The sequence below is a fragment of the Rana temporaria genome, chromosome 4 (assembly GCF_905171775.1).
Source record: "Rana temporaria chromosome 4, aRanTem1.1, whole genome shotgun sequence".
Classification (NCBI taxonomy): Eukaryota; Metazoa; Chordata; class Amphibia; order Anura; family Ranidae; genus Rana; species Rana temporaria.
In genome coordinates, this window is record NC_053492.1 from 370,175,660 (window position 1) to 370,427,298 (window position 251,639).

Below are 251,639 nucleotides of genomic sequence, written 5' to 3' on the forward strand. Positions count from 1 at the left end.
CCTAAAGCCTAGAGATATAATTTGCAGAATACACTACTTTCAGGTCAAAGAAAGGATCATGGCAGCAGCACGACAACAAAGGACAATAGAAATAGACAGAGCACAGGTGATCCTTTTGCAAGACTTATCCAGATATACTTTGTTCTTGAGAAAGGCAGTAAAACCTCTTCTGGAAAAAGAAATACCATATAGATGGGGGTTACCTTTCCAGATAAAAGTATATCACAAGGGACAAAAAGTAATTTTCAGGGATATAACAGACCTTCCAGATTTTTTGCATAATCTCCAACTGCCTAAAATCGATTTACTTCAATGGCCGCAAAGCTACCAATATTTCTCAGGAAGAACCTCTAGGACCCTCTTCTGCAATTAGCGGACCTCCAGCTGTTGCAAAACTACAAGTCCCATCATGCCTCTGCCTCTGGGTGTCATGCTTGTTGCTGTCAGAGTCTTGCTATGCCTCATGGGACTTGTAGTTCTGCAACAGCTGGAGGTCCGCTAATTGCATATCCCTGCTAGGAGAAGATAGAGAGGGATACGGACAAGGGGGGAGGAGAGGAGTTGGGGGGGGTCATTAATCACTTTTTTTCTTGGGGTCTCTGCTCTCCCCGAAGCTAGGAGATGCAGCACATTAACGGGTTATTGTTCTGTATACACCACAAACAGATTTTCGTGGGATGGCAGGTGGGGGTAGGTTTGCTTCATCTCCCTCCTTCTTTCGTTTCCCTTTCATAAGACTAAAATAAACAGGAGAGAAGTCAGTCAATTAAATACCTTCAAATATACAAAACCTGGGGTGGGCATGGCCCATTTGACGGACGTCTCTCTTCACCCTCATGTTAGGGAACTTACTAAGTTTAGACTCAGAGTTTTTTAGATAGGGTTTTTTTTTCTTTCCTTTGTTTCTCAGTGTTAGAGATGAGCTCAGTTAAGGTTTGCTTTTTTTTCCCCCAAATATAAAATGTTATTGTTTTTTCCAGAAAAAATAAAGAAACAGAAAACCACATAGAAAGTACATTATAGTTCCAAGCACAGTAACAGATGATCACAGGTGGATAAATGACATAGCAATAATAGTAATATCGGTATCAATATTAGTCATGGTATATTCTACATCTGTAGTGGGCTTCCACTACAGAGGGCTAAATTCAATGGGTACAGGATGTCACCACAGCTTCGTAATCTCAGGCCTGGTTGTACTGCTCGAGCTACCACCACCCATACATCGAAGAAAAATCTCGGAAGCTCAACATTTGAAAACCATATAAATACTGCGAAAATGCAGCAAGAAGAAAAAAGAAAGTAGAACAAAACAAAGAGGGAAAAAAGAGAGGGGGGGTAGGAGGTATTTGGTCCAAGTGTGCAGAGTGTAGCAGCCTTCGGTTTATTATGTTTCACTACTCAAGACGCTAGCATAGCCACTCCATCAGAGAAGGAGTGGCAGCCAAAGCGCAGCCAAAGCTCTCCCCCAACTGCGGGGATGTGGCTGCGCAGAGTGGAGGAGATCAGGAGATTTGAGGACCTAGTCCATACAGCTCAAAATAAACAAGAGCAACATTCCCAGGCATGGATGCTTTGGACTATGTTTAAATTCTCTGATGAAGGAGTGGCTATGCTAGCGTCTTGAGTAGTGAAACATAATAAACCGAAGGCTGCTACACTCTGCACACTCCTACCCCACTCCCCCCTCTCTTTTTTCCCTCTTTGTTTTGTTCTACTTTCTTTTTTCTTCTTGCTGCATTTTCGCAGTATTTATATGGTTTTCAAATGTTGAGCTCCCGAGATTTTTCTTCGATGTATGGGTGGTGGTAGCTCGAGCAGTACAACCAGGCCTGAAATTACGAAGCTGTGGTGACATCCTGTACCCATTAAATTTAGCCCTCTCTAGTGGAAGTCCACTACAGATGTAGAATATACCATCACTAATATTGATACCGATATTACTGTTATTGCTATGTCATTTATCCACCTGTGATCATCAGTTACTGTGCTTGGAACTATAATGTACTTTCTATGTGGTTTTCTGTTTCTTTATTTTTTCTGGAAAAAACAATAACATTTTATATTTGGGGGGGGGGGAAGCAAACCTTAACTGAGCTCATCTCTAACACTGAGAAACAAAGGAAATAAAAAAAAAACCCTATCTAAAAAACTCCTTTGAGTCTAAACTTAGTAAGTTCCCTAACATGAGGGTGAAGAGAGATGTCCGTCAAATGGGCCATGCCAACCCCAGGGTTTGTATATTTGAAGGTATTTAATTGACTGACTTCTCTCCTGTTTATTTTAGTCTTATGAAAGGGAGACGAAAGAAGGAGGGAGAGAGGAGAGAAAAAAAAAAGAAAAAACATACCCATGATGATTGTAATATTAGTGTTGTTAAATGCATCAAAGTGATACAGTGTCTAGACAACACACCTACCCCCACCTGCCACCCCCAGCCCACCCTCCTAATGCCCCACTATCCCCATACTACTCAACTGTAAACAAAACTACATGTAAGGGATAGTACAAAGAAGATTACTACCAGAAAAAAAAAATTCTTCCTTTGTAATATCCGTGCTCATTGTAAAGAGGAAGAGAAAAAATAAATAAAAAACATGGTAAATCAGTTCGTGGTGTATGTAAAACAATACCAATTGATATTCCGCGAGAGCAGAGATCTAAAAAAAAAAAAGGGGAACAATTATACCCATCATAATTATAGTATTAGTGTTTTTAAATGCATCAAGCCGATACATTGTTTAAACAAGTGATGAAGCAAACCTACCCCCACCTGCCATGCCACGAAAATCTGTTTGTGGTGTATACAGAACAATAACCCATTAATGTGCTGCAGCTCCTAGCTTCGGGGAGAGCAGAGACCCCAAGAAAAAAAGTGATTAATGACCCCCCTCCCCCAACTCCTCTCCTCCCCCCTTGTCCGTGTCCCTCTCTATCTTCTCCTAGAGGTTCTTCCTGAGAAATATTGGTAGCTTTGCGGCCATTGAAGTAAATCGATTTTAGGCAGTTGGAGATTATGCAAAAAATCCGGAAGGTCTGTGATATCCCTGAAAATTACTTTTTGTCCCTTGTGATATACTTTTATCTGGAAAGGAAACCCCCATCTATATGGTATTTCTTTTTCCAAAAGAGGTTTTACTGCCTTTCTCAAGAACAAAGTATATCTGGATAAGTCTTGCAAAATGATCACCTGTGCTCCGTCTATTTCTATTGTCCTTTGTTGTCGTGCTGCTGCCATGATCCTTTCTTTGACCCGAAAGTAGTGTATTCTGCAGATTATATCTCTAGGTTTTAGGGGGTCAGGATTTTTAGGGCCTAATGCACGATGTGCCCAGTTTATCTCTATTTCAGATGTTATTGGACGTTTCATCAGGATATTGAACATACCCTGTATTATCGGTATTAAATCTTCTAGACCCTAATATTAGTTTGTCTATTTCTATTTTCGAGGTCATCGATGGTAGTGATTGTATATTTTAAGCATTGGTCTTGTTCCTGATTTCTTCTCTTAGATTGTATTAGTTTTTGCTCAATGTGGATTCCACAGTGTCCATCTTTTTTTTACGTGTCTGCCAGTGATGTTTTAATGAACTGTAGTTCAGCCTTATATGAAGTCTCTAATCTGTAAACATATTTATTCATATCCTCCCTTGTTGGCAAAGACTGTATATATGCCTGCTTGTTCCAGGGTCCTCCTTCAATTGTCCCTGTTCCTATGATGGCTTTTTATACAATTTGAGGGGGGGCTACTGCTTGATCTATTTAGCTCAGCCTCTCCAATTGAAGAGGACATGTTGAGTTCTGCTATATTGGAAGCTTCATTCGACCCTTGCTGAGTTTGCGTCTGTAGAAACTGAAGCAAACCTTTAATGTTAGTTTGCGCAAATTGAGTTTTGGGGACACTTAACTGTACCTCCAGTGGATCCCCTTAGCTTTCTGTGTTTGGGATCCTTTAGGAGGCATCCTATAATCCACTGTGTCTGTGGATGAAGATAAAATTATAGATCTCACCTTGATCCAGGTTTTCACTGGCTTTACCAGTTTCCAGCAACTGTGTCTCGAGTCGGGTCTCTCTTACCCCCTATATGCAGTCTGTGTGTTCCGTTTACAGGCTATGTATGGCAGGTGGATTGTCTCCGGCTGGTCTTCCCTTCAGACCTGAAAACTCACTCGGTCCATGCTATGCCGATTGTCTGCCAGAATGCAATGAACGGCCGTTTACTATGTGGCGAGTCTCAGGCTTCTACAGTATGCTGAGCTATGCGCTATAGCTATCCCAGGAGCCAGCACGTGAGAGTCGTGGAGGTGGATCGAGTGGCTCCTATTGCATTCAGAATATGTCTCCGCTCCTGACAGGCACTGGCCGCTGCTGGCTTCCTCTGCCTTCCATACCACCTCCTGTATCAAACGGCTGCAATTTTCCTCACGAGCCGCAAATGTGTATCCCTCTGTTCTCAGGTGTCTCCTCGTAGATACAGGTAAAGGTTTAGTCATTTCATCATCCTGGGTTTAGAGGAGCTACCTCATGGCGTAGCCATCTTAGTCTTTTTTTTAATAACATGTTATACTTGCCTCCTCTGTGCAAAGGCTTTGCACAGAGCAGCCCCAAGCCTCCTTTTCTGGGGTTTCCCACAGTGGCACTCCTCCTCCGCATTGAGTACCCCTTCAGAGAGCTGCATACTGCAGGCGTGCTGCCGAGTCCTGCTGCTGCATCCATTGACACAGACAGCAGGACTTGGCCCCACTCCCTGGCTCCTGTGTCACTGGATTTGATGGGCCCTGCTGCTATCAGTCCAATGAGGACCTGAGACAGCGGCTTGAGCTGCTGTGCTCGTTCTCATTGCTGGAAAGATCGGGTTCAGGCAAGTAAAAGGTCAGGTCTGAGGGGGGGCAGCTGCAGCACAAAAGGTTTTTCACCTTAATGCATAGAATGCATTAAGGTGAAAAACAGAGGGGGGCGTGTGCGGATGGCAGAGGGAGCAGACGTGTGAGATTTCAGCTCTCTTCCGAGTGGCATCTCAAGTCCGATTTGCACCGGACCAACTTCTAAATACTCCCCACGGTAGTGGGAACATTCCAGGCTGGCATCCATGGTGAAATACTGCCACCCGCGCCATCATCCGCAGCGGGACAGCTGGCCCAATTCAGATGGCAAGATGGCTCCAGGACACAGGCAGAGCAGCATAGCATGCTGCTGCAGCCACCCATCTCCACTCCTCACAAGAAATTACAGGCTCTGGTGAGTGAATCTGCCCCTGCTCGCCACTGTGCGCAGCCAGACCCCCTGCAGTCTCAGGACTCCCCCATAGACAGTGAGGATGGCTCAGGCCCCAATTCCCCTCCTGCTGAGCCTAACCTGGCCTCCATCATGCATGCTATACAGGACTGCAAGGCCTCTCTCACTGCGCAGATTGCATCAGTCCGCATGGACTTTTCTCTCCTGAAGCAAGATGTGCAAAGCAAGATGTGCAAAATTTAAGGGACAGAGCTGGGAAAGCTGAAGAACGTATCGGCTTCCTGTGAGGATGTTGTCCACCCCTTAGCTGTTACGATGAGGGACCTAAATGGGGAAATGGCAGCCCTCCACGCCAAAATCGATGATTTGGAAAATCGTTCGAGGAGGAACAACCTCCGCTTCGTTTGTTTCCCTGAAAGGGCGGAGGGCTCCCACCGAGAACAATTCCTATATAATTGGCTGAGAGACATTTTTGGGACTGAAGCATTATCCTTTTCACATGTCATTGAGCGTGCCCACCGCACCCCTACGTGTCCCTCACCTTCTGGAACACCCCCATGATCCATTATAGCAAGGATCCTCAACTTCCAAGACAAAGTTGATATTCTGCGCCTTGCCAGGGAGAAGGGTCCACTTAAATATGATGGAAACACCTTCCAGTGACAACGCACCTCCTTTTCAGCAGTGAAGACCCGCCTGCGTGCGGAGGGCCTCTCCTACGCCATGCCTTTTCCCGCCAAGCTGCGCATCATTTATGAGGGTAAAGCACACTTCTACAACAACCCCAAGGAGGCTATGGGCTGGCTCAATGATCGATACGGAGTTCTTTCTAGGCACAGGGCTGCCTAATATCTGTGGTCCTAGGCCCCTGCATTCTCCTCTATGTTTGCCTTGAACTGATTAATGTCCATCCGGATTTTCATGAAGGTATGGTACGCCTCCCTGCAATAGGCCTGAGAACTATTACCCTGCCATCTTTAATCCTAATAGACTGAACTTCCCTCCTTATTAACAGGCCTATCCCCCTACAACTTCTGCCAGTCGTTTACTCTGCAATCTACTGCATCCGCTGTTGGACTGTGATGCTTTTCACCCCTACAATGCTGCTCGGGAGTCACTCTGGACTCCACTACACCCTCCATATCAGTTAGTGGCGAGGCCACGGTACAGCTCTCCCTCAGTTTAAGGAGGGGGGTTTTCGTTTTACAGTTCAGGAATCCAAGGCTCGCTATGTTGGCGTTGGCCGAGCGGGGAGGGAGGCAAGGGATTTTATCTAGACTCTGTTGGTCTTTTTTTTCTATGTTCCTTTTTGCACCTTTTGACTCCTATATTTTTTCACAGGTTGCTGCCCATGGCAGACTATTAATGTTTTTTATTATTTCATTGCTGGCTCATGATGTGCTGATGGCAGATCCATGCACTTTTTTTTTTTTACTCATGTGCATGTATGCAGGCGCGGCCTGTCTGGTCATTTATATTCTTGTATGCATGTTACTTTGTGCTTATTTACTACTGTATGTTTTACAATGGCAAAGCCCCTAAGGATAGTCTCCTTGAATACTAGAGGTCTGAATGCACCCCAGAAGAGATCCCTGGTCTTTTCAGTATTAAAATAAATGTCGCACATCATTTGCCTCCAAGAGACTCACCTTACAGGCTCTAAAACAAGGGCCCTAAAACGCCTGTGGTTGTCCAACTCCTATAATGCCACGCATACTAATTACTCCAGGGGGGTTTCCATCCTTCTAGCCAAATCTCTCCCGGCTGAAACAATACAAGTTAAAACCGACTCTGACGGGCAGTTTATTGTTCTTACTTTGCAAATTTCTATTGTGACCTTTACCCTGGTGAACATTCCCCCCCCCCCCTGTTTTTGGTGGAGGTACTCTCTGGACTGTCACTTCAGCTGCTGACTAGACCCCTGGCCCCTTACTTTATGTGGGGACTTTAATGCTATATTATATCCAACTATGGACCGCCTGGGTGGTGGAGGTAGACCCTTTACCTCTTTTCTAGACTTGGCACAGGTTCATGGCCTTACAGAGGTGTGGTGATGGAAACATCTGGATGTACTCCACTTTTCCTGCCACTCAGATTCTTTCCACACCATGTCCAGACTGGATATGGTGTTTGCTCCGGTCGAGACCCTCCCTGTTGTCTCTGCCATTTCATATCTGCCTAGAGGGGGTTTCTGATCATGCCCCTCTCTCAGTGGACCTTCCCCTTCCAGGTTTGTGACCTGTTATTTGGCACCTGAACTCATACTGGTTGGAGGACGAGGTATGAATGAATGAATAACTTATATAACGCGGCACATGCGAACTAAATCGCCTCTGGGCGCTCGTTGTTCCTGTCTCTCTTGATATCAAAAGAGATGAGTTTTGATCTTTCTTCTGAAGGTCAGGTGGTTTTCCTCCAACCGAATGCTGGTTGGTAAAGCATTCCATAGTCTGGAACCTTGGAGCGCAAATCTTCTTTCTCCTTTGGACTTGAATTTGGCTTTGGGTATCTGAAGCAGATTTTGGTTGGTGGATCGCAGAATGCGATTGGGGTTGTGAGCTTTTATCTTTTCGCATAGATATTGCGGAGCCTTCCCATGGATGCACTTATGTGTCAGACAGAGTGCTTTAAAAGCAATTCTGTCTTTTACTGGCAACCAGTGAAGGGATCTTAACGAGGGTGAGATAGATTCCCACGTTTTTTTCCCAGTCACAAGTCTGGCGGCCGTATTTTGTACGACTTGCAGGCGAGCGATTTGGTACTTTGGGAGTCCAAGGTAAAGGGCATTAGCATAGTCCAGTCTGGAGTTCACAATTGTTCCCACCACGACTGCTACGTCTTCTTTAGGAATAAATGGAATAAGTCTGCGTAGTAGGCGCAGCAGATGGTGGGATCCGCTGACTACTGACCCTATTTGTGCATCCATTGTCATGTAGGTGTCGAAGATGACCCCGAGACTTTTGACTTTGGAGCTAGGGGTGATGATTTGGCCCAGAATTGGCGGGGGTGTCCAGGTTGTTGTCCGTTGACTCTTACGGCTGGCGTGTAACAGAAGAAGTTCTGTTTTGGAACTGTTGAGTTTAAGATAACTCCTAGTCATCCAGTTTTCTATCAAAGAGAGGCATGTCTCTAGATTTGGATGATGATCCTTTTTGTTGCGGATGCGAAAATACAGTTGCGTGTCGTCTGCATATGAGTGATAAAGTAGTTTTTGGCTACTGATGATTTCAAAGAGAGGGCGAAGGTATATATTGAACAGCACCGGTAACAGAGGGGATCCCTGGGGGACTCCGCATGATACCGTGCGTTTTTCAGAAGTGAAAGGTCCCAATTTCACTGTTTGTGATCGGTTTTCCAGAAAGGAGGAGCTTTCAGCTAGCCGAGTCAGTAATAGTTTGTGGTCTACCGTGTCGAAAGCTGCGCTTAGGTCCAACAGAACCAGGAGACAGGGTTCTCCTTCGTCTGCGGCCTCGAGGGCGTCATCCCAAATTTTGAGCAATGCTGTTTCCGTCCCGTGTCCGGGAAATGGATCAAGTAGATTATGGGTATCTAGATGCTGTTGCAGCTGTTGTACCACTACTTTTTCCATTACCTTGGAGAGGGCGGTTAGGCCTGTTATCGGACGGCGGTGAATTGGGTCCTTGGGGTCTAGGGTGGGTTTCTTCAAGATGGGTTGGATTGTGCCCTCTTTCAGCTGCCAGGGCACTATGCCTTCCTTGAATGACTGATTTATAAGCTGCATGATAGGCGGTGCCAGGATATCGGCACATTCCTTCAGCAGTTTAGCGGGGATAATATCATTAGGCGCTGTGCTGTTTCGCAAAGTACCAATGATATTTTTAACGGCATCGATGGAGATGGGTTTCAGAGTGAACTTTGTTGATTGTAGCAAATTTCTATGGGTGTTGTGTGAATGATTGAGGGGGGTATTGTTTTGCTGAATGCTTTCCCGGATTCTCTCAATTTTATTCATGAAGAAATCCGATAATTCATTACAGAATTCTTGGGTATCTGAACTGGGGGGTTCAAGACATCCTGGATTCATGGTCTGAGTGACCAGCTTGAAGAGTTCGCGGGGGCGGTTTATGGTGTTGGTGATGGCATTGGAAAAGTGATATTTTTTGGCTTTGAAGATCTCTTTATGGTATTTTCTTGTTATTGCCTTATAGATGGTGAGGTTCTCCTCTGAAGCGTTTCTTTTCCAGGCGGCTTCCGCCCTTCTGCGCTCTTGCTTCAGTAACAACAGCTGGTTGTTAAACCAGCTGGAGTTGTTTTTCCGGATGCAGGCCTTGCGTTTCGGCGCTATTAAGTCGGCTGACTGTAATAGGGCTGTATTTATGGTGTCCAGTGTTTCTGAGGCTGTTTGAGGTGGTTGGAATTATTTTTATTTTATTACCTAAGGTAGATTTGAAGAGTTCCGAATGGAGCTTCTTCTGAGATCTAGTCCAGTGTGTTATCACCGGCTTAGGTATTTTTATTAATGGTGGAATTATGGAAACTATGAATTTAATTGCATGGTGATCTGTCCATGGCAACGGTTCAATTTCCAAAATGTTTATTTCCAGATCTTGTCTGAAAATCAGGTCGAGCGTGTGACCGAAAGTATGTGTGGGCCCACATACTAGTTGCTGCAGACCTAGTCCTTCCAGATGGTCAATGCAGGCGTCGGCCAGGGGATCCTGTGAGGAGTTTGCCCAGAGGTTGAAATCCCCTAGTAGCAAAAGGTGTTTGCTGTTTAGGGTGAAAGTGGACATGAATTCTGTCCAAGGTGAGAGAAACTGCGATTTTGGACCCGGTGGTCTATAGCAGAGAAAAATGTGAACGGTCTCCTGGGGGTTTGTTTGTAGTTGTAGAGTGAGGGTTTCCATGAATGGAAGTGAGTACTGAAGGGCTGGTTTAGTGATCGCGAGGTGAGTCTTATGGATCACTGCCAGGCCTCCTCCTCTTTGCCCCACTCTGTTTTCTGTTATAATGCGATAATTTTCTGGCACCAATTCACCTAGAATGGTGTTACAGTCAGCTGTGAGCCAGGTAGTGCAGGAAGAATGCAGGACAGGCATCACAAACTATTGGAGGGATAATCTGGGAAAAGTAGACCCTTCCACTGAATGGGACGTGTTTAAGACAACTCTGAAGGGCACTTTCATGTCCATCACAGGTGTCTTGTGCAAAAATAACCAGATGCTTACAGAAGAACGTGAGACTATTACGTTACGTGCCGAGTATGCTTATGCCTCTAACCCTGCCTCTGACACAAGGGAGGCATGGTTACAGAGCCGTAGGGAGTATGAACTTTGCCTGTTAGATCTCACGCAAAAACGCATGTTGCATGCCACACAAAAATCATTTGAACACAGTAATAAAGCCGGACATCTCTTGGCATATCTGACTAGACCTAAACATTCTCCCATTTCCATCCCACGTATCCTTACTGCTCAAGGCCCCATCAGTGACAACCCAGGGGATATCCTAGGCCCCGTACACACGGACGGACAATCTGCTGAAAATGGTCCGCCGGACTGTTTTCAGCGGACATGTCCGCCCGGAGATTTCTGTCTGATGGTTGTACACACCATCAGACAGAAATCCGCGCGTAAACAATACGCGGGGCGTGGGCGCGCCGTCGCCGCGGCGATGACGCGGTGACGTGGGCGGCCTTGAAGTTCAAAGCTTCCACGCATGCGTCGAATCAGTACGACGCATGCGAGGGATGGCGGTCGGTCGGATGTGTCCGGTGAGTCTGTACAGACGACCGACGGACAGGTTTCCAGCGGATAGATTTCTTAGCATGCTAAGAAATTTTGATCCGCTGGAAACTGTCCGATCCGCCGGACAGTTGTCCGGTCGGGCCTACACACGACCAGATCTGTCCGCTGAAACTGTCCGTCGGACAAATATCAGCGGACAGATCCGGTCGTGTGTACAGGGCCCTAGACTCCTTTTTATGCTTTTACAAAGACCTGTATACCTCTAGGGTTGACTACGATGACTCCCAATTGAATGACTACTTGGCTGACATATCTCTCTGTGAAGAAAATAGAGACTTTATTCTGTATTTTCTCATAGGTTCGGTTTGTTTTTTAAGAACCCCTGGACCGATCTGGGTGAAATTTGGCTATGTTGGTCCCCCAGATCGGGGCTATCAGGTGATATGTAATGGTATGGATACCTTGTGTGGAAAGGGGTGTTCCAACTTTTGGGAAAATTGTGTGCTCTCTGCCTGGAGATAATCGGTTTATTCCTTAACTGATCTCAATATCTTCCAGGCAGAGAGAGGGCGGGTGTACTATAAAAGCTTGCTGTGGTAAGGTCGTCTGCTACTGTCATGTAAATGAACCTTAGTCTGGCTCTCAGGAACATTTCGATTGATGATAAATGTGTATTGTGTAGCAGGTGAGAAGAGCTTATCTTTTGTCACCTAAATGATTAGTAATTAACTCATGTAGATTATCTCAGAGACAGAGGCCGGGATTCAAATACATTGGCGTATCTCATATGCGCTATGCCGACGTAACGAGAGGCAAGTACTGTATTCACAAAGCACTTGCTCCCATATGTACGCCGGCGTAACGTAAATGGGCCGGCGTAAGCCCGCGTAATTCAAAGTAGCAAGGCAGTGGGCGTGTTGTATTATAATGAAGCGTGACCATGTAAATGCATGGCCGATCGAACGGCGCATGCTCAGAATCACGTCGCAAATACTCCCTAAGATACGTCGGCTCAATGCTTTCGACGTGAACGTAACCTACGCCCACAGCCCCATTCATGTACGACTTACGCAAACAACGTAAAATACGACGCTGTTCCGACGTCCATACCTTAACATGACTTACCCCTGCTTTATGAGGGGTAAACTTACGCCGGACGTAAACCTTACGCAAACAGCGTAGCTAAATCCGACGGGCGCAAGTACGTTCGTGAATCGGCGTATCTAGGTCATTTGCATATTCGATGCGTAAATCTACGGAAGCGCCCCTTGCGGCCAGCATAAATATGCACCCAAGATACGACGGCGTAGGAGACTTATGTCGGTCGTATCTTGGCAAATTTCAGGCGTATCTCAGTTCCTGAATACGCGTATAGATACGACGGCGCACATTTGGACTTACGACGGCGTATCTGGAGATTCATCTCCACTATCCCTCTACCTCCTATGGTAGCGATAATCACTTAAGCTTGGCGATTGAGGGACGGAAAGAAGGCCGCAGTACCATAACCACTGCAGGTCTGAACACTCTCCCCTCCTTGTCAACGGAGGGGCGTGATGTGCTGGATGCACCTATCTCGGTTGAGGAAATGGCATAAGACTCCGGGCTTAGACGGTTTCCCGACTGAATGGTACTCACAATTTAAAGACCTTTTGGGCCCCTTTCTTTTGCGAACCTATAACAAAGCTCCCCTCAACGATGCGAGAGGCTTTGATTGTACTTCTATTAAAACCCTGTAAGGACCCACTTAAATGCAAATCTTACCATCCAATTTCTCTTATTAATGTGGACGTTAAGATTCTGGCCAAAATATTGGCAAACTGTTTGAACACTGTAATCACATACTTGGTCAATGGTGACCAAGGGGGCTTTATCCCTGGCAGATCCACCAGAATTAATATCCGCAGGCTGTTTCACAACCTGCAATATCCACATGACTGTCCTCCCACTTGTGCTATTGTGTCTTTGGACACTTGCAAGGCATTCGATGGTGTGGAATGGCCATATCTTTTTCGGGTGTTACAGATGTATGGCTTTGGCCCCTGTATTGTAGCATGGATAAAACTCCTTTACACCTCCCCGGTGGTGAGGGTCAATTCCTCTACCACTGGCCCCTTTCCGATTACTAGGGGCACACGACAGGGGTGCCCGTTGTCACCCCTCTTGTTTGCCCTGGCCATGGAGCCGCTTGCGGTTCGCATTCGCTCCTCCCCCTCGATTAAAGGACTGCCAATTGCCAATATAGGAGGAGCGCATTTCACTTCATGCGGATGACACATTGGTGTATCTGGCTGATACTAATGAATCACTTCAGGCCCTGTTGGTGGAGATTAATACCTTTGGAGACTATTCTGGCTTCCGGGTGAATTGGGATAAGTCTAGTCTGTTCCTCCTAGACATGGCTGAGCCTCCCCTAAATTCACCCGGATTCCAAGCGGTATCCTCCTTTAGGTACCTTGGAGTTTTGGTGCAGACCCCTTTATCTTCATATGTCGCCAATAACTTAGATCCTCTATTGGTCCGCCTTCAGGAGCAGACCAAGCAGTGGATGATCTGCCTCTGGATCTTATGGGGAGGGCCAACGTCCTCAAAATGATCTACCTACCGAGATTACTCTATATCCTTGCCAATTCCCCTTGCAAAATACCTCCCTGGTAGATGAGGACTGGCCAGAATTTAGCGATATGTATAAAACCTCTGTTATTGCTTCTCGGGACCGCATAATACAGAAGATTTTTCATCAAACCCACCTCACTCCGGGCTAGGTTACACAAGATGGGTCTCCTGCCCTCGGCTGCCTGTGGCCAAGAGGCCGATTTCTTACACTGCTTCTGGTAATGCCCGGTAGTCCGGGACTTCACACCGATATACGTCGGTAAAATGGTACAGCTGGGCAGCTTGTGTATATATACGTTGCCCTTTATGATGCGGCATTGTGGGCGCGTGCGCCGCCGGTGGCACGTGTGCCTGCCGTGAGCTCCGCGGTCCCGCCAACTCGATGTCTGCGGGGATACCTTCTTCTTAGTGAAAGGAGCAGTGATCAGTGCCGTGACACACGTAGCCCATCCCCCCTACAGTTAGAACACATCCCTAGGACAAACTTAACCCCTTCAGCGTCCCCTCCTGGATAACCCCTTCACTGCCAGTCACATTTACACAGTAATAAGTGCATATTTATAGCACTGATCACTGTGTAAATGTGAATGGTCCCAAAATAGCGGCAAGTGTCCGATGTGTCGGCCATAATGTCGCAGTCACAATGAAAATCGCTGATCGCCGCATGACCACAAAATTGTCAGTTAAAGCGACGCAGTGCCGAATCGCAAAAGTGCTCGGGTCTTTGGCCAGTCAAATGGTCCGGGGCTGAAGTGGTTAGGATAACAATCATACAAGACTTGCTCCCTACATAGTAGTAGAATTTCAGCACTATTTTCTGGTGTTGAACCTTTTAGGCCCTGTTCATACATACTGCAGTAGGCTGCATTCACACCTAGGCGTAGGCAATAGCGGCGTTTTTTTCGGCGTTTTGTCGCGCGAATATGCGCGTTTGCATACAGCGTTTACCGACGTTTTTGTACCTCGTCTTTTTTCTTATAATACAATAGGAAAAATGATCATCCCTGACATCACTTGTTGCTATCCTAGGATTTTTATTTTCCTCTTCCTGTGTGAATATACCTCTTCCGGGTCATCATTGTGCTTCCCATTCCAAAATGAACGACGATGAGATGGCATGTATGATGGCAGCAGTCACTGCCACCTCGTATATGCTATACCAGGGACAGAGGAGAAGGAAGAGGGCACGGAGATATTGGATCCACCCTGTAATTGCCGGTCGGGAAGAAACAGGTCAATTTTGGGTCCTTTATAAAGATCTCCGAGAGCACGAGGAGAAATTCCTGGACTACACCAGGATGTCTATGAAAAGGTTTGTAAAAATTATCTGTATTCTTTGTTTTTGACATTGTACCTTTCCATGTCCACTAAAAACCTCTTTTATTTTTATTAACAGTTTTGATGAGTTGCTAGAACTGCTCAGCGGTAGATTACAGAGGATGGACACCTATTTCCGCAATTCCATACCCCCTGTGGAGCGACTTATCATCACACTGAGGTAAAAAGTTCCAAAATGATGCTCTAGTGCCCATAACAAAATTCTATACTCACCGTATAACTACCTACCCCCTTCCTACTATTCATGACTCGCCTCACGGTGCCACCATTACATGACAGACTGTGCCACCATTACATGACAGACTGTGCCCCATGACATGACAGACTGTGCCCCATGACATGACAGACTGTGCCCCATGACATGACAGACTGTGCCCCATGACATGACAGACTGTGCCCCATTACATGACAGACTGTGCCCCATTACATGACAGACTGTGCCCCATTACATGACAGACTGTGCCCCATTACATGACAGACTGTGCCCCATTACATGACAGACTGTGCCACCATTACATGACAGACTGTGCCCCATGACATGACAGACTGTGCCCCATGACATGACAGACTGTGCCCCATGACATGACAGACTGTGCCTCATGACATGACAGACTGTGCCCCATTACATGACAGACTGTGCCCCATTACATGACAGACTGTGCCCCATTACATGACAGACTGTGCCCCATTACATGACAGACTGTGCCCCATTACATGACAGACTGTGCCCCATTACATGTCCTGACCTGACCCATTCAGACCGTGCCCTTACCTTTGCGAATCTTGCCCGTATGTGTCTTCAAAAAGACGTGCCACCTACATCTTCTGTTCCGTGACAGGCGGAACATTCAGCGTCCTATGAGGCACTGTGTTCAGTGTTCGTCCATCACGGGGGCCCTCTCGTCCTCGGACGAGAGGGCCTCCGTGATAGGCGGAAAGCAAACACTACAAACACTATTGCATACATTACCCAATAATATTATATTTGTATATGCATCTAATATTAAAAAACACACGTTTTATAAGGTCCAAATTTTTTTATTTTTTTATGAAGTATATTATAAACTATATTCATCCTATTTTTATTTTTTTTTATTTTTTGGTCAAAAAACAAACTTTAAGCAAACGTTGCTCATAGAAAACAAACAATTTGACTGCAGTTGAACTAGAGTCTGATAACACAACATTACAGTTTTTGGAAACTTGGGGATTCCCCTGGGTCATCCACCGACATGCCAGCGTCTATGGCTTTGCCAAAACTTGACCAATCAGATCTAGATGTTGTACCATGCGGCCAACGTGATGGTGGTGTTGCTGGTGGTTGTGGTGGTGTTGGTGTAGGTTGAGGATTGTAAGGTGGGAGTGTAGGCAGGTGTGTGTAATCGGAAGGGTATGTCGTGCGAGAAGGGTAAGTAGGAGGTTGTGTAGGTAGATGAAATGTTTGTGAAGTCGTGGGATGGTAGGCAGAAGGTGTCGTCTGTGGGCGTCTGTAAGGTGACATTGTCGAAGTGTGCGTATGCAGGTAAGTCGGATCAGGGAGTGTTGAGGAAGTGTATGCAGAAGGTGGTGTTGGTAGTTGAGGGTGGGTAGAAAGTGTGGGCGTCTGAGTCGGGTAAGGTGGTGCGTGTTGAGGTAGGTGGCTGTGAAAAGGTGGTGCTGTGAAGTGACGAAGTGTTGGTGCTGACAGATGTTGCGGGTGTTGGTTAGCATAGGGGCCATACGGTGGTGGTGGTTCTGGGGATAGGTAGGGTTCTTCAGGCGGAATAAATGTGTTGATGTACCGTATGGTACCTGCCAGCATATCGGCTTGTAGGCTTTTGGGAACCCTGTCCATTAACTCCGCCAAACATTGGGCCGACTTGTTTCCGTATGAAGGGGTATTAGTATTAGTACCCATTCTGTCCTTCATTTCGGACATAATCTGTAGCATCATTGTCACATTGGGGTCTGATTCCGGAGCTTTTCTTTTGGTCCCCCTCGCAGCTACACGCGGCACCGGCCTTGGCGTTGTCTGCAGCTCTCCCAGAGGTGTTGCCGGCGTAGATTGAGATGAACTGGCCAACTGGCTTTCCGGCTCCAGACCCTCCAGTGTCTGATCACACGAATTTCGGCTGCTGTTATCCATCCCGACAGGGGCGGTCGGAGCAGCTTCCTCCCAGCTGTTTTCAGTCCTGAAAATATAAATGAATTATTATAACTTTTGTATACCAATTGCGTTCACTGTCCTTAGTACAGATAATAGTTGACCTCGCCAAACTCAATGAAGGTCTTAGGAATTCTAATTCCTTCGCATGAATGTATTCTTTGATGTGACATGCCGCCGATCCACTCCTGTTACTTGTTACCAGTCTCATGTATCTTGCATAGGCGTCACGAAAGCTCTTCCATTTGTCTTTTATCTGTTTCACTGTCAAAAACAAAATAAAATATATATTATTTTCTTTGTAGATATTTATCAACTGGACAGTCTCTAGGAAGTCTACATTATGCCTTCCGTATAGGCAAGTCTACAGCGAGTTATATTATACGTGACACCTGCTCTGCTATATGGGAGGTTCTCCAGGAAGTAGTGTTCAAGAAACCTACTGCACAGGAATGGGCACAGATTGCGGAGGTATTCTGGCAACGCTGCAACTTTCCCAATTGTGTCGGAGCAATAGATGGGAAGCACATTAGGATTGTGAAGCCCATGAGAAGTGGAAGTGAATTCTTCAATTACAAGAAATATTTCTACAGCAGCAGATGCAAACTACTGTTTTACATACATAGACATTGGGTCATATGGGAGCAGCGCGGACTCAACCATGTTTGGAAACTCTAACTTTGGTCAAATGCTGCGATCAGATGATCTTGACCTACCACAATGCCGTCCTCTCCCAGGCACAAATGGCCCTCCACTACCAAGTGTTTTTGTGGGTGATGAGGCCTTTTCTTTGGGGACAAATCTCCTGCGGCCTTATTCGGGGCATAGTTTGACAGAGGAGAGAAGGGTATTCAACTACCGCCTAACCCGGGCACGGCGAGTAGTTGAATGCACTTTTGGAATACTTGCCAATAAGTGGCGGCTTCTGCACACTCCCATAGTGTTAAACATGCAGAATGCCGTCACGGCTGTCAAAGCTGCGTGCGCCTTGCACAATTTTGTGAGGCAGCGCGATGGCTTCGATTTCGAAGAACCGGTTACTGAGACTCTGGAAAGAGCTCAGTGGACTGGTGTCCGTGGGAACAGGCAGGGCTCCCATGTACGGGATCAGTATGCCGCATATTTTATGTCTCCTGAAGGACAGGTGCCATGGCAGCTGGATTCCATTTAATTATTAATATTATTCTTTTTTTGTGAAACTGTCAATGCTTGACGTACTTTTTTGAAGAATACATCATATGCTGTTGTAATAAAATAAAATAAAAATATGTTATTGATGTATTAAGAAGTCTCATGTTTGTTTTATTTTGAGATTTTTTTAAATTTTGGTGCATTATAACTATGGTATCAAATCGGTGTCATGGTGTCAGGATGGGAACAATAACTCACGGGTCCTGCCTCAGTGGTAACATAGGGTTGTTGGTTACTAGGAAGGGTAGTATCCCCCCAATGGGGGCACTGTACTGTATACATAACTGATAACTGATGTACTGATAACAATGATGGTATACTAATCCTCCTAGGTGGAATAGTATGCCATCATTGTTATCATTGAATAATACAGTGCAGTGCCCCATTGTTTGTGTCAATGGGGGGCATAGTGCGTCAGGACATTGGAAGGCTAGCAAACGGCCAAATCTGACACTCGTGCAGCAGCATAGGTGCTTACAAAAGGTGGTGTCACTAGATATTTTATTTAACCACTTCAAGACGGCCGTCAGCACAAATATTATACGGGCACATATTGTCTCTTGCAGATAGTGACACAGGTCTGTCACCTCCACCAGTCTACCCTCTTCCCACACGGTTAGAACACTATATTGAGTACACATTCCCTTCCTCACCCCCCTAGTATGGGTATACAAACATTGAATTTCCAAAAAAACAAATATAATATCTACTTATGTTCATTTTACTTTTCCCCGGAGTTTACCTTTTTTGTCTTTATTTTCCATTTCGGTCCAGTTAGGATATATCTGAGAGGCAATTTTGTCCCATGCCCTCCTCCGCACTGTTCTCAAACTGTAGGATGGATCCTTGATGTCATACAGGCAGGTGTGCTCCTTCACCATGCTAATAAATTTCTCTGTCTCCAGGACGGAAAGTGTATCACCGAGGTCTGATGCCATGCTTGCTGCTGTGTGATACTGATATGCAAAATGGTGATTTTGGGACTTCCTGTTTGAGATTCTGTACTTTCTTTTTCATTTTCAGTATTCAATATGAGCAGCAAAGGCGCAAAAACGCGTGTATCTGGCGTTTTACATTGATTTCTATGGAAAACAAAAAACGCGCTAATACGCGCAAATCGCGCGAATTGCGCGACAAAAAAGGGTCCGGAACTTCTTTTGACTACAGGCGATGCGCGTTAGGCGCATCAGCGTGCAGATGTGAACCGTCCCCATTGACTAACATTGTATTTTGTCCCTTTGGCGTTTGTTCGCGTCGCGCTACATGCGACAAAACGCGAAGGTGTGAATGGGGTCTAACCTGTGTTTTACAGCACTGGGAGAACGCAGGTCACATAGAAAACACTGGTGTCATGTGCAGTGCGTTGCATTAAAATGCTACAGCTATGCATTTTAACACAACAACACAGGATGCATAAATTTACATCAACACAAATCTATTGAGGAAAGAAAAAGCTTTTTTTTATTTTGTCTATTACAAGAACTTGGATGGCTTTTAAATAAGCCCTACATCTTTTTATGTCTGCTCTCTCAGTCTTACAACTTTTATTTATTTTTGGTTTGCTCCTTTTAGTCCTGGTATTATTATATATTTTTTAAAGGGTCCCCCATTACCGTTTTATATATATATACAATTTTTTTATATATATTTTAATATTTTAACATTCTTTTAATTTAATATTTTTAAATTTTAATAAATTTTTCTAGAATTGATCTAATGTTATGGTATTTTGGGCAGACCCACTAGCTCCACTACAAAATCTCCAAATGATACCCCGCCTTCTTTGATTTTGGACCTACACAGTGCACTCTATATGTGACCTGATCTTTTGGCACATTACTCAAAAGAAAAAGATTTCCAAGTGCTTCTTGGACCACACAACACTGCTTGTTAAATTTGCAGCTCTCTCCTTTATCATGTGAAATAATCAGTAATATTTACATTAGCGTTATCACATACACCGCCATTCAAGCCATACCTAACATTTCCATTCACCGATAGTTGTATCTCCCCGAATGGACTATGTTAATGGGGCGGTTATTCCTTAGCATGTATGCTTCAATGTCACATGCTGTGCGTTGATGTGCATTGGATGTCTCTCTGTTGCATATTCGATACAGCAACACTAAATCTCGTCTATGTCTATAACCACTACCTATCTAAATGGAATTAACATTGATTTAAGCTATAAGAAAAGTTTTTTTCCGCTGTGTTAGTGCTTGTTTTGAACTCTCACTATAAACACTACACACCAAGGTCACTATTTCGCTTGCAGTGATCGTTTACAAACGATCCCTTTTATCCCCGTGGACAAGCGTAATACTATTTGGTATATGTTGTTTTTTGTCCATATTAAAATAGCAGTAGCCTTCTACCGAACCGTCTCATTCTTTTCCCCTTTGCTAAACTCCACACAACAAGGCTGAAGGCACCCCGCCCACCCGGTCTGAGAAGCGCCAATCATGACCGACAAGCGGGTGGTTTCGACCAATAGCCTTTGTTTGCCAGAGTACAAAGGGACAATGACTGCGTTGTGTAGCCACGCCCTCTGTTGAAGTCGGAAGTGACGAAACGCGTCAGGGCGTGGCTACAACGACGCTACACACGGAAGCAGCCTGCGTTCCACCGCGCTCCACAGATCTCCAATCGCAGCCCAGCACCTGAGACAGTAACAACTGCACAGAGCGCGCGCGGCCCCAGGAGGTGCCTGACAACAGCGGTGAAACCTTTCTGTTTATTATTGCTACATTTTCAGTGATATACTGTACGGGCATATACTTATGGTTTCTGTTTGACCTGTTATCACTTGGTTACATTAAGACAACACTGCACTATCACTTTGCTTGTTGATTTTTGTCTTTCATGTTATCTTGCTGAGACGTATATCTCCCATACATTACCTGGAGGAATTGATGGTGCATATGCAGAGTCATCTCTTTGCTGTGGCAGGTTTGCACCCCTTGTGGGTAACACTAGCCACTTTTGAGGCATCTTTTACTTGAGTTGTTTTGGTGCACTTACACTCAGGTTCTGATCACCTTTTGTGCCATTTTGTCCACCAGTGCTCTCTTTCTGAGTTGTCATATTCACTCATTAGCGCTGTTTTCATCTTTTTGAGCTACAGTTCACGATTAGAGATATTTGTATTTACACTCTAAAACGGCTCACCCCCGTTTTATTAAAATAGCCGCTCTATCATTCTAAACACCACTTTCACCCATTTTGGTGTTTTTTTATTCTGCAAGTGGTACATCTAGCTCCTGTATTAAGTCACCTTCAATCACTCTGTGCATTCATTTGGCGCCGGCTGTGCATTTTTAGGCCCTCACTTGCACTTTTCACTTTCATATTACAAGAACCGGACAGCCATCTTAGAGGGGAAGTAGAGAGTGTACAGTGGAAAGCTGGCTAGTAAAGTTTCTCAATGACAGGGTTATAGAAATAGAGAACTGACCGTAAATCTTGATATAAGGTCCAAAATTGCCCTTTACTTTCATGTTATGTGAGCAATATGGTTCACTCAATAGCACTCTTTGGCTTTCCCTAATCTCCTCATTCTCTTCAATATAGCTAGCACAATCACAGTTATGCTAGCAGCTAGACCATCTCCGTCTCTCTCTATTTTTCTCACTCACTTCTTCTCTCAACCCACAAGTACGGTATGTGATGTCATAGGAAATTGCATAGCAATTCTAGTGTGCATAAAAGTGTATCACTGCATGTTAAACTGTGCATCAGTGCACTTCTACAGTATTTTTAAGCATTTCCATGCATATTTATGTGTCAAGAGATGCTTACTGTAGGAAATATTTACATGGTTTCTTCACAGAGGCATCCATTTAGGGCCCATGTACACAGCAATGGACAGCTGCTGCACACTAAACCACAGCAGTATAGTGTGTGACAGCTTGTCTGTTCCAACTGCCGTACACTGGTGGTAGGGGCAGAAGTGTAATGCACATTGCACAACACCCTTTTTTTTCCCTACGTGCTTTATTTAAAGTTCATTCATGTCACTATACAGCAGTGCAGTGCATTGGGCTGCTGTAGAGTGACGTGCAATCTCTTAACCAGTGAGCTGCAATAAAATGCAACATGTCTGCATAATAAAATGTACAATAAAGCAGATCAAAGCCCTGAGCTGTGTTGCAGTGTGATTGGACACATACAAAACATTTGTTTTCTGAATGTCCTAGTAGTGACAATTGTTCTCTGTGTGTCCAAGTGGTGACTTGCATTCTTCCAGTGCAGAAAAACACCAATCACCGCACTGTGGGTGAAATGGCCCTGAAACGGTACTTATGTTCAAACACATGAAAGTGAATATATGATAATGCTACTCCCATTACACACGGACAATTCTAGGTGTGTCATGCCCCTGTTGGGCATTGTGGATCCTCCTGCAAACCCCCTACATCATTACGGTTTAGTGTAGTGACAGTGGAAGAAACCAAATTATCATATCTTACTGGTTTCCATTCAGCTTCTAAAAACATCTCAAGGAAAATGCCTGAGTGTATAAACCATAAAAATCTAGCCTTGAGATTTGTCGTCATTGTGTCATAAAGCAGACACTTTTTTTTTTTTATAAAAACTTTATTTCGACAAAAAATACAAAGTGCATCCAGGACATTAGGTTGTCTGCCACGTTAGTTACTGGCAACATCTATGTAATGGAGAAAGAAATACAGTCCTGTCTCAGAAAGGCAGATGACCCTGCTCTGTATAGAGTAACTCAGTTCAGTGTGGAATGTGATCATTCCTACTATTTGGGTATTTATCTCATCATAGCTATTTTCTCAACACAAATGCTTTGTGGCTCATTAAATCCTTGCTGTAAGCGGCAAGTGTGAAATATGAGTATGTACCATTTCATAATACCTGTTTATAAAGAAAATACATAAAAATAAAATACATTCTCTCTCTCTCATGATTTACAGAGAGCGAAGAGTTCGTTATATAGAAGCCTCTTCAGAATTGGTTCTCTAACTATTGATAGTCATCCCTTGTTTCATACCGCTAGAATATGTAGTGAATGTTTTATGAGTATTACATGTGTTTATCATCTTTCATTCAGATTACTTGCTTCAAAAAACATTCTTATTTTCATAATAATTTTACTAGTTAACTGCATTGCTTCATCCCATTGGTTCTTATCTTGATTTGTGTATGTTGACAAATTTTCTGCATACTGTAAAATGGATTTCAAGTACCTGCAAAAAAGGAAAAAAATAATGTGCAAAAAAGGGGGTCAAAAGATGCCACCTTGCAGAATTATATTATAAAGTAAAGCCGGCCATAGACAGTTTTAGCTGAATTCAGAAAGATTTACGCCAGCGTATCAGTAGATACGCCGTCGTAACTCTGAATCTATGCCGGCGTTAATTTAAGCATATTCTGGAAACCAGATACGCCTAAATTAGGCTAAGATACGAGTGGCGTATGTCTCCTACGCCGTCGTATCTTAGGGTGCAATTTTCCCGCTGGGCGCTAGGTGGCGCTTCTGTTGAGTTCGGCATAGAATATGTAAATGACTAGATACGCCGATTCACGAACGTACATGCGCCCGGTGCATTTTTTTTACGTCGTTTACGTATGGCTTTTTCCGGCGTAAAGTTAGTCGAACAAATAGCTGGCCAAGTCAATGTTAAGTATGGCCGTCGTTCCCGCGTCGAAATTTGAAAATTTTACGTCCTCATCCTCATTTAAATTAGGCGCGCTTACGCCGGCCCCATTTAAGCTACGCCGCCGTAACTTAGGAGGCAAGTGCTTTGTGAATACAGCACTTGCCTCTCTGATTTACGGCGGCGTAGCGTAAATACAATACGCTACGCCGCCGGAAAGATGCGCCGCCGTACCTGAATCTGGCTATTTGAATCCCTGCCGAACTGGCTGATATTCAAACCATGTATGGGCAGGCTGAATGTACCCAAATTGATCAACTTGAGTACAACCAGCCTATCCGATTTTACATGCGATTATTGCAGAGTTCTCACTCCAGGAGAACAGAATGGATTCGCGGGAGGGATTCCCCCATCCACACTAACTGTGTTAATGGGGGAATTAAGCGATTTTCACAGGTTTCAGGAAAGAAAATCACTCCATCTGTGGCTGGCTTAACATTTGTCAGAAAATGTAACTATGTTTTATATATTACTTTATATATAAAGTAAATGAAGTGCGCAGAATTATATAACAAACAGTCTTACTTCAAGTATTTTTGGTATTCTGATGGCATCTTTGAAGATACATTGTGAATGTTGTGCAAATCAACAATGATTAGTGTCAGGATCAGACGTATAACAACAGATAAAGTCTTGGTGCTGTAGAAAAAAAAAAAAAAGATATAATGAAACATTGGGTGCATTAAAGTGTTTTTTTTTACCTTAATGCATTCTATGCATTAGAGTGGTTGTAAACCCTTTGCAGCCAGTTTGTGCTACAGGTAAACAAAAATTAAAGCTGCGCTCCAAAAAGATCCCAAATCATATGTTGGGAATAATGACATGTGATAAATCAAAACCAGTGCATAAAGGTAATAATGATATGGCGACAAAAAATAATCAAGACCAAAACCAATTACCATAGGCTCATACACAAATTGACATAGTGACATGAATAGAGTTAAACAATATGAGTGACAAAGTCCATAGGAAGTGAATAAATCTAGTAGGCAATATAGATGAAAACAATCCATAGGTATTAGGTTAAGTGAAGAGATTAAAGTCCCCAAAGCACCGGGTGACAATCAAAGTGATAAATTATCCACCAAAAATTGATTGATGAGGGCACCGCCACCGTACAAAATATGAGCTTACTAGAAGCAAGCTAATTGGAGTCTGCGGCTATAACCCAGCCCGGGTCCTGCGACTAGGAGATATCAGCAGCACATCAGATGATCCAGGTGAGTAGACCACAGAAGGCCAACAGGGGGATGTTCCCGAATGTTTTGAAGACTCAGGCAGATCAGTGAATCACCTTTATTGTTCTGGACCTTTCGATCTCCTAGGAGAGGCTTGAACCTGGGTGGGTAGGGGGGTAGTCTATTCCACGAGTATGGTGGCCTGGAGTCCGACCAAAAAAAAAGAAACCTATATTAAGGCTTACCTGTAGCTACCCACGATATCTCCTAAACCTGTACGGTTTAGGAGATATCCCCTGTTCCCTGCATGCGCACTGGGGCAAACTGAAGCAATGGCACCTATGTGCCGTTGCTTCAGTCCGTGTGCCGTTACCGCAGGAGTGACATCATCATGGCTTCGGACAATAACAGCGCTGGAGCCGTGATACCCAGAAGTAAGCCTCGGGAGAGACGTCGGCGGCCGAAGGGGGAGACAAGGATGGCTGCGGGGGCTTCGATCTGAGGTAATAGACTTTGTTTTATGTATATAAACCAAAACTGGTGCGATTGCTTAAAGCTTGCCACTACTGGCTGCAAGTGATACAAACGAAATGTTAAATTCAACGTTTCATATTAGCTGCATACACAAAAGTTAAAAATGTAGCCTGAACAAGAGAGATCAGAACATGATAAAGCCCTTTTCAGCCCTTATAGGACAGACAATAAGGGAGGTTTTAATCAACAAATTCAGGAAAGCAAGCATTTTTCACTGTCCCTCTAACCTATGTTGATTTTTCACTGTCCCTCTAACCTATGTTGCTTTCAGAATCTGTTCACATAACTCTTTCCCTAATTAGTGCTAATTGTTTCTTAAATAAGATCATGTTTTTTTCAAATAAAGATACCCTAAACAAAATGTTAATATCGATACCCTAAATAATATCATCCTCTTTAAATAAAATATTTTTTTATAAGAGCTCATGCAAATCAGTGTTTACACTGCCTTTTGCATTCGCATGCAGCACTATTCAAATGCGTGTTTGAACACAAAAAGCAGCTTTTGAAAAGAGTGAAAATGCACCATAATAATAGAACCTGTGCATCTGAAGCAACAACACAATGCACAGCAAGTCAGATGCAGCCTCTAACCCAAGGGTAGGCAACCTTAAAGAGGTGGAGAACTAACTGAACAACATGGGAGAAGTTAAACATCACCAAGCAGTGTCACCTCCATGAGGCTTATTGAGACTCTAGCTGCGGCTAACACACGGTGCTCGTGGATCCCTCAATAGAGACTTTCCGGCGGCCCTCCTGTGCTCCTGTGACACTGCATGTGGAAGTTCTACCCGCTCTAGCACTCTGCAAGTGCTACAACATTTTTCCCGCAAGTTTTTAGTGTTGTTTTATACTTATATACTGAATAAAATCCTAAGCTGTTTAAAGGATTGGCTTGGTGCTTCTCTCTCCTACTTTTGCTTTCCTTTTGTTCACAGTGATCGGGTTCCCCAGCCCATGCCTGAAGCAGCCTCACTCCCTTTACAGCCTTTATTTAGCGACTTTTTTTAAAGACAAATTTTTAGGGGTTCATCCCCCAGAACTTTTAGTTCACTCACCATTCACATGGTTGCACCTTCATGTATTGGCATGCAGATGCTTGCCTTTTCATTTAAATCTTAAACTTTAATCTTTTTCATAATATCAGCCTTTTTCTACTCTAGCAACCAAGGAAAGCAGTGTGTGTGCTTTTTTTTGCTATAAGTGTCTGAGCCGGTAAAGCACTGCAAGCTTCTCCTGTTTTGGGACAGGAAATTAATCTTTTACATTTGGCGCTCAACGTGTTGATTTTTGGACTCGAGGCGGGACGGCGCTGACCCACAAGGAGCTGGCTGAGAATTGAGGGACTGTCCAACATTGAATGGGGCGTCATGACCCCCAAAACATGGTAAGTGATGTTTTTTTATAACTCCTTGCCTTGTGTTGATTTTAATTTAGACACCCTCTTTCCCCAATACAGCTCGTCTGCAAATTCCTAGCCTTTGCAAAGACGGGTTTATTCTTGTCCAAAACTTTTTTTTTTTTTTAAAAAGAGGACCCGTCGGCTTGCACTGCTTTACTGTGAATATTTGTCCTGTCGTGTTCTGTGTTGATTTGAATATGGCCATTTCTTTTAGTGGATGTCTGTAGGAGGCGATTGGAATAATTCCCCTTTTCGGATTTAGGTTTGGGGGTTCGCTTGGCTAAGACGAGCTAAGAGTTTTTTAAATTGGGGTTGGTTGGAGGGCTAAATTGGTGATAGGGAGTTGACTGGAGGTGGTAAGAGTTTTTTTTTTTTATTATTATTTTTCTATTTTGGGTTGTTGTCTTTTGGGGGTTGTCTTGGCTAAGGGAGTTAAGAGGTTTATGCTCAGTCGCTTAGGGAGTCGACTGGGGGTGCTGTGTTTAAGTGAAAACACAGTAATCAGTATTGGATTTCATTTGTATATTCTTGTGGTCTTTTATTAGTTGGGACTATGGATTATTGCTCTGCAGACAGACTCATTGAAATGGCTGTGTTCTAGATCGTGCGTTGTTTTATGTTCTCCTAATTCTGAGTTTGATACCTTGTGTCCACTGTTCATTCTCTGCTCTCCGTCTTTCCTTCCATCCTGTTCGAACACATTCCTTCGCCAGCACTCGCAGACACCCCTTTGACCCCCCCCCCTCTCACAGCACCTAACTCTTTCTGTGCTGGGAAATAATCTTCCCTTCTCATGTTGGAAAACAATTAATTCTCTCCCTCTCTCTCTAAGCATACTCAACTCTTCCCTTCCCATGCTGGAAAGCAATTTGTTTGACTGAATAGAAATCTAGCAAACTTACATCCTGCTGCTGCAAACACCCCTCCCCCCCTTCTCTTCATATTAACCCTCTTCTTGCCAGTCTGGAGGGAACACGTGGTCAATCAACTACTTTTATTGAGAGACACACGGCTGGTTGGGTTTTTTTTTCTGCATATATATATATATTTTCCCTCCTCTGTTCTTGTCAACCCCTTCTCTGCTCCTCCCCCCTCTCCTCTCCTTAAAACGTAATCCTCCATTTTCTTTTCTTCCCGCCTGTTCCTGCATTTTCTTTTTTTTCCCTCCTCTGTTCTTGTCAACCCCTTCTCTGCTCCTCCCCCCTCTCCTCTCCTTAAAACGTAATCCTCCATTTTCTTTTCTTCCCGCCTGTTCCTCCATTTTCTTTTTTTTCCCTCCTCTGTTCTTGTCAACCCCTTCTCTGCTCCTCCCCTCTCCTTAAAACTTAATCCTCCATTTTCTTTTCTTCCCGCCTGTTCTTGTTCACCCCCTCACTGCTCCCCCCTCCTCTTCTTTACCTTAGTTACTTCCCTCTCTTTCTTTTTAACATTCTCTCCCGTTTTGCATAATTAATATTTCTGTTGGGGAGCTGGATTTTAGCTCATTGCTGGTGCATTAACTAAGGGAGGGTTGAGAATGGGTTCCCGACTTACTAGACCAATTGAGGGTACACTAGCCTATGACCTTGTGCGTCAGCGGGAGGGACAGCAGGGCGTGAAAGGCTGGAGAAAGTTAATGAAGCTTGCCAATTTCTCTGGTTGTGGCGGCCGCCTTCAACCAGAACAATGGAGGGTTTTGTTAATTGAAAAGAGGGGCTTGTTGGCTAATAGTAATTTGTTTTCAGCAGCGTAAGCTTGGCTTCGTGTTGCACGAGGTCTGATGGATGAGGGGTGGGTGGAACAGGAAATGCAGAACAAGGAGGGGCTGATGTATGTATATCACAAGGGTAAACTCCTGCCCCCTCCCTATGAAGGTGGCATGAACTGGGTGTGTGAGGAATGTGGGAGGTCTGGACCCCCACACCTTGACCACCCTGGGCTCTGCCACAAATGCAGTTGTAAGTCGGAGGACCTCCCCTAGAAGTCCTCCCCCTTGCAAACAGGCCCACCTCCTGTCTCGCAACCCCCCCCCACCTCTCTATTCCCTTTGTCCGGTATTGAACATAGATGGCAGCTTTTACTGCCCAACGGCTGTCGTCCCGGTGATGCCTGCAGTATCGGACTCAATGGCCCAGCCATCTGCTGCCTCTGCTCAATACGCTCCAGGGCGCCCCCTTTAGTCTACCCCTGCTAGGGCACTAGTCCCTCCTGCAGCACTACCGCCCCCACCCCCCAGCCAAGCCCGCAGCCAACCCCCCCTATGACCCAGCAGGTTCTGATTGGGATGGTCCTGATGAGAGGTGTAGAACCCAGGGCCTACAGGACATAACCTGGAATTCGGGGCCCGGCCGTATGCTGCCAGACGCTCCGCTCAGGTATGCCTCCCTTTCCCCCTTGCAAGCATCCACCCTGGTAGTTTCCCTCCCTGACCCTGACCTATGTCATTTTACCGTAGAATTGCACAGATCCAAAAGACGTACTCGTCGGCATGGAAGGATTTAGCTAGCTTGTGTGAAATTAAAGCAGGCGATGCTTTCTGGCCCATAATGGAGAAACATTTTATTAATGCCCGGCTAGAGAGTGAGGTCTCATATTAATCGGGGCTTGTGTTTTGTGAACAGCTACAGGACTGGGCTAGGGGTAAATTAGCAGATCAGGCCACTAGCATTCAGGATGTGATGCAAGACCCGACGGAGTCAGTGGAAAAGTTTTACATGAGACTCACTCAGGTCTTTACTGATCTAGGATTCTCTTTACATACCAAAGCCCATTATCAAATGCTATCAAGTGCTTTCGTTGCAGGTTTGAAAAAACCGATACGGAAGGGACTGATAGTGGCCCGTCCAGAGTATAGGACATTACCCTTAGACACCTTATTGCCTGTTGCTAAAGGTCTGGAAGTACAACACCCACTCCAAGAGGTGACACCCTTGATGACTGTGACTTCTACCCCGGCAATGCCTGGGACTCCCACCCCGGCAATGACTGTGTCTCCCGCTCAACCAATGACTGTGACACCCAACCCGCCACTGGCTGTGGCTCCCAGCCAGTCCCGAAGACCCCAGGTTACTTGCTTTAATTGTGGGATTCAGGGTCACTACCAGAGGGACTGTAGGGCCCCCAGACGGTTCAGCCGTGACCCCCCAATATGACCGTGGGTATGATCGGAACCAGGACTCCAGGTATGGTCAGTACCCAGACTCCAGGTATGGTCAGTACTCTGACTACAGGTATGAGCAGTGCCAGTATGCCAGGGCTTTCCCTCCTCCTCCCCGAGGGGAGCGCGGTCAGCCTGTCGAATACGAAAACGGCAACCCTGTGTCCTCTGCCTCCTCCCCTTCCGATAATGGCCACCACAACCCGGTCAGGGGCGGGTCCTCTGGCGAACATTTTGATTCCTATAGAGGGCCGCCCCACCAAATTTATTGTGGACACAGGTGCTTGTCGTAGTGTCATTCGGGAGGCAGAAATCCCTGACCCCTCCTACTTATCCTCTATAGATGTGTCCTGTGTGGGTGTGGACGGTCAGTCTCGGTCCAGCCCCCTCACAAGACCTCTACAGGTGGGTACTACCCCCGCATTGTTGGCAAGATTCGTGGTTTCGAACACCTGTCCCCTCAATCTCTTGGGGGCGGATGTTCTTTCAAAGCTTCAGGCCTCCATCTTGTATAATGCTGATGGGTCCATCTCCGTGTCCACTGCCCTGAGTGAGGGTGACACATCAGCATTATGTTCCCTCCCCATCCTGATGGCCCTGCAGGTTTCGCCAACTGCTATCCCTGACCATTTCCTTGATCAAATACCTTCCTGCCTCTGGTCCACTGGCCCGGAGGATGTAGGTAGGTTGTCAGTTCCCCCGGGGGTAGTCCTTCTCAAACCAGGAGCTGTTCTTCCCAGAAGGGCAGAAATACCCCCTCAAACCTGTCCAGACTCTGGCTATTACTGAGCAAATTAAAGTTTTGTTAGGGAATGGTGCCCTGATTCCCTGTACTTCCCCTTGCAATACCCCTTTGTTTCCTGTTAAAAAGAAGACCCCCAAGGGTCACCCGGATAAGTTTCGGTTGGTACAGGATCTTAGAGCAGTGAATGAGGCCACCATTTTGGAGACACTACTTGTCCCCAATCCACACACTCTTCTGTCGGGGGTGCCCCCCATCTGCAAAGGTTTTCACTGTCATTGATTTGGCGAATGCCTTCTTTAGTGTCCCATTGGACCCCTCCTGACAGTACTTGTTTGCATTTACTCACGCCTCAAAACAGTATACCTGGGTTGTTCTCCCGCAAGGTGCACAGAACTCGCCCAACCAGTTTACCAAAGCCATGTCCCTCATCCTCTCCAACTGGGCTAACCCCCACCCGGACCTGGTTGTGGTTCTCCAATATGTGGATGACTTGCTCGTCTGTGCCCCCTCTCAGGAAACAGTGGAACAATCATCGGTGAGCCTTCTGGTGTACCTAGCTCAACAAGGATGCAAGGCATCAAAACAGAAATTACAGTGTTGCTCTTCCCATGTTGTCTTCCTGGGACATTGCATATCTCATGGCGCGAAGCACATTACGCAACAACGCGTTGAAGCCATCCAATCCATTCCGCCCCCCAGTAGCGCCAAGGCCCGACATGCCTTTTTGGGACTGATCTCTTATTGCAGAGCCTGGATACCTGTGGCTTCCCTTCTCATGCAGCCACTGTATGACAACCTGCCATGTGTCCTCTTTGTGCTATCCGAAGAAGCGCTTACTAACTTTTATCTTTTGAAAAAGGCAGTCAGCTCTGCTCCTGCACTCGGTCTCTCTGATTATGGAAAGCCCTTTCGCTTGTTTGTCTGAGACCCAAAGCCACGCTTCGGGGGTGTTGACACAAAGTTATGGACTCCGTAACCGCCCCATTGGTTACTATTCTGCCCACCTGCACTCAGTTGCCAGAGGAGACCCATCCTGTCTCAGAGCTGTTTTTGCTGCCCAGGACCTGTTGGACAAAACTTCAGATATTGTTCTGGGTTATCCCCTACAGCTGCTTGCCCCTCACGATATCTCTGCCATCTTGAATCAAGTGCAGCCCAAGCATATATCCTCTGCCCACCACCTCCGGTTACAATGCACTCTACTCCTGCCTGACAATGTCACACTGCTTCGATGCCAGCAGCTGAACCCCGCTACCCTTCTTCCCCTTGTCCAAGGTGGGAATCAGGATATGTCTCTGGACAAACAGGAAGAAAACACAGACTTACCTGCTCCTACCTTGGATGAACATGAACATGAATGCTTTGAACTCATGAAGGCGGAAACCACCCATCTACCCTCTGTCCTGGATGCCCCAATCTCAGATCCTAAGCTCACCTTGTATGTTGATGGCTCCAGATTTGCAGATTAATTTGGCAATTACCATACAGGATATGCGGTTACCACAGAGACTACAGTTATGAAAGCCGCCTCGCTCCCAGCATCCATGTCTGCTCAAGAGGCTGAGCGTTATGCCCTTACAGTAGCCTGCCAGCTTGCAGAAGGACGAACAGCAAACATCTATACCGATTTGCGGTACGCACTGGGCGTCGCCCATGACTTTGGGGTGATATGGAAGACTTGAGGCTTCTTGACTACAGCTGGTACCCCAGTGAAGCATGGCAAAGCAATAGATGCGCTCCTGACAGCACTCCAACTCCCTGAACAAGTAGCAATACTCAAGATTAAAGCCCATGGAAAGAGAACCACACCAGAAGCAAGAGGAAACTACCTTGCCGATGAAACAGCAAAACAAGCAGCCATGACCCCTTTAGAGGCTCAAACCACAGACTTCGTGGGGATATACCATCCACAGCCAGAAGCGGTACATAAAGACCTACTCAAAAAGACTCAAACAGATGCTGCAGACCAAGAGAAAACTACATGGAATAAGATGGGAGCAGTACGGATGAATGAACTTTGGACTGTAGGAACCCGCCCATGTCTCCCCAGAGCTTTGTACCCAGCTGTGGTACAGTGGGCCCATGGGCCAACCCATCTCTCAAAGACTTTGATGAACTCACTCATAAACAAACACTATGTAGCTCCAGGAATCACTACTTTAACTAACCAGTACTGCAAGTCCTGCCACACCTGCCTAGCATGCAATCCTGGAAGGCTGGAGAAAGCACCCCAAAACATTCATACAGTAGTGTATCCGCAGATCTAGTCCAAAATCAAATTCAATCCTTGGGAGATGTGTATTGGATCTGTGGGGACATGAAGATTAGGACTAAATTAACTGACAGATGGACAGGGGAATGTGCACTTGCTAAAGTCATAATGCCCCTGCACATCTTCTCTGTAGAAGACCTAGTAACAGAAGGGAAGCACTCCAATAGAGAGCGTAGAAGTGCCCCAGCTGGTAGTTTTGACCCACATGTATATATAGATGCCATAGGGGTCCCAGGGGGGGTCCCGGATGAGTTTAAAGCTAGAGATCAAGTAGCTGCAGGTTTTGAGTCCCTGATTCCCATAATCCCCATAAATAAGAATGTCGATTGGATTAATTATATTTACTATAATCAACAGAGGTTTGTTAACTATACCAGGGATGCACTCCAGGGAATAGCTGAACAACTAGAGGCCACTTCACAGATGACTTTCCGAAATCGCATGGCCCTAGACATGATATTAGCTGAAAAGGGGGGTGTATGTAAAATGTTAACTGGAACTAGTACATGTTGTACGTACATTCCGGACAATACAGGTCCGAATGGTAAGGTAACCATGGCCATTAGGAAATAAGAGGAACTCTCCAAGGCGTTAAAAAGAAATTCAGGGCTGACAGACCCCTGGGACCAGTATTTTGGGTGGATGAAAGGGTGGAAACGCATTTGTACTCAAATAGGTATAGCAATTTTGTTTTTGGTTATATTGGTTGTGGTGATGTTTTATTGTATTCTGCCCTGTATAACAAAGCTGTTAGGGAAAGCAGCTGAAGAGGTAGCTCCTACTTTTTTAAATTTGGGTGAAATAGGAGATTCAATGAAGGAAGTAGAAGAGGGACCATATCCTCTATTACAGTCTTTACCTGTTAAGACCACTTACAACATTCTCAAGTGAGAGAAAGGGCAAAGAGAATGTAGGGAGGGTACTGATAAAATAGTCATTTTAAGGGGGGATTGTGGTGGATTATTCTAAAATCCCTATTTTCAAATTAGGCTAATTTGAAATTATTAGAATCACAGAAATGTTTTATCTTTTTATATTATCTTGATTTCTTTTTATATCTTTTTATGAAGTTATATTGGTTTTTATATTCATTATATGCATGTATGAAAAATATGTATCACAATAGTGTCTTATTATCCTTACATGAAGATTTGTCAGATATGATATTAAGTTTTAAATGTCAAAAGAACACAGCATTGAAAGTGAAGGATGAAGCTTGTGATGCATTTGCCTATATGTCTCAGTCTAATTCTCCCTGCTTGCCCTGGGTGATTCTGTCCTCGGCTAGCAGGTTATTGACGTGCTAATGTCCCCTCACTATTTCTAAAGGTTAATTGATCTATTGTGTTGTGTGAAGGAGATCTGTGTTTATGTGGCTTGTGTTAATTATTCTGATTGCTTCATTGTGGTAATTATCTCTCTATATGCGGGTCGAGTTGTCTAGTTAATGTATTTAGTACAACTAGTGCTCAGCTCCACTGATGTCATTATCTAAAGAAAATGTGTTTTCAGACTCGGCTCCGTCGTGTCTGCCTACTCATCTGTATGGAAGCCCCAGTGTGAGGGGGCGGAGATTTGTCATTGTAACAGTTTTGGAAATGACATATAAGCTGTGTGATATAACATTAAACTCAGTCTTGGTTCCAGCATCCAGTCTTGACTCATGTGTGGGGGATCCTGTGATGTTCTTGTATGGAGAGGAGGGAATGCTTGACGGGGATATCATACCGATACCGTCACAATTGGTTGGTAGCAGTGGGATTTTCCCTTCTACTCTCCTTTACACCCGGGATTCCAAGCAGACACTGGAAGAACTACTGGAAGTTCGTGGAAGGATTGCTAGCAACAAAACCGAACGGGTCATCATAGCAGAATCAATGGAGATAGACCAGGAGGACGGGATTGCAGCAACGCCAGCAGTACAAGAGATGGAGACACCAGTGATTCAGGAGGAGGAATCGCCAGCCAACAAGCTAATGAGAGAGAAGCTAGCGTGGTTCGGCCCGAACCCAACGACGGATGTGGTGCTGAAAGTGATGGACCTGTTAGCGAAGGAGGCTAAACAAATAAGAGACGCAGAACTACAGGAGGCTAAACAAATAAGAGACGCAGAACTACAGGAGGCTAAACAAATAAGAGACGCAGAACTACAGTTAAAACTGGCAGCAGTCCAACAAGCAGCCGCACCTTCTCCGAACAGTGAGTACAGCACAGCAGACACAAGGAAGATCCCGTTTAGCGCTTTTAAAGCTTTTGATGAAAAGGACTGTGAGATTGATAACTACCTGGCAGACTTTGAGCGACAATGTAACCTGCACCGAATAGCTAGAGGAGACTGGGTTGCAATATTGTCAGGCAAACTGTCAGGCAAAGCTTCTGATGCTTTCCGGACCGTGCCAGATCAGGATATCCATAGCTACGCCCGGGTTAAAGAAGCGCTCCTGGCTCGTTATGCAGTAACCCCAGAGTCCCACCGACAGAAGTTCAGGGACTCACGCAAAACCACGAAAGACTCTTACGCGGAATGGGCATGCCAGTTGTCCCTGTCGGCCTCTAACTGGGTTAACAGCAGCCAGGCCACCACCGCAGAGGACATTTTGCAACTAATGCTCCTGGAGAAATTTTACAATCACATCCAGATGGACGTCAAAGATTGGGTGAGAGATCGCAGGCCCATGACTCTACCAGAGGCCGCGAAGTTGGCGGATGAATATGCGGATACTCGCAAGACAAACCAGGTCACACCACGGGTACAACCTCCACAACCAACGGCGCCCTCACACCCACCAGCCGCTAGATACCAACCGCCTAACAGACCGATGACATCTAGCCCTCGCTACCCACGCCAGGAGGACAACGAACAACGCTGCTTCCGGTGCAAACAGTTGGGTCACTTCAAGCAGAATTGCCCCATGAATGACAACACCAGGTCAAATTGGTCTCAACCTGGGTACCGCCCACCAGCAGCAGCCCATTGTGTAGACTCGGCTTGGGATCCCCAGGAGCTGGGTCAGGAAGAACCATTGGGCACCCCTTACGAAGCCCTCATGGTACAATCTGTTATTACGGACAACAGGGAACACCATTGTCAGCTGGTCATGGGCGACAGCCATGAGCTGGAGGGGCCTTGGAGGGAGCTGGGCAGAAAGAGGCACTGCCAGCTACCCTCCAAGAAGAAGAGGTCCTGGAAGTCATATAACCAGCGGACCTGGGAGGAGAAGAAGCGACTGGAGGAGATGGAATCGCAGCGGGCCGAGATGTTCGCCAAGGGCCCACCGGTGGCCCCTTACACCACCACCCAGTTCCTGATGATGAAGGACCACGTGGAGAGCCTGCAGGACATGAGCAAGCAGGATCTGATCCGTGAGTACATAGAGCTGGAGGAGTGCATAAGCCGCATGGAGGAGGAGAACAACCACCTGAGGTCACAGCGGGCTGACCCCCCCAGGCTCCATGAACTGGAGATGGAGCTGGAGAAGCTCAAAGAGGAGAACCGGCAGCTGCGGAGGGAGCAGGGGGTGGCTGACCTTATGGGGCTCTGAGTCCCCTCCCCCCCCCCCCCCCCCCGGACTCTGAGCACCAGTGCTACAGCATTTCAACAAATATAACTTTTTCTTTTTTATGAATCTCCTGTGACTGTCACTTCAGAGCCATAACCTGCCCCTCCCATAGCGGGACACCTAGATGGCGGCGCACAGACCCATTCGCCGTCTTCACACTGACTTCTGGTGACTTTGCAGATCGCACAAAGACTTGGGGACTGACCGGCGTGTGATCTGACGACCCAGTGGCATACCTGAGTCTGAAGCAGTTGCCAAGGGAGGTCAGTCATGCCAAACGGAGTTAACCTCGGACTAAAAGCTCTAAACCTGTCAACCCTACTGGACCAGGGAAGGTCCAACCGGGTTTTCTGGAGCAGGGAGAAAAAGGGGGGCCATTGTGATGCATTTGCCTATATGTCTCAGTCTAATTCTCCCTGCTTGCCCTGGGTGATTCTGTCCTCGGCTAGCAGGTTATTGACGTGCTAATGTCCCCTCACTATTTCTAAAGGTTAATTGATCTATTGTGTTGTGTGAAGGAGATCTGTGTTTATGTGGCTTGTGTTAATTATTCTGATTGCTTCATTGTGGTAATTATCTCTCTATATGCGGGTCGAGTTGTCTAGTTAATGTATTTAGTACAACTAGTGCTCAGCTCCACTGATGTCATTATCTAAAGAAAATGTGTTTTCAGACTCGGCTCCGTCGTGTCTGCCTACTCATCTGTATGGAAGCCCCAGTGTGAGGGGGCGGAGATTTGTCATTGTAACAGTTTTGGAAATGACATATAAGCTGTGTGATATAACATTAAACTCAGTCTTGGTTCCAGCATGTGTGGGGGATCCTGTGATGTTCTTGTATGGAGAGGAGGGAATGCTTGACGGGGATATCATACCGATACCGTCACAAAGCTATTTGAAACCAAGAGCAGATGTTCTCCCATCCCCTCCTCCTCCTTCTGTCTGCTTCTTGTATTCATACGGAGAAACAAACATGGCAAAATATGTGAAAGAGACTTTAAGTGTTGACTGTTTGGATTAAGCAGCCCTTGCAAAGATGACCAAGAAACCCCTGTGTTTTAGTATTGAACAAAGGATTTTACATGTGTTCACAGGAGGGCGTGTAAAGGGGTGGGTGAGGGGAGTGTGAATGGGTGGGTCCGTGGGTGATTGGGAGGGTCGATGGGTGTGGCTGTAAAATGTGAACCAATCAGCATGCATAAGTTTTGTGATGCCATTTGGCAATAAAATTGGCCCCCAGGCTAAAGCTTAGCCTCTTTCTACTCTAGCAACCAAGGAAAGCAGTGTGTGTGCATTTCTTGCTAGAAGTGTCTGAGCACTGCAAGCTTCTCCTGTTTTGGGACAGGAAATCAATCTTTTACAGAACATTATACCAATATTGTGTATGTATGTTTTCTCCTTGCATCTGATTTAAACCTTTATTTGCCATACTACCTTGTAGCAATTGTGTGCATTGCAGGCAATCATGGATTTAAATCAGATGTTGAGGAGGCAACATATTGCCATCATACCACCTGTTAAAGTCAGATCACTTTTTAGGGGACTGGCAGTGCCTGCTGCACTTGGGAATGAACCCTTAGGCCGGGTACACACGAGCAAACATGTACGATGAAACCGGTCCGTCGGACCGTTTTCACCGTACATGCCTGCCAGAGGGCTTCTGTACGATGGTTGTACTAACCATCGTACAGAAGTCCGCGCGTAAACGTCGACGCGGCGACATGGGCGGGCCTGCCATTTAAAGGCTTCCACGCATGCGTCAAAGTCATTCGACGCATGCGAGGGACGGCGGGCGCTCGGACATGTACGGTAAGTCTGTACTGACGACCGTACATATCCGAGCGGGCAGGATTCCAGCGGACGGTTTTAAAACACGTCCAGGAATATTTGCCTGCTGGGAAAAGGCCCGGCGGGCAAATGTTTGCTGGAATTCGGCCCGCTCGCGCCTACACACGACCGAACATGTATGCTGAAACTGGCCCGCGGACCAGTTTCAGCATACATGTTTGGTCGTGTGTACGGGGCCTAACTGTTCTGAGCCCCCCCTATAAGGCTGCTTTCACACTGATGAACTGCGGTTAACCCACACCATAGGTACAGCACCGTGCATCTGCAACTTTCCTGGGATAGCTGTGCTTTGCCATAGACTTCTATTATATCCTGCAAGTGTGGTGTACTTTCTTAAAGTGCATCAAAACTCCCTGCATTCAGGAGTTTTGGTACACTTTCAGATAGTGCACCACGCTTGCAGGATATAATAGAAGTAAGTCTATAGCTAAGTGCAGCAAACCCACAGGAAAGCTGCAGTTACACTGCACCCGCGGTTTGGGTAAACCGCAGTGCATCAGTGTGAAAGCAGAATTATACAAATTATACCCGGTGTATTGCTTCACACTGACCTGAAGATCTCTTCTTTCCTGCTGCTGCCACCATTCTGAAGATGGCTAGCAGGGATAAGAGGTGGAGTGCAGTTGGTATCACTCTGCATGGGACAGGAGCCGGAACTACAGAGGAGGCATCAGCTTATGTGGCTCTTGATCCCTACTACAGCTCCAACTTTACAAGTAGTCCCTCTGCATTGCACTCTGTTTGATGCCCAGACCGCGATCTACCAGTCACCTGTTTGCGATCTACTGGTTGCTGACCCCCGCTCTTAACGGTCATCTAGACCAGGGCTCAAAATTTAAAGTCCTGAGTTACTAGCCAGGCCTTAAGACTTACTCGCCACCCTACCCCGTCCCACCCCTAATTCTGCCCCTAAACCTCAAATTAAATTACAGCGCAATTATAACCCCCAGCATTGGTGTCAGTGGACGCTATAATACCTACCAGCATTGGTGCCAGTAATAATAACCTCAAAAACGGGTATCAGAGGCTGCGGTAATTACCCCCAGCATTGTTGTCAGTGGATGCATTAAAAACCCCCAGCACTGGTACCAGACGCCATAATAACCCCCAACGCAGGTATCAGAGGATGCATAAATAACCCCTAGCATTGATGTCAGTGGACATCATAATAACCCCAACACTGGTATCAGAGGACACATTAGTAACTCTCAGCATTGAAGTCAGTGGACGCATTAATAACTGCTAGCACAGGTGTCAGTATTAAAGCAGAGTTCCACTCAAAAGTGGAACTTCCACTCATCTGATTCCTCCCCCCTCCGGTGCCACAATTGGTACCTTTCGGGGGGAGGGGGGACAGGATGCCTGTCTTTCAGAAATATCCTTTCCCACTTTTGGGAGCCTCAGCCCGGGTATTGATGTCACAGCTGGGGCTCTCTCCTCCTCCCCCTGTCGCCGGGCCAGTAGGAGAGAGGAGTAGAGCCTCGAGCATGCGCAGTAGGGTTCCCGGCGTGTAGCCAAAAGGCTACACTGCTGGGTTCCCTTACCCACAATGGCATTGGCAGCACCTGACAGCTGATGGAAACATCAGCTGCGGTGCCGACATCACTGGACTCCAGGACAGGTAAGTGTCCTATTAAAAGCCAGCAGCTGCAGTATGTGTCGCTGCTGGTTTTAATTTTTTTTTGGCAGAACACCACTTTAATGTCCCCCTCTCCTTCTATGTTGGTGGCATTGAAATGTAACCCCTCCCATGACCCCCAATGTGGGGGGAGGGGGTTAAATTTCACTGACATTACCACAAATGCAGAAGGGGGTGGTGGGTTAAAGTTTCACTGCCATAGAGACCAATGCAAGGTGGGGGGGTTAACTTTCACTACCACTGACCTCCCTCCCACATCCCCCACCTGCATTGGTAATGCTAACCCCTTCCTCAATTTCAGACTGTTCAAGTGCCATTGCCCTAACGCTATGGTGCTTGACAGGGAGAAGGAGCAATGAAACAAGCAGTTAGCTGAGCTTACCTCAGCACACACTCGTTCCTGATAAGTTCACATCTCTTTCAGGAGTGCAGGGAGGTGGATGGGTGGGCAGTTCAGGCAGATGGGCGGGCGAGTGGGCGGGTCAAACTGCCAACCACAAAGCTGGAGGGAGGTGGAGCAAAATCCTCCCTCCAACAGCCATCGGAGCCTGCATTGTGTTATAGGAGTGACGACAGCGTCACTCCTATCATTCAGGCAGCTGGAGAGCACAGTGTCACTCATCTGCTCTCAGCGCCCCCTCTCCACTCGCCCCCACCAAATTTTCACTCACTAAATGCGACCAGGCGAGTGAAAATTTTGAGGGCTGATCTAGACTATTCCATTGAATTGAATCTGCTGATTAGTGTTTAATGTGTGTTAGTTTGTAAAATGAAACAGAAATAACATGTAACAGCATAATATTCACAGTTGACATAATAAATTCACTAACCTACTCAACAGTCGAATATAATTCTGCCTTTGACGTGACCGCAATGTTTTGTTTTCCCACTGTTCATGTCTCAGCTTTAAGGTGGAAATAATATTATTTGACACTAAGTGGCACTTTGCGGTGACTCTGCGCAGAATGCTCACTACTTCCATCACCCATCGATGACAATACAGGTTTGAAAAATGTTTGCTACAATGCTCTTCTATGAAAATAAACCACCTGTAATAAAAAAACAAAGTATTTTAATTGCATACACTGAAAATTACTCACCCTCTAATGTAAGTAAAGTCTCTTCTTGGTAAATCTGTCCCTTTAATATTGGCCTAAAGCATTACAGATTTTTTTATTTTATATTATAAGTTTAAAAAAATATATATATTATCCTGTATAACCCTTAAAGTTTTTTTCCGAAACCCAGGACCCTGCATTCACTATATCTGGTCTCCCAAAGTACAAATAACATGGAATTGTAATTATTTTAGTAAATATAAACTGCTAAATACCCTTTTTCATCAGCAGTATATAGCAGTCTTGTGAATTCTATCAGTATCTGGTTAAAGGAGTTTTCATTCTACTCTGACTGTCCTATGAGGCTGCAGGACCCTCTGTCTGGACAGTGTTGATTGGCCCTGTGCAAATCACATGCATCCTCCCAAGAAAAAAACAAAAAAACAAATGGGTAGATTCAGGTACAATCGTGCAAAGTTAGGGCGGCGTAGCTTAGCCCGTTTAGGCTACGCCGCCGTAAATTAGCTAGGCTAGTAATGATTCTCAATATACTTGCCTGCTAATATACGGCGGCGTAGCCTAAAGCGGGCGGGCGTAAGGGCGCCAAATTCAAATGACTTGGAGGGGGGCGTGTTTGATGTTAATGAGGCTTGACCTCAAGTTTTTGAAGTTTTTTTTCACTGCGCATGCGCCGGGCGACTACATTTCCCAGTGTGCATTGTGGTTACATACGCCGCACTGGCCCATAGAGCATGCTCTATGGACATTACCCATGAGTAAGTCACGTGGCAAGTGACGCAACGTGTGGGGGAGGAGTCTGCTGTACGAGATCTGTTGGAAGTTCCCGAGTGAGGACCTCTACACTTTTCGTTACTGAGTGGCTTGTTTCAAAGACGGGGAGATCGTGAGTGGATCGGCGCATAGCATTGGCAGCGGTATTGTCGTGTCTGGCTGTATTACACTATTGTGTTTTCCCCTTTTCTTACATGTCCCACACCTGCTGTGGTGTATTGAGGAGGGGGGCTGAAGCCTGTTTTTTGCACCATCACTAATGACCAAGGCTGTGTCGTTGGAGCTACTGAAGTGATTTGAAGCTGAGTATAAGGCACCTGTTTCACAGAGCTGTTGTATCCAGTGACACTCTCACGCTGCTGCTAATCAACATTGTTTAACCCTATATTTTACCATTTACTCTATAGGGACGGTATTCTGAGATTGAGTACTATTTGATGCTCTGAATTAATTAGCTTTGTATTAATTTATTAATTTTTATACACTAACTTTTTTCCTCATCTATATATATATTTGTGTGCGTCACCCCACTGTGGCAACACGACTAATCCCCTATTCAGGGTTTTGAATTATTACCACAATTGGATTGATCTTAGTAAGGTATCACATAAATTAGTTGTTTTTAGCGCATATGTTTATATTTTTCACATACTTTAACATTGTTATTCCACCTAATAGATGGAATAACTTTAGGCCTGTAATGTGCTACGGAAACGGCGTAATCCGACTGCGGCGGCCGGGCGTACGTTTGTGAATCGGCGTATAAACTCATTTACATATTCTACGCCGGCCGCAATGGAAGCGCCACCTAGCGGCCATCCAAAATATTGCAACCTAAGATAGGATGGCGCAAGCCGTCCTATCTTAGATATGTTTAAGCGTATCTCTGTTTGAGCATACGCTTAAACATAGGTCAGCGTAGATTCTGAGTTAGGTCGACTTATCTACTGATAAGTCGGCCTAACTCTTACTGAATCTACCGAATACACTCTAGCAATACACACCAAACTGAGCACGTGCAGAGTGACTCCAAAGGCTTTGCACTATCAGGAGATGGATTGGGTAAAGTGGAAGGGGACGGGGGGAATCAGAGAAGACAGGATCAAACATCCCTTTTACACAATGCAGAGGATTAACCACTTAGGTTCCACGTGAATAAAACAAGCATGCTTTACTGCATATACAGACTGATTTTACTGTAGTGGGTTTGGCAACCCTTTAACAATATATAAAAACGGGGGGGAACTAATGCGCAAAACCAACCTCAACAAGGGCACAATAAAGCTAAAATAAGAAAATCAAACTAATAATGCAGCTGCCACAACTAATAGTGTTCACACACTTAAAGCATTTAACGACAAGGGGGGGTGTAATGGCGCTTGCAACAGGATCTAATTAAAACTAAATACCAATAACGATTTCCATAATGTGAATAAGTTGTCAGGAAAATGTGCTCCACTGGTTCCTGTGTAAAATGTGTTCCACTCTGAATAAAATCATATACCCACCGAACATTAACTAAGTAATGTGGAGAGTAATAAGAGTAATAAGAGTGGATAAATGATGATAAAAAAGACAAATGTGCCAGTGACCTGCACAATATTAATAGCGAGTGATCTGGAATTTTTCAGATAAAATTAACAAGTGTAGCTATCTTCATAAACATATAACATATATAGTGCAAATATGCAAATGAGCTCAAACCAATCCAAAGTGCAATAAATGAATAATATCCATAAAAGTGAAAAAAACATCAAAAAGTGGAAGAAATATAAATAATAAAATTCCAATCCATGCATAAAAGTGAAAACAAATTCAATCCATAAATGACTGCAGTGAAAAGTGTCCCATATAATTCACCAAGGAATTTAAAAAAATAAATCAAGAAATGTCAATATAAAAAAAATATATATCTATATATAGAAACGTGTCCAGTGCAATAATAACGTGAAAATGAAAAACAATCCAATCCAATAATCAAGAACGCAATATCAAGCAAAGAATGAATGAATATAAAGTGCATCTGTGCTTCACTTCTATTAAGATTCCATGATGAGTGCTTCAGTGCAAAGTAAAAAACGTGCTTCCAAAATGACAGACTCCAAACCTTTCCACAGTGCAGTAGTGAAGATGGAAATAGTTAATACAAGCCCCTTACCTTATTTTCACGTTATTATTGCACTGGACTTGATTTTTTTTAATTCCTTGGTGAATTATATGGGACACTTTTCACTGCAGTCATTTATGGATTGAATTTCTTTTCACTTTTATGCATGGATTGGAATTTTATTATTTATATTTCTTCCACTTTTTGATGTTTTTTTCACTTTTATGGATATTATTCATTTATTGCACTATGCACTTTGTATTGGTTTGAGCTCATTTGCATATTTGCACTATATATGTTATATGTTTATGAAGATAGCTACTACTTGTTAATTTTATCTGAACGATTCCAGATCACTCACTATTAATATTGTGCGGGTCACTGGCACATTTGTCTTTTTTATCATCATTTATCCACTCTTATTACTCTCCACATTACTCAGTTAATGTTCGGTGGGTATATGATTTTATTCAGAGTGGAACACATTTTACACAGGAACCAGTGGAGCACATTTTCCTGACAACTTATTCACATTATGGAAATCGTTATTGGGATTTAGTTTTAATTAGATCCTGTTGCAAGCGCCATTACAACCCCCCCCCCCCTTGTCATTAAACCCTTTAACAATGACCAGGCCTATTTGTGTAATTTACTCTATCATTACTATGAATGAATTGTATTCATAGCCGCTTCCGCACACCTGCGCATTAGGAAGAGGACCTGACCAGGACGTTTCCCTTGCAAAGATTGTGAGGATCCAGGCTGTTAGAATTTCTATGAGGAAAATCATTTTCATAATTTCCCTAGTTGAGCCATGGAAATTGTTTTTAATTATCAGACGCCCCAAGATGCATGGTCATTTGTAGGTCTCAGGGCCCACAGAGACACTCTGTTTTTCTCAACAGAACTGCTGGGGGTCTGTAAACAAGCTTGCTTACAGAAAAAATTATATGGCCAATGGAGTTTCATTAGCAATTTATACCTCAGACTTTGGGGAAGGTTTCACACTGGTGCCGCTCATAGCGTCGGCGGTAAAACACTGCTATTTTACTGTCGGATTTGCAAAACATTTCGGCTGCTAGCGGTGCGCTTTTAACGCCCAGCTAGAGACCGAGAAAGTATTAAAACCGCCCGCAATGCGCCGCTACAGCACTGATTGCCGGCAGTACAGCAGCGCTGCGCATTGATTATGATAGGCAGGAGCGCATTAGCAGCGCTGAGTTTACAGCTGCTAATGTGCTCCAGAGAAGCTGCTGGCAGGACTTTTTCTGACTCCCTGCCAGTGCACCGCTCCAGTGTGAAAGCACTCGGTGTGAAAGGGGTCTTAGTGTTTTACAAATGGACTCTGTTTGACAAACCTTGAACACATGCAAAAAGGGATCAGAAGAATAATACATATGTGTTACTTTCTATTGACCCAAGACAATATAACTTGTCTACTCAGCCACCTGACATTGTCTCAACGTTGGGAAAATAAACATGAAAGTAAGGCTGGGTTCACACTTGTGCGATGACAGACATCACATGTTGCTGTGCAGATTACATGTAATGTCTGTGCAATGCAAATTCAGCCATACAAACTGTATGGTTGAAATCGCATCGTATTCCTTTTTTGGTCCGCACTGGAATCGGATCGCCTGGGTGTTCACAACTATGCAATCAGATTCCTGCACCATTTGACAGTTTGCACTGTGATCTGCGAACTGATTGAACAGATGAACCAGTGTGCGATTCAGCTGCGATGTGGGATTTGGCACTGAATCGCACCAGTATGAACCGGGACTGAGACCTCCACTCAAAGATAGGGGCTGCTTTTAAAAAATGTATTATCTTCCTAGCTGAAATGATTCAGATAAAATAAGTCAGTTCATGGATTATCTATGGCAAGTCATAAGGTCAAGAAATTTTTATGACACCACGTTTATACATATATTAATGCCTGCTTACAATCCAATGGATTATAAACTCTCTTACCAGGCAAAATACTAGAATTATCGTAGACATATTTATAAGTATAGGATTTTAAATCGTAACACAATGCAAGGTATCTATGTGATTGGATATAAAAAGATTTTTATCCTGACATAATATCCCATAGCCAGAAAAAGGATCTCTGAATATTAATACGGGTTGTTTATGTGTAAGCCCCACGTACAGTATTGTCATAGGGTAGCTATAAATCAATAAGTAGTTTAAGTATGCAAATTATTATATAGGAGTCCAAAGACAAGTGTGTCTTTCCTACAGTCAAGCATGGTGGTGGGAGTGTCATAGTCTGGGGCTGTATTTGTGCTGCCGGCAATGGGGAGCTACAGTACATTGAGGGAACCATGAATGCCAACATGTACTGTGGTCATACTGAAGCAGAGCATGACCCCCCCCCCCCCCCCCCATCACTTCCTTCAGAGACTGGGCAGTATTCAAACATGATAATGACCCCAGATACACCTCCAATATGACCACTGCCTTGCTAAAGAAGCTGAGGGTAAAGGTGATAGACTGGCCAAGCATGTCTCCAGACCTAAACCCTATTGAGCATCTATGTGGCATCCTCAAACGGAAGATGGAGGAGCGCAAGGTCTCTAACATCCATTAACTCCGTGATGACATCATGGAGGAGTGGAAGAGGACTCCAGTGGCAACCTGTGAAGCTCTGGTGAACTCCATGCCCAAGAGGGTTAAGGCAGTGCTGGAAATTAATGGCAGCCACACAAAATATTGACACTTTGGGTACAATTTGGACATCTTTCACTTAGGGGTGTACTCACTTTTGTTGCCAGCGGTTTAGACATTAATGGCTGTGTGGAGAGTTATTTTGAGGGGACAGCACATTTACACTGTTAGGCCCCATACACACCATAGAATCTATCCGCAGATTAATCCCATCGAATGGGTTTCAGCGGATAGATTCTATGGTGTGTACACTCCGGCGGATATTTATCCGCGGATAAATCTCCCCTGGGATGGATTTCCAGCAGATGAATATTTGCTGACATGCTCAACAAATCCATCTGCTGAAGTCCATCCCAACGGATGGATCCGCTCGTCTGTACAGACTCACCGGATCCATCCGTCCAAAGGGATTCCCCGCACGCGTCGTAATGATTTGACGCATGCGTGGAATTCCTTATATGACAGCGTCGCGCCCGTCGCCGCGTCATAATCGCGGCGACGGCGCGACACGTCATCGCCAGAGGATTTCGGCGCGGATTTCAATGCGATGGTGTGTACACGCCATCGCATAGAAATCTGCTAAAATCCTCGAGAGGATTTATCCGCGGATACGGTCCGCTGGACCGTATCCGCGGATAAATCCTCTCGTGTGTATGGGGCCTTATACAAGCTGTACACTCAATACGTTACATTGTAGCAGAGTGTAATTTCCTCAGTGTTGTCACATGAAAAGATACAATAAAATATTTATAAAAATATGAGTGGGTGTAGTCTTTGTACTTTTGTGAGATACTGTGTGTGTGTGTGTATATATTTATATATATATATATATACCGTATTTATCTTCATATAACGGCGTATAGTGCGCACCCCCAACCTAGAAGGAAAATTCCTGGGAAAAAAAGAAATACTTACAGTTTGGATGCCCCTCGTCGGTGTCTTGCCTGGCGTCCATCGGCGGCCTTGTCCGGTCTGGCGTCCTTCTGCGGCCATCGTGGTGTCCTCCCTGCTGTGTTTTTCATCCGATCCCCGCACTGTGTTTGAACCACTCCGCCGACATATACCGAGCGCAATACACTCGGGTATACTCGGCTCCTCTCGCGTAAAGGACGTACAGGACGTGACCGCGAGCGGAGCCGAGCCTGCCTGACTATACCCGAGTGTACTGCGCTCGGTATATGTCGGCAGAGTGGTTCAAACACATCACGGGAAGCGGGTATCGGCGTATATCACGCACCCGCGATTTTCCCTGATTTTAAGGGCAAAAAAGTGCGTGGTATACGCCGATAAATACGGTATATTATATACATACATAGATACATTCATTAAATATATATATAAATATATATACACACACACACACACTAAATTCTTATCTGAGAGTTAATGACCGAGCAAATTAACAAGATCCACCAATAGGAATAAGGTAACAGCTTCTGGGTCACCCCCTGGCGTTTTATTTTTATATTGTGACAACAATATAGTTATAAAAGTCAGGTACACAGGGGATCGGACATCAAAAGATCATCTGAACACAGGGGGAACCTCATCTGAATACACATCTGAGAGATCATTAGACCATCGATGCACAAATACACAGCATAGCTAGATGCCATTTTGGGGGAAGACCCACTTTGCCCATTAAATCGGCAACCATCTTTTGGTCTGGTCATCAGCTATCTAAAAGGATTCTTGATACTTGGAGGGTAATTATAATTTATTTTCGGTTGATACAGTTTGCTTAAATTAATAAGCCATTTGTAATATTTTTTTATTGTAACCTAATAATTCTCTTCATAACACATAGCTACTTTGATTTTGCGTAGTTTGACTCTTATTTCTTCTGCAGGGAAATAACAGTTGGATTCCATAAAAACTCAGTTTTTGCTAGTTAGTCATCATTGGTTATGTTGTCTACAGCAGTTGTCATCAACCCTGTCCTCAGGGCCCACTAACAGTCCAGGCTTGCAAGATGACTGAAATACATCCCAGGTGATATAATTTGATGCTCAGTGATTGCAGTATTCTAGTCGGTATCGCCCCCAAGGTGATACATAAAACCTGGCCTGTTAGTGGGCCCTGAGGACAGGGTTGATGACCACTGGTCTACGGGGAGAAATTAATTACTGAATTTAATAATATATACAGGTAGGTCCAAATATACAGTCAAGTTCATAAATATTGGGACAGCAACACAATTCTAATATTTTTGGCTCTATACAACACCACAATGGATTTGAAATAAAACTAATGTGCTTTAACTGCAGACTTTCAGCTTTAATTTGAGGGTATTTACATCCAAATCAGGTGAACGGTGTAGAAATTACAACAGTTTGACATGCTTCAGGCTTATGAATGGTTTGCACCTTGTGGTGAATCCTCTCTGTTTGCTCTTGTGAAGTTTCTCTTGATTGTTGACTTTGACAATGATAAGCCCACCTCCTGGAGAATGTCCTTCACTTGTCTGAATGTTGTAAATGGGTTTTTCTTTACCATAGAGAGGATCCTGCAATCATCCACCACTGTTGTCTTTCGTGGATGACCAAGCCTTTTAATGTTGCTGAGCTCACCAGTGCATTCTTCTTTCCTCAGAAAGTACCAACATTTTAATTTGACCACTCCAAATGTTGCTGCTATCTCTCTGATGGATTTGTTTCGTTTTTAAAGCCTTACAATGGCCTGTTTCACTTGTATGGACAGCTCCTTTGAACGCATGATGTAGAATCACAGCAATAGATTTGAAATTAAAATACCACACTTAGAATCAACGCCATACTGTTTACCTGCTTAATTGATGAAGAAATAACAAAGGAATTGCCCACACCTGGCTTTTGATTCAATTGTCCAATTACTTTTGGTTCCTTGAAAAAGGGGGATGGCTATTCTTAAGAGCTGTAATTCCTAAACCCTTCCTCCGATTTGGATGTAGCCTCAAATTGAACCTGAGAGTGTGCAGAGTCAGCCCATATACATTATACAACTATAGCTTGAATATGTTTTGGTAAATACCTGAAATAATCTAAAATTGTGCCACTACATTGTCCAAAGTATTCAGACACCTGCCTTTACAAGCACGTGAACTTTAATGGCATCCCAGTCTTAGCCTGTAGGGTTCAATATTAAGTTGGCCCACTTTTTGCAGCTATAACAACTTGAACTCTTATGGGAAGGCTGTCCAAAAGGTTTAGGAGTGTGTTTATGGGAATGTTTGACCATTCTTTCGGGAAGTGCATTTGTGAGGTCAGGCACTGTTGTTGGACAAGAAGGCCTGGCTCGCAGTCTTCATTCTATCGTGTTGAGGCCAGGAAAGGGGAGGGTGACGAGCGAGCCACCCCCTCCTCTCATCATGGGGGGTGCTTTGAGGGAGGAGGAGCTCCCCCCCTCCACCGAAGCACCTTTTCCTCATATTGATGAGGACAAGGGCCTGTTCCCCACAACCCTGGCCTGGTAGTTGTGGGGGTGCTGGGATTTACTTTAAAAAAAGGGCCACTAGATCCTGCCCCCCATGTGAATGAGTATGGGGTACTCATTCTCCAAAAAAAGTGGGAGCTGCGGTGGCTCAACGCGATTGGCACTGCGCTGACAAGCCATTCACCTCTGCAGCTAGGGGTTCGGATCCCGGTCTCCGCTACATGTGAATTGAGTTTGGTGGTCTCAGCCCGGCTCCCGGTGGGTGTGCTATGCGAGGTAAGCCTGCGCTTAGTACGCCCACCCCCCTCCCACAAAAACCACCACACTTACACGCACTCGAAATTGGGTTAACATGCACGCACTTTGACCACGCGGTCTCTAAAAAGAGAGGCGAAGGACTAACGGGGCTGGTTGAGCGGGCTAGATCCTCGCACTCCCTTATAGGGAGTCCCTCCGTTGGGCTTCAAAGCGGAGCAGGTAGGGCGGGCTGTGTGGGACGACCCCCTCACACACCCACCATTGCCACCCGGGGCATGGAGAAAGGTGGCAGATTGCCTCTGGGGGAGGCCTGCCTACTCCCAACTCCTGCAGTCCGGCTCCTCTCTCGAGTACACGCACAAAATACACTTTAAAAAAAAAAAAGTGATAAAGTTAGTAAGACACAGAGCCAGGTTTTAAAAAGACCTTTATTCAAAAACAAAATAAAACATGTCAAAGTAGATCCAACGTCAAGCATGATGAATACTGGCCGCCGATCCGAAAAATAGATAAAAAGGGCCACACCTGAAGGTGGTCCCATCAAATGACTACTCCCCCACTAAACAAACTAAGGGGCAGGGGCCATCGACCCAGCATGCCCCAGCCGATTACATAACAAGAGGGCAGGGTCACTCGGTGACGGCATTGTGCAAATAGGGCAAAATAGAATGTTCTTAAGGCATTTTTTCTTCTAGTTGAATATTCTTATGCTATTGCATATTTTCTCTTTTGCTCACGTTTCTAGAAAACTAACCGAAGAACATTGGACCATAAGAGAAAATATACACAGTAACAACGAAACAATGATTGCATTCCATGGAGTAAAAATATAATAATATAAACATACACTTAACTCCAGCTATAACTAGTACATTACCAATGAGTACAGTATGTTCAGTCTCTATTTCCCGATAAAATTCAACAGAGTCACTGTCCAGTGAAGGGTCATGGGTGAACAATCACAATAAAACCAAAAGCAGTAATTGCACAGAACACAGGATAAGCTACCTGCTTACTTCAGGAAACAAATCTAGTTTGCATCCAAAACAGAGAATGTATGTGGTATGTAATGTGTATGCTTGTGAATGGTTCATAGAATATCAAGCATTCTGTGATTGGGCAAGGGGAGAGGAGGGGCGTACAGGACGGCTGCTGGGTATGAAAGCCGAAAGTCCTTCTATAGCCGCTGTAGGATTCATTCTCCTTTTTTGTTACAAAGTAGATTTGTATCCCAAAATGAAAGGGGAGTTCATTTCATATTTTTAGCAATCACTGCCCTTTCTCTGGACATTCCTGTAGCACATTATTGGCAAACACAAAGTGGGTGTAAACCTCGTACATGAAAAACGAACAAAGCACATCCCTCTATAGTGTGTACTAGCCTGAATCTAAAGGACAGAGTGTGATTCCTCTCTCTACCTGCATGAGTCACTGAAAAGAGACTCTAAGCTAATACAACAGCCTGCAGATAGACCGATCGTAGGGCGATTGGTTTCATCTCTGTGAATCACCTTAGGCTAGTCACTTTACTGGGTATATGGTATGGGCTTACAACCACTTAAATTTGCTTATTGTATAAAAGCAATAAACATTTATTGAAAAAACAAAATCCAAATATTGTACTTGTCTGTTTGAAGATCCCACTCCTCCTTGTTGAACCCACTCATTCTTGGATGTCGAACCAATGAGAAAACATGCATTATTTCAGCACAAAATGATATACCAGGATCTGTCATGTCATCAGGCCTGAAAAGGAAACAAATTCATCACTGAGACTCTTTATGAATATATATCTTTTGCCAGTTTAAGAAAGCTGGTAACAAAAGCTCATTTTAAATAAAACAATAGTTTCAACTAAACTTGTTCCTTTGTACTTTAGAAAGTTTGGAAACCCCTGCTTTAAAACAAAGCGCTAATTTACTGTCCTTCAGATTTTAATCGGGTCAGACTGTAGCTATTTGGAGTAGAAAAGGTCCAGATGTCATTGGAAATAAATAATGCCCCGTCATTTGTTTCAGCAGGAGCAATTCTGCCTCCTCATTGGTGTCAATGGGAGGAATTGTGTTTCATCGTTTGTGGCATTGGGAGGGACTGTGCTTCATCATTTGTGTCATTTGGCAAAAATGGCTCTGGTGGCGAATAAGCAAAATACTTACAAACATTGATAAAAAAAAAAATAAAAAATAAAATTTTTTTTTCTTTTTTTTTACTCCAAATCATTATAGTGTCACAATAAAATACACAAACATTGCTGACATGATAACCAGTAAAATAAGTGAAGATACAAAAATGGGAGCCAAGAAACTACATGACAGGGAAAAGAACATACCCATCTGTGGTGGAAGTGTGACCTACACAAGGAGATGGAAGAAGAAACCATTTCTGAAGACTTGTCATGCATTGCAAAACCTGTGAAATAAATACCTTAATCTAAGTGAAATGAGAACATAATATGTAAAAAATGTTAAAGGTTTGTTTTGTAAAATGCCATCTTAAGGGTTCATTTTCACAGGTGTCATTTTACTGCGTTTGACATGTGTTTGGAGCGCACATCAAACACGTTATTAAAATCTCATTGACCTCTATTAAAGTACACAAGGCAATTCAGCGGCAACCTTTAGGTGTTTTTCCTTGGATGAGCATTTGTCCAATTGAGGTGTGTCCGAACTGCAGACAAGGCAGGACAATCACCACCTTTTTGTCAAAAGATACTCTTGTCATTTCAAGGTATTCCTTCACATTTCAATAGCAAACAAGGCATTTAAAATGAACGCCTGTCAACATTAGCTTTATGAGTGCCAGCAATTCTTTACATTTAGAAAAAATAAAGACAGAATGGTTTTTGATCTTACCCAAAGTCTAATCAAATGGTTAACCCTTCATGGCAGGGGCAGCACTATACTACTGCATGAATAGGTGCTAATAAGGCACATGCTGATAAGAGGAGAGAGCAGAGTTAACAGGAAGGTGTTACTGCTCCTCGACTATCAAGTCAGTAGGCTGGAGGGGTGATCTGAAAGCTGTTCTTAAAGCTGTAAGGCAGCTGCAATGCAGGTCAAGGATCTGACTGTGCTTCCACAAATACTTGTCTGGATCACCAAACTAACTGAAAGGAGCTATACATTTTTGAGTAGGTAAAACAGTGTTTATACATCATGTGCAAATCAAATGTGTATTTATCAGTTACCTGGAGTTCAGCTTTAACTGATCCCCAAATCTCAACCCACTCCTCCTAACCTTAAACCTTAATTGAACACTAACTGAACCCCTGTAACTTGGTTGACTACAAATAACAATGAGCAGCCAATAGTGGTGCACAGAAAGCAAAAAAGTAGTGGGCTTAGGCCAATAGTGGTGCACAGAAAGCAAAAAAGTAGTGGGCTTAGGGCCTGGACCACGAGAGCCAACCATAAAACTGTACAACCTTTAAAATTTGTACAGCAAAGATCAGCTACAAACATAGAGCTTGTTAAAAGCCATTTCATATGCCTGAGAGCATTTTAGGGCACATTTATCGTGACAACCTTTTCCAAGAAAGTAGAGGGAGCTCCTGTGATGTCATTGGACCATTAGAAGACTACAGGAAAAACATATGTATAGTGTTTGTTTGAAGGAGAGTCCTTTGGGGGGGGGGGGGCTCTACACTTTTACTCTACAAAGCTGAAGTTTCACTTTAACTCAAAATCATTTGTTTCCTTTAGAAAGATGCCAAAATGCAGACATGGGCGTGCTGGCAAGTTTAGGATATGTTTAAAGCTCAGGCATATATGTATGGTATATTCATACATACCTGTTTCTGAAGGAGTGCAATTGGATGAAATCTTGACCGATATGATCCAAGCGCATCTATCAGTGGACACAATATAGTCGCCTCCTATTGTGTTAAAATTAGAACATTAGTAGCAAATTTCACATACTTAGCAAGACAAAGGCCTGATTTACACATTTGCATTGTAAAGCAAGAACCACATTCATTCATCTAAATGCCATCTCAAAGCACATCGCCAACAGACCTGCGTTTTAGCACACAACGCTGCACAGATATAAAACAGGTATGCATTGTATTGGAAAAAGGTGCAGGTGTATTCAAGGGTCCATTATAGTGCATCAGTAGCCCACATTAAAGGGTTTTTGATAAAGCACCACTTATCTTTAACCTTTGCACATTTATGTAACTAACATAATTTTTTTCCTCATTAAAGCATATGTATACCCTTGCTTTGTATTCAGTTTAAAATATAAATGAATGGCAAAGAATTTGTTTATAGAGATAAAACATGTTATAAATACCTTTTTTTTTCTTTTCAGTGATCAGCTCTCCCCCACTTTGTCTCTGTTTGCCTAAGGTTGGCATTGTGTCTACAGTAGGCATTTGCAGAGAAGAGTAGGACTGGCCAGAAAGGGATTATTTTGATGCAGTTGGCCAGCTTAAACATGCAAAGCAATATTTGTGAATATAAAAAGCTTTTTTATTGCAAAGTTTGCTAGAAAGGGTATATAGCAGTGTTCATCCAGAATTTCTAATGTGAACATGAGGTCACACACCCTTTTAGCACCTGATAGATTATATACATGTACAAGCTATTGAGATCTGAGCACAGGTACTGTATATCTTGCTGGTATTTTTAATTTAAAGCGGTTGTTAAGCCACTGTCATATATTTATATAACCTGTGTGTTTCCTAATCCTGTGTGCCCCATTAAAAAAAATGCATTCTATACCTGATTTCCAGCCGGCTCTCCCCTCTACCGATCTGACAGCTAGAGCAGGAATGGCTGAAAATCTCCTGTTGTCAGTTGGGGGGAGGAGAAGAGGAGAGAGCCAGAGAGTCACGAGAGCGCCTTATAGACAGAAATTTTTTAAGCACAGAGACTGGCACACAGGATTAGGAAACACACAGGATTATAAAAAGCATTAAGTTATTTCAGCAGCAGGAAGGGAAGGGGCGGGCACTGTCATGAGCTGACAGGCAGGAAGGGGGAAGGACAGGGAGAGCAGAGAGGGGAGCTGCGGATGATGGAGGCACGTAAACTGACCACGGTGTCAGGGCTCAGCAGCCATGATAAACTGTGGTCAGTTTACAGGGGGGAGTGCAGATCCAGGCAGGATCAGCCAGATATTTTAGGTGATACAAGGGACCAACTTACACAGCACAAGCACTGTACTGTATGACATGTTTTAAAGGAACAGAATCACACTTTAAGGAGTATAGAGTTGCATCTGTTGATATATTGGGGCCTTGGCAAGAAGTTTATTGCACTAGTTACCAAATATGATTTCTTACCTTGCCAGTGTTATGGTTACAATACTTATAGAGCAGTACAATTGAAAAACCCAACAAGTCATTAGCAATTCCTCTGGGAAAATCACAGAGCTGTATTTCCCCATGGCTAAGGTGGTCTCTCACACGTGGGCCTTCTTGATGATTTAGAACATCCCACAGGAATTCCTGGAAGCATACCAGACCAGACATTAAAATGTACATAGGACACAACATATTTAAACAATGTAAGTAGCATTTATTATGCAGTTAATGTGTTTTACAGATTCCCATTCAGGGCTGAGAACTCTTTAGTTGCCCCAATATGATAGCGCTGGTGGTGGAATGGCTAGTTTCTTATCACCAGCAGTTGCATAGTTGAAAGGATTTTTTTCTTTAAAAAAAGGACCAGAACTGTGAAAGCTGTGCCCAAAAGACAAGCAGAGGTCAGAGGGTATTGCCTGTAGGATCCCTGTAGCTGATCTTTTCCTAGATACTGACACACCATGCTTTGTTCTGCACAGTGCCCATCTTAGTAGAGGCAGGGCTTTGCTTCCCTTATGTCATAGCTACCCCCACCTGATGACTGGTGAGTTGATAACTGGTGGGGGGAACATGCAGAATACAGAAAGAAAGGTGTAGGAACAGTAGATCCACAGAATGGGTGAAGTTTAAAAAAAGGTAAAGCGGTGCAATGCAAAACAGTGCAGGTACTCAGAGGGAGATTTCTTTCTGGCAAGCATCATGGTAGACAAATCACCAAATCGCACTACATCTCATGGAACTAGCAGTCATGTGCTATGGGGAGACACGGGAGTGCCTAGGCACATTAGTATGCCAGGAAGTGCACTGATATTTTTCAGGGGGAATTCAAAACAAAAAGTAACAATTTCATGATAGTGCTTGGGCACAATTACCATTTCTAGTAAATCTATGCACTAACAAGTGCTAACACATTTTAAGATTCATACAAATATGCATTAATGATCAAGTGTATGGCCAGCCAAAAGTGTTTATATACTTTTAAAAGGTGCAACAGGGGTCCAGATAGATAAAAAGCTGACATGATTCTAGCCTCTCCCAACTCTACTAAGCAAAAAAATATATATATATATATGTATAAGTCTGCCTTACTGTTAGTGATTTTTGCTCCCTTACTTTCTAATGAACATTGACAGTACCTGAGGGGACATGTTTCTAACAAGCCCCAGAGAGCAGTAAAACATAACAAGGGTTTTACTCTTTTCCCACTCTATCCAAAAAAATTACATTTTGGCTGGAAATAAAATTCAAAACATGTGCACAGATGTTAACTAGCTCTTTTTGGCCCACTGCGGATTACCTATAGTGTAAAGTGCAAACACATGTTATATCCCATATCAATCAATTAAATGTTTCCACATTAAGATCACAGTGACCCTGGTTTACGTTAATAAACAATTCTACAACTAACAGGCGATTGTAAAACTAAACAAAAATAAGAAGCCTTTGAATTGGCCTGATTATTTATTTGTATTTATTTTACAATCCTAGGCAACAACATGAAAGCATTTAGTAATCAACTAAAGCTATCCAGTAAAAACAGCAACTGTGCTGAAGTTTGTAAGATAACTTTATGTTTTCTGTAAAGTCCAATGTGTAATACAATCCAATGTATAATGCAATGTGAAATACTGTTCTATAAAGGATCAATCTTAGTGCGCTTCCTGACAGGGCCAGAACAAGGAGGGGGCAGGAGGGACGGCTGCCCCATGCGCAGTGGTACTGTGTGTGTGTGTATGAATGTGCGTTTGCATGACCAGTTCTTGCAGCTACAAGCTGACAGTAGTGTCAGAAAAAAAAAATGTTCCCTAGCACGGGGAACCAAGTAGGCTAAGATAGTGACATGGGGACCGCTGTTATGCGGAAAAGTACAAATCATTTATTCAGCCCTCAAAAATCCACTCGCCTGCTTGCATTTTGCGAGTGGATTCTGAGGTCTGGCGAGGAGGGGCTGCCTGGGAGTCGGGGGGGCGAGCAGTGAGCCTTTTTTTTTTAAAATGGGAGTCCTGCTCCCAGCGATCACCGAGAGAGGGGGAAGAGAGAGAGAGCCGCCTAGGTGTTAAGAGTGCAGCGGGGGGAACAGAGATAACAGCTTTTATTTCAATAGCCGTGTTCCCCGCCGCTCGCTGTCAGATACAGCCCTGCCCCCTGGTCCCGGGACTTTGATTGACAGATCACCCGTCACTGGGATTGGACGGGTGATCTGTCTATCAAAGTTCCCCGGCCAGGGGGCGGGGCTGTATATGACGTTGCACGGCGGGAACACGGCTATTGAAACGAAAGCTGTTATCACTGTGTTCTCCCGATGCACACTCTTCACCTGGGCGGCTCTCCTGTTCTTGGCTCCACAGGTAGGCTGCAAGGTCGACACAAGGCTCCATGGTGGGCAGTGGGCACACAGCTGCAGGGTGGGCATATGGCTGCAAGGTGGGCACACAGCTGCAAGGTGGGCACTGGGCACACAGCTGCAAGGTGGGCACTGCGCACACAGCTGCAAGGTGGGCACACGGCTCCAAGGTGGGCACTGGGCACACAGCTGCAAGGTGGGCACATGGCTCCAAGGTGGGCACATGGCTGCAAGGTGGGCACTGGGCACACAGCTGCAAGGTGGGCACACGGCTGTATGGTGGGCACTGGGCACACTGCTGCAAGGTGGACACAAGGCTCCATGGTGGGCACTGGGCACACGGCTGCATGGTTGGCACACGGCTCCATGGTGGGCACTGGGCACACTGCTGCAAGGTGGACACAAGGCTCCATGGTGGGCACACGGCTGCATTGGTGGGCACAAGACTGCATTGGTGGGCACTGGGCACACGGCTGCAAGGTGGACACAAGGCTCCATGGTGGGCACTGGGCACAAGACTGCATTGGTGGGCACTGGGCACATGGCTGCATTGGTGGGCACAAGGCTGCATTGGTGGGGACACGGCTGCATTGGTGGGGACACGGCTGCATTGGTGGGCACACGGCTGCATTGTTGGGCACAAGGCTGCATTGGTGGGCACAAGGCTGCATTGGTGGGCACAGATACAGTTGTTGTTAATATTTATTTTAATAACTTAATTCTGCATAATACATTTGAGTGTCATTTTATGAGAGCGTGTTTAGGGGCGGGCTGGGTGGCACAACCGGTGGCGAGTAACCCTTGAGGCCTGGCTAGTAGCTCAGGACTTGAAATTTTGAGCCCTGATTTATTCATTGTCAGAAATGTACCACCTAAAAACATAGGTCTAGAATACAGTACATAAACACTCAGGTAGGGTACACCTAAAACCACTTGTGCATCGCATGACAAGCATTCTAACATAAGACAAAAACAGATTTTTTTTTGTATATGTGTTGCTGAACTTAAACAGATATTTTAAAGTTATTTATCCTCCAGATACTGGTAACACATTTTTGCTGTAAATACTGAGCAGACATTTTCACGCATTGCTTATTATATGCAGACAAAACATTTTAATTACCATTGCTGGTTCTCCCAGTGCATTAGGCACTTTGTTGTCGGATGAATTATTCAAATGTTTTGCCAAAATCTACAAAACAAAGCAAAATTATGCAATAACGTTACAGGAACAAATCAGTCATGAAAGCTCCCTAGATTATTGAATCACACCATTTTCTATATATACACATGGGAACGTAATGAACATTGAACTCTGTGGTAATGTTATCCTATTAAGTTTAGCCAACACCATACAGAATAATCAGCACAAGGAACATAACTTACAGTTAGTATGATTTGTCCCTTGTCTTGATTCTTCTGCTTTCAGTAGAAATCTTCAACTGATAAATATATCAAAAATTACTTTTATTGAAATGACTTCAGTGACATCAGTGCTCATCCATGCCACAGTGCTCATCCGTGCCACATCAGTGCTCATCCGTGCCACATCAGTTCTTATCAGTGCCTCACAAAAGTGTAATAGGTAGTCAAATTAGATTTGAAATTTATGTCCCTAGAACACGTGATGGTGCCCCCTGCATGTTGTGCCTCTCTATGTGGCCAAGCTGTGTAAAACTCTCCGACGTGTGGCATTGCCATACTCAGGACGAGTAGCAGAAAGCATTTTTGGGTGTCATGTTTTGATATGTACAGAAAAAATGCGTTTATTTTCTTTACACATTACACAAAAGTCTCATTATGTCTCAGATTATAAATTGGGGCGTTTACTTTCCAAAATGGGGTAATTTTTTGGGCATTTCCATTGTCCTGGTGTTCTAGGACCTTCAAAAGTGTAAGAGGTAGAAATAATACCGTATATACTCGAGTATAAGCCAACTTTTTCAGCACTTTTTTATGCTGAAAAAGCCCCCCTCGGCTTATACTCGAGTAGGGGTCTCCTCTCCTGCCACGTCAGTCTTGATGAGGAAGGAAGGAAGCCTGATTACGCTTTACATTGTCCCCTCTCAGATGATTCACAGCAGGGCGGTATGTATAGGAAGTCTGTACCGTCCACTGTAACAAAGCCCCGCCTCCTCCTTATTCCTCTCGGATGATTCACAGCAGGGTTGTATGTATAGGGAGTCAACACAGTCCGCTCCGTCCACTGTAACAAAGCCCCGCCTCCTCCTTGTCCGTCCGAGGACGACAGCGCAGACTTCCTATACATACAGCCCTGCTGTGAATCATCTGAGAGGGGACAGTGTACAGCATAATCAGGCTTCCTTTCCTCCTCATCAATACTGACACAGCGGATCAAAGGTACATGGGCACAGTGAGGCTGCAAATGGGCACAGTGAAGCTGAAAATGGGCATTGTTGACTCTCTTTTCCACTTACAGTAGCTGCTGCATTTCACACCCTAGGCTTATACTCGAGTCAATAAGTTTTCCCATTTTATTTGTGGTAAAATTAGGTGCTTTGGCTTATATTTGGGTCGGCTTATACTCTAGTATATACGGTATGTCATTTATGCTTCTAGGACGCCTGATGGTGCTCCCTGTATGTTGGGCTTCTGTATAGGGTCAGGCTGTGTAAAAGTCCCACACATGTGGTATCGCCATACTCAGGAGGAGTAGCATAATGTGTTTTGGGGTGTAATTTGGGGTATGCATATGCTGTGTGTGAGAAATAAGTTAATATGACAATTTTGTGAAAAATAAATAAAAATATCTTACTTTTGCAAAGAATTGTGGGAAAAAATTACAACTTCAAAAAAATTCACCATGCCTCTTAATAATGTAGCGCCCCCTTACTTTCAGTTTGGGCGCTACGCTAAAGTTAGTGGGGAATGGGAGAGTTACTTTGCTCTCATTCACAATTTATTTAAATTGTGACTGTTGTCATTCCAGAAACGTCCACTGGGTCAGTCTGCACTCCAGGGATGTGATCTCATCCCTGGCCAGCAGTTTTCCCCAGCAGCCAATCAAAGGAGTTTTTCCCTCGCGGGGCATGCTGGGGAGGAGTATATCTGTGACAGGTGTCATGTATTCTAAAATCTTCGCGGGGTCCGAGTTCCAGGTGCAGCTGGCTAAATTGCTGGCTACACAGAACCACATCCGGAGGAAAAAGGGGACCCCAGTGACTTACTGGGTTCCCGGTTCTATTGAGAGGATCCCAGGCTGGGTGCCGTTCGATTGGGGGGTCGGATTGAGGAGGACCCAGAGGCAGGTTGTCCAACAGGGCTTGAACGAACCAATCAGGGATCTGGTGACCGGAATGCTGACAGGTATGCTTGTTGTCACCCGGTGACCTATGCAGAAATCTACTGGGGGGATTCGCTCCATTTATCCATCCAGCTCACTTATTGTAATTGGCCTGTGGCAGAGGCCCTAGAGCCAGGTCTGTGAGAGAGGCCTGTTCCTCCCAGAAATCCAAAGTGACACCTCGGCTGCCAGGCTTGTGAGAGGGGTCTGTCCGGGGGCACTTCACCCACTCTAGCTAGAGTGGCGACGAGTTACAAATTGGTACTAAGTAGAGCAGGACTGCTCCATTAATATCCAGGCCTGATACTGCAAGGTTTTCTCTTTCTCTCTCTTCATCAACCTTGTCCTTCCCCATTGATGTTGATGTTGGCCGTGTTGGCCTGGAAAATAAATCATTGGAAAAAACCTTTATTCACTGTCTGGACACTCGCTCACTACCTTGTTCCTACAACTGCACCCCTAGACAACACCAAGGTAACTTAATATGCCGATCAACAACAAATCACTAAATACCTTGGACTGTCTACTTTCTAAAAAGGGGTCATTTGGGGGAGTATTTGTACTGCCCTGGCTTGTTAGGGTCTCAAAAAATGCTGTCTGTACATCAGGTGTGACAATTTTCAATGATTGGCACTAAAGCTTGTAGACGCATAGTGCTAGTTCACACCAGATGCAGTTCCCTGCGCCTTTTTTCTGCACTAAAAATGCATGCAGTGTTTTCCATGTATTCCAACGGATCTAGTTCACACCAGTGCAGTCAGTTTCCGGTGCAGAAAAAAAAAGTAGAGCGTGCTGCATTTTTTCTAGACAGAACTGTACTGGAACCTAGCAAATTGTATCAAAAATGCACTGGAACTGCGTGTGGTGTGAACTGTAAGCAAAAACTGATCCGGAATGTATCTGGGGTGCATTTTTGAGGTGTGAACTGGCTCTAAAAATGCATGCACAGTGTTTTCCATGTATTCCAATGGCTCTAGTTCAGACCAGTGCAGTCAGTTCCAGCCAGTTTACGGTGCAGAAACTGACTGAAACTGACTACATTGGTGTGAACTAGAGCCATTGCAATACATGGAAAAAAACTGTGCATGCATTTTTAGTGCAGAAAAAAGCCCACGGAACTGCATCTGTGAACTTGCCCTAAGGCCAGGTTCACACCTATGCGAATTGAGTGCGGCTTAAACCGCATCCAATTCGCAGAACATTTTAAAATACATTGTTTTCAATGAGGCTGGTTCACATATGTGCGATGCATTCGCACTGCGCATTGCCGCCAAACCGTGTGCATCTTTTAGGCATTGCGGTGCGGCTCAGGTGCGAATTCAAGCCCATTATCTTCTATGGGTACGCAGTTGATTCACAGATGTGTTCAGTTCTCTTCAGAAATTCCTCTTATTCAGCTCAATACACTTCCCCCCCACTCTCCTCTCACCCGTAACTTCTCCCAGGTCTCCAAATTCGCTTCTAAAACCTTGCTAATCTGCTGAACACTTCTCTTACCCCCATTGAGAACGTCTGTTAATGACGAAACGTCGTCTGGAAAGGCGCACACTGACGTCACCGCGTTCCATCTGAAGGAGGAAGGGCTCCTATTTCCGGCCGGCATACATACACGCTTTTAATCATGAGATGTTTGTAAGTACATGTCTTATGCATTTTTATTAAATATTTCGTACGGTATCACGCTATGGTCCGTTTTTATTTATATACCGAGGATATGTTTAATCATCGATGTGGTGCAATTTGAGATCTGCTCCCTGGATCCCTCCCCAGTCTGATGCTAATCTGATGTGGAGCCCATTGAATAGAATCCGTCAACATGCCTAATGTTTGGGTGGTTCTGGTAAGCGGCTTTCAGTTTGGTGGTGGTGTGTTCACACTGAAGTTTTGCTGACACATGGTGGTGCTGCTACAAACTTTTTATTGGACTGAATGTGATTTTATTCATATTATCTATTATCATTGCTTTTTACCAGCCTGATATCTGGTTTCCTACTTGGCGCAGTTTACTTTTATATTGGACTTTATATGCTTATCACATTTCTTCTGCTGCCTTGACGCATATATATTTAGAACGTTTTTGACAAGCGCAGTTTTTTCTCCCTATACTTCTCTTATCTCTCTGCAGAGATAAGAGAGCTGAAATTCGGACCGCACTAGTGTGATTCCGGCCAAAAACTTTCACAAAGGCCAAATAATTTACACTGATTTGGGTTATTTTTACCAGAGATATGTAGCAGTATAAATTTTGGCCAAAATGTATGAAGAAAAATTACTAATTAGCAACATTTTATAGAAAAATTCTTTTTTTTTTTTAAACAAAATTTTCAGTCTTTTTTCTTTTATGACGCACAAAAATGTAAAACACAGAGGTGATCAAATACTACCAAAAGAAAGCTCTATTTGTGTGAAAAAAAGGACAAATATTTAATTTGGGTACAGTGTTGCATGACTGAGTAAGAGCCGGTTCAAACTGGGGTGACTTGGGATCCGACTTGAAGTCGCCTCAAGTCGCGCTGTCGAGAAAAACAATGCAAGTGAATGGGAGCGGTTTTAATACACACGACTCGAGTCGCTCCGACTTCAAAAGAAGTTCCTGTACTACTTCAATCCGACTTGTAGGCGATTTGTACCCATTGATTTCAATGGAAGTCTGATCCAAGTCTGATCACTGAAGCGACTTTCCAGGAAGATAACATACATTTCTCAGGCAAACCTCTCCCTCCCTCCCCTAGAGCTGATTGTTGTTTGATTGGCCACTGGAAAGTCTCCTGTCCTGGAGACGACTTCAAGTCGTGATGTAAATCGCCCCAGATCGCCCTGTGGTTCATGCTCAAGTCGTGTCGGAGTCGGCCCTGAAAGTCGCGCTGGAAGTCGTGTCGCCCTAGTGTGAACCGACTCTTATTGTCATTCAAAATGTGAGAGCACCGAAAGCTGAAAATTGGTCTAGTTAGGAAGGGGGTTTAAGTGCCCTGTGGTGAAGTGGTTAAAACACATTTTGCCTCGAAAACATTATTTCCAAAGGCATGGTTCTGGAAAATGAGAAATTGTTTTAGAATGGACTCTTGTTTATGGTATGCACAGTTTCATTTGCACCGAGATTTGGTTTTTGCAGATTATGTTTGTTATTTCAAATAATAATAATAATCTCAATGGTTGTTTAATGGTTTAGATACTTTTTCACAGTTAGTATTGATTAGGTTTAAGAACACAAGGCGTGCTGGGCTATAAACTTACAGCATTCATTATCAGCACTGATAATAAGCACAGCAGCAAACGCCAGCCACAGACGGTTCGAATCTCGGCTGGTTCAGAAGGAAGTAAAGGCAGGCTGAATGTACCCAGGTTGATCGACCAACTTGGGTACAATCAGATTGCCAGATTTTACGTGTGATTATTGCAAGCGGTTGTTATAGCCGCTAGTAATAATCGCTGTCTTTTCCCAATGGGGCGGCTTCCCCTGCGCCCTTGACGGGAGGAAAACAGTGGCTTGGCGGGAGGTATTCCTCTGTCAACACTGTCAGCAACCTGTGGTTGCAGTAAAGAAATTTTCTCCGTCTGTGGCTGGCCTTAGTGTAACACATTTAGGTTAGATAGGGAAGAATGGAGGTAAATAACATTTTGTAATATATAACTTTTTTTAAAGTTATAATTTTTTTATTTATTTTACATTTGTTTTGTTTTTGAGTTTAATACTACTTTAAGCTTATGCTGGGAAAGATAAGTGTTTCTGCCACCAGTAGCAATCTTGATGAAATTATCAGGAGCTGGTTTGGTCGCAGTTTGGCACTTCAGCCAAAGTGCCCTATGCATATACACTGACAGGAGACCAATGCGAGGAATAATTTGGAAGGCTTTTAGCAAGCCATCACAGCTGAAATTGAGGTAATCCAGTTTAGCTGCTTCATGACTACGATGATAGCGGACCTTCAAATTTTAAGAAATGTTGTCCTGCACAACTGCCACATTTTTTAGGTTTTTATTTGTATAGCTTAACATTAAATTACAAATAATATCCAACATTCTAGTGTTTTAATGCATTTTTCGCAAAAAATAATAATAATCAGTAAATAGGTTTTAAATACTGCTAATATAAGGTGCCAGGACATCATAAGTGGCTAAACTGGTTACAAATTTTATGGAAGATAGGGCAGATCACGTATATGTATTTAAAGATGATGTTGCTGACCTGTTTTTTAAAGGGGCAAGCTCGGGGGCTGTCATTCTGATTTCTGCTTTAGTACCTAAGGAGCATGGAGGACTGATGAACCCCACAGATTTATGTGGAGTTCAGACTGTCTAATGCCGTGTACACACGATCGGACATTCTGACAACAAAACCGTGGATGTTGGCTCAAACTTGTCTTGCATACACATGGTCGCACAAATGTTGTCGGAAATTCCGATCGCCAAGAACGCTGTCACGTACAACAGGTACGACGGCACTTTAAAAGGGAAGTTCAATACCAAGTGTGCCACCCTTTAGGCTCCTTCTGCTAATCTCGTGTTAGTAGAAGTTTGGCGAGAGACGATTCATGCTTTTCAGTTTAAATTTTTTTTTTTAAATAAAAAAAAAAAAAAAAAAGCAGATCTTGATTAAAAATAAAATAAAAACAAGATCACTATAAAAATACATTCTAAACATTATTATGGAGATCTGGCTTAAAAAAATAAAAAGATTATTCATGAGATCACGAGAAATAATAAAGAAATCAGTTTGTCAGAACTCTGTGTGAATATCAGCAGCAAAACAACTTTATTATTCTAGCATTACAAAGAAGAAGGAAATTACGCTGCATTAAAACAATAAAAAATTTGCAGAAGGTTTCAACAGAACACTTTGAAATATAGCCAGAACAACAATATAAAAGCACCAACACTAAGATCTGAGTCCAAACTGGGTTGAAAACAGTACACTCAATATGTGTTCCAATGTATCTCAGGGACCAGAACAAGCCCCATCCATCAGGGCTGAAATCAATAAAGAATATAAATATACCAATAAGCTAATAAAGAGTTTACAGTTAGTAATTTGGGGTATCTGGTCAAAGTTATTAAACATGTAAAATGTGAATATAAACTGTAATACAGTGCCTTGCGAAAGTATTTGGCCCCCTTGAACTTTGCGACCTTTTGCCACATTTCAGGCTTCAAACATAAAGATATAAAACTGTATGTTTTTTTGAAGAATCAACAACAAGTGGGACACAATCATGAAGTGGAACAAAATTTATTGGATATTTCAAACTTTTTTTAACAAATAAGAAAACTGAAAAATTGAGCGTGCAAAATTATTCAGCCCCCTTAAGTTAATACTTTGTAGCGCCACCTTTTTCTGCGATTACAGCTGTAAGTCGCTTGGGGTATGTCTCTATCAGTTTTGCACATCGAGAGACTGACATTTTTGCCCATTCCTCCTTGCAAAACAGCTCAAGCTCAGTGAGGTTGGATGGAGAGCATTTGTGAACAGCCGTTTTCAGTTCTTTCCACAGATTCTCGATTGGATTCAGGTCTGGACTTTGACTTGGCCATTCTAACACCTGGATATGTTTATTTGTGAATCATTCCATTGTAGATTTTGCTTTATGTTTTGGATCATTGTCTTGTTGGAAGACAAATCTCTGTCCCAGTCTCAGGTCTTTTGCAGACTCCATCAGGTTTTCTTCCAGAATGGTCCTGTATTTGGCTCCATCCATCTTCTCATCAATTTTAACCATCTTCCCTGTCCCTGCTGAAGAAAAGCAGGCCCAAACCATGATGCTGCCACCACCATGTTTGACAGTGGGGATGGTGTGTTCAGGGTGATGAGCTGTGTTGCTTTTACGCCAAACATAACGTTTTGCATTGTTGCCAAAAAGTTCGATTTTGGTTTCATCTGACCAGAGCACCTTCTTCCACATGTTTGGTGTGTCTTCCAGGTGGCTTGTGGCAAACTTTAAACGACACTTTTTATGGATATCTTTAAGAAATGGCTTTCTTCTTGCCACTCTTCCATAAAGGCCAGATTTGTGCAGTATACGACTGATTGTTGTCCTATGGACAGAGTCTCCCACCTCAGCTGTAGATCTCTGCAGTTCATCCAGAGTGATCATGGGCCTCTTGGCTGCATCTCTGATCAGTCTTCTCCTGCACAGCTGTAATCGCAGCAAAAGGTGGCGCTACAAAGTATTAAATTAAGGGGGCTGAATAATTTTGCACGCCCAATTTTTCAGTTTTTTATTTGTTAAAAAAGTTTGAAATATCCAATAAATTTCCCACTTGTTGATTCTTCAAAAAAAATTGCAGTTTTATATCTTTAGGTTTGAAGCCTAAAATGTGGCAAAAGGTCGCAAAGTTCAAGGGGGCCGAATACTTTCGCAAGGCACTGTATATGCTGAAAAGATACTATACATCATGGATCTTCAAACTACGACCCTCCAGTTGTTCAGGAACTACAATTCCCATCATGCCTAGTCATGTCTGTGAATGTCAGTGTGTTACAATGCCTCATGGGATGTGTAGTTCTACAACAGCTGGAGGGCCGTAGTTTGAGGATCCCTGCTATACGTAATAGTACCTTATGTGAAATTAATAATTTCTAAATATACTCATCTACTAGGCAAGAACTTAAAAGTATCGAATTATATTTAGCATTTTTTGGTCCAGCCTGTTTTATATTACCCATACAATCCTACTCATCTATAAAACAGTGCAGAAATGTAAAAGCTCGCTATTACTGTATCTGTTACACATTTAGAAGAAACACACAGTTGCATAGATAAGAAAAATATTTACCTCATCAAAGGTTGTGTAAAGAGTGTTCGACTTGGGAAAAAAAAAAAGAAAAGAAAAGAAAAGTAAAACATGAAAATGGCTTTCCTGGCAAACTACGTCATCATAATTATGGAAGACATATCATTTATTTTTTTAAACAACACACAAATACATATCAGACAGCATGTAGACCAGTTAAGACCACCAAACCTTTAGAGCATATTCAGAGCAAGAAAATTACCGTATTTATCTTCATATAACGCGCCCCGGCGTATAGCGCGCACCCCCAACCTAGAAGGAAAATTCCTGGAAAAAAATAAAATACTTACAGTTTGGATGCCCCTCATCAGTGTCTTGCCCGGCGTCCATCGCGTCCATCGGCGGCCTTGTCTGGTCTGGCGTCCTTCTGCGGCCATCGTGGTGTCCTCCCCGCTGTGTTTTTCAGCCGATCCCCGCTTCCCGCTCTGTGCTTGAACCACTCCGCCGACATATACCGAGCGCAGTACACTCGGGTATACTCGGGCAGGCTCGGCTCCTCTCGCGTAAAGGACGTACAGGACGCACAGGACGTGACCACGAGCCGAGCCTTCCCGACTATACACGAGTGTACTGCACTCAGTATATGTCGGCGAAGTGGTTCAAACACAGCGCAGGAAGCGGGTATCGGCATATATCGCGCACCCACGATTTTGCCCTGATTTTAAGGGAAAAAAAGTGCGCGGTATACGCCGATAAATACGGTAGGTTGATTTACTAAAGGCTAAATACTGTGCACTTCAAGTGCATTTTCTCTAGATCTGAGGGAAAGCTCTGCTGATTTCTTTCATCCAATTATATGCAAAAATGCTGTTTATTATTTTCCTTGCATTTGATTGAGTATTCTTTGCAAAGTGAAGCTTAACTCATTTACCAAGCTCTGGAGCGAGTGCACTTTCAGTGCACGGTATATTTGCCTTTAGTAAAATCAAACCCAATGTGTTTTGGTGTATCTTACACATATGCATTATGTCACGTGTTAACATGCATTGTGTTAGAGCAGGGGTTCTCAAACTATGGCCCTCCAGTTGTTCAGGAACTACAATTCCCATCATGCCCAGCCATGTCAGTGAATGTCAGAGTCTTGCAATGCCTCATGGGATGTGTAGTTCTGCAACAGCTGGAGGGCCGTAGTTTGAAGATCCCTGTGTTAGAGCAACCCTGTTATTTAAATAGGCTGCCGAATGCATCACAAGGGACCTGCTGCATTGTTTTTATCACATCACACCATGACACATTGTAGTGCTTTACTATGTGCAGCAATGCAGATGTGTTGGGATGCTTTTCAAAATGACTAAACGCAGCACACCAACATATGCAACATGCATTACCGTGTGCTATCACAGCACAATGGTGTAAACAGGCCCTTATTTGACAGCTCAAATGTCACTGCAAACTGTCAAATACACTGAAAAATACATGTTTTACTGCAAGGGATTTCTAATTATGTACAGTAAATCTTGTCACTTAAACACCACTGACACACTGTACAGCCAGGCTTGTGACAAATTTGCTGGGTCAGCTAAGCAGCTTCCTATGTCACATACCTAATTCCAGTGATCCAGGACAAAGTAAAGTAGGGCCAGAAAGCAGTAGAGCAATCTTCCTAGCTGCATAGTGCAGCAGAACTAAGGGGGAAAAAAGGAACATTGCCCTACCTGTAAATTCTATATCTTGGAGTACATTACAGGACACAGGCTGGTAATTATTAGACCGTGGGTTATAGGCTGCTTTTGGACAAACCCCTTGGGCATACCCCCATAGCCCTACCCCACTCTGTGAGATCTCCTATTTTTAGCAAGCAATCTAGAGTAGTTCAGAAACAGAGGGGAGTGTGGCCTGTATCCTTTACTGTACTCCAAGATATAGAATTTACCGGAAAGTCAAATTCCTTTTATTGGAATTGTACAGTATATGACACAGGCTCTAAATTCATAGACCTTGGGACATCCCTAAGCCTTGTAAAAGAGGTGTGGGCAACAACAAGGAAGAATGGTGGCAATAAACCAAACAAAACAAGCAGGAGTCAGAGACCCAACTAAAAGAGTGCTCAGAGTGCCACTAAAATAACCTTTTGGCTGAAGGCTGCATTTGCTGAGGCTTGGACATCCACCTGGTAGAATGTAGAGAAGCTATGAAGACCCAGTGGTGGCCTTATAAAGCTGGGTAAGAGAAGCTTAATATCTAAGAGCCCAGGAAACTCCCACTGATCTGATGGAGTATGTACAATTTCCGGGAGGTATCCTGTCCTTAAGAGCATAACCCTTCAAGGTGAGTGGTCTTATCCACCTAGCAATGGTGAATATAAAAGCAAGGTGTCCATGACAAGATTCTGTCGGAAACACAAAAAGTATCTGATTTTTGAATAGAGGCTGTGGCTTTCTAAAGACCCTGACAGTTCTGACAACCTTTAAAACAGTGGAGAGCAATTGCTTTGGGATGCTTTTGAGCAGGGTGCAAAGAAGGAAAGACAATACCCTCATTAAGGTGGAAGGCTGAGACCACCTTGGCCATAATGGAGGGTCTTGAACGCAAGACTGCTTCATCCCTGTGAAGAATCAGTAAAGACTCTGCATATTAGGGCCACCAAGTCGGAAACATGTCCGACAGATGTAATAATCACCATGAAGGATACTTTACAGTAGAGATTACCCATTGGGAGTTTCCTAATAGATTCAAAGGGTGGTTTCTGAAGGGTAGAGAGAACCAAATGGAGATCCCAAGGAAGCACAGGGTGCTGTAATAGGGGTCTAATCCATAAGACGTAAAAAAAAAAAAACTGCGCTAACCGGAAAAATTATTAGTCAGGTGTAAAAACCAGAAGGCTGCAATCACGTAATACAAACACAAATAGAAAAAAGAAAACTGCGCCAACTAATATATATACTCAGCAAACAAGGCAGGTATAAATATAACAAAATGAACAAAAGTCCAAATAGAGGTTGAATGATGGACAAACGCCTCAGATAATGGAGATCAGGACGAACAACACCCAGGTGCACTTGACATCCGTGGAAACTACCACCACATGGAGAGCAGCTTACCAGATTGCAGATAAACAACAGCAGTGTATAATGATCCAAGAGCAAGATGAAACCAGGGTGAACGGAACCACAATGGGATTATCCTCAGAGTATGGAGACTTAGATGCGTGTCAGACGACCAATCCGTGGGTCATACCATAATAAAAGGAAACCGGACCATAGCGTGATAACGTTTGAAAATCAGGTTTAACCACTTAAGACCCGGACCAAAATGCAGGTAAAAGACCAGGCCCCTTTTTGCGATTCGGCACTGCATCGCTTTAACTGACAATTACGCGGTTGTGCGACTTGGCTCCCAAACAAAATTGGCATCCTTTTTTTCCCACAAATAGAGCTTTCTTTTGGTGGTATTTGATCACCTCTGCAGTTTTTATTTTTTGCGCTATAAACAAAAATAGAGCGACAATTTTGAAAAAAATGCAATATTTTTTACTTTTTGCTATAATAAATATCCCCCAAAAACATATATTTCTTTATCGTACATCACGGGACACAGAGAAGCATAGTAATTACTATGTGGGTTATAGAGAGTACCTTCAGGTGTGGACACTGGCACGCCCTTAAGGCAAGAAGTTCCCTCCCCTATATAACCCCTCCCATACCGGGAGTACCTCAGTTTTTTGCCAGTGTCTAAGGTGTTGGTCACGAGTGAACATGTGCTCCAAGGAGCTCCACTGGAGGGATCCATATTGGATGTAAAAAGCCTCCATGAAATCCGGATCCGTCCAAAGTGCTTCTGAGCCAAAGTGGACGGTATCCGGGCCCCGGTTAAGAAGAACGGGGTTTGGCCTGTAATGCTTCTCTTTGAGAGCTGGATCCTGGTTATTCAGTACTTTGGTCAATTTCCTAATACCAAAAGTCTACTGACAGGGTGTGATATGGGTCCAGGGGTGTGGTGTTCCTGTCCATGGACCCCGGTCCCTGAAGGTCTACAGACGCTGCTCTCCGTGATGGGTGAAGATTGCACTGCTGTTTATGCAGAGTCCTGCAGCGTTGGATCAGGTAAGTGAAGGTGCTTCAGGACTTGGTCCTAGGAGTAACCTTCCTTTATTTGAGCCATTATGTTGCTTAAGCTATCTGTCTGTGCTTCTCCTATATGGTCCTGTGTGTTGTGGGGAGGAGGGGTATCTCTAGTCAGGTAGTTAGCCCCTCCTGTGCAGGTTAAAAGCAGAAAAAGTTGTCCAAAATGTTTGGCTTCACTTGGCTTACCTGGTCCTCACATGGAGCTGTGGTGTTCCATCCTCATGCATGAGCGCGTAGCGTCATGCGCGCGCGACATTGATGTGTCTTAGGCGCGCGAATGAACTTTTTTTGTACGCTGCCTCGGTGCGCACGAATGTGCGCGGCGTGATCCGCGAGATGCGTGTGACGACATGTGCGCGCGTGCGGCTACGTGTGTGCGCGTAGCCTCGTGGTGCACGCCTAACAGCGGCGCGCGCGTGCGCGCAGGGGGTCTATCTCAGCTGTTCTCTATGAGACTTGAGATTACAGGACAGAGCAGGTCCTTATATGCTCCAGTCCACCTAACTGGTTCTGGCTGACGGTGGACACAGAGATCTTGTGCACATACTTTCAGTATTTGGTACTGGTGGTGGACAGTGACATCTGCTTAAGGCGCATAGTGGGCTCTGCACCTTGCCAACCATCAAATAGCAGCGTCAGTGCTGGTCTATAGGTTCGCAAGTAGTTGCAACTATTGTGAGTACCTCAGCTTTATCATGGCTAAAGGCTCAGGGACTAGAAGCAAAAAAGCAAAGGGATCGCCATCTGGCTCAGAGGATCTCGGGCATGCTCCTGCGGCTGCTTCCTCTCCTGATAAATTGAAGGAGGCCCAGGGTGAACCATCAGGTCTGTCAGATGCCTGATCTGCCCTTGTCCCACCTGCTCCAGTTTTTGTGACACAGGAGGCTCTGGCCTCAGCTATGGGGGGTCTGGAGCAGAGATTAGCGACCTTTATTGCATCCTCTCTCTCAAGGGAAAAACGCACAAGGTCCCCCTTTCCCTCTGAGGAGTCCCTCGATTTGGGGCATGCATCCTCAGAAGAGGTTGATTTACCCTCTGGAGATCTGGCAGAAGGTCAGTTGGAAGTAGTGGACTCTGAGGATTACACTTTGGGAGAACCCTTTTCGGCGTCACAATCCGAAAAATTGTTGGTCCAGTCCCTCACTGAGATGGTCCGTTCGGCCTTCAAGTTGCCACTTTCAGAGCCAGCTTCAAGTGCAGTCTCATCTTTAGGCTCCTTAAAAGCTCCTCAAGCTAATTATTCCTTCCCGGTTCACCCCCTGCTGGAAGGGCTTATCTACAAGGATTGGGAACATCCAGATATATATTTTCTTCCTCCTAAGAAGTTTTCGGTTTTATACCCCATGGAGGAACAATTCACTAAAAAATGGGGCATCCCCAAGGTTGACGCAGCTGTGTCCTGCGTAAACAAATCTTTGACCTGTCCAGTAGACAACGTTCTGGTATTCAAAGTACCGACAGACAAGAGATTAAAGACTTTATTAAAAACATCTTTTGCTTCGGCGAGAGGAATAACCCAGCCTGCAATTGCGGCTATTGGGATTTGCCAGGCCTTGAAAGACCAGTTTAAAGGGGTCTTAAAGGAATTGCCGGCACAACAGGCCCAGAATTTGGCTGAGTTTCCCAGAGCATTATGTTTTGCCATAGATGCTATGAAGGACTCCATTCAGCAGTCCTCACGTCTCACTCTCTCGCTAGTTCATATGCGCAGGTTACTCTGGCTGAAGAACTGCTCTGCTGAAGCCCCGTGTAAAAAATTACTGGCGGGGTTTCCCTTTCATGGAGAGCGTTTGTTTTGGGAAGATCTGGATGCTTATATTCAGAAAATTTCCAGTGGCAAAAGTACACTGTTGCCAGTAAAGAAAAGGTTTAGGGGTTCCCCCTCCTTTAAGAGATCCTCCTCTCCTATCCCTAGTACTTCCGGTACCAGGCAGTTCCGACGGCCTCCTGGACGATTCAATACAGGTGGGAAGCCACAGGGCCAGCCTCAGGCTTCCAAAAAGCCTTGGAACCGTAAGCCACAGGCCAAGCCGGCATCTAAGTCAGCATTATGAAGGTTCTCCCCCACTCAGCCGGGTGGGGGGAAGGCTTCAGCTGTTTGCGGAGGCTTGGCTAGACAGGATCCAAGACAGGTGGGTCCTCTCTACGGTCTCCGGGGGCTACAAGCTGGAGTTGAGCGAATTTCCTCCACCGCGCTTCTTAACCTCGAACGTCCCAAAGGACCTCGGCAAAAGAAGGTCCTTAGCATTGGCCTTAGATCCTCTGTTATCCCAAGGGGTAATCAGAGAACTGCCAGTGGAAGAACAAGGTTTGGGGTTCTATTCCAATCTCTTCACCGTCCCCAAACCAAACGGGGATGTAAGACCCATCCTGGACCTCAAGGCCTTAAACAAGTTCCTAAAGGTCGAATCATTCCGGATGGAATCGATCAAGTCAGTGGTGGCCTCCCTGCAAGGAGGGGAACTACTAGCGTCCATCGATATAAAGGACGCATACTTGCACGTTCCTATCTTTCACGACCATCAGAAGCTGCTTCGCGGTAAATCAGCGCCACTTCCAATTCGTGGCCTTACCTTTTGGTCTGGCCACCGTTCCTCGTGTTTTCACGAAAGTATTGGCTCCACTGTTAGGCTACTATGGATATGCCTTGAGACCTTAGATAGGCTATCTAGACGACCTATTGGTGGTAGACCGGTCAGTGGCCGATCTAAACTCAGCGGTACACAGAACCGTAAAATTTCTGGAATCCATGGGTTGGGTTCTCAACCTGGAAAAGTCAGCCTTAATGCCTGTGCAAAGGCTCGAATATTTGGGTCTACTCATAGACACAAAGCTAAAAAGGGTCTTCCTGCCCCAAAGGAAGTTCGAGGCTTTAAGAGAACTAGTTCAACTAGTCAAAGCAAAGCGTCAGCCTCCCATTCGCCTCTGTATGAGGTTACTGGGAAAGATGGTAGCCTCGTTCGAGACCGTTCCATTTGCGCAGTTCCACTCAAGGGAGCTTCAACATGCCATTCTGTCCGCTTGGAACAAAAAGGTTCAAGCCTTGGATCTCCCTATGTCTCTCTCCCGGTCAGTCCGGCAGAGCCTCTGTTGGTGGCTGGTTCCCCGGAACCTGCTAAAGGGGAAGTCCTTTGTTCCCGTGACATGGCAGGTTGTGACCACGGACGCCAGTCTGCTAGGCTGGGGTGCAGTCCTGGGAGGTTTGTCTCTCCAGGGGAAATGGTCAGCCTCCGAGAGGTCTCTACCCATAAATCTGCTGGAAATTCGAGCAGTCTATCTAGCCCTGTCAGCTTGGTCAGACAGGTTGAAGGGTCTTCCGGTCAGGGTTCAATCAGACAATGTCACTGCCGTGGCATACATAAATCACCAGGGGGGCACAAGAAGTCGTGCAGCCCAAAGAGAGGTGAATCGAATCCTGACCTGGGCAGAGAAATATGTTGCATGCATATCTGCAGTGTTCATTCCGGGTATAGACAATTGGCGAGCAGACTACCTAAGCCGCCAACAGGTGCTTCCGGGGGAATGGACTCTTCACCCCGACATCTTCCAGAGCATTTGTCAGAGGTGGGGAACACCACATGTCGATCTCTTTGCATCGAGGTTCAATGCAAGGGTGGGCAACTTTCTGTCCCGGACAAGGGATCCACTTGCTTACGGCACGGATGCACTGGTGTTCCCATGGGACCAGTTCTCCCTAATGTATGCGTTTCCTCCGCTGCAATTATTACCCTGTCTTCTTCGCAGGGTAAAGTCGGAAGGAAGACCAGTGATTCTGGTGGCTCCAGCGTGGCCCAGAAGGGCCTGGTTCACGGACATTGTAAGGATGTCCGTGGGGCAACCGTGGTCCCTTCCGCTTCGGCCGGACCTATTGTCCCAGGGGCCAATATTCCATCCTTCCTTACCGTCTCTCAATTTGACGGTTTGGCTATTGAGTCCCATATCTTAAAGAAAAGGGGTCTCTCTAATGCGGTGGCATCTACTTTGATTAATGCCAGAAAACCGGCATTCAAACTCATTTATTACAGAGTCTGGAAATCTTATGTGGCCTGGTGCGAGACCAGGGGTTGGCATCCCCGGAGGTATCTCATTGGCAGGATTCTGGAGTTTCTGCAGTTAGGGGCAGACATGAAGTTGGCCCTAAGCACCATTAAGGGCCAGATCTCGGCCTTATCGATTATTTTCCAAAGGCCACTAGCTACACATTCCCTGATCAAAACCTTTTTGCAAGGTGTGATCCGGCTTAGTCCACCAGTCAAGATTCCCTTGTGTCCATGGGATTTGAATCTGGTCCTTTCTGTCTTACAGAAGCAACCATTTGAGCCCTTGGCTCATATTCCTTTGGTCCTTCTGACCAGGAAGGTGATATTTTTGGTAGCCATAACCTCCGCTAGGAGGGTTTCGGAGTTGGCGGCCTTATCTTGTAAGGAACCGTACCTTATATTCCATAAGGATAGAGTGGTCCTACGGCCCCACCCAGCTTTCCTACCTAAAGTTGTTTAAAAATTTCATTTGAATCAGGATCTTGTTCTCCCTTCTTTTTTCTCAGAACCTAGTTCTGCAAGGGAGAAGTCTTTGCATACGCTAGACGTATTAAGAGCAGTTAAGATCTATCTTAAGGCTACTGCTCAGGTCCGGAAAACTGATACATTGTTTATCCTGCCAGAAGGTCCCAGATGTGGGCAGGCAGCGTCGAAGTCCACTATCTCCAAATGGATTCGGCAGGTCATTACTCAAGCCTATGGCTTTAACCTTAAAAGGTTCCCCCGTTTAAGGTTAAAGCACATTCCACTAGAGCGGTGGGTACTTCCTGGGCATCATCAAGCCTCCATGGCTCAAGTCTGCAAGGCCGCGACATGGTCGTCTGTCCATACTTTCACTAAATTTTATCAATTGGACATAAGAAAGAATGAGGAGAGCGCCTTTGGGCGCAGTGTGCTGCAGGCTGCAGTTTGATTCCTCATGTTTGATGGCGCCCGGCTTATTTCTTGGGGTCTCCCTCCCCTCATAGCATTGCTTTAGGACGTCCCACATAGTAATTACTATGCTTCTCTGTGTCCCGTGATGTACGATAAAGAAAATAGGATTTTTATAACAGCTTACCTGTAAAATCCTTTTCTTGAAGTACATCACAGGACACAGAGCACCCGCCCCTCTTTTGGGGTATTTGGGACACTTATTGCTTGCTACAAAACTGAGGTACTCCCGGTATGGGAGGGGTTATATAGGGTAGGGAACTTCTTGCCTTAAGGGCGTGCCAGTGTCCACACCTGAAGGTACTCTCTATAACCCACATAGTAATTACTATGCTTCTCTGTGTCCCGTGATGTACTTCAAGAAAAGGATTTTACAGGTAAGCGGTTATAAAAATCCTATTATATATATATATATATATATATATATAAAAATGTCCTCAGTTTAGGCCGATACTTATTCTTTTACCTATTTTTGGTAAAAAAAAAAATCGCAATAAGCGTTTATCGATTGGTTTGCGCAAAATTTATAGCGTTTACAAAATAAGGGATAGTTTTATTGCATTTTTTTTTTTTACTACTAATGGCGGCGATCAGCGATTTTTTTCGTGACTGCGACATTATGGCGGACACTTCGGAGAATTTTGACACATTTTTAGGACCATTGTAATTTTCACAGCAAAAAATGCATTTAAAATGCATTGTTTATTGTCAAAATGACAGTTGCAGTTTGGGAGTTAACCAAAAGGGGGCGCTGAAGGTGTTATGTGTTCCCTGAAGTGTGTTTACAACTGTGGGGAGGTGTGGCTGTAGGTTTGACATCATTGATTGTGCGTCCCTATATTAGGGAACACACAATCGATGACAGCGCCACAGTGAAGAACGGGGAAGCCGTGTTTAAACAGGGCTCTCCTCGTTCTTCAGCTCCGGGTACCGATCGCAGGACTGTAGCGGCGATCGGTTCCGCGAGTCACGTGGCCAAGGTCACAGAGTTTCGGACCGGGTCGCGGGAGCGCGCAGCGGGCGCACGCCCGCGACCCACCGCTGGGCTTTATACAATCACGTACAGGTACGTGATTGTGCCCAGCGGTGCCATTCTGCCGACGTATATCGTCGTTAGGCGGTCCTTAAGTGGTTAATAAAGATAAATTCCTACTGAATAAAATCCAACACATTCCCCGTTTCTTGGAGTTACTGCACAAGGTCTGGGAAACATAACAATAGACCACAGCCCTAAACCTGTATAGCATGCCAACTGCACGCAGTGTGCCAAGCTGAGCGCCCAAGCAGGATCCAGTGAGCAAAGCTGTGGTGTCCCAGTACAGGTATTTAATGTAGGCCTTGTCAGATTGAGGCCCTCGGCTTGTGGGGTCTCCCTGCAGGGACTCAGCTAATTATGATGTGATTTATACTGTTATGGTTGATAATACGTTTATTAGGTGTGTATAGCTTTAAGGGGTTTAGCCAGCCATCTCATGTTAAGTCAGGGTATTAGAGTCAGGAGGATTAAATGCTAGATAAGACCTTATTGTGTTATGTTATCCTACAAGGCAGTCTCTATGATCCACAGCTCTCAACCAATGAGCTTCAGCCTCATCAGGCCCTTATAAGGGATTGTACTTCCTGTTTAAGCAGTCTAATGCTTCCCTCAGTTCCTGGCAGAGCAGAGCAACACACAGTCAGAAAAGCAGTGCAGGCCTGAAGCCTCCAGGATAAAATACAGCAAAGAGTGGAGTATCCCTAAACATTACAGAACCAGTACTTCAGCTCATTTATCGGATCAATCCGTTATTTCGGCGAAAAGCCTCAAGTCTACAGACACTTCAGTAAGTGTATCTATTTTTCAGCCTAGTTAAGCATAGGCCCTGAATTACTATCCGGCTTTTGCAGCCGAGTATATACAGTATATGATCAACTAAGCTCAAGCATTATCAGCTGTGTGATCCAGAGACTGCCTGCAGAACATTTTGACACTCTGTTTAAAGCTGTGAAGATTTTGACACCTGCCTTCATGCCAGTAAAGCCTTTGTTGTTTTAACCCCCTGTTGTGGACTGTGTTATTACCATCCTAACTAGCGGGGATACGGAGGCCCCCGGAGCTGTAGTTTCCCGGGGTATACCAAGACTACAGTGGCGTCACGTGACAGAGAGGGTTAATACCATCTGGCCCTCACTAAGGGTTAATACCACCTGACCCTGGGCTCCTAGCCCCAAGAACCAAGTAGCTAACCATCAAGCGCATGTGTGTGGCCGTGGGACTCACCCTCCCCGGTCACCACATCGTTTTCTGGCGTCACGAACAGGATACGGGTGTACGCCTTAACCATTCAGCCACTAAAGCAAGTCCTCCCCCCCCCCCCAGAATCTGAACTGTGTCATTGAAAGTAATTTACTCAGCGAGGCGCATATACAAGTGGTGGGGGAGGTGAAGGAAAGACTGTTAGCTGCCATTATTAAGTGGAGAAAGTCTGTACCTGAAGGGGTTAAATTGTTTCCAGCATTTCCCGCGCGCGGGAGCGGTCGCAGCTCCGCCCAGTCAAGCCCCGGCGGTGACGCCTCTTCAGTGTGCAAGCCGGAACTAGAGAATCCACTCTGTGTTGCACGGAGGAAACAATTGCTGACCGGACCAAAAAAAAAAAAAGGAAGTTGCCGGGCACAGCCATAGCAACGTGTCCGGCAATAAAAGACAGCGCACTCAAAGACAGCGCACTCAAAGACAGCGCACTCAAAGACAGCGCTCTCAAAGTTTCTTAAAGTGACAGCGCACTCAAAGTTTCTTAAAGTGACAGCGCACTCAAACAAGGCTACAACATGTCAGCCCCAAGATCACCAGATGCAGGTGATGTACCAGATCCTCTTGCGGCTCCTGCACAAGCTACCCCTCCGGGATCACCTCCAGTGCGACGTCATGACAGTGGGGCCCCCCCATTCTACCTGGGGAAACCTGTGTTGCCTAACTACAGAGGGGATCCCTTTTCCCTCAAGGATTTCCAGGAGAGCTTCCAAAGCATTTTCTCTCTCTACTCTCTCCCCCCTAACCAACAGGTGCTGTTGCTCTTGGGACAGTTGCAGGGACCTGCACGTGAGGAAGTCCGTACCTGGCCCACTTCTGAGAAGACTACAGTAGATCAGATCTTCGAGGGATTACATCAGGTATTTGAGTCCCACTCACCCTCAGAGGTCCGCCTCAGGCTGTACGAGAGGCGACAAAAGCCGGGGGAAACACTAAGGGCATATGCAGTAGCCTTGCAGAATGCCCTGGAGGCAGTCCAGAAACTGGACAATATCACCCCTGACCAGGGTAACAAACTATTGATGGATAGATTCATAGAAGGGGTCCAAAATAAATGGGACAAGGCGCAATTAAAGATGTTAGCTGTACAGAACCCCAATATGTCTTTCTCTGCCTTTAAGCGCCTAGCCCTTCAAGTTATAGAGCAGGGGGCAAGCCCTGAGGAGCATCCTGACCCTAAAACGGAACCCATGGGTGCGGCGGCGTGCCCTGCACCACTGTTACCACCAGCCCCCGCACCCGTGGCTGTCACCCCGGCCTCCACTACAATTACTGAGATTCAAGAGGTTAGACAAGATATTGCCCAGCTTACCCAAGTGGTAAAGGAGTTGGCTAATCACACCACTCGGGTACTTAGAGAGCCTCCAGAGACTAAGAGACCTACTCCTGCCCCTCCTCCCCGTTATAGCGGGCCTCGCTCGGGACCATCTAGTAGGCCTTACTGTGATTTCTGTGACAAACCCGGTCATTGGAAGATGCAATGCTGGGCTTTAAACGGGCGTCCCCTGAGGTCGAGGACCGGCCCTCAGGAAAACGAATCACAGGTCCAGCAGAAGAGCCAATATACTCAGGACAGTCCTTATACATTGCATCCTGCCCCTATGTAAATGTTACCATAGATCAGGGGTCTCCAAACATTCTAAACAAAGGGCCGGTTTATTGTCCTTCAGACTCTTGGAGGGCCGTACTTTGGCCAGCGGGAGTGGAAAATTTCCTGGCATCAGTGGGAGTAAACATCTTGTATTAGGGGGAGGAATAGTGCCCCATTAGTGACGTCAGTGGAAGAAATGGTGCTCCACTGTCAGTGTCAGATGGCAGAATAGGGTCTCATATCAGTGGGAGGGAAAGTGCCCTAAGGGCCGGATAAAGGCAAGCAAAGGGCCGCATCTGGCCCTGGGGCCGCAGTTTGGAGACCACTGCCATAGATGGTGTCCAACTGCAGGCCCTGATTGATACAGGCTCGCAGGTGTCTACCATCTCTAAGGGCCTATTCTATAGGTACTGGAATGTCGATTCATTGTGTGAACCAGATGATATGGATTTTAGTGTCCTGGCAGGGGACGGGAAACCAATTCCCAGACATGGGTACTGGGAGCCCACTATTCAGCTGAGAGGTCACACACTTAGAGGTCAAGGTATAATTGTCACTAATGTCACAGTACCAGGGGCCACAGAGTTTATATTGGGGATGAATATAATGAGACATTGCTTCAGTGATATTTTGGATGCCTTGCATGCCTCTCTCCCCCACATGTCTTCCTCAGGTCAGAGGACTGCGCAACACCATCTCAAAATCCTAAAAGCAGAACAGAAGTTCGCGAACCGGAGAGGAGAAATCGGTAAAGTTCGGATCCAAGACATGAGGCCCGTGACCCTGCAGCCGAACACAGAGACAATTTTGTGGTGTCGGGCGCGCCCTGGTGTAAGGAATCAGGACTATCAGGCCTTACTGGAGCCCATACAATCTGAAGATTTTCCCTTGGTCCGAGCTGCAAGGAGCCTAGTGACGGTGGTGAATGGACGGGTCCCAGTCCGCCTAGTTAATTTGTCCGGCGTAGCCACCACCCTACCAAAGTACACTCCAGTGGCCCAACTTGTTTTCTTGGACTCCAGTGACATACTCTCTTCACGGAAGGCGGCCCAACAGCTGAGTGCCCAAACCGTGTCAGGGGCTACCGAAAATTCTCCAGAACCTTGGTGGCGCCAACTGCAAATAGGAGGATCTCTCACCCCACCAGAACAAGTCGAAGGGGTCATCGAGGTGGTGAAGGAGTGCCAGAGTGCCTTCAGCAAACACCCAACCGATTTTGGAAAAACCTCCATGATTAAGCATCGAATCCTGACCGGCGATAAACCCCCCATCAAGGAAAGGCATCGGCCTGTGGCACCAGGCATGTACCAAACCGTCAAGAAACTGTTAACCGACATGAAGGAGGCAGATGTAATACAAGAGAGCCAGAGTCCCTGGGCAGCACCCATGGTGTTAGTTAAGAAGAAGGATGGGACCATCCGTTTCTGTGTTGATTACAGGAAGTTGAACGACATCACCCATAAAGACGCATACCCTCTCCCCCGGATTGAGGAGTCACTCACCGCGTTGGGTTCTGCGGCCTACTTCTCTACATTGGATCTGACCAGCGGATACTGGCAGGTGCCCATGGCCGTCGAAGACAGGGAGAAAACAGCCTTTGTCACCCCCATGGGTCTTTTCGAATTTAAAAGTATGCCCTTTGGGCTGTGCAATGCCCCAGCTACCTTTCAACGGCTGATGGAGAGATGTCTGGGACACCTTAACTTCCAGAGTGTCCTACTCTACCTGGATGACGTGATTGTGTATTCCAAATCCTATCAGGAACATTTGACTCACCTGTCCGACGTCTTCCAAGTACTGATCCAGTATGGTCTGAAAGTCAAACCCTCCAAGTGCCACCTACTCAAGCCACAAGTACATTACCTGGGCCACGTCGTCAGTGCCGAAGGGGTCCAACCTGATCCAGCTAAAGTCGAAGTTGTCAAGAATTGGCCTATCCCACGCACCGTTAAGGATATTCGGAGCTTCTTAGGATTTGCAGGATATTACCGCCGCTTTATTCCTCATTTTGCACAAATTGCCGAGCCATTGACCTCTCTCCTGCGAGGCACGGCGAAGGGGAACTATAATGGCAAGCTGCCTGTGGAATGGGCCAAAGAGCAAGAGGTGGCCTTCCAGGCTCTAAAACATCTATTGACAGAGCCTCCCATCCTGGCCTATCCGGATTATACTCAGCCTTTCCGACTGTATACAGATGCCAGCTTTGAAGGACTCGGGGCAGTGTTGTCCCAGATGCAGGGAAAACAAGAGAGGGTGATAGCTTACGCCAGCCGGAATCTGCGAGGGGCTGAGAAGAATGATTCTAACTACAGTTCCTTCAAGTTAGAGCTCCTAGCCCTCGTGTGGGCAGTCACCGAAAAATTTAAGGACTATTTGTCAGCCACCTCATTCACGGTCTACACCGATAACAACCCCCTGGCTCACCTGAACACCGCTAAACTAGGTGCCCTTGAGCAAAGATGGGCCTCCAGACTGGCCAACTATGACTTCTCTATCAAGTACCGAAGTGGCAAGTCTAATATTAATGCGGATGTGCTATCACGCATGGCTCCTGGCGAAGATCCCCCAGTGGAGGACCAGTGGGAAGATGTGGAGATGCCTCCCTTCTATCAAAGATTCGTGAATCAGGATGTGGTCGTCACCCGCGAGGGGAGTGAATCTGGGTCTAAAGCAATCCAGGAAGACCTGTATACCTGGAGGACCCTACAGGAAGAAAGTCAGACTATGGGAGATCTGCAGGAGTATTTATTGACCAGGAGGGCACCTCCCCGGTTGCGACGGGGCCAGAACGACTACGAATTGAAGCGATTGTGGCGTCAGAGGAAAAGACTATTTGTGCACAAAGGAATGGTGTACAGGAACTTCTTGGACCCAGTGTCGGGTGAAAGGCTACACCAAATTCTGATCCCTCGGAGAGATGCCGCCATGGTATTGAATGCCTACCACGACCAGTCAGGACACTTTGGGGTCCATAAAACAGAAGCCACCATCCGACGCCGGTTCTACTGGATTGGAATGAGGAGCGACGTTGAAAAGTGGTGCAGTGAGTGTGCAGTCTGCAATATCACCAAGAATGGTCGCAAGAATGCGCGAGCACCCCTCCATTCCATTCAGAGCGAGAGGCCCAACCAATTGGTCGCCTTGGATCATGTCAAGCTGTCACCTACCCGGTCCGGGTATTCATATGCTCTCACCATGGTGGATCACTATTCCAAGTGGGTAGTGGTTGTGCCAGTCAAAGACTTAAAAGCCAAGACGACAGCCCAGAAGTTCTACACCCATTGGGTACAGATACTTGGATGTCCTGAAACTGTCTTGTCCGACCGAGGTCCGGCCTTTGAGGCCCAACTGTTTCAAGAATTGTGCCAGTTCCATGCTTGTAAGAAACTCAGGACCACTGCCTATCATCCGCAAGGGAATGGACTCTGTGAGAGGATCAACCAGGTGTTTATCCACATGCTGAGAGCGGCTTCTGTATCCCGACCTGAAGAGTGGCCTCAACTAATGCCTGAATTGTTGGAAATCTACAACAATACCATCCACTGTTCCACTGGTTATACTCCATTTTACCTCATGATGGGCCGACACGGTCAACTGCCTAAAGACAGGGTCTTTGGACTTCAAGCACCTTTCAACCACTCCCCCCAAGCCTCTTCGGAGTGGGTCTCGGAACATCAGAAAAGGATTCAGGAAGCGAGAGAGATAGTCAACAAAAAGATGGGCGAGGCACACTATAGGCAGCAACAGGACTACAACCGCCATGCCTCTGCCCAGCCGTTGCAAGTTGGTGATAAAGTCTGGCTGAAGAAGCATCCTAGAACCCATAAGTTGGACTCCCTTTGGGAAACTGAACCATACACAGTGATTTCCATCCCTTACCCGGACTCTGATGTCTACTCAGTTCAAAAAGCCGGATATGAACCACAAGTTGTCCACCGAAACCGGATCAAGCTGTGTCACAAAGGGAACCTGCCTGTGTTGGTGCCTCCTTCTGCACCACCAAGTCTTCCACCTCCAGTTCAGCCAGCACAAGTGCGGCCCACCAAGCCAGTTGAGCCTGAGAGGCCACTCCTGATGTTCGAAGATGATCCTCTCTTCCCTTCTGACCAAAACGTCTTCTTTGGTTATGTGCCAATCAGTTCCATTCCATCAACCTCAGTCTTGGCACCAGAAGCTCCAGAGTTTACTCCAGCCATCCGCTCACCTGCTGCAGTCCCATCAGAACCTTCTAATGTGGGAGAAAGCTCCATAAGTCAAGAGCCATCACTGGCCCCCATTGTCCAAGATGAAGGTGCAGCTGTCAGTCCAGAAGAAGCAAGTGTTCAAGGAGAAAACAGTGCTCCAGAAAACTCAGAAATGGTGTTGCGTAGATCGGCCAGACCTAATTTCGGATATCCCCCAGAAAGATATAGGGATTAATCCATTAATTATACCTACAATATATGTAGATAGACTACATACACCTCAGTTAGTATACATCTCAAGTATACATCATTACTAACTAATTTGTCACTAGTTACCTATTTACCTTATTTAGTGTATAGGAACATACCTGGCCAGTAAGCCTCCTATCCCTCACTTAAGCACTACAAAAAGAAAAGGGTATCCTCTAAGAAATGTCTAATTGTGTACTTCAGGCATAGAATAAAAATGTCTAGCAAAAATTAAAGTGTGTTCTGGGGAGAAGAGCTAATAGCCTAAGGGCCCCAGTAGCCAAGGCATTGGGTAGAAAGCCTCCGGCAGCCCAATCCAAAACCTGGTCAGTCTTAAAAGTGTAATCTAACAATAATATACTGTTCAAAACTGAGTGATAACGTTTAACAGATATGTATTCTGTCTGGGACCCAGATAACCACTTACCCTGCACAAAATAATGATCTCACTTTATCTAATAAGCCTGCAAGGGACATTTATGTGTATAATGCCTCAGGACTTATCATATGAACCTGTTCGTATATGTTTATTTTTTTTCCCAAAGAACCTGGAACGGACATTGGTGTACAAATGCCTCAGGACTTCTAGTGGCCCCAAGGTCACCTCGTTTCCTCAATCCGTCAGTGCCTTAATCGTCGAGGACGACTTCTATTTAGTGGTGGGGTTTGTGGTGTCCCAGTACAGGTATTTAATGTAGGCCTTGTCAGATTGAGGCCCTCGGCTTGTGGGGTCTCCCTGCAGGGACTCAGCTAATTATGATGTGATTTATACTGTTATGGTTGATAATACGTTTATTAGGTGTGTATAGCTTTAAGGGGTTTAGCCAGCCATCTCATGTTAAGTCAGGGTATTAGAGTCAGGAGGATTAAATGCTAGATAAGACCTTATTGTGTTATGTTATCCTACAAGGCAGTCTCTATGATCCACAGCTCTCAACCAATGAGCTTCAGCCTCATCAGGCCCTTATAAGGGATTGTACTTCCTGTTTAAGCAGTCTAATGCTTCCCTCAGTTCCTGGCAGAGCAGAGCAACACACAGTCAGAAAAGCAGTGCAGGCCTGAAGCCTCCAGGATAAAATACAGCAAAGAGTGGAGTATCCCTAAACATTACAGAACCAGTACTTCAGCTCATTTATCGGATCAATCCGTTATTTCGGCGAAAAGCCTCAAGTCTACAGACACTTCAGTAAGTGTATCTATTTTTCAGCCTAGTTAAGCATAGGCCCTGAATTACTATCCGGCTTTTGCAGCCGAGTATATACAGTATATGATCAACTAAGCTCAAGCATTATCAGCTGTGTGATCCAGAGACTGCCTGCAGAACATTTTGACACTCTGTTTAAAGCTGTGAAGATTTTGACACCTGCCTTCATGCCAGTAAAGCCTTTGTTGTTTTAACCCCCTGTTGTGGACTGTGTTATTACCATCCTAACTAGCGGGGATACGGAGGCCCCCGGAGCTGTAGTTTCCCGGGGTATACCAAGACTACAGTGGCGTCACGTGACAGAGAGGGTTAATACCATCTGGCCCTCACTAAGGGTTAATACCACCTGACCCTGGGCTCCTAGCCCCAAGAACCAAGTAGCTAACCATCAAGCGCATGTGTGTGGCCGTGGGACTCACCCTCCCCGGTCACCACAAAGCAACATTACAGGCCATCCCAATGGTGTGGGGTCTAGGTATGGTTCCCAAGGTTTTACTGATAGGAAATTTCTCCATAAGGGGCACCTGCAGATGGAATTTTTTAATGTGTGCACATGGGTATTACCTTTCCGATGCTACATATCTGGAAAAACTGGTAACACCTGGAACTTTACAAAGTTATACATTTACCATTTGGCTACTGGCTGCATTACACAGAGGATTCTTCAAAAGCCTGTAAAGACTTTGGAAAAACATAACTAGCAAAAAAGAACTCAAAGTGGGTTAAGGGTTATAGGAGGATGCACAGGGGGTGTGTCCAAAAGAATTTCCTGTGCCCAATCATATGAAGGTAGCAGCCTATAACTCAGGCTATATCTACAGTTTATCCGCCCTGTGTTATTAGGATGCAACATTTGCTATACATATTTAAAAAATTATCTGGCATACAAAACAGTAAAATATATGTATTACAGCTATGTATTTGTCGGTCTTGAGTTATGATCTAAGAAAAAAAAAAATTGGAAGTTTACAAAAAAGAGATTTAGTGAAGAAATGTACAGTGCTAAATCTTGCTTGACAGATTATGTAAAATGGTATCAATATCAATATATTTTCACCACTTGCCGATTTGAAATAGTGCTGTTCCAATCTATAACATGCCTCCGATTGGTTATTTTTTTGTGTTCAAGGCACACAGAAACAAATGGGCCCTTTCAGACAGGGCGGACTCCGTCCCAATCCACTCACAGATCCGCTGCTGATTGCACCATAGCAGACAATGACACATCTGTGTCTACCCTAGATTGTGCAGAGCGGACACAGACAGAGCCAGCTCTGCTCAATGGGCAGTCGGGTATATACAGACTCCACTGTCCATTTACATCCAAATACCCTCTGATTCAATCTTCCTAAATGGAAGCGGATGGATCCCGTTCCATATTTCTAGAGAGCCGGATGGGACCTGGAGATAGCTGTGTGTAAACAGACCCTGTCTGTCCATAGGGGTGAGTGAACCAACCAATTAGGTATGTCTGAAAAACTGACAGGCGGGCCTGATTGGACCCGTCGTGTGAAAGGGAATACTGTACGTTGCGCATTGGGTGTCCACAATTATAGGCACATGAGTTGTAAATATGAAGAAAGCTTGAAATTTGGAAACACAACAGGGTGGACTAAATTTTGCCAGCTGACAGACCAACGTGTGGTAATGTTGGTTTCTATTCAATATGCAACAGCAACTTAAATTTTTGTTAAAAACAAGGAATTATAATGAGAATGTTTAATAACCTTAATTTAAACTAGAATTTACTAACTTCAGCAGTAAGCATCCGATCCAGACAGTTGTTAACAGTGGTAAAGATGAGTCTTAGACCAGTTTCAAGCTGTGGAAGTATTAGTATAGCACAGTCTGCATATCTGAATACAGAGAACGACAAGAAGAAAAAAAAAACATGATGGCAATATTCCAAAACTCTAGTGCAGAGCTTCAAAAAGAAGTTCTGATCTTCACACGAAAATACTTTTTGCTTAGTTATCTCTAGTTTCAACCGTTTTCCCACACAGCTGTACTATAAATTAAAGTCCTTCTGGGAAGGTCCCTGTGTAATGGGGGCTTTTCGATGCAGTTCAACGCTTCAGCAACCGCTCTGATCTTTGGTCGAGAGCTGCAAAGTGCCACTGGGAAACCACAAAAGTCTACTGGTGCTTGCCAATCAAGAGATCGCTATGATTGACCAATAATGGTTGATCACAGTAAAAGTTTGCCCACATCAATGAACTTTCCCTGCTGTTTGTTAGTTTATCTATCCTCTCACAGCTGTTTTTTCACAACCTGCAGAATGAGCAGCTATATACTACTTAAAAGAGAAGTTCAGGATTAAAAAAACAAAAAAACAATTCTACTCACCTAGGTGGATGCAGCATCGATCTGATGCTGCATCTGTCTGGCATTGGTTCTGAAGTGAGAACTGGGCAGAGAGCGCTGGGCTGTGGAGGGGGTAGGAGGGGCTGGCTCAGCATTTCAGCGATGGTCATATGGTAGGGATCTTTCCCGAACCTGGACCAGGTAAGTGATGTCAGCTGACAGTGGGCTGTTGAATTGCACTTCTGTGATCCATAGAAGAGGTATGGTCAAAAAAGTTTTGGCCATACTTTTTTAAATGCACCAAATGATCTGCATGCAAGGTGACTGTAGCACTAGTATTAAAACAGTTAAGTATTGTGTGTGACTTCTGTGAACTCCCCGTGCCAACCTTTTACCTTTGTGCTCTCTTTTGAATATAAAAATGCTTAGAAAATAAGAATATACAGCTTAGCTGAGTAAATAAAGTGAGCTATTTTACCTGAATTGTTTGAAGGCTGTAATTGCCTCCTTCCAGTAGGGCATCATATTAGCAAACACAAATTTGGATTCTTCCACCAACTTTTCAGACAAAGACAGTACTTCCTCATCAAGATCTACATTAAGTAAACAGTTATACATTATTTCTGCTTCAAACTTCTTGCAATAGGTAACTCTCGTCAAGGGGCTGCAGATGAAATTCTCATGATCTGTGCACATGGGTATTACTTTTCTGATGCTATAAAAAACTGGTAAAACCTGGACCTTTTACAAACCTATACATTTACCATTTGCCTACTGGCTGCATGACACTGAGGATTCTTCAAAAGCCTGTAAAGACTATGGCAAAATGTAACTAATAATTATTTTAAAGAAGTATTATTTGACTTCATTTTGACACAAGAATTCTGGCAAGAAATGTTCTCACCTGGGCAAGTCCATAACTTTTGGACAGCCCAGGGTCAACAAAGCAGTGTTACATTTAGTGAAAGTGGAAAAACGAATGCGCAAACCAAATTAAACCAAAGCCTCAAGGAGTGGCAGCCAACATTTTTTTAAATACAATACTTTTTTTTATTGTTGTTTGCATACAAAAAGATACAAAAGATATTACATCATCGTGCATAATATAAAAAATACACAACCATACATTTTTCCCCCTATCTTGTCCTCACCTCTTTCTTTGTACCATTTTAAATAAATGAAAGATCTCTTTATTCTAAACTGTCATACCTCGCCTCCCCCCCCCCACCCCACACACCCTCACCCTCCCACCCACCCTCCCATCACACCGTGAGCCAATTTTGGAAATCAATATACTTTAAGTCAATCTTCCCCATGGAGGAATGCCCGATAGCGGGTTAAGATATTTATTGAATTTGGATGACGACAGTCCTCTTTTTATATAGAGCATCCTGTTTCGTCTAGCCAGGGTTTCCACATCCTCACAAACTTACTATAATTCCCTTGTCGGGTAAGTGTCACTCTCTCACTCCAAATCATTGCGTTAATAGTTTCAACCCAAGATTTAGCAGTGGGTGGTATCTGGGCCTGCCACCTCAACGCAATTAACTTCCTTGCCTGGAAGAGGCATCTCAGCACCACTTCAAGGGAGCTGGCTGGCACTCTGTTTTCCTCTATGCTGCCTAATAAGCATATCTTAGACTCAGCTTCAAGCTTAGTTTTAAAAGTTTTATTTATTTTGGCAACCACCTCCTCCCAGTATCTAAATAGCTTAGGACATTTCCACAACATGTGGATAAGATTGCCTGTCGCTCTGCACCTTGGGCATTTGTCAGTACTTCTCCACCCAAGATTGAACATTCTCCTGGGGGTATAGTATACTCTATGCAAGAGGAACAAGTGTGATACCTTCTGAGATGGGGAGATCGAAACCAATACCCCCCTACTCAAGATCGCACTCCATTGTTCCGTGGTCATTTGACCTAAGTCTTTCTCCCATCCTGTCCTGCTCTTAGTAAGGCCTGCCCTACTTATGGTTTTAGCTCCTATTCTTGAGTACAACTCAGATATCAGTCCTTTAGTTGTTTTTGAAGAGGTTATTTTCAGGAGGGTGGGAGCTGGGGACCATACGATGGGTTGTAGCCCAAACTGAGCTTGGATGGCGTGTCGGATCTGGAGATATCTGTAAAATGTTTTATTTGTTATGTTGAATTCCTGTCGCAAGTCTGCGAAGGATTTCATCTGTTCTCCATTGTACAATTGGCAGCCAACATTAAAATTAAGTTCCTACCCTGCTGAGGGAATGTGACTTCCGCTACCATTGGGGTTTCCCCTTTAGCCTAACAGCAAAGAAAGATGGGAGGTCCACCACACTGCGTGATCCGGAGGATCTTCGGTCCTTCTGCAGAGACTTGGACATTCCTGTGCCACCAACTCCTGGTTGGGACCCCCTGCCGGCTCCTCTACCACGTCCGCCCCCCTGGATCCAGGTCACTGGGAGGAAGCGCCCATGGTCTCGCCCTTCTGGCGCTTCTCCACCTTCCCATTTACATTGAATCTCTGCTCCCTCAGGGGATGGTTCACCACCGCTTGTCTGAAGACTGGTTTACCCTGTTTCCCATACTTTGGGACTAGATAGTCCTGGTTTTACATTTATTTGTTTGCATTGGCCTTTTAGGGGTCACGTTACTAGTTGATGCCTCCTTCTCTTGTTTTTTTACTGGGGACTCCCCTTCCTGGTGCCTCGTCTAGGTGGGTTATACTGTGAGATGTTAACAGTGTATGAATTTGTGTTATATGACCGTGTTATATGTTTTGTTTATTATTTATCACCCTCTTCTCTCCTCCTTTCCTTGGCTCCTTCCCATTCTCTTTCTTCTACACCCTCCCCTACTGGACCACCCCCTATTTCTGGGACGTGGGCCCTGGTTGCCCGGCCCTTGCCCTCCAATCTGGGACTATCTTCGGGACTCGACCGGCAGACCCCCTACACATCTGGCCAATCTCTACTCGGATGGGTAAGCAATCGCATCTTTTTCTTCTGTATCCACCATGATTGACGCATTATCGCTTAATGTGAAGGGCCTTAACTCCAATGTAAAGCGTAGTTCAAGCGATCCGCAGCAGACATTATCTTTGTCCAGGAGACCCACCTTGCTAAGTCAGGCACTATGGCATTTGCTCTTAAACACTTCCCCCAAATATATCTCTCCTCTAATCCACGCAAGTGGGCAGGTGTAGCGATCCTATTTAGGCAGGGATCCCCCTTCCCACTGCAATCCCTGCACGCAGATCCCCAAGGCCACTATCTCATTCTCCGGGGCTCCTAGAAAAGTTCCGACATCACTCTCTGTAACATCTATGCCCCATACGTCAATCAGAATACCTTCCTATCTAAAGTATTTAAACGCGTGTTTGAGTTCCCTCAACAGTATTTGGTCATAGGGGGAGATTTTAACCTGACCTATTCCCCGGGCCTAGATAAGCTCTCCGTAGGGCCTGAAAAAACCTCCTTAGCGGCTGATAAGAAATCCACCCTTTTTCGCCAATTAACCAGGAAGTATGTCCTTTTTGACGCCTGGCATACCATATATCCTTCAGCTAAGCAATTTACTTTCTACTCTCACCCCCACAAATCCCATTCGCATCTTGATTATTTCTTTGTTAATGCCCCAACCCTGAGAGCCTGTACAGGCTCGGATATTCAAGCGATTTCATGGTCGGATCACGCCCCGATTACACTCTAGCACTCTCCCCAGGATCTCTTCAAGTTTGTCACTGACGTCTAAACAAGTTTTTGCTGAAGCATGATTTCTCTAGGGCGGAACTGGAGCAAACTTTGAAACTATACTTCACTGAAAACTGCTTCTCTGAGGTCTCCCCCGCTTCCCTATGGGAAGGCCATAAAGCGTTCTTCCGTGGCCAGTGCATATCACTCTCCACCGCCCTAAAACGTAATACCAATAAGGCCAGATGGCTGCTGTTGGATGAGCTCCGACAAGATCCCAATTGCTAGGGCCAATGGTGCTTTTACGAACGCTATGGCGACGTGCTAATTTGACCTACCATCTGACCTCCTATGCTTCCCTGGTCACTTCCTTTCTATTTACTCCCAACATACCAGATAGCTTGACCTCGCAGATGTCCCAAGTCTGGATTGATAGGGCCATGTTCCCGGTACGGTCACTTGGTAGATGCCAGAACCAGAACTTTGAGGTCCTTCCAGGACCTCAAAGATGCTTTTGATTTACCCAGACAAGCCTTTTTTAGTTACCTACAAATCCGCCACTTTGCACAGTCCCTACATTCCGAACCTGCAATTCTTCCCCTTGACCGAGTTTGAGAAGATATGCTCAGAGGGTTTGTCCCCTAAAAGTATGAGATCGCGCACCTACCAACTCCTGGTTACAGATATGTCGCCAGCCGGTCCTAGACATGCCTATATGCGCAAATGATTGTTCCCTATTGGCAGACGGTGCACTCTCTTCTCCACTCCATCTTTGGTTCCTGGGTGCCACTTGACTCTAAATTGTTCCTCTTGGGCCTCCCATCTCCTTCCTTTTCTAAGTCCTCTGAAAAACTCTTGGCCCAAGTGTTAACAGCTGGGCGATGCTTGATAGCCCTGAAATGGAAACGGAGGGAACCCCCCTCGTTGGTCGAGTTGCACTTCAGGATCAGAGACGTCAAAACGGATGGAATATATGACGGCCTCCTTAAAAAATTCCCTTGAGATGCACAACCGAATATGGGAGCGGTGGGATATCCTGGAAACTCCCATTGCCAGTTGACACGGAGCTGATCTTCCCGGGATGTGAAAAGACTTAGGACCGGGTGGTCGTCCTCCTCCCTCCTACCTTCTCCCCTCTCTAATCTCTCCTCTTTCCTTTATCCCCGCTCTCTAGCCTCCTCGGCAATATTTTTATATATATATTTTTATATATATATATATATATATATATATATATATATATATATTGTTATTGTTATTGACACACACTTGAATGGGTACGAATCTAGTGGTCATGTAGAAGCAGTGACTCACGCTTCATTGTCTGGTTTCTGAGTTGCACTGTTTTTCTGTTCAACGTGCCTCAAACCTGCTTCACTACGTGCAGCATTGTATGTTGATAATACACCTGCTGTATACCACTTAACGCGTGTCTTTTCCATTCTTTGTCTGTTCTTTTTATGTTGGAAAATGTGAAAATTTATAAAAAATGTAAGTTTTAAAAAAAAATTAAGTTCCACCTGCTTCTATGTTTATTAACTTGACTTTTAATAAACACACACTCAAATAAAGTGCTAATGTGCACAAAAATAATAAATCAATCAAGTTCATAATTATTCCAATCAGTGCAATAACACTAAAATTCATATATGTGCAAAAAATTGCAAGTGCAAAAAAAAGGTAGTCCCTTGGTACTAATAATCCAAAAAAGTGCATGTGCAAAAAGTGTAACATTTGCACAACTGGAGAGGACATATTGCCAGAGACTCTATAAATGCTAGACTACTAGTGTTTACCCCTCTCTATGTTCTAAAAAATCAGGTTGATCCTGCCAGTTCCTGTGACACCCCGTCTCTGCTGACCACAGTAATCATGGCTGCTGAGCCCTGATTACCGTGGTCAGTTTACGTGCCTCCTTCATCTGCTGCTCTCCTCTCTCCCCCACATCCCCCATGTTGACTTTACAACCACTTGAAGGAATAAGTGTAATTTCATATAAAGTACACCTATCCTGCCTGCTTAACTCCCCCGCCCCCCTTTTTAAAAAGTATATCCCCACTCCCTCCACATTCATACTTACCTAATCTAAGAACTGCAGACTTGCAAAATGCTTACACCATTCAGCCAAGTCTTCTTGCCACTGGCTGTGCCTATGCAGTAACACCTCAAAATTTTATGGGAGCCTTTTCTTAGTGCCTCTTCCACAGAAGGTCCTTTAAAAATCCATGGGGATCCACTGTGCACCTGCAACCATTGATTCGCCTGCAGGCTTTATAGGCACTGGACAAGGCTGTGGCTGTCAATGTCAGGTAACCCCCTGGTTTCCTTAATGATGTCATCTCTGACAATATATGCATCGTTTTACATTCATATCATTCCATTTCCTCAAGGAGTTAACAACCTAAGGTTCCTATGTCACATGCGCACACATACACACACTAGGGCTACTTAGACTAATTACCCTACCAGCATATCTTTGGAGTGTGGAGATGCAACTTGATTACTTGGAGTAAACCCACACATACACAGGTAGAGCATGCAAACTCCATGTAGGGAGGGTTCTGTCCTGTATTTGAACTGAGGGTCCCAGTACTACAAGGTAGAAGTGCTACAATTTAAAGCTTAAAGTGGAACTTCACTCTCTCAATCAACACAGACTATGTTTAATCATTATGCTGCTAGCATTAGTAAATAGATAGGGGAGTATATTCTATTTACTTGTTTTAAACTTTTTTTTACATGTCTTTAGTTACTTTCTGGTTTTCAGGCCTAGGTAAATGACGTCATCATTCCTAGGCATCTTCAGGAGGGGAGACAGGATTTCTTAGCTGAGCGTGCCCTCCTGCATGAGATAATGGCAGATGGATTCAGGGAAGTAAGTTGTACATGAATCATTTGCCCTTACTCAAAGATGGCCACTGTGACAAATGCTAGAGTGAGGTTTTTCAAAGTGATTTCCCAGCTGAATAAAGCATAGCAACATGGATGAATGCAGGAATTTGCTTTAAAATATTATAAATGAATTTAATAGCGTCTTTGATTTGTGGTGCTCAGATGCAGTGCAGTTCTGCTTTAAAATCAACAGGGTGTGCACATTCTAGCATGACAATTCTTCTCTTTATTAGGGAGTGTTATCACTGTAGGACCAGAAGTCTAGAAACTAGTAGGATCATTAAGAAAAAAAAAAAAAAAAACGCACAACAAAGCATGTGCTGCAGTGCACAGCATTGTGGTATGACTTGACCTTTAGCGATTAAGGTTTCTAAAAAAAAAAATCTATTGCAATGTTGCTCTGACAACATACCTGGAAAAACTTCCAGTTCCTCTGCACTGTAAAAAACAAAGTAAGGGCGGTGCACAAGTAACATTCCAGAGTTAGAGTGATGAGCCTGTAGGATCTGTCCCAGGCCTCCAGTAAACAGCAGCAGCACAGAACAATACCTGAAGAAAGGAGTATTTTTGAATTTAAAATAAATCATAGCAGGACAAAATGGAAGAATGAACAATAGCGTGCAAGGTTCTAAATATAAAAATATAATTTCCTATTAAAATTAGCAGATACTTAAAGCTCAAGCCAGGTTTAAAACATATGCTCTATGTGTACCAGTCAAAATACTTACAATACTTTTCACTTAATCTTATGATGCAAATTGATTAAAATTAGTTTATGAACTCCAATCTCAATATCCTTGATCTAATAACATACCGTGCCCCCACCATCAATTCTTTAAGAGCCCTTTCACACTGGGGCAGTGGGGGGCGTCGGCGCTTTACCGTCATTTTCGCGGCGCTATTTGGCCGCTAGCGGGGTGCTTTTAACCCCCTCTAGTGGACAAAAAAAGGGATAAAACCGCCTGCAAAGAGCCGGGGGAGGGGTACTTTAGGAGTGGTGTATTCACCGCTCCTACAGCGCCTCAAAGATGCGGCTAGCAGGACTTTTTTTACCTTCCTGGCAGTGCACCACTCCAGTGTGAAAGCCCTCTGGCTTTCACACTGGAGTGAAAGGAGCGGCTCTTTCAGAGCGCTTTGCAGGCGCTATTTTATGCGTTTATAGCACCTGCAAAGTGCCTCAGTGTGAAAGGGGTCTAACATACCTGAAGAAAAGAATCTACTACATAAAAAAAATAAAAAAAATAAGTGCAAAATTGATTGAAATTAACCAATCTAGTCAAAAATTTGCCAATTAGCAATGTGTAAAGTCAAAACTCATCGTGTACATACAAGCAAATTAAACAAGTACAGCGAATATTCAAAAATGTCAAATGTGCAAAAGATTATAGTGGTATTAAGTTTATACCTACAGTAATTTTGATTCTGGTATGTCATCCAGGTTTATAGATATCTTCACAATCGTTTACTTAAAATGTTACTAAACCCAGGAGTTTGCACTCACTATATCTGGTCTCCCACAGTACACAGAACATGGAAATGCAATTATTTAAATAAATATAAAAACTGCTAATCAGCAGTTAGAGCAGTCTTGTGACTTCTATCAGTGTCTGGTTAAAGCCTGTAGGAGGAGTTTTTATTCTCCCTTGATTGCCCTATTAGGCTGCAGGACCCCTGACCCTCTGTCTGGACAGTGCTGATCACATGCACTCTTCCAAGAAAAAAAGACTCTCTAGCAATACACACCAAACTCAGCATGTGCAGCTTGCCCCCAAGGCTTTGTTCTTTAAGGAAATGGTTTGGGGACAGTGGAAGAAGGTGAGGATCAGAAAAGACGGGATTAAAACAGCTTTTTTACACAATGCAGAGGATTAACCCCTTAGCTTCCACAGCGAGTATAACAAGCATGCTTTACTGCATATACAGACTAATTTTTACGGTTGTGGGTTTAGTAAAACTTTATAACAGAAAGGGATTGAGCATATAGATGTAATCTTAACAAACAGAGCGATTCCTTGGCTTGTGATCCTCCAAATTCCCCAATTATTGGAGGATCAGATTTTTCCACAAAACATGTAGTGCAGTGCCGGTAGTACATAATGGTACAGCTAGAGCCCAGAGGCGATTCAGTTCGCATGAGTAGCGCTATACAATTCATTCATTCATTTATTCAGAGCTCAGACTTCTCACAACTGCCCAAAAACGTATTACTGCACATTTGCTGGTTAAAGGGTGCTGATGAAGCACAACAGCATACTAGAGAGCGGAACTGGCTTGCTTTTGTTCCTTTCCCAGTTGAGATCCTAAACTCTTCATTTGACAGGGATGCTCCTCTCTTATGAGAGCTATAGGAGGGCCTTTCCCAAGGACCTAACCAGTTACTCTTGTTAAAGTGCTAGCCGGAGAACCATGCAAGACAGGCCATAAATTTGCACAATTCCCCCATCAACACAGACAGTGCTGACAGGGGAATTCCTTCAGTCAGGACATTACATTCTCCCAGCAAAGGGTGGTGGGGGGTTTGGGGGAAGCCGTCCCTGCCAGGAGAAGTCAGCGATTATTGCTAGTGGCTATAACAGCCGCTAGTGAAAAATCACAAGTAAATCCGGCAGGCCAATTTTACCCAAGTTGATCGATCAATCAACTTGGTACATGCAGCCTGTCCATACAAGGTTTGAATCTTGGCCAGTTCCATATGCACCGGTCGAGATTTGAACCGTCTATGACCGGCCTAAGTGCGATAGAGAAATAGAAAGGCCAGACCTTCTAGAAAATTACATTGCTGTCTGTGTCTCCAGCGGGAAACTTTTTTCTCCTATTTGTACTGGTGAACATTGTTACAAAAAAAAAAAGTTAACAGAAAAAAAAAGGTAAAGGGACAGTAAGGAACGGGAAATTTTGCCAAAAGTTACAGGAAGAAAAAGAAAATAAGCTGGCAATGTTGTAACCTTTCCCTAGTCCAAAACAAAGAAGAAGAAAAAAGTTTGAGCAATACATACACTTGAATTAGTAATTTATTTGATCTGCGAACATATATATATATGCAGTAAATAAAAAGAACAAAAAAGAAATAAAATGGAATCAAACCACATATAATTTCTATTTCCTGTACAGAAACTGTCAACAAATTGAAAGGGTACCGTATTTGCCAGCGTATAAGGCGACTGGGTGTATAAGACGGCCCACTAATTTTCCAGCTAAAAGGTTGGTTTTGGGATATACTCACCGTATAAAAGACTACCCCCCTTCCGACTAGTGCCAATTACATTGATCTTGAAACAGTAAAATTAAAACGAATAAAGCTTAATAAAAAGTCCCAAAAGTTCTATATAAAACTGTAGCAGAGCTACTTTTAAACCAGCGTTTAAAATTCTTCTATGGGTGTAATAAACTCATAGGCATATGATGATAGTGCAGATGGATCACACACAAATTAGTCCTTTAAATAAGTGCTCCTTTCACCAAGGGGGTGTTCACCACGTGGGGGGATGGTTACTCCCCTGTTGGGGATGCACTCACCACAAGATTGAATAAAAAGGGCCTGGATTATATGTCTGTGTATATCTCCCGGAAGATGCACTTCTCCACCAGCAGGAATGCAAGTTCAAACCGCATACATATAATGGAAAAAACACTCATATAGTGTAATACAGTTTAAAATCTTTTATTGTGCCCAAAATAACATCCCCTTTGTATATTGTGCGTACCACAAATAAACAGTAATCAAGCATAAAACGAAATCAGTACTGTGCCTGTCAGCTTCTCCCTATGAGCCTGTGAAGATGCAGATGCCTGCCAAAATCTCCTGTTCCTGCTCCTGGGGGCTGCACAGCGTCTCTGGTCATGGAATAAGCCATACGCCATAAGCCATACTCCTTGACGTGTTTCGTCATTGGTTTAGACTTCAACAGAGGGCGCCCTCTGTTGAAGTCTAAACCAATGACGAAACGCTTATTCCATGACCAGAGACGCTGTGCAGCCCCCAGGAGCAGGAACAGGAGATTTTGGCATGTATGCGGTTTGAACTTACATTCCTGCTGGTGGAGAAGTGCATCTTCCGGGAGATATACACAGACATATAATCCAGGCCCTTTTTATTCAATCTTGTGGTGAGTGCATCCCCAACAGGGGAGTAAACATCCCCCCACGTGGTGAACACCCCCTTGGTGAAAGGAGCACTTATTTAAAGGACTAAATTTGTGTGTGATCCACCTGCACTATCATCATATGCCTATGAGTTTATTACACCCATAGAAGAATTTTAAACGCTGGTTTAAAAGTAGCGCTGCTACAGTTTTATATAGAACTTTTGGGACTTTTTATTAAGTTTTATTCGTTTTAATTTTACTGTTTCAAGATCACTGTCATATATTTTTAGCAGCTGCTGCCATTTACACATATTTATTATTCTGTCACCAATTACTTTGAATTCACGTAACTAAGCGCCGAGTAGTGCTACATTGTAGGAAGGACGGCATTAGTACTAATTTGAAGTGCCAATTACATGCCTCACCTCACTGTGCCCATTACATGCCTCACCTCACTGTGCCCATTACATGCCTCACCTCACTGTGCCCATTACATGCCTCACTTTGCCGATCTCCATACCTTATCCCTTGTCATGCAGAGTCAGACTGTGGGCGTCCATTGTTCAAAAGCTGCACCTCCTCCTCTTCCTGTTCCGTGATATGTGGCACACTCAGTTTCCCAGCAGAGCCTGTGTTCAGTGTTCCGCCTATCGCGGCTTTTGAACAATGGACGTCCGCAAACTGACTCTGCATACAGGTATAATACCTTAAAAGGTCGCCTTATACGCCAGAAAATACGCAACTCCAATTTTGTGGGGAAAAAAATAGCAAATAAAAATAAACAAATATAGCATATACAATTGTGACACATTGTACTTGAATGTTATTAAAAAGTACCTTTCCTTTTCAATGTGCAGCTCTGTAATTTTCTGTAAAATGCAATGCAATATGGCTACCTGGAGGTGTTCTGTACACAACGCCCCCTCCTCCCAGAAATGTAATTTCCTGCTGTGCGATTAATCTTACTGATTTTCCCAGAAGTCTGAAGTTACAAGTCAGATTTTTGGCATCTCCCACAACAAAAAATAGGATTTTTTGTACTCACCGTAAAATCCTTTTCTCTGAAGTCCATGGACGGACACAGCTTCTTAAATCTTGACAAGTGGGTTATGTTCCCTGTTTACAGGAGAGGACTAGGCAGAAACATGTTAAATAGTTAAATACATGTTACTTTAACAGAGTTGAACAGCCCCTCTGTCTGGCGGTCCCTCCAGACATAACCCTCCTCACTGTAGCATGCAGCCTCAGTTCGTAACAAGCAGTACAAACCTAAAAATGAGGGGTGGGAGCTGTGTCCGTCCATGGACTTCAGAGAAAAGGATTTTACGGTGAGTACAAAAAATCCTATTTTCTCTTATCGTCCATGGACGGACACAGCTCCTTAAATCTTGACAAGTGGGACGTCCCCAAGCAGTGTCAAAAAACGAGGGGTGGGAAATATATCAGTAAACCAATTTTAACTTCACCCCAAAGCAAGCAGAGCTCCTCAACGGAGGAGGTGCAACTTTAAACAGCCGCGGGCAAAAACTAGCGGCTGAAAAAAAAACATAAGATGCACTCACAGCAACCATGTAAATTCTGGAAAAAGCGTGAAAGGACGAGCAAGTCGCCGCCTCGCACACCTGTGAGACCGACGCATGATGTCGGAAAAAAAAAACAGGAAGCACCAATTGCCGTGACCGGAAAGGGGGCCCCGCCCCTTAGGAGCATAGGCCTGTATGACGGTCTGCCTGATCGCCAGGCCCTTTTGTGGACCAGACCCCGACACAAAAGAGAGTCAGAAGCTACGAAACGGAGCCGTAGTAAGCTGGTATACCCGCAAAGCGTGTACCACGCCTAAAGTATGAAAGGCCGAACCTCCTTCGGAAAAAGGGAAGGTAGCGGGCGCACCATCACCTAATCCTTATGGAGGATCAAGCATGGCGGCTTGCAAGACAAGACCGCCAACTCAGAAACCCCTCTAACAGAGGTAAAGGCCACTAAAGGGGCCACCTTCTGAGATAGTGTCAAGAGAAAATCTCTCTGATGTTTCCAAAGGAAGGTTCCTGAAGAACCGAGAGCACCAGGGTCAAAACTCATGGGGGAAGAGATGGGACAAGAGGGGAAAGTATATGACAAACCCCCTGCACACAAAAAAGGGCACCCACCAGGGAACGGACCGCAAAAAGGCCACTGAAAGAACACAGCCAAGGCTGAATCTGCCCCCAAACAGTGCTTTAAGCAATTTTTAGATCCACTCCAAGCTTTAAAAAAACAGCAGGACCCTGGACACTGAGTACATCAGTGGACGTCACTCCATCCCTTCGCACCAAGAGAGGTGAGACGGTAGATCCTCCGGAAGAAGACTACGGTGCCCTCAGCATTGTTGAGATGACCGAGTCAGACAGACCCCGGTCACCTAAAGTCTGGCTTCCAACAACCATGTTGAGCAAGTCAGTGACTGTACAACAGGAGGAAGTATGGGACCTCGAGACAGAGGAACCTCCTGCCCTGGCAACCGCCAGGGTACCTCCGCTACTAGGCACCCGATATCAGCGTACCAAAGACGCCAAGGTCAATCTGGAGCGATTAGAATCATCACGATCTCCTCAGCCTCCACTCTGTGGAGCGGCCGAGGAAGCAACTACCATGGACATACAGACCCCACAGGGCCACCAGCGCGACTGACGCGTCTGTACCAGATCACTAGACCTGGCCACTAACTTTGACACCCTTGCGGCGGAGACGAGCGGCCAGGAGATCCATGCCCTGTGAGGCTCACCTCCTGCAAGGGAGCCGAAACACCCCAAGCACAAAGACCAGTCGCCCTGGTCCAGCATCTGGCGACTCCAGTAGTCCGCCTGCCGGTATACCTGATGGTAGACCAAAGCCATGGCCGTGGCGTTATCCGGCTGAAACCAGATCGGTCGACCACGAGAAGCATAGCCTGATCGCCTAAAATAGTAGGACAATGAACAGTAGACAGCACCTGGTATTCCCAGGCGGTCACCCACCCAGGCACTAGCCAGGCCCGACCCTGGGTACCTACCGAGACCAGACACATTCAGGGAGTTGTGGCCATAGGTCCACACAAGTCCAGCGACTCAGGGCCGACTGGACCCCCCTAGTTTTGTGAACTCCCCAGGTTCACAACACGTGAGCTGTCATCTGTCGTAAACACCAACCACTGGAAGGAATAAACAACTTCCCGGACCGAAGAGTCGGGGATCTCTGTCACCAACTCAGAGAGACTCTGACTAGGTGGCGCACCGGAATCTGATGATTTCAGCGACAAGAGATTTTTACCACCTGGACAGTATTACCCCTGGAAAACCAGGGTGTGGAACTGGGCATACAGTACCGCCTTGAAGGAGGCTACCTACAGGCCCCAAACCAGCAGGCGCCCGGAGAGAAGACCGATAGCGTGATGCCAATACCTTCACCGCAGACTGAAGAGTCTGCAATTTCTCCAGGGGAAGAAAGACCTTTGCCACCGAGGAGTCTGGATCAACAATAGATACTCCAACACTGAGTCGGAACCTAGCATGCCCAGGATTTGAACACTGGGTCGCACACATGGAGGGCAGGCTTGCTGCCACTGAGCTACACCTTCTGGCCTAAACGTTTAACACCCACCCAAATCTTCGGAGGGTCTGAATGGGAATAACCCATCCACTAGGTCGGAGACAGAAGCTGCTCTCAGAAGAAGTCGTCCAAGTAGCCAATGAGGCAAAGCCTCGCTGTCCCAACTAAGTTAGGATAAGTGCGAGCTCCTAGCTGAAAACCCATGGTGCTGACGCCAGATCAAAAGGGAGGGCCACAGGCTGACAGAGACCCTCTCTCATCACGAAGCACAGAAAAAAACACTGACATGCGCAAAACGGGACATGCATGTATGCGCCCTGATGTCCGAGGACGTCAGGACATCCCCCGGATGGAGCGCAGCTACCACCGAACTAATGGATTCCATGCGGAACTACCCGACGTTCACAAAGGTATTTAGGGCCTGAGGCCCATAGAAAACCCCAAAACTCTCGTCCTGCAGGAAAGGTAAAATTACCCCGCAGCTTAGCAAATCCCACACTGCCCAAGGCAGACTGACGGGCCGGGAGAGGAAGACACGAGGAAAGATGTTAGCAATGCAGCAAGGGAAAAGGAGCAGGGAAGGGAGGAGAAGAGGACCCCCGAACCCCAGGAATGCCCAGCCGTACCAACCCACCGAAGCAGGAGGGACTGTACTTACCCGTCCAAGCAAGGACTCGCTGACGCATTCCTGACAGAACTACAACCGCAATAGAGGTAGCTGTTGGCCCGGTCCACTGTGAGTGAGACAACACCACAGCCCAGTCATATGTGGACCTCGGAGCAAAGCGCACCGGCCACCCCAGGAGTCATGGGGTATGGCGTGGCAGACCCAGCCTCTTTGCAAAGGTGTGTCCACGCTTTCTGGTCGGACTGAGTAGACTACAAGGATCTATATTATCCAGCCTGTCTCTCAGCCGACAGTTGAAAGAAGATTCTTCAAGAAAAAGTAAAATAAAATAAAATTTCTCCTCAGGGCGCTGGGCCCAAAGGGAGCCATACGTCCTTCTCCTTTGCTAGGCAGAACGAAACTGAGGCTGCATGCTACAGTGAGGAGGGTTATGTCTGGAGGGACCTCCCCCTGGTTGTTCAACTCTGTTATTGTAACATGTATTTAACTATTTAACATGTTTCTGCCTAGTCCTCTCCTGTAAACAGGGAACATAACCCACTTGTCAAGATTTAAGGAGCTGTGTCCGTCCATGGACGATAAGAGAAATTTCATTTTTGGTGAGATACATCCAAATAAAAATCAGCCTATAGGGATGGAGTCTCTGCCACATTCCTCAGAGCCTTGCAGGTGATTGATCATTATAAATCTTCAGAACTACAAAGTGTGTTAAAACATACATGTAGATAGATCACCCAGAGAATGTTTTTTTTTTTCCCCCAACAAAAGTGGAGTTACTCTTTAAAAATCTTAACATCAATCTCTAGAAACTTTGCAGCTCTTTATGATTACCATGCTTTTACTGCACTATGTTTCTCAGTTTGGAAATAAAAGTTTCCACCTGTGGCAGGACGTAATTTTTTTTGACTCGTACTGTATTTCAACTTACTTAGGGGGAATTTCATGAGGTGAAGCAAATCCATGCCATAAGATGTTACGGAGGTTCAAACTTTCTGGAGAACCGATAAAAATCCTCAGAACATCCATCTGGTTGTAAAAAGCAAGAGTATTAGAGGAAATAACCAACTATATATGAATGTATTAATTTAGGAGGCAAAAAATAAGATTAAAAAAAATGACACAAAAGTTGTGCTTTATGAAACTGCAAGCTGTACAGTAATCTAAAATAGTTCAAACATACTTTTGAACATGATCACACAAATGATGATAGTATCCTTTAATTTCCTAACTATTGCTGGTAAGTATGCCAGTATAGAGCTGCACTTAGCAGTAAGCTGATTCCTCAACAGGGTACAATATGACATGATCTACCTAAGTTGACTAAACAGACACAAACATAAGATTTATGGAAAAACAAACAGAGAGAGAGGGCGTTAACCACTAAGTGTAGCTTTATTAAATTCAATGGTAAAAACAACAAGTTTTGGAAAAGCAGAAAAAAGCAGCAGAGTTTGTGATGTCATCCTTTCAGCCCTGGGGATTGCCAGCCACTGTTCTGTCCTGTCATCGGCTAAGCTGGTTGTAGCACTCGGACCCGGCTTCCTTGCTACACTCTGAATAGCTTGGTCCCTTTCTTGCCAAACTCTGCTGCCTGTGTCTTGCTTCCATCGCTCCACTAGCCAATAATCTGTCACCATGGGTGTAATATACAAAGTCTGGGATGTTTGATTCAGTTCCTTATCTTTTCACAGTGAGTGTATATAATGCGCATTTTAATTTGTGAATTTAATAAAGCTACACTTTGTAGGTGTCCGCCCCTTTTTCTGTTTATTCTTCCATATGTGCACAAGTGAGGATCTTGCTCCAGTGAGGTGTGGCAGCCATGAAACAAGTGTCAGATATGCTATTGGACTTTTAAAGACTCCCATCACCAATTACAGTTAACTAGGAGCATATTGGTCTTATGCTCATTTTTATGTTTTCTTTCCTTCCTTTGTGTTATGATGGCATGGTATTTGCTCATTTATTATACAACAGGCATCATGCCTCTCCTAGTTTAAATTAAACATTTTTTTTTGCTGTGTCCCATTTACAAGACTTGCCTTCACTTGCTGCCTGTAAACACAACAGGACGTCAGGGGAAATATCTCTAAAGTGATGTAAATTCTCTCTTAGTTGTCAGCATACATTTTTCCTCTATTCCCTGTTTTGGAGGATGCTTAAAATGTTTGACAACCCATAATTTTCAGTCCAGATGACAGTGAATACCAGGAAAAACAGGAAAGATTAATTTCCCTAGAAAACACACAGACAAAAAAAAAAAAAGTTGAGAGGTTCTAACCTAGGAAAATAAGGATCTTCACCGGCACACATAGGTATAGTGATAATCTTGTCCTTTATTTACAAAATCAGATATCAAATGCTTATGTCTAGGACCTCACAGGATCCCTTTTATACATATATACATATATATGTATATCTGTGTGTATGACTGTGTGTCCCAAGCACGTCACGATCCTACGGGGTAAAATGACCGCACCAGCCAAGCAGACTCTGGCTGGAAAAAGCGCCCAGAGGCGATTCAGTTTGCATGTGTAGTGCTATACAAGTCATTCATATTCGCAATATAACTTCTCAGGTGTTCTAACCCCTCATTAAACTTACCCAAGCAAAAGTAAAATGTTGGGTTTAGATACACATCAATAAAATATTCACATTTAGCTTGTGGGTGTACATGCTAAGAAATATAATATAAAAGAGACTTATGTAATATAACACCAAAAAATGTGTACTTTCTGGGAAAGAATAAGAAGACCAGCACATATTGTGTATTAATTAATGATGTGTGTAACAGCAAGCACTGGTGTATTATATTTTAGCGGTTCTTTAACTGGGAAAATGTAATGACTTACAACAGATTTACCAAAGATTGTTGCCAACTCTTCAGATGCAACGAGGTCTCTCAGCAAGAAGGGACAGTCTTTGCCAATTGTTAAATACACCTACAAAGTAAAATAAACAGTTTAAACACTTTAAGAGGAAAACAGAACTTTCTATTTTACAATAATTAAAGTACCCTTAAAAGATAAGTTCACCTTTGGGAACATGTTACACCGGTAACATGTTGCCACTCTTGCAGCTGCTCACTGATCTGAGCCCTCTCTGTGACAGGAGGCGGGGGATTTTCTCCCCATATAAGCGGTCACTATTTGAAAAAAGTGCGACTGAGTAGGGTGCGTCATTCATTTACAGAGTTCTGTGAATGAATGAGCTACCAGTACCTTTGCGGCTGTCTTTTGTAGTCTTTTTTGTAGTTGTCATGGACTACTAGGGCACTGTTGAGCACTCTGATAATTCATTGATTTTTCCTATCTTTGTGAAACTGCATGCCTGTATGATGTACAGGCAGACTGCGTACACTGACAGTCTGTCCTGCATGGCACCCACTATGTGATGATCACGGGTGATGCACCATAGGATAGCCTCTTTGGTCCCCCATACGTCAATTAACACTGATAAGGATTGCAATAGGCACAGAGAAGCCACTCCATTTGCATTGTCTGTAGCGGCATATTCCCATCAGACATAAATTGACAGGAAGGTGCACACATTTGACCAACTGCATTATATCCCCACCCCCCAGTATAATGCAAGAGCATGAAGATTTTAGCTGGGCCCCTAAACTTTTGCCAAGGTTGCTTTGTAGCTGATCCAGCCCTAGTGGAGGTGACGTAATTATTATATAGTATACATACAATAGATACAATGCTGTAGAACAGTGGAGACCTGGATAACTCTTTAGCTTGTCAGATCTGTGGTTCTTGGTATAATCCCTTCACTTTCTACACACGGTTTGAATGTATTCTCCCCTTGTCTAAATCCAATTCCAAGGATGGAAACAATAGCATGTTTTCTGCTCTGAGCTGACAACGGGATATCAGCTCAGCATAGGATTCAGTGAGATTCATTGTTTTCTAGTAGGGTGACAGAAGGTAATCCTCATTAGAAATCCATGGTGGGCATGTATCAACTTGGCATGGCTCAGTGTCTGAGAAACATACTTCTAATATAAGTGATAACACAGTATGTTTCAGTCCCCACTGGCATCACCCTAAGCCTACAATGTTGTATATCAGGACACATTTAGCTGTAAGTGAAAAGTATGCATAGTGGCATACATCTTACATTCTTTATACTTTAGGTGCAAAACTGTTTCTCAGCATGTTTGTTAATGTTCATAATACCGCCTTACTTACATCTCCAAGGGCACGCTCTAAGCAAGATGTCATCTTCATCAACAATAGGGAGATCCTTGTTCCATCCATGCTTTTTAGTACAGTAGGCACACTGAGAAACAACTGAGAACAATATATTTTCATATGATAAATGTATAATATCAGCCAGGAATAGAAATGAAACAAAGCAACAGTGATTTTTCTTTTTATGACTGGGGAAGAATTAGTGCCAATTCAAACAGGGGCGACCTGTCAGGCGACTTAGCCGCCTGACAAATCGCACTCCATGTATTGCAATGGAATCATTCTAATAGGAGCAACCCATGTTGCTCCGATTTAGAAAAAGGTTCCTTGACTACTTTTTGTAAACCGTGCTGTACGGGGCGGCTTCAGAGTCAGATGACTGAAGCCACCCCTGTGTGAACCAGCACTTAGAAGCTCTGTAAGTTTTTTTATTATGATCTTGAGCTTGCCAATCCTTAGATGTGGTGGCTGCATTAGTTCATTTATTTTTTCCATTTCTTTATTCGTTTTTTTTTGTTTTAGACAAAAATTCAAACAACATAAATTCAGGCGGAGTCGGGCTGCCACTACTGGCCCCACGAATGCAAAATGAAAACAGTCTAAAATTAATACCACCCACCCCATCAGGGAGGAAATCCAAAATCCACCCACCCCACCAGGGCTCAAGTCCTGCGGGAACGGCGTCCCTGCACTTTTTTCACAGCAGGAACGCAGTTCCCTTTGCAGGACTAGAGCAGCCGAGCCAATCCTTCACTAAGCGGTGATGCCCAGCTCGAGTCACTGTCAGGGGCAGGTGAACCTTAGTAATTCTTTATGTTACTGGCCGCTTCCTGTATATGGATTCATCGGGTAGTGTGCGGGTATTCCGTCACTTCCTCGATGCCGCAATGTTTCCTGGAAGCTTTTGTCATTGTTCCCAGGAGACATTGCGGAGGTCTGCCATGAGTTATCGCGGGATTTAGAAAGAACTTGCTTAAAGTTCTTTCTAAATCAAGCAGACCTCCGCAGACCTCCGCAATGTCTCCTGGGAACGATGACAAAAGCTCCCAGGAGACATTGCGGCATTGAGGAAGTGACGGAATACCCGCACACTACCCGATGAATCCATATACAGGAAGCGGCTAGTAACATAAAGGATTACTAAGGTACAGTGGATCGAAAACAAAAAACAAAAAAAACATGCGGTTTAGTAATTATGCATATGAGCGTAATATATGAGTAATTATGCACCCCACCCCTGATCTCTCCAAATGCCAGTCTTTTTTTCCGACCCTCTCAGACTCGCTCCTCTACCCTTTCCTCCTTCATCCTTTCAGCGTATCTCAGTGATTGCCTGTACATCAACCAATCCTTCCATCTCCTTACGAAACCTTCTTCACCCGTTTCGCCACTAAACCTTAAAAATTCCATATTGTACGTTTTGTTGATTTTACATAACCAACTCCTCAGCGAAGGGCTCTCGGTATCGTTCCACTGTCTAGGAATTACACTTTTTGCTGCGTTTAGGAGATGGGGAAGCAATGTTCTCTTATACTGTTTAATGGACATACTGCCCCAGTGGAACAGACAGACCCATGGGTCCTCAGGTATTTTAGTTCCAGTAATTTTATATTGTTAATAATACTTCTTTCCAATATGTTTTTATTTTGGGGCATGTCCACCATATATGGAACATAGTTCCAGTTTCCGCACATCCCCTCCAACATGAGTTGGAGGCGACCTCTTGGTACCGATGTAATTTATCAGGTGTTATATACCAGCATGCCAAACACTTATAGTTCATTTCTGTCATACTACAATCCGGTGATATAGCATGTGTCAACCGTAATATTTTACCGACATCAATTTCATTATCCCCTGTTCCCATCTCTTCCTCCCATTTTTTAATAAATGGGGGAGGCCACAATATCTTTAGTCCAGTCAAAATTCTGTATATCTTCGAGATCCCTCTCCGTCCGTCTGAAGCCGAGAACAGCCTCTCTAATGGGAGCAGGCTGCCCTCAGACCTAATCGGTTGGGGTAGGGACTCCACAAAGTGTTTCAACTGTGCATACCTCCACCTATTTACTACCATTACCTATTTTCTACCATTACCTATTTTTTATTGGTCAATTCCTGAAAAGTGCATATTTTACCACCCACTGTGATATCTTTTAATTGTGCGTCTTTTTGTGTAATCCAATTCCCAAACAGACTCTTTTTTCCCACTGTGTCCTATATTGCCATTGCTATACGTGTGATCGTGTGAGTGTGCTCGTCTAAATCTCTTATACTGTATGTGTTGGGATCCATATCACTTTCCCCAAGGTGACCTTACTAATCTGACTTTCCAATCTAACCCATATTTTTTCTTTATTCTTTTTTACCCAACCACCCGTGACATAAGAATAGCGGTGTAATACATTTTTAAATCTGGTAGCCCCAACCCACCTTGTGCCTTATCTCTCATTAACACCGCCAATCTTATACAGGGCTTTTTATTCTGCCAAATAAACCTATGCAATAGCGTATTTAGTATTTTAAAATATGTATCTGGGATTGGGATCGGTAACATCTGCATCTTGTATAATATTTTAGGAAGGATTACCATTTTAAAACAGTTTATCCTACCTATCCATGACCTTTGTCTAGAGGCTATTTTGTTTAAGTCGTCATTCAACAGAGGAATAAAGTTCAGCTGGTAAGTGGTCTCCAATGAGGATGTTATTTTAACTCCTAAGTATTTTAACTCAGTGTCCATCCATACAAATGGGAAGTCCTGTTTTAAAATTCTCTCCTTCTGTATCTTCACACTTATATTGAGGATTTCCGATTTTAAAGGATTTATTTTGAAATTTGCTACCTCGCCATAGATTTTTAGGGTTTTCATAAGGTTGGGGAGGGTTGTCCCGGGGCTTGTAATATAAAACAAAATATCATCGCATAGGCCGCTAGTTTACGTTACTCCCCCTCGATCAATATTCCCCTGAACAAACAATAACGGGGACATACCTGTCGCGTCCCATTAAACATTTCAAAGGACGCAGACATTGTCCCATTAATTTTAATCCTTGCTGTGGGATGATTATATAGAGCATTTATCCATCGAATCATCATAGGGCCTACTCCAAATGCCTCCAATGTATTCCACATAAATCCCCAGTCTACTCTGTCAAACGCTATTTCGGCGTCTATAGCAGCGACCGTAACGGCGACCGTAGCAGTCCTGGGGATTTACTATCTTTTGTATCAGTAAAGGGGTTCTGATGCCATTATCCTTGCTTTCCCTACCTGGGATAAAACCCACTTGGTCTGCGTACACCAAGTCATTCCTCACTGTCTAGCCTACTGGCTAGTACCTTCGTGAACAATTTCACCTTGGCGTTCAATAAAGAAATAGGCCGATAGCTAGAACACAATGAGGGGTCTTTACCCTCCTTTGGGATGATGGCAATTGCGGCCTCTAGTTCTTTGTGTTGTATGTCCCAGTTGGCCCCTATCCCATTCATGTATGAACACATCTTGGGAACTAAAATGTCACTAAACTTTATAGAATATGCAGTCGACAACCCATCAGGACCTGGGCTTTTCCCGGCTGGTGATTCTTTTAAGATTCTAAATATCTTTGCTTCTGTTATGGGATCCTCTAAAGAACTGTGTTTATCTGGGGGTATTTTTTTTAGACCTACCTCATTTAAACAGAACTCTGGAGTTATCTAGTCTCTTTTTAACCTTTTCTGGGGGATCTATTTGAGTTAGAGTATAATTTCCCGTATTAATCTTGAAAAGCCTGCGCTATCTCAGGGGTTGAAAATACCTTTTCCCCGTTACCCGTTTGTATACTTTCAATAAAATTCGCCCCGATTATTTTTTTCTTATAATTTGGATAAATATTCAGCCGACGTGTCCCCCCATTGGTATCGCTCTTTTAGCCTAAAAAACTGCGTTCTGTTTACCTGTTTAATCTGTTCTTTTAATTCCTCTCTTTTTCTGATAACTTCCAGTGCTATTCCGTGGTCTCCTGTATTTTTGTGATAATGCTCAAAATCATGGATTTCTTTATATAACTCCTCGCCTTTCTGTCTGCTCTCTTTTTTTTTCTCGCTGTTCCTATTGCAATCAAGATCCCCCTGATATAGCCTTATGGGCCTCCCATACGGTGGCTTCTGATATCTCCTCTGAACTATTTGTTTAAAAGTACAGCTCCAGCTCTTTTTTTTTTATATAATTAGTATTTTATTTTAAAAGAAAGTCAAAACAAATACAAGATACATTGACAGTGGAACATCATTACTTAACATAATCCGAACACAGTCGGGCATGCATTTGGGATGGGGCTCTGGAAAAGTAAGGGAGCGGAGGTCATCCGCCCACCCTGGACGTTCGGTCCAGTTGAGCAGGCGTCCCCCCCAACAAGTGGGGGGCGGGATAGACCAGAACCCCTACCCCCTGCAATGCTAATTACACTCCCAAAGTAACAGTGAAACAATTCTTGGAACAGCTAGGGGCGCCATGGGACGCCTAATAAATGTACATAATAATAAGACAGGGAAAAAAAAAAAAGAAGAACATTCCAAGAACATCCTGAGCGCCCGAGGCAAGGCTGGGCACCTAAGCACCACATGCCCGCCTAACATTAACCATAGTCTGAAATAAAAAGGCAAAAACGAAATATCCAGCTCTTTTTTAATCATATCTGCGACCTTTACGTCCTGTATCAATTCTTCATTCAGTCTCCATACATTGGTCCTGTTTTGTACACCCTCTAGTTTTAATTTCAGTGATATTGGAGCGTGATCTGAAAAGGTCGCAATTTCTATGTTTGAACTTGTCACTGCGTTGAGCATCATATGCTCTACCAAAAATAGGTTGATTCTTGAGTACGTCCCGTGCACAGCGGAGTGGAACGTATAGTCGTGTATTTTTGTGTATTGAATTCTCCATACATCCATCAATTGGTGTTGGTGCAACTTATTTTTAAGTAACTTCCGCTGTGCCGTTCCAGTCCACTGTGCCCGAGACGTACTGTCCACTTCAGGGTCCATACAAAAATTTAAATCTCCGGCCATGATGGCTCCACCCATCTTAAAATTCATAAATTTCTCCACCACCCCTTTGGAGTATTCCACCTAATTTATTCTGCCCCTTAAGAGCAGATAGCGCCCTTCGGGGTCCACTATTCTATCAGCCGTGGTGAACCTTACTCCTCTAGCAAAACCTATAGCGACCCTCCTTAGTACGTTTGGTTGGGGAGTCTCCATAATACCCGGTTGGGTAATCATATGACCAAATTTTAGGATTTGAGTCCTGGGAAATATGCGTCTCTTGTAGTAGGACTACATCTGCTTTAAAGCGGTTCACCCTAAAAAACATCTATTCACCATTACATCCAGCATACTTCGGATATGTAAAGTATGCTGGACTTCTTTTTTTTTTCGGGGCACATACCGTTTAAAAGTTTGTTTCACTCAGTTCGGGTTCTCTCTGCCGCGGGGAATAGGCGTTCCTAGGCAGCGGTGTAGATGATTGATGTGCCGTGTAGAGCTGACTGCGCAGGCGCCGTACAGAGCCGAGTCCAGCTGGGATATTTTCGGAAAGCGTGACGCGCCATAACAGCACATCAATCATCTACACCACTGCCTAGGAACGCCTATTCCCCCGCAGCAGAGAGAACCCGGAAGTCGGATGAAAAATAACTTTTAAACTGTATGTGCCCCGAAAAAAAAAAAGTCCAGCATACTTTACATATCCGAAGTATGCTGGATGTAATTGTATATAATTCTTTTAGGGTGAACCCCCGCTTTAAGGTACTTTAATTCCCTTAAGATGTTGGACCTTTTTATGGGGGAATTAAGCCCCCAACATTGTAAGATACAATTTTTAATGTAGCCATCTTATATCACGACATTCCCACAACCTACTTCCATCATTGTGTAGCCATCTCAGCGTCTGAATCCCTATTGTTAGGCTGACCTCACTAATTACTATTTTTACGGCATTCATTGGACCTAGGCTCTGAACCTGGCACGTCTAATATCACCTTTGCTGTGCATTGAAGAGAGATCCCACCCGAAAACCCCACCCCACCTCCCAACTTCCACCCCCCCCTGACCCCTACTCTATGGGGGACTTTGGCCTTCCCCTGGCCATGGGATCCGTGGTCCACCCTATCCTTCCTGCCCACTAGATAACCCCCCCAGAAGTTGAGCTCCATCAATGGTGCTCACAACAGGCTGCTGAAAATTGGCCTTGGCAAGAATGCATGCAGGTGGTTAAAAAAAACAAAAAAAAAACAACATGGCTCCTATCTGTAGCGATATACCACTAACTTTGTTAGCTAGCTCCTAGATTCAAAGCAAATTTGTCAAGCCCTGTCATAGACAGTACCTGTATAAACTGCAGTGTGAATAAAACCAGTCATTTTAGCTCATATTTGTGGTATGAACAAAACAAAAAAAAGGGCCGGTTCACACCAAAAACGCATGGATTCCAATGGCAAACTTCACAGCATTGCAGTGCACTCCAGTACAGTCAACAAAAGTAGAAAATGCTGCATTTTTTTCTGCAAAGAACTGTACTGTTTACTGGAATGCAGCAAAAACACAACAGAACACCAAAATGCATAAAAAACAAACTACAACGCATTAAATGAAAAATAATAACATAAAATGTATATTAAAAAAAAGGGGGGTGCACACCTGGAATGTGTCAAAACCGCACCAGAAGGCAAACAAACATGTAGAAACACATCTGGACTGCGTTTCTGTGGTGTGAACTGGCCCTAAACAAAAATTAATAATTCCCTGACCTCTTAGTGAGTTTGGGGAGCTATATCACATAATGAATATTGAATCGTGCTGGGTTTTTCTACATAATACTGTTTGTAAATTCCCCATTTCTTCCTTTCCCAGAGACGTGACAAAATAGAAAGGGGGAAAAAAAAAAAGAAAAATCACACTTTTGACAGTTGTTACCATACAGTCCCTATTACAGTTCTTCCCCTGACCTTATGTTCTGGAAATCAATACCGAACATGCTAATAGTAATTTTATATTCATATTTCAAATATTTTGAGTCTTGAGGTGATGTGTGGAAGAAGTGAGGCATGTGGGTTGTCAGAGGGTATCGGACTACTTGGCCTTCAGTGTTTAAGCAGGAATTTCCTTGTCAAATTTGTTTATTGATTTTTAACAATTAGCATACAGAAATACATAGGGTGGCAGCAAAAGAAAAGATCACATATATGTATATGTTAGCAATATTGAGTTGTAGTTCCAACATAAACTAAAAGTAGTTCAACTAAAACAATTTTAGCATGGATCTACTACTCAAAAGATGACATCATACATTGTATAAGAAAGGATAAAACCAACTTAGACCAGTTTAATAGAAGATGACCTCAGATAAAAAAATAAAAAAGGTCTTAATTATAATCAAGAGTATCGTTTTAAAAAAAGAAATAAAAATTATTATAGAATCTAAAATTCAAGCAGGAATTTCCATGTCACACCGGTAGGCACTATACAGACTATAGTTTCCATTTTTTTCTGCTTCTGGGTACAAGATCAAATGAAACAGTTTCTGTGATTTTAAGTTTTCTTTATACCTCGTTATTGTTTGTCCAGTGGAAGTATTCTCGAAATGCTTCTTCAAACTTCTCATTTGGCAAGGACAAGAAATATAAATACACGGCTTCACATAGGGGCCCCAGCTGCCTGACACTTTCAGCATAATCCAGCCCTATTCCTAAGGGAAAAAAGATTACAAATTGGGAGTAAGTTACCAATATAATGTACAGTTTTACACTACAGAAATAAAACAGGGGCATTATTGTCAGTTAAACAGAAAAATAAAAAAACTGATAACAATAAATGATTGCTAAGTGTTTGACAACAATATTTCTAGTCATTTTGCTGGGCACTAAAAAATTGAGCCAGAGCAAGAATTTTAGAAATTTTACACATTTTTTTTTTGTAAGAATATTCCTATTTAAACAAACATTTTTATTTATATCATATACATTATGTCATGGAATGCTGAGAAGACTGGCCGACCCAGTAGAATGATGCCAAATCCTAGCTTCATCTTCCTGAGCATCCATATATCAGGAAATAATGGGTCCTGGGGAGTGATGAGAGCATCTAAGGCAGTGGTAGGCAAACTTAGCCCTCCAGCTGTTTTGAAACTACAAGTCCCATGAGACATTGCAAGACCCTGATAATCAAAGGCATGACTCCTAGGGGCAGAGGCCTGATGGGATTTGTAGTTTTACCACAGCTGGAGGGCAGAGGTGTCAGTAAAAAGGCCCACACAGTAGTTAGTGTCAATCAAACTTAAATCAGGACTTTCTAGTTAATTAGCTCAGCTCAAGAGAACATCAGCTGAGTTGATTAATTCTTAAGCATAGCACCATTGAGTAAGCTTTAAATGTTGATCTTAATGGCCCTCATACATTACATTTATATCAGTGTATGACATTTAAACATATTACACAGTTATTCAACAACCAGCAATCAATATTTGATGGTAACTCTCATATTCTCTCTACTGATGTCAGTGAAATTAGAGATTAGGGAGTTAGGGAGAGATAGACCTTGTCTTACAGAGATATGTGTACAATGTTGGTCCCCTTTTACACGGTTGGGCTGATCCACCTGTCAGTTTTTCAGGCAGATCCGATTGGACCCACCAGTCTCCTCAATGGAGTGGCGGATGTCACCTGCTGACATCTGACCCAATCCTGCCCGCCAACGTTTCTCTATTTTTTCTTAATTTTTTTTTTTTTTATGATTTTTCGTAATATGGTTATATTTTATTATTTTTTTATTTTCATATTTTCCATATTTTTGACTAATTTTAATATTATAATATTTCATTATTATAATTTTTTGTCCTTATTTTTTGGTATATATACATAATTTTGTGTATATGTATATTTTTCTGAATTATTTTTCAGCATCCTGCCTATGCTTCCTTTTTTCTTTCCTTCTTTCTTTTCCATTCTCTCTCTTCCTCCCTGTCTTTGTTTCCCTCCTTTCTTTTCCTCTCGTTTTGTCTTTACCTTTCCTCCCCTTTTAAACACATGCACAGCATACGTGGCACGCCGTGACTGGCGGCTCCTGATTGTACACAACAGGTTAGTGTACCCGATCCAGTACTCGCACACCAACGGCAGATATGCGATTGGTATTGTGCGTTTTTTAGGTCTCAGTACCATTGCCTATTGCAGTGATTTTAATGTCCAACAGGTTTTTAAACATTTTTTGGTGGGATTCTAACATCAACTTTTTTTCAATTTTCACATGTTTTTATTGGTGACTATTGTATATATATTTTGCTGTTGCACTTTATCACATGCCTGATGAAGGGGTCCTGCGTGACTCCGAAACATGATTTTTGTCATTAAAACTTTTTTGGACGTAGTTTGACGATCGTTGGTGTGCTGGCGAATATGCACGCTTGCTTGATGTTTCCAGGACCCAACTGGTAATCGCTACAACACCCACCATTTTTATGAGCCATTTCTACCAGGAACTATAGGAATATTGATTAGAACATTTCCCATCCTTCTGGCAGATTGGATCAGAGGCAGTTGGGTGTAAACGAACAGACAGTCCGTTTACATCGGACTGTCCATAGAGGAGAGCAGGCCGTGTCTGTGGCCACTCTGCATAAGAGGAGCGGACATAAACCAGACATCCGCCTGCTCAGCGGGGATCAGTGGACAGATTCCCGGTTGAGCAGGCAGACTCAAATTTAGTTTACAAGTTAAAGGATGAGGTCTTTGGATTTGTTACAAAATGTAATTTCAAGGTTATATCCAACGTCCCAAGTGCTAGCGATTCTTAAGTCCCCCTAAATGCACTGTATCAAAAAGTACATACATCTAATACATTTTGTAACTATAATTTATTCATCCAAATAATAAATGTCTCTGACCATTCTTTTATTTTACAATATTTTGTCGCCTGAAGCGCGACGCTCAAATACGCTAGAGGGGAAAAAATACATTATACCCTATGAAGATGGTTCACATCTGCCTGACGCCGAACGACTGAAGCTCAAACAAGTTCCGGACCCTTTTTTGTCGCGCGTATCGGGCGGTTTGGGCGTATTTGAGCGTTTCCATTTCCCATAGAAAGTAATGGAAACGCTCGATTCAAGCGACTTGCGCGACAACGAGCGTTTGCTACGGGCGTTTCGTCGCTTTATCAATAGAACTTTTCACCCAGGGAGAAGATTAAAAAAATCTACCAACATAGCAACAAGTGATGAAAAGATGATAATTTTTCCTATTGGCTAAAATAAAAAACGTCGAAGTACAAAACGTCGGACGACGCTGTATGCAAACGCACAAATAAGCATGAATACACGCGACAAAACGCCGGAAAAAAAACGCCCGAACGACCGACGCTCAGGTGTGAATGCAGCCTAAGGAAAAAATTTAACACCAAAACAATATTGTCAGACAATGTACCTAAGCAGTCTTAAAAGTAGGCAACTTAAAGTGGAAATCCAGGCCAAAACTAAAATCCCTGCATCTATAGCCACCAACATTCTAACACTATCCTATCTAGTGCTGAAAAAAAAATATCAGTATACATACCTTTTCTGCAGGCAATCCAACCCGATCCCCAGCGGCGGAAGCTCTGCAGTAGACACAGCTGTCAACGGCTGTGAAATGAATGGGAAGTGACGTCACTCATACTACTATGGGGCTTCTGTTGTTGGATGTGTCCTCTGCAACCGCCTACACAGCGAAGCCATGGCTGACAGCGTGGGATCAGAGCTTCCGCTGCTGGAGATCGGGTCGCCTGCAGAAAAAGGTATGTATACTAATTTTTCATTTTCAGGGCTAAATAGGTTAGTGTTAGAATGTTGGTGGCTATAGATGCAGGGATTTTAGTTTTAGCCTGGACTTCCACTTTAATTAATTCATCCAACCAATAGAAATTAAAAATAATATTTTTTCTTGTTCCTTAATAAATATTCATCCAAATATTGTAAATATATCAAAGGCTTCTCTTCAGTATCATAAAAATCTTATTGCACCCTCTAAGAGCTCTCACTCAATTCCATGGGAATAAGACGTAAATTATATCTGTGGCATGTCAGATTAAATTGCTGTGTCATTTAAACCATTAGTTGGTATCTTATATCTTTTATTCCAAGATATTTAAAAAAAAAAAAAAACTTGGTAATTAGTACAATGTAAGCTTTTGTACACTATATTAAAGGACAAGTTCACACTAGAATGTGGTGCATTAAACCGGCGTTCCATGGGCGTTTCCCACACAGTGTTCAAAACACACTGCACTTCTGTAATCTGCAGCAGGTGTCAGTGTTAACGTAGCCTAGGTTCACATTAGAAAATTGTATGTGAAACACACAGGAATCACACCACATTCCTGTGCTAGTCACATGCAATTTTGTGCGGTGCGATTTGAGCACATGCATTTCATGTGGGCAGCAGTGCTAATATGTTTTGTCTGTTAACATGCAGACTCCAAAGGGACAGGGAAGGTAAGTGTCATGTCTCGTACACACGACCAGTTTTCCTGTCAGGAAAACTGCCATGACAGCTTTTGGCCAGGAAAACTGCCGGGAATCCTGGCAGGAAAAAGGATAACATGTTCTCTTTTTCCTGCCGCTGTCTTTTTTCCGGCAGTTTTCCTATGGGAAACACTGCGGTGGAGCATACACATGGCCGGGATTCCCGGTCAAAGCTCTCACCGCAGTTTTCGCGACGGGAAAACCTCTGGTGTGTACAGAGGGAAAGTTACTGAGCATGTTCTCGGTTTTCCCCCCAGGATACCTGGCGCACATTTTTCAAAGGAATCCCGGTCGTGTGTACAGGGCTTTAGATGCGTTTCAAAATGTTCATCTGTTTATCGGTAATCATGTGAAACTACAACTCACCTGAAGACGCATGACACACTTTGCTACATATTGCATCCCAGCACACTTGATTATCCTTGTCTACAATATTTATAATTTCTATATTGTCCTTGATCTCAAACCCAAGCTGACACACCATCTTGTGCACTGATGGAGACAGGCATGTGGTGCGCATCTGCAGAGAAAAGAAAAATATATACCTGTTATTATTGTTTTATACACAATGACCTATTGTTACTTGGACACAAAAGTTGAGCACTGTCTGCAAAGCAACATCTTTTTCCGTTATATAGATCTGGCTTGCATTTGGGAAAAGTTGAAGAACATTTTTCAGGAAAAGATGCTATGGCTGTAGCTTCAACTTTATTGCATGTGGGCTCCGTAAAGTAAAATGTTACGTTTTTTATTATTAAATTAACTGGATGATAGATAACAAATATATAAGAAAAAAAAGTATAATGCAAGTTGAAAGGTATGTATTTAAGTCCAATACACAGATTCATATCCAAAGGGGGGAAGGGGGGACACAGGAGCATGGAGGGAGAGAGCAGAACAGATGGGGGAACTGGAGGAGGATACAGGGAAAGTCAGGTATCAGTAAAGTATCGGAGCATTTTCCCCGAGTACAAGTACTCGGGAAAATGCTTGGTATCGGTCCCGATACCGATACTAGTATCGGTATCGGTACAACCCTAGTTTAAACCCATTACACGTTATGCTTCGCCTTTCCATATTTTAAAAGCTATGGTGTAGCTCCAATCAAGGTTTTGCCCCTCTTATGGTGAATTTTTTAATAAATAAGCACCGCTGGAGGGTGGATGCTCGGAATATAAAGAAATATGCCTTTAAAACAATATATTTTAATACGGTTAAAAACACTTACATATACAAGCAAAGTATATGTAAGTGTTTTTAACAAAAAAAAAAAAGACTTATGGCCATATTGCCCTGGCTTAGCACACGACTTTTGGCTATTTCCACAATCAAAAAATGCCTTCAAGAATATGTGAACCCAACATTTCATATTCCCGATCAATGCCTGCTGTACCATGTACTTGTATGAAAAAGTATCCTTTTTATCTTTGTATTACTTCCCTTGTACGAAATTCCTGGTGTACCTGCCAGTCCCTCTGCCTTTCTATGAAAAACTGACCACACTAGGCTTGAGAGCACAGCATGGTCAGTTCTTTAGCCGTGCTGAGAACTCAGCCTGCTTCCCTCCAATGATCAGACTTGTCCTGATACACACACCCCTGCCCCCCTGCACAGTCATTCACTGGAAAGATCACTGTGCTGCTGTTTCTCCTCCCCTGTCTCTCTGAGCTCCTTTTGCAGCAGAGAACAGAGGGAATGTGATCACTTATTAAAAAAAGGTAAAAATAGGAGTTTATTATTTTGTTTTACATGTATACACAAATGTTTTGCCTTTCATTTCTATTTTAAACTGAATGGGTGGTCTTACAAGGTGAGGGTATATACTTTAAAAGGACACATTTAATGACATTCTGGACATTCAGGGCGCTGCAACAAAGATACTGGGCAGCGTTCTGTAAAACAAATTCCAGCAATGTTTCTGGCAGTGGCACAGTCGTCTAGAAAAGTGCATCACATGGGGACTACTTTGAAGGTGACAACAGCCACTAGCACATAGGTAAGCAAACTTTTTTTTTTTTACAGTCGGTTTTGGAAATTACATTTTCACACCTCATACATTAAAGGGGTTGTAAAGGTACAATTATTTTTTCCCCTAAATAGCTTCCTTTACTTTAGTGCAGTCCTCCTTCACTTACTTCATCCTTCGATTTTGCTTTTAAATGTCCTTATTTCTTCTGAGAAATACTCACTTCCTGTTCTTCTGTCTGTAACTCCACACAGTAGTGCAAGGGTTTCTCCCTGCTGTGGAGTGTCGTGCTCGCCCCCTCCCTTGGACTACAGGAGAGTCAGGACGGTCTCTACGCAAGAGAAAGGAGCTGTGTGTTAGTGGGCATCCTGACTCTCCTGTAGTCCAAGGGAGGGGGCTAGCACGACACTCCACACCAGGGAGAAACCCTCCCATTACTGTGTGGAGTTACAGACAGAAGAACAGGAAGTGAGGATTTCTCAGAAGAAATAAGGACATTTAAAAGCAAAATTGAAGGATGAGGTAAGTGAAGGAGGACTGCACTAAGGTAAAGAAAGCGATTTAGGGAAAAAAAAATTGTACCTTTACAACCCCTTTAAAGCGCCATTAAAAGACATTATACATCACCTATAGTAAGGGCATTATTCAACTTTGATCAGAGCTGCACAGATTTTTCTTCCCCCACATCTACAGATGCCTCTTATCTACAGAGGCAGTTTTTGGCCTTTAATGTATCTAGTGCACCATTCTCAAGCTCCGTTTTTATCCCCCTCATTACCGGCATGTTTCTCCATTTCCCAAAAATGTTGGCAAAAAAAATAAGATTACCTTTGTACGCCTGCTTTCCAAAAAAGGGTTTGTACTTACCATTCTTCCGCTTTTTTTTTTTTTTTTTTCTCATGAATCTGTTTATTGAGTTTCAACAGACATTTAAAATACAACAAAATCTAATTACAGTGGTGCAAGTGCACGCAGGAGCAACAACAGAAAAATAACACAAAATGAAGGTGAACAACATGTGGAATTACACCCAAGGGTAACAAAGGTGGTGCAGCACACATGAACATTGGTATTGGATAAGCAGATCAAGAGAAGTGTATTCAAGAAAAGAGGGGAGATGTAGCCATGGCAAATATACAAATGGAATAGGGCTAAAAGGTTCAAACTATCACACACACACCGTCATCTCTAAAGCAGTAGAGGGATCAGCCAACCATTTGGACCAGACCCTATTATACTTCCTGGGGCAGCTTCTATTAGTGTAGGTGTCTTTATAGAGAGGCAGACTTATTCATTAATTGTTTCAAAAATTAAATTGAGGGGAAAGGGGGTGAGGTGGAGGGGAGACGTATTCCAGTATAACGCTATAGCTTTCCTGGCATAAAAAATAAATAAGCTAGTCAGTTCACGTTCAGCCACAGTGGGAATAAGGTGTTCCACCAGACTCAACACACAAAGGGTTATAGAAAAACATAGAACACATTCCAGGCAGCACATCCGCCCAGAACCTGGTAACAGCAGGACGAGACCAGAATATGTGGGAGAAATCACCCAAGGGATCTCCACATCGCCAATACTCCGGCAGGTGAGAGGACTGCATCTTATGAAGTCTATAGGGAGCAAAGTAGGCTTTATGGATGACTTTGAATTGTATGAGCCTGTCCCGTAAAGAGACCAAAGACCAAAAAGAGAGGTCCCAAATGTGACGAACACGAGTGTCAGATCCACGCCCACCGCGTTAACTTGCGACGAAGCACAGGCCGACTTCACACCACGATGTCACTCACGTAACAATGCCACTCTCCGTTGCGCCCAGCACAAAGATTTTCCAGCTTGCGGGACCACAATCTAAGTGCCAGCAGCCTGAGAGCGATTGTTACTGGGCTAATTACACAATTCAATTCAATCCCCATTGAAAACGTCAACCTATGACGAAACGCGTCTGGGACGTGCGCTCAGAGACGCTACCGCGGTAATTTTGAATGAGGAAGGACTCCTCCGTTGCCGGCCGGCACCAATTTTAAATGCTTTTATGATTCTGCTTAATTGTAAGTACAATCTTTTTTACTGAAATAAAAACCCCTAAACGGTATCACGCTACGGCCTGTTTTCTGTTCTGGTGACCCACGGAACTTCAGAGTGAAGGGGCAGCTGTTTTTTTCCTGTGGAGGATTGTGGATTCCCCTGGCAGCTGGTTCTTTCCCGTGGAGGATTGGTTCTGGATTCCCCTGGACCCGGTGCTATCACTGTGCGGTTAAATCTGCTTAAGGCTAATACCTCTTATCGATCTGGTAAGAGGCTGTCTATGTGGTGGCGGATTCACTGATGATTTTACCCTGCACTGCAGTGTTGTCAGTTTCCAGCTGAATACCATTTATTGCTACATTTATTGCTTCATTATCACCGGGACATTTTTTAGGACTGTTTCATCTTGATCAATTTATTTACTTTGTTCTGGCATCACAGCTGGTTATATTGAGTTGGCGCAGTTTTTTTATTTTTTCTAATTACACAATTACCCTTTAACTGCCACCACCCCCGTTTAAAAAGGCAGAGCCAGGGGATACTCGTGATTTCAGCAATGCCAATTATAATTTTAGAATAAGTGTCTGCAGCACACACTGCCACCACAGACAGGTCTGCTCAGAGGCCTTACTCTACAACAGTAGCGCACTTCAGGAGGCAGGTTCATTTATAGATTGCATTAAGAGTTTTAGGGACAAGGTTAACACTTTTCAACATACAATTTTATTATAAAAAGGGCAAACTTGGTGCAATAAAGTGTTACAGAAAAATATGTTTTAAAGAGATAACAACAATATACAGCCACAAAGTAATAAGGTAGAGTTGAAGAAGAAGAATATTTGCAATTAATGTCCAAGGGTTGATCAGAGTTCGATCGATGAACTGGGTAATCGGTTCTCAAACTTGGCAGATGCTCCTGCTTGGATGGTAAAAAGGAGAACTCTCTATGCATCTCCTCTTTTCTGTCAGATCAAAGCGGCATTTGACACGACCAGTGACCAATTGTCTGGTCATCTTAGTTAGGGGCTGGTTACTGGGAGGGGTCCATATTCATGCCCATATCCCAGGTCGCTTTGTGATCCATTTTCATATCTCTGCAGCTCTAATGTTTATAGACTAACAATATCCATTTTATTGTTCAGCGTGATATTTGCTTTAAGAAAAGTCCAAACATGACAAGTTTGCTATTGTTATTTTACCTAGGACGAATAAATGGGGCCAGGGGCCTTCCACATAATTGATCATACTCATGTCTGGGCTTGAAACGTTACAAATTATCTGAGGAAACTAAATATGTCCGTTGTTTGGCTGTGCTATGAGTTAGCTGGAAGTTATGAAACATGCTTAACTTTCATACTTATTCCACAGTTTAGGCTTTATGAGTACTAAGGCATTTACGACCGGGGTCTGCTGATTCTCTGAGGGGAGAGGGTGACAGTTTTACGACAGGCCAGGAACCCTGCCAGGCGACCTTATCACCTAGCTTGGTTCTGCTTTTCTGATGAGATAACAACTCTTTTGAAGCATAAAGCCTATGAATTCCTGAGAATAAGGGAGGAGGGAGTGAGTTTATTTCTACTGCTACACTGTTTAATACACTGTTTAATAATATGTTATGGCTGCTGTATGGTTTTCATGCAACATGCAACATGGCCACTGCAACAGTTACACCAAATATCCTCCCAATCATCAGATTCCAGGTCTGGCATGTCATGCTGCCATCGGGCCCTAAGTCTATCCAGGGCTGGTAAGGGCACCAACAAGAGGTGAGAGTTTAAACAAGATGTGGGCTTCTCATCACATTCTGTTCAGAGACCTTCTTCCAAGGTCGACTGGACCACAAGGAGGGGGAATGCAGTAACGGATTATGGAAAGCATGGGAGAGCTGTAGATACCGAAATATGTAACCAACAGGGACATTATAGGCTGTAGATAGTTGGAGTAGCGGAAGCAAAGAGTGGACGGTGATGACTTGGGAGATGTTCTAATGCCATACTTGGTTCAAATACTAAGCTCCGGGAGCATATAGAAATGGGATAAAGTGGGGTTAAGCCACAAGGGGGAACTAGGGAAAATAGCAACATTAGGATAACCTTCAAGTGCCAGACCCACCTTCCATGCCCATAGGGTGGTGATCATAGAGGGGGTGAGAGGGTAGGGAGCCCCTGAATAACAGGGTGGCAGTGTTAGCGCGTTAGGGTTTAACCAGCAGGCAGCCCTGACTAACTGTGTAGCCAGAAAGTATTTGTAGCAGTCTGGGAAGGCCAGGCCCCATTGTAAGATGGGTCGCATCAAGGTTAAAGCGGAGTTCCACCCAAAAATGGAACTTCCGCTTATCCCACTCCTGGCATTTAATTTTTTTTGGGGGGGGAGTGGGGGCTTCAGCAGAAGGGGACTTCCTGTCCCACTTCCTCCTTCCGCCGAGGGGCTGCAAAGGCGAATAAGCTTAATCGCCTTTTGGCAGCCCCTCCCTGTAGGCGATCGCCTAGGACAAGTGACATGTCCTAGGCGATCGCCTGTCCAATTAAACAGCGCAGCGCCAGGCCGCGAATGCGCAGTGCCGCTAGCATTGCACTGGGTGCCCGGCCGTGAAGCCGAAAGCCGTCACGGCCGGGTGCCCATAGTGACAATGAAGACGCCGGCCGGGGAGGGGGGGAGAGGAGCGGAGCCCCGGCCGGCGCGTCGCGGGAACGCTGGAGCAGGTAAGTGTCTGTTTATTAAAAGCCAGCAGCTACACTTTTTGTAGCTGCTGACTTTTAATAAACATAAATATTGGCTGGAACTCCCCTTTAATAGGAAACCAGAGGGATTTGACGTTTATGACAGGAACAGGGGAGAAAGAGTCTAGGACCTAAAGGGCACCTTGTAAGGAAAGACCTCCATCATAAAGGAAGAGGAGCATATCCTCTGCATACAGGGCTACACTCTCTACTCCAGCCAGCCAATATGGAGACCTTTGATATGTAAGAAAGTAGGCAGAGCTTCCCCAATGGGTTTGAAAGCTATGACAGATAAGCCTGGAGAAAGAGGATGGCCCTGACAGCTGCTCCTGGTCAAGGGAAAGGGAGTCGACAGACCAGCACCCAGTCTAATGGAAGAAAGGGGATTGCAATAGAGCACCTTCAAGCAGTCAATGAAGACCAAAGGGAATCTCATTGTGCGTAGAGCTTCCCACAGAAAGGGCCATTCAACAGTATCAAAGGCTTTTTCAATGTCGAGTCAGGCCACCACTCATGTACCTGTATTTGTATGCTGGGCATGTATAGTGTATAACCTGCATAAATTGATGTCGGTACCCCTGAGGACATTGATTCTAAGGGGGAGAATAAATTCTGCTGCTGTATTCCTCTATTCCTAATAATTGTGCCCTTATTAATCATCATATTCTTCTTGGTGGAAAGATCCTCTGCGAGCATTGTTTCGGTGCACTGTATTTAATATTCTGAGATTGTTTTTCATGTCATTTTTACTTTAAACACTTAGATTGTCTTTTTAATCCATTGAAATTTGTTAATAAAAATATATTCGACCATAAATTGATGTCGGTAGCCTTATGTGACATGAACCGTTTGATCAGCGTTAGGGCTCTTTCACACGGAGCGGATCCGTATTGATCGGCCCCGTGTGTGTCCATCTGCTCAGCGGGGATCATCCGTAAATCCCCGCTGATCTGTCGGCAGACAGGGCGGTCCCCGCACACTGTGCAGAGACCGCCCTGTCTTTCCTCTGCTCTCCCCCATGGGGAAATCGGATGAATACGGACCGTGTATCTGTATTCATCCGATCCGTTCCGCCAGACAGAAGAAAAATAGGGTTTTCTTTCGTCTGAAAAAGCGGATCTTTGCGGAGGCGGATGTTTGCGGACGTTAGCGGATGCTCAATCCGCTAACGTCTGCAATCCCATAGGGAAGCATTACAAGTAAAACGGACTTGTAAAAAACGGACCGTTTGTCCGCCCGTGTGAAAGGGCCCTTAAGGACAGATGACAACATATGATGTAGACGTAGTGTGAATAGTTTTGCCACGATTTTAAAGTCATTGTTTAGCAAGGCAATGGACCTGTGGGAGGAACAAGAAGTAGGGTCTTTAGAAGGTTTGTGCATGTGTGAAGTACATGGAGACCGGGAGGATGCCAATATTATTTTAATAGAAAAAAAAAATCATACTTTTTAAAAAGTGGTTATTAAAGTGGACCTTTAGTCATTTTTTCAACTTTGCATCTATAAAATCTTTTACTCTTGTTGTTTTACCTTTGGATATTATAAAAAAAAATCTGCCAGTAAATGCCTTATACAGCCCACTTCCTTTTTCTTGTATAGTGGAAGTGCTTGGTGTGTCCTCTATTTGATGCAGCACCTCATCCCATACAATAGTTACAAGGTAGGCAAAAAAAATTTGAGGGGATTATAGCGGTGCCAGGCAAAATACAAAACAATGTAGAAACAATATAAAAGAAGACAATGGTTTATTAATTACAATCAATCAAGATAGACAGCAAAACAAAATGAGGAATATACATTAAGGGATGAATATAGCACAGTTTCCCGACATGTTTCGCCAAGTCTTTGGCTTCTTCAGGGGAGTGTAATTCATACAATGCAATAGTGCATTCTACAAAGGAAACAAAATTATATGAAAAAACGGCAATAAACATACATTTTAATAAAGAACAGCTAGAGATCAGAGAATGACCGAACTAAAATGGGGTCCATGAAGTCGAGACCTCAGAGATGAGTACAAAAAGCAACATACCCTCAGAGTAAGGTCAAGCCAAAGAAGGTGCCCACGGGTCACAATATAGAGACAACAACCCTAGTGGGGCTGCAGGGGGCTATACTTCAAACTAGGAAGCAAAAATACAAAATAATGATAGGTAGGGATTAATTGCCATGAGAAAAAAAGTCATAGCCAATAATTATCCCTAACCAATTAGGCTAAACATAGCCTCCCTACCTACGTAGTGAAGAATAATATTGCGTATCAGAACGATGGGGCGCATGTTGAACTGCCAAGATAATGAAAGCTAAAGAATCTAAAATTATAATTAGATAAAGTTAGGGGGAAAAAAAAAAAAACACACAACAAAACCCAAGTGAGTAAGATAGAACTTACCAATTAATATATAGAAGACACAAGGGTCTAAACATCAAATGCCCTGCAGGGTGATAGTAAAAAAGTTTTTTTTCACCCTGTTGCGCTGAGTGTGTCTGGAGTCAAAAAGACAGCAAAGAAAAAGAAAATCTGTAAAAGACTGAAATCAAAGCAAAACAAACTAATTAGAGATGTGATTGCTGCCAATTGATCTCAGTACTAACAAAAACGAAAAGAAAGTATGGAAAAAGAGGTTGAACAAATACCTGGATTTAAACATTTTCTATGTGTGCACCCCATCAAGGCAAGCCGGCAAATGAAGCCGGCTCAGCCTGTTTGAATAGCCCCCCCAGCCGCTCTGCGTCTGACGTCACCAAGCGGCAGCGGACAGAGTGGCCACCGCACATGCGCATGCCCAGTACGAGCCTACAAGTCCCATACAGCCTGGTAGTATAAACGTCAGCAAGGCATGACACGGCCGTTCGGGACACATACAGATCCACCAACAGAGCGGAAGATATAGGAGGTGTAAAGGGAGAAGGTTTGACTGCAGGGGGCGGGGCCAGAAGCGGGCAGAGTGTCATAGAAAAAGTGCCCTTGGGTGTCCATGAAGCCACGGATCGGAGTCCCAACGTGAAACCAAGGGCAACAACAGGCCAAGACAGTGCGTCCGGGGCATGATAGATACATGGCACCCAGCTACATGAGACCAACATACAGGAGGAACCAGACAAAATCGGCCCAAATCAGAGGTCCAGCTGCTCTATAAATAAAGACATGAATCAAAATGAGCATGGAAACAATATATAATGATAATACAAAAATATATTGAAATAATGTTTTAAAAAAAAAAAAAAATACAAAACCTTAATAGTTATACAGTCAAAACAAAAAAAGAAAGTCTATTTAGGGCAGTGGTGGTAAGTTTCTTATAAAGAGGCAAGATGTGATCTCTAATTCTCTTAACCACTTGCCACCCACCTTATGCAAAAAGACGTCGGCAAAGTGGTTTCAATATCCTGAGTGGACGTCATATGACGTCCTCATGATATCGAGCCGCTGTGCGCCCCCGGGGGCGCGCATCGCGGTGATCGTTGTTGCAGGGTGTCAGTCTGACACCCCGCAACACTGATCTAGGTAAAGAGTCTCCGACGGAGACTCTTTACCACGTGATCAGCCGTGTCCAATCACGGCTGATCACGATGTAAACAGGAAAAGCCGGTAATCGGCTTTTCCTCACTCGGGTCTGTCAGACGCGAGTAGAGGAGAGTCGATCGGCTGCTTCTCTGACAGGGGGAGTTTGTGCTGATCGATTATCAGCACAGCCACCCCGAGGATGCCACTAGACCACCAGGGATGCAAAACACAGGTATGCCACTCTAGACCACCAGGGATGACGATCACAAATAATGGATGCCAATCAGTGCCCGCAATGGGCATCACTGATTGGCAAGCACTAATACAACACATACGTTAGTGCCACCTATCAGTGTCCATCTATGCCCATCTGTGCCACTTATCAGTGCCCATGCATGCCGCCTATCAGTGCCCATCCATGCCGCCTATCAGTGCCCATCCTTGCCGCCTATCCGTGCTGCCTGTCATAGACGTGGTCGGCCACTAGGTGGCGCTAACAGGCGCAGTCGCGCACGGGTGCGCGCAATAGCGGCAATGGCACACCAGCGCGCGTTCGCGGCAGATCGGCACGCACAATCGCGGCAACGGCGCGCGGGCACGTGCTGACGCCATTTTGGCGCCAGTCCAGGCTATTTAATGGGGCTCATCCCATAGCCTCTTGCTGCTCGGTCTTCAGCGTTCCTGTTACCCACCTGTTACCTATTAACTGATTGACGTTCCTGTGTACCCGGCTTGTCTCTGATACTTCTGACCTCCGCCTGCCCTGATGCTGCTCCTGCCTTATCCTCCAAACTTGTACCTGATCCGCCCACCTGTGTCCGACCCGAACGTCAATCACTTACCCTGTGAATAGGAACGCCCACTCTCGCAGGGAATCCGGGGAGAAAATACAGATAAAACAGTATGTACGAAAGAAAAAAGACCAGCATAATGTCCGTGTCACAGGTCAGCTCATTGTAATGTTAGATTTTTTTTTTTAGGGTGAACCCCCGCTTTAATGTATATTCCTCATTTTGTTTTGCTGTCCATCTTGATTGATTGCAATAAATAAACCATTGTCTTCTTTTATATTCTTTGAACATTGTTTTGTATTTTGCCTGGCACCGCTATAATCCCCTCAAAAAAAAATTCCCTACCTTGTTCCTTTATTTCTTGTCTGTTAAAACGCCTAGGCTTATGACATCATGCACAGCTCTCTCTCTAACTTTTGTGAGAGTTTTCCAGGAAGGCAGAGGGGTGAGTCATAAGAGGGCCAATGAGTGCTGCAGAGCTGGAGGTGTGTCTGTGTAAATATAAAAATGGTTCTAGCCAGACTCCGTGGAGGGAGATTTCTGTAGCATATTTGGCAAGTACAGAATCACAGTATATATAAAATAATATGCAAAGTGGTTGGAGGGAAGCTTCAGAATGGCAAAGATGTTTTTATTACAAATTATGTGAGCAGAGTGCAGTTCCTCTTAAACCACTTCCATACCACGCCTTTTTTGGCACATCTCTCCTTCATGTAAAAATCATAATTTTTTTTGCTAGAAAATTACTCAGAAACATTATATATATATATTTTTTAGCAGACACCCTAGGGAATAAAGTGGCAGTCATTGCAACTTTTTATCTCACCATGTATTTGCGCAATAATTTTTCAAACGCCTTTTTTTGTAAAAAAAAAACAAACGGTTTCATGAATTAAAAAAATAGCAAAACAGTAAAGTTAGCCCAATTTTTTTGTATAATGTGAAAGATGATGTTACGAGTAAATAGATACCTAACTTGTCACGCTTTAGAATTGCCCACACTCATGGAATGGCGCCAAACTTTGGTACTTAAAAATTTCCATAGGCGACACTTTAAAATGTTTTACAGGTTACCCGTTTAGAGTTACAGGCGAGGTCCAGTGCTAGAATTATTGCTCTCGCTATAACACACACGGCGATACCATACATGTGTGGTTTGAATGGCGTTTACATATGTGGGCGGGATATACGTGCACGTTCGCTTCTGGGCGCGAGCTACTGGGGATAGGGGTGTTTTAGATTTCTTTTTTTTTACTTCATTGAAGAAGTCACGAGGTGCGTGACGTAACGCCGTAGGGAGATTGAGGCCACCACAGACCGGAAGGAGCGGAGGGAACAGTAAGACAGCGTATACACGCTGCAGTTTTACCCTAACAGGCTTGCTATTGCTTTATTTATTGTAAGAGTCCATTTGTAAGAGGAGTGGAAGAAAAAAAGTTGATGTGTCTGTTATATTGTATCTGGAGGGTGAGAGTTCTGTGAGACTGGTGAAGGACAGACACCATGGTTCAATACTTCAATTAAGGAAATACTCTCATCAAGACTTTGGAGATATTAGAAGATTTGTCCCTTTATTCATTATTTGGGACGTTTTAAAAACGTAATTTTCAACTTTACTTTCACCCATCTTTTTCATATTGCAATATTGAACCATTTTCCATATTATGTACATTGGTGCAGCTTTTGCACTTTTGGTATTTTTGCACTTTTATTTATTTGCACAGTGACACTTTATATATTGATCACATCTGTTTGTGGATCGGTATATATATGTTCACCATACATTATATATGAGCTTTTTTGGCATTGCTCATATAGCACTTTACCACTATTTTGCACTTTTTGTAGTTTGCACATATTTGATCTTATATATCTTTAGCGCAAGATCATTTTATAAGCTATTTATTTATGTGTACAGCGAACACCATTAGATCTAGCAGCTTCTGTCACTCTAACTTCCCCACATTCATATCTACTCATTAGTAGCGCGAGAGACACCTCACTTCCAAGGTCTCAGCAAGACAAGACTGGATCCTGTGTGGGCGAGTAAATCAACTGTGGTCATCTCAGCATCAGGTAAGGATGGGTCCTCTCTAAATACTACCAAAAAAAAGCTCTGTCTCAAAAAAATAAAAAAAGAGATAGAAATGTCAGAGTAATTGTTAGTCAAACAATCAGAGTGCCAGCATTGAAGAGGAATAACGTGCTGGTACTCGTGGTTAACCCTCTCTTTCAGACGTGCGGACCGTATGTCCGCTTTTTCATCCATCCGCTTGCAGATGAAAAAGGCACATACATTGGTCCCTATGTGATTGCGGGTGTCAGCGGATAAACATCCGCTGACACCCGTAGGGCCCTTTCACACGGGCGGATCAGTAATGATCCGCCTCCAAGTGTCCGTAAGCTCAGCGGGGATCGTTTCCGTATATCCCCGCTGAGCCGGCGGCTGACAGGGTGGTCCCCGCACACTGTGCAGGGACCGCCCTGTCTTTTCTCCGCTCTCCCCTATGGGGGAATCGGATGAACACGGACCGTGTGTCCGTGTTCATCTGATCCGATGACGGAAGAAAAAATAGGACATTCTTCCGTCTGCAAAATCAGATCTTTGCGGAGGCGGGTGATTAGGGCCCGTAATCACCCGCCTCCGCAAAGATCCGATTTTGCAGACGGAAGAATGTCCTATTTTTTCTTCCGTCTGCGGATCGGATGAACACAGACACACGGTCCGTGTTCATCCGATCCCCCCATATGGGAGAGCAGAGAAAAGACAGGGCGGTCCCTGCACAGTGTGCGGGGACCGCCCTGTCAGCCGCCCGCTCAGCTGGTATATACGGAGCACCACTGAGCTTACGGACACACGGAGGCGGATAATTACTGATCTGCCCCGTGTGAAAGGGCCCTAACGCGCACAAGAACGCCTGTGGCTGCAAAGGGGTTAAACCATTATGGCACCTGAATCACCCCACCAACTCCAGAAAGTTCCAGTTATGTATGCTGGTCACTGTAAAAACATGTCATTACTGCAATGTGAAGTAAGGACAGTAATTACCATTGTACAGCCTCTTCATTCCACACACCTCCAACGAGAGCTGCAAGTTTTTAAAGAGAAATCCCATGTGTGTCTCAGAACACAGGACTCTATCTATAGTCACCTCACCAACCATCAACACACCTCCATTGCTCTCACTTCCTGTACACCCGGCTCGGTCGCACTGCGCATGCTCACTTCCAGAAACCAGCGGAGGAGCTATGTGTTCCAATGTTGCTTATTTTCTGTTGTTAGAATCGCTTCTCGACTCGTGGGCTCTGTACGCATTGCTTTAGGGGCTGCGGTTAATAAAATGGTGTGAATAAAATAAAGCTAACCACGTCGTAAGGAGCTGTCTGGTTCTCAGGACTTCCGTGCGCTCCATCTGCTGTTGTGAGATGGCGGGACGTAGGCAGAGCAGATAGACGTCTGAGGGATCATGTACTTCCCCGGAAAGACCATTAGAGGGCAGCACATTCCGATGTAGTTGCTGTGTACAGGTACTGGATAGGAGAGTAATAAAAGACCAATAAGGAGAACTTTCTTTCTTTGTAATTGTACAATATACTAAATACAACTTTACGTTTTTGTTTTGTATATGAAGTGGGGTTTGGATTTGAACTCCTATCAGAGGCTTTTTATGGCACTTTTTGTTCACATGTAACAACGAGGGGTTTTTCTTTGCTATAAAGTTACTTAGAACCCCCCAAACATTATGTATTTTATTTAAAGCAGAAGCCCCAGAGAATAAAACGGTGGGTTTTGCAATTTTTTATGTCACACGGTACTTATGCAGCATTTTTTTGGAAAAAATACACATTTTTTCCACATTTTAATGTGAAAAAAACACATTACATAACCCAATTATAAAAGATGATGTTACGATGATGTGCAGTAAATACTGTATTTATTGGCGTATAACACTCACTTTTTTACCCAGGGGGCTGTGGAAAGTTTTTTTCCCCCACAAACAGAGCTTTCATTTGGTGGTATTTGTTAACCTCTGCGGCTTTTATTTTTTGCGCTATAAACAAAAGAAGAGCGACAATTTTGAAAAAAACACAATATTTTTTACTTTTTGATTTATTAACCACCTGCCATCCGGCCGCCGACTACTTACGGCCACAAGGTGGCTCTAATCTGCTGGGAGGCTGTCAATATACGGCCTCTGGCCGCTGTGTCACATAGGTGCCGATGCGTGTCCCTGGCGGCCGCGATGTCCACCAGGCACCCACGATCGGCAGTCACAGAGCCAGGGACGTGGATCTCTGTGTGTAAACACAGAGATCCATGTCCTGTTAGGGAGAGGAGACCAATGGTGTGTCCCTTGTATATAGGGATAACCATCGGTCACCTCCCCCAGTCAGTCCCCTCCCCCCACAGTAAGAATCAGCTAGCAGAGAACATATTTAACCCCTTGATCGCCCCCTAGTGTTAACCCCTTTCCTGCCAGTCACATTTATACAGTAATCAGTGCATTTTATAGAACTGTTCGCTGTATAAATGTGAATGGTCCCAAAAGTGTGTCAAAAGTGTCCGATATGTCCGTCAAAATATCGCAGTCGTGCCAAAAATCGCAGATCGCCACCATTACTAGTAAAAAAAAAAAACAAAAAAAATTAATAATTCTATCCCCTATTTTGTAGGCGTTATAACGTTTGCGCAAAACAATCACTATACGCTTATTGCAGGGTTTTTTTTTTTACCAAAAATATGTAGAAGAATATGTATGGGACTAAACAGATTTTTTTATTTTTTTTAATGGGATATTTATAATAGGAAAAAGTAAAAAATATTGTATTTTTTTCAGAATTGTCGCTCTACTTATTTTTTTATTGCGCAAAAAATAAAAACCGCACAGGTGATCAAATACCACCAAAAGAAAGCTCTTTTTGTGGGGAAAAAAAAAGAATGTAAATTTTGTTTGGGAGCCACGTCGCACGACCGCGCAATAGTCATTCAAAGCGTGACAGTGCCGAAAGCTCAGTTCAAGCCGATATGTATTCTTCTACATATTTTTGGTAAAAAAAAACCGCAATAAGCGTATATTGATTGGTTTACGCGAAAGTTATAGCGTCTACAAAAAAGGGGACAGATTTATTGCATTTTAATTTAAAACATTTTTTTTTACTAGTAATTGCAGCGATCTGCGATTTTTATTGTGATATTGCGGCGGACATATCAGACACTTTAGACACATTTTTGGGACCATTCACATTTATACAGTGATTAGTGTTATAAAACTGCACTGATTACTGTGTAAATGTGACTGGCAGGGGTTAACACTAGGGGCACTGAAGGGGTTAAATATGTTCCCTGTGAGCGATTCCAACTGTGGGGGGAGGGGATTCACAAGGGGAGGAGACCGGGAACACACATCGGTCTCCTCACCTCAGATCCACGGTCCTGCCGTGACGGTGCTCAGCAGACATCGCGTCCGCCGGGCACCAAGCAATGCCGCGGGCACACCCCCTAGACGGCCGGAAAGCCCAGGACATCATATGACGTCCACCCGGGACGGGAAATCCCATCTGTGGACGTGATTTGACTATGGGCGAGATGTGAAGTGGTTAAAAGCCTTTACAGGTTATCACTTTATGTCTACAGAGGTCTAAAGCTACAATTACTGCCCATGATCTGATGTTCACAGCGATGCCTCACCTGTGTGTAATGATCGCTGTTTGCGTGCGTACGGGACCGATGCAAGCGTTTGCATTTGCGCACTAGCACAGGGGGGACAGGGGCACTTTAATTTAATTAAAAAAAAAAAAAAAAACATTTAATCACTTAATATATACATCCTTGTAACAGCAATAGGCACACAACAGGTACTCTTTATAGAGGGATCTGAGGTCAATAAGACCCCAAGGCCCTCCTTTGCAATTGAAGGCATTCAAAATGCCAAGATCTGTGTTTTTCAATACTTTGGATTTAAAAAAAAAATGCCTCTGTTGACAGCTACTGTAGGTAAAACTGAACCAATGTCGTGTCATCGCTTCAGGATACCATAGTGGAAACCCGATCAAAGTCGATTCCAGTTTGGCTGTCTGGCCAGTCGGCGGATGTGCCAGCTGGTAGCTTGGGTCTCCCAGTGTGATGGGAGAGAGCTGCGGAAGGCATTCTCCCCCTCCCGATGCTTGCAATAGCAATCTAGTGGCTATTCTAGCCTCTCCGGTCGCTATTACAAAAGAGCCAAAAAGAAAAAAAAAAAAAAGTACCGGGGTGATGCCTGCAGCCACAGGCATCATCCGGGTACAACCACTTGAAGTCAAATGACGTACCAGGCATGCAATTTGGCGGAAAGTGGTTAATGTCTGGTAAAAAGGTCATCACCTGGACAGGAAGTAAGGAGAAATCTCTCCAACTTAAAGCGGAGGTTCACCCAATGTTGACTTTTGCTGCATTTAACCACTAGCCATCGATAAAACATAATCCGTTTTATTTATTTTTTAAATCGCGTTGTTTACCTTAGTAATCCTACATTTTCCGGGCTGTCACTCACTTTTCCCCGTGGGAGTGGGTGTGTATCTCATTTCCCCCGACTAGCGCTATGTCTCCTGGGAGTGAATCATTAGAATCCCAGGAGACGCGCTGTGCTGTAATCCTGTGATATCTCACGGGTCACGTGACTCGGCAAGCGGGTCATGTGACGTGGGCGGCGACGAATTCTCCATTTTAGTTACCGTATCACGGAAGGACAAGCTGCTGGGCTTCACAGTGCCCACAGTAAAGATGGAAACGTCCATCTTTAGATTTTAAAACATCTCCTTTTCGGGACAAGTGCAATGCTGCGGGCATAAAAACTGGGAGACACAGGTGCATTTTTGAAGAAGGTAAGAGCAGGAGATGCATTGCAAAAAAAAAAAAAACGAAAAACCCGCGGAACCCCCGCATTAAGACAAAAAATAAATAAAAAAATGGGACTGCAGTCTTCAAGTCATTCCACAGATTTTTAATGGGGTTTTTAAAGAGGTTATAAAAGGCATTTTTTTGTTATCAGAATACATTCTATGCATTAAGATAAAAAAAAAAAACAACATACCTTTTGATGTGTAGCAAGCCTCCTAATACTTACCTGAGCCCATCTCTATCCAGTGATGTGCACGAGTGCCTCACCCGTCTGTGACTCTCCCTCCTGATTGGTAGCGCTGCTTTCAATAACAATCAGTTAGCCAATCAGGAGAGAGACGGATGGGCTGAACCGCGGCTCCATGTCTGAATGGACAGACCGAACTGTGGCTCAGCTCAAGTGCCCCCATAGCAAGCTGCTTGCTGTGGGGGCACTCAACAGGTGGGGTGGGCCAGAAGCGCCAAAGAGGGGACTCGAGAAGAGGAGGGTCTGGGCTGCTCTTTGCAAAACCATTTCACAGAGCAGGTAAGTAGAACACGTTTGTTATTTTTATGTAAAAAAGGAAACATAAATTTATGTCTCAGCTCTAACTAGGCCATGCAAGGACATTAACCTTTTTCTCCTTCAACCACTGTGTGGTGATTTTTGCTGTGTGCTTTGGGTCATTGTCATGTTGGAAGGTAAACCTTCTTTCCATTGACAACTTTTTGGCCGAGGGCAGCAGATTTTCCTCAAGAATTTGCTGGTATTGTGCCCCATCCATCTTTCCTTCTATCCTGACAAGTGCTCCAGCCCCTGCTGCAGAGAAACACCCCCATAAGAGGATATTACCGCCTCCATGCTTTACTGTAGGAATGGTGTTATTTGGATGGTGAGCTGCATTGGATTTCCACCAGACATATTGTTTGGTGTTGAGGCCAAATAATTAAATTTTAGTCTCATCTGACCACCTTAAGACGCACCTTGAAGATTCTGGAAATCTGGAAAAAATGTGTTCTGGTCTGATGAGACTAAAATGATCTATTTGACTATTAAGGGGGCCTTTAACCTCAATGTGTATAGCGACCTACTCGTGTGCACTGGAGGCAGTGCACCTACAAATGCGAGTGTGCCTTTTAGCCTTTTTATTAAATGATTGCTTTTATACAATTCAGCAATATGTCAGTTTCTATTAGTCTACGAGCGACATGTATACAAGGAATACTACACAAGTGTAGCAAAAGGTCACAGGAACCAGAGGTGAGCCGCTAGTTACTGGAGCTATACCCCTAAGGGGAAGGCTTATATGGGCCTTTATAAGGTCTCTTTATGAGGTGAGCACATAGTTTGACCGATGGAGGGGTACAAGAACACAGGAGTCACAGAAGTCTGTTATTTTCAAGGACTAATCATTCTTTGTCACGTTAACTTTTCTAAACTCGGTTCACTTACACTAGTTGTTTTTTTATAGACTTTTAGGTAGATTCAGAAAGAGTTAGGCCGGCTTATCTACAGATAAGCCGACCTAACTCTGAATCTGCACCGACTTATGTTTAAGTGTATTCTCTAACAGAGATACGCTTAAACATATCTAAGATACGACGGCTTGCGCCGTCCTATCTTAGATTGCAATTTTTCTGATGGCCGCTAGATGGCGCTTCCATTGCGGCCGGCGTAGATTATGTAAATGAGGGGATACGCCGATTCAGGAACGAACGCCAGGCCGACGCAGTACTTTTACGCCGTTTACGTAAGAGATAGGCCGCGTAAAGTTAGTGCTAGGCTCTAGTGGAATATTAATGTTAAGTATGGCCGTCGTTCCCGCCGCGAAATTCGAAATTTTTACGTTGTTTGCGTAAGTCGTCCGCGAATCGGGATTTACGTCGTTTACGTCCACGTCAAAATCAATAGGCCTGTACGGCGTACTTAGCCGCAATGCGCACTGGGAAATGTAGTCGCCCGGGGCATGCGCAGTGACAAAAAACGTCAAAAACGTGAGGTCAAGCCTCATTACCATGAAACACGCCCCCCCCCAACCCATTTGAATTAGGCGCCCTTACGCCCGCTCGTTTTAGGCTACGCCGCCGTAAATTAGCAGGTAAGTATATTGAGAATCATTACTAGCCTAGCTAATTTACGGCGGTGTAGCCTAAACAGGCTACGCTACGCCGCCGTAACTTTCAGCCATTGTACCTGAATCTACCTATTTATGTCCTAAGTGACATGTTTTTGTACAATTATTGGTTTTATGTATAATTATTGTAGGGTATTGACACTTTGAGCAGTCACATGTTCACACGGTATTTATTTGCACCATCTGTGTAGATACTTGGAGGTCACCACCAGTATTGCATGTTTTAATATTATCGGTAATTTGGAGTACCGAGTTGATTTCAGCATTGCTAGATTTATGTACCGTATTTAATCGGCATATAACACGCACCTTCAATTTAAGAGGGAGGTTTCAGGAATTTTTTAAATACACCACTTTAAAGCAAAATAGTGGTCAGTGCCCCTCGGTGCAGCCTGACTAGTGCCTATCTGTAGCCTGATTGCAGCCTGATCTGCGCCCATCTGCAGCCCGATCTGCGCTCCAATCTCCCATCAATGCAGCCTGATGCCCATCTGCAGCCTCACCATCACTCATGCAGTGCGGGAAATCACCGAGCCATCATCTTCTGTTTACTCAGCTCTCAGTCGGCAGTCACATGCAAAGTCCAGTCTCCGCCATTGGCATTGGACCAGCTCCTGTGATTGACAGAACACTCGTTCAATGCCGGTGGCTGAGGCAGGACTGTGTGTGTGTGACGTCAGAGCTGAGTAAACAGGAGATGACGGCTCAGTGAATTCTGTTGGCGCTCGTCCCCCTCCAAGGAACACTATCGGCGTATAACACGCACCTGTGATTTTTTTTCAGGGGGAAAAAAGTGTGTGTTATACGCCAATAAATACAGTATTTGAATTTTACTAGATAGGTAGTGCCTCACATTTCACAATTAGTATTTTAGTCTGTTATATGTGGGAACACATAAGTGTTAAGCAGCAACCTCAAAATACACCATTGTACTGGTAAACATTACTTACTGGAAATTCTTACATAGTAGCGCAGAGGTTCAGTTATCAATTTTGTTTTAGTAAAATCAATAAAACCGTTTTAAATGGTCGTACAAATATATATTTGAAATTAAATCTTTATTATTTTGTGGAAATAATATGGTGTGGGCGGGTTTTCTGCCAGTCACAGACTGTCACTCCCCTCCAGCCTGTGCCTTAGAATAAGAGGGAGGTGTAGCCTCCATCAATCTACATGTAAATTCCCACCCCCATCATGTTTAGCTGGTTAGTGGGCATTGAGGAGGAGGAGGGAATGAGCTGTCAGTTAGCACTGTGTATACATCCACATGCGTGACTCATGGCCTGCTCAGATGTAATAGGGAGAAAATGCTCAGTATAGATTAGAACCTCACTGAAAACTGAGTTGCCACCACAGCTGCAAAATCCCTAGCTGAATTGGGGACATGAACAGAAGGTGAAAATAGAGAGCAGCAGGATCAACCAGGTTATTTGCAGTATACAGAAAACAAATCCCATAGTGACAGAATATGAACAGCATATGATGTGGGTTTAGTGAAACCTAAAGTCACTAGTACAGAAAACAAAATGTATATTATGCCTGAAAGTATATAGTTTAAAAATACACAAAATGTATTACCAACCCAGTTCTGGCTTTTATGTTGTTTTGCATTATAAAATCACTCCAAAAGAGATCTGATCTAGTTTAAAGCACACATTTGTGTTTTACAGTTTATTTATTTTCAGAACAGACTGTACAGTAAAGTAGTATTTTATTTCCAAGGCCTTACAATAAAAGACAAACTGAAAAAAAAAAAAAAAAACGTAACAGAAGTGCAGTTGAAATAAATATAAAATTTTAAGAGCATTCGGGTTACATGAAATGGCAATATCCAAGGTTAAAAAAAAAAAAAAAATGTATGCTTCAGTAGGTGATATAAATGAGGACCTGAGTTTAGAGTTCTGTGCTTCAGAAAATGATATCTGCAAGGTAGTTCCGGCAGTAGAAGAATTTCTCAAACATTTGGGTGAAGGATGTTATTATGATGTAACCAAGCCATCCAATATCATTTATGTTTCTGGTACTTTAGGACCGCTTGTAATAAAGTCTGACCTTTTTAGTGCAATCAGCTCTTCAGCACCTCATTTTGCTATATAGCCTGTGAAAAGCTCATAATGAAAATCATTGTGCAAAACAACAGCAGTAACATTTGATCTTGACGCTTCTTTCACTGGCTTTGTTAGGTCATAAATAATGACCAGTCATCGATGGGAACAAATTCTTCTGCTCATCAAAAAAAATGCACCATCTTAATTACAATATTACAGTATTTTATGGTTCTTTACTTTAGACTAAGTATCCAGATGCATCTTCTTTCATACTGGAAGCGGGAGTTCACACAAACAATGGAGTGGTTAGTCAATTGGCATAAGCAACTTTAGCACACAAGAATTTTTTTTTTTTTTAACTCTTAAAGGCGTGCCACTGGTGGCTTTTCGACCAGAATCTGCAATCCTAAAAAAATAAAAATAAAAATGTATTACCGGTATATATATATATATATATATATATATATATATATATATATATATATATATATATATATATATATATATATATATATATATATATATATATAAAAAAAAGTGCAATACAATAAACATTGTTTGAGTAAATTTAGAAAAGGAAATAAATCGCGCTAACCCTGTGATCATTCAACGTTAAATTGATAATATACTATAAAAACTGAAAAATGATTAGTCCACCAATATTCAAAATATTGAAAAATGTCCCATACACAAATTAATATTGTTACAGATTAATCAATAATATAAAGAAAAGCCACAACTGTGTTGGTTCGTGAAATCCCAAAAATTGTGTCCATAATGATAAAAACCAAAAAATAATTATATAATAAAATGTGGGGGAAAAAAAAGTATAAATAAAATAACTGTACACCGGTGCTCTGAAAAAAAAAGTCCATACAGTTGTGAAATGTCATATCCAGAAAAAAAAACTAGGGCTGTTAGTGATCAAAATGTTTCTGTTCGATTAATCGTTTTTTTTTTAAATCGATTAATCGACTAATTTTGATTAATTATAACGCACATACAGATCCAACTACTTTTAGCTGATCTCCTTGCAGGCTGATTCCCAGTGCAGCTTCCAATCACTGGAAAAATGGATAGCAGGATACAAAACACACACAAAGGCAGCGCTCAATGGGAATAGCATTAAAACTTTTATAATCTTCAAGTAGGTAACCAAATAAATATTGCACTGGAGATAAAATCGATGTAGCAACATAAACTGTAAAAATGGTGCGAGTAATACCAAACGGTAGCAAAAGCAGTCATAAAAACATGTAGCCAAGTATGATACTGGTATAAAAATGTGTACAACGATACCACTGCTGAATCTAGATGAGGAGAGGTTGACATCAGTCCGTCGACATGTAGATGTCCCATGAAGGGAACTATCACAACTCCCAGTGGATGGCTGTAGAATCCCAGGTTGATAGAGGGAAGTGATAGAGGGAAGTGATAGAGGGAAGTGTAACCCTTGCGTGTGGCAGATAGGAAGGTCCCGCCGGCATGCAGATATGAAAGCACAGCAAAGGAGCCCTTCAGTTGGACACGGCAACCTGGTGTCCGTGACGTTACTGGATCTCCGACGGAACTCCCTGAAGGCCCAGAAGCCGGCAGAGAGGTGAGTACCAATCAAAAGAATTTTAATCGATCAAAAAGATTTTGATCGATCAAAAAAATTAAAGATTAATCGATTAATTAAAAGTTAATTTGCACAGCCCTAAAAAAAACGTTTTGAATCCACCACCAATCAGCAGAAACTACTTCTTACCAGCTTGCCACGATCCCCCATGACAGAGGATCAAAGGATGCATGTAATGAGTCACAGCTTAACTCCAAGAAACAGCAAACACAATCACGGGTCCTTAGTAGTAACCTCTCGTCCAATGAACCATCAGTAGATGCACGCGGTACATAGAAAATATAAACACTCCATATAGTGTATTACCGTATTAAAATGTATTTAAAAAAAACAAAATACACTTACAAAGTTGCAGTTTAAATTAAGTCTTGAGTCTGATGTGACGGCCGGTTCACAAACAGACAACCCGTCCTTCTGGGAAAACGTATGGAGCACAAGGTGACGTCAGGGCGTCGCTCCGCCCTACATCCGTTTCGTAATAACTTACTTCGTCCAGGGGCACTAAGCCGACCGGTGCACAAACAGCACCGGCCGGCCCATCAGACTCAAGGCTTCTTTTAAAAACTGCAACTTTGTAAGTGTATTTTTTTTTTAATACGGTAATACACTATATGGAGCGTTTACATTTCCTATGTACCGCGTGCATCTACTGATGGTTCATTGGTCGAGAGGTTACTACTAAAGGATTTGTGATTGTGTTTGCTGTTTCTTGGAGTTAAGCTGTGACTGATTACATGCATCCTTTGATCCTCTGTCATGGGGGTAAGAAGTCATTTCTGCTGATTGGTGGTGGATTCAACACGTTTTTTTTTCTATATACGACATTTCACAACTGTATGAACTTTTTTTCACAGAGCACCGGTGTACATTTATTATTTTATTTATTTATTTATTTTATTTATATTTTTTTCCCCCACATTTTATTATAGAATTATTTTTTGGTTTTATATTCATGGACACTATTTTTTGGATTTCACGATTCAACACAGTTGTGGATTTTGTTGTGGGCATTGTGAAGCCCACAAGCACATACTTCCTGGAAGTCTTGGATGGGGAGTGATAATTGGGTAGCGCACTGCATCCTCGGAAATGATGACACACATTTCCCAGGAGCATTAGAGGGAGATGATGTCAGGATCCTAGGTGATTCCAAAGGCAGATTTTGTGGGACTGCATAGCAACAGGCATTTCCAGATGAGTTGGCCCAGGTTCACACTGGGTGCGATTTCATTCGATTTGAGATGCGATTTCACATGTGAAATCGCATCTCAAATGCCTCCAATTGTCGGCAATGGCGCCGTCCTAATCGGTGCGACGCCGCATCTGCGGCGCTGCACCGATTTCAAAAAGTAGTTCTTGTACTACTTTTTGCGATTTCGGGCCGCGATTTACATAGACATCTGTGCAGAAACCTGCACAGATGTCTCTTAAATCGCGGCCGAAATCGGGACTGCCGGCGGGAGTGAAATCGTGCGAGTTCAGCTGAACTCGCACGGCTTCACTCCCGCAGCCCAGTGTGAACCAGGGCTCAAACTTTTTTTTTTTTTTTAGGTCTAATGAGCACAATAATGAAAAAAAAAAATTGGGGATGGAAACTCCACTTAAAAAAAAAAAAAAGCAGCATGATGGCTTTGGAAGACAAACTCTACACTCTGACCAACAATTTGATAAATCTATATTATCCTTGCCAATTGCTGTACATGGACAAGCAAAAGATGTATAAGAATTAAAACAAATAGCATTGCATATGCTAATAAACTTACCAAGTTTTCCTGAAAAATCTGCAATGGCAGCTTTATTCACAGTAAAAGTGGACTGTCCTTCACTGAAATCAGATAAGCATGCAAAAAAAAAAAAAAATTCAAATTTCAGCAGTTACAGTGAATATGCTTTCTCTAATCTGTCTAGATATAATCATCTGCTACAGGCACCGAGTCTCCAACACAGGGGGCTCGCTCCCAGTGGTTGCTGGCTGCTCGTCAAGTTCCACATATTGTGGTTTATTTACTAAAAGTGCAGCAAAATCTTGTGCAGTTGTGCATGGTAGCCAATCAGCTTCTCACTTCAACTTGTTCAATTAAAGCGGGAGTTCACCCATAAAACATTTTTTACCCTTAGATTGATGCTCATTTTGTCTAGGGGAATCGGCTAGTTGTTTTAAAATCAAAGCTGTACTTACCGTTGTAGAGAGCGATCTTCTCTGCCGCTTCCGGGTATGGTCTTCTGGACTGAGTGTTCCTATTTTGATTGACAGTCTTCCGACAGGCTTCCGAAGGTCGCATCTATCGCGTCACGAGTAGCCGAAAGAAGCCGAAAGTCGGTGCGGCTCTATACTGCGCCTGCGCACCGACGTTCGGCTACTTTCGGAAAATCGTGACGCGATGGATGCGACCGTCGGAAGCCTGTCGGAAGACTGTCAATCAAAATAGGAACGCCCAGTCCCGCAGCCCATACCCGGAAGCGGCGGAGAAGATCGCTCTCTACAACGGTAAGTACAGCTTCAATTTTAAAACAACTAGCCGATTCCCCTAGACAAAATGAGCATGAATCTGAGGGTAAAAAATGGTATTTCCGGGTGAACCTCCACTTTAACCGCTTCCATACAGGGCTCTTATACACACCTTCATACCGGGCCTATTCTGGCACTTCTCTCCTACATGTACAAATCATAATTTTTTTGCTAGAAAATTACTCAGAACCCCCAAACATTATATATGTTTTTTTAGCAGACACCCTAGGGAATAAAACAGCGGTCATTGCAACGTTTTATCTTGTACGGTATTTGCGCAATAATTTTTCAAACGCCTTTTTTGGGGAAAAAAATTGTTTCATGAATTAAAAAAATAACAAAACAGTAAAGTTAGCCCAATTTTTTTGTAAAATATGAAAGATTAGGTTACACCGAGTAAATAGATACCCAACATGTCACGCTTTAAAATTGCGCACACTCATGGAATGGCGCCAAACTTCGGTACTTAAAAATCTCCATAGGCAAGGCTTTGAAATTGTTTACAGGTTACCAGTTTAGATTTACAGAGGAGATCTAGTGCTAGAATTGTTGCTGGCACTCTAACGCACGCGGCGATACCTCACATGTGTGGTTTAAACGGCGTTACATATGTCCCCACATCCCACATCTCTCCTCCAGGCTGGAAACCATGAGATCGGTGAAAAAAATTCACTGATCTCATGAATACTGTGGCTTACAGCCACAATCGCGGCTTTGTTTACTTACGGGACCCGGGCGTGACGTCATCACATTGCGCCCGGGTCCTCCGACGGTCATAGAGATGACTGGTGACCATCTGGTCACCAGTCATCTCTATACTTCCTGCCAGCGCCAGACGATTCTTTCTCCGGGCCCCCGATGGCACGGGAGAGCCCGGAGAAGCACCGGATGGCGGCGGGAGGGGGGGGATGTCCCCTCCCGCCGCCTGTAAGAACGATCTAGCGGCGGAACCGCCGCTATGATCGTTCTTATGTTGTGCAGAATCGCCGGCACAAGAGATAGATATCTGGATGATGCCTCTCTCTGCAGGCATCATTCAGATATCCCCCTTCAAAGTCCAGGACGTCATATGACGTCCACTCTGGATGGTAGAGACACTTTGTGGACGTCATATGACGGCGGCTGGTATGGAAGTGGTTAAGCTTTAACAAAAAAAAAAAAAAGCTGGAAGCCAATTGATTTCTATGCAGAGCTGCACCAGATTTTGTACTCTCCAGTTTTAGTAAATCAACCCCCATAGTCTGTCAAACAGAAAAGGAAGCCACTCGCCATTTAAAAGCTTTGATGTCCGTTTATTAACCTCTCCATTGTACAGACTGTGCCATCTTGTACTGTATGTGTAGGATCGAATGCGTTTCACTCAAATTAGAGCTCACTCAGTGGGTCACCCTATGAGTAAGCTCTGATTATAGTGAAAGACATTAGTAGCTGAACAAACCAGGTGGCACAGTCTGTACAATGGAGAGTTTAAAGCATGGGTGCTCAACCTGCTGCCCTCAAGCTGTTGCGGAAACTACAAGACCCATGAGGCACTGAAGGGCTGACAGTTGCAAGCATAACTCCCAAAGCCTGAGGCATGATGGGACTTGTAGTTTTGCAACAGGTGAAGGGCCATTGGTTGAGCACACATGGTTTAAAGCATTATTAAACCCAAAAGCAAACACAGTTTACTTAGACGTGATGGGTGCATTCATTTTATATTTTTTAGGCTTTCTTCTATTTTCATGTCACGATCTGGCCAAACAGTGTACACTCACCGGCCACTTTATTAGGTACACCTTGCTAGTACTGGGTTGGACCCCTTTTTGCCTTCAGAAATGCCTTAAAGAGAAAGTAGACCCTGATGGGTTTCACTTCCTCTTTGTTCCCCAAAAATCATAATGGGCTACTATGCAGTGTCCCCGCTGGTGGCCGCATCCATTTTGCCCCTTTTCCTTTTGGGGCTGCGAGCTCTGGCTCTGTGACTGGCCGGAGCTGTGCAACGTCACTCCCGCACGAGTGATCAGTCACGGCACTTGCAAATGAAGAAACGGCACGAAGGTCCGTTTCTTCACAGCGCATGCGCCGATGACGTAATCGGCGCAACGCTAGGTTAATATCTCCTAAACCGCACAAGTTTAGGAGATATTTACACTACCAATAGGCAGGCCTTATTCTAGGCTTACCTATAGGTAAAATCAGGGGTTTACAACCACTTTAATTCATAGTAGCATCGATTAAACAAGGTGTTGGAAACATTCCTCAAAGATTTTGGTCCATATTGACCTGACAGCATCACACACAGTTGCTGCAACTTTGTGACATGGTGCATTATCCTGCTGGAAGGTGCCATCAGAAGATGGGTACACTGTAGTCATAAAGGGATGGACATGGTCAGCAACAATACTAAGATAAAGCATGGCATTTAAACGATGCTCAGTTGGTTCTAAGGGGCCCAAAGTGTGCCAAGAAAATATCCCCCACACCATTACACCACCACAACCAGCAGCCTGAACCTTTGATGCAAGCAGGATGGATCCATGCTTTTATGCAGTTTATGCCAAATTCTGACCCTACCATCTGAATATCACAGCTGAAATCAAGACTCATCAGACCAGGCAATGTGTTTCTAATCGTCTATTGTCCAATTTTGGTGAGCCTGTGCAAATTGTAGCCTCAGTTTCCGGTTCATGGCTGACAGTGGCACTCGGTGTGGTCTTCTGCTGCTGTAGCCCATCTGCTTAAAGGTTCGATGTGTTGTGCATTTAGAGATGGTATTCTCTATACCTTGGTTGTAATGAGTGATTATATGAGTTACTGTTGCCTTTCTATCATCTCGAACCTGCCCATTCTCCTCTGACATCAACAAGGCATTTTCGTCCCCACAACTGCCCCTCCCTGGATATTTTCTCTTTCAGACTATTCTCTGTAAACACTAGAGATGGTTGTGCATAAAAATCACAGTAGATTAGCAGTTTTTGGCAGCCTTTTTGGCACCAACAACCATGCCACATTTAAAGTCACTTAAATCCCCTTTCTTCCCCATTCTGATGCTCAGTTTGAACTTCAGCAAGTCATCTTCACCACATCTTGATGCCTAAATAGATTGAGATTCCCATGTGTGATTGGTTGATTAGCAATTTGTGTTACTAAGCAATTGAACAGGTGTACCTAATAAAGTAGCCGGTGAGAGAATATGTGCCATCACTGTTACAATTCTAGCACATGGAGTAGACTTATGCCGATCATGCCCCAGCAGTTGAATAACTTCTTACTAATTGTTCTTATATAAATGCAGTGGCATTTTATTAATGAAATAGCAAAACAAATAAAAAATTCCAAAAATTCATAGTTTGCCCTGAATTTTTTTTTGTAGCATGGTTGGTCAGCATCCTGAACTTCTAGACAAATGGGTGCTACAGGTCCCCAACCAACGAGGTGGAGCAAATCCTTTGGGGCATTCATACTTCAGAAGGTACATCCTTTCAGGAGTACAAGGAGGTGGCAAGATGACCATTGACGGCAAAACCCATACTCATGGGTTTCATTGAAATTTTGACTGGTGAAGCCAATTGAAAAGTAGACGTATTTATTAACCTCCCTGGCGGTATGATTATTTCAGAAAAAAGATGCTGAAAGCGGTACCATTATTTGCAAGGAAATTTGGTGTTTTATATTGTAGGCCTGTAATTCTTAGGAATAACTCACTTAAATCTGACCAAACAAGAGTCTAGTAGGCATACCGGGTATGACATTTTTTTAAAAACAAAATTATAAATGATAATATAATAAATAATTATAACAAATAATAATATAATTATAATAAAAATTATTCAATAATGTAATCAACTCAAAATCACTGAAATTTGCTCAGATGCAGAATTGTCGCTGTCATTACTTACTTATTTTTTTATGACGAATTTCCCCACAAATCGCTATCGCACAATTCTGCAAGTGATTATAATTTATTATAGCTGTTTTCTAGTTGTGGATTCAGCGAGGCAAGCCCGAGTCTGACTCGGGGTTACCGATCGCAGCACAGAAATGTAACCCCGAGTCAGACTCGGGAATACCGCCAGGGGGGTTAAACAAGCATGCAGGGAGAGAAACACAATACATAGTATTGGTTTAAAAAATTTCACTCTGACACAGTGGCGGCTACTGTAAAGAAAGAAAAAACTAATAGAGACAGGATCATTTCAGACAGATTTCAGGAGAGCCATACATCATCATTGCAGCTGGATGCAGGACTGCACAATCACCCAGCAGCTCCCAAGTGTGGAAATGACTAGATCCTGGCTCTGACCCCTCTGATAGAGTCTCACTCCTCCCACTACATTCTGCTCCCATCTGCAGCTGACAAAGCCATAACGCCATAATAACAATGTTTGAAAACAATGCACTTACCCCATCTTTGGCGTGGGCTACCCCTACCCCTGTGGCTCCTCCTCTGCATCACGGCGGCCACGCATCTCCTTCACCCTCCTCCTAGGCCAATAGGATCGCTTCTCCTTTCTGCCAATTGGGAAACGGGTCTCAGGACCCGCTTATTGATTGGCCAGGAGGAGAAACAGTGTGACATATTCATTTGCTATTGTCACAAAACTGGTTGGGCTTGGGGTGCAGTGTTCTACGCCCTGAGCCCACTCTTGTTTTAAGCCTAAAATCCCCCCCAAAAAAACTCTTTGGAATCCATTCGTCCGGCGCCCTCCATGTAGATTAGGGGGCTGGACGCATGGGCCCTGCTCTGACTAGCTAAGGAATTTAATACAATTTATATTTCCTAAGATGGGTGAAACCTTGCTATCTTTCTTTGAAGTTTCATGCTGGTCTCTGGTGGAATTCATTGAGATGAGAATGGATTATTCACACAGGCTTGTTACTGTAACTAAGATCACAAATATGCCAGAGAAGCTGTAAAAGAAAGTAGAACCAATTCATTATACTTACAGTTTACTAACTTTCACAAGACCCAAATTTACAAATGATGCAAGTGCGTTCTTTTGCATATCAGAAGATAAGGCTTCATAACAAGTAGTGGTTCCTGTAAAATGTACAATTAAATAATAAACTAGGAGATCTTCCTTTTTACAAGTTAGAATACAACACAGAACAGGGCTTGGTGTGCTAACCTAATTTACTAGGAATTTATGGTGTTAGAATGGGGAAGGTTAGATGGTGCCACTTATCTAGTTATGCACCCTAAACTTCTTTGCAATATACAGTACATCTTTGGTTTAAAAGGCATACATGATACCATATTTAATTTTCTATAATGTCATAATCTTAAATAGATACTGATTAAAGGAAATCTATAATAATGGAATATAGATGCTGACCACTCGAAAAATGCTAGTTGCCTAGCTATTAGGGTTGCACCGATACCGATACTAGGCGTTTTTGCCTAAAATGCTTCGATACCCAAAACCGATACCGGAAGCGACGTCAGCTTGGCAGTGGAAACGTCTCCTCCTCCCCTCTGGCTGGCCCTCTCTTCTGGCCCAGGGCCGTCTTAATGCACTGGCCAACCTGGGCACTGCCTATTTGGGCGGGATCTGTAGTGCTCCAATCATAGTGCATGTGGAGGAGTCCGGTGGGGATCGGCGCAGTACAAATCCAGCACAAATAGCAAAGGTAAAATCATGCCTCAATCTAGGTGGGGTATTGGGGAGGGGTGGGCTTCTCAGAGTCCACCCACCACCCCCGACGCTTTCCGGCAGTCTCCCATCCCTGCATGGCACACATCTTGAGCTCAGGACTAAGAGCTTCACCTCCGCAACCCAATCCCTTACAGTCACGATGTGCATAGTGTATAGCTAGCTACTGCATTATCGTTCCTTCCATGGAATGTTACAGGTCAGAACTGCAACCAGTAGCTAGCTGTACACTGTGCACATTGTAGCTGTATAGGAATCAGTATTTTAGCTCCAGTGTGTACTGTGTGGGGGAGCAGGAGCTCTGCTTGTGTACAATGCAAGAATGAGAAACAGAGCTCTGCCAGCAGTGATTCCTGTATTGTGCCCTCCTACCCCCCTGTACAGTGCCCTTCCTGTGTCATGTCCTCCTGCCCTCTACCAGCTGTTATCCCTGCCCCCATGTCTCCCAATGACCATCCCATCCCCATCCTCTTCCCCCCAGCAATCACAGCCTTTTCCATCCCAACTCTACCACCCCACCCTTAGCTACCCTGCCCTCATTTACCCCTTTGACAGAATAGCAGGTGAATGCAAATATATTCACGTTTTAGGTATTACTAGACAAGTGGTTATTAAATTTAAGAAATGGAGCCCACAAATGTAAAAAAGGATTAAGCACTTAAGACCCGGCGGACCATTATGCAGGTAAAGGACCTGGCCCCTTTTTGTGATTCGGCACTGCGTCGCTTTAACTGACATTTGTGCGGTCGTGCCACGTGGCTCCCAAACAAAATTGGCGTCCTTTTTTTCCCCACAAATAGAGCTTTCTTTTGGTGGTAATTGATGACCTCTACGTTTTTTTTTTTTTGCACTATAAACAAAAAATAGAGCGACAATTTTGAAAAAAATGCAATATTTTTTACATTTTGCTATAATAAATATTCCCAACAAATATATAACATTTTTATTTTTTTCCTCAGTTTAGGCCGATATGTATTCTTCTATATACAATAAGCGTTTATTGATTGGTTTGTGCAAAAGTTATAGCGTTTACAAACTAGGGGATAGTTTTATGGCATTTTTATTAATATTTTCTTTTTACTAGTAATGGCGGCGATCAGTGATTGTTTTCATGACGACATTATAGCGGACACATCGGACATTTTTGACACATTTTTGGGACCATTGTCATTTTCACAGCGAAAAGTGCTATAAAAATGCACCAATTACTGTGAAAATGACACTGGCAGTGAAGGTGGTTAACCAGGAGAGGGCGCTGTAGGGGTTAAATGTGCCCTAAGGGAGTGTTCTTACTGTGGGGGGGGCGTGGCTGTGCGTGTGACGTCACTGATCGTCGTTCCCTAACACAGAGAACAGACGATCAGTGACAGCCACACTAGGAAGAACGGGGAAAGGTTTGTTTACACTTACCACTCCCCGTTCAGATCTGTAAACGGATCGCAGAACACCGGCGGCGATCGGGTCCGCGGGTCCCGCAGAACAGGACCAAGTCGCGAGCACGCTGCTGGCTGGACACCCCCCCCCCCACTGGTTGGGCACCCCTGCCCTAAAACATATCACAAAATCTGGTCCCCCTGGGTAGAATCTGAACGTTCTATAGCAACTGAAGGTTGTGGTAGCTCCTAACCCTATAACGTATCCATTTCACAATGTATGTTGTAAATGTGCACTTTGTATGTATGGTTCACAGTCTGAGGATACTTCCTTATTTTCACAATTATGGTGATCTTTATGCTTATGTTTTTTTTTTTTTGAGATGTATACACTATTCTCTGTCATGGTGGTTGTTGCTCAAAGACTTTTTCGGTGTGATGTATTAATGTAATTAATGGACATTCTGTTTAATGCTATACTACATGTCTATGCGAGCGTTATACGCTCTGGTTTGTATTTTGTATCTTTTACAAACAATAAAGTTAACTTTAAAAAAAATGTAATAAAAAATTTGATACAAAAAACTGGCAGCAAATTGTGCACACAGGACTTTCTCACTGTTGGCAAAACGCATTTCACCCCCTAGTGTGCTTAATTGTTGATGCAGGACCACTAGGTGGGGGGGGGAATGCATCTAATTCTAAGGAACCTCTCTTGCGGGTGGCGAGCAGAGCTGAAGCCATGTTACGTTGGTCACTGTAAGATGGCATCCTGTGTGCGATCGGTGGACTTTTTTCTGTAGCATAGCGTAGCCTGACAAGCGGTTTAATATGATCTGCACCAGTTCATTACATCTCATGTTGGCCGATATCAGAGATAGGAGTATTCGTGCCATACTTTTTTTTTTTTTTGTGTACATGTGAGAATTTTTTGATGCTATATTTAACAAAATAAAAAGGGACAATATAAGGGGAGTTCATCATTAGGGTTACCTACACTTTAACTGAAATTACGATAAACTAATATACAATTGTTTGCCAAGGGTTGGAGCATTTTGTTGGTCATAATTGCTTATTTTAGTGCCTGGGTGAGTCTTAGATACACATACAATATAATGCTTCTGTGCTTACCAGCTATTATACACTGCGTGACAAAACTCCTCAAAGTAGATATGAATTGCTGTTCTGACCATTTCTTAGTCACGTCCTCTAATAGGTGTCTGGAGGCTAGCTGGAAAATGCAAAGGGTACAAATATAAAGTACACATTGGTCTTTGCTAAATTATCATTCTTTAAAATAAAGAGATGAAATAGGGATCATTACACTAAAAACATAATGAACTGGTTTACTTTCTCTTCTTAAAGAGGTGTTCTCACCCCCCCCCCCCCCCCCCCCCCCCGCCGAAACAATTAAAAGACTTTTAATATTAGGACACTTACAAGTTCAGGGTTCCCGCGATGTCGGCACCCCAGCCAATTTCTGGATCAACTGTCCGGTGATGCCGCTGCCATTCCTGGTAAGGGAAAATGTAAGTAAAGCCTTTCGGCTTCACAGCCGGTTCCGTACTGCGCATATGCGAAGCGTGCTGCACTTTCCAATTGGCACGGTGGCAGAGGAAGGAGGCCAAACTTCCATAGGATGGCGCTGTCTCTGGAAGTGGTGAAAGGGTACCTGTCAGAAGCAGGTATCCCCCCCTCCCTCCCTCCTGAAAGGTGCCAAATGTGGCATCGTAAGGGGGTGGGGGGAGACAGATAAGAGGAACTATGCTTTAAAGTTATTAAGTTACAATATATTCATAGAGTCTTCTCATAACAAAAGATGCGCATCTCTCACTTCCATCACATATCACAAAAATTAGGGGGAATAGTTCCCACTTATTCCTAGTACACACGAGAGGACCGTTTCCGCGGATAAATCCTCTGGCGGATTTTGATCTCATGGTTGTACTAACCATGAGATCAAAATCCGCGCGGAATTCCCTTTGCGGTGACGTGTCGCGCCGTCGCCGCGATGATGACGCGGCGACGTGCGCGACGCTGTAATATAAGGACTTCCACGCATGCGTCGAATCATTACGACGCATGCGAGGGATGGATTCGGACGGATTGATCCGGTGAGTCTGTACAGACCATCGGATCAATCCGCTCGACTGGATTCCAGCGGATCGATTTCTTAGCATGCTAAGAAATTTTGATCCGCTGGAAATCCATCGCCCGGAAAAATATCCGCGGATAAATATCCGCTGGATCGTACACACCAGCGGATCTATCCGCTGAAACCGGTCCACGGATAAATTTCAGCGGATCGATCCTCTCGTGTGTACGGGGCCTTAAACATAATGTGCAGAGCCAGGCTAATGATTTCTTTATGCCCCTGGGCCAACTGTACATCCAGAACTATGGGTTCCTTTAAAGGCTCACTAAAGGAAAAAAATGTTTTTGCTGAAATGACTGTTTACAGGGTATAGAGACATAAAAGTTAACTGATTCCTTTTAAAAATTATTAAAAATAGATTAAACTCAATCATATAATGTACCTGCAGTTTCACTTTCGTTTTTAAACTGGTTTCAGGTTTATGTGAAGTAAAGAGACACACAGAACAAAAACAAACAAATCCAGGGCAGTGTTTTGTTTTTAAAATGAATCTGATTGGTTTTGAGGAGTTTTAGACACACAGCTTGGACCACAGTGAAAAGCTGCCATGAGATTTTTCATAAGGAGCCAGACAAGCAGGAAGTGTGGAGATCACAGCAGAATTACAGCAACTTCAAAGCAAAAACGAACAATGAGGACATGAAACCAGGACTGCAGTAAGGTAAAGGAAGCCATTTAGCTAAAAAAAAAAATCCTTTAAGTCCAACTTACTATAACCATATATTAGCAGTTCTAATTCACAGACAGCATGGCCTTCAACCACTGCATTGGTGGTGGCCATCAAGCCTGCAACAGCTGCATGCAGTTTGATATAAATGGCTCTGCAATGTTAGGCTGTATCCATGTGACAAACCAATGGCTCTGGATATAGTCAGCCAAGTATGACTTGCATGACTCCACCCACTTATAAGAGGAGAGCAGTGAGGACAGTGGAGATAAAGAGCAGAAATACTAAGAATAGACCAGAGAGAAATATATCTACAGATGAAAATTATATGACTAGCTTAAAAGAGAAGTATGGGGTTTATTAAAAAAAAAAAAAAAAAAATCTCTGATAATAACCTAGGTTGATGCACTATTGATCCAATGCTGCATCCGTCTCCTGCCACCTCTCCACTGAGAACTGAACGATCAAACACAGCTGATTGCTCAGTTCTCCACTGCACTCTGAGCAGAGAGCTGTGACCGTCAGTCACCAGGTCTCTACTCCTCCAGTGCTCTCTGGAATGCTAGGCTGGGGAGGGAAGGGAGCGGCTGGCTCAATCTCCCAGCAGCTTTTTTTTTTTTTTTTAAACTTAGAAATATTTTATTTCAGGTCAGAATCACTTTTACATAAGTATTTGCCCCCCAAATTCCTACATTTATAATAATAAACTCACTCAAATGAGCTTAATATCTGAAACTTGGTTTCTGGTTCATACCTACCTGATAACCTTCAAAGAAGGGCTGAAACATTCTCAACAAAAACGCAACTGTTTCGGATCCTTTCTCCGTCATGACCAGTTCATGTGGACTGCCTTGAACCACATCAAATTTGGATAGTAGAAAGCAGCCTTCTTCAAAATCCTGACAAGGAAAAAATGACACTGAACTTGCGACACATATTCAGAATTGCATCAAGTAATGAGATGGAATTTACTTTAGTAATAAAAACATAGTAACATAGGTCTGTGGGAGACGAGATCATCGCTGCAGGGAACACAACAGAAATAGGAAACATACAGTTAAAGTGGTTGTAAACCTCACGCATGAAATATGAACAAAGCATATATTTCTATAGTGTATATTTGTCTCAATCCAGAGCACAAAGTGTCATTTCTATCTGCTACCCCATGTCTCTGCCATCAGCATGAATCATTTCTTACAAGTTTTCCTGACACCAAGAGAAAAAAGGTGACAGGGGTTGGACCTCTAGCTGATTGACAGCCTCAGCTCTGTTCCTGTGTGGAGGGGGTGTGCACCTTTCCTCCAGTCAGCTCTCAGACCTCTCCTCAAACTCTGCAGAGTGTAACTTCAGCTCTCCACCCCCTTGTTTCTGAATTCTCAGACAAGCTTAAAAATTCAGCACTTTAAAATGGATGTAGAGTAGAGAAGACTGAAGATAGACAGTTACAATTGATGTAGGAGTATTTGTTTCATCTCTGTGTATAACCAGAGGCCAGTCACTCCACTGGCTATATGTAAGGGTTTACAACCACTTTAACTACTTTGCGACCTGCCGCCGCCATTTTAACGCGGCAGGTCGGCTCCCCTGCGCGAGAGCCCATAGCTATACGTCGTCTCTCGCGCAACCCACACCAGGAGATGTGTGTGTAAACACACAGCTCCCGGTCCTGTCAGGGAGAGAAATGCTGATCTTCTGTTCATACAATGTATGAACAGAAGATCAGTCATTTTCCCTAGTGAGGCCACCCCCCCTACAGTTAGAACACACCCAAGGAACATACTTAACCCCTTCCCCGCCAGTGGCATTTTTATAGTAATGCAATGCATTTTTATAGCACTGATCGCTATAAAAATGCCAATGGTCCCAAAAATGTGTCCGAAGTGTCCGCCATAATGTCGCAGTACCGAAAAAAAAAAAAAAAAAAAAAACGCTGATCGCCGCCATTACTAGTAAAAAAAAAAAAAATATTAATAAAAATGCCATAAAAATACCCCCTATTTTGTAAACGCTATAACTTTTGCGCAAACCAAACGCTTATTGCGATTTTTTTTTACAAAAAATATGTAGAAGAATACGTATCGGCCTAAACTGAGGAAATAAATATTTTTTTTTATATATTTTTGGGGGATATTTATTAAAGCAAAAAGTAAAAAATATAATTTTTTTTCAAAATTGTCACTCTATTTTTGTTTATAGCGCAAAAACTAAAAATCGCAGAGGTGATCAAATACCACCGAAAGAAATCTCTATTTGTGGGGAAAAAAGGACGCCAATTTTGTTTGGGAACCACGTCGCACGACTGCGCAATTGTCAGTTAAAGCGACGCAGTGCCGAATCGCAAAAAGTGCTCTGGTCCGGGGGTTGAGTGGACGACCACAAAGCATCTCTTTTGGATGACCACAAAGCATCCTCAATCTGCTGTTCCCCAATGTTCTTGAATACTCTGGGGAATTTGCTATTAACATATCATATATGTTATTTTTTATTTTGTCCATAGTTCCCATTTTATATATGTTTTAACCCTAATGCCTCGTACACACGACCGGTTTTTCCATTGGATAAAAAGACAACGGTTTTCCCGATGGAATTTCCCTTCAAGTCTGCCTTGCATACACACAATCACATAAAAGTCCGGTGAACTTTTGACTGCCAAGAACGCGGTGACATAAAAGACTACGACAAGCTGACAAAATGAAGTTCTATGCTTCCGAGCACGTGTCAAATTGTTTGCGATCATGCGTGTTTTTTTTCCCGTAAAAGCATACAGACGAACGGTTTTCCCGCCAGGATTTTTTCCTGACGAAAAAAAAAAAAAAAGAGATCCTGCTCTTTTGTCCGGCAGTTTTCCCGTCGGAAAAACTGAGATGGAGCATACTCACGGCTGGGATTCCTGGCCAAAAGCTCTCATTGCAGGTTTTCCAACGGGATAACCGGTCGTGTGTATGAGGCATAAGAGCCAATACACACCTGAATCACAAAGGAACATGGTCTGTGCTTCAGTGCAATTTCAGCCCAATTATTTGAGTGGGCTGAAATCGCACTAGTGTAGTAGTGCATAGAATACTTTTCCAAAACGCACAGCACCAAATTAGATCGTACTGCAGTACCAAGTGATCTGGTGCAGGAAAATGCACTGCACTTGCAATCTGGGTTTGGAGTATTGTTAGAAATATACTGGCACCAGCAGTAGCTTTCACATCCAGTGCGACCTAAATGTGGTGCGTGAAACGCACACAAAATGCAGGTTTCCTGAACCGCGTTCTGGCATAAGTGAGCGCTAAGTCGATGTTGCTGTGCCCACATCACTTTTGTACAATCTTACATACTGTAATGCTAAATATTTTTCTTACTTTCTTTTCAAAACCAGGAAAGAAGATGAACTCTTTGGAAAAAAGATTTCTTAGGAAGTCGAACATTTCGTAAACATCCTCTGAAAAAAAAAAAAAACACACACACACACACACACACAATAGTCAATAAATGTAAAAACAAACAAAAAAAAAAATTGTCAAATGTAAAAAAATAAATAAAAATCAGCAGTTTAAATAAAAAACATGCAATACAATGGCTATCCTATTCACAATATATGTACACATTTTATACATTCTATTTTAATTTTATTTGCTGTAACCTCTGATGCACCCCTAATGACATCAAGGAACCAAAAAGTGCAATCACAGTCACACAGGCTCCCCTTATGATCACGGCTAGTATAGTGTCCAGCGGTAGTTTCCCTGCATTTTGTTACCAGCCTGTCCTAGCATGTAAAGTGTATCTTATAAATCACATCTGGTATTGTATGAATCATCATGTTAATATTGGAAAAGTACCATACAGGGTAATCCCCAAAAAGGAAGAGAGAAACTGATAACTGATCAATTTATTAACTGTATTCATTATACTGGCAATTTGCCTGGACAGAAATAATAGCCCGTAAAACTGAAATTTGTATCAGATTTACATCAATATAGCCTCATTATGCTTGTGCTTGCGCTGGTAAAAACATACAACTAAGCCAAGTCTTTACCACCCCACGTCCGCTCCCCTTAAACATTAAAGGCTGTAAATAGAGGGGGAGAGTACATATGCTGTGGCCACAGAGTGGAATTGATTTAAAGCGGAGGTTCACCCTAAATTATACGTTTGGCTGTTTAAAACCACCAGCCATTGATAGTAATCTATCCGTTTTTTTTTTGTTAATCGGCCTCCTTACCTTTGTACTCTGGCCTTTTGTGAGCTGTCACTCACTTTTCCCAGCGGGAGTGGGCGTGGACTCCAAATTTCCCCGACCAGCACTATGTCTCCTGGGAGTCCAGAGAATCCCAGGAGACGCCATGTGCTGAAATCCCGCGATATCTCGCGGGTCACGTGACTAGTCAAGCGGGTCATGTGACTCGGCAAGCGTGTCATGTGACGTGGGCGGCTACGATTCCTCCATTTTAGCATTCACCGCATCCCGGAAGGACAAGGAGCTGGGCTTCACAGTGACCACAGTAAAGATGGAAACGTCCATCTTGGAATTTTAAAAGATATTCTTTTATGGCGATTTGCAATGCAGCGGGCTAAAAGACTGGGACAGATGAGCGATTACCTTCACAAGGTAAGAGCGGCAAAAGCCATTAAAAAAAAAAAAAAACGAAAACCCGCGGAACCCCCGCTTTAAGTCAAGTCGATTAAATCACTAGTAAAAAGCTTTGAATTAAAGGGGTTGTAAAGATTTGTTTTTTATTTTCGAAATAGGTTCCTTTAAGCTAGTGCATTGTTGGTTCACTTACCTTTTCCTTCGATTTCCCTTCTAAATGTTTTTTTTCTTTGTCTGAATTTCTCACTTTCTGTTTCTCCTCAGTAAGCTGTTCTGGCTGACTAACCCCCAGTCAGAACGGCTCAGATGATGGGGGCAAGCTTACTGAGGAGAGACAGGAAGTTAGAAATTCAGACAAAGAAAATAAAATTTAGAAGGGAAATCGAAGGAAAAGGTAAGTGAACCAACAATGCACTAGCTTAAAGGAACCTATTCAGAAAATAAAAAATGAACCTTTACAACCTCTTTAACTCGATTTAAATCATAATTGTTAAAGGAGCAACTGTCATCTGTGTCCCGCAGCGGCTTCTCCTCTGACCCGCTGGTGACTCACAGACAGTCCCATTCACTTTAATGGGACGGCTGGTGATGCGGCAGTGACACAACAAGGTGAAGGACGTGGTGGCAGCAGGTGAGTGGATGCCCGCTAACAGGCACTGCCATGATGGAGCTAAAATGACAGATACTCTTTAAAGTGGAGCTCCACCAAGATTTTTTTTTTAAATGCTGCAAACCTGAAGTGCCTGTTGCTAGGCAGATCGTCCTAATCTGCCACTTCCTGATCCGCGGTCCGCCTTCTTTCTTCTGTTCCTTGGCTGCCTCCTGTGGAATGGTGGAGCGGTGTCTTCTGGGACCTTGTGTGTGTCCCAGGAGACATCATCCATTCACGTCACGCCGCGCGCAGTAGGGAATCGGGCGGTGAAGCCGCAAGGCTTCACTTCCTGATTCCCTCACCGAAAATGGCGGCAGGGCAGCCGAGACCCGAGCGATTGCTCGGATTCGGCTGTCGTCATCGAGGGAACCCTAGATAGGTAAGTCTCCTTATTAAAAGTCAGCAGCTACAGTGTTAGGAGTGGTTGGAGGAGGCAACTTCTGCTCAGATTGCCGCAACGATCTGACCAGAAGTGGGGGGAGTAAAGGGGGGGCTGGATGCAAAGCAGAACTTCCCTTTTTTGGTGAAGTTCTGATTTAAAGTGGTTGTAAGCCCACTTTGACTACTTGCGCCTAGATTAAGGCTTACCTGTAGGTGCAAGAAATATCTCCTTTAAGGGTCACTAAACGAAAACATTTTTTTTAGCTAAATAGCTTCCTTTACCCTACTGAAGTCCTGGTTTCATGTCCTCATTGTTCGTTTTTGCTTTGATGTTGCTGTAATTCTTCTCTGTTCTGTACACTTCCTGGTTGTCTGTTTCCTGATCACCGCAGTATTGGGAGATTTCTCACTGTGGTGACTAATCAAGGAGGTGTGTCTAAAACCCCTCGGCACCAATCCAGTTTCGTTTTGCAAAACCTTCACTGCCCTCTATTGGCTCTCTGGCTCTGTACATCAGAGAACCAGGAAACAACAGCAAAAACGAAACTAAACGGTAGGTACATTATATGATTGGTTTTTATCTATTTTTAATCATTTTTAAAAGGAATCAGTTAACTATTATGTCTCTATACCCTATAAACAGTAATTTCATCATTTTTTCCCTTTAGTGACCCTTTAACCTACACCGTTAAGAAGATATATGCAGAAAACACTGCATGCGCGCCGCAGACAACGGTGCAGGCGCACTGAGCGTCCCGGCATTCTGAATGGGATAATGCCAGGATTATGCCGGTCCCACGCGCGGGAGCGACACCATCAGCACTCCAGCCAGTCGCCAATCACTGCGATACCAGGAAGAAGCTCCGAGGAGACATGGCGGCGGCTGGGAATGAGGAGCACTTAAGGGGCTTCGATTTCAGGTAAGTGCCACATAATGAGCTAGTATGCTATGCATATTAGCTCATTATGCCTTTCTCTTACAGGTGGGTTTTTTTCCTGGATTATTTTAAGAGGGTTTACTTCCTCTTTAAGTAGTTAACCACTCCAGTATCTACCAAAAACCAAAATATCAATATAAAAGAAACCAATTGTTAACTACAATTACACCTCTTGCTGTTTCTCTTTCTAGACACAACCAATAGAATTTCTCACCACTCCTTGAACTCTGTGCCATTTTCATCGCTAGAACCACCAGAGCAGGCCTTGCGTAAACATTGACCATCTGATTCCTGTAGGAGGCCCACATGAGTACAGAGACTGCTCTACTGAACACCAGCTCTTCTGTGAAAACCTCATCTGGGTTGCTGTCAAACAGAAAGACCTCACCATCGACAAGCTTTGTGATATTTGCATGAAGGTCCAGACTGGAACGCACCACTTTACTAGCAGATAGGTTATCTATAGTCAAAAAGAAAACAAAATTTGAGGATTCAGATTTGAGAAAATAAAACAATCTTGTGGGGTTACAAACAAGTTTACTAAGGCCCATTTCACACTGGGGTGGGAGGTGCGGTGGCGGTAAAGCGCTGCTATTTTTATCTGTGCTTTACTGCCAATTTCGTGGCGCCATTTGGCTGCTAGTGAGTGGTTTTACCTCCCGCTAGCGGCCGAGAAAGGGTTAAAACCTCCCGCAATGCGCCTCTGCAGAGGCACATTGCCGGTGGTATAGCCGCGCTGTCCCATTAATTTCAATGGGCGGGAGCGGGGAAGGAGCGGTATACACACCGCTCCAAAGATGCGGCTAGCACACGGCTCCAGTGCAATAGCCCTCGAGGCTTTCACACTGGAGAAACAGCAGCAGCTGTTCAGGGTCGGTTTGCAGGCGCTATTTTTAGTGCAATAGCGCCTGCAAACTGCTCCAGTTTGTTTTGCAAGAAAATTATCCCTGTATATTGTGTTTACCAAGATGCACGTCCAAGAGTCTTTTAAAACTATCAATATTCCCTTTGACACGACCAATTGTGGAAGAGAGTTCCACATCCTTATTGCCCCGACAGTGAAAACCCCTACACAGCTTAAGGTTAAACCTTTCTCCTCCAATCTCATTGTGGGTCCCCATGTCCTCTTACACTCCCAGAGATTGAAAAGCTTCCTTCCTACGCTGGAATCACCATTAAAGTATTTGTTTAATAAACTTAGCGCTTGTAGTTATTCCTCGCAATTGAGGTCCTCCAGTCCCCCCGAGGTTCTCCCCTTAGTGAGTAGTTAGCATTTTTATTTTTATCCCCCAAGTGCATCACTTTACATTTTTCAACATTAAAGTGGATGTAAACCCCCAGTGAAGTGAACAGCCTCAGATGATACACAGAGATTGAACAAATCTCCCTACATAAATTTTACATGTATATCTGCTGTCTTTCCCTTTTTATATTCTTTAAAATTCTTACATTGTGTTAGAATTTTTACTTCCTCATTCTGCACTGGGTGCGGATTCCTGGCTTACACTTGGAGACAACGGATTGGAGGAAAGGCATCCCCCCCCCCCCGCTCTAGAAAGGGAGAGACTTGCAAAGCTGTGACAAGACAAGCTCTCGGCTAATCTATTTATAGCAACCTCGCTTTTACCTCCCGTCTCAGAGAACTTGCCAGAAGTTATCATGCTGATAGCAGAGAAACAAAAAAGCAGAAACACACAGTACTCAGTGTTTTGGAGAGAGATAAGAAAACACTACAGATATTTGTGCCTAGGTCAAATTTCATGAATCAGGTTTACATCCATCTTAAACCTCATCTGCCATGTAGTTGCCCACGCCATACATTTTTCAGGTCTTCCTGCAAAAATTTATATATCCTGAAGTTATTGCCCTGCTTATTTTTGTGTTGTCTGCAAAAACAGATTGAGCCATTTATACTGACATGTTTATAATTTATAAAGATTTTAAACAAAATTGCTCCCAAGACAGAACCTTGGGGTACCCAATCTACCACTCCAGACCAGTCTGAGTAGACGTTATTTATCACCATATCACCACCGTTTGGACATGCCCCTGTAACCAGTTTTCCATCCATAAAAATATGGTCCATGCCTACAGACCTTAGTTTGTAGATTAAGGGTTTATAGGGAGCGGTATCGAATGCTTTTGCAAAATCCAGATACGCCACATCCACAGACCTTCCCTTATCTAGATGGCAGCTTACTTCTTTGTAGAACGTCAACAGATTGGTCTGGCAGGAACGACTCTTCGTAAACCCATGCCGATTACTGGTAATGATACAGTTTTCATCGGCACCAAAAACGCACCTCCCCATTGAAATGCATTGAAAACACAGAAGGAATTTTTTTAGTGAAAAACACCATAAGCTTGGTAAAAAAATCACAGCAAAATCACGGTTGTTTTTGGCAGCCATTATCTTTCGGCACAACACTAAAAACCCTATTTTTGGCAGTCATAATTTTGGTGCATCACTTGTATATATATGTTGCGGTTAACAAGTGGTTTACCGGGACTATGGCTGAAGATATCAGCCATAGCCCCGGTATTGCTCTTTTCAGCCTGGAGGCTGGCTTTCTTTTGACAGTGTTCTGAGTGGCTCTTAGGTGTTGCTTACCGCCCGAGAAACAGTCCAACAGTGTGGCCGGCTGGTCACAGAGGTGATAAAAGACTAGATCATCTTTGATCGCCTCTATGGCTTTGGAAAACTGGAGCAACGTCATGACGTCACGTCCGGTCCAGGGTGGAAGTAAACAATTATTTATTTATTTTTTAAACAAGAGATTAAAAATTTGACTTGGTCAAATTGTGGGTCATGGTTCAAATGTTATGAACTTCTTGTATACGTGCATTAACCACTTCAGCCCCGGAAGGATTTATTCCCCTAATGACCAGGCCATTTTTTGCGATATGGCACTGTGTCGCTTTAACTGACAATTGTGCAGTTGTTCGAAGCTGTACCCAAACAAAATTGAGGTCCTCTTTTTCCCACAAACAGAGCTTTCTTTTGGGGGTATTTGATCACCTCTGCGATTTTTATTTTTTGCCCTATAAACAAAAAAATATAAGTATAAAAATATAAGTATTTAGTCAGCCACCAATTGTTTCCCCACTTAAAAAGATGAGAGAGGCCTGTAATTGTCATCATAGGTATACCTCAACTATGAGAGACAAAATGTGGAAACAAATCCAGACAATCACATGGTCTGATTTGGAAAGAATTTATTTGCAAATTATGGTGGAAAATAAGTATTTGGTCAATATCAAAAGTTCATCTCAATACTTTGTTATATATCCTTTGTTGGCAATGACAGAGGTCAAATGTTTTCTGTAAGTCTTCACAAGGTTGTCACACACTGTTGCTGGTATGTTGGCCCATTCCTCCATGCAGATCTCCTCTAGAGCAGTGATGTTTTAAGGCTGTCACTGGGCAACATGGACTTTCAACTCCCTCCAAAGGTTTTCTATGGGGTTGAGATCTGGAGACTGGCTAGGCCACTCCAGGACCTTGAAATGCTTCTTACAAAGCCACTCCTTCGTTGCCCGGGCGGTGTGTTTGGGATCATTGTCATGCTGAAGAACCCTGCCACGTTTCATCTTCAATGCCCTTGCTGATGGGAGGAGGTTTGCACTCAAAATCTCACGATACATGGCCCTATTCATTCTTTCATGTACATGGATCAGTCGTCCTGTTCTTTTTGCAGAGAAACAGCCCCAAAGCATGATGTTGCCACCCCCATGCTTCACAGTAGGTATGGTGTTCTTTGGTTGCATCTCAGCATTCTCTCTCCTCTAAACACGACAAGTTGTGTTTCTATCAAACAGTTCAACTTTGGTTTCATCCGACCATATGACATTCTCCCAATCCTCTTTTGGATCATCCAAATGCTCTCTAACAAACCTCAGACAGGCCCAGACATGTACTGGCTTAAGCAGGGAGACATGTCTGGCACTGCAGGATCTGAGTCCCTGGCAGCATAGTGTGTTACTGATGGTAGCCTTTGTTACGTTGGTCCCAGCTCTCTGCAGGTCATTTACTAGGTCCCCCCGTGTGGTTCTGGGATTTTTGCTCACCAGTCTTGTGATCATTTTGACCCCACGGGGTCGAGGGAGATTATCAGTGGTCTTGTATGTCTTCCATTTTCTAATTATTACTCCCACAGTCGATTTCTTCACACCAAGCTACTTGCCTATTGCAGATTCAGTCTTCCCAGCCTGGTGCAGATCTACAATTTTGTTTCTGGTGTCCTTCAACAGCTCTTTGGTCTTCACCATAGTGGAGTTTGGAGTGTGACTGTTTGAGGTTGTAGACAGATGTCTTTTATACTGATACTAAGTTCAAACAGGTGCCATTAATACAGGTAATGAGTGGAGGACAGAGGAGCCTCTTAAAGAAGAAGATACAGGTCTGTGAGAGCCAGAAATATTGCTTGTTTGTAGGAGACCAAATACTTATTTTCCACCATAATTTGCAAATAAATTCTTTCCAAATCAGACAATGTGATTGTCTGGATTTGTTTCCACATTTTGTCTCTCATAGTTGTGGGAGAACTTGCACAATTGGTGGCTGACTAAATACTTTTTTTGCCCCACTGTATATATCATCCCCCCCCCCTTCTTTACTTTTTGCTATAATAAATATCCCCCCCTAAAAAAAAAAAAAAACAATAATATTTCTTCAGTTTAGGCCAATGTGTTTTCTTCTACATATTTCTTATAGAAAAAAAAAAACGTATATTGTGTATATTGATTGATTCGTGCAAAAGTTATAGAGTATACAAAATAGGGGATATATTTATGGCATTTCAATTATTATTCATTTTTTTTACTAGTAATGGCGGTGATCAGCAATTTTTAGCGGGACTGCTAAATTGCGGTGGACAGATCGTTACTTATGACACTTTTTTGGGACCAGTGACATTACAGTGATCAGAGCTAAAAATAGCAACTGATCACTGTATAAATGACATTGGCAGAGAAGGGGTTAACACTAGGGGGCGATCAAGGGCTTAAGTGTTTCCTAGGTAGGTGTTTCTAACTGTGGGCGGAGGGGAGTAGAGAGAGATTGCTGTTCCTGATTACTAGGAATAGACTATCTCTCTCTCCTCCCTTGACAGAATGGGCATATGCTTATTTACATCGACAGATCCCCATTCTGGCTCTCCGAGGAGCGATCACGAGTGGATGGCAGACATCGGAGCCGCCAGCCATGCGCATCGGCTCCACCTGCTATAGCCATTAAAGGGACCGCCGTACCAGTACGGCGATTCACGCAGCCACGCCAACCTGCCGCACTATAAGTGCGGCGGCTGGTCGGCAAGCGGTTAAACTACTTCTTGTGCAAACTATTACTCATATACATACCAGGCCACTCTAGACATCCTCCAAAGGCCTCTGTTAAATCCTTCAGCCACAAAGTCTTGTCAACCAATAGATTGTAACTGAGTGAAGGAAAATTCTGTAGCAAAATGGCTGCTATCAAGGTTCCGGGGCTGAGGACCATGTTGGCTATTTGGTGAAGCTCTACTTTATAGGCCACGTCAGAAATAAACTTCTGAATATCATCTGAAGGTTTCTGAGAAAGATGCCTAAGAAAAACATTAACACAAATAATATACAGCCAATTATTAATAGTGTACAACACAAATAGAATGGCAATAAAAGGAGAGAAAAAAAAAAACTCACAGGAAAAAACTCACAAGAAACAAAAGGAAAAGACCAATTGGTAAGCCAGCAAAACATTTGCTTACATAGTTTTCTACACATGGTAACGTATTTAAAGAATGTAATATTTTGCAGCCTACCAGTTCTTTAGATGTAATGGCTGCATTGGTTCTTTTTTTATAGGCATTATAAACTCTCCTACTTGCACCTTGCGTTTTTCACCCACATAAGATGTGCATTAATCATGTAGTTTCAAGGTGTCATTTGTTGGCCTGCACACACATCCTATAGCAGAGTAATGCCGCGTACACACGATCATTTTTCGGCATGAAAAAAACATAGTTTTTCAAAAATGTCATTTAAAAGGATCGTGTGTGGGCTACACATCATTTTTCAGGTTCTGAAAAACGACAAAAAAAAAAAAATTCGAACATGCTGCATTTTTTAACGTCGTTTTAAACTATGTCGTTTTTCGGGTTGTAAAAAATGATCGTGTGTGGGCTAAAACTACGTAAAAAACCTGCGCATGCTCAGAAGCAAATTATGAGATGGGAGCGCTCGTTCTGGTAAAACTACCGTTCATAATGGAGTAAGCAGACTCATCACGCTGTAACAGACAGAAAAGCGCGAATCGTCTTTTACTAACACGGAATCAGCTAAAGCAGCCCAAAGGCGAATGTAACTTCCCCTTTATAGTGCCGTTGTACGTGTTGTACGTCACCGCGCTTTGCTAGATAATTTTTTTAAAACGATGGTGTGTAGGCAACGTCGTTTTAATGATGAAGTTGGGAAAACTTTTTTTTTTTTCAAGCTGAAAAATGATCGCGTGTACGTGACATAAGGCTCAGTTCACACATGTCCGGGCACGGTTTCAGCGCAATTTTTAAAAGGAGTCCGGTGTGGTTTTGTTCACCAGTTCAGGTGTAATTTTTTACTTGAAATCGCACTTAAACCGGACTGAAAAACGCACAGGACTTTTAAAAACCACACCAGGGCTGGCCTGCAGATTTGTGAACCAGCTCCATAGAGAAGGCTGCCGGTTCATATGTTAGGAATTGGATGCGGTTCAAAGCACATCCAATTTGCGTATATGTGAACCCAGCCTAAAGTTTCTGTTTGTGTTAAAAAATTAAGCATACAACATGGCACTGCACAGTACGGTACATTTATAAACGGCATAGTAGACAAGTGGTTACATCAAGCCCATAGCTGCAGCTGCGACCTTGGTACCAGCTTTAAGGGCCGGCGAAGAGCTTTCTGATAAGGCTCTAGAGCTGCACGACCACCTTTATAGGATTTTTAAAAAGTGTCCCCCAAACCCCGGATCCCCCTTTACTGGCAGAACCCATGCCAGTTCCCGGGCACCTCTGTTACTTTGGGAAGCCAGGGACCGCGGGAAACAGTTTGTGCAGTGAGAACAGAAGAATCGCAGGAAACATACATTCCCTGATCCCTCCTGACCCTGGAAACAACATGTATTATGTCACTTCCAGGGTCACAACTGTCATTCTTTAACTAATGTAGTTGAGGATGCAGCTATTCAAACACAATATGTGTTTGAATAGCTGCACTAGAGGCAGGGGAGACACTGGGGGTCGAATAGACCCCCAAGTTTAGTTTTGTACTTTCTCCAACCATGTTTTCTTTCCCAACTTATAACTAAAGCCTCGTACACGTGATCGGATTTTCCGCAGACAAAGCGTCTGACTTTTGTCTGAAGGGAGTTGGCCAGGAATTTGTCTTGCATAAAAACGGCACACAATTGTCGGCCAACAAACACCAACGTAGTGACGTACTACGCAGATTTTCAGGTCTTTAGCGCCACCCTTTGGGCACCTTCTGCTAATGTTGTGTTTGGTGAGCATTACTTCCGAGAATGCGTGTTTGTACTTTGCACCTTTGTCTGACGGACTTATGTACACACGATCGGAAAATCCGACAACAGACCATTGTCCATGGAAAATTTTAAAGCCTGCCATTCAACATTTGTCCACAGAAAATCCGACAACAATTGTCCGATGGAGCGTACAAACGGTCGGATTATCAGCCAACAGTCTGTTAACACACAATTCCCGTCGGAAAATCCGATCGTGTGTACGAGGCTTAAGTTTGGATTCTTTTAAAACAAAATGCCAAGATATTTTCATATAAAACCCAATATCTAATTCTTCCTACAAAACTAAGTGGCAGTCATTCTCTTTTGCGCTACCAAAATCTCATCAAGATTAATATCATTAATCGATTGATATCATATCTTTTATGTAAAAATACAGCTTCTGCAGCAGTGTAGTGAAATAGAGAAGATTTTAAAGCCCTGGTTAAAAAGTGGAAGTTCTAACGCAAAACCTACTCTAACCCAGTGGGCTAAATGAAAAAAAAACCCAGAAGAGCTCAGGAGGAGTCGCTGAACTAACCAACTATCCAATGTCAGTACAGCGATCTCCCCACTGAGCTATTGTGTTCCGACAGGGGGATGGTCCCCCTGTCAGAACACTCCGGTCAGCACTCTCAGCCATTGCCTGAGAAAGCTGATCAGATGCCGATTGGCAGACCTTTTTCTGTCATGTCCCTTTGACAGAGTCCGGATGTTTGGCCGGCTTCTGTCGAATAGGCTGCCATACACACAGGCCGAATGTCGGATGGTTTTTATTGAACCACCCCATATTCAGCCCGTGTGTACAGGGCTTGACACTGTATTAAATATATATATATATATATATATATATATCGTATTTTCCAGCGTATAAGACGACTTTCTGGATGCAAAAAAATGCATCCAAAGTCGGGGGTCGTCTTATACGCCGGGTACGGTCTCTGCCATCACTCACTTTTTTCCTGAATAGGCGGTGCGGTGTAGTGACAGTCTCCGTGCTGCGAGCGTCAATGATTTAAAAGACGCTCCTTCTCCTCAGAGTGTTCTGTGATAGGCGGAACACAAATCTTCCCAGCAGCGCCTCTGTTCTGTGTTCCTCCTATCACAGATGCCTTCTCATCCTCGGACGAGATGAGAAGACGTCCCTGATAGGCGGAACACAGAACAGAGGCGCTGCTGGGAAGATTTGTGTTCCGATTAACACAGGACAGTCTGAGGAGAAGGCGCGTCTTTTAAATCATTGACGTGCGCAGCAGGGAGACTGTCACCGCACCGCCTGAAAAAAAAGTGAGTGATGGCACTGGGGGGGGCAAGTTCAGGCACAGTGGGGGCAAGCTCAGGCACAGTGGGGGCAAGCTCAGGCACAGAGGGGGTGCAAGTGATGGCACAGAGAGGGGGCAAGTGATGGCACAGAGAGGGGGCAAGTGATGGCACAGAGAGGGGGCAAGTGATGGCACAGTGAGGGGGCAAGTGATGGCACAGTGAGGGGCAAGTGATGGCACAATGAGGGGCAAGTGATGGCACAATGAGGGGCAAGTGATGTAATGGCACAGTGAGGAATGTAATGTAATGGCACAGTGAGATTTGAAAAAGCCTGTTTCTGTCAGCGGTTCTGGCTACCCCTCAGCTTCCAGAAAGACTAGTAAGAAGGGGGTAGTCTTATACAGTGAGTATATACCAAAACCAAAATTGTTCCTGGAAAATTAGGGGGTCATCTTATACGCCGGAAAATACGGTATATATTATATATATATATATATATATATATATATGGCTGGGATATGCTACCCATATAGTTACTATGGGGCTTCCGTTGTCGGCTGCCCCCCCTGCACACGCCTACAAACTGAAGCTGCTGCTGACAGCTCAGTGAGAGATGATACCGCTCTAAAAACTGCTGATCCCTTGGTTTTGCTTCCGTCCCACTAAACCAAAAGGGTGCTGGCTATGCACAGGTCCATTGGATAGAAGAAGATCCTGGACTGCCGCACTCCTTAAAACAATGTCTTTATTGTAAGGGCTGTATGTGCTGACAGCTCAGCCTGAGACCAGACTGGAGCAGTTGCAGAATAGAGAAGAATAGATAAGTATAGCAATCTCTTCTTTACAGGCCTAGACATTAGGCTTCGAATGTGTCCGAGTAGGTTTAGCATTAGTTTTGACTGAACTTCCACGTTAAATTAGTATTCTTTTTCTACTGTTTCTGCAAAATCATGACAAGAAAAATGTTGACAGCATCAATAAAAACATATAAAGAAACTATACCTAGGAACAAGATTATATTGGGATCGGTTCAGTCTTCCAGAGGCCAGAGCTCTCAATGATATTGGTTTTCCAAAAAACACATGAATGCTTCCAAAGTTGTCACTAAGAATTTTCCTGGCCTTTAGCAAGCCCTAAAAAAAAAAAAAAAAAAAACACCCCAATGTACATCATTAAGCATACATACATTACATTTGAACGAAGGCAGAAACAAAGGTGCAGATAATCTTACCGATGTAGATTCTTTGGGTTTGGGCACTCCAAGAAGCTCATAAGCATAAAGAGACTCCTCTAGTACTCGTTCATAGCTAATGCTAATCGGTACCAGATATGTATCGAACACTTCCCCTTTGAAAAATGGCTCCATGATCACACTAAGAAGACCTGCAAGAATTTCCATTATAGATTACAAATATAAAACTAAAGATTGTTGACTTAAAGTGTTACTAAACCCAGGAGCATGCATTTACTAGTCTCCCACGGTACACAGAACATGGAATTTAATTATTTTAGTAAATATAAACTTCTAAATACATTTTCTCATCAGCAGTCTTGTGATTTCTATCAGTTCCTGGTGAAGTTTGTAGGAGTTTTCATACTGCACTGAGCTGTCCAATGGGGCTCCTGACCCTCTGTCTGAACAGTGCCGATTGGCCTCCAAGGGGTCTGTCATATCGGGGTCTGTCATATCCAGTGGGGAAGATTTGTGCATACAAGATCAAGCAGCCTTTTTACACAACCCCTTAGGTTCCACAGTGAGGAAAACAAAAATGCTTTACTGCATATACAGACTGATTTTACTGTTGTGGGTTTAGTAACACTTTAATAAGCAATTAAATAGAGGGGAGCAATTCATTCACATGGTTTTGCCCCTTCAATGCTTCTATTTGTTTATGGGACCACCAACCACATTTAGGGCAAGTGTCAATGGGCTTTGAGTTTGTATCAATGGGAAAATGCAGTGTGCTTTTGATATCAGTTAGACACTTCTGAGATCATTCATTGGCCAGGTGCATTTGATCTGCAGTTGACATCCTTCTAACCTACTCCAAGCTACTTTTTGTAATTCAATAGACTGGTATTGAAGGGAAGCAGTTCTGACTGCAACAAAAGCCTACTGATGCAGGCATAAAGAACGCAAAACAAAGTGGAACGCCAAATCATTAAAGCCTCCCTACATGCATCTTTTCAGAGATATACATTCTACATCTATGTATAACTGTAGTCTAACTGGTCCAATTTCCCCATATGAGCTTCTTTCTCCTCAGTGGGTCTTTCTCCGAGACTGAACAGAATGCAAGTGCTGCTTGGTTCTGGAGTAATGTAAGCAAACCTGTGTGATCAGGGCCGGGGACAAGTAAGGGGGGGGGGTTTGGGGTCACGTGCCCTGGGACGCTATGTGGAAAGCGGGCGCTGATGAGAACTCAGCTCTCCAGCTACCTGAATGCCAGGGGTGACATCATTCTTGTCATTCAGAAAAGCACACAAAGTAGGCAGCAATAGCCGCTAGAGCAGTGGTTCTCAACTCCTGTCCTCTGGACCCACTAACAGGCCAGGTTTGCAAGATAACTGAAATACATCACAGCTGATATATATTGCTGCTCAGTGATTGCAGTATTGTAGTCTGCATCTCCCCAAGGTAATACTTAAAATCTGGCCTGTTAGTGGGTCCTGAGGACAGGAGTTGAGAACCACTGCGTTAGAGGGTGGATTTTGCTCCCCCCCTCCCTCCAGCTGCGTCACTGCATCTCTTTCCCCTACCACCTCTGGCAGGTTTCAGGCTCTGGTGTAGGACAAGTCCTAGGCAGTTTGCTGGCAGTATTTGATGTCATTGCTCCTGCTCCCCGTCCAACTGCAGAGCACAGAAAGTAGGGGGATGAGACTGGAGCAGGCTGAAATTGAGGAAGGTGTTAACATTGCTGTGACCATTAATGCATGTGGGGGATGGGAGGTTAACTTTCACTGCCACTGACCTCACCGCATTGGTGATTTTTTTTTTGCCCCTTCATTTGGTAGTGTTGCGTCTCATGGTTTGGCAACTCTTCCACGGGCCGGTGAGACTATCTACAACGTTCTCTATCCCTGTTTCATCTGGGTTATTTTGGATAAAGGAATCACAGGCCATTAGGATAATATATCTTTAAAAGAAGTTACACTAATGTTTATCTGTACCTGTATATGAGATAGGAGGTCCCCGAGGAAGCAGATGTTTCCATGAAACGCATCGACTTAAGTGTCTAATCTCTGCAAGACTACCATGCCATGCATTTCTCATCCCCCTAGTGGAAGGTGATTGGTAGCATTAATGTTCATGCATGTATGATGTATGTTTTTATTGAACTTTTTATTGGATGAAATAAAGTTTTGTATTTTTAACATATTATCTCATGTATTTGTGTCCTCTGACATCAATGCTGGGAGTTATTAATGTGTCTTCCGATACCAGTGTTGGGGGTTATTATGGCATCCACCGGCACTAATTCTGGGAGTTATTATAGCATCCACTGACACCAATATTGAGGGTTAGTAATGCATCCTCTGACATCAATGCTGGGAGTTAATGCATTCTCTGATACTGGTGTAGGGGGTTATTATGGAATCCACTGACACCAAAGCTGAAGGTTATTAATGTGTCCACTGACATCAGTGCTGGGGGTTACTACCGAGTCCACTGACATCAATGCTGGGGGTTATTAATGTGTCCGACATCAATGCTGGGAGATATTACTGGGTCCACTGACATCAATGCTGGGGGTTACTACTGAGTCCACTGACATCAATGCTGGGGGTTAATGTGTCCGACATCAATGCTGGGGGTTATTAATGTGTCCGACATCAATGCTGGGGGTTATTAATTTGTCCGACATCAATGCTGGGGGTTATTAATGTGTCCGACATCAATGCTGGGGGTTATTAATGTGTCCGACATCAATGCTGGGGGTTATTAATGTGTCCGACATCAATGCTGGGGGTTATTAATGTGTCCGACATCAATGCTGGGGGTTATTAATGTGTCCGACATCAATGCTGGGGGTCATTAATGTGTCCGACATCAATGCTGGGGGTTATTAATGTGTCCAACATCAATGCTGGGGGTTATTAATGTGTCCGACATCAATGCTGGGGGTTATTAATGTGTCCGACATCAATGCTGGGGGTTATTAATGTGTCCGACATCAATGCTGGGGGTTATTAATGTGTCCGACATCAATGATGGGGGTTATTAATGTGTCCGACATCAATGCTGGGGGTTATTAATGTGTCTGACATCAATGCTGGGGGTAATTCTTGCGTCTGGGAAGGAAAAGGGGGGGCGCAGTTTTGCATCTTCGCCCCTGGGCACTGATTGACCTTGTCCTGCCACTGTGTGTGATGATGAACCACCATAGGGGGTGTCACTGATAGGCTCAACTTACAGGAAAAGGGGCATGTATGTGCAAAATGGTTATTAAAATACTCAGAAGATAAAGTATTATTCCAGCCAAAATGGATTTTGGATAGAGTGGAGAAAACTTACAATCCTTTATAAGTTTCACTGCCATCTGAAAGCACCTTTACCAAAATTTCTCATCTAATCTTTTGAAAACTGTTTTACTAGTTAGACCCCATTCACATCTAGGCGTTTTTACGCCTGTAGCGCTACGCCTCTGCCGCCAGAGGGCTGGAAATACATGTCCCTCTATGGAGATGGTTCACATCTCCACGCCGAACGCCGGACGCCTGTCGCCTGCGGCGTGAAAAAAGGTCCCGGACCTTTTTTTCAGGCGTCTTCGAGCGTTCGGCTAGGAGATGGCAATCATCTCCATAGAGGGGGTCATCTTGGGACACATCTAGGCGGACAATACCCGCGTTTTGTCGCCGCAAATCGCGGTACAAAACGCCACTATTTTTACCGCGATTTGCGGCGACAAAACGCCGCGATTTCGTCCGTCTAGATGTGAATGCAGCCTTAGAAAGTGAGAAATAATCTGTGGTAGGGACACAACAAGCAGTAAAATGCTGATAGGGTTCTAACCTTCTACTGTACAAAAAAAAAAAAAAGCCTCTAATAGGGAGAAAGAAAACCTGGCTGGGGTTTTTACACTTTACCACTCTAATAAAAACAAAACCGTTTTGGCCGGATGTGCCCTATTCTGCAATTCATTACACTATGGGGTTGATGCACTAAACCTGGAGACTGCAGAATATGGTGCAGCTGTGCATGGTAGCCAATCAGCTTCTAACTTCAGCTTATTCAGTTAGGGCTAGTTCACACCAGACACAGTTTCGTGTGCATTTTTTCTGCACTAAATATGCATGCACAGTGTTTTCCATGTATTCCGGTGCAGAAACTGACTGCATGGTGTTAACTAGAGCCAACTAGAGCCATTGAAATACATGGAAAACACATGGGAACTGCGTCTGGTGTGAACTGGCCCTTAAAGCGTAACTGTAAAACGAAAATTATCAATCAGCTGTGCACCTGCAGGGCACTAATGAGGAAAGCTGCTGTGCCCGCATCCCTTTAGACATGTTCCTATTTGGAGTATCTCACCAAAAATGAAATTATTTTTTGTGGGGAAATACCTAAAATCTGACTTGTATATTAGTGCAGACTTCTGGGCCAAATACACAGGCAGGAAATTATGTTTTATGGGGGGGGGGCGTTCTGCACACATTGGGGCAGATCCACGTACATCTGCGCATATTTCCGGGCGTAGCGTATCTAAGATACACTACGCCGCCATAACTTATTATTTTTTTTTTAATCCTCAAAGAATTTGCGCCGTAAGTTACGGCGGCGTAGTGTATCTTTGTCGGCGTAAGGGCGCGCAATTCAAATCGATGTGATGTTTTTTCTGAACGGCGCATGCACCGTCCGTGGGGGTATCCCAGTGCGCATGCTCGAAATGAAACCGGAACAAGCCAATGCTTACGACGGTGATGTCATTCTACGCAAATCCCTATTCGCGAACGACTTACGCAAACAACGTAAAAAATTCAAATTTCGACGCGGGAACGACGGCCATACTTAACATTGAGTACGCCACAATATAGCAGCCTTAACTATACGCTGGAAAAAGCCGAACGCAAACTACGTAAAAAAATGCGCCGCCCGGACGTACGTTCGTGGATCGCCGTATCTAGCTAATTTGCATACTCGACGCGGAATTCAACGGAAACGCCACCTAGCGGCCAGCGTAAATATACACCTACGATCCGACCGCATACTAAGACGTACTCCTGTCGGATCGATCTCTCATTCCGTCGTATCTTGTTTTGTGGATACAAAACAAAGATACGACGAGGGAACTTTGAAATTACGTGGCGTATCAATAGATACGCCGGCATAATTTCTTTGTGGATCTGGCCCATTCTGTGTACAGAACACCTACTGGTAGCCATATTGCATTTTCAGAAAACTACAGCGACTGCAGATTGAAAAGGAAAGGTAATTTTTTTATGACATTCAATTACAATATGACTTGTGCAGCAATTGTACACACTACATTTTTTTCTTTATTTGATATTTTTTTTCCCACCAAAGTGGAGTTACCCTTTTTAAGCTTTGACAATAAAACCTAGAAGCTGATTTTCTGTGCAGAGCTGCACCAGGTTTTACACTCTCCAGTTTTAGTAAATCAACCCCTATGCGTTTCAGCTTTATTTAGGTGATTTAATTTCTATTTGTGATCTAATTTGAATACGTCAAGTAGGAAGAATTTGATATTGTGTAAAATATAGTGAAAATCAAATTAACACACAGCCAAACTTCTTCACTGTTGCAGTGCAAAACACAGCTTTTTAATAAATACATAATTATCTATCAAGTATCTTGAAAAAAGAAAACACCCAAAAAGACAAAACCTACCAAACTTTGGGTTTAATGTCTTGCATGATCTGCTTCTTTGACCTTCAAGAAAGAACTCCACTGGAGCATATCCATTCTGTGGGAGAGATCTTAAAGTCATGACATGATACAATTAAATGCAGCAGCTAGTCACTTCATAATGCAAACTAAATGCGCTCTATATCTTAGGCCCTTTTCACACTACAAAATAAATCCGTTTTAATAATCCGTTTTAAAATCCGTCAGATAATGTTAAAAAACGGAAGTTATACGTCCTTTATAAAATATCATTAAAGTCTATGGGATTTTTTTATGTTCCGTAAAGATCCGTAATAGTCCGTTATAACATACGGACGTTAGTTATAACGGAATATGTGACGGGTCTTGCACTATTTTTTGTAAATTTTTTGTCCGTTGCAAGTAACGGATATATTAACGTCCGTTATATTTTAACATTGAAGTCTATGGCACATGGACGTTAGTAAATGTCTCCGTAAATGTCCGTTATGTTAACGGACGTTAATTTTACTGAGCATGGATATTCAGGGGAACCCCGCCGTCAATTTAAAACAAAAATGATGTGCGGTTCCCGGTAAATATCCATAACCAGACCCTTCAGGTCTGGTATGGATATTCAGGGGAACCCCGCCGTCAATTTAAAACAAAAATGACGTGCGGTTCCCCCTAAATATCCATAACCAGACCCATTATCCGAGCACGTTGACCTGGCCGGCCGCAGAAAAGAGGGGGGGACAGAGTGCGGCCCCCCCTCTCTCCTGAACCGCACCAGGCCACATGCCCTCAACATGGGGAGGATGTCCCCATGTTGATGGGGACAAGGGTCTCATCCCCACAACCCTTGCCTGGTGGTTGTGGGGGTATGCGGGCGGGAGGTTTATCAGAATCTGGAAGACCCCTTTAACAAAGGGGACCCCCAGATCCTGACCCCCCCCTGTGTGAAATGGTAATGGGGTACACTGTACCTCTACCATTTCACGAAGGAAGTAAAAAGTATTGTAAAAAAAACACACTGACACAAAAGAATAAAGTCCTTTATTAAAAAAAAAAAAAAAACTCCAGCGCTGAAAAATCCACTCGTTCCCGGCTTCCTGCGTTGTCCTGATCCTGCGACGGGTGCGGGTGATCTCCCGCGATGAGAAGATCCAGCGTCGGGTGATCTCCGCTCTGGCGATGTGAAGATCCATCCATCCGGCGCAGCAGCATCCCGGACCTCCTCTCACCGCTGGGCACAGCCCAGCGAATGAGCGGCTGAAGCTGTGACATTTCTTATATAGAGGAGGCAGAGCCACCCGTCACGTGACCCTGCCCCCTCTGACGTACCTCTGCTACGTCACTGGGGAAGACCAAGAAGAGGAAAGACCTTTCCTCTTCTTGGTCTTCCCCAGTGACGTAGCAGAGGTACGTCAGAGGGGGCAGGGTCACGTGACGGGTGGCTCTGCCTCCTCTATATAAGAAATGTCACAGCTTCAGCCGCTCATTCGCTGGGCTGTGCCCAGCGGTGAGAGGAGGTCCGGGATGCTGCTGCGCCGGATGGATGGATCTTCACATCGCCAGAGCGGAGATCACCCGACGCTGGATCTTCTCATCGCGGGAGATCACCCGCACCCGTCGCAGGATCAGGACAACGCAGGAAGCCGGGAACGAGTGGATTTTTCAGCGCTGGAGTTTTTTTTTTTTTTTTTAATAAAGGACTTTATTCTTTTGTGTCAGTGTGTTTTTTTTACAATACTTTTTACTTCCTTTGTGAAATGGTAGAGGTACAGTGTACCCCATTACCATTTCACACAGGGGGGGGGTCAGGATCTGGGGGTCCCCTTTGTTAAAGGGGTCTTCCAGATTCTGATAAACCTCCCGCCCGCATACCCCCACAACCACCGGGCAAGGGTTGTGGGGATGAGACCCTTGTCCCCATCAACATGGGGACATCCTCCCCATGTTGAGGGCATGTGGCCTGGTGCGGTTCAGGAGAGAGGGGGGGGCGCACTCTGTCCCCCCCTCTTTTCTGCGGCCGGCCAGGTCAACGTGCTCGGATAATGGGTCTGGTTATGGATATTTACCGGGAACCGCACGTCATTTTTGTTTTAAATTGACGGCGGGGTTCCCCTGAATATCCATACGACTTCTGGAGCTGGACTTCAAGAAAGGGTGAAATGTTTTTTATTAACGGACGTTAGAAAGGAATGATATAAACGGATGTATACGGATATATACGGATAAACATTATCCGTTTTCAATAAAGGAAGAATGGTAAAATATTTATCCGTATGTATCCGTTATTAAATCCGTTAATAAACGTCCTTTAATAGGTGCAATACGGATATTATAAAACGGAGATACAATCCATAGTGTGAAAGAAGCCTTAAAAGTAGAACTAAAGGCAAAACTATTTTATTTATTTTTTTGGAAAGAGTAGAGAGGAATTAGAATACTTGTCAGTGCCCCTGTTATGGTGATTCACCCTCTCTCTTGCCCTGTTTACCACTGTCATTGATAGTGAAAGTAAAAGAAAATCCCAAATTTTGGGGTGTCCCCAGAAATGATATAGCGGGGAAATCTTCCAATGGGGACCAGTGGCGATTTTTTTTTTTATTGAAGGGGTGTCAAACAACCATCCACCCCCCCTCCCCCCGCTGTTTGCCGGTCGGTCTAAAAACGTACCCCATCATGGCGGGTGGCAGGCAGCATGGCTCATCTCAGAGTCCTCTCTTCCATGGCGGCTTCCAGCACCTCCCCTTCTCGGCATACAATAGGATCGCCTGTCCTTTCAGCCAATCGGGTGACCAGTGTCAAAACCCACCTCCTGATTGGCCGGGGGGAAGATCAGTGTTACAACAGCGAATATCGATTCGCTGTTGTAACGCACCTGGGTGGGCTCGGAGCACACTCTCTGCGACCCAAGCCCACCCTATAATAAAGCCTAATAGTTCTAGTTTAATAAATAATTTTTGGAAAGCGCTTTTCTTGAAAAGGTGCTGTAAAGCAGGCGTGGAATTTTTTTTATTGCAGCAGTATTTTAAGCAGTATAAGCCGGCCTAACTCTTTCTGAATTTACCTAAAAGTAACTTTTAACATCCTCATAAATACGAAGATATAGGTTTTCCTCTTTGACCCCTTTTAGACAGGGTGGACTCTGTCAAGCGGATTCGCCTGCTCGCTGATCGACGCTTAGCAGACGGATGAAAGGTTCGTGTCCACTCCACTAGGCAAAGGTGACACGGACAAAGCCCGCTATTCTCTAAGGGGCGGATGGATGGAAACGGACTGCCTCTCCACTTCAATTTGACTGCCATCCGATCCAATCCACCAGAATGATGGGGAATGGATCCCCGTCTGTTTGTTTTGAGTGGAGCAGATTGGATCGGATGCCAGTGGGTGTCAGCCGCTCCATAGAGAATAGGTGAATCGATCAGGTCCGCCTGAAAAACATACAGGTGGACCCGATCAGTCTGCTGGCGTGAAAAGGGCATTTATCCTAATGAAAAGGGACAAACGGAAAGTCAAAAGCATTAGCAGAAAATCAAAACATAATAACACCCCCTTTCCTATGACTTTTCAAAGATGTTGCCATCGTGAAAAAGAAACAGATTATTTTTTATACTGACCCTCAGCATTGTCTTCACATATTCAGCAAAGACTGTCCAGTACAATTTGTTTCCTCGAAATGTACGTCGCATGAAAAAGGCACCAGACATACGAAGCAGCTCACCAACAAGTTTCATGCTCATGAAGTCTGATAATAGAAAAGAAATTAAAAATTATTTATTTATGTGTATATATATATATATATATATATATATATATATATATATATATATATATATATATATATATATATATATATATATATACACACACACATACATATACACACACACATACATATATATACACATACATACATACATATATACCCAAAGGCAACATCCGTGCCCTGAGGACCTCAGATTCCAAACAAGTCATGGCTAATTCATTAGAGATCATTTTAGAAAATTTAAAAAGGGGAAGTGAAGTGTACTTTATTTATTTGAAGCATTGGTATAAAAACTGCAAGAATTTACACAGCATTTTACATATCATACATCCACATCAGTCCCTCTCAAGTAGCTTACACTCCAAGGTCCTCATTTCACATCCAAAAATGAATGCGCACACATACTGGGGCCAATTTAGATGGAAGACAATTAACCAGCATGTCTTTGAAGTGTGGGAGGAAATTGGGACTACCCAGAGGAAACCTACACAAGCACAGGAAGAGCATGCAAACTCCATGGCCATGATTCAAACCGAGGACCCCAGTGTTGCAAGGCAGAAGTGCAAACCACTATACCACTGTGCTGTCCATTTCTCCCAATCTTTCAAGCTGCAAAGGGACCGGTAATGTATGCAATAGGAAATGCAATCAGCAGTGCCAATTTTAGCATAGATTTGTGCCTCAAGTTTGTGTCCGAAACACTGGGACACAGCTGTAAAAAGAATGTCTACAAAAGCCTACCACTTTATGTACACTTTTACAACTACTTAAGGATGGCTTCACACTAGTGTGAATTGGAAGTGGGTTCCCTGCATCCACTTCACAATAACAGGAGATTGTGTTTGGCTCTCTATGGTGAGCGGGAGAGGACACTAGTGTGTGTGTGTGTGTGTGTGTGTGTAGGAGGCAGTGGACACTGCTATGGACAGGGCCACCCCCAATGCAGTGATCTCTGCATTCTGAGCGCAACGCACGCCCGATCCCTGCATTCTGAGCGCAACGCACGCCCGATCCCTGCATTCTGAGCGCAACGCACGCCCGATCCCTGCATTCTGAGCGCAACGCACGCCCGATCCCTGCATTCTGAGCACAACGCACGCCCAATCCCTGCATTCTGAGCGCAACCCACGCCCAATCCCTGCATTCTGAGCGCAACGCCCCCCTGATCCCTGCATTCTGAGCGCAACGCACCCCTGAACCCTGCATTCTGAGCGCAACGCACCCCTGAACCCTGCATTCTGAGCGCAACGCACCCCTGAACCCTGCATTCTGAGCGCAACGCACGCCTGATCCCTGCATTCTGAGCGCAACGCACGCCTGATCCCTGCATTCTGAGCGCAACGCACGCCTGATCCCTGCATTCTGAGCGCAACGCACGCCTGATCCCTGCATTCTGAGCGCAACGCACGCCTGATCCCTGCATTCTGAGCGCAACGCTGCCTGATCCTGCCTTGGGCTTCATTCAAACTGATCTGAATGTAGCTGCATTATTTTCAATGGAGCCATTCACACAGGTGCGTAAACACAATCTGCTTTCAGATCTGTAACCGAGAATCTAAAAATCTGCATCTAAGAACATGCGCTTTACCCACTTATGTAAATAAACGCATGTATAGCGTGCAAATTAGATCTGATCAAAAGGGAAAAATAAAGCATCAAAAAAACAAGTTATGTATGCAAACAGATCTATGCATTTAAAAACGCATCTATACCCAAGTAGTTTACTTATCATTATGCAGGAACTTGTCTCCTACAGAACACATGTAAGAACATGAGTAAAATATTTACAGCCATGTGAATAAGGCCTTCAAGTGGAATGAATGCTTCAAAAATGATTATGCAGATAAGGACAATACTTGCCCATGCCAGCTGCAATGACAGGAAGTGCAAGGTCATAAGTGTACAATACGTAGGACATCATCAAAAAATCGATGTAGCTCCGATGACTTGGTAGAAGCACAACTGGATGCTCATGAATAGCTTGAGCCAACTGCAAACAAAGATAAATGTAAGCCAATGGGGATTTTAAACTTGTTCTTGTGATGTGCTAAATTACAAAGAAAATGCGCAAGATCTGAAATACAGTCATAATTATAAAAGTACTTTCCATAAATAAAAAGTAACATGCAACAAAAAGATCTTGGAGGAGCGTGTTCTGGCAATAAAATTGTGGTATGGTATGGCTTTGGTACAGGACCAGCAAGCTTTCGGTACAAAGATGATGACATGAGTATGCAGAATAGGGGTTAAAGGGGTTGTAAAGGTACAATTCTTTTTTCCTAAATGGCTTCCTTTACCTTAGTGCAGCCCTCCTTCACTTACCTCATCCTTCGATTTTGCTTTTAAATGTCCTCATTTCTTCTGAGAAATCTTCACTTCCTGTTCTTCTGTCTGTAACTCCACACAGTAATGCAAGGCTTTCTCCCTGCTGTGGAGTGTCGTGCTCGCCCCCTCCCTTAGACTACAGGAGAGTCAGAGCGCCCTCTACGTTGCAGATAGAGAAAGGAGCTGTGTGTTAGTGGGCGTACTGACTCTCCTGTAGTCCAAGGGAGGGGGCGAGCACAACACTCCACACCAAGCATTTCGCCTTGCATTACTGTGTGGAGTTACAGACAGAAGAACAGGAAGTGAGGATTTCTCAGAAGAAATAAGGACATTTAAAAGCAAAATTGAAGGATGAGGTAAGTGAAGGAGGACTGCACTAAGGAAAAGGAAGCTATTTAGGGGGGAAAAAAAACCTTTACAACGCCTTTAATTTGTGTTGGGGTTGGTTTTGGATTTAGGTTAGGGAAGTTTAACTTCTTGAGGCCTGCGCTATAGCCGAATGACGGCTACAGTGCGGATCTGAATATCCAACTGGACGTCAATTGACGTCCGCCCCTTTGGGCGTTCCCCACACGCGCTCCAGAGCGCGCAGCAGGGAAACTCTGTGTTGGCTGTGTCCCTTGGACACAGCCAATTACAGATCGCCGCGAATGGCCTATCGGAGTGGCCGTTTGCGATGCGATCTGTGCGGCCAATGAGAGATGATCTCATATGTAAACATATGAGATCATCTCTCATTGCCGGCTCACACAGAGACAGCGTCCTGTCTCTTGAGAGGAGACCGATCTGTGTCCCTTGTACATAGGGACACAGATCGGTCACCTCCCCCAGTCACCCCCCTTCACCTACAGTTAGAACACTATATAGGAAATACATTTAACCCCTTCCTCACCCCCTAGTGTTAACCCCTTCAATGCCAGTCACATTTATACAGTAATTAGTGCATATTTTTAGCACTGATCGCAGTATAAATGTGAATGGCGCCAAAAATGTGTCAAAAGTGTCCGCCATAACGTCGCAGTCCCAATAAAAAAATCGCAGATCGCCGCCATTTCTAGTAAAAAAAAGAAATAATAAAAAATAATAATTCTGTCCTCTATTTTGTAGGCGCTATAACTTTTGCGCTTATTGCGATTTTTACCAAAAATATGTAGAAGAATACGTATCGGCCTAAACTGAGAAAATTTTTTTTTTTTTTTTTTTTAATTGGCATATTTATTATAGCAACAAGTGTATTTTTTTTCAAAATTGTCGCTCTTTTTTGTTTATAGTGCAAAAAATAAAAACCGCACATGCGATCAAATACCACCAAAAGAAAGCTCTACTTGTGGGGAAAAAAGGACGTCAATTTTGTTTGGGAGCCACGTCGCACGACCGCGCAATTGTCAGTTAAAGCGACGCAGTGCCGGAAGCTGAAATTTCACCTGGGCCGGAGGGGGGGTATATGTGCCCAGTAAGCAAGTGGTTAAAGGTAACTCCACCTTCGAGGAAAAAAAAAAAAAAGATCAACAAATTTAAAAATTTGTAATACAACATTGTGACACAAGTCATATTGTAATTGAATGTTATTGAAAAATCGCTTTTCCTTTCACCCTGCAGCCCTATCATTTTCTGTAAAATGCAATATGGCAACCTAGAAGCACTCTGTACACAGATTGTGTACAGAACACCCCCCAGAGATGTCATTTCCTGCGTGTCCGATAGGCTGATTTTCCCAGAAGTCTGTGGTAAGATACAAATCAGATTTTGGGCATTCCCTGCAACAAAATTTTCATTTTTGGTGATACTCTCCGAAAAGCAAATCATGTCTAACATAGGGTGGATTTTACTTAAATCAAGTGGATTCAAATCATAAATTTTTATAGAGCCGGTTCACAAATCTCCGGAGCAAATTGCACAGGAGTCCTGTGTGTCTTTTGTTCCATTTCAGGTCCGAATTCAGCCCACAATTCAGACTGAAACCGGTCCTGAAACGGTGAACCAGGACGCACCGGACCCCTGCTGTGAGCCACTCAATGCTTTAAACATCACTTACCCTCTGTACGCCCTCCTCGTTGACACAAACTTTTTGGAATAGTGTTTTGAAGATCTTGCTCAAGGTGAGAGCAAACATTCGAACAGTTGCAAGATTTAAATTTTGACCCATTTCATCTAAGATATCAGCTGCCTGATCCTGAATAACATCGCATGATTCTCCAGATTCGAAACTGATCTGCAGATAAAATACAGAAGAATCCCATATATTACACAGATCAACCACGCTTTGCAGTTAGATCATGAAGGCCATATAATAAGCAATAATGATGCACAAAGTATAGTAACATATTAACACTGAACTCCAGCCTTATGCACCAGTGTGCATGAGGCCTCATGCACACTGGACGTTAAATAACGTTATAAAAACGCCAGTAGCTTTGCAGTGAGTTTTTCAACTTTTTTCAAAGTTTTTTTAATAATGTTTTTTAGCGTTTATTAGCGTTTTTCCGTGTTAGCGTTTTTTGGTTGAAGAAAAAAAAAATATATATTTTTTTTCAATGGATCAAAATGTTAACCACTTAAGGACCGCCTCCTGCACATTTACATCGGCAGAATGGCACAAGCACGTACCTGTACGTCCTCTAAGAGCCCAGTCCGAAGCTCCGTGACCACGGCCGCGGACCCGATCGCCGCAGGAGTGCCGCGATCGGTCCCCGGAGCTGAAGAAGTGTAAACACAGCTTCCCCGTTCTTCACTGAGGCGATGTCATTGATCGTGCGTTCCCTGATATAGGGAACCACGATCAATGATGTCACATGTTCAGCCCCACCCCCCCTACAGTTAGAAACACATATGAGGTCACACTTAACCCATTCAGCGCCCCCTAGTGGTTAACTCCCAAACTGCAATTGTCATTTTCACAGTAAACCATGCATTTTTATAGCCTTTTTTGCTGTGAAATGGACAATTGTCCCAAAAATGTGTCAAAATTGTCCGATGTGTCCGCCATAATGTCGCGGTCACGGAAAAAAAAAAAAAAAAACGCTGATCGCTGTCATTAGTAGTAAAAAAAATAATAATAAAAATGCAATAAAACTATCCCCTATTTTGTAAACACTTTAAATTTTGCGCAAAACCAATCGATAAACGCTTATTCCGATTTTTTTTTGCAAAAATAGGTAAAAGAATACTGAGGAAAAAAAAGTTTTTTTTATATATTTTTGGGGGATATTTATTATAGTAAAAATGAAAAAATATTGAATTTTTTTCAAAATTGTCTCTCTATTTTTGTTTATAGCGCAAAAAATAAAAAAACGCAGAGGTGATCAAATACAACCAAAAGAAAGCTCTATTTGTGGGAAAAAAAAAGGACGCCAATTTTGTTTGGGAGCCACGTCGCACGACCGCGCAATTGTCAGTTAAAGCGACGCAGTGCCGAATCGCAAAAACTGGCCGGGTCCTTTACCTGCATTTTGGTCCGGGTCTTAAGTGGTTAAAAAACGCTGGTGAGTGACGTTTTTGAGCGTTTATTGACGTTTATCAGCGTTTATCAGAGTTAAAGCGTTTTTACAGCTGAAAAACGTCTCTCAGAACCCACTAGTTTTGGGGGTTTTTTACTGCTCAAAAACGCCACTGCCCAAAACTGCTGATAACAGCCTATGTGTGCATGGACACATAGGATAACATGATGGAGAGTTTATTGACTGTAGAAAAAAACACCCACTGCCAAAAACAGCTGCTGTAAAAACGTCCAGTGTGCATGAGGCCTAAGTCTTGTACAACTGTCAAGGCTCCTCTGCTATATTGAAATTACTTGATATTGATTTCACTGCATCAGGGCATTGTACTATTTGCACAGATCCTCTTAGGCTCGATTCACACCTATGCATGTTGCTTTTGAGCATTTTTGCAGTGCTTTTTGCGGTGCTTGCTGCATCTTTTGTCACGTGTTTTTACCGCGATTTGCGTTTTTTTTTATTATTATTTTTTTTTTTACATTTCCTTTAGTAACCAGCTAAAAACAGGAAAAAAAAAAAACACAAACTGCAAATCGCGGCAAAATCGCGGTACTTGCATTTTGGATGCGGGTCCATTGAATTCTATTACATGGAAAACGCTGCTTTTTGCAGGAACAAAAGTCCCCGACCCTTTCCAAAAACGCAGAGGCACAAAAAAGCATTGATGTGAACATGTTCCATAGGAAACCATGTTAAAAAATGTCCCTGCATCTCTGCAAAAAGCACCAAAAAACACATTAGTGTGAATGAAGCCTAAAGAGCCAAACCACTGCTTGCATCAGGGCTTAGGGCTCTTGAAAGGGGTACTGTGATGTTTTCAGGAAGCTGTGTACAGCTGGAGGGGGAACTGAACACAGAAGGTTTTTTTCTACATTAATGCATAGAATGTATTAAAGCAGAGCTCCACCCTAAAGTGGAACTCACGCTGATCGGAACCCTCCGGTGTCACGTTTGACACCTTTCAGTGGGGTGGGGGGTGCAGATACCTGTCTGCTGCGGACGGCGCTGGACTCCAGGACAGGTAAGTGTCCTAATATTAAAAGTCAGCAGCTGCAGTATTTGTAGCTGCTGGCTTTTAATATTTTTTTTTCATGGCACATTCGCTTTAACCACTTCAGCCCCGGAAGAATTTACCCACTTTCCCGACCAGAGCACTTTTTGTAATATGGCACTGCATCGCTTTAACTGACAATTGTGCAGTCGTACACCCAAACAAAATTTACTAAATCTTTTTTCCCACAAATAGAGCTTTCTTTTGGTGGTATTTGATCACCTCGGCGGTTTTAATTTTTTGCACTATAAATAAAAATAGAGCGACAATTTTGAAAAAAAATTCAATATTTTTAACTTTTTGCTATAATAAAGATCCCCCAAAAATATTTAAAAAAACTAATTTCTTTCTCCGTTTAGGCCGATATGTATTCTTCTACATATTTTCGTTAAAAAAAAAACGCAATAAGCGTATATTGATTGGTTTGCGCAAAGGTTATAGCTACAAAATAGAGGATAGATTTATGGCATTTTTTTTATTAAACATTTTTTTATTAGTAATGGCGACAATCTGCGATTTTTATCGTGACTGCGACATTATGGCGGACAGATCGGATACTTTTGACACTATTTTGGGACCATTGTCATTTATACAGCGATCAGTGCTATAAAAATGCACTTATTACTGTGTAAATGACACTGGCAGGGAATGGGTTACACACAAGAGGGCACTCAAGGGGTTAAGTGTGTCCTAGGGAGTGATTCTAACTGTGGGGGGTGGGGCTACCAGTGACATGACAGAGATCACTGCTTCCGATCACAGGGAGCATTAGATCCCTGCCATGTCACAAGGCAGAACAGGGAAATGCCTTGTTTACATAGGCATTTCCCCATTCTGCCTCTTGGTCTCATGATCTCGGGCCACCAGCGAACATCGAGTTTGCAGGACCTGTAGGCACGCTCCCACGGCGGGCGTTGTTGGCAGCACGCATGAGCCCGCAAGGCTGCAAATTCAAATGTACGCCCATTTGCCTGCCTGTGCCATTCTGCCGACATATATGTGTGTGCCGCGTTTGGCAAGTGGTTAAGTTATGTTACAAAGCACTGCTTGAAATAACATAAGCCATGCAGGAGCATTGGAAACAATAGCGCTCAAGAAACTATGGTATAAAATAACAATAAAAAAAATACCTGCTTGATAACATATTGCAGCTGCTCGGAGTGTAAGACCATGCTTTTCAGGGCACTTGGCTTGCATGGTGTGAGACTTCTGTAGATCACAGGCGAGAAACATTTCATTGCATATCTCAGGTCACTCGACTGTCGCCGCTCTTCAAGTATATCTTCGAAGACATCCCTTTTCTTGTTTCTGAATTCCCTTTGCTGTTGAGCAGAATAATAGCAGGTGAAATCCGACTTTAACAAATCTTTTTATGAATCTTGTGAAAAGCGCAACACTGAGTTTTCAGCCGCAGAGTTGTAGGACATGGTAATGTGTGGTACAACAAAGCATGGTGTATGTGCCTTGCAGTTAGACCCCTTTCACACTGCGGTGCGGGCGGCGTCGGCGATAAAGTGCCGCTATTTTTAGGGGCGCTTTACCATCATATTTGCTGTGGTTTTCAATTTTAACCACCGCTAGCAGCCGAAAAAGGGTTAAAACCACCCGCTGCAGCGGTATAGCCGCGGTGCCCATTCATTTCAATGGGCAGGAGCAGTATACACGCTGCTCCTTCACCGCTCCAAAGATTCTGCTAACAGGCCTTTTTTTAGCGTCCTGCCAGCGCACAGCTCGAGTGTGAAAGCCTGAGGGCTTCACACTGGAGTGTGAGGAGCGGCTCTTTCAGGGTGCTTTGCAGGCGCTATTTTTATCGTTATAGTACCAGAGTGTGAAAGTGGCATATTGTACCGTGATTTGCCGCGACAAATTGCGGGGTTTTGTCCCGCGATTTGCCGCGACAAAACACGTCGTTTTTTGCCTACAATACGCCAGAGGGGTGATTGAAACATTGTCGGCTATGCCGAACGCCGCCTGAAAAAAAGGGTCCGGGACTTGTTTTGAGCTTTAGGCGTACGGCGTTCGGCGTGGAGATGTGAACCATCTCCATAGCCGACAATGTTAAATCACCCCTCCAGCGTATTGCAGGCTGCAATAGCGTCGGGCGTCAGGCGTTAAAACGCCTAGGTGTGAAGGGAGCCTTAAAGTGTTACTAAACCCACAACAGTAGAATCAGTCTGTATGTACAGTAAAGGATGCTGGTTATACTGGCTGTGGAACCTAAAAGGTTAATCCTCTGCATTGTGTATAAAGGCTGTGTGATCCTGTCTCTCTGATCCTCCCCTTCTTCCACTGTCCCCAATCCATCTCCCGATAGAACAGAGCATTAGGTGACAAGCTGCACACTCTTAGTTTGGTGTGCATTGAGTTTTCTTTTTCTTTTTTTTTGGAGACTACACAGGGCCAATCAGCACTGTCCAGGCAGAGGGTCAGGGGTCCTGCAGTCTTATAAGGCAATCAGGGGAGAATGAAAACTCCTCCTACAAGCTTTAACCAGACACTGATAGAACTCCCAAGACTGCTATATACTGCTGATGAGAAAAGGTATTTATCAGTTTATATTTACTAAAATAATTAAATGTCCATGTTCTGTGGGAGACCAGATATAGTGAATGCAGGCTCCTGGGTTTAGTAACACTTTGTTGTGCTGTGAAGACATAACACACATATAGAGGAGGATTCCAATCTGACTCCAGAAGTGGAGGTGTCAGTGTTGAAGGAACACGATGAACACTTCTATAACTCCCTCAGGAGGATCAGCTCTCATCATTCATTCATTCATTCCACCCGCTTACTGAGTACGGGGTGCCCACAGCTGCCTCCATTGCTCCACTATTCCCTTCAGCGACCCCTCGGCTCTGTGATCATCGTCTTCTCCTCTCCTCCACTCACACACCGGGTGAAGTGGTCAGACAGAGGCACAGGAAGAGGCGGGGATCGCCCAAACTGGCAAGGCGATTGCCATTTTGACAGCTACGGGAGCCGTGCGGGACAAACATAGTCAGATAGCGAGTGTACTGGGGACCGAGTTTGGGCATGGATCGAGGACTTCCGCCCGGCTGCTGGTGACCCAATCCAGGCACGGAATAGGGACTTCCGGTTAGTTCCCCCTCACACACGTGTTTGTGTTGATTTGCTGGATCAGATCTTAGCTCGGTACAATGACAGGGGGAGAGGAGGAAGGAGATGTTCAGGATCAGCTGGATTCTGTGCTCAGTAACCTGTATGATTTCGGTAAGTGAGGAAGTCTCCTGATCACCGATCTGTGCCACAACCAGAATGTGATTGGCACCCCTTTCCCTGCTGCTCTTTACAGAAGGTGTAAGCCCTAACTATACTTCGGGACATACTAAAAGGAATGCCCATAGACTTTAAAGAGGAAGTTAAACCCCCAATTTTTTCCTGTAAAAAAAAAAAAAAAAAACCCTGCAAGAAAAAGGTATAATGAGCTAGTATGTGGTACTTACCTGATATCAAAGCCTCCGAATCGCTCCTCGTTCCCCTCCGCCACCATGTTCCCTCGAAGCATCTTCCTTGTATCGCTGCTCCGGCCCTGTGACAGGCCGGATCGGTTGATGACGTCACTGGCACGATCCCCGCGCGTTCTCGGGTTTCTATCCCATTCAGAAAACCGGCACGCTCAGTGCGCCTGCGCCGTTGTCTCGACATCAGTGCAGTGTTTTCTGCAAATATCTTCTTAACCGTGTAGATTAACCCCTGGACCATATTGCTGGTCAAAGACCAGACCACTTTTTGCGATTCGGCACTGTGTCGCTTTAACTGACAATTGCGTGGTCATGCGACGTGGCTCCCAAACAAAATTGGCGACTTTTTTCCCCACAAATTGACCTTTTGTTTGGTGGTATTTGATCACCTCTGCGTTTTTTATTTTTTGCGCTATAAACAAAAATAGAGCGACAATTTTGAAAAAAATGAATATTTTTTACTTTTTGCTATAATAAATATCCCACAAAAATATATAAAAAAAACATTTTTTTTCCTCAGATTAGGCCGATACGTATTCTTATACATATTTTTTGTAAAGAAAAAATCGCAATAAGCGTTTATTGATTGGTTTGCGCAAAAATTATGGCGTTTACAAAATAGGGGGTATTTTTGTGGCATTTTTATTATTATTTTTTTTTTTTACTAGTAATGGCGGCGATCAGCGTTTTTTGTTTTTTTTTCGGTTCTGCGACATTATGACGGACACTTTGACACATTTTTGGGACCATTGGCATTTTTATAGCGATCAGTGCTATAAAAATGCATTGGATTACTATAAAAATGCCACTGGCAGTGAAGGGGTTAACACTAGGGGGCGGGGAAGGGGTTAAGTAGGTTCCCTGGGTGTGTTCTAACTGTAGGGGGGTGGCCTCACTAGGGGAAACACTGATCTTCTGTTCATACATTGTATGAACAGAAGATCAGCATTTCTCTCCCTGACAGGACCGGGAGCTGTGTGTTTACACACACAGCTCCCGGTCCTTACTTTAACGAGCGATCGCGTGTGCCCGGCAGCGATCGCGCCCGCCGGGCACGGGAGTTGGGCACGAGCGGGGGGGGCACGCGCGCACCCCTATTGGCTGCTGGGCGAGGTGACGTATAGCTACGTGCTCTCGCCCAGCAGAGCCGACCTGCCGCCGTATAACTGCGGCGGCTGGTCGGCAAGCAGTTAAGGAGATATTTCTTGCACCTACAGGTAAGCCTTAGTCTGGGACATACTAAAAGGAATGACAGAAAGGAATGGCCATAGACTTTAAAGAGGAAGTAAGCCCCAACATGACCAATATGACAAAACAATCACATTGGACTCTGATCAAGAGAGCGAAACATTGCGTGGCTGGCAGTTTCGGCCAAGCCGTGCATATCGGTGGTGGCGGACAAAAAAAATTGCTTGTATATGGTCAGTCAATGAAAATTTCTGCGCCCTTACGTGTAGATGGAATGCAAGTGACTCGCAAAGGTGCAGAAAATGGCACCAATCGATCCCAGTATGATCTTTTTTTTTTTTTCGCCACCCCTGAACAACTTGGTAAAGTCTAAACCGTCACTATCTGTCACTCATTGCTTGGCCACGCCATATTTTTTTTTTTTCTCAATCGATGTCGCTTTCATAATTTTGTCAACTAGTTTTCTAAAATATTTCTGAAAGGATTTGCACTTTTTCTCAGTGTGAATGTGTGCCAAACAATCAAAGTATATTAAAGCGGTGGTTCCCCCTAAAACAAATTTCTAACAATACATTCGTAAGACCCGTTACACTGCGGGTAGGCTGGCATTTGTTTTGTTTTTTTAATACATACCTCGATATCGGCGTTTCGTCCCATGGCGGTGGGCGTTCCTAGTTGATTGACGTTCCTCCGACGGGCGCATACTGTGCGTCACGACCTTCCGACAGAAGCCGAACGTCATTGCGCAGGCGCCGTATAGAGTCGGCTCTATACGGCGCCTGCGCAGCGACGTTCGGCTTCTTTCGGAAAGTCGTGACGTCACGTATGTGCCCGTCGGAGGAACGTCAATCAACTAGGAACGCCCACCGCCAAGGGACGAAACGCCGATATCGAGGTATGTACTAAAAAAACAAAACAAAAGCCAGCCTACCCGCAGTGTAACGGGTCTTACGAATGTATTGTTAGAAATTTGTTTTAGGGGGAACCACCCCTTTAATCTTCCTGTTGGGACTGAACTTTTGTGAGTGATGTACTGCTTCTGATTTTCTGATTTTGAATTCTTCAAAAGGGTCCAAAGCTTTATTTCCGTGGGCACATAGTACACATACGGCAATGTTTCGGAGTCAGGCAAGGAACAAAGTGGCCCTGCATATCTCCGAAATGTTGCTGTAGATTTACTACGTGACCACGGAAATAAAGCTTTGGACCCCTTTGAAGAATTCTTGATGTGTTGATTGCATTCCTTCACTCTGATTGTCTACACTTTCCAGCCTGTGGTCATCACAGCACCCAGCATTACTAAACAGGAATTTTCAGGAATATGTGCGTAGGGAATATTGCATTTAGAAGGAAAGAGAAAACCGCGCTACTAGAGCAAAAGATTATAGGCAGCAGCTAACATGTGATATACAAAACAAGCAAATAAAAATATAAAAAGCCGCGCCAGATAATTTACACCACAGAAACGGTGTAACAATTAGGATAAAACCCAATTGAATGTCTATAGCACCCAACAGATGACAAGATTTGCTAGATGCTCTATAAACACTGTTCATAAATAGCAGATGGAGACTTCAAAAATGGTTGATATGTTGGGATAATGACTGATCAAAACTCCAAATCACCAGGTGACATGCATGCAGTCAGTGCCAGCCCTCCACCGTAAACAAAAGCAGCTTACCAGATGGTAAGCCTTTCACACAGTTGGCTATAGCCCAGCCACGGCCTTTATAACCCAGGGACACTAGTTGGAATCATCCGTCATTGAACAGGATCCGAGGCACCGGTGCATATGATAAAGAGTAGCAATTCAGCCGCTGATAAGGCTCACCAATAGTACCGATTCAGTCAGTGGTTCCCCAGTGCATAAAATGATGGATGAAAGAAGGACGCAATAGCGTGATACCGTCGGATATCAAAATTTTATAAAAACAATATTGTACTTACAACATCGAAGGTTAAAAACAGCATATAACGAAAAAGTTTTGCAAAAGCCGGCCGGCTTGAAGGAGCCCTCCTCCTTGGCGTGGTGACGTCACTGATGCAGCCTCCCAGACGCGTTTCGTCACTAATCGGACGTTCTCAATGGGGGTAGGGCTTTCGACAGTGAGGCACCAATATATAGCAACCACTCAATGCAGAGGGCAATCCGATGGAAACAGACCCCGCCATCTTTGTTGAGGGAATTATGCCCTTACCGCAGCGAAAGTTGACACCGCCAGGGCTCGGAGTTTATTTTTAAAAACAACCTAATTCAATATTACAACGTGGCAGTTGAACCACCAATCCTTGTAATATAATTAGCAATTCAGTAAATAAATGTAAACATAGACAAACACTCTGAGCTAGAAGGAGAAATTAATATCCGGCACAAGATATTCCCCCTCAGAGCTCATCATCGCCATCTTGTGGAAAAATTTCAAAATGTTAAAAGCAAAAATTAATAATGGATTTTATATTGCATTTAGCACTGCACTTTTTTTAGGGTTACAAACACTTTAAGCCCAGGTTCACACTGGGCTGCGGGAAAAAAGTTGTACGAGTTCAGCTGAACTCGCACAATTTCACTCCCGCTTGTCAGTCCCGATTTCAGCCGCGATTACAGAGACATCTGTGCAGTTTCTGCACAGAAGTCATCTTAAAACGGTGGCCGAAATCGCAAAAAGTAGTACAGAAACTACTATTTGTAATTGGTGCAGCGCCGCAGATGCCGCGTTGATCCAATTAGGACAGTGCCATTGCAGACAAATGCAGATTTAACATGTCAAATCACACCAGTGTGAACCAGGGCTAAGCCTGCTTTCATGAACTAAGGGAAGGTGGATTCCAGGAAGTAAATGCTACATGATTCACCTGCCCTTACTTAAAGCGGTTGTTTTTTTTGTTTTTTTTTTTACACCTGCAAGGCAAAAGCCATAATGAGCTAGTATGCACCGCATATTAGTTCATTATGAAATACTTACTCGGAACGAGGTAGGGAACTTGCCTGGTCCACGCCGAGCGTGTCTTCTGGGTAACGCCGCTCCAGCGCTGACGTCACTCCCGCGCATGCGCGGGAGATTTCCTTTCCGGCATGGGCCGGCCCTTCAGCCGAGGATCCCCCCTGCGCATGCGCCGCTGCAATCAGCGGCGCATTGCGAGGGGAATATCTCCTAAACCGTACGGGTTTAGGAGATATTCTTTATACCTACAGGTAAGCCTTGTTATAGGCTTACCTGTAGGCAAAAGTAAAAAAAGTGGGTTTACAACCACTTTAAGATAGCCACAGATAGAAGTGCTAGGGGGTGTTTTTCAATGTGATTATTTATCAAAAGAAAGCATGGAGACATGAGTTGGGCGAGTTTGCTTTGAATAATAAAAATTTATTAAATAGATTTTTATTCCTGGCCATTGTATTGCACAATGACCACTTTTCACTCTCCTCTTCACCCCACCCCCCACTTTCTTTTTATTTAACCTTTGTGTGTCACGTTTTTGTATTTTTATGTTGGTAGGGTGTAGGTCCTCGGGCCTGTCCTGAAAGTCTTGGGAGGGCTCAGGGGAAGGCCCTTCATTTTTTTTTGGCACCGGGTGACGCTTTTGAGTGTGTTTCACACGCTATGGGCTTTCAAAAAAAAAAAATTGTGTAAACTGGCACCATTGCTGGCATGTGTCACTGCACAGCATAGGTTTGAAGCCAGCCTAATTCTTCCTTAGGGGGAATGTCCTAAGTTCTAATACAATTAGGGAATAATAGATTCTCATTCCTTAAAAGAGAAGTATGACCAAAGATTTCTTGGCCATATGTTTCTTCTGGGTCACAGGAGTGCACTTAATTTTGCTGTCTTGTGACCTGGAAAAATCCCAACCATATTGTGGTAATGCACCCAGCTGACTCATTAACAGCTGGCTTCGGCTCTCAGTGCACCAGCCTGGTGCTCCAGTGAGCACTGGAGGGGCAGAGCAGAGGGTGGCGACTGACAGTCATTGCTCTCCGCTCCAAGCTGACCGACAAGTGCATGATCAACTCTCAGGGGATACTAACATGCCAATGTGATTTCAAGAGCCCATTCACACTGTTCCATGTATTCTTTACCATGTATCCATGTGTGTGGCATTGGAGCAGCCCTTTCACTTCTTATAGGCCCTATAACAAGGTTCAAAACACCAAAAAAAGTACCTGAACCATTATTGATCATTGTAGTACACCACAGTGCAATGTTTACCTGTTGACATGAGTTGGGGGCCAGTTAAATATGAATTAGATGTACCCAAAATGCATGTTCAAAGAATGTTGCCAAAGCCTAATGCATACGACGTTTTTCATGATGTGAATTTTTTTTTATTTTTTTTAAATGGTCATTAAAGTGGAGGTTCACCTTAAAAACAAGTATATACTATTCAATCCAGCATACTGCCGACATGTACAGTATGCTGTTTTTTTTTATTTCTTTTTTTCGGTTTACATACAGTAGTATAGGTATTTTCCCCCCGGCTTCCGGGTAGTGAATCCCGCGGGAGTGGGCATTCCTATTCAGAGACTAAGTGATTGACGTATGACAAAAGCTTCACCCCCGGCGCATAATGCGTGTCACCATTTTCCGAAAGGCGCCGTCTAGTCAGCTCTATACGGCGCCTGTGCACTGACGTTCGGCTTTTTTTGGAAACTGGTGACACGCCTTTTGCGCCGGGGGTGAAGCTTTTGTCATGGGTCAATTACTTAGGCTCTGAATAGGAACGTCCACTCCCGCGGGATTCACTACCCGGAAGCCAGGGGGAAAATACCTATACTACAGTATGTAACCCGAAAAAAAAAAAACAGCATACTGTACATCAGGGGTTGACAAATTTGCTTGGAATCTAGGAGCCAGCTAAAAAAGTTAGGCGCCAGAAAACGCACCACGTCCAAACGAGCTTGTGCGCAGAAGCGAACACATACGTGAGCAGCGCCCGCATATGTAAACGGTGTTCAAACGCAATTTTGAAGCGTGACATGTTGGGTATGAATTTACTCTGCGTAACATTATCTTTCATAATATTAAAAAAAATGGGGATAACTTTACTGTTGTCTTATTTTTTAATTGAAAAAAGTGTAATTTTTCCCAAAAAAAGTGCGCTTGTAAGACCGCTGCGCAAATACAGCGTGACAGAAAGTATTGCAACAATCGCTATTTTATTCTCTAGGGTGTTAGGATAAAAGATATATATAATGTTTGGGGGTTCTAATTAGAGGGAAGAAGATGGCAGTGAAAATAGTGAAAAATGACATTAGAATTGCTGTTTAACTTGTAATGCTTAACTTGTAATACCAACGGCCACCACCAGATGGCGCCAGCTCACATCTGGTGGTAATAACTTGTAATTCCAACGGCTCACCACCAGATGGCACCAGCTCACAATTTTTTTTTTTTTTTGCCCACCTTCCAAGCCAAGTCGCCAGGACACTATTTCTAGTCGCCATGGCGACCTGGCGCCCGGGATTTGTCAATCCCTGCTGTACATGTCGGCAGTATGCTGGATTGAATGGTATATACTTGTTTTTAGGGTGAACCTCCGCTTTAAAAACGATCATGTGTGGGCTCCAGAGCATTTTTCTTGACGTAAAAAATGGCCATTAAAAATTTAGAACATGCTCTTATTTTTTTGTGTCGTTTTTTTCACGACGTGAAAAATGGTCGTGTGTGGGCTTTAACGACGTGAAAAAAACGTGCATGCTCAGGAGCAAGTTATGAGACAGGTGCACTCGTTCTGGTAAAACTAGTGTTTGTAATGGAGATAGCACATTCGTCACGCTGTAACAGACTGAAAAGCACTTAGACTGAAAAGCGCAAATCGTCTCTCACCAAACTTTTACTAACACGAAATCGGCAAAAGCAGCCCAAAGGATGGCGCCATCTGAATGTAACTTCCCCTTTATAGTGCCGTCGTACATCACTGCGCTTTGCTCGAGCATGTTTTTTTTCCACGACCGTGTGTAGGCAAGGCAGGCTTGAAAAGAATCACGTCGAAAAAAACTTAGTTTTTCTAGGACATTAAAGCGGAGGTTCACCCTCAAAATTAACTTTTTAGCTAACCTATCTCCAGCCTTAATAAAGGCTTGTAGCGTTGTCATTTTTTTTTAAATGTGTACACTTCAGCCTCACTTCCGGGTCTTCTTCCTTGCGGGGAGTGGGCCTGTCGCTCCTTTTCCCCGACGGGGAGCTCTGCGCAATGTCTCCTGGGAGTGAGTGTTGATCCTCCCAGGAGACGATTGATGTGCGGGTAAAACGTGTCACGCCTTCCGAAAATATCCAAGGGGGACTCGGCTCTTTACGGTGCTATACGGTGCCTGCCGTGTAGAGCTGACTGCGCAGGCGCCGTAAAGTGCATTGTCCCCCTCGGATATTTTCGGAAGGCGATGACGCGCTTTACCCGCACGTCAATCATCTATGCCTCGTCTTAGGAACGCCTACTCCCCGGGGGAGCGAGAGCCCGGTGAAAACAACCATGAGACCGTAAGTACAGCGGATAAAAAAAAAAAAATCCAGCATACTGTAGATGTCAGCAGTATGCTGGATGTAACGGTCTATTGATGTTTTAGGGTGAACCCCTGCTTTAAAAATGGTCGTGTGTACGCGGCATAAGGGCTTGTTCACATGTGTGGCAGCAGAGGACTAGAAGCTCCTTCTGCTCATGTTTCCCTGCAAACAGGCTGGGAAAGAGCTGGGTCATGTGACATCTGCATATCAATTAGGAAAAAGGTTCTTGGATTTTAAATTTTTTTATTATTAAAATAATTACAGTACCATCATCCATATACAGAAAAAGAAGGGACAATGTAAAATAAACTGTGTTTTTAGTATTGATGGGCTATTTTAAGCTTGATTTTTAATCCAGTACAAAGAACACTAGGATGCAGTAATCCATTACAAACACATTTTATATTTCAGCAGATTGGATCTACCAGTGAAAGCTGATTTGTGTTGAGTAGACGGGATACTGTAGCAGATCTAATTGCAGAGAGATGTTTTTTTTTTTTTTCAACTATAACATTCATATAATTCTCTTTTTTTTTTTTTATTTATATACTTGTATATTTTCCTGATATTTGCAGGTGACGATTTTGAGCCTACCAAAGCGACTGTATCTAGTGCAGTAGAGAACAATAAAGAACAGAGGGAAGGCACTCAATCCAATATAAAAACAGAAGATGTGAATGGCTCGAGGGAATTTTTGGAATTTCCCAGCTCTAGACGGGGAAAGAGAAATCCTTCCTTTTTCTTTAACGCCATCAAGGACGAACTGCTCAGCCAGCCGAAAGGCACCGACGTTCCGAGCAGTTCTGTCTCGAAACCTCATGTTGAAGTTGTAACATTTGTCAGTCGTAAAGCTAAAAAGCAAGCCAAGAACAGTGAAGTGCAAGATACTGATTCCAAGGTAAGAGAGCGTGTAACTTCTTGCACATATTTTCCAAAAAGCATAAAAGTGTAATGGTCCACATACACTAGACGAAAAATTGCTTGAAAATCGGTCATTTGGATCTTTTTTGTTTCTCGTCCAGTTAATGGGCACAAATAGAAAATATTTTTTTGACTTTTTTAGAGGTAAAAAAAAATAAAAAGACCAGGTTGGAAAACCTCTGCCAAACGAACGATTAATTGAAAGATAATGCTAGCCATACGCTATATGAAAAATCGTTCAAACTTGTGATAACGATCACTTGGCTGTTACCGCAAACGATAGTGCATCATGTAATGACCGAATTTCGAATGATAAATTGTTCAGTGGACATAAATCGGCTTTTCGTCCAATTTGTCACATATGGGCAGTGCGAACAATGTATTATTTTTTTTTTTTGTCAATTTTTTTTGGGGGTTTATCAATTTACGACACTTGAGGTAGTTGCATTCAATATACAACTTAAGCAGTATAATCACCTTGTACAGGCAAACATTTAACAGAACAATGTATTTTTTAACAAGCGAGAAACACAATAATGATCCCCATACACTAGACAAAATTTTTTTTGAAAATCTGTAATTTCGACCATTTGTTCTTCTTTTTTTTTTTTTTTTTTTTTTTTATCCAGTTAATGGGCACAAATAGAAAATAGTTTTTGACTTTTCAGAACTTAAAGCGGGAGTTCACCCATTTGTTAAATTTTTTTTTTTCTCCCCTTAGATTCCTGCTCGTTCGGTCTAGGGGAATCGGCTATTTGTATTAAAATATGAGCAGTACTTACCCGTTTTCGAGCTGCATCTTCTTCCGTCGCTTCCGGGTATGGGTCTTCGGGAGCGGGCGTTCCTTCTTGATTGACATTCTTCCGAGAGGCTTCCGACGGTCGCATCCATCGCGTCACTCGTAGCCGAAAGAAGCCGAACGTCGGTGCGGCTCTATACTGCACCTGCGCACCGACGTTCGGCTTCTTTCGGAAAATCGTGACGCGATGGATGCGACCGTCGGAAGCCTCTGGGAAGACTGTCAATCAAGAAGGAACGCCCATTCCCGAAGCCCATACCCAGAAGCGACGGAGAGGATGCATCTCATAAACGGGTAAGTACTGCACATATTTTAAAACAAATAGCCGATTCCCCTAGAGAAAACGAGCAGGAATCTAAGGGGAAAAAGTGCCCTCTAAGGGTGAACCCCCGCTTTAAGTGGATGTAAACCCCAATTTTTTTAATTTTTTTTATGTCACAATGTAGAGTATACGATTTCCTATCATCTGTGCCCAGTCTTGTCACACAGAGTTAATCCAGCTCTGAGCAATCCTCTTTTATTGTTCAGTGAAAATTAACAGACTTCCAGATAAAACCCTGTCTAAATACAAAGTCCATTCCTCTCTCCTTGCTTTGAGTAACAGTAGAATTGTCTGCGGTCCCTGGGACTATATCTCTCTCATCTGATTTATCTGATTTATCACTTGCCATTTATCTCCAATTGAGCAGTATTACTATACCACTATATAGTGGATCCCTCTCATGTCCCCATTTTTGAGCTTTTCTTTTTTGCAACTTTTCCCACTTAGACGGTGGTACTTTCACCTGTAGTTACAGGGAACCACCGCATGGTGTGGAAATCTTTAGGATTATTGATAGCAGTGGGGGTTTTATATGTGCTTGGTGCGGGGGGTCTCTTTGTGTTGTGTGGAGGGTGAATGGGTGAGTTATGGACTTAGATCTCCTTATTGGATGATCAAGCTCCAGTTTTCAATTTGTCACTGATTTTTGCCGTCTCGCTTTTGTGAGTGTATTCTCAGGTCACTTCTAGGGTACTATACCATTATTGGTTACCTGTGTGTTTTTAATGCCTTTTATGCTCTATTTTCTGATATTTAATAAAACGTAGTAATAACTCTTAAGGGTGTGCAGCAGTCATTTTTCTTTTTTTCTCTCTTGGTACATTATATTTTTGATTGCACCCCCCGACAACATCGGTGAGTACTACATATTTGATAAATAGGTGGGATTCCCATATCCTTCTCTCCTTTGCTTTGAGTAACAGGTTATTTGGACATGTTTATCATATGTTATGTTATGTTTATCATAATATGAGGTGATCCACAGGTCATTGTATATTACCAGGATGTGTTATGTGGGGGAGGGGTGAATTTCTCACTTTTTATACTGTGGGATCACCTCATATTATGATTAACATAACATATGATAAAGTCTCTGAAAAGTCAAGTGCCTGTTTTTATACGTGCACATTAATCGGCCGAAAAACAAATAAATGTTCCAAATGACAGATTTTCGAACGATTTCTCGTCTAGCTAGTCTATGGGGACCATTAATGTGTTTTCTTGCCTGTTAAAAATTGAACTGTTTGCACTGACCATATGTAGCAAAACAGACGAAAAACTGATACATTTATGTCCATTGAACAAATTATCATTCGAAATTCGTTCATTACATAATGGCATTATCATTTTGCTTTCACGACCAAGTGTTCGTTATTCCGAAAACGAGTTTGAACAGTTTTTCGTGTAGTTTATGGCTAGAATTAGTCGAGCCAAACTTTTTTTTTTGGATATTGTGAGAAAGTATTGGAGCCTCTTTCGGTGGGAGATTTCTCCTCCCTTTTTGTCACAGTGACGGTCCAGACTGCTGCAGGGACACAGACAGGCTTTGGAGGTTTTCGTCTTCCTCTATTTTACTGGAAATATATATTTATATATATTTCGATCTGTGTTATTGGAGAGTAGTAAATCCATTGGATAATACTAGGACAGTAAATAAGGCAAATCTGCCTGAGTATCAGTATTCTAATCTAACATTATAATTCTGTTCTTATCCTTCCCAAATCTTTACCAAATTTTAAAATAATTTTTTTTGGCTGGACATACACTTTAAAGTGGATTCGCAGGGTTCCCAAATCGCACCAGTGTGAACCCAGCCTTGGTGGGGGCTGTATGCTTTGAGGCTTGGTTCACACTGGTGCGATTTAGAAACCCTGGGAATCCACTGCGGGTTCCCACATCGCACCTGACTCGCACGGCAGTTCACACTGCCATAATGCGAACTGCTGGGGAGTGTCATACAATGGTAATGTCACCCCCTTTTCAGCTTGCATATCGCACTGCGAACTGACAGTTTGGACATGAATCGGATCGCATTGGTGTGAATACCCATGCGATTCTGGTGTGGACCAAAAAAAGGGCCCTGTGCGTGTTTGGTCCAAATGAGATGCAATTTCAGCCATACAGTTTGTATGGCTGAAATCGCATTGCACAGACATCGCATGTGATCTGAACAGCAGTGCGGTGCAAATCACTTGCAATCTCACACAGCGCACTAATGTGAACCAGCCCGAAGTTCATTCAGCCTTACTGGATGTAAGTATAGAAAGTGAGACATCCACCCCTCCCCCACATAACACATCCTGGTAATATAGGAATGTTGCATCTGTGATCAGGTGACCTCAGACACACCACATTGTAATAGAACAATAATAATAACTAGAAGATCACTCAAGCTTCTACTCTGCCCAGCTCTGACTAAATACATCTCCCCTAATCACGTGTGTGTGTGTGTGTGTGTGTGTGTGTATTCTGATGGCTGTTCACTGCACCATACATTTCCTCGTCACACTGAACTGTGGATCACACCCCATATTATGAAAACATCCAGGCAAGACCGCCAATCCTGGGAGAGCTGGAGGGGGGAGGGGGGTGTGAATTGTGAACTTTTTACAGAGGCTGTGCATGTGTCCAAGCTAGTGCACGAGATATGTAAATAACCTGTCACTCGAAGCATGGGGGTGGAAAGGACTTTTTATTTAGACAGGTTGTTCTCTGCAAGTTTTTTTATTTTCACTGAACAATAAGAGGATTGCTCAGAGCTGGATTAAGTTTGTGTGGCAAGACTGGGCACAGATGATAGGAAATCTTATTCTCTACATTGTGACATAAAAATAAAAATCAAATTTACATCCACTTTAAGGCCTCATTCATGTGGACACTGAGGCCCAAAGTTCGTGAACGGGCCACGTGTTTATGCGGCTTGAGCCTCCAGGTGCTGTGTGCAGGTAGCCCCTGTAAGGCTTGCCATATATTATAGAATTTTCTAATCGATTTTCTCTCAACTATATAACGGATGGGCTTGCCTGGTTGCATACAAGTTTAGGTTTCATCTCATATTATATGGTTTTGGTAAATCCAAAGAAAAATTGTACAAGAAAATTGGATAATTTATGGCCAGCCTAAGTGTATGGGGGTGAAGCAGATGCACAAATACAGACGCTTATCCCAATTTCACAAGTGTGTGGCTATGTGGCCCCAAACAAACACTGGTTGGGTTCCGGGATGCTCACCCAGACACCTATGAAGTTAAAATGTATACATTATATGTATCATGTGTGGTTTTTTTTTTTTTTTTTACAGATAATTATTGACTCAAAAGAGGAAGAAAAAAATCCAACATTTGATTTTGAAAAGGTATGTTTATATTTCTATGTACTGTATGTTTCCTTTCCTTTTTCCTCTCCTTTTATTGCGACCAAAAAAAAAATCCCCTCTGGGTAGAGTACGTACTTTGAAAGAATTTGAAACACGTTTTGTTGGAGATTTCTACCTTTTTCCGTTCTAAAGAAATGGCTGTTTTTTTCATGTTCTTTCCAGACTGATTCTTGAATAGAAGGGTCTGCTATCATTCTTGGCACCTGGGCAAATCTTAGGGGTCTTTGCATTGCTATTCATTCAGTGAGACTGCATGTAACTTTTTGTTATGTGGGAATTAAAGGACAAGTTCACCTTTTGTAACATGTTACACCCATGTTCAGGGTGTAACATGTTACAAATCCACTGGCCCCTTCTCCAACTCCCCACCCATCCCAGCCTCTCTGTCACAATCTGCAAAGAACGTGGCTGTCCCCCCCCCGGCTGTGTCATTCATTCACAGAGTTCTGTGAATGGAAAACTACAAGGTCCAGCATCCTTTGTGGCTGTCGACTTGTAGTTCTCGATGTGGTAGTTCATTGATGCTTCCTGTTAGTGGCTGTACGATGTATGGCCAGACAGCTTACACACAGAGGGCCAGATTCACGTAGCTCCATGTAACTTAGCCGCGGCGTAACGTATTCCATTTACGTTACACCGCCGGAGGTTTACAGCGTAAGTGCCTGATTCACAAAGCTCTTACCTGTAAACTTGCGGCGGTGTAACGTAAATGCGCAAGCCCGCCTAATTCAAATGGGGCGGGCACCATTTAAATTAGGTGCGTTCCCGCGCCGAACGTACTGCGCATGCTCCGTCGAAAAATTACCTGACGTGCATTGCGCTAAATGACGTCGCAAGGACGTCATTGGTTTAGACGTTAATGTAAATGACGTCCAGCGCCATTCACGGACGACTTGCGCAAACTACGTGATTTTTCAAATTTCGTCGCGGGAACGACGGCTATACTTAACATTGGCTAGTCCACCTAGAGGGCAGCCTTAGTTTTACACGGCGCATCTAGACGGAAACGACGTAAAGTTAGAGCGACGGGTAAAGCGGACGTTCGTGAATCGCCGTAACTAGTCATTTGCATATTCTACGCCGACCGCAATGGAATCGCCACCTAGCGGCCAGCCTAGAATTGCATCCTAAGATCCGACGGTGTAAGTCAATTACACCTGTCGGATCTTAGGGCTATCTATGCGGAACTGATTCTATGAATCAGCCGCATAGATACGACAAGCGTATCTCAGAGATACGACGCCGTATCAGGAGATACGCCGTCGGATCTCCTCTGTGAATCTGGCCCAGAGTCTGCAAGAGCCCTGCATTGCACTCGTGATCTGCTGATTGTGGGTGCAAACCTTTCGAGGCTCCCAAAAAAAAAAAAATTATTTATATATATATATATATATATATATATATATATATATATATATATATATATATATATGCAAATTTTTTTCCTGCAAAAGATTTGCGCTTATTTTATTTTTTTTAAAGGTGAACTTATCCTTTAACTAGCTTTTGTGAGAATGGGGCAAAGTCTAATGTTCTTAGGGTATTTTCTCTTCTGGTTGAATGTTCTTACTCTGTGTTTGGATGTTCTTCCAAATGCCCTATAAATGTATTTTTTTTTTTTTTTTCAAAGGTACGTTTGGAGGTTCACAAGTTTGGTATCACAGGTTTCAAGAAAGAAAAGCAAAGAAAATTTGAACAGGACAGGGCAATTATGCTTGGAGCAAGGGTAACTATAGACAAATACTTTAGTGCTAATCTAATGTTCTTACTGAGAGGCCATGCCTTCCCTAGAGCTGCCAGGCCCTGTGCTCCATTTTTACCCTCAGGTGGCCAGATTATTTTTGCAATTTTTCCTTTTGCTTTTTTATTTTTCACTTTGTAGCTTTAAAAGTTTGTCAAAGATGCCCCAAACCATATATTCTGAAAAGCACATGACCAGTAGAATAAAAAAAAGGTGATACTGATTTCTAAGGTCCCACGATATTTGTGCAAATGTTTATTAGGGGTTAATAACTTTGATCAGCGGGTTGTAATTCTCTGATCAGAGTTATAGAATTGTTTAGCAGAGTCTGCTGAACAATTCTGATATAAGCTTATGGTCATTGAAGTGACCATAAGCTTATAGGAGAGGGAAGATAAGAGGTTCGTACAGCGTATGGACTTGGCCACCTGAGGGCACTTTTTAGGTCCGTACAGAGCTGGCAGTGAAAGGGTTAAAGGCTAAATCAGTTGGTCACAAGATTAGAGCAGATACGCAAAGTTCAGAGTGCAAAATCTGGTGCAGCGGTGCATAGAAATCAATCAGCTTCCAGGTTTTAGCCCATGTTCACATTAGTGTGACTTGTCATGTGATTTGACAGGTCCAAATTGCATGACAAGTCACACCCTGTTGTATTTAAAATGTTCGAATTGGTCAGACACCAGGCTTTGCGGAGCCACACTGATTTGAAAAAGTAGTTCCTGCACTACTTTTGGTGATTTTAGGTGCGACTTGCATAGATATCTGTGAATGAAGGCGCACAGATGTCAGCCAAGTCGCACCTTAGGTTGCACGGACATAAGGCTTTGAAATCAAAATGATACCGATATGCATCTTCCTAATGGACGGTGAAACATGTGGCAATGCACTAATGTGCGCTGCAATGCACAGCCACAAATGGTACATGCACTTTTTTGGTGTATTAGGCCATCCATTCACATGAGCAGACTGTCTTAAAGGTTAAGTTCACCCTTTAAAACAAGAGTAATAAATCCACATATTTTTGCAGGTAAACTGCATTTATTTGTATTTTTTTTTTCTGGAGCCTGCAGAGCATTGCACCTGCGATCAGCAGATTGCGACTGCAATGGCAAGACCCTGCAGAATCTCAGTATTGCTTTTTGCCCGTACCTTTTATTTGGACAGACAGTTACTGGAGAGAAGGAAGAACTATGAAAGCGCTTACCAGCGTCCTCACAGTTCATTGAGAGCTACATATAAATGGAGAGAAATCAGCGCAAACAACCAATAAAAAGAAAGAAAAATGCCAGCTGAACACAATAAGGTAATCGCAAGCCTATAAACAATATACAAAACAATGGGTATGTGCAGCGCAAGATGAATAAAATGAAATAAAAGCATAAGCTTATGCACGGACGTCACCCGCTGCCATCTCTGCTGGATTGTGTGATACAGCTTGCTATTTTGTGTCAGGTTTTTGGCATTTAATTCTTGCGTAACAAGCGCTCAGTTTTATATGTCCCTTGCTTTTATTCAATAAACCCACGGAGTACACTTAGATTGTCTCCTTCATTTATATATTTTGGTACACAAGCTCCATTGAGATTTATCCAGCACTTAGGCCTTGTAAAGACGAGCGAACATGTCCGATGAAAACGGTCCGCGGACCGTTTTCATCGGACATGTCCACTCTGAGGTTTTGGTCTGATGTGTGTACACACCATTAGACCAAAATCCCCTCGGACAGAGAACGCGGTGACGTAGACGACACCGAAGTTCTCTATCGCGCGAGTTCAATGCTTCCACGCATGCGCCAAATCAATTCGACGCATGCGCAGGTTTCTTAGCATGCTAAGAAACTTTTGTCCTCTGGAAACCTGTCCGCTAGGCCGGAAAATTGTCCGGTCGGCCCTACACACGACCGAACATGTCCGCGGAAACTGGTCCGCGGACCAGTTTCAGCGGACATGTTCGGTCGTGAGTACGAGGCCTTATAGTGGAGGATACGGACACTGGAGATTAGCTTTTGGCTTTCCTGTTTTTACTTTCTTGGAAGTGCTTCAGCTGCAGTGATCACATTCCATCATCCCTTGCTGGATAAATGCTCATATGACCTTCTCCTAACCGACAGGTCCACCATTTCTGGTAAGCACATTGTGTATGTGGTGGAGGATTCTATCGCCGCGTGTACCAGCAGAGGATTGTATTCTCATCCTTTCTCACAAGGAATCTTGTCTTACTTTTTACTTTACGTTTTCATCATTTTGGACGCTTTGAAGACCTCTCCTTGGCGATAGGACTTTTGTACATGATTTTATTTTATTCATCTTGCCCTGCACATACCCATTGTTTTGTACATTGAGAGCTACAAGCCATCTGCCACAATGGAAGATGGTAGTTGTAGTTCATTCATTCACATAACTGTAAAAAAAAGGGGGGGGGGCGCGAAGCCCTGCAAGTCTTTTTAACCACTTCGGCCCCGGAAGATTTTCCCCCTTAATGACCTGGCCATTTTTTGTGATACGGTACTGCGCCACTTTAACTGACAATTGCGCGATCGTGCAACGCTGTACTTTAACAAAAATTATGTCCTTTTTTTTTGGTGGTGGTATTTGATCACCTCTGATGTTTTTATTTTTTGCGCTATAAGCAAAAAATTACCATTTTGGAAATAAAAAAAAAACAATTTTGTACTTTTTGCTATAATAAATATGCCAATAAAAAAAAAACAAAAAAAATGTCTATCAGTTTAGGCTGATATATATTCTTCTACATATTTTTGGTAAACAAATCACAATAAGCGTATATTGATTGGTTTGCGCAAAAGTATTCAAAATAGGGGATAGATTTATGACATTTTTATTTTTTATATATTTTTTAACTAGTAATGGTGGCTATCTGCGATTTTTAGCAGGACTGCGACATTGCGGCGGACTGATTGGACACTATTTTTTGGGACCATTGATATTTATACAGCGATCAGTGCTATAAAAATGCACTGATTGCTGTGTAAATGTCACTAGCAGGGAAGGGGTTAACACTAGGGGGAGATCAAGGGGTTAAGTGTCTGTGTGGGGGGGATGTGACTGACTGGAGGAGGAGACGGATCACTGTTCCTAATTACTAGGAACAGCAGATCTGTCTCTCCTCCTCTGTCAGAATGGGGATTTGTGTGTTTACACAAATCCCCATTCTGGCTCTCGTGCCCACAATCGCGGATGGCTGGCGGACATCGCAGGTGCCGGCCACACGCATCAGGTTCCTCGCTGTGCAACGTGCGCGCGCCTGCTATGGCTCTTAAAGGAGCCAACGTACCAGTACGGCGATTCGTGGGAACGAGCTGACCTGCTGCTGTATAATGATACTTATGCAGGGGCTGGTCGGTAAGTGGTTAAATTGTGACAGTGGGTGCGGGGAGAAGATCCTCCAACTGCTGTCAAAGCAAGGGATCAGAGGGGCGCAAGCAGGTACTTTTTTGGTAACATGCTACACCCTAACTATGGGTGTAACATATAACCAAAGGTGAACTTTTGCCTTAACTACATACTTGCTAACATGCGGCAATAGTGTGCATGGGGAGGGGGGAGTGTGTGTTTCTTAAGAAATAAAACCTGTTTATAATTCATGCTCTAAGTGCCTATTGTATACTAATACCACCCAGGCTTTGGTGGAGGCAAAAATAAGATTTGATGGTTGTTATAGGCAGCATAGATGTTATGCTTTACATGCAGAATATTAATTGATTGAAAATCACAAGTGGCTAACATTGTTGTGGACTTTCCAACATAATTCGTTTAAAAGAACTGCATAATAACGATTCTTCTGTTTGTGTATCTTCTACATTATAAGTAGTGGCATACCTGCTTTTTATCATCACCATGTGCGTTTAGTCATCTTTGTATTTTTTTTTTTTTTTTTTTTCATTTTAAAATCTGGTGATGAAGGCTTCAGTGCATGAAGCATTTTACCAATAAAACTGCATCCTTAGGAATTCATTTTGTCTCTCCAGCCCCCCAAAAGAGAATATGTGAACTACAAAGTTTATCAAGAGAGGATAAAGGAACAGGAGCAAGCAAAAAACGAAAGAAGCCTTACGGTTTGTGAAGCTCATGTTACTGTTTATTTCTATAAATATAATCTTGTAATTGGGAATTTACTAAATCTTTTCCCTCCTTCTGCTGATCACTGTGTTGGAGTTGCATATTACCCAATACATTGCCTCAATCTATAGCGGGTACTGGAGATTATTTATTTTTTTTTTTTCATAGAGACCTTTTCATGTTGCTTTCATTTCATTTTATTTCTTGCCACAGGTGTTCATGATCCAAGCAAAATCGAGGTCACACGTAGGCGATTTGAACCGCGGTGGAATTGCCACTATTCTGCCCACGATTCCACAGTCGCTGCAAAATGTGGCACACGTTTGCGATGTCATTATTTCTCAATGGTACCCCAAACATGGAGCGATTTTTGCCGCAGTTGACGTGTTTCAAATTGGGCAAATAAAATCGTGAGTTCCGGAACTTCTTTTGGGCGACACGCATCCTGCGATTTGTTGTGCGACAGTCACGGCAAAATCGCACCTCGTCTAAGGTGCCATTGACACATAATGGCATTACAAACGCGTCCAGCGTTTTGCCACGATTGTGGAATCGTGGACACAATTGCTGCACTTTAAAGTGGTGGTAAACCCTTACATATACACCCAGTGAAGTGACTAGCTTCTGATGATACACAAATATGAAACAAATCCTCCTTCATAAGTTGTACCTGTTTATCTGCAGCCCTTTCTCCTGTTTATATGTTTATATTAATAGTAAAAAGGCAAAATCAGAATAATGCACTGCCAATGTACAAACTGACTTACGCAGCTCGGGGTTGCCCAAAAAAATTCGAAAAGGTGTGGGCGGGATGGATTGAGAAGGTCTCGGGAGATACAGAGGTATAATGGAAATGTTGTGTGTGCTGAAGGTAACGTTGATTAAGGGGGGAACTTGATGGTCTGATCAGGGCTGAATTGAATTGAAATGTGTTCAGTGCTAGGAGACACAGGGGGGAGATTCCCTTTTGGGTTTCCCTTTTCCCTTCCCCCTTCTTTGGGGGTTTTTCCCTTTTTTTTTTTTTTTTTTTTTTTTTTCTCTCCTCTGTTATGATGTTGGGAATATGTTATAAGAAAACGGGAAAAGAGTAAGATTGATATGCTTGCCGGATTAAACGTACGTGTTGACATGACTTTGAACTTGACTGTAAAAACAATTTTTTTCTGACCCATGGGGTATGAAAATGTGTACTGTACCATGCTGTTTGTTATGCTTTGAACATGTACAATAAAATTTACACTTTAAAAAAAAAAAAGGCAAAATCAGAACACATTGCCCACATAAAAGACGATAAAGAGAGGATGGTTACAGATGACACAGAGAAGACAGCTGTACTAAATACCTTCTCAGTCTTTATGCAGGAAAAGTGACACTACTGTTGGTGACACATTACAGGACATACCCTCGTAGCTAACAGAGGCTGGAGTGAAAAAAACATTAGATAAACTTAATACAAATAAATCACCAGGACCAGATGGCTTACACCCGAGAGACCTCCTCAGAGACCTCAGTCAGGTTATAGTCAGACCATTGTTCCTAATCTTTGTAGACAGCATACTGAAAGGATTTGTACCAGCTGATTGGGAAAAAAAGCCAAAGTGGTACCAATATTCAAAAAAGGACAGAGACAAATCCCTGGAAACTACAGGCCAGTCAGCCTAACATCAATAGTGGGTACATTTTTGGAGTGGATGATTAGGGACTGTAACGGTCAGGGGTTAACGCCGTTTACGATATTCTACTCCACCAACCCACGACAGCTTATCGACATTCCACAATCCGCAGACGAACATGGCCCATACAGATTCCCGAGAAACGAGACACATAGCTCTGTTCTCTGGTTCAACAGGAATAGACTTTAATGGGAAACTCAGGCTTCTTATATACAGTTTTGGAACCACAATGAACAATGACCCAACTCCACCCACAACATGACACAATGAGCTCAATACACATCTTTTAGGAGACAGACATTCAGTCTCTGAGATATACATGAGCTAATTACTAATCATTTACCCAGACAAGGTGACTCCGAGATGAGCTCTTCTCATCTGCTATACAATACACATTTATCATCAATAGAAATTCACACAATACAGTGTCAATTAGCATCACACAATGAAAGGTTCTTGAGAGCCAGACGAAGGTTCATTTACATGACAGTAGAAGACAACATTAAACACATTAACAGTCTGTGTTCCCACATTGAATGAGACACACTTCTATTGACCTGTTGGGTTCAGAATCAACAACCTGTAAATAGTTCTTGCAGACATTCTTGAATATATTGTGGATTACAGACCCATGTTAAAGCAGTCCAAGATATGTCCCTTATTTCCTGGCTCATATTTTGTAAGAGCTTCTGGGTCCCACGGCCCTCCCGTTACATGTCTCCCCTTTCGGCAGGAGACTAACACAGAAAGAGACCCCAGGCAGGTTGACTCCGAAGTTAGTCCATAGTTCCATTCCTCTAATGCCTGGACAACCCATCAGCATTGCCATTTTGCTTACCAGGATCGGTAGCTGATGGTGAAGTTGTAAGGTTGCAGGGTGAATAATGAAATTCAGTTCTGGAACAGTCACTTGCTTTGCTCTCTCAATGGCTCCCAAAACCTGTAGCTGATGCTATTGGGAGAGATAAGGCACAACCTGGGCGCAAATCCCATTTAACCTTTTGACAATTTCAGCCTGTTTGTGCATTTCAATGTTCAAGCCACGGGACATCTCATAATACATGATGAAGTGTCGTTGCATCTCCGATTTCTCACTGGCCAACTTGTCACATTCCCATTTTAGACTGTGATATCATGCCTAATCTAAGGTACATGTCGGGGAAGATAGTCTTACCCGGGTCTCTGCAGCAATCGGATTGGTTCGGGCAGCACGGGTCTGGGCACAGGTAGTTACTGTGTTGGCTTCAACGGGGAACATCGGGGCGTAAGCAGAAACAAGGTGGGCCAAATCATTCCCCAGTAGTACATCCGCTGGCAAATCCTTCATCACTCCCACATTCACGTCTCCTGAACCAACCCCCCAATCCAGGTGAACATGGGCAACGGGTAGCCGGAAGACTGTGCCTCCCGCTACTCTTACGGCTACAGTGTCTCCGGTGTGCTGGCTCTCTGGGATGAGGTTCTTCTGTAGCAGGGTCATGGTGGCACCAGTATCACGTAGGCCATTGGCTACCTTTCCATTGACCCAGATAGTCTGCCTGTGTTGCTGTCCTGGTTAGCTATTTGTATTGGATCTGCCTCGTGCAGGACGCCCCAATGTTCTTCCTCCTCAACACAGTGGGCCGTAGGCATGGATGTGTGGGGGTTCCCCCTTTCTGGCTGTCTCCATGACTGTGACTGCCTGGGTGGATTCAACGGACAGTCTAGCTTTTTGTGCCCTAGCTGTTTACACCCAAAACACTTGATGGGTTGTGAAAAGCCCTGGGCTGCTGAGGATAAGTGGCCGCTGGAGGTGGTGCTGTAGGACGGTCCGACTGGGGTTTGTAGGCAATAGCCAGCGGGGGTGCCGCTGATCGATAATCCACCCGAGCTGTTGTCTTGACCACAGAGTTATCCAGTTTGCAAGCGTCTGTGTATTCGTCCGCCGGGCGAGCTGCTTCAGACAAGGAGAAAGGTTTTTGGTCCTGAACCCACTCTCTGACTTCCGGGAACAGTTTGTCAAAAAAGTGCTCCAGCAGGAACACCTGCAGCACCTCTTCCCCAGACTCTGCTTGGCATCCATCGACCCAGTGGGATGCAGTGCGGTGTAGGCGGCATGCCCACTCAGTATATGAGTCTCCTGTCTGCTTGCTCGTCTTTCGGAAACCGCCTCCGGTATGCCTCTGGTGTGACGGCATACCTGGCCAAAAGTGCTTATTTTACCAGTCCATAGTTCATAATATCCTCGTCTGGGATGGCCCTGAACGCTTCACTGGTCCGGCCGGACAATTTCCCAGACAAAATTGTAACCCGTTCCTCTGTGGGCACCAGGTGTAGGGCACATTGCCGTTCAAAATCAGCGAGGTACCCATCAATCTCCCCTTCAGTTTCAATGAAATTCTTAAAATCAGCAAAATGTATCTTTTTCCTTTCAGTTGGTGCTGCTGTGACTTCTGCTGTTGCAGAACCTCTTTGCCGTAGCCAATTTGCGTCCACAGCAGCTATAACTCGGTCTATGATCTCCGGTGGAGGGTTAGGACCATAGTGTGCCAGTCTTAGTTTTACAGCCCGATCAAAACTTTCCTCCTCGGGTGTCCTGTCTGTTACGCTGGGCCTTTCCGTTCAGTTGGGTCTTTCAGCTCCATTCATTTGGACTAGTTCTGTGATCATGTCCCTCTTCTTACGGTTGCTGTCCGGTCTGCCACAGTTCTCCAGTAAGTCCTTGAGGGTAGGGAGCTTTAGCTGTTCCTACTGTGCCTTCATTGTCCTGTGTCCTCTTGTAGCTGTTCTTCTGGCGATGGGAATCATTCCACTGCTTGCCAACAATTGCAACGGTCAGGGGTTAACGTCGTTTACGATATATTATATTCCACCAACCCACGACAGCTTATCGACACTCCACAATCCTGCAGACGAACATGACCCATACAGATTCCCCAGAAACAAGACACACAGCTCTGTTCTCTGGTTCAACAGGAATTGACTTTAATGGGAAACTCAGGCTTCTTATATACAGTTTTGGAACCACAATGAACAATGACCCAACTCCACCCACAACATGACACAAGGAGCTCAATACACATCTTTTAGGAGACAGACATTCTGTCTCTGAGATAATCTACATGAGCTAATTTAGTAATCATTTACCCAGAAAAAGGTGACTCCGAGATAAGCTCTTCTCACCTGCTATACAATACACATTTATCATCATTAGAACTTCACACAATACAGTGTCAATTGGCATCACACAATGAAAGGTTCTTAAGAGCCAGACTAAGGTTCATTTACATGACAGTAGTAGATGACATTAAACACCTAAACAGTCTGTGTTTCCACATTGAATGAGTCACTCTTCTATTGACCTGTTGGGTTCAGAATCAACCTGTAAATAGTTCCTGCAGAAATTTTTGAATATATTGTGGATTACAGACCCATGTTAAAGCAGTCCAAGATATGTCCCTTATTTCCTGGCTCATATTTTGTAAGAGCTTCTGGGTCCCACGGCCCTCCTGTTACAGGGACTATATCCAAAAATGTACTGAAGAAAAAAAATATAAGTAGTAATCGGCATGGGTTTACGAAAGGTCGTTCTTGCCAGACCAATTTGTTAACATTCTACGAGGAAGTGAGCTGCCATCTAGACAGTTGAAAGCCTGTGAATTTAGTGTACCTGGATTTTACAAAGGCATTCAATACAGTCCCCCATAAGCACTTAATCTACGATCTGAGATCCGCAGGCATGTACCATAAGGTTTGTTCTTGGGTTAAAAAATTGGTTACAGGGGCGTGTCCAAAGGGTAGTGATAAATAACATGTATTTAGACTGGTCTGGAGTGGTAAGTGGGGTACCCCATGGTTCTGTCTTGGGACCAATGGGATAAATAGCTCAATCTCAGTTTTTTTCGGATGACACAAAAATAAGCAGGGCAATAACTTCACATCCGGATATAGAAACAAAATAATGAGGTGGGCAAATACATGGCAAATAAGGTTTAATGTGAAAAAATGTAAAGTGATGCACTTGGGGGCAAAAAACATAAATGCAAACTACTCACTGGGGGAATCAAGGATGGAGAAAGATCTGGGGGTTCTAGTAGATTGAGCAATAGCATGCAATGTCAAGCTGCAGCTACCAAAGCTGGCAGAATATTAGCCTGCATAAAAAAAGATATACTCCAGAGATAAAACAATAATCCTGCCACTTTATAAAACTCCGGTTAGACCACATCTGGAGTATTATATCCAGTTCTGGTCACCAGTCCTCAGAAGGGATGTGCTGGAACTGTAGGGAGTCCAAAGAAGGCAACAACATTTTTAATTTAACCTTAAACTGCACAGGGGTTTTTTCACGGTCAGGGCAATAAGGATGTGGAATTCTCTTCCACAATTGGTGGTGGTGGCAGCGAGGAGTATGGATTTTTAAGAGATTCTTGGATGTGCATCTTAACCACTTCTGGACCGCCCGCAGTCATTATAAGTTGGTACTTTGAAGAGAAATTCCGTTGTTATGGCAGCAGCTAGCTACCATAACCACGGTATACTCTTCTTCAGCGGGAGGTCCTTTTTCAGATAAAAGTGGTCTCTGCAGCGGATTCGCCGCAAGATCACTTTTATCGGCGGCTGGAAAAAAGGGCCCCCCCATCCCGCCGCGCTCCGGTGCTTACCGGAGCCATCGGATTGGGTCCTCTCCCTGGCTTGGTCCTGTCATGCTTTTTTTATATTGCAAGGGATGTTTACATTCCTTGTAATAGGAATAAAAGTGACACAATTTTGTTCTTTAAAAAAAAAAGTGTAAAAATAAAAGATAAAATAAAAAACAAATAATTTTTTGTTTCTTATTTAACGAGCCCCATGCCACCGAGCTGGCGCACAGAAGCGAACGCATACGTGAGTAGTGCCCGTATATGAAACCGGTGTTCAAACCACACATGTGAGGTATCACCGCGATCGTTGGAGCGAGAGCAATAATTCTAGCCCTAGACCTCCTGTGTAACTCAAAACGTGCAACCTGTAGAAATTTTTAAACGTTTCCTATGCAGATTTTTAAGGGTAAAAGTTTGTCACCATTCCACGAGTGGGTACAATTTTGAAGCCTGACATGTTGGGTATCAATTTACTTGACATCTTTCACAATATAAAAAAAGAATTGGGCTAACTTTACTGTTTTTTATTTTTTTAATTAAAAAAAGTGTATTTTTTCCCAAAAAAGTGCACTTGTAAGACCGCTGCGCAAATACGGTGTGACATAAAGTATTGTAATGACCGCCATTTTACAGGCTCGGTCCTTAAGTGGTTAACAGGGAAATTATAATCTTTTTCTGTTGGTATGTTACATTGTTGGTGCCAGTTGTTTTTTTCCCCTAGTTTCACCATGATCTTCCTTATTCTTCAAAATTAGGAAAGTATGGAACCAGTAAGGAAAAAACCGAAACAAACCCAGAATGTCAGGTGAGTCTGTATGGGGTTTATGTTATTGTAGGAAGATTATCCTCCATAATTCTATATAACTGTTTAATTCACACATTTGGAGATTAATTCCAGGTATGGATCATTTTTATATATATATATATATATATCTCTTGGCCCACTGTAAATATGTATATACAATACCTGGCCACTACCCCAGTGTTCTCCACTTGCTTCTGGGTCCTGTGCTGAGTGGCCAACCGGCTGCATTCTGAACACAGGAGGTTGGCCGATTGGCAAGGGTGCCATTCAGAGGATGCTTTGCGTTTTCTAAATGATTGAAAAGTGTTCTATGATTGGATGAGATGGAGAGGGTGGGGAGCGACATTACGATTACGTTAAAGTAAAACTAAACTCTAGATAAAAATATAATATATTGCTGCTTACAAGCAGTAACCTCTTCATGTCCTAAGATGACAATGCATACTGTGTCTGTGAAAGAGCAGTGTTGTCTCACTAGGACAGGAAGTGTGTTAGGAGTACATATCACCCCCCCTGCTTATCTTCGCAACATGGGGGGGGGGGGGGGTTATGTAGCCCACAGGTAAACTGTAAATGGCTGATAACACTGCACAGTGCACAGGAAGTTAAGAGCCATGTCTACCAGTATCCACATGTATATTTTACACTTATCAAACAGATAACAAACCACCTTCAAAAGTATGTTTAACAGACCAAGTTGTTACTAAATCCACAATAGCAAAATCAGTCTGTTTATGCAGTAAAGCATGCTTGTTATACTCGCTGTGGAACCTATAAGGTTAATCCTCCACATTGTGTAAAAAGGCTGTCTGATCCTATTTTCTGTGATCCTCCCCTTCTTCCACAGTCCCCAATCCATCTGCTGATAGTACAGAGCACTAGAAGGCACTCTGCACATGCTGAGTGTACTGTAAATTGCTAGAGCATATATTTTTTTTTTTTGGGGGGAGTGTGCATGTGATCAGCACAGGGCTACTCAGGACTGTCGGGGGTCATGCAGCCTCATAGGACAGTCGGAAAATAATGACTAGTCCTATAAGCTTTAACCAGTGCTCGGCCAGACACTGGTAGAAGTCACAAGCTGCTATATACTGCTGATCAGAAAAGGTATTTATTTAGCATACGTAAGTCCCGCCGACATATGTAAACGCCGTTTAAACCACATATGTGAGGTATCGCCGCGTGCGTTAGAGTGCCAGCAACAATTCTAGCACTAAATCTCCTCTGTAAATCTAATCTGGTAACCTGTAAAAATTTCAAAGCGTTGCCTGCGGAGATTTTGAAGTACCGAAGTTTGGCGCCATTCCATGAGTGCGCAATTTTAAAGCGTGATATGTTAGGTATCTGTTTACTCTGTGTAACATAATCTTTCATATTTTACAAAACAATTGAGCTAACTTTATTGTTTTGTTATTTTTTTCTAATTCATGAAACAATTTTTTTCCAAAAAAAAGGCGTTTGAAAAATTATTGCGCAAATACCGTGCGGGATAAAACGTTGCAATGACCGCCATTTTATTCCCTAGAGTGTCTGCTAAAAAAACATAATGTTTGGGGGTTCTGTGTAATTTTCTAGCAAAAGAATGATGATTTATACATGTAGGAAAAAAGTGCCAGAATAGGCCCGGTATTGAGGTGGGTATAAAAGCCCGGTATTGAAGTGGTTAAACACATTCTTTGGCTCTTTTTTTTTTTTTGTGTAAAATTATATGGTGGTAGAAAAGTGGCAATATTCATTTTAAGAACATGTCACTATAATGGAGTATTTCAGTCTTTTTTGTTACTGTTGTTTATAATTTCTGTTTTGCAGAAGATCAAGAAAAGGAAAAGGATCAGGATTTTTACCAGATGGACAGGTCGGGAGGTTTAGAGATGGTGCGCTGATTCTGAGTACCAAAGATATATCCAAGATTAAACAATCCAGAGTTAGTAAATGAAACGTGACTATATATTCTACACAACGGCTGAGGAATGTCTTCTGATATCGGTGCATACGCGAGGGCACAATGGTGCATCAAGCAGATTACGGGAGAAGCATGAGGACTACAGAGTATTCCAAGTGTTTCCTGGTGGATATGCTGAATAAAAGGAACTTTTTTATCATTCTGCTATTGCCTTCACTCTTGATGGGGAAAGACTGTCTGTTGGACCTCGATGAGCAGAAGCCTTCAACCAGACCAGCTTTAATGTACCATTGGTAGCAAACTTTGGAAAACACTTTGGTGGCCTACCGACTGGTCTCTCATTTTTTTAATCTCTGTTCAGTGTAATAGTTAAATATGCTGATTCTATTAAATTATATATCTCTCCACCGTTCATTGAAGGACACAGCAGATTTTTATGATGGATGGTGGGATTGATGTTGCCACCTGCAATAGCTGGATGCAAACAAAGCTAAAAAAAAACAAAAAAAACACTTGTTTTTTTGCCCATCATCTCACCTACAAATTTTCTCTTTTTTTTTGTCCTGTTGTTTTATATTTGTAATGAAAGTGGTTCCAAAGCTTGAGGGTTTTTATTTTTTACCTTACTGAATTCTCTGCATTGGAATAAAAAATACTTCAGTATGCAGCTCCTTCCTGCCTTAATACTTAAAGGGTCACTAAAGGATTTTTTTTAAGCTAAATCGCTTCCTTTACCTTTACCTTACTGCAGTCCTGGTTTCATGTCCTCATTGTTCGTTTTTGCTCTGATGTTGCTGTAATCCTTCTCTGTTCTGGACACTTCCTGGTTGTCTGTTTCCTGATGACCACAGTACTGGGAGATTCTAGTTTCGTTTTACAAACCATCACTTCTCTATGGCTCTGTATAGCACAGAGGTAGGATAACATGCAAAAACGAAACTAGATGTACATTATGTACATTATATGATTGATTTTTATCTATTTTTAATTAATTTTAAAAGGAATCGGTTAACTATTGTGTCTCTATACCCTATAATCAGTCATTTTGGCATGTTTCCTTTAACTGAGCCTAATCTTAGTCCAGTGATTTGCACAAGAGCAAAAGCACGCTCTTTCTCCCCATTGGCTCAGACACAACAGGGGGAGCCATTGGCTCCTGTTGCTCTCAGTCACAGCCAGTGAGGCGGGGGCAGGGCTGAGCTGTGCTCTATGTGTCTTATAGATACACAGAGCTGACCCAGAAGAGAGCATGCACGGGTGCCCCCATTGCAACAGTTTACTATGGGGGTACTCAGCAGGGTGGGGGGTAGCCAGGAGTGCTGGCAGGGGAGCGGAAACAAGGATATCAGGGCTGCTCTGTGCAAATTTTTTGAAAAGAACAGGTAAGTATGATGTGTTTTGGAATCGCTTTAACCAGTTGGCGATCGCCTCACGTACATTTACTGTTGCAGGGTGGCCGCTGTGTGCTGGATCTTGTATCTGGTATGAGACCAGCGCTTCCAGGTAAAGAACGTGTGCCTATCCCCCCTAGCTGTGCTATGATTTGTTGCAGCAAAAGCCGATCAGCGGGTCCCGGCCAATGATTGCTCGCCGGGACCCACTTCGTCATTCATGAAAGAGAGCTCTGTGTTCTTAAACAACACAGAGCTCTGTACACTAACAGGCGCTCTTGCTGTTTTTTTATTTATTTTTTATTCCCTGCAAAGGAAAAAAAAAAGACAAAATCACTTAGTAAAAGCGGTACATATTACACATTGTTAGGCACACGGTTATCCCCCTTGATTTCTCCTAGATGTTAACCCCTTCCCAGCCAGTGTCATTAGTACAGTGACAGTGTATAGTATTGGCACTGAAGTGTAAAATGTTGTTCCTGCCTACAAGAAGAAAGTACAGTTGTTCATACATGACTTTGTCTGTTTGCTCAAATTTTTTTCTGCCTCCACTGTCCCTTTGTACATCCATATTGTACTTGCTTGACTATGTTGTATCTTTACCCATCCTGTTCAGAATTTGGTCCTTCACAACACACTCTTTTGCTACATTCTTTGCCACGCTTCCACTTTCTAGTCTTGCTGTCATTGCCCAGATATATGCCTTGCTGCTCTCAAACCTCGCGGTGGGTAAGTCAACAATTTCCTTTTCCATTTAATATACACTCGCCAGCCACTTTTATTAGGTACACCTGTTCAATTGCTTGGTAACACAAATTGCCAATCACATGGCAGAAACTCAATGCATTTGGGTATCTAGATGTGGTGAAGACAACTTGCTGAACTTCAAACCGAGCATCAGAATGGGGAAAAAAGGGGATTTAACCACTTAAGCACTGGACCAATATGCTGCTAAATGCCCAAAGGCATATTTTTTACTTTTTGCTGTAATAAATATCCCCCAAAAACATATATAAAAAAAAAAAATTCCCTCAGTTTAGGCCGATACGTATTCTTCTACCTATTTTCGGTAAAAAAAATCGCAATAAGCGTGTATCGATTGGTTTGCGCAAAATTTATAGCGTTTACAAAATAGGGGATATTTTTATTGCCATTTTTATTAATTTTTTTTTTTTTTTTTACTACTAATGGCGGAGATCAGCGATTTTTTTCGTGACTGCGACATTATGGCGGACACTTCGGACAATTTTGACACATTTTTGGGACCATTGTCATTTTCACAGCAAAAAATGCATTTAAATTGCATTCTTTATTGTGAAAATGACAGTTGCAGTTTGGGAGTTAACCACAGGGGGCGCTGAACGTGTTAGGCTTCACCTAGTGTGTGTTTACAACAGTAGGGGGGTGTGGCTGTAGGTCTGTCGTCATTGATTGTGTCTCCCCTATAAAGGGGATGACACGATCGATGCGCCGCCACAGTGAAGCACGAGGAAGCCGTGTTTACATACGGCTCTCCCCGTTCTTCAGCTCCGGGGAGCGATCGCGACGGAGCGGCTATAAACGAATAGCTGCGCCGTCGTCCCGGATCGCTCCCCAAAGGGAATCCGCCCACCGCACGCAGCGGGGGGGGGGTCTCGATCGGACCCCCCACCCGCTAGAAGGCAAGGACGTGTATATATACGCCCTTCTGCCTGTCCGTGCCATTTTGTCTCATCCCTGTAACTAATACACCTACAAGAGAGCTTGTTCTTTTGAAAAACCGACTTGCTGGCCAAATCACCAGGTTAAAATAAAGGAAAGAAAGCCTAAAAAACAAAACTACTGCATCACATCTAAGAATGGGTAAGCTGCAATACAATACATGTTTCTTTGCTTTTTTGTTTTATTAACACTTTAAAACCCCGGTCCATGGAATCGGGCTGCACATGCTCAGTTTGGTGTGTATTGCTCCAGAGGTTATTTTTTTTTTCTTGGGAGAGTGCATGTGATCAGCACAGGGCCAATCCGCTTTATCCAGGCACTGATAGAAGTCACAAGACTGCTATTGACTGTTGATAAGAAAAATATATTTAATAAAAATGCATTTTCATGTTCTGTGTACCGTGGGAGACCAGATATAGTGAATGCAGGGTCCTAGGTTTAGTAAGACTTTAATCACTTCAGCCCTGGAGGATTTGGCTGCCCAATGACGGGCCACATTTTACGATTCGGCACTACGTCGCTTTAACTGACAATTGCGTGGTTGTGCGACGTGGCAAAAATGTTTCCTCAGTTTAGGCCGATATATGTATTCTTCTACATATTTTTGGTAAAATCACAATAAGCATTTATTGATTGGTTTGCGCAAATGTTATAGTGTCTACAGAACAGGGGAAAGTTTTTTTATGGCATTTTTATTAATAATTGTTTTTTATTAGTAATGGCGGCGATCTGCGATTTATTTATTTTTTATTATCATTATTATTTTTATCGTGACTGTGACATTAGGGCGGACGCATCGGATACTTTTAACGCAATTTTGGGACCATTGTCATTTATACAGCGATCAGTGCTATAAAAATGCACTGATTACTGTATAAATGACACCGGCAGGGAAGGGGTTAAGTGTGTCCTAGAGAGTGATTCTGACTGTGTGGGGGCTGGGCTACCAGTGACACGACACTGATTATTGCTCCCAATGACAGGGAGCAGTAGATCAGTGTCCTGTCACAAGGCAGAACGGGGAGATGCCTCCTTGTTTACACAGGCATCTCCCCGTTCTGCAGCTCCGTGAAACGTTCACGGGACACTGACGGACATAGAATCCGTGAGTACGGTCATAGAGCTCGCAGCAGGGTCGCGCGCCTGCATGGGGACAAATTCAAAGGGACGTACAGGTACGTCCCTTTGCGCAGCTGTGCCATTCTGCCGACGTAAAAGTTTGTGCGGCGGTCGGCAAGTGGTTAATGAATACAGAGGGGCATACATTTTTTTTATTTTTATTTTTATGCCTGGCGTTCACCAAGTAACACAACTAGATCTCCCTACCCTCAGCCTGTAATGGGACAGTGATGAAACAACAGACTTGCATAATTTCTCTGCTTCTGTGCTGAGCACAGGAACAGTTTCTAATTTTGCCTCTCCCAGTCTGATTGTTGCTGTACAGGGGTTGATAGGAGGCTGACCTCTGAGTTCAGAATGCAGCAGGAAGCCTCCGCATGTGACCTGGAAAAAAATGGAGGTCCCTGAAGCAGCGGTGTCAACTTCAGTGTTTTCCAGCTTCCAATTCATCTTTAAAAGGGTTGTAAACCGTTGAGGTGAAAAACCTTTTGTAACGACAGCCTAAGTTGTGGGTAGACCTTTAAAAGGCGACAGTAGATTCAGTTTTGGAGGGACTGCCATGGACACTTCTGCTGTCCTGTCCACCGACAACTACCCAGCACCCCACGGTTGGGGCAACTCTAAATGTTGCCAGACAACACAGGTGCTTTACCCTTACCACAGCCCTAATTTTTCAGTTCTGAGGTCCCATGCATTTTTACCGGGCCTGAAAGATTCAAAATTTGCAGCACTTTGGAGACTGAACCAGTTTCGACTCATCCACTTTGCGGTAAATAATAAACTTATGACCAGCAGAGATGTCGAGGCACATTTTCCAACTGAACTTTATTTCCTTTGCTGAGCACAATTGTTCAATTACCTTCGGTCGCTGACGGCAGACCATCATAGGTTACGCCAACTCACACCGCTCAAACAAATCTGCTCCGACGGGAATCAACTCCCTCATTCGCTTTCTCACTTTTACGCCCTTTTGATGAATCAGGGAGACATTTCAGATTTGCCGTTCATACAAAATTGGGAAAGTGACCTGCGAGTCACATTTTCCCAGCCTCAAAAAGACAAAATTGTTCTGTTTGCCCATAAAGACACTCTGGCAAGTAGGTACCAGGAGGGAGGCTATAAACTTCTAACATGGTGGTACACAAAGCTGGCTAAATTACACAACATATACCACCAGGTCTCAGATACCTGTTGGCGCTATGGGGAGACAGTGGGAACCCTTCTACATGTTTTTTGGAAATGCTCAAAATGAATGAAGTAGAAACTACAATTGAGAACCTGACAGGAGTTTCCTTCAACAGGAACCCGGCAGCGTATTTACTTGACGATACCCCTTTATCTAACAAAAAGTTTAAGAATTCTTTAAACTACGACTGCTAAAGACTGTACTCTGGCTTCGTGGAAAAGTACGTGTCCTCCCACAATGGTTTACTGGCAGACAAGAATGGTGAAAATTGGAAACAAATATGGAAAATATCACCATGGTTTGAATAGCCAAGAAGATAACTATTGGAAGATTTGGACTCCTTATTTATTTTATAAGGATCAGACGCTGCTTGCATCTCAATCTCTATAGTTTCTTGATAGCGCTGATGGTGCAATGGGTCATGAAAGGTACTATCTGCTAGAGCAGGGGTCTCCAAACCCCGGCCTGTGGGCCACATCCGGCCCGCTTGGATGTTTTATCCGGCCCGCAGCTCATTCAGAGACTGCCTGCTTAAATTTCCCCATGCGAGTTGTGGGACTGAGCAGAAGGCAGACGGGTGATGTATGTGTATCGCTGACAGAGCGGATCCAATAAAGCAGAGGAAGGTGGAGTGCTGGGCGGATTACCATGCACGCAGGGAGGAGGCGGGGCCTCGCTGTCGGGAAGCATGTATGTGGGCTGGCTGTGATGCGTGCTTGAGTCAGGTAGGGTCCTGCAGATACATGTCCTAATTTTTTTAGTGACATCACATATACAGGTGCATTTCTACCCAAGACCCTGTTCACCCATACTGTAGTGGCCTGTAGCTGGTCTTGCCTAGGGTGCAAATTACCAGCCCTAGGACGAGGTTGGAGTGGAGGAGGCTCCCGCTCTGTGCAGCTGCCACCGCCAGATTTCTAGGAAGGTATTGTGCCTGTTCCAGTGACAGCTACCCCACCCTAGTGTGCTGCAGATTCCTCCACTGTCATCATCTGGAGGAGGAGCTGCAGGACAGGGGGGAACTGTCTGTAGGAATGCAAAACCCAAAGGTGTGTGTGATGGTGGAGGGGTGTGTTAGGAGAGAGGTATGATGAGGGGGGTGTGATCAGTGGAGAGATTATAGGGGTGTGTGATCAGACTGGGGGTATCTGGGGGGGTGGTGATCAAGCTGGGGGGGGAGTGGTGTTATCATATTAGGGGGGTATCTGGGTGTGTTATCAGGGTGGGGGACACAGACATGTGGAAAGGCTCTGACAAGATTATTAAAATTTTTATTCATTTATTTCTAAGTACATTTTTTCGGCCCTTGAATATTTATAAAATCTACAATGTGGCCCTCGGGCTAAAAAGTTTGGAGACCCCTGTGCTAGAGAGAGCTCATTCCTTCCCCCACCATCGCCCCTTTTTGTTTTATTTTTTATTTTATTTCTTTTCGTCTCCTGTCATTTTCTTTTTTTTTTTTTTTTTTCACATCAAAGTTTATTAGGAAAAGGAAATAAATGTACAAATACAGATGGAAGTTACAATCCAATAATATTTGAAAAGCAATCAAACATTAATAAAATGCATAGTTGTATAGCAAGTAACAATATAAAGACATAAAGCATATATCACTGTAAGGGGGGTATGCTTAACTGGGGCGTTACCGGTGTAAGGCCAGGTTCCTGGGACCGGTCAAAGAAGGAGTTTCCCCTTCGCAAGATCTAAAGAATCTTCCATGTGGCAATGATAAAAAATAAGATTAGTGGGAAGAAAGATAATAGGGGGGGGGGGGGATAGGGTGGAGGGGGGGGGGGGGGAGGGGGGGATAGGGTGGAGGGGGGGGGGGGGGGGGGGGAGGGGGGGATGAAAGTGGAGCATGAAGGGTGGTGAAGTATTATTCGTTCGTTAAGACCCCATTGCATGTTGGGGAGTGCAACTGACCGCAATTCGGGCAGTTATGCATCTTTAAAGGTCATCGGGGTCACATTAGTGGGTGGTTCATTAAGCATTGAGGAAAGGCATACAGATAACCAGGTATGGGTTTAGATAAAAGCAAGTAACATTACACGTGTATAGTGTATAGTGGGACTTACAATCCTGTCGATCATTTTTACTTCTGTAACAGGAGGTCGTAATCTTGTGAAAACCTAAAGGCGAACCAGGGAGACCAAGTTTTGTGATATCTCTCCACACACTCGGTGGATTGGGCTGTGGTGTCTTCCATTTCGCAGACGTCTGCAACTTTGCGTAGCCAGTCAGACACCGTTGGGACTTTTGTGGACTTCCAGTGCAATGGAACCAGTGATTTGGCTGCATTAAGTAGGTGTCTGGATAGGGATTTTTTATAAGCTCCAAGGGAGAAATGGGAGACGTGTAACAGACAGCATGCCGCATCCAGGGAAAGTGTGGTCTCCGTGATCCGCCTCACCACCTCCTTGACCTCCGACCAATAAGGTGTTATCATGTCACACTGCCACCATATGTGCAATAAAGTTCCCTTCTCTCTATGGCACCTCCAGCACTCATCCGAAGCCTGTGGGAACCATCTATTGACCCTCTCCGGTGTGGCATACCACTGTGTTAAGAGCTTGTATGCCGTCTCCTGTAGTCTAGTGCTGATAGAGCATTTGTGAGACAGGATACAAGCTCTGGTCCACTGTGCCTCCGTGATCTGAATGCCCAAGGTGCCCGACCACTTCTCCCTATATTTGTTCGAGTCGGAGTCTGTCACCTCCTGTAGCCATGAATAGGCCACAGAAGTTGATCTGTAGACCTGTTCCCCCCTGTCGCACACCTTTTCAAGTTCGGTAAGGTCTCTGTTTAGGTGAGTTTCGTGAGCGTGGTTGGTTACAAAGCTACGTATTTGAAGGTATGACCACCAGGGCAGTAGGGGCAGATTATTGTCCGTCCTAAATTGCGTCATGTCTTTCATTGCTTGGTTGTTGAAGCAGTGCCGTGCGAGCAGAGGGGCTTTGGCAGCGTTGGGACCTAAAAAACCCCTCTCCAAACCCGGTAAAAATCCGGGGTTATTCGTCAAGGGGGTGAGTGGACTCAGGGGGGATGAGAGTCTAGCATGTTTAGTCAACTGATGAAAAATATTGAGTGTGGTACTGACCAGGGGATGAGCCTGGACTGACTGAGGGTAGGAGGTCTTGGGTATCCATGGTGAGTACTTTAGGGGAATAGATATGAGGAAGGACTCTATCCCCACCCAGTCCTTGTTGTTGGAGTGGCAGTGCCAATCAATAATCCTGCCAATATGGGAGGCGTGGTAGTAAGCCTTAAAGTCAGGGATACCCAGTCCCCCCTGTGCCTTGGGTTTAGTCAATAGATTCGATTTTATGCGAGGGGGTTTGTGCGCCCAGATGAATTTCATCTGGATGGAGTGTAAGTTTTTGAAGAAGCTGGTGGGGATCTTGACCGGCAGCGCCCTGATAAGATAGAGGACCCTGGGGAGGATCGTCATCTTACAGACGGCAGCCCTACCAAACCACGAGAAATGGCCTGTGTGCCATGTCTTCAGGTCCCGCTCAATGTTTTTGAAGAGAGGGGGAAAATTCCGTTCAAAAATCGACTGGAGCTTAGGGGTCAACCAGATACCAAGGTATTTTATGGCAGAGGGTTGCCACGTGAAGGGGTTATTGCTTTGGGCGTGGTTCAAAACAGCATCTGGTAATGTGATGTTCAGTGCCTCGGACTTGGAGTAATTGATTTTAAGGTTTGCTAATTGGCCGTACAGCGAAAATTCCTTCAGGAGGGACGGTAAGGTGGTATGCGGGGCCGACAAAAAGAATAGAAGATCGTCGGCGTAGGCCGCGACCTTAAATTCCCTCCCCTCCAATTGGAATCCCTTGATGTCTGTGTTTGCCAGAACCCGTCTGATAAGGGGTTCTAGTGAGAGTATGAAAAGTAGAGGTGACAGAGGACACCCCTGCCTGGTCCCGTTTTTGATGTTGACCTTGTCAGATAGTGATCCGTTGATTTTAAGTTTAGCCGAGGGGTTCCTATACAACGCTGAGATCCATGCCATCATATGCGGGCCTAGGCCCACGTGACGGCATGTCCCCAGCATAAAGTCCCAATCTACTCGATCGAAGGCCTTCTCCGCATCCGTCGATAGGAGAAAGCCTTCGATCTTTCGAACCCGGGCCGCATAGATAAGGTTGAGAGACTTGGTTACATTATCCCTGGCCTCCCTACCAGGCATGAAGCCCGCCTGGCATGGGCCTATCAATTTGTGTAGCAAGGGTCTCATCCTGTTGGCAACTATCTTCGCCACCAGCTTGACATCCAAATTTAATAGGGATATCGGCCTATAGCTTGTGCAGTGGAGTGGATCTTTCCCCGGTTTGGGCAACACCGTAATGTAGGCAGACAGAAAGTCAGGGGGTATTTCCCTGTGAGTGGATAGTGAGTTTAGGGCGTCTTTGAGGGGGATAAGGAGTATGTCTAGAAATGTCTTATAATATATAGCGCTAAACCCGTCAGGACCAGGGCTTTTGCCCGCCTTCAGGTCTTTGATTGCGGCCTTCAACTCAGAGGCTTCTATTTCTTTCTCTAAGAGGGCGACATCCTCTAAGGAAAGTGAAGGTAGGGCGGATTCTGTCAGATAGTCCTTAATTGCCTGCGTTCTATTCTCTTTGGGCCCAGATGTTGTATGGTGTATTGGCAGGTTATACAGTTTGGTGTAGAATTCTTGGAAATGTTGCGCAATCTTGTTTGTTTCCCTGTCAATTCTACCACTTTTGTTTTGAATGCCCGCTATGGTGCAACGCGAAATTGGTCCCTTTAAGGCCCTAGCCAGCAGGTTACCAGGCTTATCTCCATGCTCATAGTATAGCTTCCTCCGGAAGAAAAGGAATCTCTTGGTCTTAGCGTCAATGATCTGTCTCAGGGCTTTTCTTAACTCTAAAAGTGAAGTCGCTGATTGGATAGACAAGGATTGTTTGTGCTGGGTTTCTAGAAGACGGATCTGATTGATCAGCTTCAGGATTTCCCCCTCTCTCTCCTTCTTTTTCTTTGAGCCCATCCTGATCAATTCCCCCCTGATTGTACACTTATGGGCCTCCCATACCATCAAGGGGTCTGAACCTGGGGTGACGTTGTGTTTGAAGTACTCAAGGAGAGCTGAGTTCAGCCCAGGAAGTAAGGTCGGGTCCGTCAGTAGAGAGGCATTTAGCCTCCACATTGAGGTCTTGGTCTGAGGTGTTGCCTGGTTCAAAGTGAGGGAGATCGGGGCGTGGTCAGAAAGACTCTGCGTCCCTATACGGGCTTCCGTCACTGCCTGTAGGTCTTGTTGTGAAATGAATAAATAATCGATCCTGGAGTATCGATTATGTGGATTCGAGTAAAAAGTGAAATCTTTGTCATCTGGGTGGAGAAAGCGCCATGTGTCTACTAGATTGAGAGAGTGTAATAGTGCCTTAATCCTTTTTAAGATCTTGTATCTGATACATGTCTTGCCTGCAGAGGTGTCTGTCAGGGGGTCCAGGGGGACGTTAAAATCTCCACCTAGGATTAAAAGTCCAGAGCTGAAAGCCTTCAGCTCTCCCACTAGCCTCTGACAGAAGGTCAGGTGTGATGTGTTGGGAAAATATGCGTTGGCTAGCGTGACCGGTGTTCCACCATACTTCCCTTTAATGAAGATGAACCTACCACCCGGATCCACTAGTTTGTCAGTTAGTTCGAAGGAGGCAGTCCTACTGACCAGTATGGTCGTCCCTTTAGTCTTAGAGACATCATTGGTGGCGTGGTGGGCCTCTATGAAATATGAGTCAGTGAGTTTCGGAATCTGTCCCGTCTTAATATGTGTTTCCTGTAAGAAAACGAAATCGGGCCTGCTTTTTCTGAGTTCCCTCAGCAATGCCGAGCGTCTCTCTGGGATGTTCAAACCTCTAACATTGTGAGATATCAATGAAGGATTGCGTCCCAGACCGGAGTAAGCCATACTTAAGTTGCAGAGAGGAGGGGGGACTCCCTCGCCACAGGGAGGGTCCCAGGCAACCTGTCTGCAAACCAAATGCTACGTTCACCACTGGCTCCTAGGGGGGGGGGTGTGGTGGTAAGGAGAGGGAGGTAAAGGATCAATAGATCCCAAGTGGGGCGGTGAGAAGAGGGGGTAGAGGGAAAGCAACAGGATGTTGAATAGGAAAAGAAGGTGTGAGGATAACTTCTCCCAGACGTTTATAACGTCCCGGGAGACTCTAATTAGTGTACTGAGCTAAGCCTAGAAGCCCGCTCGCGTACCCTATGGGGGGAACACGGAAAGCGCGCCGAAACAAACGGCTAACGTAACTCAGTCCCGTATACGGTATCAATACGGGAGGCGGAGTTAGGTATATGAATTCAGAGTGGTCGGGCAACGGCCCTATCTAAAGGCTAATTGTAAGCTGAAGAGTCTACTCTGCAACGGAAAAAACAATTTTGGCAGTGATCGCAGGGTCAATACACACGTAGTTATATGTAAGCAAGGTCACAAAGGGGGGAGCGATCGAGTGGTCAGGCCACCCGTCCAAGGTATCCGGACCCGTCCATCGCTCCTCGTACGCATCTTAAGATGATTGTATATACTGGCATCTTATCAACTTGAAACAATAAGTAGAAACAACTAATTATAAACTGATGAACTATTGATTAATGGTAAGTCATCCTTCTAACAGACTGCACACACCCCAAAAGCTACTGACAGCCCGGCCTAAAACTGCGCCCAACAGTAGTTATATGTAAAGCAAAGGTGCTTGACCGAGAACCCATCAGCCAGCCCTGCAAGGACATAGGCCCGTCAACCTAATCTCTCCCAATAAGCCCATAGTCAGTGAGCTGAGTATCACATATAGTTAAGAAGTTGGTGCGTGACACAACAGCTGAGTGCAGGACAGACGTACGTAATGATTCAGCCGGTCTTAAGACTCCATAAACCAGCTCACCTGATCCCAGGTGGAGCGGTCGCTGTAGATGGAGTGAACATGAGGAGAGGATTAGTATTCTTATTAAATGAAGTCAGGTAGTTACCCAAAGGGCGGGCGGTGGGTCCTCAGCGACTGTCTTGTCTGTCCTTCTCGTCTGGCCGTGCAGCAAACGGACATGGCGCGCTTAATAGGTGCTTAACCACATGGTATTCTCGCGTGGTGCGGGCCAGGTGCTCAGTAAAGCCAGCGTGGGGGAAAGGCCGAAGGGCCTGCTGTGCAGTGAACAAATGATGCGTTAACAACAGGCAAAACGATCTGCGACGAGGAGCGGGGTGGATCACACTCAGGGGCTTCATGCTTCCATCAGGTTCCTGGAGGGGTGGGCTCGGATGCCTGGGGATCCCAAATGTTGACCTTCCTGACGAGTTGGTTTCTGCTTCTTGGATGGTTGTTTCTCTGGTGTTGTCAGTGGGGATCTCGTCGGGCTCCTGTCCCTGGGTGGGACCGCATATTCTTGGTACCACTCTGGCAGGTCAATCCGGCCAAGCTGCAGTGCCTCACAAAATTCGGGGAGGTCAATAGGGGTACGGAGCGTATGCTGTCTGCCTCCATGGGTAACGAGTAAAGCGAAGGGGAAGCGCCACGTGTAACGGAGGTCCCTCTCCCTGAGCTTATCTAATAAAGGTCGCAGGGCCCTGCGGTTTTTGAGGGTTATCTGGGAGAGGTCCTGAAACAGTTTAATGTTCTCCCCATTGAATACAATGTGCTCGTTTCTGCGGGCTTTCAGCATGATTTCCTCTTTCAGTCCAAAGTGCTGCATGCAGCAAATGATATCCCGAGGTGGCAGCGTGTCTGGTCCTCTGGCTCTGAGGGCCCTGTGCGCTCTCACGAAATCTATTGCCGTGTCTTCAGGTCTCTCCAGTAGGCTGTTAAAGACCCTCTGAAGGACCGGCACTATTTGGTCAGTGTCCACCGATTCCGGTATGCCGCGTACCCTAATATTACTCCTCCTCCCCCTGTTGTCAAGGTCCTCCAGGTGTCTGCTTACCTCAATAAAGTGCAGGGAATGTGTGGTAACGACCCTGTCCAGTCTCTGGATCGCCCTGTCCCTGTGCTTCCCCTCCGTTTCTGCGGTAGCCACTTTCTCCTGTAGCACAATGAGGCTTGTTTTCAGGTCTGTGATAGCTGCCGAAAAGGATGCCTTGATATCCGCGGCAAATCCGGACATATCCGAGTATGTGAGCGGATGGTCAGCCCTAGCATTCCTTCTGCCAGTGTCCTCGGCGGCTGACTGGGAGTCCTCGCTGTAATCTTCGTCCGCGTGTACCGGCGCCATCTTGCCTCCTGCCGTGTGCTTCAAGGCCTCGGCTTGATTGCGGAACAAATCCGAGATGTTCCGACTTGAGCTAGCCGCCGATGATCGCCTGGAACGGGTGTGATGAGGGTGACGACCCTGCTTGCTCATCCTCGGGTGATTTCCGTGCAGAGAGACGGGTTAGGGCCGCGATGCCGACGGAGCTCTCAAGCTAAGCTGCCATCTCCTTCGCGCGCCAAGCCACGCCCCCCTCCTGTCATTTTCTAATAATCCTCTTATTTCTGGTCTTTAGAGTCCATATTCTATAATGTAGCTTGCTCTTGGTGACAGATTCTTTGGTCTTGTATATAAATATACATCTTTTTTTTTTTTGAGGAATTGGTTGTTGGTTATGTAATATCATCCATTTTTTGTAAGGTTGAGAGTACCTGGAATGATTATTTTTATGGCTTGGTCAGGTGAGCTTTTCCTGTTTTTTTAGGTTAACTCTTGGGATGTGACTTTGTAATACTCTGTATTGTACCAATTTCCTTAATGCCTAAATACTGATTAAAAAAAATCAAAAAAATCTTTTGTAGTGCAGCAGCCCCCCATTTACTTACCTGAACCCGATCGTTCTAGTGACGGGGATGAGCAGAGCAGCTCCAACCACTGTCTCGGGTCCTCATTGGCTGGATTGATAGCAGCAGGAGCATTGACTCTCGCTGCTGTCAATCAAAGCCAGTTACATGGGGGCGGGGCCAAGTTCTGCTGTCGCAGCAACGGGACTCGGGCAGGCGCCCGCATGAGTGCCCCCAGGGAATGTGGATCTCCGAGAAGAGCTGGACTGCCACTGTTGGGACCCCAGAAAAGGAGGATTGGGGCTCCCCTGTGCAAAACCCTTGCACAGATGAGGGAAGTATGACATGTTTGTTATTTAAAAACAAAACAAACCTTTACAACCCCTATTCACTATTCATGCTCGGCGGCCATGTTTTTGAAGCCTCACTGTGTGGGCTTTTAGCTGCCGCTCGGCGGCCATGTTCTTGTGGCCTGCGATAGTTATTGGCCTATAGTGGCTTCTCGGTGGCCGTTTTTGCCATCTATCAGACAGCACTTAAACGGCGCAGACTGACAGACACATGCTGCTGAAGGGTCAGACTGCATATCTGAGAAGGAAGCAGCTCTACTAAGTGGTGGATGGCAGCATACTACTGTTCCAGGGTGGTGAGTCCTCTGAGTGGGAACCTCTTGTCTGCTGCAGCTAGGAGGGTGGGTTACTGTGGAAATCGTCCTCCAGGAAGATTTACCAATTGCACTTGGAAGACCTACATATCCATTCGTGAGGAAATAAGACCCCTGGCAACTCACTCTCTAGTGAGAATGTTTGTACAGGGGGTTCAGCATGCGGCCCCTCCGGTCCGTCCTCCACTACCTCCGTGGGGATTTGAATAGCGGATGTCCCTTGGCGTCTACCACTACGAGAGTACCTGCTGTCGCAAGGTTCCTTACGTCATCCTGCTTTACAGTCAATGGCCTTAACGGCATGACCTCTAGATGCCTCAAAAACCACCGTTTAAGAACATTAGGGAAGTTCCCTTGTTGACACTTTCTCAGAAAGTTGTCCTTTTGATCACTGTTATGTCAGTTAAGACGGGTTCTGAGCTGGCAGCCTTGTCATGAAAGGCTCCCTATCTGATCTTCCACAAGGATAAGGTGGTGCTGCAGCCCCAGCCTTCCTTTCTTCCTAAGGTCATTTTGACCTTCCATCTCAAGGAAGACATTGTACTGCCATCCTTGTGTCCTCATCCATCGAATCCTAAGGAGACGACATGGCATTCCTTGGATGTTGTCCGAGCTCCGAGTGTATACTTGTCTGTTACTGCTCCGTTCTGGAGTTCAGACTCGCTGTCTGTTTCGGTGGCTGGTCCCAAGAAGGGCCCAGCGGTCTCATCGGCCACCATTTCAAGGTGGATCCGACAGATCGTGATCAGGCTTACGCCATAAAGTGTCGGGCGCCTCCCTGGCACGATGCATTCAACCAGGGAAATAGGTGCCTCTTGGGCTTTCTGACATCAAGCGTCTGTTTCCCAGGTGTGTAAGGCGGCGACCTGGTCGCCCGGTCACACTTTCACTAAACTTTACAAGTTGATGTGAGTGCATCTTCGGGTGCTTCTTCGGACGCTAAGTTTTGCAGGCGGCTGTTTAGAGTTACAACTCCTCAGTTGAGGAGCTCTGTTTTGTTTTGGGGTGAAGTTTAATTTTATGCTGTTCCCACTCCTCATTTTGACACTGCTTTGGAACGTCCCACTTTGTCAAGATTAAGGCTGTGTCCGTCCATTAACGAAAGAGAAAATGGTATTTCTACTCACCGTAAAATCCTTTTCTCTGAGTTCATGGACGGACACAGCACCTACCCCTCTTTTTTTAAGTTTGTATTGCTTGTTACGAACTGAGCTGCTTGGTGCAGGCTGAGAGGACATAGCCAGTAGGACCGCCCCATTGGGCGGGGCTGTTCAGCTTTGAAGTTGTTAACACTTTCTGCCTAGTCACTCCTAAAGGAAGGCTAATACCCACTTTGTCAAGATTAAGGCTGTGTCCGTCCATGAACTCAGAGAAAAGCATTTTACGGTGAGTATAAAATCCTATTTTTTTTTAAACATTTTAGTTTTGAATTTTGTTTGTATTGCAAAAAATAAAAACCCCAGTGGTGTTTAAATACCACGAAAAGAAGGCTCTATTTCTATAAACAAATGATAAAAATGTCATATGGGTACAGTGTTGCATAGCCACGCAATTGTCATTCAAACCTGCGACAGCTTTGAAAACTGAAAATTGGCCTGGGCAGGAAGGGGGTTTAAGTGTCCAGTAAGCAAGTGGTTAGGGAGCACTGAGCAAAACTTGCATCTTCAAGTTTATGATTATATGCTGTTTCAAACTTTCTCACTGGTGAGTGTTCTGGCATACCACACATGTCACAATTGATCTTTGGAACCTATTAAGGACTTTCTATCTAACAGGATTGATTGCACATGGGACTATAACTATTTATTATAAGGACATTTACTATATTTTGTGTAGCGCTACACTTCTTTTGTTTCGTTTGATTTTTTAGGTTTTATGGGATTGCCACTATTTAGTTTGCAGAGCATAGACTCAGACATAGTAGTCGCAGACATGAGAGTTTACAGTTTGATTGGCCTTCAGCCAGGCCCTGCTACCCATTATGGAGAGACATAGATTGGATCCACTAAGTTACACACCTTGTTCATTTGCTGTTGTATACAACACACTGGAGCTGACGTCGTGATGTTCCCTTTTTCCGTGTATTTTCCCATTACCATTTATCTTTAGCTGGAATGAGCACACATGTTTACAAATCAATATTTTGTTATAGGCCAGTGGGACCATACCTAAATGTTCTCCTGCTCCCTAAGTTCTTTAATTATTTTGGCTGGCTTTTGTTAGTTAAAGTGGTTGTTGAGCCACTCTAACCTGTATATACCATCATCACTGCCTCCTATTGTAGTATCCCACTCTGTGTGTGATTTATAAAAATTAATGCTGCTAATACCTAATTTCACTGCTGAGATTAGGAATACATGACTGGCCAACTTTCTCCTTTCATCCTCTGAGAGATGCAATGGGTGGGGCTGATATTCCTCTGCTGATGTCAGTCTGGAGGGGAGGAGGAGAGATCTGGCTGGTCATGTGATCGCAATCTCTGCTCTTAAATGAGGTATTTACAGCATTTATAAATCATTCACAGTGGGGGACACTGCAATAGGAGGCAGTGCTGATGGTGTATACAGGTTAGTGTTATGAGAGCAGCAGGAGGGGCAGCTCACACACAGAAGGGGGGAGGAGGACACAGGAGGAGAGCAGATAGCAGGCTTCAACTGACCACAGTGTCTGGTCTCAGCAGCCATGATACACCGTGGTCAGTTTACAGAGGGGTAGGAGAAACTGGCAGGATCAGCTAGTTTTTTTTGGTGTTGCAGGGGGCCAAATGACACAGGACAAGCACTGTGTCATATAACATGCTTTAAAGTAGCGGGATCCATTCCTTTTTCTTTTTTTTGTTTACATACGTTTTAATAAATATATTGAACTAAATATCATTGAAAAAATAGACAGTTTGATGGTTGGCAGTATTAGAAGAATTTTATTCAAAATCTGAAAAACCACATAGATGAAACAGAGCTCTCATTCTTACAAAGTGAGAAAAGGGAAGAGAAGCAATTGAACTCTCCCAGTTAGGACATAAAAACATGAAGCAGTACAAAATTAGAAAAGACATTATCTATTTCCATAATGGTACAAATATAAAAGTAAACAATAATTCACCAATTAATTTAACATGGGGAAATAGAAAATGGCATAAAGGGAAAATAAAGTAAACCTAAGAGCACCTAATATTGCAACTGTACTACGTTTGCAATATATCCTTCAAAGCAAACACCATACATTCAGCTATAAGCTGCTTTCCATTATCCAGCATGTCTTGTACTCTAATATTACTTGCAGTATGGTTGCTTATACTTCAACCAGCACAGTCAATCAACCTATGGATATTAATCAGACCCCGGCGCTCTTACTGTGAAATTGTTCATCTGCAAGAAGAGTTTAGAGAAGACTATAATTTTTAGACGAATAAAGTAAAAACCTTTTGTTTAAACTTATTTTATTTTGAAGTAATCTTACACTTTAAGAACTAAATGAGGACCTACCCCAAGGGCACACACTAAATACATATATAATGGTATAATGTAAAAGCCAGCTATCATAGTTGACCTTTATTAAATAATTCTTAACATGCCAATAAGAATAAAGTCATAATATACTCCATAAGATTGTTTTCTTCTTTTTTTATTATTTTTAGTTTTCAGTGATGATCATCTTCAGTACGAGATTGCATTTAGGGATGTTATGCACAGAATGATCCCTACAAGGAAATAAAGGAGGATGCAAACACCTAGTGCATTCCCTCCAACACCATATCATTTATTAAAAAGCGAAGAACATACTCACAACCATGAGGAAATCTCAAGCATATATAATCACAACTTCAACATGGTGGATACCAGATCACTGTAGTTGGAAAGCTGACGCATTTCATGAGACAAGCACCCTTTCCCAGAGCTCATGTTTGTGAGGTATGTTTTTGGCTTTTTAATTATATGGTGTTGGAGGTATTACACTATGCACCCTTCTTTATTTCCTTGTAGTGCTTTTGGAGTTTGCCCGTTCAAGGAAAACAGCATTGCTTGGAATGCTACCTATGTATCATTGGATGTGAGATGGAGTGAGCGATGCTGCTTGACTGTTCTACAGAATGATCCCTGCCCCAGGGTGCAATGACAGGTGCTTATGACTGCTGTAAGCATTTGCTGCCATACACAGATTTTCCAACTTGTTGGAAAAACTATGCAAGCAGGGTCCCATCCTAACCTTTTATTAAAGCCTAACTCCAGGCATTTTTTTTTTAAGTTTTGAATCGAATAGGGAAGAGTTACAAATTACAATTATTGTTGCATTTTTATTTACAGTATGTCTGTAACCCCATTGATGAGATTTGTGACACTCATATAAGAAATGGAGAGCAATAAATCAATTTTCAAGTGTTTTAATCCTTCCCCATGCTCACTATTGACTTTACTGGCTGAATCCTTATTCTAGGTCTTTGACTCACTAGATCAAAAATGTCTACAACCAAGTAGCTAAAAAAAATAATAAAAAAGAATCAACAGTGGCATCTCCTGCATGTCTATCCTCACAGGTTCACTTTAACGGTGTTCGCAATATTAATTTTTACAGGTGAAAATGATCAGATAATTGTGGTGGTGTCCAGTAAGTTGGAGGACAGGCATATGTCTAAAACTGGCCATACACTAGTAGATTTTCATATGAAGGTTTGTATGAAAATCTTCTCAATACATTTGATAATTCAATCAGACACTTATTTACCTCATTTAATTTTGTTCAAGAAAAAAATTCCATTCTGTTCTATTAAATATTTTGTCATAACTGGTAAAAACAACCATTAATTTTACCCCACTAGCCATTAACCAGTAACCAACAAACGTTCCAAAAATTACGATTTTTGAACAAAATTCTGCTAGTATATGGTCAGCTTAATTGTTTTAATTCTCAGTGAAACAAAATACTTTAGGGTGCTGAATTCTGTTAAGAGACTCAGCTGGCTGTAGAAGTCTTTATTAAATACAGGTCACACTCCAAATTACCATGGCCATAGCGTGTCTCTTGAAATAGTGTCTTTTGCCACGTACACACGATCGGAATTTCCGACAACAAAACCGTGGATTTTTTTCCAACGGAATGTTGTCTCAAACTTGTGTTGCATGCACACGGTCACACAAATGTTGACTGAAATTCTGAACGTCAAGAAAGCAGTGACGTACAACACTACGACGAGCCGAGAAAAATTCAATTCAATGATTCCGAGCATGCGTGGGATTTTTGTGACGATCGGAATTTCCGACAAGAACTTTTGTTTTCGGAAAATTTGAGAACCAGCACTCAAATCTTTGTTGTCGGAAATTCTGACAGCAAATGTCCGATGGAGCCTACGCACGGTCGGAATTTCCGACAAACAGCTCATTTGTTGTCGGAATTTCTGATCGTGTGTGTGCGGTATTTGAGTAAAAAGAGGGCACTAAAAGGTTTTTAGTTGTAGAGATAGATTATTTGTCACAGATGCCGCGTACACACGGTCATTTTTCGGCATGAAAAAAAACGACGTTTTTCAGCATGTCCAAAAAATGATATTTTCCAACTTCATCATTAAAAACGATGTTGCCCACACACCATTGTTTTTGAAAAATTATGAACAAAGCGCTGTGACGTACAACACGTACGAGGGCACTCTAAAGGGGAAGTTCCATTCGCCTTTGGGCTGCTTTTAGCCGATTCCTTGTTAGTAAAAGACGATTTGCGCTTTTTTGTCTGTTACAGCGTGATGAATGTGCTTACTCCATTATGAATGGTAGTTTTACCTGAACGAGCGCTCCTGTCTCATAACTCGCTTCTGGGCATGCGCGGGTTTAAAACGTTGTTTTAGCCCACAGACGATCATTTTTTTACAACCCGAAAAACAACATTTTAAAAAACGACGTTAAAAAAAGCAGCATGTTCGAATTTATTTTTTTGTTGTTTTTCAGAAGCCGAAAAACGATGTGAAGCCCACACACGATGATTTTAAATGACTTTTTTAAAAGCGTTGTTTTTTTTCATGCCGAAAAATGACCATGTGTACGCAGCAAGAGTGCTTCGGAAATACCAACTCATTACAGGAGTTCAAAAGGCTTACTTAATTTTTTACTGGTTCAGCAGCCTTATTGTGCTTTTCTTTCTATTTACTCCATCCATCTCAGCGACACACCTGCCCGCCCTAAAAATCGTATTTTGTTACCCTGAAATTGTTAAAATCTTTCAAGAAGGGAAGTACTGTATTCTCCTCTGCCACTTAGAATTGCCCAGAGCCATCTGCTTGACTGGTTTGAAGAATTAATATGCCTGATTTTTATTTTATTTTTTTTACTCAAGGAAACAATCCATAATTTATGTTTTGTTAGAAGATAATCGCAAATATTTCACATAAAATAAAAGTGTAGAAAATGGAAAAATAACTTCAAAACATCATAAATCAAAACAGGACAGCAAATATCAGGCCACCAAAATGTGGAGATGTCATTTTGGTATTCTATTCTGTACAGTATATTTGAAGCGGCAGGTCTATCTCCTGACCAGTTAAAGCTATAGATGCGTACTGTAGGTTTTCAATATAGAACAATACCAAGTTTTTTTTAATTCTCCCCCTCTTTCCCAGGGCTGATGCATTCCTGTCTGTACCAATTTTATCAACATACTGTAATTCTACCTATGATTGGTCTTAAAAAAAAAAAAAACATTACCATGTATGTCTACATGAAAACCATAAATGACAGTGCTGTCCCTATACAGAAATATAATAATTATATTCTTGAGTAAGGCACTCTTCTCCGTCTGCTTCTCACCAGTTTCCACAATCAATAAAAATAATAATCAAAATGAATTAAATCAAAAGTCATATGTTGTGCAGTCTCTATAAAATGCTGTGCTCTTCATGCACAGCACTTTATAGAGACTGCACAATATATGACTTTTGATTTCACTTGCTATTATTATTAACTATATTATTATTTTTATTGATTGTGGAATTTGCTGCTAATCGGAAGATGCGCTAAACGTTCACTACGTTGTACTTAATTTAGGTTTACATATGAAATTTTTGGTGCAACACATAACACTATCTTTATTATATTTATGTATAGGGAAAGTGCTATAATTTATGCTGTTCAGTTCTAAAGGGATATTACACCTTTCATGAATAGCAGCAGTCCCATATGTTTTATTGCATGTAGCGTGGGTTTTTATTATAATGTACAGTATTACATGACCATCTTCATTGAGGCCATATGAAACTTTTATGTGGACCTTTTAAAGTAACTTTATATGTCTAAATGGGAAATATCTCTGACATGTTACAATATAATGCAACAGTTATATTTTTTAAAATATTTGGTACATTTTAGCATTAAAAATACTTTACCTAGACTGAGATGATGTCAACAGTCTGCTACATGCAAGAGGAAGTATTTCCTCCTCCACCACCTCTTTCCCCACAGTGATCAGGCTATTTCATTGTAATTTTCCAATTTACAGATGAGACACAGCATTAGTAGGGCTGATCTGTGTCAGACATCTGTTAAAGCAAAGAAGTGTACAAGCACCAGGATCTGCATGAAGATGCACGCATTGGAGTTAATTCACTAAAGGCAAATAGAGTTCTTACTTGGCAAGAGGATTTTCATCAGAGCATAGCTTAGTTAATGAGGTGAAGCTCTGCTGGCTTCAATCATCCAATTGTGTGAAAGAAAAAAAATGCATTTTTTCCCCCCTTGCACGTAATTAGGTATTTTTTTGAGAACTGAAATTTTTACTTTTTTTTTTTTTAGTATTATTAATGAAAGAAAGTCAAGATACAAAGTTTTGAGAAGAACATAAGCCTGAGCCCTGGCATCAGCAGAACAATAATAGATAAATGAATGGGCACATAATAATTTCAGCTTGAGAAAATACTATATTTTACCCAAAAGAAATCATATACACATCAAATATACGCCAAAACTTTCCGAGTGGCCAGGAAGGCCAACGGGGCCTGCACCTGCATATTGAGAATTATACGCGGTCTAGTCCCTAGCATTAGAAAGACAACAAGTGTAATATAAAGAAAGTAAGTACAAAAAGGAGAGAGAAAGAGTGGACTTAGATTAAAAAAAGTAAGTCCTAGAAACAAAGAAGAGAAAAGGAGACAGAACAGAGAGGGAAACTGAGAGATTTACCCTACAAGGTCTTAAAGACCTGATAAGGACAGGTAATATCCCTATATGGACATGGTTAGCCCGTGGCTCCCATACCTTCCTGAACCACAATGTGGTATTATTAACTTCCCTGGCGGTAATCCAGAGTGCGGCTCGGGTGAATTTTCATTATCAAAAGCGGTAACCCCGAGCCAAACTTGGGATTGCATCGAATCGCAGTATCCTGGGAAAGTTACTCACCTTATCCCCGGGATCCTGCTATGTCCTCCCGCTGTGTCCGCGGGCTGTGTACTCCGCCTGATGTACTATGAGCCAGGCTCCGTTCCCTGAGAGCATCGCGACGCAAAGGGACGGAAGCCCGGCAGCAAATTCAAAAAGTGAAAAAAACAAAACACATACAGTACACTGTAATCTTACAGATTACATTACTGTATCAAATGATTTCACCTCCCTTTTGTCCAGTGTCCTGCATGCAGTTTTATATTATATATACTGTTCTTTCTGTCTGAAAACTTAAGATTGTCCATGGCAACCAAAAAGCGTCCCTTTACGTCCCAAAAAGTTTAGCGATAGTAAATTAGAACACTTGCAGTATTGAGCGATAGTGTTTTGTGGGGAAATTTGTCATCAAACACTGAAAGTAACGACAGCGACAATTCTGCAACTGAGCAAATTTCAGTGTTTTTGGTTTGATTACATTATTGAATACATTTTATTATTATTATAGTATTATTTGTTATAATTATTTATAGTTATTTATTATATTATAATTTATGATTTCATGTTTCAAACTTTATCATAACCGGAATGTTTACTAGACTCTGGTTTGGACAGTTTTAAGTGAGTTATTCCTAAGTTACAGGCCTACAATATAAAACGCCAACTTTCTATGCAAAACAATGTACCACTTTGAGACTCAAAAATCTGACATAATCAGTTTGGCTGTACCCCTCCTATGGATCACAGGAGTGCAGTTCGTTCTGCACTCCTGTAACCCGTTTTCAGCAGAGAGCCAGCTAAAGTCTGTTCTCTGCCAACGTCACAGAAGTTGGTCCAGGCTTCACGTTATCACGACCACAGAGTCTGGATCCACCAGATTCCTGGACTAACACCCAGCTCAGCCTCTCAGCGAGCTGCAGAGAGTCTGAGTTGGCCGCCCCTGCCCCCTCCACAGCTCAGCGCTCCAGTTAGTGAGGAGGGGCAGAGCAGAGAGCTGTGAGTGACAGTCAGCACCTCTCTGCTCAGTTCTGTGAGAGCCGAGCAATCATCAGTGTTCAATTACTCGCTTCTCCGTGTTAGAGGCGCCGGGGAACAGATGCAGCATCAGACTGATAAGTATGCATCTAAAAATACACAGAAACCCATACTTCTCTTTTAAGCTTGCTAGCAAGGTGCTCATTGAGCATAATCCAGGAAACCTGAACATATTGATAGGGATTGAAGGGTTCTTCCAGGATCGGCCTGTGGTAAGTTTGGTGGCTAAAAACATAAAGTGAATCAACTTTTGCTTTGCCCTTGGTATATTTTATACCTGTTTATTCAGTAAAGCAATACTGGGTAGTTTCCGTAACCTTTCATATCAGAACAAAAACCTTTTTCCAGAAGCCCCAGATTTTGGGGCGTTCCCACCAGATATGAAAGATGGTGCCATAAGAATAACAGCCCGAGAGCATAGAGGTGAGGAGGTTGGTAATAGTTTGCTGGGACTATATACCATTGGGTGAGGACCTTAACACTGGCCTCTACCAATGAAACATTCAATATCCCAGTGTACGTGGAATGGAAAGAAGAGTAACAATGGTTCAGATCTTTGCGAACTGAAATTTAACCACATTCACTTACCCCGAGGAAGAGTTCCTATACAATTCAACTTCCCTTGTAAAGTGAGCAGTCTATTTGCCTTTACTAAATGAAGACCACTGTCTGTAAGAGGTAATATACTTGCACATTGCTGATCATGTATGTGTTTAACAAATTCCTACCGCATGCACATGTTAATTTCTTATGAATTAATAAGACCAGGTCCATTTTAATGTAGTAACATAACTTTTTTTGTGATACAGTAATAGAACTGCCATGTGTGAAAGATTACACTGCTTTCTTGTTTTTGTCAGTTTCTTCATTTATTAAAAACCCAATAAAAATACTTTTAAAAATAAATATCAGATGGCCCACCTGGGCTTAATCCAAGAAAATTCTTAAAGGTCATAATAAAATGTCAGAATAAAACATCATAGCTTGTGGAGCACATTGAGATTTTATTCTTATTCAAATATTAATGTATTACAGGTTGTATTAACAGAAACTAATCATGGTATATTTTATAAAAGCATTAGAAGATGTATTTCGAACCCTTTCCACCAATACACTGTCAATATGATAACTGGCATTTTTATAACGTTCTGTCACTGCTGTCCACATTTTTGCTTTTGTTAATGGTGAAAGCAGAAAAGTAGAACAGAAATAAGGGGGACAGTATAACTTGACTATGCTAAGTGTTGTCATTCTAGTTAAGATAATTAGTTGAACAGGTATGCAACTGGAGTATCTCCCTGCTGACTGGTCCTCTTTACATTTCTACACCTGTTCATATGTATCACTCAGCATTAGAATCAAGAAATGATCATCTTCAAAGCAAACCTTACAATAGAACATTTAGTACAAAATGGCATAAATGGAGGCACCACAAGGTGAGGTTGTCATGTTGCATTGTTGAGGGGGAGGGGGATATCTGAGCTCCGACTAAAGATTTGCATACTGAACAAGTGCTGTGTTCAGGGGCTCTTGAAAATAATTTTTACAGTACCATTTTACTTGCGCCTTGTTTTGCCTCTTATCTCAATGCTGTACCAGTTTGTACATGCAGTTGATTTACTAAAGTAGTAGAGGGTGTTCATTTAGCAAAGTGAAGGCTTATTTGCACCTACAGGTTGCAGAATGCACAGTTAAATTTGCTGCAGAAGTGGCCAATGTAAACATGTGGCAGCACATCACAACATGGTGGGCTGCACCTCCAAAGAAGGGTCATGTGCATTTTTTTTCGCCAGCACACAAAGGATCTTCAATTTTGTCCAAGCGGTTTTCAATTAAAGAAAGATGACATTACAAAACTGTGTAGTGTAATGTTTCGGCGTCACGCAGGACCCCTTATTCAGGCATGTGATGATCTACATTATCGTGCTCATTCCAGTATCCAGCTGACGGTCGCTACCCGGTACTTTTAGAGCTAATTTCAGGAACATGTGCGATGGTAATATATGGACTATGTAAATTTTTTGGTGCATTGGCAGCTCATTCATAGTTATTATTTTACAGGATTTATATAGCACCAACAGATTTCACAATGCTTTAAAAAATAAGGGGAGGCAGTACAGTTAATCTGTCTGTAGATGGTTTGAATCTCGACTGGTTCAGCAGGAACTTGCTGATATTTGAACCATGTATGGGCAGACTAAATGTACCCAAGATGATTGATCGATCAACTTGAGTACAACCAGTTTGTTGGATTTTTCATGTGATTATTGCTAGAGGCTGTTATAGCCAACAGCAATATTCACTGTGTTCTCCCAGCAGGGACAGCTTCCCCTGCCAGAGAACACAATGGCTCTGCGGGAGGGATTCCCCTATCAACACAGTCAGCCCTGCAACCCATGTCTATGGCCAGCCTTACAATACAATTAGGAAAAAAAGGGAAGGGCAAATGATACAAAATGTATGTAACTGTCTGGGAGGTGTTTTCAATTGTTAGGTAGAGGCCAGATGGGCTTCTCTGAAGAGGTGAGTTTTCAGGTATCCCTTAAGGGTAGCAGAGTAGAAGATAGCTGGACATTATGCAGAAAAAAGTTCCAGAGGATGGAAGAGGCTCTGGAGACATCTTGGATGCAAACTTTGGGGGAGAAGACGGGAAATAAAAAGCAGGAGGTCTTAGAGCGAAGAGGACAGTTTGGATGATATTTTGAGAAGAGGATGGTGATATAGCTGGGAACAAAGTTGTGCATGTTTATATGTTGTTCATACTTTTTATTTTATTCATTGAGCAGTTATAAACTAATGGAGGGATTGACCAAGTGTAGTGGCAGACACTAAGGAGTTGATAGACTGAAGAGGGGATAGCCTGTGGAGAGGTAGGTCAATGAAGAGGGAGCTGCAATAATCGAGTCATCCTTTAAGAATGAATAGGATGCCTTACTGCAGTGTAATGTAATGCACCACAACTGTCTGCAGTAGTGTAAATGAAAGCTGAATGGTATGTATGTTAGTGAACAGGGTGAAGGTGTGTTCACTTTGAATACCCAGTTATGTGCTGCAGAATTTATTTATTTTCGCTCATACATGATTTATTGGCATTCATTCTGCAAAATCAATGTTCACTGTGCTAAGTGAATATCCTCTATTTCTTTACAAATCACCCCTATTGTTTTTTAGGTCCTCTTTAAAGAGAAAACAATATTTTCACGGGATTAATGCAAGCATTTTAAATGTACCCTTTAATATATCTTGCCAACGATTATGACCATCATCCATGCTTTATAATCACTTACGGAAGGTAAACATCACTTGAACATGCATTTGAATTTACTATGTGATCCCTGTGTTCTCCAAATATGATACTTAGTGCCTTGTTAGCATCATTTTACATCAACATGACATTCTGAGTGGCCACCTGGGATCTTGCCACAGTTTAAAATGAGACAAGAAGACATTGTTGTTTAATATGTACAATGTGAAGCAATTACAAACAATGACACACAGTACCTTACATACACTACATTTACAATCACAAAAGGAAAGTTGTATTCCAACTTTGATGGTAAGGTGTTGATAGAGATATGACCCCACCCCTTAAATAGGGGAGACTTCTCATGCAAGTAAAAAAAATATTACTCCTTTTTTTCGGCACCTCACCAGGTTGTAGAAAAGCATTTTTTTTTTATAATTTTTTTTATTTTTTACAATGAATTAAATAGATTTTTTGAAAGGCCACTTCTCATGCTGTAGTACAATATTATCTGAATCACAGAGAGGCCTCTTTACATGTAATGTGTTCCAGACAAAAGAAAAACATGTTTGGAGGTTCACACTTTAAACAACTAGAGAAGATAATGCTTCCAGAAGTGCATGTATCACAGTGGTAAAAACTATATGATCCTTTGGCGAGTGCAATTCTGAAGCACTAAACATATGTGAAAATTTAAATGTAAGCGGGATGAAGATGGCAAAACATTTTAATGCTTCACATATGCCAAGCTGAAGTCATGTGACCAAGACAGGTCGTTGTGTCGTTTTATTACATGAGTTATTGTGGTAACAGTAGGCCTCATATGAAATGAAGGTAAAGATAATGTTTTACCATCAAATACTCCTATTAAAGTGTACCTGCGCTTTGCCTGCCTAATGCCACCCCTTGGAGCTGTTACTTACCTTTTTTTCAGAAATAGTGTCCTCAACCATGTGTAGTCTTCAACTTGGTCAAACCTGGAGCTTACACAGGGCTTCATCTTCTCGCTCACACAGGTAAACCGAGCAGCTGTGGACTAGGTAAGAAAGTAATAGGCAGCTGCTGGGTCCAGTGCACCAGTTGCTTTGCCTCCATGGACATGCATCTTTAAAGCCCAATTGAACTCCTCCCAGCTGAAAATCAGCTGAAAACTTTTCAGGTACGTCAAAACAAAAAGGTGTGCAAAGACTTAGGCCTTGTCCACACAGGGCGATTTGATCCATGCCCCGTAGAGGGCCATATTTTATTGGCACAGGTATGCACAGGTGTTGCATTTTTCAGGTGGACCTTTTCAGAAGCTCCATGCAGCTCTATGGGTAGGCAGACATAAATGGACTTGTGTCGGTTTACATCCACCTACCTCCAAGTCTGTCGGACTGCTTCCTTTTCCATTTTTCCAGACCTAAATGTGACAGCCACCCTTGGAGCCATAACGGGTCCACCACAGTCAATTATCAAAATGTGAATACAACTGAACTGACATGGATCTGTTACATTGATTTTAGCACCACACAAAGCAGAGGGTAAAGCATATCCCTGTATATCAGAACATGAGGGGCAAGCTTGCTTGTTGATACCAATTCTGAGGGCTAGTAAGTGTGCAGAGGAAAGGATCGACACTACTCCTGACCAGCCCAGGTGAATAAACTATAAGAAGCGGTCTCAGCCTACATGTCTAGACCACACATGCTGATGCATTTTGCTCCATACACTAGGCTGTCATTGGGTGCCCTATTTCTTAGGTGGGCAGAATTAAATGCATCAGAGTGTGTGGTGTACCTCATGTAAGCTGAGGTCGCTCCTTATAGTTTATTCACCTGGGCTGGTCAGGACTAGTGGTGATCCTTTCTTCTTTGAACTGGCATGGATGTCACAAAACTGATGCTCAGGGTTCCCCTGCTGAATGGAGTGGAGCAGCAGTGCGTGAAAGAACCCTGAAAAAGCAAAGAATTGCAGATGCTCAGCCTATACAAAATGATAATCAGTAGTTAGGGACAGATGATAATGACTCAATGCAGATACAGTTTATCCAGCCACAATTATCTGTCCCTTACTGCAAGTAATTGCTAGCTGTGCGAACAGCTGAAAACAGTCACGGATAGCTGTGGCAGCCGCCAGCCTACCATTGCTTTGTTTGGGCTCTGTCTCTTTGCACACACTTGCCATTGAAGACCCAGAAATCTACAGATTCTTGCCACTGGAATGTACAGTGTGCTAATCGCACAGTGCGAATGAAGCCCCAAGGGCCCTTTAACACAGGTAGCTTCTGTTCCTAGTCATCAGAGGATCTGTGATCAATTCTCCTTCTGAATCAGAGCAGAACATAATGGATGTTGCTTTTATTACATCTGTGTCCGTCCGTTTCTTTCCCCCATCACAAAATGTGGAGCCTTATGGACCCATGTTAGGTCTATGGCAGCAGGATGTAAACAAACAAGCATCTGTTTACATCCTTTTACCTCTGATCATTTACATTCAGGGTCAAAAATGGAAAAGTGTGCAAACATTTTCAGTTTTTTTTCTTCAGACCAAGAGGGACTCAAAGGTAATTAAAGTATTTAAAGGATAGTACATCTGTTTGCATATGCCTGCCCATAGACTAACACCGAACTTCTGTTCAGATCCGTCTGAAAAACTGATGGAGGATACGATTAGAACACCCATGTGACAGGTCTCTAACTCAATAAACTGAATCCCACTTGCTCAATAATTTTTCATGAGACTCAGCATAGTTTTTATTCAGTGCAAAAATAAAAAACAATTCCGCGCCAAAAAAAATATTTATATATATTATTAAACAATAATTTGGGTGCCCATGTAAAGGTCCCAAACACACAATGTGTGCTAAGCTGCTCCCCTAAAAAGTGATGAAGTGTATGTGACTTCTATCTGATGCGTGCTAAAAAGTGTACTGGGGGCGCTATAGAGTAATATATAATTACACAACTTATCCTATAATATGCAACAACAAGTAAATTAATAAAAATTTGTCCTGTTGTATGTGATAAATCAATCAATAATTCAATAGTAAATAATAAAGTCCCATTAGTGCAAACAAAGATACAACATCAATGCTCGAATATCCTCTAGATATATTTCTTGCTGTGATACAAAAACCGTCTCTGGTCCTGCAAACTTAATTGATCTTCCACCACCTGGATAATTAGTACGACACCCAATGTGCACAAATAGTAAATTGTGCTTACCAGACCTGGTTGACCTCCTTAATGAAAAAGACGGTCAGATGCCCTTGAGCAGGATAATGCCTGCAGACATATAAATGGACTGGAGCATCTACGTCACTTCCCGATCGTCTGGATAGTGTCAGCAGCTGGTGGAACGCACGCCGCCATGGAGGTGGGAGAGCTAGTGTGTTTTCTTATCAAAGCTTGCAGCCCCAGTGTCGGGAGAAGGGCACTTTTTATGTGAGTAGCCAATTGGCTGGTGTTTTTATTCCATTTGAATAAAATAGCGTTACACTATGGAAGCTCTCTGTTTGTATTCCATGTTCTAAAATCTCAACATTCCGAGGGTGAGGTATCGTACATGCTCCAGTCCATTTATATGTCTGCAGGCATTATCCTGCTCAAGCGCATCTGACCATCTTTTTCATTAAAGAGGTCAACCAGGTCTGGTAAGCACAATTTACTATTTGTGCACATTGGGTGTCGTACTAATTATCCAGGTGGTGGAAGATCAATTAAGTTTGCACGACCGGAGACGGTTTTTGTATCACAGCAAGAAATATATCTAGAGGATATTCGAGCATTGATGTTGTATCTTTGTTTGCACTAATGGGACTTTATTATTTACTATTGAATTATTGATTGATTTATCACGTACAACAGGACACATTTTTATTAATTTACTTGTTGTTGCATATTATAGGATAAGTTGTATAATTACATATTACTCTATAGCGCCCCCAGTACACCTTTTAGCATGCATAGTTTTTGCTCAGCTCCCTCACTAAAATGGAAAGTTCTGGGGGGAAATCCATATGGAAGATGAGTAGATAACATACTGAAAGCTAGATTTTAACATACTGAAAGCTGGATTTTAAAAGTTTATGTAAAGCCAGAAGTTCTTTTTATATTATAGAGAGTAGAGAAGTGTAAACAAAATCCTAGTAAGTTTTTATGTGCTGCCTGTGTTCCACTGCAGAGATTTTCCATTTGTCCTGAAGATACAAAAGGAAACAGGAGTTAATCTCTATAAAGTGAACAGAATTCCTATCTTACAGAGT

At 43.6% G+C, this 251,639-nt stretch overlaps 4 protein-coding genes across 6 annotated transcripts; 2 read left to right on the top strand and 2 right to left on the bottom strand.

Annotated features, from left to right (window-relative positions):
• Window positions 1-14,550: 14,550 nt before the first annotated feature.
• Window positions 14,551-18,326, top strand: LOC120937591. The gene is made up of 3 exons (XM_040350938.1): window positions 14,551-14,872; window positions 14,957-15,058; window positions 17,347-18,326. Exons 1-3 carry the CDS (start codon window positions 14,658-14,660, stop codon window positions 17,717-17,719), a joined length of 690 nt encoding a protein of 229 aa, XP_040206872.1. The 5' UTR covers window positions 14,551-14,657; the 3' UTR covers window positions 17,720-18,326.
• Window positions 18,327-22,506: 4,180 nt separating this feature from the next.
• ERMARD (ER membrane associated RNA degradation) lies at window positions 22,507-134,164 on the bottom strand. 2 transcript variants are annotated; one of them, XM_040350932.1, is made up of 18 exons: window positions 133,879-134,164; window positions 120,063-120,216; window positions 115,750-115,889; window positions 108,162-108,263; window positions 106,818-106,907; window positions 104,894-104,991; window positions 96,101-96,237; window positions 89,608-89,722; window positions 88,579-88,681; window positions 68,253-68,282; window positions 59,301-59,369; window positions 55,813-55,977; window positions 54,319-54,402; window positions 52,858-52,937; window positions 52,152-52,274; window positions 41,060-41,278; window positions 24,442-24,555; window positions 22,507-23,445 (listed from the first exon to the last, which is right to left on the bottom strand). In XM_040350932.1, the coding sequence occupies exons 1-18, from the start codon at window positions 133,924-133,926 to the stop codon at window positions 23,295-23,297; spliced, it is 2,022 nt and encodes a 673-aa protein (XP_040206866.1). In that variant the 5' UTR covers window positions 133,927-134,164; the 3' UTR covers window positions 22,507-23,294. The 2 variants fall into 2 exon arrangements, with proteins under 2 accessions (XP_040206866.1, XP_040206867.1); XM_040350933.1 differs by lacking the exon at window positions 133,879-134,164 and adding an exon at window positions 133,756-133,872.
• Window positions 134,165-141,391: 7,227 nt separating this feature from the next.
• GNPAT (glyceronephosphate O-acyltransferase) lies at window positions 141,392-191,507 on the bottom strand. Its single transcript, XM_040350939.1, has 16 exons — window positions 191,317-191,507; window positions 189,655-189,846; window positions 186,015-186,191; window positions 183,515-183,644; window positions 181,506-181,633; window positions 177,904-177,979; window positions 172,285-172,436; window positions 172,056-172,186; window positions 167,618-167,841; window positions 162,474-162,719; window positions 159,057-159,136; window positions 156,465-156,605; window positions 154,016-154,115; window positions 150,805-150,898; window positions 145,130-145,191; window positions 141,392-142,151 (listed from the first exon to the last, which is right to left on the bottom strand). Exons 1-16 carry the CDS (start codon window positions 191,344-191,346, stop codon window positions 142,108-142,110), a joined length of 2,007 nt encoding a protein of 668 aa, XP_040206873.1. The 5' UTR covers window positions 191,347-191,507; the 3' UTR covers window positions 141,392-142,107.
• Window positions 191,508-191,554: 47 nt separating this feature from the next.
• LOC120937595 (uncharacterized protein C1orf131-like) lies at window positions 191,555-220,598 on the top strand. 2 transcript variants are annotated; one of them, XM_040350942.1, is made up of 7 exons: window positions 191,555-191,755; window positions 200,267-200,589; window positions 205,034-205,087; window positions 206,739-206,834; window positions 210,838-210,924; window positions 217,979-218,028; window positions 219,841-220,598. In XM_040350942.1, the coding sequence occupies exons 1-7, from the start codon at window positions 191,683-191,685 to the stop codon at window positions 219,962-219,964; spliced, it is 807 nt and encodes a 268-aa protein (XP_040206876.1). In that variant the 5' UTR covers window positions 191,555-191,682; the 3' UTR covers window positions 219,965-220,598. The 2 variants fall into 2 exon arrangements, with proteins under 2 accessions (XP_040206876.1, XP_040206874.1); XM_040350940.1 differs by having other exon boundaries at window positions 191,561-191,755; window positions 219,838-220,598.
• The last annotated feature ends 31,041 nt before the right edge of the window (window positions 220,599-251,639 follow it).

Bases quoted from the DNA above. Each gene is read 5' to 3' on its own strand.
- LOC120937591 (XM_040350938.1), top strand. From the start codon at position 14,658: ATGAACGACGATGAGATGGCATGTATGATGGCAGCAGTCACTGCCACC. The intron at 14,873-14,956 runs GTTTGTAAAAAT...TTTTATTAACAG, and splicing joins ACCAGGATGTCTATGAAAAG to TTTTGATGAGTTGCTAGAAC. The intron at 15,059-17,346 runs GTAAAAAGTTCC...TTTTCTTTGTAG, and splicing joins CGACTTATCATCACACTGAG to ATATTTATCAACTGGACAGT.
- ERMARD (XM_040350932.1), bottom strand. From the start codon at position 133,926: ATGCGCAGTGCGACCGAGCCGGGTGTACAGGAAGTGAGAGCAATGGAG. The intron at 115,890-120,062 runs GTGAGTTGTAGT...TTTTTCCCTTAG, and splicing joins AGTGTGTCATGCGTCTTCAG to GAATAGGGCTGGATTATGCT. The intron at 104,992-106,817 runs GTAAGTCATTAC...TTTTACAACCAG, and splicing joins CAATCTTTGGTAAATCTGTT to ATGGATGTTCTGAGGATTTT.
- GNPAT (XM_040350939.1), bottom strand. From the start codon at position 191,346: ATGGAGGCAGCTGTGGGCACCCCGTACTCA. The intron at 172,187-172,284 runs GTAAGATTATCT...TTTTTTTTTTAG, and splicing joins AACCCAAAGAATCTACATCG to GGCTTGCTAAAGGCCAGGAA. The intron at 156,606-159,056 runs GTAAGAAAAATA...TTTCCTTGTCAG, and splicing joins TTCCTGGTTTTGAAAAGAAA to GATTTTGAAGAAGGCTGCTT.
- LOC120937595 (XM_040350940.1), top strand. From the start codon at position 191,683: ATGACAGGGGGAGAGGAGGAAGGAGATGTTCAGGATCAGCTGGATTCT. The intron at 191,756-200,266 runs GTAAGTGAGGAA...TGATATTTGCAG, and splicing joins CAGTAACCTGTATGATTTCG to GTGACGATTTTGAGCCTACC. The intron at 210,925-217,978 runs GTTTGTGAAGCT...CTTCAAAATTAG, and splicing joins AAAACGAAAGAAGCCTTACG to GAAAGTATGGAACCAGTAAG.